The following is a 260886-nucleotide window of genomic DNA, read 5'->3' on the forward strand; positions in this document are numbered from 1 at the left end:
CTCTTTTTCTCTGTACCTTTAACAAATCTGCCTCTTTATTTGCAACTGTCAACTAATAGACAATTCAAATACGGATAGCTCCAGCTAACAGGACACCATGTACCATAACTTCGAAATGGCATGATATTATGAACATGGTGGATTCATTTCTTCAGGACCCATTCTGTTGTGATTTTAGAGCAGGATAGGAAACCTAAGTGGTCTCCTGGCCCTTTGAATTACAACTTAATTCCTTACCATTGGACTTCTGGCTTCAGACACCATAGTGGGAGGGAAAGCTGTGTGCTCTTATCATGTATATCAGTCATACACAAAAATGAGAATTGTTGAAAATTATGTCATGAATGTCTTCTCTGCTTATTTACTTAACTATGTGAAGATTATGTAGAATCCAGCAATACCCTAGCCTACCCCCATTAGGACTGGTATTAGAAAAAAAATAAAACTGCCAAGATTGTAATGCTTTTAGAGAAATCCATTGTATGATACTATTTGGAATACTGTACTAATTTACTACTATACAGTAGATCAGTTTACCATATCTAAGAAGGATGTACAGCTGGTAAAATGCAGAAAAAGCTACGAAAATTATCAGGAAACTGAAGCATTTCTCCTTTAAGGAAAGGTTACACTATGCAGATCCTTTTAGCAAGGTTTATAAACTTAAGCATAATTTGGTGGAAATAGAGATTTTATTTCTTCCATATTGTAAAATCCAGAGTCATCCAATCAATATATTTTTATTTGATTTATACGCTGCTTTCCTGCTCAACTAAGTGTTCAATGGCTAAAAGTTTAAAAACGCAATACAGAAATACTGAAAAGTTAATATTATGAATTAAAAATTTGATTGAAGAGGTGCCTCTACAGATTCCTACATGCTGAGAGAATGGGAGTGTATTCTATAACTCTGGGGCAATACAGGACATGGACCCTCCCTATATGCCAAATAGACAACCTTCTGATTTGTGGAGGGGCATATTCAGAAGACAAGCAGAAGTTATTGAGGTCTTAAAAGTCAGTACCAAACCGTAAATAATACCCAGTGAGAAATAAGCAACCAGAGTAGATATTTCAGGACAGGCAACCCATGATCCCTGTTATCTTGCACCATTTAAAGGCCTAGCTGCTACATTTTGCACTGCAGCTTCCAGAAACTCATTAAGGGGTAGCCCCATATATCAATAATCAAGAGGATATAACCAAGGCATGGATCACTTTGACTAACTCTGACTAGCTATGGAAGAGTTGTGCTTGGTACACTAGAGAAGCACAAAGGCATGCCTTTGCCACATCCGCCTCTTGCATATTAAATGATAGCTGAAGATCAAGGAGGACCCTTCAGACTCTATCTGGTCTTCCAGGAAATGCACATCCCTACCCAAAACAGGCTGAAATTCCATCTCCATCAGTTTTCTATATGGCACTTCTGTTTTATCTGGATTTAATTTCAGCTTGTTCTGCTTACCAAAGTTAGGAATATTCAATAGTGCTGGTTGTTATATTAGGATTAGATTCTAAAGAGCAGTAGAGCTGGATTTCACCAACATATTGATGGAACCCATTCCAAAAATCCAGATGATCTCCCTAGCAGTTTCAAGTAGGTAACAGGGTAACAAGAAGGACCACTGTGGGATACTATATATAAGTTGCCAGGCATTGAACTAGAGTCCATCAACACAACCCTCTGGAAAAGACAGCTTCCAAAGCCCAATCTTCATAGTCTAGACCAGTGTTCCTCAATCTTGGCAACTTTAAGATATGTGGACTTCAACTCCCAGAATTCTCCAGCCAGCACTAGTGGGGGAATTCTGGGAATTGACATCCACACATCTTAAAGTTGCTGAGACTGAGAAACACTGACTTAGACTTTTAATACTAATATGTGAAGCCCATCCTGATAGCCTGTAATCAAAACTGGAAGAAGGCTATTCCTGTCTAGAACGAACTAACTTAACAGCAATCAGCAGCCAAACTGATAATTTCTTAGCCTTTGCTACCATATTAACTCAGTTAGCATTCCTTTAAAAAGAGCCAAGTTCAGCTTTGTTGGAATACTTCAGCTATAGTGTTGCACATTTCAGTTTAATTTTAACCAACTACTGTAAAAAAAAAAAAAAAACCTGTAATATAATGTAGAATTAATTACAAAGGTAGCAAGACCATCAAAAGCATTTCTGGTTTAATCTTTCCTTAAAACGGATTGACATTTAACTGCATTAACTAGGATCCACATTCAACTAATGGCCATAGATATGTACTTCAGGTCCAACACCAGGCTTCTTCAGCCAGGCCAGCATAATCTCTTGTTGGAAAACCTGGAGAATTAATGGTGAAAAGAGTAGACCAGGCGGACCAGCTTAGTATTCTGCATTCTCTCTTACACTTGCTAACTAGGAAATAAACACCATTGAACCCTAGTAGAATTTTGACCTAATTCTACTTAGGCAACTGCTGGTGGGGGATGTTTCAAGGGAGGATGTTACTTTTAAAATTAGACTTTGGAGTGATCTGTTCTTTGTTTTCAATAGGTATTTTAAAATGTGAAGAGTTAACAGGTAATTTTTGAACCAGTATCTTCATCCCTGAGTTAATAGGATGCCCCAACATGACAGAAATTGGATAAATAAGGGCACTTGGCTGGGGAATTCTGGGAGTTGAAGTCTGCACATCTTAGAGTTTCCATGGTTGAGAAACACTGGATCTAAACATAGTTTGTTTATTATTTCAGTTGTTTTGTTTTGTACATGTTGCTTTATCCAAAACCAGACTATGGGAAGTATTTCAAGAACAGTGTTTTCAAGGGTGAAAGGCCATGTTTTCCTGCCAGAATAACAGTCCTTACTAGGGTTGATTGCTTAGATTAATTTAACCTTTAGGTAGGGCAGATTCATGTCTCCTTTTCATATACAGCAAACTGTATTCCTTAATCCATGCAAATGGTTAAATCTATAATATTTATATTACCCATGCAAATAAAGACCCCCCCTTATCCCACGTATGCTTTCATTCAATGAAACTGCCTGTTAGACAAGTCTAGTATTTAGTTCAGCCAGCAGGAGCTCAGCAGGTTGAATTGTACAAGCTCTGCAAGGAACCACAAGCAGAAAATGCGTACCAATGACATCCCAGGGATGGCATTGTTTGCATTAGGTAAGGAAAAGGTATTAAAAAATGAAGTTTGAAAGCTGCTAGATTGGAACTAAGCAGGTCTGTGTTTCTCTCTGCTAGGCTTGTAAGTACCACTCAACTCTGTTTCTGCCTCAGCTGAGCATCAATTTTTAGCAGTTGTGGTCACAGGCTACAAAAAAGGGAGCCCAGGGCCGAACTCGTCCGCTCCTGTTCTCGAAGGCTCAATATTCCTCCTGCCTCCTCTACAGCACCAGCAACTGCTGGAGCAGCATCTCCTTCCTGGAAACTCTGTTGCTAATAGAAGATAGCCTGAAACAAAGAGAAGCATCTGAGCTGTCACCCCACCACCAAAAGACTGGCTCTTTGGGAAAGTAAACCCAGCATAAAGAGCTGCATTTTGTTTAAATGTATAACAAAATCAATCCTATCAAAGGATTGAGAGTGGACAATCAGTCCTTTATTTCACCGAGAGTGGACTGGAAGCCTGTGTCCCTTCCCTTACGGTAAATTGTGCACTTGGAAATTCCATCTTTTCTCAGAGGTGCTTCCAAAACAGGATTGTAGCTGAGGGATTAAAGCACATGGATTGGATGCAAAAAAAAAATCATAACAGTGCTTTCAAATCTGTATTTTTTGCTTAAAAAAAAAGAATGGAGCTGATCATATGAACAAACCACTGGTGAGTGGATTATGCATAAACTCCAACAGAGAAATCCAGTGGAAGGACACCTGAAGGACTATTAGAAGGGCTTGTTCCCCAGTTGATTGGCTCATCTTCTCTGGCGGCCCAGCCATTGAGATCTACACAGCCATTCCTCACACAGGAAGGATCTGATCTGAAGGATGGTTCAGTATTTGAAATGGTGATGGATTAAGGCTTTTCCTTTAAGGCAGCAACATCAAGTGGAATCATTGCCAAACACCATTATGCTAAATTTGTAGCATGTAATTATGTTTTCTGAGGATTATCCATTTCTTCCAGCTATTTACATATGGGCTATCAGAATAAAATCAGCACAAGGTAGCTTAAAAAGGAAAAGGATAAAACAAGCGTTTCAAGCAATCACAAAAGAACATAGTACAAAATATAACAAAGGGAACAATATGAGAGGCAGCGTGAGCTTTATTTGCTACTTTATTTTCAGTGATGAGGGGAAAAAAACTCATCAACCAAATGGGGAATTTATTTCTGAGTACTGGGAGAGGTTTATGTTATAAACCAGTCAGTCTGTGTGCAGCATAAAAAAAGTAGTCCATAATCCTTTTCATAAGCCATATGAATCCAAACAAGCAACTAGTTCTAGCTTTCAGCAAGCTTCAAAGTGGGATTCTTAGCCATTTAGCTAGGAGGAATCTTTGGAGATGGAGAATGCCCTTCTGAAGAGGTCATATGGAGTCTGTTGGGCAAAATGGTCCACAACGGAAGTAGCTCAGGATGTGTTGGCTTTAGCTGGGCCAGAGAACCCTGGTCTTCCAAATGCTGCTGCACTGCAACTCCCAGTATCCTTTGCTATTAACCACATGCTGGTTGGGACTGCTGGAAGCTGGTTCAGCAAATTTGGAAAGCCACTGGTGGTCAATCCTTTTTTTAAAAATGTGCTATTCAGTGAGATTATTATATGCGCAAAGATGGAAAAACTCTGAAATACCTACAATGGAGGAATGGTTCCTGAAGATGACAGAATTTGCAGAGATGGCAAAATTGACTTGTTTGATTAGGGAAAAGACAACAACTACATTTGTTAGTGACTGGAAACCCTTTATGGACTTTTTGCTGAAAATGGAAAAAAAATGAACTTGTGATTTATGGGTTTGATGATTAGAAAGGGTAGAATATGGAAAGAAGAGAGCCATTAGAGAGAGAGGATAAAATATAAACACTTATAACTGCTGTAAAGAAGATCAGAAGATACTTAATCTTTTTCTCTTTTTCATTACTTTTCATTATATTACCTCATTTTACCTATCACTTCATTTTCTTTTTTCTTCCAATTTTGTATTGTTTTTACTTTGCAAAAACCTTCTATAATAAAAATTAATTTTAAAAAATGTGCTATTGTATCAGCTTTATCAAGGACAGCCACATCTTAATTCCTCTGTTTTATGTAGGTTCCATCCTATGCAAAAATGATTGAACATTTAGGACAGCTTTTACAGCTGAATCTACAGAGGTTCATATGACAATCCATCTCAGTGGAATCTGGTTATCAATGGCTTCATTTCTTGATTAAAGCCTTCCCATGTGTTTCATTTTTTTAATCAAAGGTATATTTATAGGAAGTTAACATACTTGTTTTACTATTAACGATATAGTGAAATTTCACATGCACAGCTGTACAACACCATGGTTATATGTGATCAGCCTTATGAATTACGTCTTCATGTTTCAATAAAAGATAAAACTGATAGAAAAAGCTTATTCTTTTTAAACTATAGACTAGCACATAAATTCTGTTGTAAGTGGATCCATAGGACCTATCTCTGAGTACTTGCCTTAGTCTCTAGCCTATCCAGCTATTTACAGACTGCAGTTCACATGGAATATATTAATCAATTCTACTACCTGCAACTAATGTTCTGTATTTTAAAATAATTGAATGTTAAATGCAAAGACCTATTCCATGTTCCCTCTAGTTTGCCCATCAGATTGTTCCCCATTAAAGTCAATCTACTTTAAAGCATCTTTCTGTTATAGTGGAACAGTATTCTGACAGGGCTCTTGGCCTTTACAGTATTAGAGAATGATTATTTAGCCACTTGATACCACTTCCTATTCTGTTGCTAACCAAGAATGTATAGTGACAGCAAATCAATTTTTCACTTTCTCTTGCCTAGGTGTCACCAAAATTGTATGAGACCTTGGGGTATTCTAGAAAAAGAGCTATGCTGAATTTAACATTCATAAGCACTGTCAAAACATACAATGAGTCCAATTTAAAGCAGCAGTAATGCAAAGCTACAGAGATTAAAAACACATCTAAAAAGAGAACAGCTGTGCTCTTCTGTAAGAGGAAAAAAGCTACCCAAAATCCATAGTAGGACAATGCCTTTTTTTTTTTTAGGACCAACAAGATGTCACAAAAAGATATGCAAGGTTTCCAGAACTCTCCATCAGGCAGAAAGGTATAAACAGCAATAGAAAGGGAACAAGCAGGGAAGTCGTTAGGTGACATCAGCAATTCAAAGGATGTCTCAAGATGGAGATAGTAGACCAAATGCTCTACTGGTCATATCATATATTACTGGTAGATGTCAGTGTCAGGTTTCACCCTGCTTTCAAGGACATCTGTGAGTGATCACAAACTACAGAAACAGGCACATTCCCCAAGTATTCCTTGCTTCCAACTGAGATAGCAAAAGCAGTCCAGGTATCATGAAAGCAATATTTGAACAAACTGATAGATGTATCCATGCAAAACACCCTGAACAACCTGAAATAGATCCTCTTCAAAAGAAAGTTGGAGGACATCTAGGAAACTACATTAAAGCTTGTATCAACAATCAGCAAAAAATGCACGAGATACCTTTAACTTTCAAAGAATGAAGATTTAGAATAGGCTGAATCCACAGCACAGTGTTTAAAACACAGTACTTCTGTTAGGTTTTTAATTGTTCTGGGTTGGTTGGTTTTGGTAGATAGTGAGATAAACTCATTCATGCCAATCCCAACCATATTAACTTTTTTTGTTTTGCTTTGTTCATTGATGTCTATGGGAAAATGTCATCTCTATCCACAAGGATAGAGAAGGTTTTAACACTTACATGACCTCCCAACAGAGAAATCCAGTATTAGGATTCACAAACTGCATTAATATGGAATATGCTAGTCTGCTTTTTGACTTAGCAAAAGTATGAACCCAGCCATTGTAGCTGATTCAAAAATAATATGTTTAAAATGATTAATGGTTTAGAGTGCTGTAGAAATTCATTTAAGAACTAATGTACTGTATTTCCCTATCAGCCAATGGAGCTGACCACATCAGCTACTGTATTTGAGTGATGAGAATAACAATTGTGTATTTTTTAATGTATTATGTGAAACAGTATTTTCATAATAAACGACTGAATTCAACTTTGTTTCCTCTACACCCAAATACCATTTATAATCTTTCTGTATATTATACACCTACATTTTTATTTAAGCCTTTCAACATATAACACATCAACCATCCTTGCTGCTTGCCTAGAACTCTTTACTGTCAGTCAGATTTTCATATCAAGAGTAATAGTTTTGAGAAAGCTGAGTGGAAAGAATTAAGTGGAAGGTTCTCTATATATATGGGTTTGGTTCATCTAGGCATTAGCTAGATTGTAATCAATTAAAACAACTAGAAAAGGCAGTTTCTCATTTGGTCATTGCTTTCCTTCATGTGTTCCTCTCTAGTTGTAAAATATACTAACCATCAGGATTTGACCTACAAAATTATAGTTAGAACTTGAATAGCAGTTAATAGGATTGTGTAGGACTCTCACATGAGTTTAAGCTCAGAATAGTTTAAGAGAGTTTAGAGATTGCTTTTCAACTTTAGAAATTGATAGACAAAGCCTTATGACCTTTTCTCACTATTATAACCTCAATGGCTGGATTTACAATCTTTCTTTACAACTTTTTTTTAAGACAGCAGTTGCAATTTGCTACTGAAGCACCTCAATCAGATCTCAGTGATCAAGGTGTAACACAAGGACCTATTAAGCAAATTTCAGGGTGGAGAAAAACCAGTAGCATTGAGAAATTCTGCTTAGGAAGAACAGGATTACATTTCCCAGCAACTGCAAAATTGCATTATGCTATCTTCCTCCTCTTCCAAGAAGTGGACTTGATTTTAATGAACATTTTTGTCTCAGTGTACAGAATGTAGCGTACAATTAATCCAATCTGAGAAATGAGAACAAAATGACGGTAACCTTGCACTTGGAAGATACTTAGTGACAATCTCTCAGTATCATAGTCAGTAGATACAATGCAACTTCAACTTGTGCAACTGAACTTTGGTGTGAAATTCTCTGGATAAATTCAGGCGATGAAGTAAAATGAGAATGAAAACACTATGTAAATGTGTGCTTTGTTAAAGTAGCCGAATGTGTGTTCTATTAAGTTTCCAATTTCTAACCCAATTATATCCTTCCCATTGCTTTTTTTAATATGCAAAGGATGACAAAGTTTCCGTACTTCATACAACTAGATTTAATAAGTTATTACAGAAAAAAAATTAAGTCCAAACTACAAAGTTGAAGCAGTTGTAAGCAATAGCAGCGTGGAGCTTCATGTTTAGTCACAGTACTGCAGTTCCATACAAAGCATTAGTCCAAGCCAAAAAAAAGGTAAAAGCCTTTTAGGGGTTACTAGCAAAACCCGTCTAAGAGAACATGTAGTAAATGATATGGTACACTGAAAATTAGTCAGTTGAAAAAACAAGTACAGAGATCTTAGCTGTGAACACTCATCTCCATTATTTAGACAGCAAATTACAAATACCTAATACTTTATACCCCAACAGAACAACATCCAGAAACAAACCAACCAACCAACTAAAAAGAAAAGAAAAGCAGAAATGATTATCCTGTATTAGCACCCTGGATATCTATTTGTTGCTGAACACTGTTAAATAAATTTAAGAATTTAATGTGCAGAATAACATAACAGCTCTTGCTCTGCTCCTATTCAGGAGCAAATAATAGCATGAATATCAGAACAGACTCTGTAGTTAAGACAGAAACACTACAACAGTGGAAATTAAGTTTTTAAGTGGGGGAAAAAAGGAATGCTGACATTATACAAGCTGGTGTAAAAAGCAACTACATACAAGGCAGGTTTAACAAAAATAGTTTAAAAAACAAATCTGTGACTAATCTTTCACTCGTACCTTGCAAGTAGAGATGTCACAATACTGAAATATCAACATAGGAGATTTTCCCCCAGTAAAGCACTGTATTTTTTTATACTACTCTAACAAAGGTAGTGAAATCAGCAAAGTTAATCTGTAATAACTGCATATTGGTAATACAATTTTCTTGTAACCCTGCCTTCCTAAAAGGCAAGTGTGTAGGCAGGAGTCTACGCACACACACTTTGTTCCACTCTTGCAGGAATTTGAGAAAAGTTCTCCTTCGTGTCTGTTATGCTTTTACAATTTATGTGTGTTCCAACCACAGAACCTAATTAGAGTCTAAATTTTACTCACTAAAATTATTGAGTTTGCCTGTACATTACTTACAAAGAACTCACAAAGGGCCAACTCCAGATATTTCTACAAGAGATCAAGAGACAGCTTGCTTTCAGCTGAAGTCCTCTTAAAAACAGATAAAAGCTGACAACTGATGTATCTTGGGAAGTTGTATGTTCTGTTTATGTAACACCAGTTTGAGTTCCTGGATCTAAAGCAATGTTTCTCAACCTTGGCTGGCTAGGGAATTCTGGGAGTTGAAGTCCACACATCTTAAGGTTGCCAAGGTTGAGAAACACTGATCTAAAGGGAAGGATAATAGTATCCAGCTTCCACACAGCGGTTCTGCCAGGATAGCAGCAAATGGATCAGGGTTAGACAGGCAAAGGTGGAGATGAATTACAGAAAAGAACGCTGTGTTCTTTTATAGCAGCAACAGATGCTGCACTTATGCTACAAGAGGCCTAACGCAAAGAAAGGGAGAAATATACAAGCAGCTTGAAAAAAGTGCCCAGATTGGGTAATAAGGGTTCCTACACATGCATTAGATAGCACTAACTATGAGTAACTTACACTGTATGGTACACTGTAACATTATGTAGATACTATACAATTTCCTCCATTTGTTCTGAGTTATCATGTAAAGAGGGGCATGGAAATGCAGCATGAAGGACAAGTTAAATAAATAAAATCATGGCAGATCACCCTGAAGCAATTTGGGAGAGATTTAAGGTAATAGCCCCCCCCCCAAAAAAAGGTCTGTAAAGAGGATGGGTGGTCAAGTAAGGAGGAAGTGACGTAGGCAAGCCTTAATGCTGCGCAGTCTCCATTTATTTTTCACCTTTGCACCCGCTGTGCAACGGTACTGAAGGTGCCCATGGGAATGGTGAGAAGCAAATTGGTAGGATGCTCAACAGCCAAGATTGCAGACCTGTTGTTTCTATAGGTGAGTGAATTACAACAGCAACAGTGTTTATTAACATTGGTGTTGTACAAATCTAGACAGTGAACTGGTACTGTGACATCCCTATTATCTTCCTAAATCATTCTGATAAAGGAAAAAGCTTCTAAAAAATATCACATCATTTTCCTGCTTCATTCTGTAATTTTATTGCCCAATTATTCATTACAGTTTTTCAATCATTTCACATATCCAACCATTTTCACACCATTGTAAACCACATCAGCAAGTTAATACATAAAGCTTTGCATTTCAAAAAACTAGACACTTTAGTAACAATATTACAAAGGTTTTTTAGCTTCAAAAATAACTGAAAATGAAAAAAATAAACTTTTAAAGAATTAGCATCATAAAATTAATTTATTCCAAGTAAAAATACAAAATAATATTAATGACATTGACCAGATATGAAAGTCTCTCCCAGAAACAACTATATTAATGGTTGAGAAAGCATTCCTTAAAGAAAATCTGAAATAAAAATGAAAAATATGTCAATGTTTAAATTTCTCTTAGCAAAAAATCTTTCTAAAAATAACAATGAAAATCTGTCTCAGTACAAAGGCTACATTACTATTGAAAAAATACCAGCATGAAGAAAAGGTACATATTTGACAGTAGAAAAATGATCTTAGTGAATCACAATGTCTAAAGTTTGCAATGAAAATAAATTTGCAATAAAGATTTATGCCTTTTTTCTTTTCTTTTTTCTTTTTTATACAAACAGTACAAACAGTATTGCACATAACAACAAATAGTCGAGGTTAAGTTGCTTTCAAAAAGAAAATCGACTAGTTCAAGTCTCGCATGGAGGGAAGGCCACGCAGGGGCCTGTTGTACCCGGGGGCTCCTTCTCCAGTTGCAGTTCAGAACACTTTATTTTAAAAAATAACTTCTCTTCTGGAAGGACCCTCTGATCATAATAGGACAAGATATTAACAACCTGGGGGGCACATTCATTTACAAAACAAAAAGGGACCATGTTATAATTTAATAAACTAAAAAAGTATCTTTAAAAAATACAAACAGAAGAACTCTCACAATTCTGGTCAGTCGTGCATAATCGCTTGATTATAAATATACAAATTAAGGGGAAAATAGGTTTTTCACCTTCTATTCACAACTTCCAGCACCAATGTAGTTTGTTCTACAACTTTCCTTGCTGTACTCATTTTAATCTCATCCTTTATATAACTTCCAGCATCTCTCCCCCTTCAACTTGCTTTCCAGGCTACGTTTGTACACGGAAGAGGGACACTTCTTCATAAATGTATATTGTTTCACATAATTAGGTAGACTTCTGTAGGTTAGCTATGATCTTCAATATAGTTATAAAGCTCTAACTTCTTCATTTTCAAAAACGCAAATAAGCATGAAAAAAATAAAGTTACCCATCTGTTAAATCATTTCCTCGCAGAATTAAATTAATATATATTTTTCTGAATAAACTTACTTAGAAAATATTTTCTTTCCTATATTTCAAAATTGAGGTATTGCAAAAGATCATGTCAGTCAGAAAGCATGCCTTTTTTCTTTAAAAAGAATAATCTGCCAACTATTGAAAACTGTCTAGTTACAAAAAGTAGTGCATAACAAATCTTGTATAGATGAAAAAAGGAAAAGGAAAAGGAAAAGAAACCCCCAAGCAGACCAAAATAGGCTGCTGGGCTAGATAAAGCATATCACAAAAATGCCCAGAAGAAACTGTGAAAGGGCTACCAAGAAGAATGAATATTTTTAAACTAGTAAAAAACTTTTTTTTCAACAGATAAAGGTTTTCTCCCCCCCCCCCCCCAACCAATAATTCCAACTGAACATTAAAAGAAAATGTAGAAAGTTACAACATTAACAAGGCCATCACGACACTCAAAACGGGGACATTTCCATATCTACTATGCGGTGCCATATCCAGTGGGATTGTCCCCAGGCCTCCAAAACTGGGGATGGGGTGGGGGAAGAACAAGCCCACAGAAAACCCCCAAAAATAATGTACACATTATCACATTTTCATAAATAGCATACTAATATGTATGTATGTGTTTGCCTTGAAGCCCCATATTATATGCTAAAAAAATGTCCACTGTTACAGATTAGATCTCAAATATATTCAAGCTTCACAGGATACATCCAGGATTTCAGAAATTAAATATCATACCCAAGTTAGTTTTTGTATGCAGACATTTCTTTAGCACTCCTCCTCCCAATCATAAAATGTGCCCAGGTTATCAGCCACTCTCTAAGCTGGTAGTGTAGACATGTTATTATGAGCTCTTTGGTTTCCTGGATGTGGGCTGCAGCTACCTAAAGAGTGCAAGCATTTACGAGATAGGAACTAAGAGCTCAAAGTTTATTTTGTGAGTGTGCGTATGTATTTGTGTCTGTGGTTGAACTTTCAAAAGTGTGTGAATGTTAGACATAGAGGCTTAAACAGTTAAAGTTTGATCACAGTACTAGACATAATCACTTTACTATATAAAATAAATTGCACAATATAGAACAGAGCACCGCAAAGTACTTCGTCTATCATTCACAAATCTGTTTAAGGATATTTCTACATCTATTTTTTTTAAAAAATATCTGTTGTAATATAGGTCATACTGCTATGGGCTGATTTTAATTTCAGAAGATTTACATATACTTAGGCATGCCTTCCTCCAGTCAGTAACCTGTGTGTGTGTGTGTGTGTGTGTGTGTCTTGAGTTTTAAATTATTCTATTGAGTACTTTGTAGCCTATATAGAGTCTTAGTTGGTGCATTGTGGGCAGATTTTTGTATCAGACATCTATAAAAAATTTATTGCATGCATCATCCTGATTAAACATGCAGTCAAAACTGTTGACCTTTCTTGGAAGCTTTCTGAATGCTCTACTGATCTTCTTTCAGCAGCCATCACTGTTTTAAATCACATAATTATCTTTTTAAACAATACCCTAGCTTGAATAGAGTAATGTGGTATTAGTAATACCATCTTAATAGCAGCAAAAGCTATTGCAGCATACATTTACATAACACTAAAAGGCCTAAACAAATAGGAAACCCTCAGCAAAATAAAAAGGGGATGGGGAGGTGGGGTGGAGAAAATGTGATCCGACTTATGAGGTATCATCCTTACCAGTAAAATAGAGAGCAACTAAAGATTTTTTTAGGGTTATTCCTACTCTAAATGATTGCTGAATATCCATTGTAAGTTTTTGCTACATCTGCCACCTACTTGTGAGTGTTACCTTTGGTAAAACATGTGCTAGGGGCAAATCAAAGTTTCTGAAAATAAGTGCATGCTCCAGTTTTAAAATAAAAGTAATCATCATTTTAAAAATCTTAATTACATATACATCAACCTAGTGGAGGCTGATGACCATAGCAGTCTACTTATTGTCAGCCATGACAAATCTCATGTAAGAAATTAAGGTACCAAGCAGATGTTTGTGTGAATCAAAGTGCAAAATCAGTACAGTTACACTCTGCTAGGCTTGTATTATACTGGACATAGCGTTCAGTAACGTGACTGTAAATAATCATAATCATCATCATCATAATCATCATCGTAATAAAAAGACCCATCTCTTCATTAAAGTCAAGGATGAATGCACAGATTTCCAGAACACGAAAGCCCTGAGGCAGCACTCCTTTCCCCCTCAATCCAATCAGCTCCAGTACTGTTGGGCTCCGGCCCGGGCCTCAGCTCCAGCGGAACGGAACGTGGCGGGGCCGGTCGCCTCCTTCCTTCACGAGCGGTTTGTGGAACTCTCGCCCAGCCCGAGAATGAATGCTCGCCCAACAGTATTCACAGTAATACTGCAAGCAGGTAACGTTGGCACAAAAGAATGGAGCAAATTTTCCACCACAGCGAGTGCCCTGGCATTCATCACACATCTGATCATCAAGCACATATGGCTTTACTTCCACCTATAAAAGGAGACGTTCACAGAGTCAGCCAGGAAATAAAGAGAGTTTGTGAATTAAGCAGAACGCAGTACAACTCTATTGCAACCTCCCACAATGCAGACAAGAGCCAGAACTCCCTAGCTTTAAAACAGAGACAGTTTTTTTCAATTTGAAGATATCACATATATTGAATGGAAGTGGTAATTTTAGCTGGCACAGCTGGTCATATCACACTGTTGCAAATTTAGAAAGCTGTATCAGAAAAAATAACCCACACTCCTCTTACAGCAAACTGTAAGTCTGTTATGGCACAGACATTGTAGACATATGCAGGGATCACCCCTAACACAGTATGATTTATAATTGCTCTCCTGTACTACTACACCCATCCTCCAAATATGCTCCAGTAAGTCCCAAAATCCACTGAGATTTGTGCGACATATAAGGAGGGTGGTGGTGGTGAGAATACTGTTCGGTCAGCTGATGGCCACAGTTGAATACAGCCCATTAAGTGAAAGATGGACACTCCTCATTTAGAAGATATAAATTTAAATATCAAATGGAAGTGGAAAAGAACAGACTGTCAGGGTTATATACTATTTTTCTCTTGCAGATCAGGGAACCAGCCAATTCTGCAGCAATTCTCTTTATATGAAGATTCTTGCTACTGATTCCAGCAATTCTATCTAGAACTCATTTTAATTTTTCATAATCATGGTGTTGGAAGAAGTTGCACCAAGCATGAAAGAAGTCTGGGAAGGCATGATTTTTAGCACCTCAGGCAGCAAAATCAGAGCTAAATTTCCAGGTTTCACCATATTAGCAGGAAAGCTTGGTTTTTGTAATGTAAATTACTAAAGTTCTGCCTTTAATTATCATTAAAATATTACTGTCACTCCTTTTCCTGTTACACTGAATGTTTAGGATCTCCTTTTTCTCACATTTAATCTTACTGGAGATTTGGAACTGAAAGCACTATACAGGAGTCCTCACTTACTGACTGCAATTGGGACCGGCAACTCTGTTGCTAAGTGGCACAGTTGTTAAGTGCGATGTCACATGACCATGCCAACTTCTGACATCAGTTCCAGCTGTGGTCATTAAGCAAACCATCATGGGTCGTTAAGAGCGACGTCACGTGACTGCAATTTGCAACTTCCTGCTGGCTTCCCCATTTACTTTGCTTGTTGGAAGCCAGCTGTGAAGGTTGCAAATGGCGATTACGTGATCGTGGGATGCTCTCTCCATCGTAAATGCACGCTGGTTGCCAAGCGCCTGAATATCAATCACGTGACCGCAGGGATGCTATGACAGCCGCAACTTCGGGGACCAGTTGTAAGTCTCATTTTTCAGTGCCATTGTAAGTTCAAACGGTGGCTGAATGAGTGGTCAGTAAGCAAGAACTACCTGTAAAACTACCAGGCATATTTGAATATATTCCATGTTAAAACATAATCAGGGCTGCAACTAGGGTCTGTGTCACCCGGGGCAAACATGGATTCCACACCCATTTTAGCGCCCCCCAGCGCTTGTTTTGGCGCCCCCCAGTGCGGTGCACAGGGCACATGCTCCGCTTGCCCCCCCACCCCAGTTGCGGCTGTGAACATAATTACCCTTAACATTCTATTAGAGGCTCCACTTTTCTCTTATTGTCTTATTTTGCTTGTCAACATATTAGACATTATGATCAAAACAAGTCTACAGTGTTTCAGAATCAAGGTAATTCTATTCTGAGCTCAGTTTTTGAGATAAAGGGACAGGATGATTTAGTATTAACACTGACTGTTCAAGAAGTTCAGTAATTAGTGGCTTAATAGAGTGAGGCCTGTCACATTTGAAACACTATAGTACAGTCACACAAATTTTTCCGTTCTTCTGTTTCATTCCCCACTCCCATCCCAGTGAATCATAGCAGCGGTGACAGGCACATACATAAAGAGGCAACCAGGAGGTGTTTCAGACGCAACCACCCAAGCCTGAAAAAAGCATGGCTGCTTTAATGATTAGGGGGAAAAGGTGCTTTATATGTGCTCCTACCTGTTCTGAAGCCTGTATTTCAAATGATTTGTACCAATTCAGCCTCTATAAAGCAACTTGTAGCCAGGAGATAATCCTGGATTATAGATCCACTAATGGTCCAACTTCACCAGGCATCTGTACAATTTGTCAGCGGGGTTAAGCCAGCCAAAGATGTTTTACTTACCCGTTTATCGATGTCATTGTGCTGGAGCTGGACAAAGCGTGCACTAATAGCAGCAATATAACTCTGCTGATTGGAGAAAGCCACTCTACCGGCACCTTTGGGGTACTTTAACTCTGGGTCTGTATCAATGCCAGCATAGCAGACTCCACCATACAAACGATCCATAATCATAGCTAGTTCAACTATAAAAGAACATGAAAATAGTAAAATGGCTAAAAATGTAATCTCTAGAATCTCTGGCACTTCTATACTGTCACTGTTTTTACTTAGTTCCTTGGACGCTGATCCCTCAATTGTCTTCCATCAACTACAAAATGTGGAGAGCGATGGGGAGGGGTGGAAGGAGCTAGAAACACCTTCCTCAAATTGTTCATGGAGTGAATACCCAAGAAATCTAATGCAGAACATCTCTGACCTATCATACAAGAGGCAAACTCACAGAACAAGATTTCATTAGCCATAAGAAAAGAATACCATTGTCAGCATTCCATCAACAACTAAAAAATCAGTTATGCTGCAATTTCATCAATTAAAAGTAGTTACAGGTAGCATTTCAATACATTTTTTCCAGGAGTGTATATTTAATTGAGATAATTCATCTCAGTTACCAAATATCCAAGGGAGGAGATTATTACCACCACCTCGAAAACCCCTTCCTAAATGGCTTGAATCAAAAATTGAAACTATGTAGCATATGTCATATTAATAAAAATAAAATAAATACATCAAAATCAGTATCCTGTGTTAAAAAAACCTATTGATTTGATTTTAAGTGATCAAAGGGAAATGTATTATATACATATGAAAAATAATTTGATTCAGAAAAGTTCAAAAGCTATTATCTAATCACATTTTAAAATACAAACAAAACATTTATAGAAACAACTGGAAAAACATCTCAAATTCTTGAGGTTCCCAATATGGCCCCCAGGGTAACAATATGCTCATAAACACCTTCTCCAGAGCCCACTGTACTCATTGTTATATCTATTTTTTAAATTATTACTAAAGGGATATTTTAAAATTAAACCTCATATTTTGTTTTTTCAAGAAACATATACCAAATCTAAACGTCATTTTTTAAATAAACAATTGGACTGATATTACGCTGTTCCTGGTAAATGGTAAATCTACAGGAATGCTAATAGCAATAAATAAAAACACAAATTTTGTATGCCAGAAAATAAGAATATGTATAGAAAAGAAACACGATTTTGTTAACAGAAAACTGCAAATTAAAGATATCATGCTAGCTTGATATATAGCCCCAACAGAAGGCAAAACATGAAATGAAATGTTTCAAAAGTTAAATAAATTTAGGAAGTGGGAAACATTCTGAGGAAGGGGCTTTAAATAAGGAGATTTGCCAGTCAAGAAAGTGAGAATAGAGAATTTAAAAAAGGCAGAGACAATTTGGATAAGGGAGTTTTGGAGACATTTGAGTTCTAATGCTAAGGACAACACCTACTACCTGATAAAACACAATTCATAATCAAGGATTGATTATAATCTTGTTTCAGATTCAGAAACAGTATCTTTCAATCCTGATTAATTGGTCTAGGACAGTATCAGTTTATAAATGGGTGTTAGTGAGAGTAAAATTGTTGGAGAATAAACCACATACTAAAATCTTGAGACTCAGAGTAGTTTTATTAGCATGGGAGGAATCGTCAGAAAAGATTGCTTAAAGCAATTGATGAATTTTTTCACAAAAACAGCATAGCAGAACCGGCAGTGCATATAATATGGGATGCTATGAAGGCTACAACTAGAGTAATAGCAATCTCAGTATCAGCTGTAGTTAAAAAGACCAATTTAAAGTAGCAGATAGAATTGAAGGGAAAAAAAACTGTACAACTGAAAAAGCAATATAAAAGGACTAAATCTAAACATTATTAAAATTACTTAGACAAAGGAGAAAACTTAAAAGAAACAGACACATAAAATAGCAAATAAGGCCATGCCATTCACTAAATAAACATGCTACGAGTATGGAGACAAAAGCTAAATTACTAGCCAATGCATACCGAAAAGTTCCTCTTTTGAAAGATGAGTTGCTTTTTTTACTTGATTATAGTAAAATAAATCACACTTTTCAGAGATTTTATCAATAGTTGTACACAGTACTCAGCCTAAAGAAATAGATGTAGATAATTCTTTGAAAGAAATCTCAGTTCAACCTTTTTTAGAGTAACAGTGCAGGTAGTCCTCACTTACCAACCACAATTGAGACCAGCAACCCCGTCTCTAAGCAACATGATTGTAAAGTGAAAAGTCATGAGACCATGCCCGATTTATGATGTCAGTTCATCAGTTCTGGCTGCGGTTGCTAAGTGAATCACCACAGGTTGTTAGGCGCAATGTCATGTGACAGTGACTTGCAACTTCCTGCCGGCTTCCCCATTGACTTTACTTGTTGAAAGCCAGCTGTGAAGGTCGCAAATGGCGATCATGTGACCATGGGACACTGTGACCATTGTAAATGTGTGCTGATTGCCAAGTGCCTGAATTGCAATCACATGACCGTGGGGACTCTGTGAGAGCTGCAACTTCAAGGACTGGTCGTAAGCCTCCTTATTCAGCACCCTCATAACTTTGAACGGTCGCTGAATGAGTAGTGGGTAAGTGAGGACTACCTGTAGTCATTCCCACAAATGGGAAGGATCATACAAACATTTCCAGCTACAGACCATCTCATTAGTGAACCAAGCTGATAATATGCACATCAATATTGGTCAACAGATTAAACTCAATGATTGGTAATTATATTAATCTGGATTAAACTGGATTTATCAAGAGCAAACAGATTGGAAATCCAGTTAGATATATCCTTAATATTCTACACTGGAATAAAAGATATACTAGATGCCTATGAGACCTTCAGTATGTTGGAATGGCCATTTTTGCTTAAAACATTAGAAAAATACATATTTGGAGTAAAATTTATAAATGTACAGAAATTATATTTTAAATTAAATGTGATTCTAAAGGTCAGTGATCTGGATTCACAACACATAATTATACAGAAGGGAACAAAACAGGTTTACCCACTCTCTCCTCCAGTCCACAAGGTGTAAGTGAAGGCCCTTTTATAGAAATTATACAATAACATTGGTAACAACAGCTATTGATAACAGCAACAGCCTCATAAGGAAGCAGCTTATATGCGCTCTGATGATACTGTTCTGATGTTGCCTAAGCCATATCAGGAATTCCCTTTGGTCACAAGAGGAAACATTAAAATAATTAACCATGCAATAGCATGGCTAAAAATAAAATTTAAAAAGGCTGAGGCATTGTTTACCAACACTGACTCCAAATTACAGCATGAGGTAAGGGATAAAGTTGCCATAAATACATAAAGCATATTGAAATTTTAATTCCCAATAGTTTCATATTAGATACATTAAATTTAAATTTGCTAATGCATAAAATTAAAGATCAACTTAACTATAACATTCATCACATTTATTTTAGTGAAAACTGCATCTCCTTAAAAATAATTCTACTTCTTCAATTATTATATCTTTTCCAAATACTACCAGTCTCCTTAACTAGCAAAACTTTAATCTCATGGCAATTTTTAAAACAAAAGTTGTATTAAAAAAAAAAAACTATGTATAAACAAAAAAAACACAATACAATCTTGGAAAGGTTAATATATTTTATAGCTTTTCAACTAATACTTTTCCCATTACATTGAAAGATAAATTTCAAAAATGGACAGAGATTGAAGAATTCCATCTACACGGTCAAGTCTTGCCATCTTTTTAAACAAAAGAATATTGCATGTATAGCACCTTCAAATCCTTTTTAGGCTTTCCTAATGAAATCTGAAAGTATCAAAATTTGCATTATACTCTTCCCTATTAGGTCACTAAAGGCAAACAAAGGGAAACAGGCGCTGTTTTATAAATGGAGGATTAGGACTATCCTAAAGACACTATGTACAAGTTCTATCAGTCCTTAAAGATGAAGATGTAGAAGAAATCCCTTTATGCTTACAGATTTCAAAAGAATACTTATTGAAGTAGAGAATAATGTCAAAAAACTTATGTTGTATAATGAAAGATTTCTGGAATGCAGATACTTTAAAATATTTAGATGAATGGGGACTTGGCAAAAAATATTGGGGATAAAAAAGGGACATGTTATAGAGGTAGAAACCATTAACAGCAGTCTCTGAATCGACTACAGAAAATTTATTGAAATGAATACATTGACGGTATCATGTTGTTGTTCATTTGTTCAGTCATTTCCAACTCTTTGTGACTTCATGGCATAGTCCAATTCTTTTGGCAAAAACTTCATGCAGTATTTCTAAAGATTGTTAGGAGAAAGGTGGCAACATTAGAACATACTGGCACGGCTTTGTGGGATTGCTCCAATGTCCAACAGTTTTGGAAATCAAATTTTAGGTAGGTATATGTATACTGCCAGTTACTTCATCAGAATGTTTATCATTGTTTGAAGGAGAAAATGAAATATTAAAATCAAAGACATTACTAAATTTATGTAATGGTAGTAAAAGTATCTACAGCCCAGAAAAAAAGATTAACATTTCCATTTTAGACCTTTGGTACTCCAAATTATCAGAAACTGCTTTAAGGCAAAAGCTTATGGCCACAATATATAAAACGGAGAATATTAGGTACACTAGCTCTATTCACCTAATTTGCAAATTTTTTGGTTTAGGTTACTATAAATACAGAATCAATTAAGTGACATTTATGATATACAAATTGTGGAGTGAAGATGAATATTTTGAACAGGAGGGTTTAAAACAGGCATCATGAATGAATATGCATTGGGCTTCCAGTGGGAATGGCAGACTGAGCAGCTGCGCCTGCTGTTTCAGCGGGCAGAGTGGACAGCACGGTGGCTTTTTTGGGGCTCAGGAAGGCTTTCCTGAAGCCCGGCAATGTTCTCTGGATTAAGAAGAATACCTGGAATCATCCCATCTGTCCTCTGGAACAGAGGCTTGCATCCAGGAGATCGCAAACTGCATTTTGTGCTCAATCAGTAAGCACTCTGGGAGGTGGGGATGTCACCATAAGCTGTACTGTAGCCTTAAAGGGACACTAAGACCAGCTACCCCATTTCTAAATCACCATTGTTTTTTTAAGTATACAGTATGTACCCCAAGAGAGGCTTTCTACAGCAAGAAGCAGCTGGTTCTCTTGGTGCTTAACATTATTTTTGGGATTACTTTTTAAACTTTTTTTTTTTAGTTTTGGATTTCATTTTCCTTCCAAAGGAAATTTCAAAGATTGAGTAAACAATTGTCTTCCTGTTATTGTGTATTAAATTTGAAGATATTAGCATTTGCCTACACGTTGAATCAGCTGATTTGAACCTTCAGCTTTCTGCTTCCACTTTCTCTTGAGAACAGTCTATTTACTTTCACTTTTTGTAAACAACTTTTGAACGCTCATGTTTTCGACTTTCACTGATTAAGTTCCTAGGGAGCACCATAATCTACCATGTGAGACATGGAGGATTTCAAACAGATCCTTTCTCACCTTCATCAGGACTTTATACAGATATCTTGTGATTTTTATCAAACCTTTATGCAAGATATCCAGGACGTTGTGGAAAATATGAGAGCTAAAATGTGCCATCAGGCTGGGGATGTAGTGGATGAAATTGAGGAATCTAAGAGCAATAAAAAGGTTTTTTTTTTTAAGACTGAGAGGGATTTTTGTCAAGATGCTGGATGAAGATTGGATAATGGAGTTGGAGAAATCTAGGGGAGAGAGTGATCAGCACGCCATAAGTAGGATGGATCTCCTGGTGGAATGCCATGAAAAGAACTTGGAATTTTTGAAGGGGGCATCTGGGCTGTTTGATTTTCTTAAAAAGAAAGCTCTGTGCATATCTTGGGAATATGTAACTGCTCTGGTTTATTTTGAAGTGGGATAAGGGTTGAAGAATGTTTATTTGGTTTGCTTTAAGGATTTGACCAATGTTATTTGCCTTTAAAGATTTGGATTTACTGTTTTGAATTGGCTTTGTTTTTTGAGTTTATTAAGATTTTGGGTTTATTAAGATTGGTATTATTAAAATTGTCATATCATTAAGTACAATAGCTGACAACTTATGTGCCATTCAATCTGATGTTTATTATAGTAGACAGAAATGTATAGAATAGTGGTAGGAAGGGAATAATTAAATATGTTTTATCTTTTGGAGGGCAGAAAGATGTTTAGGAGGTTTATATGAATTTTTTTTCTTCATTTTAATATAAGGGGGAGGAGTAACTGTACTTAGTGATTTTTATTACATGTTAAAGGGGAATAATTTATAGAAATAATGTGGTGTTTTGGATTAACAAAGAGATTGATTATAGAAACTTTGTATATCCTTGCTGTTAAAAGTCAGAAGCCACATCTTTCTGTAAACTTAATTTTTTTTTCTCTTGTGTTTCTGCCCTTTTTTAGTTTTTTTTGTAGTTTTTTGTTTTTATTGTAGTTTTTATTCTTTCTTTAAAACTTAATAAAACTTTACTGTGAATGAACATTATTGTGTATATTCTTTACTTTTTAATAATTTGAAATAATTTGATTTTTATTTTTAATTGATAATTGTTAACAATTTAATTTTAATGACTGCATTAATGCAATTAAGAAATAAATACTTTTTTAAAAAGGCTATTTTTAAAATGTAAAAAATTCCAAATTCCAGTGTAATCTTTATTCTCAAGAAGGCCTCTGGGTCCTCCAAATGGGTCTCATAAACTGTCTAAAAAATAAAAACAATAGGCAGTTGCCAGAAAAAGAGCCAAAATAAGCAGGGATAGGAGAGAACATTTTCAAGTACAGGCTAATAGGTAAATATGTGCTTTGGAACTTGTCCATGGGCATCGCATCCGCGGGAAGACAAGTGAGGAGCAAATGACAACATGTTTGTTAACATGCAAATGACATAATTTACATACTTGCATGAGACATCATGGCAAATTATATAATCTAATCACTTGTACAATAATGTCATAATGGACATGTTTTGATGTCATTGGGGCTTATTACAGATGCTGCTGAACCTGTTATGTCCCCCTGGCAGGCATTTTGTGAATGAGAAATCCCTTCCCCCAGAAGTCATTTTGTGAGCACATCTATATATTGTCAACATTCTAAATGGGCCCATCAGTCCAAAAAAGTTGAGGACCCCTGCCATATACTAAAAAGGTGCACTTTGTAACTGAAATACATACCAAGAATTCTCTGGATTTTTGTTTAGAGTAATCTGACATTTGCAGATAAAGACTTAAATATTTAAATTATTTTGCACTCCTAAGGTATAGAGGACTGTTGTAATTGTTTTCCTATCATTTTTAAAAACTCGAGGATTATTCAAATGCTTCCCCATATTACTTTTTATACTCAAAAGTTACTTTTTTACCCCAGAGGAGAGACTTTGAGACCCACACAGTTCCGTCATCTTCACCACCTTAAGGAAATTAATTTCAAGTTGAAAACGGATCAGGAGAAACAGCAGGGATTAGTAGTACTTTTATGGAAGTTGCCTTTCTTCTCTTGAAATACAAATTGGCAATACTTTCAGGGTTTATTTTTTTTTAATGCCCCCTCTTGAATGATACATAGCTGCCTATGGTAAAAGGAAGGTCTCCTTTGGTGAAGAAAACCAAGATCCTCCCTATAGGAGTAAAGGGGCAGAACCACAATTTTTACTTCTTCTCTCTCCTGAGTTTCAACCCCTAGTTGCAGCTGTCTGAGAAGATCTCCCAATCATCCTGGAGAGATTTTGAAATATAGGAGAGAGAGAGAGAGAGAAATCAGCAAAAATCACTTGTGAGATCACCCAGTTGGTTGTTGGCTCCATTAAATTGCAATTTAAAACAGAAAATATATCAAAAGAAGAGAAGTAGAACTCACTCATTTGAAACACCCTGAATAAAACTAGGCAGATGAGTTTATCAAGCTTCAAGCAGTTTTTCACATTCAGCTGGCTTTTTAGACTTTTACTCACCAGCTCGGAGGGGTCGTGGAACTCCTCCCACAAAAATAGTTTTTCTGGGGTCTAAAGGTTGAGAACCATCCATTACAAAGTCACTGTCGCTTAAATTCCAAGGGCGAATTTGTACCTGAAATATTCCAAAGATCAGCTTCCTTTTAATCTGCCTTTCGAAAATTAATCTAAGACCAACAACTTTTATGCAGTATTTTAGCTATCTATACTAAAAGAGTGTAAAACTTATGTTTGTATCAAAATCAATTGATGGGCTGAATGTTTTAGAAGTCCTCTTTACAAAAACATGTTTTCCATGAAAACCTGCAGTAAAACCATTAATAGCATCTATGCAGTGGCTTGACTTTGATTCATGATTGCATCAACGAAGGATCACTGATACACATTAGCCTTTGCCAATTTGGCAAGATATTCTCATACACTGGTTGCCTAGAAAACGACAAATTTCTGTGGGCCATCCTGGCATCTCCTCAATCTTACTCTTACACTAGTGACCGCTAATCACAATATTAAATTGGTTTGCAAGTAAGAAAGATTAGTCAAAGCTTAGGTGTAAGAGGTTCATCACTGAATGGCACAGCAACACAGAATATTTGGATAAGCAGCAAGATATGCAGCTTGCAATTTTATTTATTCCGAATGCCCACAAAATGCATAGGTTTACCCTCTAAGACATCAGAGCAACATAGGGAGTCTATAATATTAAGACAACTTAGGTCAAATGTGAAGCATCCTGGCTGAGCTATATACCCATGATGAACAAGAATAGTTGATAAGTGAGCCGCAAGCTGGTAAGGTACCTGCAAACACAATGTTGTAAGGGTTCTGCTATTGTGGGATGAACAATTTTGATGAAAAAATATAAAAACAGAACTTCAAATGCAGGTGCAGAACAAAGAATAAGGTAGTTCATATATTATTTGACATGGTATGTCTTAAGAAAGTATTCAAGAACTTAGTTTATATCCCAGAAAAGCTTTTCTATTCGGGCTCTTTTCAATCTCGACTCACACAATTTTTTCTTTTGTGTGAGAGTAAAGTCCAGACCATTTCATCATTTATATTACTCTCCAGTTTCTATAATTAATAACCTTTCATTTAAAGTATCCACTGTTTGCCATTACAATCTGGGAAGCAACCAAATCTTAGCTGCAGAAGTATCCACATAAAATTACTCATATATATTCCTCACTTACCGACTACAATTGGAACTGGCAACTCTGTCGCTAAGTGACGTGGTCATAAAGTGAAAAAATCACGTGACCACACCTAGTTTACAACAGCAGTTGGGCAGTTCCGGCTGTGGTCGTTAAGCAAATCACCACGGGTTGTTAAGTGCAATGTCACATGACCACAACTTGTGTCTTCCTGCTGGCTTCCCCACTGACTTTGCTCGTCCAAAGCCAGCTGTGAAGGTTGCAAATGGTGATCACAGGACTGTGGGATGATGTGACCATTGTAAACACATGCCAGTTGCCAACACCCAAATCACCATCACATGACCGGGTGACATTGCAATGGCCCGACTTGGAAGACCAGTTGTAAGTCTCCTTATTCAGCACCACTGTAACTTTGAATGGTTGCTGAATGAATGGTTGGTATGTGAGGACTACCTGTGTATGCATCACGATATGTAAGATCTTATTCCAAAATAAATGAGTACTAAACAATCTAATGGCAGGATTGGTTTATGGAACTGGGGGACCCATAGTATCACCAAGTTTGAAGTCCCTACACAAAGCCTTAAATTGCACATGGATTCCTGCAAAATGTGATGCTAGATCTATATATTCAAAATGGAATACACATAGACCCAAAATAAAAATTAAAAATCAAACATACTGGATTTTTTTTAAATCACCATAAAGTAAAACTTTCTTTTGAGGGAGATGGGTGGTGGCAAAATTTGAAATATAAATATATATACACACACACACCCTGCCTAGGAGAATGCTTTGGTCCAATCAGCCCATTCGCTAACACTACACTACATACAGACCTGACCCCATCTGTCTATTCGAAAACCCTATCAGGCTGGATCTACTGATGGGCTAATACAGAGTTGCCCATCTGAAAACCCTGTCAGCCTGCATCTTTGGGGCAAGATGATATAGCAGGCAGCTATAGCTTCTCTGTTTTCATACCCTCACTCCCTCATAGTCACCTTGAGCCTGTCACTTTGCTACACTGCTCCCATTCTGGAGACCAATGGGCTGCATATGCTCCATCTCCCTTAAACTGACTGACTGACTGACTGACTGACTGACTGACTGACTGACTGACAGGAAGGAAGGAAGGAAGGAAGGAAGGAAGGAAGGAAGGAAGGAAGGAAGGAAGGAAGGAAGGAAGGGCAGATAGGATCTGGTCAGCTATCAGGAGCATAATGAAGTTTCTGGTTGCTGATGAACCTGTAAACAGGAATGGGGTAAAGTTCTGCTATAGGGTGAGCTCTAGTTCTTCCCCTTTTTGACTTTGCTTCTCAAATTAAACATGTACAACCTCTAAACTGAATGCCTGTTACGATTTAAATAGATAAAATATTAAGATTTAAATAATATCTCCTTTATAATTTCCTTCATTTCTAATATAAGATAGAAAGAAACCAGGATTAGAGAAATGCATTCCTAGTTCAACTTATATAAAGGGGTTTGAACTGTATTTCTTGAAAAGCTGTCTCTAATACCACATGTTAAATCCCTTTTAATATGGAGAAGACTTTTTAAAGTAATTTATAAATCTGGCATAATGGTTTACTTACTTTTAGGGGGGAAAAAAGAAAATAAATTCTAAAAACCCTTTGTGATCCAACCCTTGCATGACAGAGGATGTTCAGACAATATCCTCTGCAATCAAAAATAGCATTTTTGCTATTTAATAGCATTTTGAAATCTGAAGAAAAGTTGGGTGAAAAAGGAATGAATTTATTTACTTAGTCTAAGAGGTCTGCCTGAATGGAAAGCATTTACTTTGTTCATTTAAGCAGCTAGCTAGTTGAATGCAGATAAACTCTTGAATATTTTGTACTGAGCATTTGCAAAAGAATAAATAAAAATCTGGTAAGTCTTAGAAGTAATGTGAAATAAGTAGATATTACATACCCACAGCTATACCATTTTGTTTCAAAACTTCATTCTATGTAGCATTTGTATTGGCTGCTTTTAGCACTTTCCCCTCAGTAATGGTATAGGGCAAAAGCCCACATGGAACAGATAAAGTTGAAACAGTGAGTCAAGTTCTCTTGCATTATTTACTGTATTGGGACAATCTCTATGTTCTCACTGACCCTTTTTAGTATATAGGCCACCAGACCTGTTTAAATTTACATCCACTTGTTTTGGCAGATCTGAACCCATCCCTACTTTTAATATGGCTGTTGCACAACTCCTATCTTGTGTGTCAGTTCTGACCATTCCTGGATAGGAAGCCCTACTTACAGCGACTCATGTCTTGATCACCCCTTAAATGAACTATTGCAACTATCTCTACATAGGGCAGCCCTGGAAGACCACCCAGAAGCTACAACTGGCCAGAATGCAGCAACTTGAATAATTAAGGGTACATCCCAATTTGTTCAAGTAGCACCACTGCTGGAAGAGCTGAAGTTTGCCAGTTGGTTTCTGAGTGCAATTCAAGGTACAGTTTAGATTTAAAGATTACAAAATGTAATCTTCAGGATCTGGTTATCTTCAGGACCATATTCTACTGCTTTCTGCCCATTTAGTAAGTTCAAGTCCTTTGAGTTTCTGAGGTCAGATCAATTCCAATCCTGTTGGCATTCAGGAAAGCCTCCAAGACCTCACTGTTTTGGAAAGCCCTTGGGGAATGATGTTACAGCAGATTTTCTCCTTGCAGTAGGCGATTGTTGCTTTTGGGTTTGGGGATATTGTTTTTTTTTCCTTTTAATTCTATTTTACTTTTTCATTATTGTAAACCAACCTTTTTGAACTGAGCAGCATATAAACCACGTTTATATCCTGGTCAATTCTATATCTATTTATATAGAGAGTAATATAGACAGATAGAGGTGTTGCCTGCAAAGGAAGCTAGATGTTGACCCAGGAGTATGATTAGCCACCCAGAGTCACTAGTTTGAGATGGGCGGCAATATAAATTGAATGAATGAATAAATAAATACATAAATAAAATTATTGTTATTCCCATTACTCAAATAAATGTAATATATGATACAGGCAAGAGCATGCTATTTGATACTCCTGTGCCAGTTATCCTGATTCCATGTTATTGTATATTATGAAGTACATTGCTCTCTGTGTGTGTGTGTTTATGTGTGTGTTGAATGTGTTAGTTATTTGCTTGTCTGTCATGTATATTTGTATTGGTATTTGTCTGCTCAAGGAAGGCAATAAAATTTTATTCATTATTCTGTATAACAGATCAGACAATCCCCATGTATGGTATCTCCCCAACTCGTTTGTGGGGAAAACAACATGTGATTTGGAGCTTAAGTCAGGCAGAACTTTCCATTGCCTACGGATTCTGATCATAATGATTTTAAATAGATATTAAATAGATCAGTTGAATTAGCAAGATTCAGCAGCAAGCTAATATTTTTTTGCATTTTACAAACAGCTGTTTTGTTGGGATGAAGGATTTTTAAACACATACCAAAGATAAGGACAGTTAGAGTGCTTTAGGATTCCCAGTGTACATAAAATGAATACAATGGAGAGTATAATGGATGCAATGATTAGATTTGGATACAAAGATGGCCTTCAATGTAACCCTGAAGGCTACCAGTACCACCATAAAATGATTAAGCAAACCAAGGATTATAACCCTAAAACAGCCCTTCTCAACCTGAACAGGCAATTCCTTTTGAGTATATTTGGTTTTCAGCTATTGAAAGAAATGACAACATTATTATTTTACTTACTGGTTTGTCCTTGATAGTGGGACTTGATACACATAAATAAAGTTTCCCGTCCTCTTCCAGACAGGCATCTATCAGAGCTTGAACAGAGCTTTCTTCCTGGAATAGCAAAAAAGCATAACCTTGGGGAAAAAAGAATAAACTTAGTAAATACAAATTATAGAAAACACAGCACAAACTAATCACAAACATGAATTTTGTAAAATAACAACAATATCTTCCTAAACACAATACCCCTGACCCAAAACATAACAATGTAAGTAGTCCTTGTTTACTGACCACAATTGGGACTGGCAACTTGGTCATTAAGCCAAGTGGTTGCTAAGTGAAACCACAACTGTGCTTATGATCTTACTTCAGCTTTCCTTTGCTTTACAGACCTGCGAAGGTCATAAATGCAGGGATTGGTCATAAAGTTATTTTTCCATCACCATTGTAACTGCTAACGGTTGCTAAACAAGGAAGTCGCTAAACAAGCACTACCTATAGTACGGAAAGCTGATCACAGCATTTCAAATCATCCTATGCCCAATCAATCAAATCTTTATTATGGTCAAAGACCAGCATAAGGAGGCTGGGATACAGTCAGTTAAAACATAGAAAATACATTAAAGTATAAAGAATAATATAGAAAGCTAATATTGTTGTATATATATAACACAAAAGTCTTTAAAAATTCCAAAAGGAGAGGTAGGAGCATTAAATGGGTGTAGGGGAGCATAAAGGTTAGTATGTCTATCAATATAGACATCAACTCTAGTATGATGAATTAGACACTCATTAAAACTAGTTTACAGCCCCGGTCATCATCTGACAAATTTTAAGTGCCACTGCACAGAACCTGGCAACATTGTATGTTGTGGCAGGGTTGGTATCTGACAGCAGCAGGGAGGTGTAAAATTGTCCTGAGCACCCTTGGTATTTATACAATAATGGTAAGATGAAGCTACTACAAATATCTCTATAATACAGGCACTGGAGAAGCACATGCTCTGTTGTTTCTATGTGTCCAGAGTCAAGGGGGCATTGTCTCTCTGGGTAAAGAATCTTCCTGTATCACCTTCAAGGATACCTGGGAGGAGGGCATGACATAGTGCCAAAGGAAAGGCCCTCTGATGGTTAGGTACCTTGAGTTTTGTCCTATGCCCAAATACCTTGGTATATGACCAGCATAAACAATAAAAGATCACAGTGAGACCCAGCAACTGCTGCATTTGCACAGATATTTAAGCAGAAACTGAATACTGCCCCCTAACATAATTGTATGTTGTTAAACTGTTGTGCCTTACCATTTTTGACTGAAAAATTGGTAAACAGCAGAATGTTAATAGTAAAATGACCCAGACTTAGACTGGTGTTGAGTCTGCCCAACTTACAGACATGCTAGGCATCCTAAATGTATTCTGTCTCCCAAACAGCAGTTTGAGAGTTAATAGTAGAAGATTACAGAATATCTGGCTGTTTTGCACCATTTCTTTCATAACATTAAACATGAAAACTACTCCACAATAATATCATGTCAAATGTTTTATATTGGGAAAGAAATGTCATTCATACTTCAGAACTTTTGTATGCTTCTAGCACTCAGAAAATAATTGCACTTCTAAATCCAAAGTGAAATGAAAAATCAAAGAAACTAAATGTGTATTTAAAATAATTAAATATGCATATAAAGCACTGCTGTGCTGCAGTTAGCCTTCTCATATAAAACATGAACACCTTTAGTGCTTAAGATGTTGCAGAATAGAAGGCACTAATCTTACTTTAACTACTGCAAAGGCAGAATTGCAATATACTTTAGCATCAACTGATTCATTTAACAAAGAAATGATACCATTAAAAAAATTCAGATGAAGGATAAGTAATTCTGTAGCTTTATTCCTATACAATACTCCTCTACTATAAAACTACAAGCAAAATTTTACAGTTTGCATTTCTCTTTATTGCTTTCTGAATTTTGTATTAAATTTTTAAACTGCCCAGAGGCCCCCATGAGGGGGAGATGGGCAGTGAATAAATTTATAAATAAACAAATAAACAAACAAACAAGGCAAGGGGCAATCTTTAGGTTCAAGCCTACAGATAGCTCTTCAATGCCTTTTGCAGCCCCCTGAACCATCCTCATTACTTTGCCAAATTTCAATAACACAGTTATTAGAATTTAGCAATATCACACTTGTTAAAAGTTGGCTTTTTGAAGCAAAAAAAAATACAGGCATAACACATTGAAAAAGAAAATAAATATATTCCTATCTTCAGCAAAAAAAAAAAAAAAAAGTAGGGAAAGCATGCAGCAGATGGCTTCTGGAATTATTTCCAAATATTTTACAAACAGTGGCCACAGGAAGACCCTGTATCTTATTCTGTGAAACAAGGTTGCAGATTTACACATTGTTTCTGTGTGTTTCTATTCTTCCTCACGTGCACACACTGGGAAGCATCAGGTAGGCCGCATACTTCCACTCGGAGTCATGTGACTAGGAAGGAGGCAAGGGGGCTGAAGAATGGAGCAGTCAGCAAACGAGAAATGTTTGGCATTTTTTAGGGGGGAAAATGTTTTTCTCTGAAGCCCCCAGCTAGATCCAGCCTATTTTTGAACGTAATCTTTATTTTGCCAGCGTCTTCCACCATATCAAATGTGATCCCATTCTATTTTATTTTCAGAGAATTATCCTGCTTCCATATATTTATACTGAATCCTGAGCCCCTTTGCATAATTTATTTCTAACATTAAGCCATGTCAGAATATGTGGTACTTCTTTCCTCATTTTGCAGTATCATTGTACTATACCCCTTGCCTTTTCTACAAGACTGTGCAGTCCAAAGTCAAACTTTAAACAAGGATTTGCATTATCTTCAAGTTGTTCCTGGCTTGGTAAAAGCTAGCATTAATCTATAAAGAAGAAAACAAAATGGAAGAAATGTATTTCTTCCTGGGAATAAAGAAAAATGATTCTATCTTTTAATAATTGATTTAAAAGATGGAAAAAAATTGTAGTGTACCTTGATCCATACTCAATAAATCTCTAACATTCCTCTAACATTCCTCTAACACAAGCCTAACCGTTTAAGCAGGCTCTGATCCAGTGGCATACCTGCACCCACGAATAAGTTGCAACCAGAACAGAAACAGGAATAAAGTCAGAAGGCCTAATGTATGTGTAATAAATTGTAGCTGTTTTACAGATTCATCTCACTGCACTGGGATTTCAGACATTTCAATGACCACACCACAAACCACTAATAAGCATTCCTTCTATCTTTTCATTCACATCATTAATAAAAATATTGAAGGCTCAAGATTGAATCTAGGGGCAACTCACTAGAACTCACACTAATTTGAGGAAGCATTGACCAGTAGTTTTTGAAACTGATTTTTGACTTAGTAGTTATTTTACCACTTTTTACCAATACAATTCACTTATAACTAGCTTGCTAATGAGCATGTCATGAGGTACTCTGTCAAATATTTAATTGAAATCAACACATATTATGTCTACAACATTCCTACAATTAAGAAAGTTGCCCAATCAAAAATTAAATAAGGTTAGTCTGGAAGACATGTTCTTGACAAATCCATGCTGACTTCGTATAATTACTGCACTATTTTCAAGGTGCTTATAGATGAACATATTTATTAATTGCTCTAGGATTTTCTATTGTATCTATCTAAGACTGAATGGTCTGTAGCTTGCTGGATCTTTTTCACCTTTTTGAAGACAGGGACAAGATTTGTTTTCCAGTCACCTGATACTTCACAATTTTTTCATAATTACTCAAATATATAAAAATTCAGCCAGATTATTGCTAGCTCCTTTGGTATTCTAAGATGCAATTTTTCTAGCCCTGGAGTTTTTAAACTCATTCACTTATCATCAGTCCAACAATCATAGGCTTATCCTGGTTTTCACAATTACCTAGTGTATCACATATTTTCTTATTAGAGACAACTTAGTCAAATTAGGAATTGAGTAGCTCTGTGTTTTCTTTATTACTTGTTGGCCTCTCTTATTCATGTTTTGGATTAGCTTTAGTTTTAAGAAGTCATCTGTCTACAATCACTTATATCACTCATAGCATTCCAATACTCCATTCATAATTATGAGTTATGATGTATGGACAGAATTGGTTGTCCTTTTAGAATATCTTTATGTATATTTAATTCATGATTTTTATTAACAGAATATTTATATAATATAGAAACAATATTCTGTGAACTATGTCAATAGTCATTAGAATAATATAAGTTACATATAACTTAAATGAAAATATTTAACAGAGCATTTCCTGGTAAGCTGTCTAATTGATACACGTTATAAACTAATAACTAATAGTTATTATTAACCAGAACTATAATCTGCTGGTTAAATGTATAAAAAAGGTCACTGTTTCCCTAGCAGTCCTACAAGAAGGAAAGCCTGATGAATTCTCTGGGCCTTCATGCACCATAACAGTGTCCCATGGGTATATCAACAAATTTAGCACATTAACAAACATTACTTCCCTGTTTGGGGAGTAAGGGTTAGATTCTGAGTAGCTGGAGATGTCTGGAAAGATCAGAAGATGTTAATTGTTTAATCAGAGTGGAAAAAACATCAGCATTCATAATGGGTAGACTTGAGTTGAAAACAAGATAAATAATTATATAATAATTATATACCTCCCATAATGTGAAATATGTGAAATATGCAAAGGAAGCAGAAGTTTGATTACTACTGTGAAAACAAGCAATCTTATTTGGCAGCTACTGTATAAATTGCTAAAAGGAAATGATGCAATTTCAATTAGGTGAAGAGGAAACCAAAGAATAAGGGAAGGTACACCAGAGCTTTAGCTTCTTCCAGTTGCCATTCGGCTTCAAGTTAGCTGGAATTTAATATAGCCTTCCACGGATACAACTGCTGAATGCCTTGTTTTAAGCAAATGAACTACTTCATTGCACTGAAGCATGGAGAAGTTTTGTTTTCAAACACAGCACTACCCAACAGAGGAAAATTTGTGAATCATATATAGAAATTCCTTCTCTTTTGCCAAATTGGAAAAAAGACTTAAAAGTAGCACAGAATTTGTTATAATAAGAGACATGTTTCTAGTGCTTATTTTATTAACTTTAAATATTAATTCCTAGCACTGAGACTTTTACTGAGGTACTCTTATGTGGTGGACTTCTTAGCAGAGCTAATCTCCTATCTAATGCTGAGATCATGCAATTCCAGGACCTCTAACAGAGTTTCTAATAATCATGCTGTAGGGTTTCTGCTAAAACCCTGACAGCTTAGAAGTCAGTTATAAATAATCTGGAACAGTTGTGACCAAGTGTTGTTTTGCACTTTCAGACAGACATTAACAGCAACTGGCAGGCACTTTGAAAGCTGTTTCTCATATTAGTGCCATGGCAAAAATAGAAAAGACTATACCCTTGTCTTCTGCTAAAATAGATTTCACTCAAGACTGTTTTTAAAAAACACAAGAGAGCACTGCTATAGCCTCCCAAAATGCAAGGTGCCTCAAAATCTATCATGTTGGATGTTTCATATTTGATTGACATGGAATATAGCCGGATGGAAGAATAGAATGTCAGATGGAGATCTGTTGGAATTCCTCTCCAAGTTTGACATTATAGCACTCCAAGAGACATGGCTAACCACCAGTGATGAGGAAGCTCACTTAACAGGCTTCAGATCCTGGTCTATACTAGTGCGCAAATTTTACTCAAAAGGGCGGGCCTCAGTGGGATTATGCGTACTTGCTAAGGCAGAGCTGGGTTGGCAAGGGCAGCAATTGGTCCTTAGAGAAGACCCCTTCTATCTCTTAGCTATCCAATTCAAATACAAATTATTTGAAGTTGTGCTGCTAAATGCATACATACCACCATACTCCTCTTCCTGTTTCTCTTCCGATATTTGGGTGCAATTAGAAAAGACAGTCATAGAGATAAACATAAAACATCCCAAAGCCACCGTGATCCTAGTGAGAGACTTCAATGCTAGGGTGGGGGCTTCTCTGTATGATTACGTACACTTGGGCATCATACCTGAGAGCTACTTAACAAATGACTCACCCTGGCACTCCAGAGACTCTAAAAGGAACATGGCCGGTTCCAAACTGATCTCTTTGATATATACATGCAATCTTTACATCCTAGGAAGCAAAGGCAGCTGCTTCACATATCCCTTTACCTTCCGTGCTGGGAATGCTGGCAGTGTTTTGGATTATATATGTGTCTCAACAGATAAAACGAACTTATTCTCAGACATTCAAGTTCACGTGAGGGAGGACAGCTATCATGAACGGATTGCAGTTAAATTCTATGGCAATTCGATTTACAATCGCCAACAACACACGACAAGAGGTTATTTGCTAACCTCGAAGTGAGGCAAGACAGGAGGCTTAAATGGACTAAGGTGGATACTAAGGCAATTTCTAATTTTATGAACTCTGAGAGGGCCCAGTCTTGGGTGAACATGGTTGTTACAACTACTAAGACCAAAATAGAATCCTTACTGGATATGCCAATTTGTGTAGCACGTTAAGTAACTTTTTAATAGACAAACTGCCAGTTAGGAACTGACAGCCCATAAGATCTAATTGGTTCGACCTTGATTGCTCTCGCTCAAGAAAGACCCTAAGAGCAGCTATGCATTTGGTTCAAAGAAACCCCACACCAAACAACCATGCGAAGACGTTAAAGCTCAGACGCAGTTATAAGAAACTAACAGCCAATCAGAAGGCTCAATGTACAGCTACAGTTTGGTCTGAGCTACAAAAGTCAGCAAAAGGGTCTAATCCAGTCATATTTTGGAATATTGTATCTGGCATGTTGAAGGAGCATAACCTCCTACTTGATATCCCCATTTCAGCTTCAGTCTGGGAGGATTTCTACACTACCCTATTTGCCAGTTCCAAGCAGGATTATCCAGAAAAGATGATCTCTGAGCCTTTGACCCTTGATAATCTCCCTCCTTGGCTGACAGTGACAGAAATTAAACACATCATTGAATCACTGAAACCCAATAAGGCACCTGGTAAAGACTTCCTATCACCAGAACTTTTCATACACTGACTGGTGGGCTCCACTATTGGCAGGACTCTTTACATACATAGACAACACTGGCCATATTCCAGCAGGATGGGAACTTTCCATCATAGTTCCCATACACAAAAAAGGAGACAAGGAAGACCCTAAAAATTACAGACCCATAGGCCTTATTGATATAACAGCTAAGATATATGCAAAACATCTCCTGAGAAAAATAGAGGACTGGGCAATCAAGAAAAATATACTAGTGGAAGAACAGGCTGGGTTTAGACAAGGGCACTCCACAATAGACAATTGCTTCGTTTTACACCATCTTATCACTAAATATACAACTGATGGAAGGCACCTGTTTACATCTTTTATTGATCTTAGCACGGCATTTGACTCCATAAATAGAGATATCTTATGGAAAAAGCTGGCCAAGTTAAATATGGAAGCCAGACTTTTATATTTATATATTTTATATCTACACAAATACACGCCTGAAAGTCCATACTGGAGTCAATGGCTCTCTTACACAGAGCATACCCACCCACAAAGGTGTCAGACAAGGATGTATCTTGGCCCCAATGTTGTTTAATCTCTATGTTAATGACATTCCAGGTTTCCTCCATTCTACAGATGTTCACATGCCAAAGATCCTTAACAGACATATCAATATCCTCTTGTATGCAGATGACATGGTTTTGATGACACATTCCCAAGTAGGCCTGAGAAGATTGATGGGGAAATTTGGTGCTTACTGCGCTGCAAACTTTTTGAATATTAACAAGTCCAAATCCAAAGTGGTGGGTTTTGGGAAAAGACGGGCCAAATACAATTGGCAATTGGATGGGGAACCTATCAAACAAATAGACTCTTTTTCATATCTAGGGGTGGTATTTACAGATACAGGGCCTTGGGCTAATCATTACAAGCAAAGTTGCCTGCAAAGTTCTAAAACACTAATTAAACTACTTAGTTATAACCACCCTTGCTCTCTGCTCTCCATTCTGAAGGTCCACAAGGCAAAAGTTGTACCTGTGCTAACATATGGTGCCGAATTGTGGGGCCTATCAAAGGCCTCCTTACTTGAACAAAACCAAGCACACTTTTTCAGAACTATTCTGGGAACTGACAAGAATACACCTGCAGCAGCAGTAAGAGCTGAAGCAGGCACCCATTCCATTTACAGTCTATCAGTAACCACAGTCTTCAACTACTGGTGGAGGATTCTCCCAATGGAACATGATAGACTACCAAAAATGTGCCTTGAAGAACAGATGGGCACACCTCAACCCTCCACATGGATCAATCAACTCCTCCAAACTATCACATTCCTCGGCTTTTCATCACAATACTTACTTTCAGCCGGAGACCAGGCCAAGGCAACATTCAAACAAAGAGTCTTGGATGTTAATGCCCAAACAGACATTGAGTCACTTGCATACAATAGGTCGTCGAAATGGCTGGCCAAGAATAAACTGTCCTTTCAAATAGAAAAATACCTGACAATGGGTCTGACTCAATACCATAAGATAGGTCTTACTAGAGCAAGGTTTGAGCAACTAGATTCTATGGTCAAATACGGACGATTCCACCAAGTGCCTTACCTTGAGAGGACATGTGTTTGTGGAGCACCCGAAGTAGAAGACATTGCACATGCCCTATTTAACTGCCAACTATATGCTCCAGCAAGGGCTCAGTACCTTCAGACATTAATTGACAGAACCACATACTGGGGTCATAACAAAAGACTATGTTACTTCCTCCAGGGCACAAATACATAAGTGGTCAATAGAACTGTTAAGTTTATAGTTAGGGCCGTCCAACTGAGAACGCAATTTATAGAACACATTGGGGTGGCATGTAAAGGGTGATGAATTCATTTAAACTCACATTGTTTCTGTATTTTATTACTTGTTTTATTACACCTTGCATTTTTGCATCTTGCATTTTTATCTTACAATTTTATCTCTATTTTACCTTACTCTATTTTGTCGTATTTTATCTCACCATAGTATATTTTAGTTAATTTTACTTATTTTAGCTGTTTTATGGTATCATATTTTATATTTTATATCTTATAGTGGCTGAGGCCCAACTTTCTGATATGGTCATTTGACTAATCTATAAAGTTATTCATTCATATTTCATCAACAATTTTATTTTGTAGTTCATCAACAACAGCATTAGTGTAGAGAACTCAGCAATCCTTTATTGGAATTCTCCATTCCTAAACCAAAGAAGTTTATATATTAGGTGGCATGAAGAAGTTCAGTAGTGCTATAACCAGAAAGAAAAATGTACTTAAACGATTCTTCATCAAAGCACAGAAACTGCTCTTCATATACTGTATATAATTGAAATGTGATAATTTTTAATATGTTGGAAAAACTTATGAAATGCTGCTGCTAGATAAAGGAGTGAAGAATTTTCCCTCCTTATTCTTGCATGTTCCTATGCTTCTAAAGCAGGGGTGTCCAACCTTTTGGCTTCCCTGAGCCACAATGAATGAAGAGGAATTGTTTTGGGCCACACATAAAATATATAAGCCAGGTTTGGGTTTGTTGTTTATTCGTCTAGTCATCTTCCGACTCTTTGTGACTTCATCAACCAGCCCACGCCAGAGCTTCCTGTCGGTCATTGGCACCCCCAGCTCCCCCAAGGTTGAGTCCGTCACTTCTAGAATATCATCCATCCATCTTGCCCTTGGTTGGCCCTTCTTCCTTTTGCCTTCCACTTTCCCTAGCATCAGCATCCCCTCCAGGGTATCCTGTCTTCTCATTATGTGGCCAGTTTTGCCTTTTGCCTTTCAGTTTTGAAATATAAGCCAGACCGTGCCTTTTAATCCACCCCCAGACCCCCCACATTCTCCTGCCCCCCTCCCCCATCAAACTCAGTAGCATCCCCAAAAAACGCTTGAGCCCCTGCCTCCCAATGCATGGGACCACAGCTCCCACCATCCAGATGCAGCCACCCCATGCACCCCGCAGCAGGCAAAGGACGCCTCTCTCCGAGGTTGGGCGCGTGGGGTGAGGCAGTGCAGCGCAGCGAACATGGGCTCAAGGGACTGTTGCCACAGCTGTGTGCACTCCCTCCTGGCAGCCGGAGAGGGAAGGAGGGAGGGCATGTGCTCCGCCTTCCCCGTGCCCAGGCCAGCCCTCCCCCGCCTGCGTGCCTGCCTTCCTCTTCCCTCCTCTGCTCGCTCGGTGGTGCCTTGTGAGCGGAGGAGCAGCAGCAGCAGCAGCAGCAGCTTCTCCCCGCCAGGGGGAGGAGGCTCAGCCGCCCACTGCCAGCCTTTCTTTCCCTCCCCTGCTCCCGCTGGGAAGTGGCTTCCTCTGCGCTCCGCTTTCTCTGCCTCTTGTTTTTGCTTTTCTCTCCTTTTTTCTTCCTTCTTTTCCCCCTCCTTTTCTTCTCCCACTTTTGGGCCGCGCTTGGCTCTTGCTCCCAAGCAGTGACAGTGGGAACAGCAATTCCAACAATAGGCACTGGCAGTTTGAAAAAAATGCAAAATAATGTTAAAAGTTTATGATTTTGGGGGGCTGCATTACCAGCCGTTCAGGGCTGCATGCAGCCCATGGGCCATGGGTTGGCCGTTCCTGTTCTAAAGGATAGAGATGGAGAACACTTCTGGGGAATACAGAAACTAATAGAAGAGAATATCTGTAGCTCAGGGTTGAACTGTGGAGACCTTGGTATTCTCTGAGCTTGGTTGTTTTCCTGCAGACATTTCATTACCCGACTAGGTAACATCTTCAATGCTAGAAGGGAGTCGGGTTTGCTCTTTGTTTATCTACAGTAGCTTGCCCTGTCAGTGTTGGTGAAGGTGTGGTTTTCTCCTTGGTAGTTCCTTGATTAGGGTATTATTTACTGCTTGATGGTTTGTCTGGTGTTAATCCTGGTGTTAATCCCTGTTTAGCAAATAAGTATGACACTCGATTTGGGTAGTAATTGTACAAAAGATTTAAACATCCCCTATGTTGAAGGATATCCATAAAAATGGTTATGGAACCAGAGAAAACACAATTATTATTATGGCTAGAATTTCACTACAGACATATAATGGTATGTTCAGCATAGCAACAGGGAATAGATTACAAAAGTTAATGTTATGAGTACAGATGGCGAGCAGGAGGGGGCCCCTATCCGGGGGGAAAATGCATGTGTAGTTTAGAGGCTCTGAACTGTCCTTCAAAGAAACTCAGAGCAGACCCACCTTGAGTTTTGGGGTTTATCTGTCTGGGTTTCCCACGCTCCTTCAGTTTGGTAGGATTTTCTGTCTATTATAGCAGTTAATAAACACTAGAGACTATCTCCTCATCTCAGCGTGGTTTTTTGCTTAAGTCAGGACAGTTATAGACAACAAAGAAGGTGAAGCCAAGAACAAAATAACTATTTAGGCAAAGGGAAGGGGGAAGGGGAGGGAATTCACATAAATGTTTACCATTTATTTATTTATTTATTTACTATTCAAATTTATATCACCGCCCATCTCCCCCACAAAGGGGGACTCTGGGTAGTTCATAATAAAATCAACAATTAAAACCATAAAACTATAATTACAATATCAACAACCAATATAAAAAATAAAATAAAATAAATACAGAATCCAAGGAGCGAAGATGTCATTCTTGGGGAGGGCTCTATGTTACCAACCAGCCCCAGGAGGAACTATTGCCTCTCCCACCCCAAGTGGTTCTAAATTTCTGAAAATATACCATTCATACCATTCATTTTTTTAAAATTGCATTTGTAGTTTACCAACTGAACAATATTTTATTCATACACAGAGAAGAACATCTTCCTGCTTCAGAAAACTGAAATTGAAATAATTACCTTTAGGTGGAAAATACGACTTGCTTTCAGCTTTGTGAGGCCAGTCCACTACAAGAGGTCCAAACCTACGAAAGCTGGCAGTGATTTCATCTACAATAAAAATAATAATTAAAGTTCATTAGAAAGAAAAATGAATGATAAAACTAAGCACTTTTCCTTAATGTTTCTGAATTTTTAAAGTATCTGTACTGCCTGAAGTTCAAGCTTTTCAGCTTGCAAGATGTTTTGAGCATGAAATGCCATGAAACATTTTGCACTCAGGGCAAAATGAGCTGTTCCGAGCGTTTTGGAGGTGTTTTGAGCTTGAAGCAGAGTTATTCCAACCTTGAACATGTCAAAAGCTCAAGCTGAAGTGCCTGCCAGTTGCCCTGAATATCTGTCACCTCCAAAATACTCGAAAAATCCATAGTGCACTTGAAATAGCACTTTTAAATCAAAACAGGATGTTTCATTAAATTTTGCACTTTATACATGTCACAACAAATATATTGATATATTTGGAATCAAATTTAAGTCCTCAAATTATTTATTTTTACTCTATGTTTACTTCTTTGTCTTGTCTTGTATCTGTCCACTTCAGATACAAGACAAGACAAAGTAAACAATGAATGAAGCTGAGGGCTAGTGACCAAGGCCAGTATATTCCTCATATACAATTTAGATGTATCTCTAGCCTTGGAAAAATAATACTGCTATCTAAACTGCTAAAAGTAACACCAAGAAAATGAAAAATATTTTATATTCCGTATCACATGGAGAAATTACTAGTTTGCATGGTAAATCAGTTTAAGCTCATTTGATCCAAATTCTATGTTATACTAGAAGAATTAGAGCTACTGTATTGCCATCACTAATGAAATACTTTTTTTTTTCTGTCTAAGCAATTGTATTCAATTCACTATTATGTTGGTATACTTAGAAGTAGGTCCTACTGAGTTGAGGGGAATTTATTGCCGAGTACATTCATACTGCAGTCTAAATTGCCAAAGCTTAATTCTCGCTGAGATGGTATTATCAACATTATCTTATCTGCTTCTGTCTTCATCTTCCTTCTTCGTTTGTATAGGCAACAGAGAAGGGAAAGAAAGCAGAAGTAGACAAGGTGAACAGATGTGTGATTCAAGGTGCTGGTCATTACCTGTAAAGCCCTTCATGGCATAGGGCCTGGTTACTTGATGGACTGCCTAACTCCCATAGAATCTGCCTGGCCAATTCAGTTTGGCAGGGTTGGCATGCTCCAGGTTCCTTTTTACAGGGAACAATTAAGCAATGCCGTCTATCAGGTTCCTGGAAACGCACATTCTCTGTAGTGGCGCCTGCCCTCTGGAATGAGGTTCCCCTTGAGTTCCACATGGCCCCAAACCTGCTGGTGTTTCAAAGGGCCTTGAAGACCTGGCTCTTTGCCCTTTGGCAAGGCTGAATGAAGCCTCCTGGATTGTGTGGGTTTGTTTTATTTTGTTCCTGTTCAGTTCTTGCCATCCTTGCCATCTTTTATTCTTTTAATTTTGTCTCTTACTGGGTTTTTTTGGCTTGTTTCTAATGTTTTTACTTGTGAGCCACCCAGAGTTCTTTGGAGTTGTGGGGTATACAAATTTAGTAAATAATAATAATACAGAGACATGCATATAAGCCATGTCTTTGTGTGTGTGTATATACATGTATACTGTGTGCATTTATATGACTGTGTATGTATACGCACAGTTTTTTGTATTTCTTAAAAGAGTCCCAATAATTTTTATACCTTTTTACACTTCCATATGTTTGCCTGTACAAAAATTCTTCCATTAATAAAAGGCATGCTATCAGAATGTAAGAGCTCACTCTAATAATCTGGGTGTTAAAGAAATGAAAGACACTATAAACTATTGTTGAGTCTTACCTGTCAGTTATTCTTAAAGGGCAAAACCCCTGCACCCTTCCTCCCACCATTACATATCATTATTCCACCATACCTTCATCAATGTCAGGAGGCAGACCTCCCACAAACACCTTCCTAGAATAGCGTTCCACTCTTTCACCGTTCTGGCAGCGGGTTGGAGAGCTGAGACCTGATGATAAAGACTGGTCACCATGACTGTCATCTAAGAAGCCATCTTCAAAAGGAAACAGCGAAGATCGACCTGCGAAATATGTTACAGTGACTTAAAAACCAGGTATTTACATATCTGAATTAAATATGAACAGAGGCATTCCATTAATAAATCTATACAACTTAACATGCAGATTATGTTTTCCCTCAATATTTTTTAAACTTTTCATTGCCATCCTATTATAGTCATATTCTACATACAAATATAGTTGCAAGTAAATACAAAAGGATTAACCCTCTAATCTTTTTAACTTGCATATCTGTAAAACATAAAATAGGGCAGTTTGAATTGTGGATCTTTAATCATTCAAACAGAAATTGTCATTAGCTTATGAGGATGGCTACAAGTATTAAACTGATATAAATGATAGCTAATCAAGTAGAGGTGAATTCACATGCTATATCTCCAATCAATTTGTGTTTATGTGTAGTTTGGCATACTCTCCAGTCCTATATATGGAAAACCATAATTTCTGATACAAGCATGTTCTAGAAACTTTTCTAACAATGACTGGCTTGAACACTTGCCCTGAGGGTAATATTAACACCTATTCTCTCTTGCCCAACACATGCTTGCAAATTGCTGAAGTGAATTCAAAAGTTAATTTTAGTCACCTTGGAAAGAAACGGATAGCAGGAACTATTAACATATTATGCTTACTGACCTTACATGCCCACAAAATAATCTTGTAATTCACAAGTTTCTCCCTCTCAACATGATAATTTTTATTAGAACATAAGCCTAAAAGCAGATCTGTCACATTTAATGTTCTTTATCTAATACTCAGATTATAAAGATTATAAAAATCTAACATGTTTCATCTAGAATATCCATTACATAGCATCCACAAATCTTGCTCACTGTTCAGTACAATAGGTTTTAAATGTAACTAATTTAAGTGAAACCTGAACCATTCTGTAACATCTTGTGGAAAACATTTCCTTTTTTATTTAAGGTACTTGCTTCAAAGCAATGCTGACCACATAATGAACTTTCTTTCATGAAACCAACAGAGTGAAATACAAGCACAAGCAAGTAATGCCAAATTCTTCTTCTAATTCCCTGAGTGTGTGTTTGTGTCTGTGTCTGTGTATCTGTGCATATATTTACTCAAATACTAAGGACTGAGGTATAGGTGAAAGCACCTAGGAATTTTGGCTTATATTGAAAGAGCTAAGCAGGATGACAGTATTTGGATAGAACAACAGGAAATCCCAGGGCTGTAGACTAGACAGTGAAGACAACAGCAAATGATTTCTACACTGTTGTCATATGTCCCTATAGCTACTAGCTCAGCTCAGCTTACATTTATGGGTTGGACAGTATGGCAAGAACTTGAGGGAGTTCCTACAAGGAAGCTTTTTCTTCCACTATTCTGCCCTGAAGCCTCTATGCGTATAAAAAGCCTTTTCAAAAGCTCGGAGTGTCTCCTAACAACAGGAAATAGCATGCAGAGGCTCACCTGGTTTGGGGCAATTCTCCATTGCCTAACTGGCCCCCACATTCCATCCCACATTCAGGAAAACTCTGATTCTTGGAAAAGGTTTTTCAGTAACTGAGGAGGCTGCTGGCTGCTAAGGCACTCTTTCTATACACCTCTATGTTAAATTATATTAAAATCCAGATCGATATCACAATATTCCAGCCCCTGTTCTTAATGTCACTTTTGCCTAGTAGAAGTTGTCCTAAACATCTAGAAAGTCATTAGATACATTGGTTAACATTAAAGTGCTATATTAGTTTAGATTTGCAAGTCACTTTTCCAAATGTCTTTAAAGACAAAAGTCTTGTTCTGAGAAAGTAATATTGCATTCTCTTACCATCTTACTAGTCAATAGTTGTGCAAGTTATTTGATTTCATTTCTAGTGGGAATAACTACTGTATTGTCATCAATATAAATAATATTATGAACAATATTTGTAAGTGATAAGAAGTAAAATTTTAAAGCAAGCCAATCAGGACATTTAAATCTAGACAATAAAGCATTAAGCATTCTAAAAATATTTCATATATCAAGTGATACATATTTATATAAAATAATCTTGATACAAAAGGAAGGACCTTGCTCCTGACGCCTGCTTACAGAAATAAAATTTGCTTCTTCTATAAAAGAAAGATCAAAGCTTGTTTTGTTACCAAGAAGAACCCAACAGAGTAGAGAAGGAAGCAAGAAATCTAAAATTGACTAAAAGAAATATTAGGGGGATTATTCATCAACTGTATGTTATGGGTACATCTGCAAAAACACAAATCTGCAATAGCTATATTTGCTGGAATAGTAGCAACCCAACAAATTATCTTAGTTAATAATTTGAGTAATGGTATGACCAGTTTCATCACAATGAAGCTGAATTATCTCACTGAGCCATTGCTGCAGCCATGCAATACAAATTATTCAAAACATCTGACATGAACCACATAACTTAGGCAACATTTTCAGAATCTTTCTTATTTCAAATTCAGGAAGTTTGCTTAACATTTGCTTTCTAATACATGCAGGGATACTACTCCACAACCAAGTAATATTAATCAGAATTGTTATATATATCCAAACATGGTGGTAGTAGATAAGGACCAGAAGACAGCAGTGGTGCTGTAGCGGTGCCAAGTGACAGCAACATCAGGAAGAAGGAGTATGAGAAGCTGGAAAAGTGCCAGGGCCTGAGGAAAGAACTAGAGAGGATATGGAAAGTAAAGGCCAAAGTGGTCCCAGTGGTGGTAGGAGCACTTGGGGCTGTGACTCCTAAGCTGGGAGAGTGGCTCTGATAGATCCCAGGAACAACATCAGAGCAATCTGTCCAGAAGAGTGCAGTGCTAGGAACAGCTAAGATACTGCGCAGAACCCTCAAACTCCCAGGGGTCTAGTAGAGGACCTAAGATTGAGGAAGAGACGTACCACCCATAGGGGTGAGAGGGGATATCCATCCATCCATCTCCCACCTTAGGCACAAAGCCAGCTGGGTGACCTTCAGCCAGTCAATCTCTCTCAGTCCTGGGAAGGAAGAAGTGGCAAACCACTTCCAAAAACCTTGCCAAGAAAATTTCAGGGACTTGCCCAGACAGTTACCAGGAGTCAAAAACTGACTCGAAGGCACCAAAATATTTTCTTCCTTCCTTCCTGCCTTCCTTGCTTGCTTGTAGGATACAAAGCAATACTTTTAGAAAAAACATTCCCAAACAGTCATGGCCTATTTTCACTTGGTTACAGAACAGACTTGTCTTTCTGGTTTAGCAGCCTCCAGATGTATACTAGACTACATATCTTTGTTTAGTGCAGTATAATGGTTAGGAATTATGGTAGTTGCAACCCAATGCATCTGGAGGGCTTGAGATAAAGAATCTAGAATGGATAATCTAGTCTGACCATCCTGTAATTATGTTACATTCTCTTTTAATGTTAGTATAAGTTTAGTAGGTTTGCAAGTCTTTAGTTCTTTGCGTAGAATATTTCCCAGTTTCCTGATTCAATTAGTATTCCATTTCTTTCAACAGCACTATAGACCATGTTTACCTTATCTTCACAATTCTAACTTATTAAATCTCATTGACCAAAAAAACAAACAAAAACTAGGAAGGCTGACTACATAACAATAGGAGAAAAATGAAATTTAGATCTAAACAACTCATATCTGAATTCACTTATAAGTGACAGTTCATACCTGGCTTTCTCTATCCTGAGACTGGCAAAAGATAGGCAAAAAAAAAAAGTATCAGAACCCAGACATTCAGGTAACCTTATCTATTCAGTGAGAATATTATCTCAGCTAACTTTATTAGTAATTTTAATTCATCAAATAACGTTTTAATCTACTTTAGCCAAGGGATCGAACTGCTCAATAGTTTTTCTCTTTTCTCTTTTATTTCAAATGCAGAGTACACCTCTGTATTTAAAGATGAAAGTAATACTGTACAGCAGTGTAAAAAGATGTGTGTTTTCCACCCTTCCTTTCAGAACATTTTCTTGTTTTTGGTTGAATTTCTTTCCAAAAGCTATAGATGTCCCTTAACTATATTTGGATTGTGCAGTAATCAAGGGATCTTTCATTTCTTCCCTATTTAGTATCAGTTCCTTCAGTCCTTAACCAGCTGCCAGCATAATCAACCCACTATCTTCATCTATTAGTAACTATGATTTCCAATTGGGGATATTATAACCTAAATGCAACTGTACACCAAGAAACAGTCTCCAAAGGCTAGGCTCTTTTTCTTTTCTTAGCTTTATCATCAGCAATGAGCAAAAAAATTGATGGCCACTCATGATAGTCAAACAGTTGCTCTGAAGAAATTTTCCACAATCAACATCCTGAACAGGGAAAGGGAACTCTTCTCAAGCTGAATGCTGCAACTGATGTTGGACAACATTTCAAAAAATGGATAGAGCCAGTGTAGAAAAATAATAAGGGCCAAAAATGGAATGGATAATATTATCATCATCACCACTGTTTTAATCATTTGTACTATTGTACAAATAGTACTACTAGTACTATTGTACTATTATACTTATTTCTGTCAGTAGCAACATTATTACTCTCACTACTTACCTTCAGTATGCTATCATCATTATTATCAGCAGTATTAACACTCACTTTAAAATCATAGGCCTGTATATTTCTCTGCCTGCAGATATACAGTATCTGTAACTCTATGTTTTATTGAAAGGAAGCAAAAGCAACTTGTTGCAAATTTGATTATTTGATTTTTGGAGGATGTCATTTAAATATTGAGGGCTTAATTACTGAGAGAGATGTTTAAACATATTGGTAATTTCAAACCATCTGAATTCAGCAGCAAATTGCAAACTGTTCTTGACAATTCTGAGATGTCAGTTCTGACTTGTTTATTTGATGAGTTAAGTTCAGTAACTTGCTTAGCATCAAGCTATTGTCCCAACTAAACTGAACGATATCAAAATGACCACAATTACGTTTCTGTACAGAAAGGGTAAGCAAATTGGTGCTGGTACCCTCCAGATGCTTTGGACAAAACTCCTCCAGCCATCCTGGATGGGGCTGGTGGGAACTGAAACCCAAAGTGTCTGAAGAACACTTCAGGTTGCCTATCCTTGCTCTATCACCTCCACAATGCTGGCCATGTTTAACAGTGGCATGGCTTATACTATTGCTCTAGAATCTATAGAAGGAAATTGGTGATAAGAGCAACAGGACCAAGACATGCCAGACTCACAAAGCTGGAGGAGCTTTGGCTTTAGCTTCCAGCTCATAAAAATATCATTTCCATGAAGAAGAGAAAAAGAACTGCTTCAGATCTTGCCTTGGAACTCTAACAAAGGAGCAGCATGTCATCAAGCAAGGAAAACAAACAGCATGGCAATCTAGTGCTATAGTAGTATTAATATATAATAAGCATTACATTGATGGATTACCAACTGATGCAGAGAATCACCAATTGGGAGATGAGAGAGGAAAAATTAAGAAAAAAAGCCATTACTTGCTTTCACCTGATCAAAATAAAAAAGTAAACTTTAACGGTACTGCAGCCTACAACCATTAAAAAAGAACTCAGCGGAAAGGTAAGAGTGGGTAAGAATGTGAGGTCTGGGATTGGAGTTTGGTCAAAATATTTATTATCCAATTTTAAAATTGCAAACTTTGTTCTGTGTAGTTGGGCTGTATAGAATATGAAGAAGAAAACTATCTTTTAAGGAGTATTTCTGAAATTACACTTCTCCTAGAAATTTTTGCTTTGCAACATAATAATTTAATTCAGACTTTATTCCCAGGTTCACAAAAGGCAAAAGTTAGCTTGGTTCAAAAATCTCAAAATACCTTTAAATTCAAATTGTGATTATAAAGCCACTAGAATATACTAGATCTGAGTTCTAATCTAAAATAAAACAAGTCAAAAATTTTAAAAATATTCCTTGAAAAAGTTAAAACTAAGGGCATTCATGTGCATTTGGATTCAGTTAATTAATTTTAATGTAAATTGGAATTGTAGTGAGGGAAAAGTTATCTTCCCCCACCCCTAGTCATGGCAAGAATCAGGAGTTTTGCAGACACTATTTACATTTTGAGCAAAATCTCTGATTTCATATTAATATGAACTGTATTCTTATCATATACAGCAGACGGAGGATTCCAAGAAAAAAAATTGATAAATGAAAAGAGGTAATGCCCTGTCCCCTCAAACCACATCAATCCATTTCATTTATCTTAGTGAGGGCACTTTTGATTAAAAATCTTGCATTGGATCAAAGACTGTTAATAATATTATATTACTGCCCAGAGTCCCCCCATTGGAGGAGAGGGGCGGTAATATAAATCTAATAAATAAATAAATAAAATATCATATACTGTTTGACTTTAAGCTTGCCCAAGCATATGTCAGGGTATTTCTTCAAAGCATTTATTGCAGATTCCTGGAATATTCTATTTAAAAGCAATCTCATTTTTATTTTTTTATTTAAATACATAGAGTTTAAAAATAGAGAAAAATTGCGTGCTTACTATTGGAATGTATATTGCATTATTTTTTTCTTCAAGCAGATAAAGCCAATTATTCTTTGCTACTCCTATCTAGTTTTAGCTTTTAACAGCAGTGAAATTCTCTTTCAATACTCTCATTTCTTTGTGTTCATGTAATTACAAAGCTATTGAGCAGGATAAAGACTACTATCCTTGTTAGGGGATGAGGAAAGCAATTCCTGTTTTTTTACAAAAATATACAGCTATATTATTCTGTAATTTGTTGTTCTTATGACCATATCTGATGAAGCATTCAAAAGAAAAATTTACCTCGTCTCCGCCCATAGCTCCTGGCTGCATGTAAATAAAAAAAAATACAATAGGTATTGGCATAATAACAATTACTACATTTATAATTTTCTGCAAAATTCAAATTTGAACAGTATAGTTGTTATTTTAAATAATCTTGGAACAAGCATATGAAATACAGCCAAATACAAAATTCTAGATTTCTAAAATACATGGTTAACATACACTTGATATTAGAGAAATTGTATTTTTACAAAAAACTCTCAAACAATTATTTAATTGAAATTATTTCTAAAAAAATTATTTTGTTTAATCAAGTAGATGTATATATTTAACATCCTTCACAAATCATATTACAATTAGTTTAAATGGCTAAATATACAATTGAAAATACTGTAGATTAAGTATATGGTATTCACTATCAAATTGGGACGCGGTGGCGCTGCGGGTTAAACCGCTGAGCTGCCGATCGGAAGGTCGGCGGTTCGAAACCGCGTGGCGGGGTGAGCTCCCGTTGCTCGTCCCAGCTCCTGCTCACCTAGCAGTTCGAAAACATGCAAATGTGAGTAGATCAATAGGTACCGCTTCGGCGGGAAGGTAATGGCGTTCCGAGTCGTCATGCTGGCCACATGACCCGGAAGTGTCTATGACAACGCCGGCTCCATGGCTTAGAAACGGAGATGAGCACCGCCCCCTAGAGTCGGATTCGACTGGACTTTACGTCAAGGGAAACCTTTACCTTTTTATTCACTATCAAAACTAATCACCTTATAATCTTGGCTATACAGCTTCATTCTGAAATTCTGATTTTATCAAAATGCTCAAAGCAGTTTAAGAATTACATACTGCCAAACAGAAATATAATCTGCAAATATTACAAAAATTGAGCCATTATACAGTATTAAAGAATATACAGGTTACCAAAATAATTGTAACTATTAAAGAGCACTGGGCTGTTTATCTGACTGGAAGAGCCAACCAAGGATAGGACTGCAACAATCTGGAATCAGTGTCAAATCTCTTGTCCCTAAAGACACATTGGTCTTCAGGAGCACTTCTCCAGCTCAGCCAACAAGTTTTCAGCTGAGCTGTTGCTCTAGGGGAAGCACTGCAAAAATATATTTACAGCTTTTCCACAGGAGTTGCAGGGCAGGTGGTTTTCCTCTGGTGGGACTTAATCATTCCTGGTATCTCCTCCTTGCAGATTTTCATCAAGAATTGGCTGTACGTTGCAGCTGTTTCTCCACAAAACTTCACTAAGCAGAGAGATGGCTCTGCTATTCCACCTTGCATAAGGGTTGTTCCTTTTTCCTTGCTGTGAAATGAGAATGGAGGGTGCAGACTGACTATTTTACTGCCTCAGCATTGGATAGCTGAAGAAAACCTGGTTAGTTCATGGAGACCTCTGTGTGTGGTAAAGATGGCAACTGTGAGGATACTCACAGGGTGGTGCAGACTTACTTCAAGTGAAGTCAGTGGCTGTGTAGAAGCAGCCAGAGACAAGCACATCTAAAACTTCAGGTCTTATCTCACTAAAAGGGTAAATGGCAAGATTTCCATTTTCTGAAATGTATAATCCAAGAATTCTTTGCCTTTTTCTGTACAGTATGTCTAGCTGCTTCTTCCATATGAACTAGCTAGTACAGGCAAGACTGGTTAGGGACAGAAAACAATTGAAATATGTGTTCTAGTTACTGAACTGAGCAAGATTTGAGGCACAGGACATTGTGGAATTTAGCCAAACAGATTGTTCTTTCTAGAAAACAGACATAGTGGACATTTGAACCTTTATAGCAATTGGGTAATATTTTGATCTTCGTCCTCTGTATACCAGCCAAATAATTTAACAATGTTTTTCTTTAAACTGTACGTTTTGGCATTACTATTTAGAGGTTTTTAATGCCTTCATACTGCTAATTTCATCGAGGTTAGCGCTGCAAAACATATTTCAAATTCAAAACATACCAAGAAATATAACTGAATTCCAAAAACAAATATGTAGTGCTGTATAAATCTATTGCTTCACATATAGGTGATAAAATTAAAAACTGAAGAAAGAGTTGTAAACATTGAAAATAATAAAGAGACAGCTATCAACATAAAAGCATGATTCTATATTTGAATCTTCCTAATTACCATAAGAAAAATAAAAACTATACTCTCCTAATTAAAATATAAGATTTTAGAGATTATACACCACTTTTTCTCTTTAAACATAAAGCAGTTCACAGCAAACATTCAAATTAAATACAGATAGAGTAGTAAAAATAAGCCAACAAAACACAGCAGTAGCAATAACCACAACACACATTTAAAAGGGGAAGTGAACATTTGTCAAGCAGCAACAGACTCAACAACCATCTATATCAAAAAACATATTTTAGTGATATAGCAAGAAAGTTCAGTTGAAGAGTTGATCTAAGATTATACCTGACTAAAAAGAGCAACTAAGCTGACCTTAATAAAAAAAATGTAAAAATATTTCGAAGAAACTCCAAACTAATTGTTGTTGTTGTTTATTCGTTTAGTCGCTTCCGACTCTTCGTGACTTCATGGACCAGCCCACGCCAGAGCTTCCTGTCGGTCGTCAACACCCCCAGCTCCCCCAGGGACGAGTCCGTCACCTCTAGAATATCATCCATCCATCTTGCCCTTGGTCGGCCCCTCTTCCTTTTGCCCTCCACTCTCCCTAGCATCAGCATCTTCTCCAGGGTGTCCTGTCTTCTCATGATGTGGCCGAAGTATTTCAGTTTTGCCTTTAATATCATTCCCTCAAGTGAGCAGTCTGGCTTTATTTCCTGGAGGATGGACTGGTTGGATCTTCTTGCAGTCCAAGGCACTCTCAGAATTTTCCTCCAACACCACAGTTCAAAAGCATCAATCTTCCTTCGCTCAGCCTTCCTTATGGTCCAGCTCTCGCAGCCATATGTTACTACAGGGAACACCATTGCTTTAACTATGCGGGCCTTTGTTGTCAGTGTGATGTCTCTGCTCTTAACTATTTTATCGAGATTTGTCATTGCTCTTCTTCCAAGGATTAAGCGTCTTCTGATTTCCTGACTGCAGTCAGCATCTGCAGTAATCTTTGCACCTAGGAATACAAAGTCTTTCACTGCTTCTACATTTTCTCCCTCTATTTGCCAGTTATCAATCAAGCTGGTTGCCATAATCTTGGTTTTTTTGAGGTTTAGCTGCAAACCAGCTTTTGCACTTTCTTCTTTCACCTTCATCATAAGGCTCCTCAGTTCCTCTTCACTTTCAGCCATCAAAGTGGTATCATCTGCATATCTGAGATTGTTAATGTTTCTTCCAGAGATTTTAACTCCAGCCTTGGATTCCTCAAGGCCAGCTTGTCGCATGATGTGTTCTGCATACAAGTTGAATAGGTAGGGTGAGAGTATACAGCCCTGCCGTACTCCTTTCCCAATCTTAAACCAGTCTGTTGTTCCGTGGTCTGTTCTTACTGTTGCTAGTTGGTCGTTATACAGATTCTTCAGGAGGCATACAAGATGACTTGGTATCCCCATACCACTAAGAACTTGCCACAATTTGTTATGGTCCACACAGTCAAAGGCTTTAGAATAGTCAATAAAACAGAAATAGATGTTTTTCTGAAACTCCCTGGCTTTTTCCATTATCCAGCGGATATTGGCAATTTGGTCCCTAGTTCCTCTGCCTTTTCTAAACCCAGCTTGTACGTCTGGCAATTCTCGCTCCATGAACTGCTGAAGTCTACCTTGCAGGATCTTGAGCATTACCTTACTGGCATGTGAAATGAGTGCCACTGTTCGATAGTTCGAACATTCTTTAGTGTTTCCCTTTTTTGGTATGGGGATATAAGTTGATTTTTTCCAGTCTGATGGCCATTCTTGTGTTTTCCAAATTTGCTGGCATATAGCATGCATTACCTTGACAGCATCATCTTGCAAGATTTTGAACAGTTCAGCTGGGATGCCGTCGTCTCCTGTTGCCTTGTTATTAGCAATGCTTCTTAAGGCCCACTCAACCTCACTCTTCAGGATGTCTGGCTCTAGCTCACCGACCACACCGTCAAAGCTATCCCCGATATTGTTATCCTTCCTATACAGGTTTTCTGTATATTCTTGCCACCTTTTCTTGATCTCTTCTTCTTCTGTTAGGTCCTTGCCATCTTTGTTTTTGATCATACCCATTTTTGCCTGGAATTTACCTCCAATGTTTCTAATTTTCTGGAAGAGGTCTCTTGTCCTTCCTATTCTATTGTCTTCTTCCACTTCCGCGCATTGCTTGTTTAAAAATAATTCCTTATCTCTTCTGGCTAACCTCTGGAATTTTGCATTTAATTGGGCATATCTCCCCCTATCACTGTTGCCTTTTGCTTTCCTTCTTTCTTGGGCTACTTCTAGTGTCTCAGCAGACAGCCATTTTGCCTTCTTGGTTTTCTCTTTCTTTGGGATGTATTTTGTTGCCGCCTCCTGAACAATGCTGCCAACTTCTGTCCAGAGTTCTTCCGGGACCCTATCTACTAAGTCCAGTCCCTTAAATCTATTCTTCACCTCCACTGCATATTCCTTAGGAATATTAGTGAGCTCATATCTAGCTGATCTGTGGGTCTTCCCTAATCTCTTTAGTCTGATCCTAAATTGTGCAAGAAGAAGTTCGTGATCTGAACTACAGTCAGCTCCAGGCCTTGTTTTTACCGACTGTACAGATGTCCGCCACCTTTGGCTGCAAAGGATGTAATCAATCTGATTTCGGTGTTGTCCATCTGGTGAAGTCCATGTATAAAGCCGTCTCTTAGGTTGTTGGAAGAGAGTGTTTGTTATGCAGAGTGAATTGTCTTGGCAAAATTCTATCAGCCTGTGTCCTGCTTCGTTTTGTTCTCCCAGGCCATACTTACCTGTAATTCGAGGTGTCATTTGACTGCCCACCTTAGCATTCCAGTCTCCTGTGATGAAAATAACATCTCTTTTAGGCGTGTTGTCCAGTAGGTGCTGCAGATCCTCATAGAACTGCTCTACTTCAGCTTCTTTAGCATTTGTGGTTGGGGCGTATATTTGGATCACTGTGATGTTAGATGGCTTGCCCTGAATTCGAATTGAGATCATTCTATCATTTTTTGGGTTGTATCCAAGCACTGCTTTAGCCACTTTACTATTAATTATGAAGGCTACTCCATTTCTTCTGTGGTCCTCTTGTCCGCAGTAGTAGATCTGGTGGTCATTTGATGTGAAGTGGCCCATTCCAGTCCATTTCAGTTCACTGACGCCCAGAATGTCTATCTTTAATCTTGACATCTCACCAATAACCACATCCAATTTGCCCTGGCTCATAGATCTTACATTCCAGGTTCCGATGGTGTGTTGATCCTTAGAACATCGGATTCGCCGTTCACCACCAGCACTGTCGGCCGCTAGCCGTCCTTTCGGCTTTGAGCTAGCTGCGTCATCACGTCTGGGGCTAGTTGAGCTCATCCTCTGTTCCTCCCCAGTAGCATTTTGACCATCTTCCGACCTGGGAGTCTCATCTTCCGATGGTATACCGACATATCTCTGGTTGTACTGATCCATTTAGTTTTCACGGCAAGAATACTGAGGTGGGTTGCCATTACCTTCCCCAGGGATCGCATTTAGTCTGACCTCTCTGTCATGACCTTCCCGTCTTGGGTGGCCCTTCACGGTTTAGCTCATGGCATCATTGAGGTGCTCAAGCTCCAGCACCACGACAAGGTAACGATCCTTTGCTGAAGCCAAACTAATTAACCCAACTCAAATAGGTGAAAAGGCTTTTGTTATTATTTGAATGTGTTTTTACAGAAAACCATGTTTAAGAATTATATCCTTTTAAACACCAAAAAAAGAAATAAAATATTCTACTTGATTATGTGAATACAATGATTGCAGTGAATAATTTTATATTCCAGTGCTCTTCTTTATAATCCTTCAGGGCAAAAGAAACCATCGTTTCTGGTTCAGATGTATCAGCAAATTGTGGCTTTAGCCAACTAAGAAATCTCTACAGTACTTGGAAGTGGAATACACAAGAAAGCCTATGAAAAGATGGCTTGTTTCTATAACTCTGAACCATAATTAATTAAGCTTCATTTTTAATCTGAAACACTCATCCATTGTCTTTTCAAAAATATTTTTTTTTACTGATACGTGGTATTGAATGCACTGCATAAACTAGCGATGGAGGTAAACTATAACAATGTGTACAGTTCTTAAATTATATTAACTCTGGGAAGGAAAGAACCTTAGAACAAGGTCTTCCACTTTCAAAAAAACAAAACCTTTTCCACATGTTTGGATATGTATTTCTGTCAGGATTAATTTAAACACTGAAACAAAATGGTCATCTTACAGAGAAAATAGTGCCAGAAAAATGGGGCCTAAATGAGTGATAGTTCACTGAAATTAATACAGAAGGATTAGACACAAAGAAATAAAGTATTTCTTTAAAATGTTGCTGTAGAACAGGGAACTAAATAGCAACACCAAATACTGAAACACAGGTTAAAATAAAAAAAATGCTAATTAAAATTTAATCTTACTCATTTACTATATCCCTACTCTAGGGATATACTTCACCCCTTTCCTCCCACTATGCATTAGAACAGGTGAAAATATTTGATGTTTAAGTTGTATCATGGGAAAGTATATAATTGATTCTAAGTCTAAATCTTATATTTCAGGTTTTTTTAAGTAACTAATCAATCCAGAATTAATAAATTTAATAAGTATACAAAATAACAAGGACTAGTAAAGCAAATTCAATGTAGTATCTGTGAATTCTTTGTGATGTACAGAGATGACATGGAAGACTCTGCATAGTTAGATTTTCAAGAACTGTGTTAAAGAGATAAATTCCCATGTACAATTCAACATGAGAGAAGCAGCATGACCTGTGCATGTTGAAGTATGCATAGTAATATATAGCCTGAACAGAACTGAAACCTTTCACTAAATTACTGATAAAGGTAGCAATTTCGGGATAGCAGAATGGCTATTCTTATGGAACAGTTCTTGAAGAAACAACAGGAAACAGTATACATGACAGTACAGTTTTCACAATAGAAAGATACAAGAAGGTTACTTCAGAATCTGTAGTACTACAGTACTCAATTGTTCATTAATGAATTGGAATCAGAAGTAAGCAGTGAGGTAGCCATCACTGATGATACCAAATTATTCTTGCAAAAATCTCCCACAAATCTTTCCAAACTGGGAAAATGGCCACTAAACTGCCAAATACACTAAACTGCCATATAACCACAAAGTGAAAGACTAGGATCTACAGCCTTAGCTTCACACCTACAGTTTTTGCTTGAGCTAGTGGTGACTGACCAGGACAGGGATTCTTGGAGCTCATGTAGCTCAATGCAAACGGCAACCAAGTATGCACTAGCTGTAAAAAAAAAAAAAGTGCAATTCTGAACTTAGGGATCATGATGAGACAGAATTTTAAAAAAACCTTTTAATATGGTAAAATGATGTGATATTATATAAAATATAATACACAGTTCTAGGATATTATACAGCAGGAAAAACTGTGGAAAACTAAACCAGAATCAAACAAATGAATAAACGACCATCACTGTCACTGATCAGCATTATATGAGCTTTGTGATAGGATAACAGAGTTTAGGTAAAGATACATTAAATGTCTCTGAATAAATGGGAAAAAAATAAAATGGAGCAAACTAAAATAGACTATATACTATGAATACTAGACTATTAAAAATGTAAATGTTTAAAACTAAATCACTGAACTATAAAACTACTTTGTGAATAAAATATTAAAACAGAATAACTGCATCTGCATATAATAGCACTGCCATTCATCCAGTATAAATAAATGTTACATATTATACTTACTAATACAAGGGTGGGCAAACTTTTGGCTGCAATGGGTCACACCTAGCATTTCAGGGAACCTGAGAGCCATAGTGGGTGGGGCATTCTGCAAAAACGAGTGGAGTATAATTTTTCCATGGTTTGGTGGAAATTTGGGGGGGGTACTTTTCTAAATTCTGTTAAGCCTATTGACTAAGCTCAAAAGGATGAGATGCTAAGCCTTCAATTTTCAGCAACAATGGTAAAAGGCTACTTCAGGGGCTGCAAAAAAAAAGGGCAGAAAATCAGTGGCCTTAGGTTGCCCACTTCTGTGATAAGAAGAGGATTCTTTTTCCAAATAAACTGTGAATGGGCAAAGCTGTTCTCATATTTATTAATAAAAATGAATTGGTAGAATTTGCAACTGACTGCTGAAAAGGGTGACTGTCTTTGAAAATTAAGAGGAGCTGCTTGCCTGCTGAATTTCAATCCTGTTTGTAATGCCCATACCTACCTGCAAATCTTTAAAGCAATCATGTCTTACAGGATCATTTGGCTACCCTACAGAGCTGCTACAAGATCTCAGGAAAAAATGCAGCTATTTTAAAGGGTTGAAGACAGATCCCCATGTGCTCTGAAGTACTCTGCAGAATCAAATTCAAAGCATTGCACAGCCCTAAAAATTTCCCTAATAGTATTTAATTTCTCAAAGTATGTTCTTTGTATATGTTTAAATATCACTGCGTTATCTTCTACACTTTAAAAGGTTTCCTTTAATTTCAGCTGAAGCCAAACTATTGTCCACATTGCAATCAAACTGCATTACTGTAAGTGTGTGGCTCCCTTTGGTAGAAGCGATTGACATGGTAGCCAAGCTGTTTTCTTTTCTGTAACTGAATAATTTCTCATCCATATCTATTTGTGTATCTAAAATAAATGTATAACTCAGTAATTTGTCTTAAGCTATTACCCACTTGACAAATGCAAATGTTAGTCTGACCCAACAATCTCCTCTTTTTTCTGAGTATGAAGATGTAAACTAATCATTCCCCAAATAAGAAAATTAATGAACCATAGGTGTATAAGTCAGTCAGTCAGTCAGTCAGTCTGTTCTATCTACTTCACAGCAGTCAAGTGCTGTCCTATGCTAAAAAGATAGTTATTGGTAGGATTTTTTAAAAATAAGTGTCAGGATACCAAGGAATAATGTCTTCCTATATCCCACAGATTTGGGCCACATTATATTCTAGAGGGCTACCAATTACTGGAGTTAGTCTAAAGGAATTATAATCTAGGATCAGGTGGAAAAACAAATGGCGTGGATATGAGACAGATTATACTGACTGCACATTGCCTGCTAGGTAGCCAACAGAATCATACACACAAATGCACTTCAGGCATTACTGGAAGAGAAAAATATGGTTCATCTCTCATTAATAATCAAGTAAGAACAACAAAGGATCGTTACCTTGTCGTGGTGCTGGAGCTTGAGCACCTCAATGATGCCATAAGCTAAACCGTGAAGGGCCACCCAAGATGGGAAGGTCATGACAGAGAGGTCAGACTAAATGTGATCCCTGGGGAAGGTAATGGCAACCCACCCCAGTATTCTTGCCATGAAAACTAAATGGATCAGTACAACCAGAGTTATGTTGGTATACCATCAGAAGATGAGACTCCCAGGTCAGAAGATGGTCAAAATGCTACTGGGGAGGAACAGAGGATGAGTTCAACTAGCCCCAGATGTGATGACGTAGCTAGCTCAAAGCCGAAAGGATGGCTAGCAGCCAACGGTACTGGTGGTGAATGGCGAATCCAATGTTCTAAGGATCAACACACCATTGGAACCTGAAATGTAAGATCTATGAGCCAGAGCAAATTGGATGTGGTTATTAGTGAGATGTCAAGATTAGAGATAGACATTTTGGGCGATAGATAGACATCAGTGAACTGAAATGGACTGGAATGGGCCACTTCACATCAAATGACCACCAGAACTATTACTGTGGACAAGAGGACCACAGAAGAAATGGAGTAGCCTTCATAATTACTAGTAAAGTGGCTAAAGCAGTGCTTGGATACAATCTAAAAAACGATACAATGATCTCAATTCGAATTCAGGGCAAGCCATCTAACATCACAGTGATCCAAATATACGCCCCAACCACAGATGCTGAAGAAGCTGAAGTAGATCAGTTCTGTGAGGATCTGCAGCACCTACTGGACAATACGCCTAAAAGAGACATTATTTTCATCACAGGAGACTGGAATGCTAAGGTGGGCAGTCAAATGACACCTGGAATTACAGGTAAGCATGGCCTGGGAGAACAAAATGAAGCAGGACATAGGCTGATAGAATTTTGCCAAGACAATTCACTCTGCATAACAAACACTCTCTTCCAACAACCTAAGAGACGGCTTTATACATGGACTTCCCCAGATGGACAACACCGAAATCAGATTGACTACATCCTTTGTAGCCAGAGGTGGCAGACATCTATACAGTTGGTAAAAACAAAACCTGGAGCTGACTGTAGTTCAGATCACAAACTTCTTATTGCACAATTTAGGATCAGACTAAAGAGATTAGGGAAGACCCACAGATCAGCTAGATATGAGCTCACTAATATTCCTAAGGAATATGCAGTGGAGGTGAAGAATAGATTAAGGGACTGGACTTAGTAGATAGGGTCCCGGAAGAACTATGGACAGAAGTTCGCAACATTGTTAAGGAGGCGGCAACAAAATACATCCCAAAGAAAGAGAAAACCAAGAAGGCAAAATGGCTGTCTGCTGAGACACTAGAAGTAGCCCAAGAAAGAAGGAAAGCAAAAGGCAACAGCGATAGGGGGAGATATGCCCAATTAAATGCAAAATTCCAGAGGTTAGCCAGAAGAGATAAGGAATTATTTTTAAACAAGCAATGCGCGGAAGTGGAAGAAGACAATAGAATAGGAAGGACAAGAGACCTCTTCCAGAAAATGAGAAACATCGGAGGTAAATTCCAGGCCAAAATGGGTATGATCAAAAACAAAGATGGCAAGGACCTATCAGAAGAAGAAGAGATCAAGAAAAGGTGGCAAGAATATACGGAAGATCTGTATAGGAAGGATAACAATATCGGGGATAGCTTTGACGGTGTGGTCAGTGAGCTAGAGCCAGACATCCTGAAGAGTGAGGTTGAATGGGCCTTAAGAAGCATTGCTGATAACAAGGCAGCAGGAGACGACAGTATCCCAGCTGAATTGTTCAAAATCTTGCAAGATGATGCTGTCAAGGTAATGCATGCTATATGCCAGCAAATTTGGAAAACACAAGAATGGCCATCAGATTGGAAAAAATCAATTTATATCCCCATACCAAAAAAGGGAAACACTAAAGAATGTTCAAACTATCGAACAGTGGCACTCATTTCACATGCCAGTAAGGTAATGCTCAAGATCCTGCAAGGTAGACTTCAGCAACTCATGGAGCGAGAATTGCCAGATGTACAAGCTGGGTTTAGAAAAGGCAGAGGAACTAGGGACCAAATTGCCAATATCCGCTGGATAATGGAAAAAGCCAGGGAGTTTCAGAAAAACATCTATTTCTGTTTTATTGGCTGTTCTAAAGCCTTTGACTGTGTGGACCATAACAAACTGTGGCAAGTTCTTAGCAGTATGGGGATACCAAGTCATCTTGTCTGCGTCCTGAGGAATCTGTATAACGACCAAGTAGCAACGGTAAGAACAGACCATGGAACAACGGACTGGTTTAAGATTGGGAAAGGAGTACAGCAGGGCTGTATACTCTCACCCTACCTATTCAACTTGTACACAGAACACATCAGGCGACATGCTGGGCTTGAGGAATCCAAGGCTGGAGTTAAAACCACTGGAAGAAACATTAACAATCTCAGATATGCAGGTGATACCACTTTGATGGCTGAAAGCGAAGAGGAACTGAGGAGCCTTATGATGAAGGTGAAAGAAGGAAGTGCAAAAGCTGCCTTGTAGCTAAACCTCAAAAAAACCAAGATTATGGCAACCAGCTTGATTGATAACTGGCAAATGGAGAAAGTATAGAAGCAATGAAAGACTTCGTATTTCTAGGTGCGAAGATTACTGCAGATGCTGACTGCAGTCAGGAAATCAGAAGACGCTTAATCCTTGGGAGAAGAGCAATGGCAAATCTCGATAAAATAGTTAAGAGCAAAGACATCACACTGACAACAAAGGTGCGCATAGTTAAAGCAATGGTGTTCCCCGTAGTAACATATGGCTGCGAGAGCTGGACCATAAGGAAGGCTGAGAGAAGGAAGATAGATGCTTTTGAACTGTGGTGCTGGAGGAAAATTCTGAGAGTGCATTGGACTGCAAGAAGATCAAACCAGTCCATCCTCCAGGAAATCAAGCCAGACTGCTCACTTGAGGGAATGATATTAAAGGCAAAACTGAAATACTTTGGCCACATAATGAGAAGACAGGACACCCTGGAGAAGATGCTGATGCTAGGCAGAGTGGAGGGCAAAAGGAAGAGGGGCCAACCAAGGGCAAGGTGGATGGATGATATTCTAGAGGTGACGGACTCATCCTTGGGGGAGCTGGGGGTGGCAACGGCCAACAGGAAGCTCTGGTGTGGGCTGATCCATGAAGTCACGAAGAGTCGGAAGCGACTAAACGAATAAGCAACAAGGAACAACAAATATCCTGCACTCATTCAACTTAATTCAACAGTTGATTATGATCAGTATTTCCACTGTGCTAACATGGAGTGGATACATCCATATACACTGGCTCTATATTAAAGTCAAAATGCATAAAAATAGGATCTCAGATAATTTATTAAGTTCACACATTTGTAAGGCAATTCCTACAATTTATTAATTATAATGTGAATGTTTATAGAATAAAAAACAATGCTTGAATACTAAGAACAAGTATGGGTTAGGTATAATTACAAAACTTGATTTTAAATTTAAAGAGTAAACTGAACAATTTTGTAAGCCTTGTACAAGTAGTAAATCATTATCAACTTTTTCAAAAATATAATACTTCTCATCATAATTGAACCATCCCTTCTACAGCCACTCTATTCGGATATTAGATTACAGAGAGAACTGTATCTGTATTTAAACAAGTACAAGTCTTCAGATCTCCCAGATATACTTATGGAGGTCACCATCATTAAGGAGTGAGGAAATGTGTATGGCCCATCCTCTAACCATTTTCAGACCCATGCTTTAATTAAGACATTCAACAGGCTTTCCAGATTTACCAATACAAAATTCCCAATTCTCAAAAATTTATACAGATTCATAAAACTCTTGGAGGCAGATCTGACAGTACTGTCAACAACAACAGAATCTATTAATGTTGTTTCTGCATAACTCTTTCTGACTAGAATCATATTGCTACTCTCCTCCAGAGCAAACTAGATTGATTTGCAAATGGAAGTAAGAAAATCTATACTGAATTTAAAAAATAAAACCACATTATCCTTGACTTAAATGGATTCATTTAAAACATATTTAACAAAATGATTTAACACTTCCCACGCTTAACACACAATTTTATTATTAATAACATAAATACAATAAGCAGATATTGGCTGATGAAGAGAGAAAGTCAATCCAACATTCAGCTCTGAATGCAAGCCCTTCAGGAAATGTTTACCACATATGAGAGAAATATAACAACCCAGATGTTTACCATAAATTTTAGTTTTCTCCAATGTACTGAACGGAATATTTAACTACAGTACCTAAAGCAACTTTCTTCTTAAAAATAAAATCTTCAGTTTGGAATTGTCCCGATTACCAGGAAACACACTGAGACAATGCCTTGGTCTCTAATATTTATTACTAGTACTTAACAAGAATCCTAACAAACTGAGGAAGCGTGGGAAAACCCAGCCATATAAACCCCAAAGGTTAAGGCGGTCCCGATCTGTGTCTCTTTGAATGGCTGAACAGTTCCTCAGTGCTACGCATGCGCTTGACAGTCTGGGTGGGAGCCCCCTGCTCGCCATCCTTACTCATGACAGGAATGATGTGATGGAAACTATAAAAAGACTAATGCAATGTCCTATTGTCACTTTACCTATTTCTACTCCCTTTCCTTTATAAGCAAAACAGACATATAAATGTAAAAGCATATTGAATATACAAGTTGTACAAAATGCAGTATAAGATAAGTAAGATATGAACTTACTATTGAGAGTCATAATGTTATCTGTTCCCGGATGATGAAAATTTATACCCATACGACCTAAAAAATTTAAACAGAATTTTAACACTAGATTTAATAATAATAATAATAATAATAATAATAATAATAATATAGAATTACAAAATCAAACAGATATGTAAACTGCTAATCAGCAAATTGTGGCTTTAGCCACAATCTCAAAATGTGTTCTTTCTGTACTGCTATGTAAGAGATGTAATAATAACTATGTTATGTTCATTAAAGGTAAAAGCATGACAAAACATTTGAGGAAAAAACTGAACCTAATCATGTTAATTTCCTTTTATTGGTTTCTTGGAAAAGGAAATATTTCTGCTCATATTTCTACTTCTTAGATTTTGATTTTTAGATTAATGTAGAACACATCTTTTAATTAACTAACTGTAACAAGAAACAGTACATTATTCCCTCACCTCCACCACACTGACTCAATAGGGAAATCTGGGAAGTAATACCAGCAGTTTCCTCTTGTCAAAACAAACAGCTCTTCAGTGTTTCTTTAACTGGTTATCGATACAAATAGTCCTTGGCTTATGACCACAATAGGGACCGGAAAACTCGTTAAGTGGTGCGGTCATTAAGCAAGGCATCACATGACCACACCTGATCAGAAACTCGAAGACAAAATTTGCATAACAAAAGAGAGGCTGGCAGAAACATAAGTTACCTAGCAATGAAGGGTAGACATGAGCCAGAGCAATCAGTGACACATCAGAAAAACAAAAAAGAAAAAGGAGCTATTGTATGTAATTCATGTAAAAAGCAAGGGCATATTGCAAGGTTCTGCAGAAATAAGGACAAGAAGGATTTTTTCAAGGATAAATCCAAGGAAAAATCTTTTAAAGTTGAAAAATCTTTACACACTGTTTATAAAGCTGATACCAATAAATATCCTAGACAATGGGTAATCGATTTAGGGGCCAGCAGGCATCTATGTGGGAATAAAAGTGACTTTTGTGAGCTAAATGAAACTACAGAAGGAAGCATAACATTAGCAGATGGCAATTCAACTTCAATTCAAGGAAAAGGAAGTGTGCCATTGCGATGCATCAATGGAAGTGAATACAAAGATCTTATAGCAGAAGATGTTTTCTATGTGCCAGATTTAGAAGTTAATTTGCTACGTGTTTCAACACTGAATAACAAAGGCTTTGATGTGATTTTTAAAGCTAATGGACAATGTAGAGTCACCAGTGGAGAAAAGATTTATGTTACAGGCTTTCAAAAGGATGGTGTCTACCAGGTGCACTGCGAACAACTGCCACCAGATGTCAGCTTCACCTGTCAGCAGCAAAAGGAGAACAGCGCCACCACCTGGCACAGATATTTTGCGCACCATGATTTTAACACAATTTTTAGAATAAAAACTGAAGGCATGGTAAGAGACTTTGAAATAAGCAACCATGATAAATGCCGATCAAAATGTGTGATATGCATCAAAGGAAAGGCAACAAGTCCAGCCATACCCAAACAAAGGGAAAGGCAGGCAACCAAGCCACTCTAACTTATCCACTCTGTTTTGTGTGGACCTCTTCAAGCATCAGCGGGTGGAAATAAATATGTTTTATGCTTTATAGATGACTTTTCCAGATACTGTGTCACCTACCTAATGAAGGAGAAATCCCAAACTGTGGACACGCTGAAAGCGTATGTAGCCATGGTCACCAACAAATTCAACATAACCCCTCAAGCCCTCCGAAGTGACCACGGAGGTGAGTTTATTTCACAAACCATGCAAACATACCTAACACAACTAGGTATAGTACACAGACTAACCACTCCATACACACCTGAACAAAATGGAGTTGCAGAAAGGAAAAATTGCTCACTAATGGACATGGTAAGATGTATGCTTCTAGAAGCAGATCTGTCTGACAAATACTGGGCAGATGCTGTTTTAACAGCTACATACTTACAGAATAGACTGCCAGCTTTGGTAGTGGCTTTGAGCTGTGGCATGAATGCAAACCAAGCGTAAAGTATCTGAGAGTATTTGGATCCAAGGCTTATGCACACATACCAAAGGAGAAGAGATCCAAACTAGACCCCAGAGCTGAAGAAGGCAACATGATCGGGTACGCTCCAGGAAGCAAGGGATACAGAATCCTGAACCCAAAGACAGGAAAAGTAAACACATGCAGAGTGGTGTACTTCGATGAAAGAGAGAGAGGCCACCATAGTCATGCTGATGATGACTGCGCAGAAACCAACAGCGGCAGTTACCAGCTTGAGACGTTTAGCCCAACATTCAAAGACACAACCACCACACTGACCCAGAGGGAGATACAAGCCCAGGCAGAAGCTCCACCAGAGTCAGATGATGAGGCCACAGATGCAGAAGGGGTTGAACCACCAAGTGTCACTCCTGAACCTGCTCCAAGATGCTCATCACAACCCAACAAAGGAGTTCCAGCTGAGACACTCACCTACCTCACAAGGTCATTGTTACCAAAAGAACCTGCATTGCAGAACGAAGTGCAGCAAATGCCACCAGATGAGGCAAGCAAGTGGAAGAAAACAGCACAAGAGCTAGAGGCTCTACACAAGAACAAAACATGGACTTTGACAAAACTACCAAAAGGCAAGAAAGCCATAGGATGCAAATGGGTTTTCAAAGCCAAACAAGATGAAAATTGAGAAGTACAAAGATACAAAGTTAGACTAGTCGAAAACGGCTATTTACAAAAGTATGGACTTGATTATGATGAATGTTTTCCTCCAGTTGTAAAACATACCACAATCAAAATGCTCCTAAGTCTAGCAGCTTCCAGGAACATGAGTGTTGAACACCTAGATGTAAAGACTGCATTTCTACATGGAGAGATAGAGGAAGAACTGTACATGCTGCAACCTCCAGGCTTCGCCAATCCCAAGACACAGCAACTCATTTGCAAACTTCAGAAGGGGATTTATGGCCTGAAGCAAGCAGCAAAAGCATGGAATAAGAAGTTGAACCAAGTACTTCTTAAGCAAGGTTTTGTTCAAGGCAAAGCTGATTCCTGTCTCTACACAAGATGCAGAAATGGCAGAGAGGTATACATTCTTTGTTATTGGATGATTTGATGATTTGCCACAATAACAAAAGGGACTGATGAAATTGTGTCCAACCTGAACAAAGAAGTAGAAGTCAAGCATCTGGGCAATGCCAGCTACTATTTGGGGATACAGATTGAAAAGGAAGAAGATGGAAGGTTTCTTCTAAGCCAGAAGCAAAAGATCCTAGAGCTGTTGGAGAATTTAGGATTGGAAAATGCCAATCCTATGCCAACACCAATAGGTTTCCACAAGCAACAGGAACCTAGTGAGCTTTTACCTGAGAACAATGGTTATAAAAGTGCCATAGGTAAATTATTGTATCTAGCCACTACCACTAGGCCAGACATAGCAGCTGCAGTAAACATTCTATGCAGAAAAACTGGCACACCCACACAGAGAGACTGGACTGGTGTTAAGTGGGTGGGAAGGTACCTAAAGGGCACTATACACCTAAAACTAAAGCTACCAGCCACTGACAATCCTAAACTAGTGGCGTTTACAGATGCAGATTGGGCAGAAGACATTACTGGCCGTAAATCCACTAGTTGGCATGTATTTTTCTATGGGGGTGGAGCAGAAAGCTGGGGAAGCCGTAAGCAAGCTACAGTTGCACATTCCTCCATAGAGGCAGAGTATGTGTCAGCAGCAGAAGCATGCAAAGAGATTTCATGGCTCAAGCTACTGCTTGAAGACATGGGAATAGAGGAATCTACCCCTATTCAGGTCTATTAAGACAACCAAAGTTGTATTAGACTGTCACAGTCAGAAAACTGTGTCCATTGATGTTAAGTATCATGTAGTGAAGGACATGCAAGAGCAAGGAATAGTCAGACTAGACTATTGTCCCACAAGGAACATGACTGCGGACATTCTCACGAAGCCGTTGCTGAGGAGCAGTTACCAAGAACTGTGGAAGAAGTTGAACCTTGCGGACTCTGTGACATGTTAACTTGAGAACAGGTGTTGGAATTATCAGGGGTCAACTCAGCATTGTCTCACAAGCATAGTAAGGGGGTTTCCCTGGTAGACTTGTCTCTATTGTGCTTGTGGGATATCACATGGGTCACCTGATTTCCACTTCCTCCTCCTTCTTGGGCTTAGGGATTAACAATCTCCATTACCTCATGGGCAGACATGCAAGCAGGGGGGCTGCATAATGGAGGTCTCGTCCTCTAACTCCTTGCTTGCACACAGACTTTCTATTCCACATAGAAGATGTCTACAAAGAACCAGTGATGATTAAACGCTTTCTATTATGAATCTACCTGTATCCAGATCTACTGAATAAAAGCAAGCTATCTCTCTTGTTTTCTTCATCTAACTACAGTGTGAAGATGAATTTATTTTCTGAACGTAATTAAGCTTAATGTGCAAGTTCCTTTTTTGGTTCACGCTTCTACTCTGCAAGATTGCTGTTAGCTGCTTGGGGTTTTTTTTATTAACCTTTAAAAACTACATCAGAAATAACTTGCTTCTGCTTTCCCAAGAGAAGCCAAAGCCTGTTTCACACATGTACTGTAGTTTGGATTCTCATTAACTGGTGAGTGGAAGAAATCTTGCTTCAACTTCTGGAAACTTACAAGCCTCTTTAATTCACTGAAGATCATGTTGTGATAAGAGAAATGGAAATATTAATCAGAATGTCTCTGATCTGAATTTTATATATCATGAAAGCACCTTTTAAGTCAGTCATTTAACTTGAGTCTCATCTCTCCTCCTATACTGCAGGAATGCTAATAATAAAGTACCTTTCAGATGATAAGGATATAAACAAGGTAATGTATGTGAAGCTCTAGAAACTTCCAAAGTCTTTTGCATGTCCATTTTAATACTGTAATCACTCTAGAATACATTCACCACAGAGAACACTTTTAAACAAGGGTAGGAAAACTCTGACTGACAATATGGCTTCATGAACTATGCATATTCGGTTTATGAAGGCTCTTCTTCCCCAAACCCCAAACTCTTGCTCTAAATGTATATACTATGCTGAAGATGATTCTTCACTTTTTGCTACATAGCAAAAGACGTTACTTCCTTCATGCAGAATGAAGTGTATATTGTGATTATATACAAGTATGGTGGAAAATACAGAATTTTAGAATCAATAATACTGGTTTTAGCATCTTCTAATACAAATATACCATACATTCATCTTTACAACAAGAATTGTAGGTAAAGCTGAGCCAGAAGAATCTTACTGTTTTAAAAAATAAAGAGAAAGAAAGGAAGAATATAGAGTTATATAAACTCTCCATAATGGCTGATAGTTTTATATTCTAAGTAGAACAAAGTTTTAGAACATCTTGCACTTTACAGAAATTCATGTAAGCAGGAAGGCAGTATTTTTTCCACACCATTTAAAAATTAATACGCTATCGTATCTTCCCCCTTATTCCCACAGAATGATTTAAGCATAATCATGTAAGTTTTAGATCAGTAAAAATGTCTGCCAAAATAACTGTCAAATAAACAAATTGCAGTAAGTGGTTACTCGAACCATTTAAGCTGTTTTTATATATGAGTTGGTAATATAGAAGTTAAGCTTGTAATTACAGCACTAAACATTTTTAAGAATCCTTTTTTCTTCCTTTGCTAAAGTCAGGTACAAAAATAGAACCAAATCTGTGACATCTGGGTGTGCGTGTGGGCATGTTGTATTCATTCAGTCACTGTACCAGGTGCTGCCTGCCTGACATTTTGTCCCTTGCCTTTGGCTATTTTTAAGTTACACTTAACCACTATCTTCTCAGAAAATCAAAAATGCCAAGTTGTATAAATGTGTATGTGTGTGTGTGTACACATATACACATTGTATATGTTATTGCAATATAAAGAGACTTGACCAGAAGGTTAAGTCTCTCTATATTGCAATATAAAATCATGCTCATGATTTTAAACTCTTCACTCAAATTAAAACTGAAATACATTATGATATAGAAACTCTTTCATTCAGTACTATTAGTAACGATAGACATAGTTTCAAAAGAATCTCTAACATGCAGAAAATAGAACGCATTCTATTTTATTTCAGCCATACCCAAGAATCGCAATCCAAAATGAACAACTTTTAAGTAAGATGACAGCTAAGAACTAAATAGTGACTGATCGAAACAGCTATAGACACAACTGGTTTCCTGGCTGATATTCTTAGTTTCAGGTTCAAAATAATTAAGTAAATAACTAAGGATCCTTATTCAGCGTCCACATTATGACTAGTAATGCTCTCATACACCCCTGATCAGTTGCATAAGCTCTAAATTCTAATCCTTTTGGTTTAGATGTTCTCTATTTTACTATCTAGAAACAGAGGGTAAGGAGGAGTTAAAACACTGCCATAGTGGGCTACTGCATTCTCCTAATTTGATAAGTGTAGCACACAGCTGTTTCTGTACTATCTGTAGCCCTTCTACAGTAGATTTGCAGATGGTTCTGAAGGCTATTCTGTGCTCAATTACAAATCAGAATTGCCAATTTTTATGTATTATGTTTTAACATTCTCAGAGCTGAAAATTAAAGTAATATGATAAGGAAAAGAGATGAAGGAAAAAGAGAATGACAGAAATACTGCATGGGGTGGTCCACTTAACCTAGCCAATATATTTCCTTTTTGTTCTCAAGCCTAAGGAAATTAGCAGTTGGGATGGATGTTGTTTTTGTCCTCCAATAAATATATACTCTTACACAAAAATAATCCCATTAACATAGTGAGAAGACAAGTTAGTCACAGAAGCTTGTAACAGTTGAAGTATTTAACTAAATATTGATTTTAACAGATAGTCCTTGGTTAATGATGGTAATTGGGACCAGAATTTCCATCGTTAAGCCATGCAATTACAAAATGTGACATCATGTGACCGCATCACTTAGCAACAGAAATCCTGGCACTCCCCATTGCCATTGTTAAGCGAGGATCGTGGTTGTTAAGCGAGTCCCAGGTGGCTCGCAAGCAGGTTGGTAAGTGGCTGCTGCTGGATGGGGGGAGGGTGCGTGGGATGCCCATGAGGCGCAGCACAAGTGTGGCAGGGCCAGCTGCTACCATGTTGAGGAGAGTGCAAGCAACTTACCAGAGGACCTTGTGACCTTCCCTGCTGGCTTCTCCATTGACTTTGCTTGTGGGAAGCTAGCAAGGATGGTTGCAAATGGTGAATCATGTGACTGCGGCACACTGCAACCATCGTAAATGTGATTCTCAGTTAATAATCTAAAATGTCAGATCCTCCTGTATGATGCATACCGGAATTTTGAATTTGTCCAAAACTCTATTATGCATTCCATTCAGTTCCCTGAAAAAGGTGAATCTGATAAGACAAGGGTTTTAACTAGCAACATCCAAAATCCTGGAACTGTTCATCTCCCTGCTCCTAAGAAGGCTAGCCTAGCCTCTTCTTTGTTGTCCTTAGCTGAAGACATTACTCTGCCAAGCTTTTAACAATTAATTTCATTCTCCAATGTTATTATTTTATTAATCCTTTACTATTCAACTATTTTAGTATACATAATTAACCTTTTTATTGTTTTCATTTCTACAATCCCCTCTGCTAAACAAATATTTGAGACAATAGAAGAATATTCTAAATATATACATAGGTTAAGATATACAATAGAATGTAGCTGACTAAATAGTTAAACAGTGTTTAATTTTAAGAACCTTTGTATGCTACTCAATTACTTCTCATATTTTTAATGACCCTGAAATAATTCCCTTTCCAATAAATTAAAAATAAGAAGCAAAAACTTATCAAATATGCTTAACATGAAAATTCTTCTTTGGCTATCAAGCAGTCAATTCAAGAGGCATAGAATGAAAAAGGGTTAGAAATGAACTGCATAATTTTAGACACATGACCTCAGCTGACTGCACTTGGAATAGAGATTTTGGACAGTCCTGCAAACTAAGTGTTTTTCATTTAACTATGTATTTATCATATAATGTTGCTAGGATCTTAGTATAGCGAACAAGTAAGAAGCACTAGCATCATCAGTTCTGAACAAAATAACTGTATGACTAACAAAATAATGACATCCACCAATGCTAGATGTGATAAAACCTCTAAAAATCCAAGCAATGTAGAGAGAGAGAGAAATAGGGGTGTGTTGGGAGAGAAGCACACAAATAACACTATCTTGTGCATGAACCAATGGGCATAAAGCAGAACTAGGAAAGCCTGCCAAAAAACTACCACAATAATCTAGGTGGAACACCTCTAAGGCATGGGCTAATGGCATTGCCATTTCTCAAGGTATGAACATTTATTGTTTGGATTGTTCTAATTGTTGGTTTTAACTTTGTAAACTGCCCAGAGTCACTGCTGTGAGATGGATGGCCATATAAATCATATAAGTAAACAACTTCTCTGGATATTTAAAAGGTTAAAAATTACAAATTCTTGTAGTTTTATCAATAAAAGGCTTTAAAGTAAGCTTATCAATAAGAACTCCCAAGTAATCTACCACAGGAGATTCCTGCAACTTGCAGACCTAAAGAGCAAACAAACAAACACCTTAAGGGAAGGTAACAGAGAGAGATAATCAGAATGACAAACAATAAGCTCATTCTTTTCCAGCTTTAATGGTGATAAGTGATAAATTCGTTTTCATTTCAAATCATTTCTTCACTTTTAATTCCATTCACTGTGCTGGAGACTCCTTGTTTATTCATCTTCATCCACTTTAGGAACAATGTTTTGTTTCATAAAAGTCATTCTACATTTTCTCTCTCTCAGTCTTAATAGTTCCTTGCTCTCTTCTGCTATATTCTTTGCAACTATTTTTTTTCATTATATTACACCTTTCTCCCATCCTAATTTTTGCAGCAATAATTTTCTCTCCTGTATTTCATCTCGATCTGTCTCTTTCATTTAATCATTCCACCAAGCATGCTTTTGTATACTTCCCATCAGTGTTACTCCACATGCTTTTGTGGCACTCTGTAATATAATTGTTTTCATTGTTTCAAGCACTTTCACATCCTCCTTTCTTATATCAATTTTTCATTCATTATGTTGGGAGATTAATTTATATTCTAATGCATTTTCATATAGGACATGTTCTTTCTCTTTCTTCCTTTTCTACTCCCATTTTTCCTTTTCTTCCATACCCATTTTTCTCAACAGTAACTCTTGATTTCCAAAAACATGCCCTACCCCACATTCAAAAACTCTCATCATTCATATATCATTCACTTTTTCTCCAAAATTCATCACAATCAAATCAATTTGGACTCATATCCGTCCCTTTGCCATATGTACCTTTGAAAAGACTTATGCTTAAGCCACATAGTTGAAACAACAAGACCTTTGATTAAGTAGATATTCATCAGTCACCATCATCATTCATTTTTGGGTCTCCAGCTGCCCAATCACTTCACCTATACTCTCTTCTTATTCTTACCTGTCTATTCATTTTACTTTAGAAAAATAATTTTCCCCCTGGCTCACATTCATTCAGAACTTTGCATAGGTTTTCCCAAAACTCATCTCTGATTCTTTCATTACTCTAAATCACTGGTGCATAACATGCAAGCTATGGTTTCCTACTTTTCTACTCACCCCATAACAACCTAAATGATGCCAATTCATACTTTCTAACATACTGTTCCCAATTCACCACAGAAGATCATACCACCTTCATTCAGATCTATTATATTCTTCCCAATTCTTTTAGTTTCATAGACACATAATTTATCTATTTTCTTTCTTTTCCTTTCTTTCTTAATTCATTCCCTTAGCATTTACTCCTGTTACATTCTGTATTGCAATAGTCTATATTCCATGACCATTACCAGATGGTCCCACAGATATTGACTCTGCCACTTGCAATAGTACAGTCAGAATACCTCTCGCCTTGTAAGATAAAGGTTGCTGGTTTGAAACATCATCATCATTGGGAAATGATTAAAAAAAAATCATAGGGAGAAGGAGCTAAAGACTGCAGTTCTACCATTTCATCATTTTTCCAATCATCAGTCATCTGACATAAGAGTTTCAACCCCAGCACTCAACCTATTGGCACACCTCCTAACCAGATCTCAGATAACACAACAGAATATCCAAATACACCAAGTTTGGGAACTATTTTGAATAGTTCAAACCACCATGTACTTTCTAATACTTACTACACATAAATACTGCTGAGCTTTATGCCATTAATTTTAATATATTGCCTTAAGGAGGTCTAATGGGCCTATTTAAGAAGACAAGCCCAAAGGTTATGCTTGTGATAACCAAGCAAATGAATCGCTGTCCCATGTTTTACTACCAAATGAATCGTTGTCCCATGTTTTACTTTTTTTTCTACCAAGCTTGTGCAACAGTCTAATAATATACAGTATCTTACAATAATTCCTTGAAAAGTCTGACAAATATAAGGTATACTATTGTTTGTTCATTAAAATTCCAATACAATTTTTACTATAGCCAACTTTTCTACAACAGCAAACAGAATTTGCCAGCAATTAAAATATACTTAAGGATTCTTTCTCCTTTCCCCCCTAGATACTGTTTAGTCAGCACTCTGTATTTGGCTTGCCAGAAGGTTGTAAGTTAAAAAGGTATATGACTTGTTGCCTATCTCCTACTACCACTCTTGTTGCACCACTGTATCTTTGTCTATAGTTATCAATACCTGTAATCTGGTCATATCACAATGTGATACTTTGGAGCATACTTTGCAGTTGCGAGGAGATGCTATGTCCTTGCAACTCTTTAAAGCAGCTGCATCTTTTCCAAAGATTATGCAGCAGCTTCTCCAAAGCATCTTTTTAAATTATGCATCTCTGTATATCAACCTACAAATCTTTTAAAATATCATGAAAGTCCTATTTACATTGTATTTACATAAAATGAAAAATAGAATACATTACAGGTTTTAATGCCTGTCCAAAGAAAAACTATATGATCACAAACATGTATGTTGTATCTGCTTAATTACACAGACCACAATCCACATAATCTTGCTTTTAATTTCATCTTCTGATGGGCATCTGGATTTTGTTTTTCTGAATCAGTAATATCCTTGATGCTCCCACTGGCATACTATTTGAACTTCAAAACCAGTTTTGATAAATAGCAATTAAAAAATGTATGCATTTGTGAATCTACTCTTTAACAACAACAAAAGTTTACAAATGTCACAAACACATTCGGCATGTTTAAATTAGGCCTTGGATGTTTACATACAATCTAGATATGAAGGACTTTGCACAAGTAGAGAGCACAAAATTTGCTAAGCTTTATATCTAAACTTTAATACATAATGGTAATTTTTTTTCCTAGAGTTACTATGTTTAAAAACAAGACATTACTAAATCTTCACAAGTACCTGCTCACTAAATGTGCTTGAAATAAATCTCCTTCTGTTTATAATGCTAAAAGACCAGTGACCATAAAATAATTAAGGCAATTAGCACTGACAGGATGACAGTTGCTATGGACATATAGTCCATCAGTTGTAAGCATAGGTGGTTATAAATACTAAAAAGTTAAATTTCATAAGACTGTCTCTGGCCATAGATACTGAGCAAATTCAATAAGTGTATAGTTAGTGACAGGACAAACAAGTTGTAAGAACATTTGTAAAAGTGCTATTTCTTATACAAAGATTGCTTTTCAATAAATTACAAAAATAAAATGGAAATCACTTTGCTATGCATGTTAACTATAGTATGTATTAGGTTTGCTATATGCCAAAGAACAAGTCTAATTATATCAATCAACTCAAAGGAAATAGAAATAGTAATTTAACTAAAACATCAGAAGAAAGAACAGATTTCAATACTATTTTAACTGTGAGTGAAAGGTGAAATGTCCCCTGTGCAAGCACTGAGTCATGTCTGACCCTTTGGGGGGACGCCACTTTCGCAACATTTTCTTGGCAGACTATAGCGGGGTGGTTTGCCCTTGCCTTCCCCAGTTGTCACCTTCCCCAGCAAGCTGGGTACTCATTTTACCGACCTCAGAAGGATGGAAGGCTGAGTCGACCTGAACTGGCTACCTGAGAATCCAGCTTCCGCTGGGATCGAACCCGGGTCGTGGGGAGAGTTTTTGGTTGCAATACTGCCGCCTACCGCTCTGCGCCACACGAGGCTGCTATTTTAACTGTACTAACTTAATAATGTAGGCTTTAATTAAAAAGCATATGTAATTTACAAATGGAATGTGATTAGTAGTACTTCATGATTAAATGACAATGAGGACCTGGTGTGGAGTTACTCACTCAACTGGATGGAAGACCATCAGGATTCCCAGATAAAACCAAAATAGTTTAAAGGTCGCTTCTGAGTAGTTACAGCTCTTGTTTAATAGTCAAGGTACCAAAGTTTGGTTTGACCTTCAAACTTTCCTAAGCAATAACTTCTAGTCAGAAGAGATGTCACTTATCAAATGGACAACAAGAAAGTAGGTTTAGCAGTTTTTATATTCCGCAAAACACCAACATCAAAACCACTTGTTAGTTGGCAGCATTCCCTACTCCAGCTTTGCATGAAAAAGGACCTTGCTCCCTTTCCTTTAGGAGAAAATAGATCTAACACGATCCTCTTTTTTATCTCGCAGATCAAAGGATGACAGCTGCTCAACCAAAACTAGGGTTCTCTATCAAGATTCAAAGGCTGGGAGTTAACATATCTTTGTGTTGCATACACTGTCATAACACATTTGATGATGATGATGATGATGATGATGATGATGATGATGATGATGATGATGATGATTTATTAAATTTATATGCCTCCCGACACCCAGCGACTCTGGGTTTCTGCGTTTTGGTCTCAGCAGGTAGAAGCCCTCAGCTGATCTTGCCTGGATTCAGAATATAAGAAGTGTCTTGCCTGCTTAGTATTTGGATGAGCAATCACCAAGGCTATAAATTAGATTAGGCAGTAAAAAAATAACTTGGAAGAAGTAACAGCAAGCCACTTCCAAATTGTTTCAAAGGAAGACAGTGAGCTGTAATGGTTAAAGCGTTAAGACTGGAACTGGGAAGATCCAGCTTCTAATATACCTTTAGCCACAGAAGCTCACTAGATGACTTTGGGCTAGTCACTCCCTCAGTCATTCTATCTCACAGAATTGTTGTGGAATAAAATGGAAAGAGGGAGTACAACGAATGCCACGTTGAGCTCTTGAATAAAAAGATGAGCTATCTTCTCTCTACGGCAGGCCTGCACTGCATGCGGCCTGCCAAACAGTCTTGTGCGGCCTGCTGACATTTTTTTAAAAGTAGAAATTTACAGCTGCTGCTGCCCCAAAAGGCATGCTGCCAAGCACCTCCAATCCTCCCCATCACTGCCAGTTCCAGCACGTCCAACGCTCCACCAACTGCGGAACAGTTGATCAGCACTCCAGGTATTTCTTTGCAACACGCAAGGATTTTTAATTTATCAGTGTGGCCCTTTCCCTTCAACAAGTTGTGCAACTTGCTCTACGGGGTCCCCTCTAAGAGGTGTGCACACTACTTGTCAAACCCATGCACACAGAAAATGCACAACAGGCCTCAAACTCTGCTCATCTTTAGGAAACCTGTTAAGATCTGGCTTTTCCCTCAGGTATTAGGGGCCAGTAGAGTGGAATCCCTTTTTGGTTGTTTTCTTATGGTGTTTTGTCTCCATTTTATATTTTGTATTTTATACTTATATACTATATATGTTTTCATGTTATAACATTTGGGGTTATTGGGTTGCTTTTTGTGGTTGTATGCTACCCAGAGTCACAGTTGGGCAGCCTTATAAATCTAGTTAATAAATAAATAATAAATAAATAAATAAAGTGCTCACAAAATTAAGTTACTCCAAAATAACAACAACAACACATTTAGGCACCATAAAACTCCAAGCTTGCAACTTGTAAGAATCCTGCACAAGCCTTGGCACCGCAGCAGTGTGACTAAATGGGAGCTCCAGGGGCAAGCACCTTTTGGCCGGCACAGCAGGCAGGCAGTCCTTTCCCTGCCTTGCAGTTGCAGCCAACCGGCTCTGGATCAGGCCCAGTTAGAGACACTCCAAGCGGGACCTCAGAGGCTCCTACGCACAAGAGAGCACCTCCCTTCAAAAAAGGTACACAGGCAGTCCTTGACTTACAACGGCAATTGGGACTGGAATTTCCATCGCTGAGCGATGCGGTCATAAAGCGTGGCCACACTGTTTAGCAACAGCAGTCCCTGCAGTCCCAGTTGCCATCATTAACTGAATCCCATGGTCATTATGTGAGGCAACTTCCTGCCAGCTTCCCACAACCAAAGTCAGTGGGAAAGCTGGCAGGAAGTTTCAAGTCCCAGGCCCACAGGCAGGTAAGTAGCTGCTGCCGGGTACAAGGGGGTGTGTGAGAGGTGCAGGTCAGGGAGGTTGTGCAAGAGGCATAGTGTGGGGAGGGTCATGGAGGGTCCGAGGGGATGAGCAAGAGGCATAGTGCAGGGATGGTCAGGGAGGGTGCACGAGAGGCACCATGCAGGTTGGGGAGGGTGTGCAAGGGTATGAGGGGGTATGCGAGAGGTGCAGGTCAAGGGGGGCATGAGAGGCACTGTGTGGGTAGGGGAGGGGGAAGTGCAAGGGGGTGCGCAAGAGGCTCTGCACATGTTGGGGAGGGTGTGGGTCAGGTTCGTGGGGGTGCACAAGTGGCAAGCACAGTGCAAGTGCAAAAGGGCTGGGGGAAGGTGCGCAGGTGAAGGAGACTTACCGCAGGATTTACAACCTTCCCTGCTGGCTTCCCCATTAACTTTCTGGGGAAGACGGTAAGGGGGGAAAGGTTGCAAATAGCAATCATGTGATCGCGGGTTGCTTGACAACCAGTCGTAAGGGGGGCAGTGACCAGGAGTAAAAGATGACTTGAAGGCACAACTCAAGCGTGTATGTGACCTAACCTAGTTTCTATACTTTAACTCAGGGTTTCTCAACCAGGTTTCCATGGAACCCTAGGGTTCTGAGAGAGGTCACTAGGGGTACCTGGGAGATCACGATTGATTTAAAAAATTATTTCAAATTCGGGCAACTTCACATTAAAAAGATAAGTTTCATTCTTTATTTCTAGTTTAAGAACACTATTAATGCATATATACAGGCCTACCCATGAAACGAATACAATAATTTTGTAACTTCTGGCCTATATTTGAGCCTGAATGTGCAGGGGTTCCTCCCAAGGCCTGAAAAATATTTCAAGGGTTCCTCCAGGGTCAAAAGGTTGAGAAAGGCTGATTTAAGTAATAAATATGTAAACATTTTAATATTTTGCTATTGCATATATTTGCAATTTATTCATATACTCATATTATGGTGCACAAATTTGTACTTAGTTTGGGAAAAGCTGCACAAAACAATTTTTTTGTACATGGCATGTCAGAGATTAGAAGGAATATTGGATGAGACATAAATCTAACTAACAGGTAAATAAAAGAGTGTTGTTATGCTCATAGTCACTAAGAGTTGAAGTTCACTTGAGGGTATCTTTATCTTTTCATGCATGTCATTTTATTTTAATCATGGTTTGCTCAATAAGCCTCAATGGCTGGTTCACATAATATGCTAAGGCAAAACAACACAAAAGATATTAAGAATTAGTATATCAGTGTCAGCCAATGTTAAGATACTAACTGTTCATCTTTAAAACTTTGGGATTATGAATATCATTAAGGTGTTGTTGGCACTGCAAAACAGATGAAGAATAAAAGTTTATTTAGACACTAATGTATTTTGCTATATAGTGCAGCTTCCTATGATTGCTAAGCTAATTTAACTATTCTTATAATAGTTCAACATTAGGGCAGTATATTTACTACAGTCTTCAGCATAGAACTTGACCAATACAGGCATCTTCTCCAGATCAATACAGGCTCAGCAAAATCAGTGTTCCTTATTTTATCTAAGAAGTCAGACACACATGCTAGGAATGATCCAGTCAGAGCAACTACTTTCCTTGCATAATTCCCTGGAATCAGAATCAGAAATCAGTCAAGGGCTACTTCAAAGAAGAGTAACTATTGAGAAATTGTCCCACTGTGCAATGGCACATAGACATTTTATCTAAAAGGTTGCACTGATTCTGAAACGCACCTTCAAGGTTTTATATCTGGCAAAGGATGTCAAACCTAACTGTGCATATTTGCTGTTCAGGTCTCCTCTTTTCAATCTTTATAGAAACAGAGGGTAATCAGACTAACAATATTTTAACTATTACTGTAGCAACAACTATGTAAAATGATCTAATATAGTTAGTATATTCTACCCATAAATTTGAAAGATAAACAGCTCTCCTAAAGGCACTACTATACTTTTCCAAAACGTCATCACACTTAAATATGTCTTGTTATAGTAAGATGTTGATCTCTCAAACTTTTGCACAGGCCTCACTTGGTAGACCATTCTTAAGGCTTTATTCAGAATGTAATACAACCTAACCAATGTTAAATGAATACACTTCCACTCAAAATGCTGCTTTACATCGCTGTTTCACCACACACTTACTCTGCCTCTGAAGGCACACCAGTCCCTGGGAGCATATTATAAAATATAAATTAAGTCAATTTTATGGGCAAACAAATATTGCTGCCCATAATGGTAGCAATTATACCACTGAATCAAAACCCTAACTCCAGGTTTTTACAGAAATCTGGCCTCCAGATTAAAAAACTTTTAAAAATTTGCAAGTCTAAGACAGCTGTAAGAAAAAGGCAGTGACTAGGATTTATGCATTTGTTTAGTTATTTGTCTCCACTGACTTTGGCATCATCAACACACATAGATATTTATTTTAAGGACCTAATATACAGGAGACCTGTAGCCTATGGGAATTGGAGGCTTTGGTTCTGGATCTCCAGAAAATAACAAAAGCATAATCATAATCATAATACAACAAAAATGCAAGGCCAATACTTTGTACAAACTTTTATTATTTCTGTCAGAAAAGTAATGTGCAAGAAGAGGATGAAAATACACAGTCAGAATGCTATAGCTCAATGGAAACTGCATTGGTGGAGGCTAGATGTGTATTTCTGTGCATGCACAAAATGGCAGATAAATCAGAACTGCATGTCAAAAACTGCTTTTTATTACATATAACAAATTCTGGCCTATTTATCAATTGTAGGTACACAAAATCATAGATAATGTGTTTGCAGATAATTATGTCCACCTATATGAAGAACTACTAGAAAATAGCAATTCAAAGCCAGAGAGTACCTCAGTTTAAACGAACTATCCAGATAGATATTTAAACCCCAAATTTCATAAGTCATTATTGTTTTTGAATATTTATGATATTTATTCAAGACTTTCATTGCTTACTAAAAACTAGCCGAACTGCTTGCTCATATGATTTATATGAAATCATATAATATATATGAAAACATATATTTAAAAAATAACGATCAACCTATGACAGATCTAAATCCCTCCCCTCCCCCAGATCTTTCCTCTGGACATGGCATATTTCCAGATATGTGCAGTCAAAAACTTAACTGAATTTTCCTATGACTCAGCCTTATGCTAAATTGTTACTTTAGGAATCACCTAAAAGACACCTGATCAGGTCATCCAAGGCAAAACCCTACTGGATAATCCAGCTTGGACTTCAGAAGGCTGTTGATGAGTAAATGCCAGACCCTGGTATGAAGTGAAAAGGAATCACCCTGTAACTAAAGTTTAAGCAGTTCAGTGTGGTAAGCTTTAGTTAGTAAATTCTGTTTTATTTTAAACTGCAACCAACCATTTCTGGTTCCCCTCTGTCGGATTATTTAAGAAATATATTGAATTGGGAATTGGAGCTGATTTAGTCATTTTTTCTAGCATTGAGAGCATCCTTACTCATGTGCCAGGTTGCACACTTACTGAGTTCTTAAGGATAGGGAAGGAAAGCTCTAGAAAAAGGACCAATCAAAGAGTCAGACATGACTTAACAACTGAACAACAACAACCTTTCATGAGGAATGACCCTTATGCCTTGATTTTTAAGCAGGGCAGCAACTGGGTGGGGCAAGCGGGGCATGTGCCCTTGGCGCCACGCTGGGGGTTGCCAAAATGACAAAATAGTATATTTTTGCTCCTCATCAACTCATGGAGGTGGAGCAGAATCCATGTTTGCCCCGGGTGACGCAGACCCTAGTTGTGGGCCTGTTTTCAAGCTTAGGTTTAACAGTTGTTTCCTTTGGAAGTTATATATGCAAAAGGTGCTGGCATCCTGTCTACCTCACAGGACTGGAGATGCACATGCCCCCAGTTTGTCACACATACCCTTTTCAAAACAGAATAAAACAAGTGCTTCAAAACTACATATATTCCTTTGACTGAAAATTTAAAGTTGAAGATCTAAAACATTTTGGGAGAAAAAAGGCCAATCATAGAATTATGATTAAATATCTAATTACATCATTAATCATACTGTATACTTACTTTTCACCTCAGTTAACTGAGATTCTGAAATCAAGGAGTAGCATTAACCATTTAGCAACTTATTTACTAGCAAAAAAAAGCAATAACATGTCAAAATGTTATAGCAGAAAAAAAGCTGTTTTTCTTTTAAAGCAAGTATGAACATATGAATATTCCTAACCTGTAAAATGATTCCTCCACATTATATCAGCGAAACTCATTGGTGGGCCACTGGGAGGGTAGTGTTTACCTTTAAGAGGTTCATGATCAGTCCTTATCATATCCATTAATGAGTTTTCCAAAGAGTGCAAGTTAAAAGTATCATAGGGCCGATTCCGGTCCTAGGAAAAAAACAAAACAAAACAAAAAAATAGGACTGTTATAAAATTGTCACTAAACAATGCAGACATTTAACACTTATACCACTCATCACAAATTATTGTAGGATTAGCAAAAATATGCAAAGCTCAAGTTAATAATACCTTTAAAAATGTTGAGAGCAGTAGGACATGTGAACAGGAGGCCCATGCTTATCCTTCTCCAGAAATGCAATTTACTCCAGCAAGTATAAATGTTCTGATAATGTATATTATTTTAACATGGTAGCACAAATGTATTTTTTCACTATCCAACTGCATTCTGAGGCAAAGCCTTCCATAAATCTTATTTTCTCACACTTACTGAGAAATCAAGACATTCTAGACAGCATGATCTATTAAAGTGTACTACAGTTGTTCCAATTGAAAAAGATTAAACAACTGACATCTAAATTATGTGATGAAACTGACATATATTCCCATAATCTAGAATGGGGCAAAAGAATCTACTCAATTCCTAATTAAATGAGTTTGTGTCAGGGTGTGTGTATTTGAATTTCATGTATACTGCAATTGTATTTCTCCCTCTTCAAAACCATCAACTGCCATTCTAGAGGCTCTTCCAAGCTCAAAATCACTTTGGAGAAAGGGACACAGTAGGCTGCAGCAGGTAACTTGTGAATGGAACATTGCTTGCATTTTTCTGCATCCAAGCTGTTTCTATGAAGGTTAAGAAGTTGAATGCTATACAGAAACAGATACTTAACCAAGATGGAATATTACATTTCAAAGTATGTTGATAAACAGAAGCAAAGATACAAGGTAGCCAAGTAAATAAAATCATCCTAATCTGGAATATATCTTGAAAATAATACTGTTTGCACCCTTGAGCTTGTTTGGAAGTTCTAGCAGGGGAGCGCAGCTATGGTATATCCTTGACCGAAGATTGGTACACTCCTTCTATCTGGGATGGTCATCCTCTTCCACCGAACGCGCAGCTTCGGGAGGGATGCACATGGAGCTGTGAGGGAGGAAGGGACACTTGCCTAACCAGCCAGATCAGCCGAATAAACCTTGGCGATCAACGGGGTGACAGATGTCGCAGCCAGATCACCCTCACATCCAACTGTTTGCACCCAGGGAAAGGCTCTCCACTTTCTGGTTGCAAAATAAGGCAATTATTTTGATACAAAACCCTTGGGTAGAGCAAAATTGTGCAAACAACTTGAGAGCAGATAAATGCACTGAAGCATGACACAAGAATGAGCAGCATGCAGCAGCTCTTGAAAATCCTTGCCAGGGATATTTTATTTTTTAGTGCAAGAACACAATGCACATAGAATTAAGTAATTAACACCCAAGAGACATTAACACTTCTTAAAGAAAATTAACCCAGTTCATAACATTTGGAAAAATACTTCCTTTTTGCTAAATTTTGGTATTCTCATCTTCCACAAGAAAATACAGCACTAGGCAACATTTACCAAGATCAACATGAAAAAAGAGATGTAATTTGAAGAACCACCTGATTCACACCATAACCATAAAATTATATTTACACACACACACACACAAATTCATTTAAGAGGAATTTATTTCCACAAATATTTGAACTTGTAACTAATAACCTGAAATTGTTTACTGTTGGAAAGGATTATACACAGAGTTATTCCTCTTACCACATTTCCAATACTTGTTCTGTATGTTTGGCCATTCCCCCCAAATCTGAACAATTTGACCATAGGAATGTCATTTTTTCTGCATATAAATTCCCAGTTAAAGCAGTGCTGATGGCATAAAACCCAAGTTTAGCAGCCAGGTGCACTTTCCAACAGCAACAACAAGGGTTGTAGGCAAGTATTCAGTGCTTGCTACTGATATAAGCAGAGAAAATACTACATTAAACTAGGCAAGTGACTGACAGGATTAAGGTGGGGATTGTTCACATAGTCAAATATTTTATACAGATATAGCCAAATATTTTATACAGATACAGCCAACTAGAAACTAAGACTATACACTGTTTTGGATGTGATCTGAAAGAGGTGTTCCTGAATACACAGAATTATAAACAAAACACTTATTTGTGATTCATTAAAGCAACCATATCTATTTCCAGGTTCCCATGCATTCAGAAACACTCTTTGGAGTTGGATCTAAAGCACTGCCACCCAGCCATATTAAAAGGTGACTAGAAAAACTGAGATTAAATTTGCTGATAAAGGGATCTGAAAAATATACCAGAGCAGTTCTTATTGAGGAAGAGCTTTTATGTACGGGAAGAATGGATCACCCAAAAGCCCCATGGAGTTCCACTGCCTTATGCTTAAAAAAAGTTCACCAGATTCTCTTGTGCCTTAGCTGAACCAGAAATAAATTTGCCCAAAAGCACAATGCACACAATGCTAAAATGGAATGTTGGAGCTGCTTTCAAAGAGGTACAGAATCTTCAATATAAATGCCCTGAAACAGCAGTTTAAATTTATCTGGTGGATTTGTAGCAGAGAAATAGTTCCTGTCAGTTTCCCAGGCTAGACAGTACAGTATTTCATAAACCATTGCTTGAAATACTGAGCTACACAGAAACATTTTGTCCTGGAAGTGACCAACACCCCCTACACACAAAACAAATACTTTGTATTTGTTACAAGCATTTTTACAAACAAACAAACAAACAAAAAACCAAGACCAACAGTTTCACCATGAAAGAATTTATCCTTTTAGCATATTTACAGAACTATATACATGAATATACAAAAGATAAAATATGAATAGATTTTAAACATATTCATTTCAGTTCAGTAGTTTTCCATTCAAAGTAATTATAATCTCATTCATAAAGCATTTTCCTGCCAATTAACTCGTTGGTGCCTTGCATAAAAATACAACAGCCAATAATGAAATTTATTACTAAAGAAGAAAGAGAAATGAATAAACTCTCCGTAGGACAAGCATTTAACGTATGGATGATCAATTCTGCAAACATCACTGCTTGAATTTTGCAAATGGATCAAGGCATAATACCCTTTAACCAACCACCCAATTTAAGCTTGCCGTAGCTGTTCCTCCTTTGGAAAAGACGGCAGAGGTAGCAGCCAACTGCATCAAAGACCGGAAGACCTTGGTGCACCTCTCCTCCTCTGGGAAATTACGCTGATTGTAGCTTCCTCCCAGAAAACTGTGAAGCTACCACTCCAGCCCTGTGATTTACTGGTAAGAAAAGGCATTCAAGGTGGCTTGGCTTAGAATATACCAACTCTTTTGCATAATCAAATTGTTTCTATAGTGAGCAATCAGATGCCTCAGGGTGTTCTCAAACAGAATATTATGGTACTTCAAACTGTTGCTAAACAGGGCAGTTGTAGAAATGGCCTTTCTAAAGTCCTCTCTTATTGGCCCTGCTGTTAATTCTTGGGAAATGCTGCACCTAAATCAGCATCACAAAGGATACCGGAGACTACAAAAAAGAAGTTTAAAATCAATAGTTTGTCAACTATGCCCAAGCTTTAGACCTAGCTTAAAAAGCACAGGAGGCCAAGTTAGTTACAGGTAACTGTGCCTCAGACATGACTGAGCAGAAAGATACTACACCACTGTAATTTCAAAGTCTACTGACTTAAAAAAAATACTAATCTATTGAATTTATTAGAAATCTCAACGGAGTCTAGAGATCAGAGGTAATTAAAGATTCCTTTGTTGGAATATGCTGATATATACTCTCTGAATGGGTCTTCTAAGAAAATCATATTCCTGAGACTTGACAAAATGGACTAATACAACCAAGAAAGAAGTGCTTAAGTCCCAAAAGCTCTCCAGTATGGTTTGAAAGACAAAAGATCTTCATAATATAAGCTAAATCACCATATTCTTTGTAGGAATTTGTATTAGAATAAGGACAAAATTAGTATTTGCTCCATTTCACTCTTTTTAGTATGAAATACAGTGACTTTACTTATTTTGTACAATGTAGGTTTCAGTGTGTTCTTAATGATCTTTCTGCCTTTTGAAATATAGCCAACTTCTCTAACATTCTCCCTACTATTGTCCTATATAGGTAGTCCTCAAGTTACAACCACTTGCTCAGTGACTGTTCAAAATTACAAAAGCACTGAAGAGTGACTTATGACCAGTCCACAAAGTTGCAGCTGTCACAGAGTCCCCACAGTCACGTGATCATGATCTGGGTGCTTGGGTGCCTGGCTTGTGATTATGACATTGCAGTGAGCCACAGTCATATGATCCCCATTTGTGATCTTCCCTGCTGGCTTTCCACAAGCGAAGTCAATGGGGAAGTCAGCAGGGAAGGGCACAAGTCACTACCGTAAGTTGCTCCTGCCAGTTTTTCTCCTGAGGAGCTCCACTAGAGTACAAGATCCAAGGATCTCCATAGCACCCACCTACCCACCCGCACTCTGTACCATGTGCCCACCTGCAGCACCCCCTGCCCACCTGTGCTCCATAGCACACGCCTGCCCACGCTCCATAGTATGTGCCCACCTGTGCCACCCTGTGCGGCTGCACTCCCTAGCACCCTCCTGTGGCACTCCCCCACCCCCCACAGCACCCACACACACACACGTGCTCCTTACCTGGGACTCCTGCCTCTTCCTGCTTAACAACGTGCACAGTCCTGGGGTTACAATGGCAACCGGGACTGCCAGGTTTGCCATTGCTAAGCAGTGCAGTCACGTAACATCACGCTTTACAACCGCACCCCAGTCCCAATTGCTATTGTAACCCAAGGACTACCTGTAGTAAATAATAAAAGAGCAAAACCCAAGCCAGTGTCATTCCAAAAGTTGGGAACTCTTCATGCATAGTCAAAAGGCGAGTGTATCCTATAGAGATAAGTAACAAGGGCAAGAAATAGCACAGATTCTCATATGAGTTAAACGTATAGGATATTTAATTGCAATTCCTACAATTTTCTGTTGCTGGAAGTAAAAATAGCTTCAGTAGTGAGAGAACTAAGACAGGTACCTACAACCTGAGATTTTTAATTGTCTGTACTTCCTCTGAGTTTAGCTTGGAAGTAAATACGTAAGACTATTTTTAAAAAAATGAAAGTAAGTGATGAAGTTCCTGGTAAATAAATGCTTCCTTTTATCAGTCTTGGGACGGAACAAGTAACATACTTTCTATGGTAGAAATAAGTATTTTTCTTTTAATTAATTTCAGCTGTGCATTTCTTCTCCCAGAGCTTAAGATAAAAAGGATTCTTTCTGGGACTCATGACAGCAAACCCTTTCATTTTAAAACTCAAAACAAGACCCTCTTCTCTCCTTCCTAACCCCCATACTACTGTCTTCCAGTTCCTAGTTTCCTAGTTTTTGTAGAGGCTATGATTTGTAGCCAATTGGTAACTGTTCCAAGCAATATTCTAAAAATATTTCAAATATTCAATATTCTTTCTTCCATTTATTTTTACATATTTTTCAATTATGACTGTTGACCTTTTTTGAAAACCTGTGCTTTTCTATTCACTGATCACCGCCAGAGAAACCTGAAATTGAGGAAATCTAATGAATGCAACTTATTTTTGCAAGAGATTAAATATATTATAGATTATTTTCCTAGACTTTTTGTTGGACAAAAAAGAAAAAGTAATTATTCTTACTTCTTTGACTATGTGCCTATTAATCATCTAGCAGACTTTACAACTGACTGAGCACTTACCAGTGGCATTTAAATTATGGTTATGTTTAGTTCAGCACCAGGGTTTAGATAAAAATCTGCTCACATATTCTCGTTTATGAATTGTTTAAAAAGTTTACAAGCACTTTCTATTCTGCAGATTAAATCGAGACCAGACTAAATTATTTTGCTGATAATTAAAAACTAATATCCAAAATAGCCCTAGACAAAGAAAAACCAAGGGAAGAGAAATCTCTGTATCTATATATTCTTGACTATGAAATAGGTAGGCTTACACATATATAAACTATATGTATCACCTTGATCCCCTTGATTGACCAGATTGTTGCCGGACAGAGTCCTGCTGGTCGCAAATATCAACTATAAATATGTTACATATATATAAACTATAAATATGTAAGATTACAATATTTAAATACTGTGAAATAATATTTAAATAATTGTTGATAGTAATACTTAGCTTAATGTATTCTAACAACATGTATCAGTATGTTGATTCTTTCTTCTGGGTGAGAACCAGAAGTGGGGAGGTGGTTGCTGGATACCCTGATGGCACTGAGAAATGGTGAAGCTAAAGTACCTCAGGGTGCCTGGCTTCCCCCCCAGGGGTGGCTGGTGAGGACAGTGGGAGGTTCCCGGTCTTGGGAATTGAGAGCCCTGGATATGGGGATGGGGCTGCCACTGGGGGGATGGGGGTGGGCCAAGGTATTATGATGCTGACAGGCATGGGGAGATATGGTAGGAGACAGGGAATGGGCCATTCTCAGGGAATGCAGGACTGTTGTTTTATACCAGTCTCATGTTCCAGCTCCTTGGTCTCAGCCCCGGTATCCTGTCAGCACACTTTCAGAGGTCCTGGCTTTCAGCTGCTACTTTTGAATGCTAGGTCAGTCTGTAATAAGGTCTCCCTCATTAGTGATTTAATCATTGATGAGAAGGCCGACCTGGAATGTATCACTGAGACCTGGCTGGGTCCGGAAGGAAGGGTAGCTCTTTCAGAGACATGCTCAGCTGGGTTTCGGGTGTGGCATCAGCCAAGATCCCAGAGCAGAGGTGGAGGCATGGTGATTGTCATCTGAGAATCTCTTACAGCCTTCAGGGGCACTGCACCACAGGTCACTGGATGTCAGATCCTGTTCATTAAGTTGGGTTCTAGGAATCTGTTGGGATTGTTGCTGTTGTACCAGCCTCCCTGCTACACAGCAACCTCCCTATCTGAGCATCTTGCCTCCATTTCTGGGCTGGCAGTGGAGTTCCCCAGACTCATGGTTCTGGGGGACTTCAATCTGCCTTCTCTAGGAGTTGGGGCTGTGGCGGCTCAGGAGTTCATGGCTACCATGATGGCCATGGGCCTTTCCCAGATTATCCAGAGCCCAACAAGGGACAGTGGCCATACACCCGATCTGGTGTTCCTGTCAGAGCAGTAACTAAGTGATCTGAAATTGGGGGAGCATCTGATGCCCCCCTTGTCATGGTCAGATCATGCCCTGATTACCATGGGATTCTGTAGTGCCACTATCCACTGCAGGAAGGCTGGACCCATTAGATTGGTCTACTCCTGGAAACTAATGGACCAGGATAGGTTCCAGAGAGAGCTGGGGGTTGTTCCTGCTGGTCTGATGCACAGTCCATCCAAAGCTGTGGTCGCCGCTTGGAATACAGGGACAGCTGAGGCTTTGGATCAGATCGTGCCCACGCAACATCTCCCCTCTCGGGGATCCTGGCACTCCCCATAGTTTAAGGAGCTGAGGTTGTTGAAACAAGAGAAGAAATGTCTAGAGTGTCGCTAGCACTCAACGAGCAAGAAACTTGACCAAACATGGGTTAAAGCCATCATTAAGGCCTACCTAGTGGCGGTAAGGGTGGCGAAGCATCATTTCTTCTCTGCCAGAGATAGCTTTTCCATGGCCGTTTCAGGTGACACAAGCCCTCCTGGGTAAGGGGGTTTGGAGAACCTCTTGCAAGGGTGTGTGGAGGAATTACCTCAATATCTGTCAGACAAATTCGCTTGGATTTTTTCTCAGCTGGGCACCAGCCTTGTTGCAGGTCCAGTGGAGATGCCTAGGGAGGAATCTTGCCCTGTTATCTAGGAACAGTTTAAACCTATTGGACCTGAGGAAGTGGTGGACCAGGTCACCCTAACAGGGCTGCTGTAAAAGTTAGGCACCCCTCATCAAATCTATTTACAGATTCAGATTAAGATAACAGTACACAAGGTAGGAGCAGCAGTTTGGACACCCATCTAGTTCATTCAGTGTTTTAAAAACTATATAATAAAGCTGTTAATAAGGCCCAAAAAGTAACTTGATAGCCCACATTACAGTTAGATAAAGACAAACTTTAGGAAAACAAATATTTTAAGTCTTTTAACCTCTCATGTTGTGATTGCTGCTCTGTCCAGTTTCAACAACCACAGGCTCCTCTAAGCAGCAGTATGAATATTTGGAAATGAGGCTCTTCTTCCTTTTTTGCCCACTGCTAGTGATAATATCTCATGTTCAAAAAGTTTTTGTCCACCAGCAGATAACTTCACATAGGCAGGTTCTGTTAACTTTTATTAATCAACAACTCAGTTTCTGTAACAGGCAGAAGGAATAACCTCGAGGAACAGGAGGAAGAGCCACAACCAAGGTAACAATCAGATAAAAGAAATCTAAGTCCAGGCCAGAACTGTAACCCAGGTAAGCATCTCAGACAAGACCTTCCCTAGTTCTCACAAAGATAAAGGGAGGAAGGGGGGAAATCACATTCAGACTTGCAAGATTCTGTTACTATAGCCTTATAATAAAACTAGTATTAGTATGCATGACTTTGGTTTCCTAGTCTGGTCTACCTTGAAGGCCTGACGGTTACATGAATATTGTGCAAATATATCAAGTAGAATGCATTCAAAGATATCCAAATTACGATTATGGAACTCATTAGTGGGCAATAACTTTTTGGTGGGCAAAAAAGGAACAAGAGCCAAAAATGAAGATTATTTATTCTTACAAATAAGGGGAAGGCTATTAAAAATTATTCCAGCTGTCAGAAATATTGTTAAGAAATTGAAGTTACATGGAACCCTTGAAGTGAAGCCAAGATCTGGAAGACGAAGAGAAATCTCTACTAAACCCAAACTGGTCTGTAAAACACAATGCACAAACCACTGCAAATCATCTGCAGAAAACAATTTAATTTAGACATTTCAGAGGTACCATGAGGGGAATGGGCTGAGGCCTTGATACCATCAGGTATTATATTGTAACTGTAGATCTAGAAAAAACTGACATCATACAGCTATCTACCCTTTTTTTAAAGAATGTCCTCCTGCAAGGTTAACTATAGAGTTTTTATCCTCAGTCTAACTGAAATAATCAGACCATCAATTTTATCTAAGAGTACTGTTTGACCTAAAATTCTCTTGAGAAGTTTGACTGGAAGAAATGGATAACCACTGGTTAATATTTTGAGGTCCTCCCAGTCCAGGAAAATTTTCTTAACTATCAGCCACAGAATATTGTAGACATTTGTTTTTTATCAGAATCAACTATGAGTGAGTCTTCATTTTCCCCCAGGCATTTTTTATTATTGTCCTTGATCGCCATTTTATATTCTGTATTCCATATTTATATTTTGTGCATGTTTTAACATTATGGGTATGGGGGGTCTGTTTATTGTTTTTTATTATTATTGCATGCCACCCAGAGTCCCATTGTTTGAGTTGGGCAGCCTTATAAATCCAGTAAACAAAGAAAATAGTTACAATAAATTTATGGCACTTTCATAAAAATCTGTAAAATGCAAATCAAGTGCAAATCAAATGTATAATTTCAAGATCTGTGCATGTAAAATCTGTTTGTGCAAAATCTGCCCTTCGAGGATTTCCCTTAATATTTTAAGAAGCATAATTGTTTATTGATTATTTTGTTCACTATCTATAAAAGTCTTTCAGACAATAGACTTACTCAAATTAACAATAAACAATGATTTAGCATTAGAGAAAATAGCCTAGGAACCCCCTGAGCTTCCTGCTTTCCCATCAAGTTGGCAGAAAGGATGTTATTTAAAAAAAGAACCTTTCTACTGAAGTTTTTTGTTTCATTCAGATCTAGAAAAACTACTGTTATTCTTGTCTCACATACACAGACACACATAGTGTATAAATCACACTATAACTGTCAAGATTTCAAGATGAACCAAGGTTTAGAATAAAAATATACTGGTAAACTGGTTAAAAACTGAAAAAAAAACTTCTAAGCTCATCACAGCCACAGCAGAGGAGAGTGTATGAACCAGAAACTCACTGAAGACCTGTTTACTACAGTGCAGCCAAAGCTACATATGTGTGTGTGGCAAAAGTATATAAACCTCTAGGATTATCAGTTCATTGGAAGGGGAAATTAGAAACAGGAATTTTAGTCAATGGGATTATCAGGTGTGGGTGTGAGAGGTCCTGCCTTATTTAAAGAACAGAATTCTGGGTATTCATTGTCAAAGATTGATCTTCACAACACAGGTATGTGGAAGTGTGTCAACAAAGATTTCTGAGGACCTCCAAAAAACAGGTGTTGATGTTCACCAGGCTGGAAAAGCTTACAGAATTACTTCCAAAGAGTTTTGACTCCACCAGTCCATTGTCAGGCAGATCATGTACAAATGGAGGCAATTCAACAACCTTGTTACCCTTCCCAGGAGTGGTCAGCAACCAAGATCACACCAAGAGAAAAGTGTGTAATACTCCGGGAGGTCTCAAAGAACCCCTGGGTAATGTCAAAGGAACTAAAGGCCTCTCTTGCATTGGTGAATGTCAGTGTTCATGAGACCACCATTAGGAGAACACTGAATGGTGTGCACGGCAAGGAGGCAAGGAGAAAACCACTACTCTCCAAAAAGAATATTGCTGCCTGTCTACAGTTTGCGAAAGACCATGTGGAAAAGCCAGAAGGCTATTGGAAGAACGTTCTGTGAATGAATGAGACCAAAATAGATTTTTTTTGGCTCGAATTAAAAGTGTTATGTTTGGCAAAAGTCAAACACTGTATACCAGCATAAGAACCTTATCCCATCTGGGAAACATGGTGGTGACAGTACCAAAGTTTGGGCCTGCTTTGCTGTCTCTGGCAAATTCTACAGGAAAATGTCAGGGTATCTGTCTGTGAACTGAAGCTCAAGAAAAAGTGGGTCATTCCACAAAACAATGACCCAAAACACACAAGTCATACAAACAAAGAATGGTTAAAGCAAAAGAAAGTAAATGTTTTGGAATGACCAAGTCAAAGTCCTGACCATAATCCTATAGAAGTGTTATAGAAGGACCTGTAGTGGGGCAGTTCATGTGAGGAAGTCCACCAACATCCCTGAGTTGAAGATGTTTGTAAGGAAGAATGGGCTAAAATTCCTCCAAGCTGATGTTCAGGACTGATCAACAGTTATCGGAAACATTTAGTTATAGTTATTGCTGCCCATGGGAGGCACACAAGTTACTAAAAGCAAAGGTTCACATACTTTTGCCATACACAAATATGTAGCTTTGGATAATTTTCTTCAATAAATAAATGAATAATTATAATGTTTGCCTCATTTGTTTAATTGGGTTCTCTAACTAGTTTTAGGACTTGTATGGAGAACAGATCACGTTGTATGTCTTATTTATGCAGAAATATTGAAAATTCAAAAGGGTTCACAAACTTTTTAAGCACCACTGTATTTGTTATGGATAGTCAAATGGATAAAATCTCTGAATAGTAGAATGTCAATATTAGAAGGTGCCACTTTAGCCAACAGAATTCATATTTATGTTATAAGAATACAAAATATGATTTAAAAATTAAAAGAACATATTATAAGACAAAGCTTGATAAGAACATGGAATTCCACAAAAACTTTATTCGGCAATCTAGCTTGTGATCTCACTTTCAAATGCCTTTTATTCTGGAAACAATTGTTGTAAGAAAAGTGTAATTATATCCAGACATTAGAAATAGACTAAAGACACAGCAAGAATTATTTGGCAAAGGCCAAAATTTATCATGGTTGCTGTATTTATAGATTGCTAGAAGAATAAAAAGTGACCTCAAGAAAGAAGGGTTTTTAAGACAAATGACAGAATTTGAAACGCTTATACAGAACCAAGACCACCAATTAGATTGGTCTACTCCAATGCAAAATTTTAAACAATTATATTACAACAATGGGAGGTCTTACGCAAAAATTAAATAAAATTTACCCCAAACTATAATTTAAGAGAAAATTAGTATTAAATGTTTTACAGATCATACATAGCTCTGTCCATAATTGCAAAAATAGATAAATCATATAATAATAAATGTTGGAAATGTGATAAAGAAGGAACATTTTGTCATATGTGGTTATATAAAAAAATTCGTAAGCACTAGAAAGAAATACACAGAATTATTTTAAAAAATTAAAATAAAGCTTGAATTGAAACCTCATTTTTTTTCTACTAGGAACTCTTCCAGAACAAATAAATAACAAAATATCACAATTTATTAAGATACATGCTGATGGTCACAAGGACTAATTTGGCCCAACATTGGAAAAAAGACAGTTGACAATATCGGATTTGGAAAGCAAACTTGGGGAATACACAGCAATGGCAAAATTAACAGCATACATCCAGAACAGAAGTTGAATTAAATTTAAGCAAGAATAGCTTCCCTATATATTTCATGTCACACAACAAGGCAAACTCAGATACTTAGAGTTCAGTTTTTATGGGAAATCTTTGATGTAAAGCAAGAAAACAAAGGGAATTTTAATATTTATAAATAATTTGATGTAATCACCAGTGGGGAACAAGGAACAAGAGAGGAAATCTAGAATCTAATATTATTTTATTGATGTTTTTAGTACTCATTTTTTAAATTTTTCTATTAGATTTTGTGCATTTATTTCAGATAATAATAAATAGTGGTGACACCAATATAAATATTACTGTTTAGCATTTTGTATTGATTAGAATTATCTCACAAGATAGTTTTATATATTCAGTTAATCATGGAAATAATAAATTTTAAATTTTATGACAATTGTAAGTTGTTTATTTACTGATATTTTATTTTCCATCCACAATGATTTGTCTTCTTTTTTTTCTTTTATGTTATTCATTTATTTTATTCTTTAAATGTTTTAAAACAAATACAAATAATATTAGGCCTGCTGTTTATTAGTGAAGCTATTACTTTATAAACAAGACTCAGCATTAATGGTACATAATCATACTTACGACATTTTTGCCACCTAGCAGATGATCCTATGCTGTACTCTCAGAACTGTGCATGACCCTGCAGTAAGTCAGAACATCCCAAATTGGACACCTCCAGCTCTGCATTTGAAGGAGCATGTGATTCAGGCTGACAGCTTCAAAATTACCTTGTTGAACCTCCCCAGTAATATTTGAAAAACAGGTTACACCCTTCTCGAACAGAAGAGAGCTAAATACTATTTGCATTTTCAGTATACAAATAAAGACCTATGCAGAGACTTTGGTCATGAAACATTTTCTCTCAATCATTTTGAAGAATAGAAAAGAAATTCTTTGTATCCCATTCGGACATCTTTCATAACTAAACTCTAGATTCCTTTGCCAGAATAATTGTCTTTAACAGTAACTTATACATGGAAGAATTAAAATTGTTGTGGTTAACTATTAAAAGCAAAAGGACATTTGAAACTATTTTAAGAAAATTAGAGAGAAGAAAATGCCAGTAAATAGAGCACCAGGCCCTTATTCCTGTTCCAAATGAGCTGTCTCCTCTTTCATTTATCATTTATTCATTTTCAGAGCAAATTATCTGCTAAATAAATATAATGATTTAGTAATCTAATTTTAATCTATCCTTTCAAAATCAGAATTATATAAAACATATCTGATATCTTGGAAATCTATAACAAGATACATTATGCATGTGCATTATTTTATTTATCTATTCACTTCTCTGATCTATATTTCACTTTTCCTCCAAGAGCTTGAAGTGACTTGCATCTCCTTTCATTGGATCTCCACAGCAGCATTCTTCTGAAGTAGGTTGGAGTGAGTGAGTGATTGGCCCAAAGTCACTCAGTGAGAGTCCATGGCTGAGGGAAAACTTGAACCTAGATCTTCCCACTCCTAGTCCTATATCATCTATTCTATCATATAGTAGGAAATGTAATGTTATTTAAATCAGTATACAAAATATTATTAAAATGCTGTAGCCCACTTTCTATCCCCAAATGGGATTTTTAAAAGTTAAATTAGGACTTGACTAAAATACTTGCATACATATTCAAGAAATATCACTCTATTTTATATTTAGCTATTGAGCCAAATTTAATGTAATGCATTTGAAATATAAGACCTTAAACAACTTGGGATCAGGACAGCTATCTGCACTATTACAAATCTCATCAATAGCTAAGATCATCAAGGATATCCTGTGTGTGAGAGACAAATCATAAACTGACATCTTATGTTTATTCACAGGTAGACCTTCTGTACACTGGCATATTCATTCTGAAGTGCTCTCTCTTCCAGTTTTCATGAGGTTCTGCTATAAAATTTTTCAGGTGTCTGCTGGAAATCTGTCTCTTCACCCCTCCACTCTATGAATGCATAGATTATCTTTTGTTTTTATATTGCTTTTAACTTACTGTTCACTTTATTGTAAATTGCTTTGAGATTTATAATAAAAGTGACATACAACTATATTAAACAGTAATAGTTTTGTAAGATACACTAAAATAAATAGAAATGGTCAGTCCTAGCTTTCTAAAAAAAAATCTGTTAAACAGCAACATCGGAGAAGAGAAATAAAAACTGTTATGATTTGCATATAGAGTATTATTATTTCACATTTATATAGGATATATAATAAGGGGTAAAACAGTGAGCAGAGTGTGAATTACAAAAAATTATTTAGTCAGTGAAATCCTAATGAGTCGGAAAGCTAGACAACAGGAAACAAAAACTGGATACAGTAAAGGCAAAAGATTTACAACTGATGTTGCAGACATATTACTCAAACATAGGTTTGATAGGTGGAGCTAAGGAATCAGAACATTCTATCAAACATCTTCTTTTTAAACATTTTCTTCCTTCATTCAAAATCAGAACTCTGGCTTATAACAATTCTATCTGTCTAATTTAGATAAAAGAGAAGTGAGAAAATGTACAGAGAACTTTAGCCTTATGCGCCAGGAGACAAAATGCACATTGCGACAAAAATGCTAATTATACCTGTATCTTAAAGTAGAACTGAACTTGAACTGACTCTTTCAATGACTTTAAAGCTTGGTAAGACAAGATGTTCCATGGAAAAAGACATGCTGATTCTTCTTCAACAAATTTTGGCATTAATCATGTAAACTTTAATACCTCTATCTCCCCTTTTTTCAGAACAATCACCAGAACAGGCCCTTCCATTAGATCTCTTTAAGAAATATTCTCATACTCACAAATTAAAAGGGTGATTTGAGAATCTGCATACATCTGATATAGAATTAACAATTTAGAGGGAGAAGGGTGGTGATGAAATTTGACAAACAAACAAACAAACAAACAAAGATTTTCTGGATCATTCATATTTTGAATCCGACAGTATCCTAGGTAATGATTTCTCATTTACCATTACATTTGCATCTCACACTATAACCTAAAGACAGCTCATGAAGCCCAGGACTGGCTTCCTCTTAAGGTTTATAACAGTGATGGTGAACCTATGACATGCATGTCAAAGGTGACATGCCACAACAGTCTGGGTGACACGCCAGCATTCACCAACACCTGACAACAATTATTCCCCGTTTGCTATCGAAGAAACTGAGCGGGAACTGCAACTTCCCCCACCCCTATCTTCCCCCAATCTCTGCCTTTTTGGCTGCCCAAAATTGGATTGTATTTTTATAAAATAAATGAATATGTAAAGAATTGTTTCTCTTTTGTTCTGGGATGGGGTGACATGCCAGCAGAGTCAAATTAGGCATTTTTCAAATTTTTGACACGCCAAGCCCAAAAGGTTTGCCATCACTGGTTTATATAGCATACAGCTCGCTTATACTTCACGAAGCACTACTCATCAACACACGGCCTTAAAATTTCTGTTGATATCTGCAGATTCACTTGATTCTTTTCACTTTTCAAGTTTCCCTCCATTAGTGATTTTGGTACAGAGAAACTGCATAAATGGCTTCATCTTGCAAAACTGGTTTGGCAATTTTTCTTTCCACTAAGAAGGCTTGTCCCTTTCCCACTGGAGTATCAGTGTTTTTAAATGGAGTTTTTAAAAAGCATGACTGTGAATAAATAAGTTTTTAAAAAATGCTCAAAGTGCACTTGCATTGCTATACATAACTTCTCTGTAATATCTGTTGATTAGGTGTGACAAGTTAAAATGGAGTTTCAATCAATTTTCTCCACTTTTTTTTTCTTTGAAGGAAATAAAATTTGGAATGTCTTTTCAAGCCTTCCAAGTTATCTCTCTCCTTCACTTCCACAATAAATATACTTCATAGTACAATCACATGTCTGCTCATGAGACCCATTTACTTCAAAGATAATTACTCCTAATTAAATTGAACTTACTGCCTGATTCATATGCCGAGAGAGAAGATCAAGACTTGAAATGTGACAGAAAAATGGGATAAGCATAAGTTTCCCTTTATTTACAGATATAGTTGAATGATTATTTTGATGGACAGAAAGAGGTAAGCATTAGTGGATTTTAGGAAAAACAGGTGGGGGGAAAATTCAACATTGTAAGGAAGAATTGCAGCTTCTCTCCCAATCCACAAGGATAAAAGGAGGACATGTCAAAAGACTACCAAATAACTGAAGATCAGAACAGAAGAACCATGAACATTTTCCTATGATGCTTTTAAGGAACTTGATTGAAATTATCTAGAAAATTCATGTATAAAATTATTTGCAGAAGCACACACACATTTACGAAGATTTCAGAAAAGTTCTGAAATAGTTTGATGTGACATTACATTACGGGGACATTGATTTTCAAATTAGTCTAAGCCTGGTTCCTAACCTTGCACCTCAGCTTGTAGGGTCTTTCCAAAAGGGTATGTACAGTATCAGCTTCCTATCTCTCCTCCATTACAGATCAGAAATTTTGCTATGCCTTTTTCTTTGGCCACACTGGAAATATTTCCCTCTGCTGTTTTGCTGGGGTACTACAAAAATACTTCCCTACAGCAGGATATATCCTCGTGTGGACAGGATACAGGAAATCACAGATGATGTTTAGCCATCCTAACCTGAAGAAATTCCCTGGCATAACTACTTTTTGTCACAGCTCTTATCCAACCATTATTTGGATATATCCTCCCAGATTGCCCAGTTATTTGCACCATCCGTCTCCTTGTGACTACAGGATTGTATTATTTCCTTTCTTTTAGCGCTCTGTGTGTGTATAATTTTTTTAGATATTTTATTTATTCTGGGTCTGACTGCTGGACTTATGGCCATAGCAAACATTTGATACAACTACTGTCTACATCTCTCACAGTTCCAGTACTATATATTTTCACATGACATGGAATGGTTTTAAAAACTAAGGATAGTTTTTAAAAACTAAGGATAGTGCAGTTTTTGTCATCAGCAGCATTTGGGTTATTTTCAGTATTACAGGAAACACAATGTCCCTTGATAACCAGAGAACATAAGCAAACAGAAATAACAGTTTTTATATTAGCAGAATTAAGGATTAATTTTGCATGTGATACTAAAAAATAATAGAAATCAAACTGGATCATGTTTTTTTCTTTATTTCTCCACCTGATTTTGCATAAGTAAACTTTAAAGGTTGCTCACAGTTCTATATATTTTTGGTTGGCCCTAATAAACATACTTTATTGGAGCATATTTTTTCATAAAGGTCTTATTTAAAAAATCACAATAACAGACTGCACTATCCTTGTCATGCAGAGAATCTATGCGGTACAGCAAGTATAGTTTTGTAACATAATTATAATCAGTTTGAAGTTAATGGAGATTTATTTAATAGTGATCTGTAAATACTAAGGAACTGAAATCCGACTTGTTTAAAACACTCCATTACTTATTAACCCCTTGAAGATATTTATGTCTTGGTGTGTACATGCCATGTCAATTACTATATTCTTCTCAGGTTTGACAGGGGACTATAAGCGAAGTTTAGAATCCCCAAATCCTTTCTGAATGATTTTATTGATTTACAGGTGGTTCTTGCTTAATGACAACAATTGGGACTGGCAACTCTCCCATTAAGTGATGCAGTCATTCAGGAGTATATCACATGACCACGACAGGCTTACAACCTCAGTTCTGCTGTGGTTAAGCGAGTCAACATGGGTTGTTAAGCAAGACATCACGTGACCACAACTTGCAATTTTACTGCTGGCTTCTCCATTGACTCTGCTTGTTGGAATCAGGCTGTGAAGCACACAAATAGCAATCACATGGCCATGGGTTACTACAACAGTCATAAATGCCCGCCAGTTGCGAAGCACCTGAATCTTAATCATGAGACTGCAGGGATGCTGCAACAGTTGTAAGTGCAAGGACCATCACAAAGTTACTTCTTCAGTGCTGTCGTAACTTTGAAAGCTTGCTAAACAGTGCAGTCATTAAGTGAGGATTATCTGTATTTATATTTTCTTAAATTTTATGGTACTATTTTAAAGTTTATACTAATTGTTAATTTTAATCTCTTCTCTTTTCTCATACATAGTCTCCGTTTTTACTATTGTTTTAGTCAAAAAAAATTATCTATTTTAACTATTCTCATACTGTCAATTCAGCTTCAGATATTCACCTATTAATTTCCTTTGTGCAGGTTAATGACTACAATAAAGTCATTCTGTTTCAAAACACTTCATTCAGGTGACAACCACTGTTTCTTGTTTCTCAATCCATGCCCGTGACTTAATTTCTGTTTGCCACAGTTCACTCCACTCCTGCAAAACGTATTTTAAATTAATTCCAAGGAACAATTTTAATGCACATAAAGACCTCAAAACTGATTGACATCACACAGATATATCTATATGAAGATAAGTAGTTCTTAAAATGTGCAAGCAACATTTGCCAAACCCTTTTTAAAAGATCAATAATACTGTATAGTATAATCAATACTGTCAGGACTGAAAATCTATTTTTTTTCCTAGCTATAGAACTAATGCATAAACTATATTACTTTGTGAGACCCAGTGTCATGATCGCCGTTGCGATGCTTGTAACATCACAACGGCTCACATAACAATACAAAGAAATGAGCACCGGGCGGATTAAGGGATAAGGCAACCAACTAACAAAAGCAAGCAACAGGTGCTGGCAACAAAGTATCGATCCTAGCGGGAGGCACGGAAGGAAGAGATACAATGTTGCAAGAGAAGTAATTGACAACACCCGACCACGAGGCACGCCCGAGCTGTCAGAAAGCTTAAGAACTGGATCGCCCGGCAATGACCCATCACCAGCCGGAGAAAAACAATTAAGGAGACACCCGAGGCACAGGAGGGGCTGCTCGACCCCTCACCTACTGGCAACGGGGCTCGGGGTACACTCGGAGAAGGAGGGGTGGAGCCCTGACCGGCGCGGGCTATTTAAATCCCGTTCCGGCGCGCTCCACTCACTCTCAGCTTTTCCTAAGGCATGCATTCTATACTCTAATAAAACCAGAACCTAAAGCCTACACTAGTGTCTGTGTTTTACTGGGTAGCAGGCAGAGCCTGACACCCAGTGTGGTGTATTAGTTAAAGTGTTAGGACTGGTGAGGCTAGGTTCAGACCCACACTTGGCCACAGGTGGTCATTGGCTGACTTTGGGCCAATCATTCTCTCAGCCCAATCTACTTCACAGCACTGTTCTGGGAAAAACAGGAAAGAACAAGATATACACCACCCTGAGCTTCTGAATGAAAGGTGGGACATAAATATTACCTGACTTCAAAAATTACAGTGTAACTTTTAAGTGGCAGCATCAACAGATACTCAGATTCATGATTTAGCACTAAACAGAAAAAGGATACAGGTAATCCTCACTTAACAACCATTTGTTTAGTGATGGTTCCGACTTATGATGGTGCTATAAAAAACTGACTTACGACCGGTCCTCAAACTTATGCAGCGTCCCCGTGGTCATGTGATCATGATTTGGGTGCTTGGCAACCGGTTTGCATTTATGACCATCAGAGTGTCATGTGGTCACATGATTGCCATTTTCGACCTTCCTAATTGGCTTCTGGCAAGCAAAATCAATGGGGAACTGTGTGATTCACTTAACAACCATGTGGTTTGTTTAACCTCCACAGTGATTCATTTAACAATTGCCGCAAAAAAGGTAGTAAAATTGGGTCGGATTCGCTTAATGACTTTTTCACTTGGCAACCGAGATTCTGGTCCCAATTGTGGTCATTAAGTGAGAACTACCTGTATACTGAGAACTAAACAGTAGTTTACTTTAACCCTAACCCCAAAGGATACTTCTGGAATTATGAGAGCATGCCAATGCACCCATTAGAGTGCAAACTGATAAGGTTGCTTCAACATCTCATCTAGTTCCAAGGACACCACCTACGACCATGTTTATTCTTGTCTTTTTCCTGGCTGATGGCACACATCTAAAACACTAAACTGTATATACTATAGCTGCCATTTTTATTTTCTCTGAATGTTAGTCCAAAAAGCATTTTTGGAAATAAAGATGGGCTTGTACTGTGCTTTACACAATTTACACTGTTTTTGTTTCTTTTAAATAAAGAATTTGTGAATAGAGTAGGGAGCCTGGAGAGTACCAGTGAAATGTCCACAGGCATAATTACCCATACATACCTCACTAAGTATATTTCTGGGTTTCCAGGAATCTAAGTTTTCAATACAACATGGTAAAATAACATATGTGTTCTTTTATGATCTGACTCAGTTTATACTATTTTAATATTAAAGTGTAATATAACAGTTATATTAAATGACATAGTACACTTTTCATTTGGTTTATCAGTGCTTTATAATCAATAGCTACTTAGAAGGAAGAGAGAAGGTGCATATATATTTCTGTTTTTCACCAAGGAAAAGCAATTAGCCATGGATCATTTGGATATAAAGTGGCTTTGATTGCCATTTGTACTGTGTTATTAGAACACCTCTTACTGCCGATAGTGAGAGAGAGAGAGAGAGAGAGATGACAATCTTACTAATGTGATTTAAAATTCTTCCATCCAATAGTTGTGATCTCTTATAATTGCGGTGAATTGTTTGTTGCTTTTGTACTTTGTATTAGAATATAATGGTGAACTCATCTGTTTTAGCCCATTATTCTATTCTCAGTAAATGAACTCTGGTAAATTAAATGGAATTGATTTTCTGTTGAAATTTAAATTACATGAAAAATAATTCAGCAAGCATTTTAACTAACTTATTTTTTCCCCCAAATAATGATACATTTTGACAATACCCACTAAAATATTACAACAATAAAGATTGTACGATGTCAAAAGTGATAAAACCATACTTTTTAACATTCATTATTTTTCAGTATATTTTAATTAGCAATAAACAATAGCTTTGCAGCTTCTAAAATACTACTTGTATCAGTAAGTGCAAAAGCAGAAACATTATCATCACATTTTTATCTTCCTCTATTTCAGAGAATTGAAAGTATCACAAATGGTATTCTCCTACTTCACAAAGCAACTGCGTGTGCAAAAATTGGCATGTATGAACCTTAATTGGCTGCTAATTAATGAAACAAAGCTTTTTTTTTTGGTAAAAATAAAATCTGTAAGAAGATAGCATTGTGACCATTAACAGATGTTGAAAATCTTTTGTTAGAACCTTCAGAGTCCTCCAAAGGCCTAATATCCAAAATATATAAAATCCTGTTAAAAATAGTTGGAGTGGGATCAACATCTCTCAAAGAACCATGGGAATCAGATTTAAGAATCAATTATCTCAGACACACAAGGGCCTATACTTTGGAAGAACTCCACATTATGATCTATATCAGCAAAGATCAGAGAAAACTATTTAAAAGTTATACATAGATGGTATTATACCCCCATACAAGTTGCTAAAATTACTGGAAGAGGCCCAAATAAACGTTGGAAATGTGGTAAAGCAAAAGGCATCTATATGTATATATGGTGGTCCTCTGAGATTGTACAAAGATTCTGAACAGAAGTGATTAGACAGATTAACAGCGTGGATATCACAAAATTTAGTTATGGTCCCAAGATATGTTGACTGTCATTTAGCAGGACAGTTCATAGAACTGAAAACATAACTGTTCAATGCATGATGGTTGCTGCAAGGTTGGCTATAGCACAATACTGGAAAAATATAGAGCCTCCATCATTAGATCTCTGGTATGAAAAATTATGGAAGATTGTTGTTATGGAAAAAATGACGTATAAAAGATGGGAGATGTTGAGATATACTAGAAAAGTTATTTTTGATTTGGGAGTTATCCTTCTGCAGAATAGGCCAAATTCTTTTTGTTTACCCCAGTATATACCAAGAATTATTGTTGGATTCTTGATTTCTTAGATTTTTTTTAATAAGTTTAATTCTGCTGTTACATTTTTAAATTTTAGTTTTTTACTCTCTATTATTGTTTTTACTGTATATTTTATTATCTATTGCCAAGTCATATATCCCTCACCCTGTATCTGTGGTTTGATTTGTTTTGTAAGCAAAATAAAGTTAATTTTAAAACAAACAAAACAAAGCAACTATGTGGAATCAGTTGAGCTGAGAATGAATGGTCCACTTCAGTAAGATTTGCTATTGAATGCCAATACAACCCACTCCCACCACCAAGTCCTGTTGTGCTGCCTTATCATGGCAGGGGGTATTCCTGGGACAGATGAGCAAAGAACATCAGGAGTGTATGATAAAAGTACAGTATATAATCCAAGCAGGTCACCCCATGCGTGAAGGTCATCTCATCTGCCCGGCTAAAGCAAGCAGGCACCTATATTGCACACAGTGAAAAAGGACGGTGCTGGAGATGGATGATCACTTTAGTGACAATGGCAAAGACATCAATTAATACTGTGAGGCAGGAGGCAATGGTAAACCACTCCTGTATTTTCCAGAGATGGAAAAAATAAAAAGATTGATGAAATAGGGCTGGATTATGGGTCCCTCAGATAGATGGCACTCAACATGCCATTGAGGAAGAGTTGAGGATCTTTCTGAATACTAATGGTGTTTATGATGTGGCTAAATTAAAGCCTTTGGGATGTCTCATTGCTGATGCTGCCCATGCAGGAAAAAAAAAATCTAAAGCGGCAAAGAAAGAATTGCAGTGGGATCAGGAATGTTAAGAAGCATGAATACGGGAAAGCTCAACTCAGTGAAAAATGAAATGAAACTAGTACACATTGACATCTTTGGCATAAGCAAATTGAGATGGACTGGGATTGAACATTTTCAGTCAGAAGATCACATTGTTTTCTATTCAGGACATGAAAAGCAAAGAAGGAATGGTGTTGCTTTTATTGTTAGGAAGGGTATAGCAAGAACAATATTTGGCTACAATGAAATTAATGACTGAATAATATCAATTAGACTTCATAGACAACCCTTTAATATGACACTGATCCAAGTTTATGTTTCATCTACTGAGGTAGAAGAGGAGGTTGATCAGTTTTATGATCAAGTTAAATTTCAAATTGACAGAACACACAAGCAAGATGTACTGCTTTGTGATTGGAGACTGGAATGCCAAAGTTGGAAACATTAATGAGGAAAAAGTAGTTGAATTATATGGCTTAGGAAACTAAAATAAAGCAGGAGACAGTTTTGTCAATTTCTGCCAATCCAATAATTTCTTCATTGCCAACACTGTCTTCAAACAACCAAAATGATGCTTATATACATTGATATCACCAGAGGGAGTACACAGAAATTAAATTGACTACATTATTGCTAAAAGGAGGCAAAGGAGCTCAATTATGGCATCCAAGACATGACCAGGTGCTGACTGTATCACAAACTGCTCATATGCAAGTTCCACGTTAAGCCACAGAAGAAAGCCAACCAGTTTTCACCATATGATCTTATGCATATACCCACCATTTTGAAGGAGAACATCAGAAATAGGTTTGAAGTTCTGAACCTCACTGATAGGCAACCATGCAAACTGTGGAATGAAAGAAGTAGTTAAGGATAAATGTGAAAAGAGACTGCCAAAGATGAAGAAAAAGAAAATAAACTGGATGTCAAAACAAACTGTGGAAATTACTAAGAAGAGAAGCAAAGCTAAGGCAGGCAAAAATCTCAGGAAGAAACTTAACAAAGAGTTTCAGAGCGCTGTTAGAAGAGACAAACAATGTTACAATAGCTGCAAAGGCAGTGATGATGGAAACAGATATGGAAAAACAAGGAAAGTCTTCCAAAAGATCTCTGAACTCTAAAGGAGGTTCCAACCTCAAATTGGTGTGCTAAAGGTTGCCAATGGACAGGGATTCATAGAAGATCAAATAAAGATGGAAGAAGTATACTGAAATACTGTACACTAGAGATGTCAACATCCAAGATACCTTAGAAGATATTCCCTACTTACAAGAACCTGTGGTACTAGAAGATGAAGTTAGATCAGTATTCTGGTCATCACCAAAATCGGAAGGCTATAGAAAGCGATAGAAGGCCACAGAAATATGGCAAGAAACAGAAGAACCACCAGTGAAGATTCTAACTAAGCTATGCCAGCAAATCTGGATAACAAAACAAGGGCCAACAGATTGGAAAAGGTCAATCTATTTTCCAATACCAAAAAAAGGGAACTTAACAGAGTGTGCAAACAATCGTACAGTATCCTTAATTTCACATGCTAGCAAAATAATGCTTGTGATCATCCAGCATGGATTAGAGCCAACATGGCAAAGGACATGTTGAAGCTGGCTTTAGAAAAGACCAAGGAACACAATTATTGCTGATGCACACTGGATAACTGAGAAAGCCAAAGAATACCAAAAAGTAGTCACTATGTGCTCCATTGATTATAGAAAGGCCTTTGATTGTGCCGATCATGTCAAATGGGAATCTCAGAACATCTCAATGTTCTCATGCGAAACCTATATATATACACACAGTAAGTCAAGAAGCCATAGTACAGACAGAACATGGCAAAACAGACTGGCTCCAGGTTAGCAAAGGCGTGAGACAAGGCTGTACACTCATCCCTTATTTATTCAACCTATATGCTGAATATTTTTGAAGGGAAACTGGATCGCAAGAAGATGAGCATCGTTTTAAAACGACCAGGCTCAAATTATATTTTGGACACATTACATGAGTGTTGGAGAAGGTGCTGATGCAGAGAAAGATGAAAGGAAAGGAGATGAAGACCAGCAGCAAAAATGGATGGACTCACTTAAAGTGACGATGGGTACAACATGGGAAGGACCAGGTTAGGGACAGATCGTCATGGAGAAAATGTATCCATGTAGTTGCTAAGAGTTGACACCAACTTGATGGCACATAATCAATGAATCAATCAACCAGTACAAAGCTGAATTTAAGTCAAACATTCTTACTACTATACTATGCTAAGTTGTCATTCTGAAAACTAAATTTCAATACAGGTAGTCCTCACTTACTGACCACAATTGGGACCAGCAACTACATCATTAAGCAACACGGTTGTAAAGTGAAACATTACATGATCGTGTCCAACTTACAATGTCAGTTCCAGCTGTGGTCATTAAGTGTGATGCCACGTGACTGCGACTTGTAACTTCCTTCTGGCTTCCCCATTGATTTTGCTTGTCAGAAGCCATCTGTGAAGGTCGCAAATTGTGATCATGTGACTGCAGGATGCTGCGACCATTGTAAATGCACCCTGGTTACCAAGCGCCTGAATCGCGATCTTGTCACCATGGGGGCACGGTGACAGCTGCAAGTTCAAGGACCAGTTGTAAATCTCCTTTTTTAGCACCATCATAACTTCAAATGGTCGCTGAATGAAAAGTCAATAAGCGAGGACTACCTGTAACCATTAGGATATACAATATACACTTTCAATTAACTGATATAGACCATCCCATCACCTTCAACATCTGTCAGCAATTATCAAAGGAAATTCTGATAATGTTGGAATCACAGCAAGATACTGTATCTGTTTTTTCATTTGTTGAACATAATATTTTTGGAGCAACATAGAATACTTATACCTATGAGAATAAGGTTGAAGAAATAATATAACATAAAGAAGTATACTCCTATATAATGAAAGCAAATTAATTGTTATCCTGTAACTGTTGAATTTTGTATGCTGTCAAGATTTTGCAGATCTAATCCAAGGAAAATGAAGAGTGCTCAAAGCAGAATAAAAAATTTAAATTTTATCACATATTTTGGGAAGCTAATATATGGTTTCTACCATTTTTCAAAAATCAGTATAAGAAAACTGAAATTAAATAATATATGTTGTTGCAAAAGGCATCTAAGTTCCAGGATATCCTGCTAATAGGTCAAGCAGAATCCTTCATAAGCAACAATAGAACAATGCTATCCTACAGAATAACTTTTAAGTGAATTGGGATGCTTTTTGACATGAATTCTGTAAACACAATTAAATAATAGCTTGATGTTCATTTAAGGAAGAAACAAGCTATATAATAGATAATTTCAAAATATGGAAAAAGGTCTCTTCTCAGTGCTTACAGCTGATACATTGTTTTGTATATTCTGTCACTTAAAAGGACATTATATAAATAGCTATATAGATTAGGTTAAGTCTTTTTTCCAGTATGCCACTTATTCCCTTATGTATCTCTGTAAACAACACTATAGTGACTTGGATTCTACAACTGAATTGAACCACATGCATATTATGCAGAGCTGATCAAATACAGTATGGCAAGTTATTAATGTACAGAATTATTGGAATAGTTTTTTAGTATTTTAACATGCTCTCCATAAATTATTTCTTTCAACAGTTTGGATGACAGTACAATAGCATAAGCAACATGATAGTGTCACTAGCATATTGACAATTATGGCTTTTAAAAAGTCCCAAATCATACAGTAGGTAGAAATTGCTACCTTATATCTTAGTTAGCTGATAATTTCACAAAGTATAGCTACATTTATAGTTCCAACATTATTATAACATTCAACTTAACATACTGTGTTAAAATTACATATTCTCAGATAGCACCAAAAACCAGTATGTAATAAATTGCTTAATTGTTCTTTCAAAATGCTGAGCAACGTATATTAAAAACAATCATTGTGACATTTGGTGTTCTTAACAGTAGTTCAAGCTCTCAGGTCAAGGAGTCCTACTATTGAATCTTAATTTTCAATTGTCAGGGCTTATAACAATAATTCCAGAATTGTACTTTGATAAACATTCTCATATCCAAATTTCAGAACCACAATTCCTTGGATTGTCAGGGAAATAGAAATGACAACTAAATTACTAGACCAATATATACCAACTGTACTCTACATTTATATCCAGTATACAAAACATTAATGTTTGACTACTAGATTCCTTGTTGATCTGATTGTATGTGTTCAAATGAAATGATTCTCTAAAGAATAGGCAAAGATAAGGAAATAGTGAAAGAATATTGGGACATTTAGGACAAGCAAGAAATATCAACTACTTCAAATAATTATACAAGAAAAGATTCAAAGGAAATGCAGTGTTTGAAGACTACATATATCTAGCTGAAAAATCTAAGTATATGGTTTGGCAAAAATACAATGGCCTTGTTTCTGACAGCTACATCAAAAGAACAAACAGCAGTTACCATTAGGAGACAACCCAAAAAGAAAATAATGATTCCTTGGCAGAGGGAAGAAGGGGCAGGGGGGAATAATCTTGTAGTATAAATCTACAACGTACGTTCCTTCTGTTACAAATAAATGTTCAACTGAGGATCACATTTAAGCCCTGAAATTTTGCTTTTACTTAAATGTAGGATATTATCTTTCCTACAAAGGGGGTGGGTTGTTTGTTTTTTCTTTCATCATTTATTATAAAATCCTCCAGTCTTGAGGTTATATTCTAAAGCACATTACCAATAAGGAAAGGAACATTAATATATACCAACAATATAATTCAGAATATCAATATCTTTTACCTATCTTAGCATAAACATTTATGCTTTCAAATGTCAATATGTTATATATTGTTAAAGGAATATAATTATTATATGGCTTTATATAGTGAGAGGCATATATTGGTAGAGGTATATACTGTACTTATAAACTTTAGAATGCAATGCTGACCACAATTTTAAAAAATAGCATGACTTTAAGACGTCTTTCTAAATGTATCTATCCTTTAGTTTTAAGGGTGAAAGACTAAGTGGCAGAAATATGCTCCTCCCTTAATGCTGAAGAACCAATAAAAATTATCAACTTTTTTTTTAAAACAGTAGTAACAAAATGAGGTCTAAAGGCAACAGTTCTCTAAATGAAATGAAATAGCATTCCTAGGTTGATATTCTATACCACAAAATATACTGTATTTATTTTATAATAGTTTATATTGTATTGAAAAAGTAAATTAGTACAAAACCAAAATTAGTTAATTTCGCTACACAAACAATCTAATATACTGTATATTTACTTATAACAACTTATAGTTAAAATACATCAGAACGTATAAAGGCTTTTATCTTAATCTTATTTGGATACAAGATGAAGCATATGTGCCAATTATTCAGTTAAGGAAGCATTTAACACCAACTAAAGTTCCATTCTACATTAAAATTGCAAAGCTTCAATTTTACTCAGACTCAGTTGTTGCAATTGATCTGCCTTGACCTCTTAGATAACAAAACCATAGAAAGACTTTGCCGCTTTAAATATTTCAGGGCTTATGTAGCTAGTAAATAGGCTCCATTGCAATATGGCTGTGAAGGTCATGTCCTATTGTATCTTTCCTCTGATATTGTGTATGAAAGAATCAAAATGTTTACTCCACACAAATATTTTTATGCATCTTAATCATTGTGTTGCCATTATAAATGTTCTTATTAATAGTAAATGATATTCAGGTCAATACACACCCAAGCCTCTTCCTGAATCTATTTAGATCCACACCCTGAACACATTATGATTACATTTTAGCAATTTCAGCATGTTATTTGCATTCATGTGCCTAATTTTGCAAACACAATCCTGTTGAACCTCATTTCTCAGCATTAGTGAAGCAGAGCTCTTTTAAGCAAAAGGGATTGGCCCTTTAATGTGGAAAGGTTAATTAAACAGATTCTTCAAGTGTTATTGGAATTGGTCATACTATTAAATTTACAATTTGAAACCACCTAGACTAGATCTAAAACTTTGTATTTCACATTTTTAAAGAATACTATTTTAGTTAAAATGCATAAAACAGGAGCAAATAATATTAAGGAAAAGAGGTAGAACCAAGCTGCAAATATTTTTAAAACAGCAAATTAAATGGAAACAAGAAGTCTAGATATAATCTGTTTTTGAATCCCAAACATATGTGAATGCTGTCTACAAGTATATAGCTTTAATTATATCAAGGAAGATTGCTAACTAATGCAGGCATGAGCTATAATGACAAAAATGGCATTTAATTTTACACCATATTAGATTACAGAACAAATGCTAAAATATGTCTGCCCGTCCTTTTTCCGCCCACCCCACCCTTGTTCTGTATTCCGTGAAGGGACTTTACCTGAAAAGGCAACAGATTATTGCCATTGTCTGTCCTGAAGGCGTTGTCTTCCATCCAGGATTTTGGAGCTAGAGGAGCAGCCCGGGGAAATTTCGGTGGGGCAATAACATTGGTAGAAAAGGGCTTCTTAAGAGGTGAAATAGGATTGAGTGGGGATGGCACTCCAACACCCACACCAACTCCCACACCTACTGCCCTTCGAGGGTCTCTGCCAGCTTGCAGCCCACCCCAAGGATTGGAAGGTGTACTCCAAGCTGCATTTTGGTGGTTATTCCAGCTGGAAGGAGAAGAGGTGGAGGCAGAAGAAGAAGAAGGTTTGCTGGTCATGATGGGCTGATGGCTATAAGCAGCATTTCTCTGGGCAAAAGATGCTTGATTAGGGCTGACTGGTGACCTCCTTTGCTGCTGCTGTGCTTGTTGCTGCTGCTGCTGCTGCTGTTGGTGGTGCTGAGTCTGAGCTAGGCCAATCTGGGGGGAGAAAGTGCCTCCAAAAACAGGATTGACATGATGAGGGAAATTTTGGAAAAGCATTGTCCCATTAACTGGGGTAATCCCTTGAAAAAAGCTATCATCCACTGCGTTTGTGGTCCCTGTAGACCAAGTGCTTCCAAAGGAGGGAGAGAAGGAGGGAGACAAGGACGTGCCGGCTGTAGGCTCCTGCTGAGGCTGGTGGAAACTTAAGCCCGGCAAGATGGGAGACTCCATTTGCATCTTTTCTTTGCTATTTTGGGCAGGAGCTGCTGAGCCGATGCTAGTCACTGGACTGTCCTCTGGTTTGGGTGTCTCTGACGTTATGGGTGTAGAAGGAGCTTCTGCTGCGTTTGGATCTTGCTGCTGCCGCTGCTGCTGAGGCTGGACTTTGCTTTTGTCCATCAGTAAATCATCCTGCATGGTTTGCGCAGCTGAAACGAGGAGAAGAGGGAAAAACCATAGAGTATTAACATTCATAAAGCTGCTTTAGTCTTCCACTGCTTGCTAGAATTCCACTGCTAGTATAATGCCGCCGCAAATTGCAAGACACAGCAAGACTAATACGTAATCCCCACCCCCACTCCCTTTAGGGGTAAACGGTTTGAATTAGCACGATCAGTTCACATTGCCTCTAAAAATACATTTGAAGAGGTTTCACCCTTTTCGATGTCTTGCTTCCTTTCAGTGTAAAGGAAAAATGTGCTTATAGGGCACAGATATACAGCAATTTCGCCACGTCTCTTTCTCTTATACCGGAACTCAGAGCGCTCGCCCTGCAATGAGAAACTGATTCTGGTTCCTGTTTTTCGGTACACCCTCCTCCTCCTCCTCCTCCCCTGTTATTTGCATACGTCAATAAATACTGCTGCGTCCTTCAGCAAGGTTAAAAAGACAGCAGCCTTTACTCTCCTCCACCCCTTTCCTATGAATAGACTTTTAAAGGAGCCGAATGCCCATTTTGATTAATCAACAAAAAGGTTCAGCCAGCTAACTTGAAACACTTCACAATTAGCGATCTCAAGTCTAGAATAAGCGTAAAAGCTCAAGACAACACATTTTGCTCTTTAAACTACGGGGGTGGGGGGGGAACTACCCTACATAACAGGATGTTCAGTTCGGCTTGCTTTAACAACCATTTTGGGTAAAACCTGCTAATAACTAGTTTCAGTTTGTTTCTGATTTGCTTATTCTGTACCTTTCAACCACGTTAAATATAACATTTATAGCGTAATCTTATACTTCGTAAATCTCACTGAATTCAACGTTATTATCTTTTGACTGAGAGTAAACTTAATTGAATTCAATTATACTTACTTATGAGTAGACATGTATACATTCGTATGATCATTCCTTCTTTAAAAATTATTTTATTTTAGCCTAAAAATACTGAAATACTCAGACCTCATAAAACTGATAAAAGTATTCAACAGCTGTAACAATTTTCCGTAGGCAAACTGCAGAAGCTTTTCGACGAGTATGCATACAGGATTACTTACTGTCCATCGTAAATAACTAGGAGGTTTTCAGAAATATACTATAATTATCATTACTTTCATTCTTATTATTAATATACTCCCGAAAATCTTTTATTATTGGGCGGTTTAAAAATAATAAACAGTCATAAGAGCATTCATCAGCTTTCCCACTAGCAAGAAAGCTATAAGAGAAAAATTAAATAGCAAAATAGGCTAAAAGGCAGCCATCCATCTAATATGTTGAACTTTATAAACAGATTTATTTAGTAATACAACATTCAACATCTAATGCTGTATCATCGCTCCCCCTCCCCCCCCCTTTATCCAGTGCTCAAATCACTCGCATTCTCTTGCTATTTAACTGCACCGAAGTAATCAAGGCGTCATAACAGCAGCTGCTTAGAGGACTTAGGAGAATTATGAAGATAGTAATTTTCCTTCTCACACCTAACCCATTCAAAGGATTCGTTAATTTATCATTCCTCTCCAAACAGATATTTAATCAAGCAAGAACAGCCAGCAGCCTATATTGTATGGGTATTAATCCACATCAGGAATACATCACAGAAATAATTTTCTTCACTACTGATCTACACAAGAGTTAAAAATAACGTGTCGCGGAAGGTGCACATATAGAGTGTTCTAAGCTAAATTCAGAATCCCCAAAAGGAGTAAACTAGCGCATCTATGCACGCAGGTCTGACGCGGCTGGAGGGGGTGCAGACAAACCTTTAAAGCAGCACTGCAGCAAGCCACAATATCACAGCCTTTGTGTAGTTTTCCATTAGCTGCACTCTGATCAAATTCATTCAAGAGGTAGTCCAGACAATATATACACAAAATATTTCATGTAAAGAGAAAAACCCGGGTATATTACCCTGCACCGGCTTTTAAAACGTCCATTTATGAAAACATTTCTACAAACAAGGGTAATCTTATCTTTAAAGCTATGTCTTCCAATGTATACGATATGCTATACCATACCAATTGATTTAGATACCACTATGAACTTCATCTTATTACACTTTGGATTTCACTAAAAATCGCACCCTTCCGCCTCAAGGTCAAGATCTACCTTTAGTGAACGTAGGCAAACTGAACCGGAAAAAAAAAGGTTGTTACTCTGAAAAAAAGCAGGCAGCCAAATACCTAGTAGTAGGTTAATATTCAGAGTCCCCTGATTTCTCCACCCCCTTTTCTCCCACTGAATATATTTGTGCCAGTCCAAAGTATACTACGGAAAAAATAATATCCCCATCGTACTTCATTTGCATGCAGTAACCCACACGGTCAAGGCAAGATGCCGAGAAGATTTACCTTTTGAGTGTTCTGTATTTAAAGATCAATGAAAGGAAGGGACAGTATGTCTATTTCCTTCTTTCGGGTTTGGTATATGATAAATAGAAATCGCTCTGGCAAGAGCACTTTGACAACTGTAAGCTTAAGGCGCATGTGCACTTGTGGAATTGTGGGGGTTGAAGTCTTTTGAACAGAGGCAGGCTGGGAGAATAGTACACCATTCAAAGCAGCGATGCACGTTTAATAAGAGGAACTACGGCTAATGGATCTTCAACAAAGAAAACTGGCCTAACAGGTACCTTTGGAAATAATAGTTAATTCATCATATGTGATTGATGGATCTTAATTTAGACATGGATCAAAACGCTAATGTTTCCTTGTTTTTTTATTTAGAGATTTGTATCATATCTGAATTAAAATCAACCAGGGTAATAGCTGCCTAAAGTAAGTTATTGTAACCTTAGACCTGAACTAAGCAGGGTTTCATTCCATTAAAAAAGGCTTAATATATTTAGCAACATATTCAGATCTATTGTGTCCCTCATTCTGCCTGTTTTGCAAGAATTTGAAAAAACCATATCCATTCTTTAGTATTTATTCCTTAACTGTTTACAACTAAAGTTGGCCCTTCTCTTCAGGCAATGTGCACATGCACACACACAAAATCAAATGTGAGTATAAATTAAAATCTGTCATGGATAATATATCACCTACAATTTTATTTCTGTTTTCCACAACTGGCTTTAGAAGTAGAAACTCTTGTTAAAACTAATGAGAAATGTAACAAACTATATTTTTATAACCCTTTTCATGGTAGGAAGCTTCTAGTTAGTGACTGTAAATTAATCCTGATTATAATAAATCATAAATTATAATTTTAAAAATCATAACTGACTGAAGGTAGAATAGATTTTATCTTTTTTTCATCAAAGTATTTTTAATGTCCACATTATGAAATAATTGACTTACATACTTAACAATATACAAATTTCTTTGAGTCAAATATAACAAGGAAAATGATGAGCAAAGATATAATAAATGTTTTTCAAAACATTACATCTGGCATTTTCTAAACACTATTATCTTCATAGTCTAAAAATTCTTAAAGTCAGTGTGGATAACTAATGTGCTAGAATTACAACTCACTTCAATTAACTGTGTTCTTTTGTTATGATTAATAAGTAGGATGGATTAACTTTTAAATACTAGGTTAATGCACAGAAATGCCTATTTTTCCAGTTACTGCCAGTTGTATTTTTTTTTTTTGACAAAATTACCTGGGGAAGACAAAAAACGATCTAAGCATTCCATCATAAAGTAGCATCGGATATTATATGCTAAGATGCAAAAGAGCATTATTTATTTACATAATTATTTTTGGATTTATAATTATATTTGAATTTAAATAAAATATTTGAATCATCCATTTTAATTATACTTGAACAACTGGATTCTACCCACATTTATTCAGATGTTCAAGGGGTCTTTCTCCCAATAAAGCCATTATACTTTAGTCTCTCTTTTGTTCAGATCTGAAGAAAGCAGTTGGATCTTTGAAATGATATCTGAGAGTGGTGTGGATGTCAGGATGTGGAAAAATAAACACAATAGGACCGAAGTTCATTTTACTGGACAGTTGGCATATAGGGCAAGGGCAAGTTACATTCATTCATAGTCTTAGGTCAACAGTGTGAGAACACTCTTGCTTCTGGATACTCAGATGGCACCAATTGAATGAAGTGTATTTTTATCAACTGTGGCAGGTAAATGCCAACTACAGTCAATTGCTCTTTCCAGACTAAATTACTTTGTTAAAATTACCTTAAGTTAAAATATTCTAAAAATCCTGTTTGTTGAAAGTGCATCTGTCAAGCTGTTGTCTGAAGTAGAGTGACCTGAAACATCACCACAGTTATTTGACCTGTGCTAGTTACCATTTTAGTTTCTAGTCCAATTTAAATCTATAATTAAAGATGGCAAGGATAATTTCTCCCACATATGTTCATACTCTATTTTATTCAGCATTATGTTTTTCCCCAAATTCTTTTACTGACTAACTTATGGAGGTCCTCATAAGGAGTGAGTTTGTTTTACTTGTGGTTCCAACTTTATTGATTGCTTACCACTTAGGCCAAGTGATATTAGTTTTAGATTTTATATATGAAGCTAAGGTCTGGCTTTTTAGAGGGCTTTTGGTGATTATTTTCTCTTTTTATTTTTTGGCTCTTTCCTTTTATCCTTAATTTCAAAAATTGTTGTTTTTGCTAATTTAACCTATTTTCTTTACTATTTTTTTATTTACAACTATATTGTAATATTAGTGGTTATAAGTCACTCTAGTTTCTTTTGAAGTGAGATGTGTGTCCTACAATTGATAATAATAAACAAGCAGTTATGATAAACAAGATTTCTTAGAATTAGTCATATATAAACACATCAATGCATACTATAGATGGTCCAGCTAGGTGGCAGCACATAGCCAGCATTGGCTGATCTCAGCAAAGCTAAGCAGGGTTGGATCTGGTTACTACTTGGAACCCCAGGCTTGTAGACTAGATTAAGAAGTCAAAACATTGTGAAAACAGCAATGGCAAACTACTTTAGTATTGTTGCCAAAGAAAGCTACGTGAACGTGTCCATGAAGTCATGAAGGTCAAAGGAGATATTCTAACCAAATTCAAGCAGGAATGGTTCCCTCATATAAAACATATTACCCAGCAAGGCAACCTAAGATACTTAGAATATGGTTACTGGAGAAAAAGAGAAACTGTTTAAAAAATAATTGAAATGATCCAAATAGAAATGAGCAATAATCACAAATGTCCAAAGCATGGTATAAAAATATTTAAGTAGCAATTAGCAGCTGGGAAGAACTGGGGGATAGGGGGAGAGAGGGGCTACTAGAATGCTTTTTCCTATATTTTTTTTAATACAAAAATATTTTTATAATCATTTTCATTTCAAATTTCTCTCTAGTGTAAAGTTCATTTCATCTATGTATATGTATTCCTTTTCTTTGTTCTTGCATTCTTGTTTGTTTTACCTAATTAATAAATAAAATCGGGGAAAATTTAAAGATATTGCCATTTATACTATAGATGAGGAAGTACTCATAGAAATGAAACATGGCTCAAATACCTGATGAATAACATGCTTTTCTTTTAATAGGAAAAAGAGGAAGGGCCCAATATAAAATATGAATGAGTGAAGCATTCTCAGTCCAATCCATTGAAACCTTAATTAGAATATTAGATTACTAAAGCAGAATTACTTTTGTATTCAAGGACATGACTATACATTTGGAAAACAAAATATTTTCTTTTCCCATTACTGTCTGAACAAGGGAAGCAACCTGAGGTGTGTGAGGTGGGATAAACATATCATACTAGTATATACATTTACAGATGAAATACTGAAACCTGTATTTTGTAGATTTTTTCAAGACAGAGAAAAATTAATTCCACTGGAAGTATCTTTTATAAGGCTTTGATTATTGCCAAAAACACTCCATAGACACATCCATGAAATTACCAGGAGTCAAGCCTGACTTGAAAGAGACTTTATCTTCTGGAAGGACATGAAAATACACAGTTTCATGTAAGGGCAAACCCTTCAAATGTAGAATAGTAAAGAATATTTTTATTTAAGGTTATATTTTGAAACAAAAATTAATAAATAGTAAAATAAGAAGAGTATATCCTGGAGAACAAGCATTTACCTTATATGTGCTGTTTGAGCAGAAGATACAGTGACATCTGCTCATTCTTTCCCCTGGGTTTCTTCTATCCATTCATTTCTTTATCCGGAGTACTAAGCAGAACTCAACATTTGTCCCACTGGATAATGATAGGCTGTTTGGAAGTTAAATATATGGAAGGTCCAAAGACCAGCACAAGATCTACTGTTTTAAAGTCAATATTGTTTTCATTTTAAATAAAGCATTCAGAAAGTTTAGAAATAGTATGAAATATATATGTAAAGTTTTTCTTTCAACTTAAATGGTAGTATGTTTCTTAAAGACAACTAAAATGTTGGACCCAACAGTGAAAATGGAAGAATAAATGGATATGAGATATTTGAGGAAAAAGAGGCAGGATCAGCCTGCTGGTATATTTATAAGTATTTAGCACTTTCCCTCAAACCAGAACTAGGTGTATGTACATGATTCCCTTAAGGAAAATGATGAGGCTGTGAGTATTAGAATTTGAAATACTACATATGGAAGTATCATGTTGAGAAAAACTGGAATACACTGATTCCTCTGGTTGCAAAATTAATATGGAAGTAATATCAAATATGTAGGGTAGGGTGCAAAAACTAACAGGTAGCTTTTCATACATTTACCATGCAAAGTTCCATATTATAACATCATAATAACATTCTGTATTGATATCCAATTCACATGATTGCTAAAACTACCTCAGCTTCTGTAAGGAAATAAGTAGTTCCATAAAAATGGTAAGATATCCCATTATTTAAAATGAAGTACAAATCATTACATCCTGCTATGTGGTTTTGTTAGTGCTCACCAAGTTAACAAGTTAACAACTTGTATCAAATATTTAAAAAACATTTTAAAACTGGCAGGAGAAAAATTGCTACTTCTTGAGAAATAAGTGAGCTTCATAAAATAATAATTAAGCATTGCCTCTGTTTGAGGGAACCAAAATAACCAAATATTAGGTTATTGGATAGTTTAGTAGTTTAGAAGTGAGAGGACGCATTTCAAAACAAATTGTAATTTTCCCATTACAACTTTTAAGAGTATCAGATATGCTCAATCTCGAATTATATTGTTAAACCAAAGCCAACTGTTACCTTCCAAACTATATGGCCAACTGCTATCAGTTTAATAGGTTTATAACCTATTTAATATAGTTTATATAGTTTATTTAATATAGGTATATAATTTATAACTATTTAATAGATTATAAACTGTATAACCTAATTAATCTACATTTTGAATAAAAAGAGTAAAGTGAAGGTAGCACTATATTTCTGATACATTCCTAGAAGGCAGCCCACACTGGCTGTGTTTGTACAACATGCTGAAGCACGACTCATCATGCATATTTAGCCTAGCCTGTTGAAGGAACTCAGCCTGTGTAGTTACATTATGGTTTAGTCTGTCATACAGACTCAAAAAATTGGGTTAATAGAATAAACTATGATTCAGTTAACCATGGATAAGTGTGTTGTGTGAACCCAGCCACTGTTTAGTGTTCTTGGTTTTCTTTTTTCTAATCAATAAGCTTCAGATATACTGTACCACATTTTATCTACATCATCCTGATAGAATTTAAAGAAGATCTGGCACTCCAGATAATAGCTGGAAGTTTAGCACTTCATGCCTAGGTATTTCTTTTTGCCCCATTTCATGTATCTCTGTGAACAACATGCAGGTTAAAGAAAATGGGTCAGCTTCCATTAAGCCCTTTCCCAGGAGGAGTGGACATAACATTTTAAGAGGCTACCCCATTGGAAGACTGTTTTGCACCAAAATTGTGGCAGGGTTTGTCACCCCAATCTAACATAGTTTTAATAGCTTCCCTAGGAGAAAAGCAGAGGGTATTATCCTGTCCTCGAAAGAGAGCAACTTGTCTCAACCGCAACATCTAATCCAACCTCCTTTGCTTTACTCTCCTGAGAGAGGCTGGTTCTCCTTTTGTTTCCCTCACTCTGTTTCTGACGTATTGACAGCTGCAAAGAGCCACCCATTTTATTGGTCGAGTTGGCATAATCAAAAAGTCACAGGTCTTCGTCCAGCTATCCCTGTCTCTAAAAAGAAGCGTTTGCAGCGTGGACATGGGGAAGGGGGATATGGGGGGAGAGACTGCAAATAGAAGGACGACATAGGAGGCAAACCTGTAAGAAAAGGAAAGGAGGTGGGGGGATGTAATTCATATTATCACACCTAACTACGAATCACTCCCTTTTTTCTCCCGCTCCCCCAGAAGGGAACGACAAGAAGGCAGAGTATGGGAAAAGCAACCCGCACAGAAATTGACAGGGGCGAGGTGCTGACCTTTCCCGCAGCGAGCGTAGCCATCTCGCCGCGTCCGCAGCCGAAGGCAAAATGCCACCCGCCTCGCGCTCACACACCTAGCTGCGGCTTAAGGACGGGGTGAGAGCAACCGTAACGCGCGCGCCGTTAGAAGAAGGAGGAAAGGGCGGGGGGAGGGGGATTTAAATCCCCTCAGGGGTAGCAAGGAGCAGGAACTACATCTCCCATGGTGACTTGAGCGCTGGCTGCAGTCTCTCGCTTATAGCGGGGGAGAAGGGAGCCGAGCACAGTAGCGGTTCCTCTGTGAGGTAAGAGTCGGCGCGTGCGCAGTGGCTCTCGCTCCTCCCTCCCGTCCGCAGCTACTCGGAGGCTGCGGCCTTGCTTTTTTTTTTCTCGTACCCCTCCATTTCCTCGTTCTCTCTCTCTCGGGCGCGCGCGCTCTCGCGCTCGAAGCTTGCCAGGTGTGAGTGGCACCTGCCCTCAGTGGCGTCCTTTGTCGCCGCGAACGAAACGTCCGGGGACTCCGACGGGTTTCCTGCCACCTCCTTCTGGCAAGCTCTGGGCCTTGCTTTCTAGACCGGTTCCTGGCGCCTGTTGTAGCCGAGCCCCCGGGTTCCCCGCACCCGGGGAGGATGTCGGAGCAGACGGGCTTAGTAATGCCGCAGACCCTGGACAGGTAGGAGAGGACGGGTAAAGCTGGGGCTAACGGGCGAGTCAGGTAGTCTGCTTAGGTGCGTCGAGGAGCATAGACATGGAGCCGACCACGCTGGAGGGACAGCCTCTGGGGATGCCCCCCTCCAGCTGACATACGCGGCGCCTGGAAATGCACAAAATACCGAAACACCGGTGGAGTAAAAGGGCCTGTAGAAATAGAGGGTTGCTATTTAGGAGGAAGCGAGAAAAGGAAGGAATAGAGGTCTGTGGGTTGAGGATAATTTGTTGCGGATAATTTGTTGCGGTCCCTTTCAAGAGCAGAAAATTAATGACATCTCAGATATATTGTCCACCCCTCTCCACTGCTAACATAATTCCAGTTGGAATTGCGTTGATATACACCATAAGCAGATTGAAGTTGTAGACGTATTGTTAATTCAGTATTAAATATCAGTTTAATATTTATCGAGTCCACTGGAGTTGAGTGGCCAATAAATTTAAACTAAATAAATAAATGTTTATACTATTCAGATAACTGGTAAGTGTTTGCTCTCAGTTTAGCTTTTTTTTTTTTTAACATCCGATATAAGTGAGTAAAGACGTTAGTGGAATGGAATTGAATTTGGATACTATACTGAACAGGAGCCTTATGTGGAACCTCCGCCCCCCCCCCCCTTTGCCACTTATCCTTCAGCACTGATTGCTTCAGAGGCTTTATGTGATGGTATAAACGAACAGGATCTTGCTTGTTTTATGATCACTGGAAAAGACATTTGGGTTGAAAATGTTGCAGTTCTAGCAGTTTCAAGTTTAGATTTATTAAATGTGTAGTTGTAGGCCGCTGCATGCGGTTCGCGCAAAGCAAAATGCAAAACAAATTAATATTAAGTCAGTTCATATGGAATTTATTTACACTAGGTTTAAGTGAGGGAATCAATTTCTTGGTCCAATACTTCAATACTACCAGGGCTGCAACTAGGGGGCGGGCAAGTGGGGCATGTGCCCCGGGCACCATGCTGGGGGGCGCCAAAATGGGCATGGAATCCATGTTTGCCCTGGGTGACACAGACCCTAGTTGCGGGCCCGAATACTACAGTGGCAAGAGAAGCTACACACTGAGAGATCTGGACAGCATTATCTGATAGAAAAAGACCAGTTTATCCTCATCAGAACTGAAATACTAAGAACCTGATAAGACTTTTCCCCCCACTACACCAATCAAGTCAAGGGAGAGTGAATTATGTAATGAGATAGATATTCAATCTAGAATTGGTAGTAAATACAGAACCTTTGTGCCAATCGGATTTCATGGTATCACCCATCACTATCATTGGCATACTGCATCAGAGGACTGAGTCAATTGTATGGTTATATTAGGTATCTGGCACTTCTGGTGGTCTATTCAACCTATCATTACCATGGGGTAAATCTTGTAATGGCTTGCCTGTTATCTCTAATATATTAAAAAACAACAATATATCTTGATTAGAAAGGATATAATTCGAATAGACCAAAGAGCTATGATTTTCATGTCTTCTGATATTTCACTGCTTCAGAGCATTGGTTAATCAGAACCTGTTCTCTTTCAGTAGGCTCAACTACAGTAGGGGAGAGAACCCTATGTTGCAAAGTGGTATATAAATTGTTAAAATTCTTGGAAAATACTTTAGAGGGATTGATATATAATTGAGAGCCAGAGTGGTGGTGTGCTTATAGTGCTGGATTAGGAGTGGGGAGACCCATCTTCTAGTCCTCCCTTACGTATGGAAGGCAGCAGGGTGACTTTGTGCCAGTCACTGTGTCTCAATCTTACACTGAGAAGTCAAAAAACATTTATTTACCTATCCACACCGCACCAGCATGGTAGATTATGGTACATAACCTTCAAGTGAAGAGTCTTTTATCCTGCGGTGGATTGATTTGGAATAATAATACTGTAACTGGTGGTCTTTGAGTTGCTGAACAATCTTTTCATCCTGTGTTATTGGACAATTACCCTGGCCTCTGTATGACAGTTTTGGTTGTTTTACCTCTTGGTGTCATTTATAATATACTGCTTAAAATGATGAATTTAAACATCTTACAGTAAAAGATAACAGGAAACCACTAAAACTGTATTTTATGTTCACTTAATAATGGGAAGTAACTAATAAGTTGTAAAGGAAGATAAAACTAAATAATAAAACGATTAACTTGAGATATTGCACTGCTGTTATTTTAGACTAAACCTAATGAGCAAAGCAAGATAAAAGTAAATGGAGAAAGGTTGAGAAGTTCTGCCATTTTTATTGTTGTCCAGTGATATTGTAGTTATTGCATTAAGAGACTGATATTTGTACCATTACTTTACCGATGTGTGTCATTTGGGGATATTGGTTTTGAAGAGCTTGGAAAATGGGCCTAAAAATGGCAAATGAGGTCCTGTATAAGGAAGTGTAAAGAGATGTACATGGCAGGAAGATGTAATTTCATATGTACACTTGGTAGAGTTGTAGCTCAGTGAAATTGCTAACCCAGTATGCTGCTTGATTAATGCTTCCCATCTTGGGAATCGTTTAGGAAGGAATCAAAACTGCAGTTCCAACTTCATAATGCCTTTCAACAAATTTAGGGTATAAATATATCTGAAGTAAAGTTCTAGTTGTATTTCTTCAAAATATGCTGGAAAAGGTATAGAAAAGGAAAACTAGTGTTTAGGGAGCTGGGGCAACTTTCTTTGGAATAAATATGCTGGGATTTGTTTGCTAAGAAAAAAGGTGCATAAAGTTGAATTTGACAGAGATGTATTATATTGCACATGGTGAGGAGAATGTAGATGAAAAGATACTTTTCTTGTTTCTTCATTATACTAGAGTTCCAAGGGTTTACTGTCAAGCTGAATAATGGGGGATTTAGGAAAGATTGAAAAAGAGGTGACTTCTCACCTGACACATAGTTTAACTGTCTTATCATAAAATTGGATGATGTCAGCCAACTTGAGTGGTTTAAAAAAGGAAATTAGTCAAATTCATGGCAGACAAAGCTATTAGTGGCTATTAATTATGTTGGCTATATATTATCTCCAAGATCCAAGGCAGAAATGCCACTCAATATTAGGGAACATGAGCAAAAGCATAAAATTATGCTCATATCCTACGGACTTTCTATAGGCATTTGCTTGGCTACTATGGGAGCAAGATAAATGAATTTGGAGGGTCAGTTGTAGTTGTAAATTTAGTGTTCTTAGTTCATCATTTTTAGACATTAGTAAAATTTAAAGGATGATGTATCAGTTTTATTAAGTTGATAGTGAGCAAATTTTTAAAAACAAAAATTAAGTTTTAGCAAGGCAAGGTAAAATATGTGCAATAAACTACACTGAAGGCTGACACTGTACTCTTGTACTTTATTAAATCCTATATTAAATCCAGTGGGTCCTTTACCCTAATGAGCACATATAGCTGCACATTAACATTACATAGACTAGACTTGGAAGTTTAAAACAAAATCCTTGAAAAAGGCAGTGACAAACCATTTCTATATTACTGCTATAAAATATATGTGAATGGGGGCACGTAGTTTCTAGAGTTCATTTTGATCTTTGACTATAAAAATAAAAACTAAATTATGCTTGTTTTAGAATATAGTTTTCACAGCAATATGTTGGAAAAATAAACAGTGACATTACAGTAATCCAAAAGCAAAATGTAAGTTTTGCAGAACATTATAGGGGGCTTTTCTAGTTGAAAATGGACAAATCACTAATGACTTCTTTATAATAACCTAAATTGGCACTGTAAATTGCTTGCTAAAGAGAGGATGTACATGCAGTAATATTGTAAGGCTATAAACTATTTTGTTTTGGACTTCTAACATTCCCTATGTAAAGTCATGGTAGAAAATAATTTATACTCTGAAGGGTTTTTTTTTACTATTTATTGATAGAAGTATACAAAACTCTAGAAAGTTACATACCTTTCATCCAATTATGCTACATTAAACTATATCAGGTATCCTGAAAAACTCTAATTGGACAATATTAGATTTGGGGGGGGAATGGCTGTTGTTTAATGTACTGGTCTGCAGTAAGCAATATACCTATGTTTAAATTATAATAACTCTAAGATCTGCTGCATTCTGAAAGTTTATTTAATATTTTGATATGGGACTTTTCCTTCAGAGGTCTCAAGGTTTCTTGTTTGTCACATTCCACTTTAAACAATCACTTGAAGTAGATAATCTAGGGCAGCCTTTCTCAACCTTTTGACCTTGGAGGAACCTTTGAAATATTTTTTCAGGCCTCAGGGAACCCCTGCACATTCAGGCTCAAATATAGGCCAGAAGTTACAAAATTATTGTATTTGTTTCATGTGTAGGCCAGTATATATGCATTAACAGTATTCTTAAACTAAAAATAAAGAATGAAATTTACCTCTTTAATGTGAAGTTGCCTGAATTTGAAATAATTTTTTAAATCAATTGTGATCTCCCAGGGAACCCCTGGTGACCTTTCACAGAACCCTAGGTTGACAAACCCTGATCTAGGGATACATGGTTGGTTGAAGATCACCAGTTTATTTTGTGGCCAAATAAGGATTTGAGTCTTCCTACATCTAGTTTAATAATGTGGCTCATGGTTCTCAGGGTCTAATAGAATCTAACATTTCTAAATCTATAGAATAACTAAAACTTAAAATATAAACCAATATTTAGCCAATCTTGTCATAAAAGCACTGTCATCATGCTCCAGTTCTCAAAATCTTTGTAAGTGTCCTTTTTTCATTTGCCATTCAGGGTGCTTCATTATGAGAATCTGTGTTTCATCAGTAGATATTATTTTTTGCAAACTCCTTCCTTCCCAGTGACAAACTGGATGAAAACATAGCTTCAACTCATACAGTGCCTTTCAGATATAACATTTATATTATGCTTTTATTATGGTGATTTATACCTTTCTTCCCATAGGGCATTCAAGGTAGGTACTTCAAATACCAGGAGAATTTTATTTCCATTAATCCTTGGGTCAATTGCAAAAACTTTATATTGATAAGACATCACTAGATCCATTTCTGAGTCAATAATCATTCTAATGTTAGGTAGGCAATGTTTACAGAACAGTTTTATGTTACTGTAAAATGATACTGCTTTGCAACCATACTGTAATAGCATTATAGTACCATGTGTGTCTATGTGTATTATAATACAATACAATACAATAACATAACATAACATAAAATAACATAAATAACATATAATATATAATATAATATAATTAATATAATATAAGCACTTGGTAGAGTAGGCATGAAGTTTTTGGAAATGATATTCAGATGCCATGTTGTTTCTATACCTACAAAGATCAGAATAATGCAGGCATTGGTATTCCCTGTGATATTCTATGGAAGTGAAAGTGAGATTTTGAAGCAGCAGGATAGAAACAGTATTGATGCTTTTGAAATTTGGTGTTGGAAAAAATTCCTGAGAGTATCATGGAAAGCCAAGAATGGATCATCGAACAAATCAACCCAAATCTATGTGGACGGATTACAAGAGTCGACACCACCTTGATGGCACATAACCAGTCAAACCATATGTGTGTCTTTTTATTTTTTCCAACTCAACAAAATATGGACAGAAATTATGCAGGAGGGCTTGGGACTCTGTCTCTTTGTTCTTCAAAAATAGAACAGGACCAAATTTGGGAAAGGTCACCCCCTCCCCCCAAAAGAAGATAAAGCTTGAAAATGAACCAGATCCAGTTGGGTGTGGACAAAAAAAATTCAGAATAAAAACCCAGTGTGTGTATATGGGGAATGGCTCAGAATGATGCCAACTGCTCTATTCTCAGCCTCCATATCTCTCCCTTTAAGTCATATGAGCATATGTAGCATATGCAGCCCTCCCTATGTTTCCTAGTGCACACACACAAATACATTACCCCAAGTGGAAAGCAGGAAGAAAACATACAAACAAATTAGTGTCTGGAATGAAAGCACACACAGACACATAGATGCAACACATTTCTATATAACAGAAGAAAATACAGACATGTCATAGCCACTGCTGGTAAAGGGAGTGGAAAAGATTCCAGAAGCTGTGCTCTGCATATTTTCTCTCTGCATTTTTCCATCCCAAAGCAATTTTGGGAAGATTATGTGAAAAGGCTTGGGATTCTTCTGTCTGTTCTTCAGAAGGATAGCTGCCTGAAAGCAGAACATCATAGGACCAATTTTGGTGTGGCGGGAGAAGCCAACAAAAGAAAGATTGGATTCAAAAATTGGCTTGATTAAGCCAGAGGCTGTGAAGGCAAAGCATTACTCAGTGCCTTCCAATGGGAGAAGCTGTTGGGTGGCAGTTCAAAAGGTTTCTGACTGCTCTATTATTGCACGCTTCCTTCCCAGTTACATGAATTTTAGAGCAATGCTCTGCATGTTTTCCCTAGAAATTGTCATAATGTGTACAATATGAGTTTAAGCAGCCACTTAAGCTTTACTTTATTTTATAGAATTTTCTTATATAGCAGCACTATATTAAAATGTGACTTGTCATTCCCTGCTGTTAACAGTAAAAAAATCATTGTTCATCTGTTTGTATCATGGTTTGTGTAAAGATTAAGCAGTACTTTCTGTGTTTGTAAAGTATTACACAACAGAGGCAAAAACATACTGACTTCAATTTAGAATTTAGGGGCTGGTGTGTTATACCCCTAACCCAGTGATGGCAAAACTATGACACGTGTGTCAAAGGTGATACACATTTTCGGTGGCTTGCCAGCGTTCACCAACACCTGACAACAACTATTCTCCCCGTCTGAGTTACCAGAGAAACTGAACGAACAAAGGCTCCCCCACCCACCTATCTCCCCCCACATCTCTGCCCTTTTGGCTGCCCAAAATTGGATTGTATTTTTTTAATATGTAAAGAATTGTTTCTCTTTTGTTTGAAGGGAGGACACACTAGCAGGGTCAAGTTTGAAGGGGGGACACACTAGCATTTTCCAAGTTTTTGACACGCCAAGCCCAAAAGGTCTGCCATCACTGCCCTAACCTGGCAAATAATTAAGACTATTAAATATATTGTCATCAATTCATGAAAATTCATGTCATATTGTTGTAGGATAGTAGTGGATCTTTGTTTTCCATTTTAAAAATTAAATGAGTGTATCTGTGTTTTTAAAAAGTCTGATGTTAAGATACCATTTTCAAGTGTATATTATTTTTTAAAGCCATCTGATTACCATGCAACTATCATATGCCATACAAAACAATTTTGAAACATTTCTTTGTTCTTTTAATATGGCAATTATTTTGAAGAAAGAGCATACAAGAAAAATTATTCCAAATACTAAGTGGTTTCCATATGTAAACACACAGAATTCAGTTATTAGAATATTGTTATTTAAGATACAGAAACACACTGCTATCAACAGAAAAAGAAAATAAATGGCCTAAGCTTTTTACATAACTGGTGAAACAAGACCTTAAGGTCAGTAAAGTTTAGAATCTTTGTTCACATGTTTATATAAAGGAGATCACCTTCCCAAAAGCAGGATTAGTTTAAGAAGACATTTTATCTCACCTTTATTTTTCCTGTGAAGTTACTGACAAGATGAATTAATAGCTGTGATATGTACAGATGAAGAGAGTGGCTGATTAGCATTAGTGGCAGAGAATGACAAAGCACATTTTAGTTTAGTGCTGCAATATGAAGCAGCTTTGTAGAATCTTTAAATAGAATTAACTGCTTACATTGCTGCTTAACACTGTTTACATAATGACTTTTCAGTTCAGTCAGTTTACAATTTGGTTGATTAAAAATACTTGAAAATATAATTAAATATGTTGAACAGGTTCTTTTTTAATATCTTCATATTGTTCTGGGCAAAAAAGTCCCTTGTAGCAGTTGTGCTTCAGTTTAAAGTTTTATTCTTATGTGGCCTTAAAAACCAAGACCTGTGTTATGGTGTTTTGAAAGTGCCCTGAAAAATAGTGAGTGAAATGCTTAATTTCAGATGTACTGAAATCTTGTGATCATGAGTTTATTAAAATGTTGCAACTATTTTTAGATGTAATTTTTTTCTTCTTCTTTACAGTCTAATTTTATTTTTAGTTAGAACAACTAGGATATAGTTGGCAGTCAGATACAAATGAGCCAGTATTCAGATCTCACAAAAATTATGAAAGCTGAAAGTTTTGAACAGCTCCTCTTTCAAATGATCTGGGGATTGTAATAGCTTTTTTATCAAAAACTGTATAGTGAATTCTGATAAAGATGTTTAAAATTTGGTGTGAACAGAATTTTTTTCTGCTAGTATAGACATTCTTGTAAACAATTTGGCTTTAAAGGGAAAGGTTAAAAAGATGTACAGAAGTCTCTTGCTTTTCTTAAATATGTTGTGTGCTGCTGAAACTTTTTCTTTATTTTATGTGCCTATTTAAAAAAGCAAACAGTAATCTCTTTGCCTTCAAATTATGTCCAACGATATATTTTGGATTGTTACATTCTGCATAGAAATTCTGTAATCTGTACAAATCTATTCTTGCCTCACTTAGCATATAAAACAAAGGTAATAATACTATGTTGACTTCTCAAAAATGGCTGTTAAATTTGTAAAAAGACGTGACATCATACAGTAATACAAGAGGGCTTTGCGTATATTCTTATTTTATCCTAACTAATCACACATTGGGCTGACAAAATTGTCAGTGTAAGCTCACGGTAGCTGAAAAGTGTGATTCTGACCCTTGGACTTTTATAAATGTCTCTTTCTCCAAAATTTGAACACAAGTAATAGCCAACTTTCTAGCATAGAATACTCTGCCATACTAAAAAATAGAAATATGAACAGTTTGTCTTTTACATACTTTGATTGGAAGAAAGAACCTTAGAATGCTTTTGGAAGTTTATCATCATTCAATGAAATGTCTGTGAATGAAAGAATGGGAAAAGTTATCTTTTGTATATATAAATAAACTATTTTATTTTGTGTAAAAAACATTAGATATATATTACATAGAATAAAAAAGAGGCTGATTTTTTCCAGTGCTGATATATTAAGCCACATCTGAAATCTTTAAAACACGAAAGATTTGGGGAAGGTATTGTGTGGTTTGATCCTTCTCTTAGGAGATAGCAAGGACCAAGGGCTGAATTTTAGAAAGTGTGTTTTGTTTGACGTAGCAAACTGTTACTATTTTAGGTTGCTGTCTGAATAGCGACCTGATTCTGTACTAGGCTAAGGGTAATGTTTTATTCAGTACAAGAAAATGGAAAATTTGGCAAGAGCTAAGACCCTTATGTCAGTGGTTTTATTTAGCTTTCTCCTCTATCTACTGTCAGTAACAAGATAAATCTTATGACAGAAAGCAAAGCTTTACCATTGCAGTAATTACTCACATTGTGCTAAAGGTTTAAGACTATAAAAGTAATTGTATAATTCTTTTGCAATTCACTCATTGTTTGGGATGTTGTGCATAATATTAAAACTTACTTGAAAATGTATTTGAAAAATACATGGGATGATCCACTGATGTTTTTTATTTTTGCTGTCATTCAAATGAACATTAACCCTCTTAGTCTGTTGAGTTGCTTCAAGAATATTCAAAATCTGTTTTTTATTTCCCCCATTTTATCTGAAGTAACCATCAGACTTACTACAAGTTGAGAAATTAAGGGGAAAAAATCATGAATGTATCCTTTTTTGTTTGATTAGAAGAATTTATAATTTTTAAAATTATGGTCTTAAATGTATTTTTCATTTCTGAGATTTATATACACATTCTTTTTATAAGAGCATTCATAGCAATATTTCCTTTTGTTTTGTGGGGTTTTATTTTTTATTAAGTATTTGCATTATGTTGTGAGAAGGAAATTTCCTTGGAAAACCATCTTTGTACATACTCTCCTATATGTACATAAGATGACTTTCCCAGGACAGCTTGTACAGGTAGGATAGCATTAATAAATTCTTATATCCTTATTTATTTATATACACAGCAGATTATGTTACTGAAATATTGCTTGCTAGATAAAAATAAATACTTTAAGACATTGCAGGAATCCCAAACACAATTATTATTATCAGTAGTGAGTAACATTTGGATAAGTGAGCCACAAATCAAATCCAAAGCATGATGTACATCTCTATAATAGATTACATTGTATAAGTTGTTCCCCATTGTTTCGGGTGCTTTTTCTTGCAGAATTTGTATAAATCCTATTCAGACTGCTTGGTCCCATTTCCTAGTCTCAAAGGATTTTGGATAGGATTTTGGTTTGATATTAGGAAGAGCAAAGACAAGAAATATTCCTGGAATAACAGTGGTTCTTTATGAACACCCTAAAAATTCTGTTCCTGTACTAGGTTTGAAGGACATTTTATTTCAAGAAATCTCTACAAGACTTTCAGTTTCTTTCAACTGTAGAGCAATAATAGAATCAAAAAGTTAGAAGTAACCTTAATAATCTAGTCCCAACTCCCTGCTCCATGGATGATCCAGAGCATCTCTGACAGATAAACATGCTGTAAAATCTGTTTGAGGACCTTGCCTAATACGGATGTCAAGCTGACAGGTCTGCATTTTCCTAAGTCCTCTTTCTTGCCCTTTTTGAAGATGGGGATGACATTTGTTCTCCTCCAGTCTTCCTGGACCTTGCCAATCTTCAGGAAGTTCTTAAAGATTACCAAGAGCAGTTCTGGGATCATGTTTGCTACTTCATTCAGTAACGTAGGATGTCATCCATCTGACCCAGGAGACCAATATCTTTTAAAGAGCTAAATTCTCTCTTTTCCTCTCCTTGTCTATCCTAAACTGCAGTTCTCTACTACCCCAAAAGCATAGTTGTGACCAGCTAGGGTGCCATTTCCTTTCTCGGAGAAAAATTAGGAGTTTTGAAGTTCTGCCTTTTTACCACTACCCCTTACCAATTCACTACTTTTGCCTCACAGTGGAGAAAGTATCTATTCTTTTTGGCTTTCCTTTTGTTTCTAACATATCATATAACACTTTTTTGTTGTTTTTGTATCTCTTGCAAGCCTCAGCTCATTCTGAGCTTTAGCTTTCTAAAATAGGTCCTATAGTTTCTGGAGACTACTTTGTATTCTTTGGTTATGTGTCCCTCCTTCCATTTCTCGCAAATATCATCTTTTCTCCTCAGCATTTTAGAGGGCTCTGCATGTATCTACACTTGGCTCTTTAGATTTTTCCCATTTTTTTCCTAGTAGGAACAAAAATGTGATTGCACTTTCAGTATCTTTTATAGGATACCCCATCCTTCCTGGACACTTCTCACCTTCAGGATTTAAAGCCATTGGATCCAATCTTTCCTCCCTTTGGATATAACAGAATCTACTCTTTTGAAGTCCAATATACAGATCTGATTCCTCTCAATTCCTCCTGCCCTGGGAACAGAACATTATTCAAAGATGATCACTTCTTCAACCAGTTACTATTTTTTGGTATAAATTAAGTCCATGATAACAGAGCCTCTTGTTCAGCCTTCTGACAAATGAAGTTGTCAGCAAGAAAGGACAGGAATTTGTTCAGCCTTTAACTATTACATTCCTTGGAGAAATCTCCCCTTGTCACTATGGCATGCATGCCTGTTTGAACAACTGACTTCATCTGTAACTTCTGCTTGCCTTTGGGATCTGAGATAAACTAATGTTTCTCCTTTTATTCCTTTTGGGTTTCTTCCTTTTGAATAAGTTGTAGCCTTCCAGTCTGTGTGTCATCATCCCACCAAGTTCCAGTGATTCTATCAAATATTTGCCTTCCTTTCTGAGTTTGGCTCCCTAATTCTTCCTGTTTATTTTCCATACTCTGTTTTTTTATTTCAGAAACATCTGAAGGTTTTCAGTGGCACCAAATAGTTGTAGTTTCCTGTGAAACTGCACCCCCAGCTTAGCTGTATGCTTCTCTCTTTGTGTTCTGCTTTATTGACACCAGTGCTTGACTGTATATTTGGTTCCTGACTTTTGCTATACTACTTCATCCAGCTTAACCCCTTCCTGATGAGAGTGACATCTGCCAAACACATCTTTCCCAGTTTTTGTAAGATGTAGTCTGGGACTTCCCAGGTGTCATTCAGAAATGAAGCATAGGCTGTTGTAGAATCCAAATCCTTCTCAGCAACAGTGCAGTCAAAAAATCCCCAGGCATTCACATGTACCTTTTGCAGTATCTTTGATCTAGCTATTTAGCCTATATATGTAAATGTGCAAAAATAAATGATTTATTTCCTGTTTTAAAATGTGTGAAGTGCTTCTGAATTTGTTTCTTGTGATTGGAAACAGGTTCAGTTTGGACATTTGGACCCTGAATTTAGGTTGTGTGCTATTTGTCCTTGTTCATCTGTAATTTTTCATATTAGCATATATTAGCACATTAGCACTGAAGATGTTGGCTAGTTGGGCAACAAAACATCTGCAATGAGGAGTAATTGAAACGATGGAAGATGTCATTTTATGCTGTCCCCTCTATGCAGATGCTTGTCAGAAATTATTATCTCAATTTTTTACTAAACAACCAGGTCATTTGGATTCTTTTTATCTCAAGCTGTTTCTATCAGACCAATCTGATTTTACTTCATTGACCATAGCTAAATACTGCTCTATAATTTATACAGCATGCGCAATATCTCTTCTAATTTTTCTTATAATTTTTTTTTTAGAATTTTAAGTGTTTTTTCTTTTATTCTAATTAAATGTAAATCTTCTAGTTTAATTTCTGGTCTATGACCAAATAAAAATTGATTTGACTTGATAATATAAGCTAGCATAGCTTTACATTTTCATAGTGTTTTACAAATTCTAGTATTATTTATGTCCTTTTATAGTTATTTGCCCTAGTTATGTATAATATTTAGTTTATTCATGGTAAAATTAATTGTAATTCTATAGGATTCTTTTGCTTTTTAATATCTACACTCTGTAATTTTACCTTAGTAAATTTCATCAATACCTTATTTTATGCTATCAATGTGACTTTTTATTTGTATTTTTATTTTAGCATAATTGTTATGTTACTAGTTGTATGCTGGTCTATGACCGAAATAAAATTGATTGATTGAACATCTGCAAGCAGACAACCAAGCTCAGAGAATATCAAGGACCCCACATGTTTCATATCTTGCAGAATAACAAAATTTGGAATAGTAATAACTTAATTCAAGTTAAGCCACATATTTGCATACAGTACATTTAATACATGAATTAGAGTCCCATGTTCAATGGTTTTTAATTTTAATTTCAATCTTAATTGTTTAAGTGTCCTTTTAAAAATATTTGGATTAAAAGAAATTATGAATTTTATGAAAACAAATATATTAAGTTCAAATTTAAATTTAAAATTCAAAGCTTCACTTGGCTTTGACAATCAAATTTTGGTTTAATAAACCAAGATTTAGATTTTTGCACGTGCCATATACAGTATATTCACATATAAGCCCGTTCGCGGATAAACCGGCCCTCGAATTTTTAACCAAAATGCCGTGAAAAATGTGGTACCCACAAATATTTTTTTTCAGTTTTATATCATCCAACCTGAATTTGTACCTAATATAAATATTAAACTAAAAAGGGTTTTTTTTAAAAAAAAAATCTATAAATTGCTTATTAAATATATGCAGGAATTAGGATTATATGGCCCCCACACTAGTTGATAAAAAGTTACCTATTTTGGTTTGTGCTGATAATGCCATTATTTTGTCATTGACCCAAAATGATCTTAAGAGAGGATTTAAGGCTCTCACTGAACACTGTAGAGAGATGCAATTACTCATTAACTATCAAAAAGACAGAAGTCATGTTGTTTTCCAACAGTACCAGATTAGAGCAAGTTAAAAGTTTTAAGTATCTAAGTTGTTTTTCAGGTTTAAAAAGTGCTCATGTTTATTAAGCCTCCCCTGTGACGCAAAAGAACTGCTGCTGCAGCACTTCCATCAGACTTCATTAAATGCATGGAAGCAATTTTATTCCAGTTGCCATCAAATGGTTTGCTGCAGAATTAGTTACACAATTACTGTATGACATGCCATTAGGTCCTTATGCCGACCTCAAAAAGGACAATAAGATTTCTTAAGATCGTTTTCCTTTTTTAACCCTGGATATGTTCCTAATGCAGCCTCAAGACTAGAGCCAAGCTACTCAGAATTGAAGCCAAAGTTTGGCTAGTCATTTTATTTGTTTGGATAAGGCTTAACTTGCCTGCAGTTGGGTTGCTCTCATTAATATCAGTTGGCAATTGTAGGTCTAAATGATAGAAGAGCATTATATGTAATCTGCTCTTACATAGCTTCTCCACCAAATATCTATTATTCTTAGAATTTGAAAAGGCTAAAGATGTTATCAAACAATGGATTCGAGTTTCAGAGCAATTTCAGTCAAAATTTAATAAAATGTATTAATTTATTAAGTTGAAACTGATAAATTTATCAATCTCAAAGAATCACAGAGATGCTTCTTTATACTCACATATCCCAAGTATCATTGGGTATTCTTTAGTGCTCTCTTTAATGTTTTCTCCTCAGCATTTCTAGAGGGCAGATAACAATATCCTATCCCCAAGCAAGATTTTTCCCCATTTGGTCCCTTATAGCATTCAGACATCAAATCAGGATCTCCACAGCATATCCTATTTAGCCTGGAGTGGCAATGTACAACTGAGTATCATTAGCATTCTGATGGTATCTCACCTCCAATCTGTGGTTGACCTCTCCCAGCAGTTTTACACAGATGTTAAATAGTATAGGAGGAAAGGAAAGGGCTATTGTCCTGTGGCACCCTACATTGGAGTAACCATGGCCTCAACTATTTCTCCCTCACAATTACTAATGGGTAATGCCTACTCAAATAAGACTGGAACCACTATATAACAATATCCAACCCTCTTTCTTGCAGGTGGTCCAGGAGGACATTATAGTTGATGGTACTGAATACGGCCAAGAGCTCTAAAAGGATGGGAGGGTGCATGTTCTGACAAATGTCATCCTCCAGAGCAACCAATTCCATTTATGTCCCACTTTTGTGGATAGTCTTGCAAAATGGCTGCTTGGAAGCAACTCAGTTACAAAACACTGATGTACTAGAATGCTGCTTCCTGCCCACTTCACTTTCTACCTCCTGGCTACATTTTAAAACTATGGCCGTTAATTTACCAGTCAGGGAGTGAGTCAGTGGCAGATGTCAAGAAAAGTGTCTGCAGGCAAAAAGCTGTTGGCATTAGCATTGTTAAATTCTTATAAACAGGCATATAAAAATACAGTTTTTGTTTTATTGATTTCAAATCAATTTATTTTTGTTACTGAGTTTAATTACCTTGTATCTTACCTTGAAAATTAAGACTGAAAGTGGAATATCTTTTTAAAAAAAGAAACGCTATTTTTATTAATAATATGCTTATAAATTATATTCCCTGGATTCCTTGAAGTTTGTAGTAGCATGCAGTACCATGTCTTAAAGTATGAACTTCAAATTAACTATTTTGAGTTCAGAAGCCCATTACTCTTTACTATTAGAAATTCTGGAGTATGTGGACTTGCTACCTATGGAAAACAAAAATTATGTGATTATGACTATATTCTTGGGTGAAAATTTAGGTAATCATTTTGAAATTCTAAGCAGTCTAACAGTGTACCACTGAATTGCATAAAACTTACTTCTAAGCAAGTGTATTTAAACTGTTACATCTTAAGACCCCAATGTAGTTCTTAAATTGTAAACTTTAGATATTAATGATTTTAAAATGATGTGTAAGATTGCTTTTAATATTGGCCAAATATCATTTGGTGAGATCCTGTGTGGCATAGTGGTTAAGGTGCTAGACCAGGAGCAGGGAGAGGTTTTAATCCTTCCTGAGGTACAAAAATCAGTTGAGCAACTTTGGGCCATTTGCTCCTCTCAGCCCAAGACTGGGAGAACATATGTCTGCTAACCCACATCGGACCCGCGCGGTAGATTATGGTCCATAACTTCAATGAAGAGGCTTTCATCCTGTAGTAGATTGATTTAGTTGTTGATGAAGTTGACGTTTCTGGCTGGAACTCAAATTTCCAAAGAATACTAGTCAAAGATGTGATCCTTTTGTTTGACATTTTTATTCTTTGAATGAATACAATGAATAAAAATATTAAATTTTTATTTTTAAAAAATTTAAGAAGAAGCATAGAGACAAACAAGGACATTTTGTTCTTACATTTGTAATTGTAACTGAGATGTGACTTGTGTTTAATTTACAGGAGTTGCTGGGTTTGTTTTGCTACTGACGAGGATGACAGAACAGCAGAATGGGTGAGACCATGCAGATGTAGAGGCTCTACAAAATGGGTTCACCAAACTTGTCTGCAACGTTGGGTGGATGAAAAACAGAGAGGGAACAGTACGGCTCGGGTTGCCTGTCCGCAGTGCAATGCAGAATATTTGATAGTATTTCCAAAGCTAGGTAAGATGCACATATTGACTGAAACAGGTTTTTCTCCCAAGATTTTAAGTGTGAGTCTTCTATATTTGAAAATTTGGAAATGGTGTGGGAAGCTTTAGGTTTTCCATTAACACAGACTAAAGTGTGGCCAATTGCAAAATGACAAAGAGGAAAAAAAAGTGGTGTGGCATCACTGTGGGACCAGTAACAAAGCCATATGTGCCATAAGAACAGTTCCTAGTTGTGATGAGGGTGAAAATAAAATTAAGGAGAAAAATGGTTGTAAAGCAACATCATATATTAACTTGTTTTTCAGATCTTGATGCAATAAGGTAGGTTACCAGCTTTGTATTTTCAGTTTCTGCATTTTCAGATTAAATTGTTTAAGAACATGGGTATTACAGATATACCACTAGCTACTTAGAAAGACACAATATAATGGAAGTATAGACATAGCATACTTCTGCAGAAAGAAAGAAACAATTGTTAAGGCAATTATAAAAATTACTAATAAAACATAATTTTCATATGCCAATTACTCCTCTGCTATATACTCTCTCAGCTTATGACTGTTGCTACAGAATCTTACTTCTTTACATTACAGGTCCAGTTGTTTATGTCTTGGACTTAGCAGATCGTCTTATCTCAAAAGCCTGTCCGTTCGCTGCAGCTGGAATAATGGTGGGCTCTATCTACTGGACAGCTGTCACTTACGGAGCTGTAACAGTGATGCAGGTTCAGATAAACTTTCTAAATGTTAAAGTATTGTAATCGAGTTGGAAACTGCTAGAGATTTGCTGAAGGAGCCCTTGGGGGTGGGTAAGAGAGAATTCTAAGGCAGGATAGGAAAACCCAGTTTACTACACTTTGATCCAGATTGTGTTTCTTTCACCCAGGTGGGGTTTTGCTCTTTTTTAGCCTCCTTGTATTTGTCATTGTGATTCTATTACTTTGGTGTCTTCAGCAACTGGTAAAGGCATTTCTGCCAGAGGAAGTGGCAGCCTCTCACTGAGCTTGACTGATCTCAAAAAAACTAAACAAAAAACAAATGTTCATTTCTGGATATGGGAAAATCCCGTGGTCCGGCCCTCAAAGAAACAATTGCAGAAGAAGGCAGTGGCAAACCGCTACATACTGTTGTTATGGAACCACATGGACATGTTCATGTAGTTACCAGGAGTCAAGCTTGACGCAAGGGAGATTTTACATTACCATACATGGCATTTATAATATGGGCTTCAAGCAATTACAATCCAGCTTCTTCATATAGCTATTGTTATTAAAATATCTGTACTAAGAGCAAAACTCTACCACTGAAAAAGATTCAGACTTAATGAGCACTTTTCCAGTTTTAATGTCTTGGATTGTTGTCTGGGCTGATAAGATTCAGGATCTAGGCTGGTTTGTGCATACCCATTCTTGCTATGTTCACAGGGTATATTTTGGTTGACAGCACTAATGCTGGTGTATTGTCATTAACCATTAGATCGTACAAGGTTCTTTAACCTTATCCAGCTGATTGGAATAATGCTGTCATGTTCTGTTGGAATCAAACTGTCTTTACCCCACACAGATAACACATTTTTTATAATATATCAGTAATGTTTTACAGTATTAAGCATTTCATTGGTTACTTGCCCCTAGCCAGTCAGGGCAAATAAAAAGTATTACACGATAAGATAAGGGATATAAGGGAATTGACCTCCCCTATGTTATTTGGAGGACTCTGAATAGGTTGAGGGTTGGAGTGCCTAAGCGTAAGACTAATATGCTCAAAAATGGGGATTGCCGACTGATAATAACACGCTGTGTGAATGTGGAGAGATACAGAATTCGGCCCACCTGCTGACCTGCCGATTATTACCAATAGTGTGCACTGAAAAATGACTTGTTTGGGCCAGTGACAAAGCCAAGAAGGTGGCGTTATATTGGCAGCTTAAGGTTTGGTCTGGATACGAAAGAAGAAGATTACACCATTTAACGTTCAGCTAGTGTTTGATCCATTGCAGGCTGAATGACACTTTTAACAACCGAGTTGTTGTATCAGACCAGACAAAGGTCCCTGTAAACTGGAGGTTTGTTTTCTGCAGTATTCAGTGACAACTGTGAAGAACTAAAAAGTAACTTATGAAGCTCAAGGATGTTCTTATATTGCTTCAAAGCTTCATGTGGCAGATAGTGTTTACTGTATAAATAAACGTACTTTGAAATATTTATTCAAAGACACTCTAAAAAGCTTTGAAATTGTGCACACAACTTAGATGCAAAAGTCTTTTTTTTTAATTGGATAATGACTATGCTTTCTTGCTAAAACAAAACACAATCTGAAATTTAAGATGCCGAAACTACCATGTCCCCAGTTAATTTTTAACTAGGCAACCCGTGACCTGTTGGGTTTCAGAGATATTCCCTTACCAGGTTCCTCAATGCCTTCAACAATGGCAGAGCTTCTAATGTACTGCCTTCACTGGAAAAGTTCTTTAAAATTCAGGCAGACATTCAGAGATATATCTGCCTTGAAAATAGCCCATGTCATTCATATTGAATGTATAGCACAGTCAAACATCAGGAGCTGATCACAGGAAATGTTTTATGACATTCTGTATTATGTCATAAAATGTTTTATGATAATTTTTATGTCATAAAATGTTCTATAAAATTTGCCAAATTTCTATTCCATGGGAGTCATGGGTCCCAGATTTTGGACGCATTCTGTAAGTTAGCCCATTTGAGGTACCTTGGTTCAAAACTGTTGGCCTATGATACATTGTTTTTTCCAGTTAAAGGTTACAAACCAACAGACACAAGAGTTTTAGTAGTATATAGATTGTGCCAAAATACAGCATTTTTAAAAAAAAGTTATGTAGGTATCATCTTGTAGAGAATACAGTAAACCCTAAAGATGTGCAAATATTATCTCCGCTATTGCAAATTGGGTCCTGGTGTTCAGAGAGAGCTTCTCCATTATTGCCTAGTTAGGTGAAGCAAGATATAACCAACAGATCTCTTAACTTGCAGCTCAATTTTCTAACTACTCTGTTGCAGCAGTTCTCAATCTTACCATTCATTTTCTCTTTTTTTATTGTGTTTATATCTCACCTTTTCTCTGAGAACTCCAGGCAGTAGGGCTCAGAGTTAATGGTTGACTCCATCACTCAGTGAGCTCCGTGGATGAGTAAGGATTTGAACCATAGTTTCCCCAATCCATAGCCAATACCATATCTAGCAGATAGCACTGGTATCAAAATATACAGTTGAGCTGCTTTATTTTTTATACATATAATTTTTATTTTTTTTAAAAAGAAAGGTAAAAACTAACAAACTAATATAGAATAAAGATACAAGGGAAAAAAGGAAAAGAAAGGCAAAGCCAAAAGTGCAGAAAAAATAAAATATAAAGAAGTAACCTCCAATTTTCTTTACAGCAGTTATAAATTTACCTCTTACTCTATGGTTACAACATAACTCTTTTTTCTATAATGTATTTTTTCTAATCATCAAAACCATAAATCATAAGTTCATTTTTTTTCTGTTTCACACAAAAAGTCTATAAAGGGTTTCCAATCAGCAATAAACATAGATAATGTTCCCGGCTGCCTTTAAAGAGGCATTGGTGCACTCGCTCCTCAAGAAACCATTGCTGGACCCTACTGTTCTGTACAATTTTCATCCAGTCTCCCACCTCCCCTTTTTGGGGAAAGTGGTGGCTTTACAGCTCCAGAGGGTTCTGGAGGAAACAGATTATCTAGACCCCTTTCAGTCAGGTTTTAGGCCCGGATATGGGACAGAAATAGCATTGGTCACACTTATGACCTCTGGTGGGAGCAGAATGGAGGCAGTGCAGCCATCCTTGCTCTTCCTGATCACTCAGCAGCTTTCAATACCATCGACCATGGTATCCTTTTGGGGCGACTCAGGGAGTTGGGGGTGGGCAGCGTGGTCCTGTGCTGGTTCACCTCCTTCCTCCAGGGCTGGTCCCAATCAGTGGTGATTGGGAGTGAGAGGTCCGACCCCTGGCCCCTCCTTTGTAGGATGCCGCAGGGTTCGGTTCTTTCTCCATTCCTTTTCAACATTACATGAAACCACTGGGTGAGATCATCCGTCACCATGGGGTGAGGTATCATCAATATGCTGATGATACTCAGTTGTACATCTCCATCCCAGGTGAGGTAAGTGATGCTGTGTCTGTCCTCTCTCAGTGCCTGGGGGCTGCAGGGGTCTGGATGGGGAACAACAGGCTTCAGCTGAACCCTGGTAAGATGGAGTGGCTGTGAGGTAATGGCTTTTCTATATCCAGGGCTTTGTCATCTTTGGTTCTGGATGGGGTTGCACTGCCCCAGACAGACCCGCTGCATAATCTGGGAGTCCTCCTGGACTCATGGCTCCTGCTCAAAGAGCAGGTGGCAGCCATGGCCAGGAGGGCCTTTGCGCAGCTTCATGTTGTGTGCCAGTTACGCCCTTTCCTGGATCATGAGGCCCTTCAAACAGTCACTCATACCCTTGTTATCTCCCACATAGACTACTGCAATGCACTCTACATGGGCCTACCCTTGAAGAGTATTCAGAAGCTACAGCTGGTCCAGAATGCAGCCACGTGGGTTATCCTTGGTGCGCCTAGATCAGCACACATAACACCTCTACTGTGTGAGCTGCACTGGGTACTGGTCTACTTCTGGGTCTAATTCAAGGTGTTGGTTATCACCTTTAAAGCCCTACATGGCATGGGGCCAGGCTACCTGAGGGACCGCCTCTTCCCCATTACATCAGCCTGTCCCACCCGATCATGCAGAGTGGGCATGCTGCGGACCCTGCCTACAAGAGAGTTTCATTTGGCAGAGTCCAGGAAGTGGGCCTTCTCTGCAGTAGTTCCCACCCTCTGGAACACGCTGCCCCCAGAGGTGAGGTTGGCCCCATCACTCCTGGCCTTCCAGAGGAACCTGAAGACTTGGCTCTGCCGCCTCACTTGGGGCGGAGACGAGAGTAGCTCCGCGTGGGGATGGCTGGCACCCTAGAGTGCTCCTCACAGACATGGTCTGTGTTAGATCTTCCCACTTGGACTTCATTTTTACTGCTATCTTTATAGTTATTTATTAATGTTTATATTTTTATGTATTGTATTGTATTGTTTTTGTATTTATTTTTTTAATTGACTACTTTTGTTGTAAACCACCCAGAGTCCCTCTGGAGGAAGGAGATGGGCGGTGACAAATTTGATAAATAAATAAATATAATGTCTTTTCTCTGATCAAAGAAGTCAATTTGGCCATCACAGTAAATTCCATCATCTTTACCATCCATTTCTCCATTGTGGGTAGCAATGAATCTTTGCACCTTTATTCATTCATTCATTCATTCATTCCCCGCCCATTGGGGGACTCTGGGCGGTTTACAATAAAAATAATTGATTAAAACAGCAATATATAAATATAAAATTACTCTTAATAAATAATTATACAAGTAAAAAAGTCCAAGTGGCAAAAGAATCTGACACAGCCCGTATGTGGGAGGAGTGGTCTAGGATAGCAGCCATCCCCACATGGAGCTGCTCCCCTCTCCACCCCAAGCAAGGCGGCAGAGCCAGGTCTTCAGACTCCTCTGGAAGGCCAGGAGCGATTTGTACATAGGCAGAGGCCAGGACCTTTGTGCATATAATAATCTTGCTGCAGTTATCATGTATAAAAACAAAGTTCAGTGACTTTTTTCCAACGGTAGTCCATCAGTCCCAAAAGAAAAGCCTCTGGTTTCAAAGTTGAGTTGCTTTATTAAGGTTTATAGGAGAAAATTATTTTAAGGCCCCCTGTGTTTTAATCATACCTGTATCCCACTTTTTTCTAGAGTAGCGATCATAGTGGAACTCTGTCCTTTCCTCAGAGTCACAACAATTCTGCTCAAGAATTCAGTTAGAGAAAAAAGCAGCTTGTCCCAGATTACCATTTAAGAACTAAAACCACTAGTTTAAAATCTCGCAAGACTGCCAAGAGTCAGCATGCTTAGTGAATGGTGATGACATGAAAACCTGAGTTCTAGATGGTGCTGTGTCACAAGCATTCCTGGGTGACTATAGACGAGCTGTACTTTTTTTCTTAGCCTAAACTTCTTTTCAATTTTTTTATTTTAAAAACAGCATGATTGTCAGTGCATGCTGATCTGAGCTACATAGAGAGAGAAGTGGAATTTACAATTTAGTAGGAGGAGATCAGGCTTGAATCAAGCTTTCAAACTTTTTAAAAATAAAACTGCAGTGACTGCTATACTTTCTCCGTCTCTGAGGAGAAAGAAGAAGTGAGGCAAAGACGACTGACTCGCATTGAGCTTTGATTGTCAGTTTTAAGCACTCTCCCGTGCAGCTTTTCACTTCATGTAGGCCTTAAAACAGACACTACACCTACTGAAATGTGTCCAGTGCATTACAGCTAGAGTTTTATTTATGAAACTTAAATACTCCCTACAGCCAGTTCAGTGTAGTGATTAAGGCCCCAGGCTAGAAACCAGGAGACCGTGAGTTCTAGTCCCACCTTAGGCATGAAGCCAGCTGGGGACCTTGGGGCAGTCCCTCTCTCTCAGCCCTTAGAAGCAATGGCCAACCACTTCTGAAAAAAACCTTGCCAAGAAAACTGCAGGGACTAGTCCAGGTAGCCGCCAGGAGTCAAAAACTGAATCGCAGGCACAAAAACAAATACTGCCTGAGCCCAATCGTACTTTATGCATTTATAATATCTATATAATTATACCAGTTTTCAGTTCTTTATGAATGATTATTCATCCCTATAAATAGAGTAATATATACTATTAGTGATTTTTTAAAAGTCTGGCTTTAAACTGAGGTTTGTTCTTGATATATTAACTTAGAAACACCATTCTTGTTTAGCATCTACACTTGTTTCATTTCAGTTCTGTCTCTTTCAGACTGATTTACATCTTGTTAAAAAATCATGTGTCAAATTTCAGTCTCAAGGTATTTTTGTGCTGCCAGCACAGCTTATTAAGATGATGTTGCAATAGATATGAAAAATACATTATTAGAAATACTTTTAAAAAAAGATAAAAATAGATATTGGTTGTAAGTGGTCCTAAATAAAATTTATCCAACTATCAAGTTCGTTTTCTTTTCCTTAGTCCTCTGACTCGTTGCAGTCACTTTCTCTGCACAGGATAGCCTTCTTATCCCAGTATAATAGTGTGGTACAATGCTACTTACATTCCCTGGGTATTTTCCAGCTCTCCTGCAGTGTCCTCTAAACACATTTGTTCAACTGAAGCTATTGTTTTTACAAATGGAAAAAGCGTTATTTTTTAGCTGTGGCAGTTAATAGTACTGTATCTATAGATCTGAGATGGGTGCCAGTAATATATTTTTTTTATTTCAGTAAGTCAAAGCATTTCATTAAAGCAGTTTCTCCTATACTTGAGCTAAGATATCTGAAGGGAAAAGTCTTCATCTGATAAAATTAAGAACTAGTGTTGTACCTTAATTAGAGTAGATGGCTGTAGATGTCATTTAAATTGTACATTGTTGTCTTCCTAAACTAGCTTTAAAGGATTCAGCCATGGAACTATTGATAAATTGTATCACGTAAATAACACACTTGATAAAGATTCTTTGAGTAATCCTTTATAAAATGATTATGTGTTAATGCAGATAAGGTGCTTTGCTTAAAGTAGTAATGTGTAGTTTTGTTTTGGTTATTGTTTTGGTCAGGTTGTGGGTCATAAAGAGGGCCTTGATGTCATGGAGAGAGCAGATCCATTATTCCTTTTAATTGGACTTCCCACCATCCCAGTTATGCTTATATTGGGAAAGATGATCCGCTGGGAAGACTATGTGCTTAGATTGTGGCGAAAATACTCTAACAAACTGCAGATACTGAACAGTATATTTCCAGGTAATGCTACAAAATATTAATATCTAGGCTGGGCTTGCTTTCAGTGAGGAAGAATGAAATGGTATAGCAAAATAAATAAATAAAAACTCTCCTTCTTTAAGGAAGAGAGCCTTCCTTAAAAAACACATTTTTTGCTGGTTCTGGTTGAATTCTATCTCAATTGATAAGGTATGTTGAAAGAACCAAAATGTAAAGAATACTGTAAACTTACTTTGTATAGCATTATTAATTAATTAATCGTACATTATTTTAATGGGATTTAATGCAAAAAGTTGTGCAAAGAATGCTGAATGTGAATCCAATTAAAATGCTACATTGAAAAGTTTGTTGTGTAGAAATGTATAACACACATGATTTAGGATATTCTAATATTTGGTTAGCAATGGCATTTTTCTTCAGGGATTGGATGTCCTGTTCCTCGTATTCCAGCTGAGGCCAACCCTTTAGCAGATCATGTCTCTGCCACTCGTATTCTGTGTGGAGCTCTTGTCTTTCCCACAATTGCTACAATAGTGGGAAAATTGATGTTCAGCAGTGTTAATTCTAATCTTCAAAGAACAATTTTGGTAAGATTAAGTTTCTTTATAGAAGTAAACCTGCAAGATTATAGAAACCTTATTTCTAACCATTTGTCATCTCTTTACATAATTGTGTTTTTATAATCCCTCTGCTAAATAACATGCTGCATAGTAAACATGTGAATTCTCATTTTGAATCTGCAAAGAACTGCATGTAAATATTAAATATGCATTCAGATGCACAGATATCATGTGGAGGTTGTGTCAACTTCTGTTCATTTAGAGTTCCACTGAAGCATACAATTTGACCAGGGGTGCCTAAATTTTGCATGCAAGTATAATAGGCTGGGTTCACATAACATGCTAAGCCTTCATTTAAAGAAGCACAATTGCCATTTCACAAACACACTATGCCTGCATAATACATAGCTGGTTTCCTATGACTTGCTGACTATAAACTATCAAATACAACCTTACCTTCCTGTGTTTTGTGAATCCACCTGTATAGTATTTTGGAATATAACCTGCTGTGTAACATGTGCCTGTGTGTCAGATCAGGATTTCCTCATGATAAAAAGCACAATTTATTAATACTAACCAGTGACTTCATAATGAAGTCAGTACTGAACCCTGAGACTTGCCTTATTCACAGCTGAGTTTCTTCCATACCTAGAAACTCTGTAACTATAATTACATGATTTATTGCAGAAATGGGGGATTTCTAGGCCAAGGATTGGATATGGTGCAGGGAGCCTCCCTCAGAGTTCTTTCCCAGCGATTGAACCCATCTATCCCCACACCTCTGCCATGTGCACATGAGCAAGAAGAGGCTGGCAATTCCTTAATCCATATGCAAGAGGATGCTAGCAATGATTGCATTCCTGTGCAAAGGCAGATGAACACAAGCGGTTCTTAAGTGGTTTTGATAATGGTTTTTGTGTTGCAATTATACTTTTTGAGAGAGTTTCACTTGGATGTTATTGGTTCTGGTTTTGGATTATATGGGGATGTTTGTGTATTTGTAAGCTGTAGGGTGAATAAATATGGGGTAGAAATTTTGTAAATAAATAAGATGGAAGGGATAAAAAATAGGAATCCTTGTTTCCAAATCCACCCTCCTAATATTTAGCCTGTTGAAGTTATTGGACAGGGAAAACTAGCTTCTTGAACTAGATGCAGTTTCCTACTTCTAATTTATAGCTTTGCTTATAGGAGATAGTCAAAGCTATAAAGTAGATAGGATAGTCAGTTTACACAGAGTTGTGCATCTAGAACCAAGGCTGAGGCTCGCAGATTAGTACGTGTCTTCTAGATCATAGTGGCTATGACTATGTGTCCTCAAGGTTCAAAATACTTTACATGAATGCATTAAATTATAGTAACAAATGTTCCTATTCTATGCTGCTTGTTACCACTTAAGTCATAGTATTCAAAAATTATTCTTTTACATAATTGCTTTTTTAACAGAGTAAATTAAGCCAAGGCTGAATACAAGCTAGCTAGCTATGGATATCAAGGTTACATGAGTTAATTATGAAATATGACGTCCAAATATGACGTCATAGAAATATGACGTCCAAACATTATTATGTAATGTTATTAGAATTTTATTACTGCTACTGGCAAATAAAGGACAGCTTTAAATGCAAGTATACACTGTAAGGGTATTTTTGGAATTTGGGAATAAAAATAGTTATTCAAAACATGGCAGATGAGGAACAAATGGACGTTTCACCCATTTCTCTTCAGTGAGGCCTCAGTCCATCAGTTAGTGAATCTGAGAAAAAAAATTGGGCAACTCACAGAGAACCCTCATTAATGTACTCACTAATAAATTAGGAACACAGTTTTCTTACTTAGTTTCCAAGATTCTGTAATCTAATCCCTTCCTGGCATTCAACCTTATTAACAAGACTGAATCTTGCTTCTTTGCTGCTGTTAGGAGCTTGATACGCATGACACTTAATGGTGTGGAGAAACGCAGCACTTGCCACTGAGAAAGATGGAGAGGATAGCTGCTGAACAGTTTGGCTATGTGGGATTATGAATATCTGTCACATTTCTCACTCCTTAGTTTAGGAAAGGGTGGAAACAGGTGTGAATGAAGGAACATGTGGTTGTTTGAGTTGGATGTGCCTAAATTTGCACTCTGAAATAGAGGAATTTTGTCAAAGGCTTAACCCAAAAGGTGGAATTAAGAGACTTTAGGACAAGTTTAAGTGAGTTTGCATCACTTAAGAGGCAGCAAAGGGAAGAAATGGCTGAGTCCTTTGAAGGGCAGGCAGTGACAGAGCTTTGGGGATATGAAATCTGAAATTGGCAGGGAAACAAGGCCTTGGACAGCATAGAAGGTAAATGCAGGAAGATTGGATCCAAGATTGGGCAAAAAGCCAATGCTCAGATTTAAGGTTGAATATTGAGTTCAGAACATGAGTTTGGAGCAGAGGGGTATGAAAAGATCAGAAAGGAGGGGACGACCTTTGAGAGATGATGAAGGCATTCAATAAACTGTTTGATGAAGTGACAAAAGAGCTTTTAATTTTTTGCAGCACTGTAATGGATGAAGTATCTTTAGTTTAGCTGTAGATGGGAAATGGAACTGGAAAGGAAAGGGTAAAAAATATGTGTTATGTTCTTATTCAGCAAAATGAGTGGTAACATTTGGATGAGAAAGACATGAAATAAAAGTTGAAATAGGTGTTGGGCATACTGATTTTGAGGGGGTGCTGAACTATCAAGCAGGGAGACTATAGAGGGATTGTGGGGGTGGTCGTACAAATGAAGATGATACCAAAAGTTATAGCATCATGTTACCCAGAGATTATTGTTCGAGAAGTCAAGAGTAATTAGAATGAAAATCTGATTCCTGAAGGTCATTGGAGTGAGAGGAAGGCAAACTAGGGGAAGAGCCATTTATTTCCTCATTCCCTCATTGCATTGCTTACGTGTTTTTATAGTTTAAAATAGTGCAAGCTGAACTGTCCATTTTTTCTAGTGTTTCTCAAATTGTGTGAATTTCCCAAAATTATAGGGACCACCTGAAAAATAACTGATACCATATTGATCAGAACGCACCCCCCAGTAACTCACTTTTGAGCTAATGTTTATCATTTCAAGTCCATCTTTTAAATAAGCTAGTGCTTAATAAAACAAATGCAGTATAATAGTATGACAAATGATAACAATAAACAGAATATCAAACTACTATATAAGCTAGAAATATAAACACGACACTTTTTTGCTCTTAATTTTCCATTAGAAAAATATATAGCATTATCCAAAGTCAGCATTTTACGTCCAGCTGGGAATTAAGGTTCTAGTTTTAAAAAATAATAAAAACTAAACTAGATAAATGAAGAACCCTGAAATGTCTCTGGGTTTGTCTGTAAAGCCTCCCTAGAAAAATAGTGGCATTGTTGAAATAACTGTCCCCCATAATATGATACTATTCACTTTACCCAAGCAGGTAATTTTATTTTAAATCTTATTTAGGCTAAAATCTTTGTGTAAAAAAAAAATTGGCTAAAAAAACCCCCGAAGACCTGGTTTGGGATTAAGACTAAAGTACAATTTTTTATAAATCATCTTCCCCCCTTCCCATCATTATGAGGAGTTCAGAAGGATCTATTTCTGTTTTAAATTAGCCACAGTTTGTCAAAGCTCACCCGTTTGTTCCAGTTCAGTCTAAATCAGGGTTTCTCAACCTTGGCAACTTTAAGATGAGTGGACTTCAACTCCCATAATTCCCCAGTCAGTATGGCTGGCTGGGGAATTCTGAAAGTTTTAGTCCACAGTTGAGAAATCCTGGTCTAAAGAATAAAAGGGTGGTGGGAGCTTTCAATCCCCTTATGCCCACATTGGTGAGAGAAGGACCAGCAAAAGAAAAAAGGCAACGATTTTTACATATAATATTTTTGTATCCATATCAACTCAGAGTCTGCCTTTAAGTAACAGTGCCTGAAGGTTCCTGTAGTTGCAGGCCTGATTAGTAGGACTCATTCAGGTTTGCAGGTGGTGATAAAAGAGCAACCTGTGATTTGATTAGAACAGGGAATGTGTTCATCATACCCCTGGGGACCAAAGGATATGCTGAAGCCTCTGGCTCATTCCCGTTCCTCCAAACCATCACACTTAAAATGGTTTGACTTGCACTCATCATTCGAAATCAGAACACCTCCCTCCCATTAAATCAATTAAGAAAACCCTTCCAAAATAATGTGTAAAATCAGCATGAGATATTTTTATAAGAGAAACATTACAGAACCACATTATGACAGGGAATGGTATGTCTCCACTACTTACATAAAAAAATTCTTTAATTAACCCAATTTCAAGGCATATTACAGTTGTGTATAAAGAGCTACATTAAAAAAAGATACGAATTTCTTTGGTAGACTTTGAATAATTGTTCTCTTTTATTTTTAGGGCGGAATTGCTTTTGTTGCTATAAAAGGAGCTTTCAAAGTCTACTTCAAACAGCAGCAATATTTGCGACAAGCTCATCGGAAAATTCTAAACTATCCTGAGCAAGAAGGTGCATAAATGACTACTGTATGCCTGTCAGACTTACAATCTCATTTCCTATATTTGGCAGCAATTCTATTATTTAGCTACAAGAGCAGAGATTGGATGAGATGCTGCTGCATTTTGTATCTCTCCCCTTTCCACATAGACTAATAAAAGACTTTATAATGTCAAGGTGAATTCTACTTAGTTGTTAAGCTTAAAAATGTAATTTGTTTTCATTAATGTATTTTTCTTTGTGGTGGGAGACATCTGAATCCATTTCCTATGGGCATATATTGCCTTTTTGTTTTATTGAAACAAGCCAAACACTGATGAAGTTAATAAATTATGTGCAGACTGTACTGAAATACCTTCTGTATGTTTATTGCAATAAATGCATAATTCTTTGCTAGTCAACAGCTACCTGTCAAAATAGCCAACATTTCTAGAATGTCAAAAACTGAAAATGCCTGTTCTTAATAAGCAGTTGGTATATTAACATAGGGGTTCTTTTTTAATTTAACAGTCTCATCAAATGATTTTCTTTTAGTCCTTGCATGGTAAGTTGTACTATATATAATTGACTCTTATTTGCCACCTGTGAAATGAAAAAAACTGAATCACAATCTTCTTGTAACCAAGTTAAAATATTGGAGTTATTGCTTCATTTGGCTGTGGAATCCCAGCCAAACTGTGGGTATATTTTTAGTTCAAGCTAAATATAGAAGCAAGGATTCAAAACCAGGACTGGTAACATGCAGTTACATGTAGAAGTATTCTACTCATACTTCCAAAAGTGTTCAGGAAATTATAAACATTGTAATACAAATTGTATTTACCACTAGGACTTTTTTAAATAGAAGTTGTTTTAATATTTTACTTCTATGACATCTGGCACTTTACTGCTTCTATTTTGAGAATGCATTTTCTAAGTGTCTTTGATTTTGATGGAACCTCCCAGCAAATACTTGGAGTATTGGTACTAATTCTGCATATGCACATAGAGAAGCCCTGTTCTATTAAACAAAACAGGTTTCTTAGAACATAACAGAGTTGAGATCTAGGAATGATACTTAAGCGACCTTTTTCTTGACAAGAGAAATAAGCAAATCAGTGTGAAGTCCTATTATAACTATATAATGAATTCCAAATCCTGGGTTTACTGGTGGTATTTGTGTCAGCAGTAATAGAAAACTAGATAATGTTAGATTCAACAGTGTGTAACTTCACTGCAAGCAGTAGAAACTTTTTTTCTTTTTAAGAACTGGTAAATAGTTCTTCATCAGAAATTAACAGACAAGAAAATGGGCTTCATGTTCATTTGCAATAATGTATGTTAACAAAATATGATTTTCTGAAGTGAGTGTTATTTTAAATATAGAAATGTAATATTTTAAAAGTGTATAAAATGTATATAATGACCAACTAGTATTCCAGTACTACAGTATGTGAAGAAATATAAAGTATAGGAGAATACTAGTTGTATCTTCTAACTACTGAAAAGAATTACAAGTTTAATTCAGTTGGACTCTGGAATTACACACACAAAGAGAGAGAGATACTTTCAAATTGCTGGATTTCTTCAAGGATCTTCAGTGCTGTAAATACTTTGTAAAATTCTTTTGAGGAAAAGTCCTGTGAGTGTTATTTCCTGTATATACACTAGCACTTTGCTACATGCTGGGTTTTTTTTAACACACACACACTCATAAGGTCAACTAGTGCAGTGTGTGGATTTGAAATTTGTTCTGTGATTAAACTTCAGAAACTATTCTGTATCTTCTGATTCAATGTACTGTGAATAATGTGGAATTATTTTTAATTCAGTAGCAAAACCATTATCTGTTGTTGTGCAGTTTAAATGTTTCTGTTGGTAAAACTTGTGATCACATATTGGATTAGATTGAATAAATTTTTTTACATTTAAGTGTATGGTGTCTGAAGAGGGATAAAATACAGAAAAGTTGGCTATATTATACTGGAGGGCATTAAATATTTAACAAAAATAGTAGCTTGAGAATCAAAGTTAACTCTGCTAATAAATAATCTACAACAGATTCCATCTCCCAAAACTATTTTGCTGTTCACTCTTTTACTTTTATGAGACAATCTTCAGATACTTGAGATGCAAATACTCAGAATTATGTTGAATGTTTTGCCTTTCATTATTCAGTACAGATCCAGGGAACTTGCCACTATTTTGATTAATTTTGAGATGGAATGATGAGTTCTCCATTGTTCTCTTTCCCAATTTTTTATCCTAATGCTGTATGTCTGAAGTGAGCAAGCCTTCCACATCTGTCTTCAGTGCGCCTTGAACCATCCTTTGCTTGAGGCTGACCTATTTACTTAAGTGGAGGAACCAGCTTTATGCATACATAAAGATGAAGGAAACCCAGATCAGTATAAGCTTCCACCCCGTAGAATTGGTCAATAATAAATTGCTGTGTTAGAGTAGATCTAGCTCATGTTTCCTATAAGTTTGATTAGTATTCAGGTAAACTCATTTATATGAAGAAACCTTTGTGATTTTTTTTTAAGGAGGATAACTTGCTCTGACACATTTATGTGACTTTTTGAAAGAAATGCTTTTGTCAATTTCATCAAAAGAGAAATTCTAAATATAAACAGTTGGACACTGTCCAGCGTTGAGGTTTTCTCTGCTTACCACATAAGTGGGCCCAGCTTGTACTCCAATATGTATGGCACAACTTGCAGCTTAGCAATTATATGGTGACAAGATGAAACAACTAGTTTTTCATTGGCCATTCCATTTGTTTAACTCGGGTTCCTAAACGTTTTGCCATCACCCTTCCCTTTAGTGTAATCTTAATGCACGCACCTCCCCTAAAAATCCAAGCACCAGGATGAACACAAATGAACAATGAAAACAGTTAAATGAAACTTTGGGAAAGGTGGATTTATTGTAATGATTTAACTAAAAGGTTCTTCACACCTCCCCTGGATTCTGTCTGCACCTCCCCAAGGGAGGTACACCTCACAGTTTAGGAAACCCTGGATTAACGAATGCAGTTTAATTTTTATGTGCCCCAACTCTGCTTTGAAATACGTATTATAAGAGGGATATTGCAAGCTTTCCAGTGTACCTTAATGGTAGGCCTGTGACTGGAATAATCAGCAAATGTTAATCACCCACATAACAAATTAAATTTATAGTGAAAGGAAAGCATTAACACCGGAACATGTCTCATATGCATCATCTAACGTTGCCTGCTGCTGTAGTTAAGTCAACACTTGTTTTAATTAAGCTGCTCTGTAAATAATTGAGAGCAGTTATGCACACACATCCTGGCTGTATTATGAAGGGACGGTACCCAGTCAAGGCAACATTATTGTAAAGTAGTAATCATTTCTATAGAACAGCAGGAAGGCATTAACCCAACAGTTTTATGAGCAGTCTACGCCTTGCATCAAAATGTTTAGATTGCAGTTTTTAACGCTTCAGTTAATTAAAGGCTTCTTGGAGAATAGGAGCTCCTAAATTGATGCCTTCTGCTGGTGCTTTTGTTCAGTTAAGCATTTAGAAGGCATTGCCTTCATTTCTGTCGTCATACTGTGGAGCAGGGATAGGTGTAGTGATGCATGGGATGTTACTGTGTCCCTAGACACCCATCTTGGCATCACTGTTCCCTCCTACACTAGTTTCAATATTATTTTAGATTCTTAATTAAAACAAATTAACTGGGAAGCAGGCACACCTTACTTTCTAGACTGTCCCCAAACACTATACATATCCCCCACCATTATTTAATTATTTTTTAAAATAATAATGGTGGAACAGCCCAACTTGTTTGCAAGTGCCCATGAGAAAATGAGAAAAGGGAAGTTGGATACAGGCTTTCCTGAGGATGGTGAAACAATCTCACCAGTTTGCCATCTGTTTAATGTGTGTTTGAGACTCGGCCTGCCTGTATGGTCAGCATTTTTATGAGAACTCAAGTATGCCATGGGTGTTCCCCACAAACTATCAAATACTCCAATTTGGGACAAGCAACACCCAAACTGCAAATAGCAAATAAATAGTTTACATCAGGATTTCTCAACCAGGGTTCCATAAGAGGTCACTAGGGGTTCACTGGGAGATCACGACTATTTAAAAAATTATTTAAATTTGGGCAACTTCACATTAAAGAGGAAAGTTTCATTCTCTGTTCTTAGTTTAAGAACACTATTAATGCATATATACAGGCCTACACGGGAAACTAATAATTTTGTAACTCCAGGCCTATATTTGAGCCTGAGTGTGCAGGGGTTCCCCAAGGCCTGAAGAATATTTCAAGGGTTCCTCCAAGGTCAGAGGGTTGAGAAAGGCTGGTTTACACTATACATGTCCAGATTCTTCCATCCTTACAAACTGTCCTTGCTTCTACTGTGTCCATGCACTATATTTGTTCTTCAAATTTCTCATTTATTTCTGAGGATCTTATGAACCCCATCCAAACAGAATTTTATTCATCTTCCCCTTTCTCTTCCTTTATATATTTCTTTTGTGATTTGATCTTCATTCATTCATTCATTCTATATGATCAAACTATCTCAAGCTACTTCTTTCATACTGATTATTCCTATATTCAGTCTACATTTATTCAGCACCCATTAATCTTGATTCTTCTTGTTTTATTGCACCCACCCACAAACATCTTTAGTTACCTTCTGATTATACTGCAAATATTACAGGAACTACTTCCAAGGTGTTTGTCACTGAAATTCAGTTATTCCATTTGCTGAACTCTAGTAGGAAGTTCCATCATAGCTGATTTTGGTGGCAAATAGGCAGATTTTCAAGAACCATACCAAAGCCTCAGGAAGCGCATGCCTGGCCTAGGGATTTCCTGCCTTTGCGCTGTATTTAACCCCTTGCATGCTTCCCTACACAAAGAGGACAGTTGCAGATCAACAAAATCACTTTCCAGCAATTCTAAAGGTTTTGTTCAGTAGCAGTTGATGTGATGGCCCCAGTACCAAGGTCTTAACTTGAGAAATTCTCCAGATAGTCCATTAGGAAGCTTAAAGAATTCATTTATTAAAATCCGATTACACAGGACAGTTGCAAAGCTCTGAATAACGTTTTGACGCCAAAGCATTCAAATTAAATCATTCCCTCTGACATAGTCTCCCCTCCCTGTCTCACAAACAAGCCCATTCTCACTCCTGATCTCCACCCTCCTAGTTCCTTAGACTTAATTAGAGTCCAGGTGTCTTATCAGCCTGTCCTTGGCTCTAACGGCTTGTGAGGGAATGCGATTAACAATCCTCTCTGTCTGCAAAGCTGCCATGGGTTTGCTCTTGCCTTGGCTGATGCGTGTAGCAATAGTTTCATGGCAGGCGTGCAAAGCAAGCCTGACATTTGATGCTAGCAAACTATGCTATGTCAATGCCATTTGCTTAAAGTGTAATTCCAGGGGAAAAAATTTACATTGAGCATAGAAACAGTAATTACATACACATTTGGCACAACCATGGCAAAAAGGCTCAGCATAATTAGGATACACCCACTTTCTACTTGTCAGTTCAAGGATTGGTTGTCTCCAAAGTCTGTTTTCATACACAACACATGGGCCTTGATAACTATCACAGCACAATTCCTCACATTTCACTATAGTAGCTTGACGTTATTTTTTTGTTGGGGTACAAAAATCAGTGTAGGTTAAAGATTGTCTATCATTCAGGACAAAGTGCATTGATACTTTGAGACATACAGTGTACTTAAAAAGGCTTAATAATGTGGCTAGGTGGAAGTTAAGAGGGTGTGCTCTTAATGTGACTAACAATGGCTGTTTTACAAGTAGAAGGCATAATTTGATCCCGCTTTGATCATGCAATTATTGCAAGATGTGTGGGAGGTAAGGGGTTTGCACAACATCATGAGAAAAATGCTTTGTTTTGAACATTGAACAAAACCACTGTTTCAGGGGTTCTGCTAAACCATTTGGGGCCAATGCTCTAGCAGAACTGGACCCTAAAATACTTCAGTTCCAGGTTTCAGACAAAACAAAATCCAGACAGGGTGAATAACCAAGGCACATGCACATCGCATCACCCACTTCCCTTCCCTCAACCCCTCAGCAGCCTGTGGTGTGGCTTATCCCATGATCTCACCTGCCTTTGAAGTTATCCCCTTGCCCAGAATCTTCAGTCCAGTTTCGTCATGCTTCTAGATCTCAGCCTTGCCCAGAATCTACAATCCAGTTTCCTTGTGCTTCCAGCTTTGCCCAGGAGCTCCAGTTCAGTTTCATCTTGCTTCCAGCTTCCAGCCTTGTCCAGAATCTCCAGTCCAGTCTAGTCGTGCCTTAAGCGCCCAGTCTTGTTCAGGAACTTCAGACCTGTCTTGTTGTGCTCCAGGTTCTCAGCCTTGCCCAGGATCCGCAGTCCAATCCAGTCATGTTCCCAGCTCTCAGTTCAGTCCAGAGTCTCCAGTCCAGCTCAGTCGTGTGCCAAGCTCCCAGCCTAGCCCCAGATCTCCAGTCATCATGTTTCGAGTTCTCAGCCTTGTCTTGAGTCTCCAGCCCAGTACAGTCTTGCTTCCAGTAACCAGTCTAGTCTGGAATATCCAATTCAGTTCAACTTTGCTTCCAGAGCCAAGCCTTGCCCAGTGGTTCCAGCTCGGTCTCACCTAGCCTACACGTGTCCGCCAAGTTCGAGCGGTGTTTCGGATCGTGGACACTCATTTCCAGTTCCAGCCTTGCCACATGCCCTAGATTTCTCTAGCTCCACAGTTCCGGTCAGCAAATCCTGCCTAGCGGTCCTGCCACAGCCTTCGCTTGCAACCTCGCCGATTCTCCCATTGTTGCCCGGATGGTCTTGATCGGAATCAGCCTACCTCATTAATCACATGGACTTTTTATTATAAATAGTTGTATTAATAAAGAGTGGTCTTTGATTATAACCCTGTCTGGCTGCCTCATAGTCTGAACAGGACAGGCACAGACCCCCCAAAACCAGCTGTTCTGTACACAGAAAGGTTTGTGCATGGAATGTTTTGCACATTCCAAATTGGAAATAATTAGCTTCCATTTTCATCAGATAGGTCAGAAGTTGTTGCAGGGCAATTCGTACCAGCCCTAGTCACCCTGACCAATGGGGTGGCTTGCTGGAAGTTGCATTTGAACAGCGTCTGGATTTATTCTTTGAACAGTTATTCAATGAGACCTTTGCAGTTGTGCCTGAATTAAATTTGCAAAAGCAAATGCTATAGCACAGATTGAACAAACAGCTAAGCACGTGGCGCTGAAGCAAAGCAGGACCAAGTCCCCCTATGCCCCACCTTCTACTGCTCTCACGATTTGTTGTCCAAAGCTGCTGCTTCCTTGCATCTAAAGTGGTTCTCAAGAATAACTGGCCACTCTCTATATATTGCTATGAAAATATTCTCAGTGCAGTCAATTTGAGATTGGCCTGGGCCTGCTTACCGAGGGAACTGCTGCAGTCACTTCACAATGCATTGCACTGAAGACCCCGTCAGAGTGGTGCCATAGGGCAGCTGGCTCTCCACAGGGTGAATGGGGATGTTACCACCAGTCGGGAAAAGGATCACTGTTTTCTCTCTGTGTGCAATTGCACTGTGGATACTCAACAAAGACCTCTCCACCCTGCTACTTTTGCTGATATTTGCAAGCCACACATGCTCTGCTCTTAGCAGAACTATTTCAGAGCCCCAGTGAAAGCTAGCATTTCAGTGGCTGCCTCCTACACACCCCTGAAAGCTACAATCAGCACTGCTATACACTGATACTATTTCCTCCCACCAAAAGGAATATATAACGAATCACACATCAGTTTCCCTTACATATCATGGCAGCCTACATTTAATTCCCTGTTAAGTCTTGCATAAGATACTGAAACTTGAGACCAATTGATATGAAGATGCTATTTGTTTCCTTGGGTGTAGGAGTGGAAAGCATTTCACAAAGTGTGCACAATGTTTCTTCGTGCCAACGTACAATTGTCAATTCTAAGATCCTTCTACGATCACCCCTTTACACGCTTATTCTTCCTCTAGAATTTATTTGAGGAAGTGGACAAGGACATTTTCACTGCAAGACCCCTGTGCTTGTGGCCTTTATATCACAACAGTTTTCTCTAAATTGATATCCTCCAGATGTGTTGTCGACACTGTGACCCTCAGGATACACAGCTTGAAAGGAATTCCAAACACATTCGGAACTGGAAAGATTGTCATAAAAGGAAGACACACTCCATTTTTATTTATTTATAGCAATTGCAATCCAACCTGAAGGACCGGGCGTGGAGTGCCACAGATTAAAGTTACATTATAAATTCAAACCAGAAACAAATTCCAAACAGAGGAACCATGTTGAACAGCCATGATCATCAACTGGGACTAAGCACTTATTGAAATTGATTTTAGTTGTTTATGAAATGTTAAGAAAGATAAAAGCTGGAAGTACCTCTGGGATACTAGACCAGACAGGCAGATTCCATTCTCAGAAGGTTACCTAATGTCTCCCAGTGCTGAACCCAAAAGGGTTGAAAGGTAATAATCAGCACTTGGAATTGCACCCAGGAGCTTAGTGGTAACCAGTGCAGTAACTTCAGAATTCCAGGGTTATTCTACACCTGTGGGGTTGTCCTGCCAGCAATCTGGCTGCTGCATTTTGTACCAGCTGCAGCTTTCAAGTAATTTCCAAAGGCAGCTCCACAGACACTGCAAGGTCATCATCCAGCCAGGTGGTGACCAAGCCATGAGTTACTGACCACCAGGACATTCTAGCCCATGTAAGGTTGAAACTAGAATTTGGCTTCCACCTAAGCAGGAGCTGTGAGTTCCTGAGGATCATGAACCACTAGATCACCACACAAGGCACCACCTTGCTCATCACCAGTCCAACTAACATCCAATTCAGAATAGATGCAGTACAAGCTTTCAAACCAGTAACTTCCAGTCTCAAACCTGAGGTAGGACAGTGATCCGAAAAGCCTAGAGCACCTCGCAGTTGACGTACTGTAGCTGTTGCTTCAATCAAATTGTAGCAGCATGCTGGCTGGGGAATTCTGGGAGTTGAAGTCCACACTTCTTGAAGCTGCTGAGGTTGAGAAATGCTGGACTAGTCTTCTGTCAGGGGTTAGGTATTTTCCTCTTCATAAATGCTTGTTTACCACAATGTGCTCTGCAACTTAATTTCTACAGATCTGTTTCACTGCAAATAATTTTATTTGCATAAAACAATGCATTAGCAATCATAGCTTCTTTTTAAATCTTAAGTCTATGTACTCTATGTATGATCATGTAAGAGGCAGTCAAGTCTCAATAAACTACTTGTTTCAAAAGAGAGCTTTGTGTACTCAGTCACTCAACTGGTTGGACACAAAGTAGCACAATACCGTATTATTTGGTCAGGAGTCTAAATAGGTCACCATGGGAACATCTAATAATAATCAGCAAAGGTAACTAAAATCCTAGAAGAGAAATAGCACCAGATGCAAAAAATTAAACATGGGGGCACTTGATGAGCAATTTAGGAGCGGTTATTCCATAGGCAGGCCCTGCACCTGAGACCTCCTCTGTTACAGCCATCCCTTATTTTAATTCAGTGGAGGCAGATTGAGAAAGGATCAAAAGATTATCTAGAAGGTACGTTTGGTGAGCCATACTCTTTTAGATATGACTGAACTCAATTTGTTCATAGCCTTAAAGATCAGTGCCAGTCCTTTGAACTGAATCCAGAAATGGAGAGAGACCTAACGAAGTACTACTCCCATGCAATCAGTAACTTGTCTGTCAGGCCCAGCAAGAAACATCATCTTGCCCAGAAGCTGAGCCTGTCAATGAAGCTGCTAACGCAGAAACCAAGGAACCAGATGAGAAAGAACAGATGTTCCTGACCTCAATATGAAGGATCCTGACCTGGAACTGAAGGGAAAACTGGTGCCCCAATGTATGGAGGATACATACAAGCAAAGGATAGCCACTTATGGGAGCAACACCTGACTGGAAATTCTGAATCCAACTATCAGGACTGCTCAGTTTCACCTGCACTCAAGTGGGAAGTAAAGGGATATTAAGGTCCATTTAAAGAGGAGATTCTCTACTGTAGTGTTTCTTAACCTAAGCAACTTTAACATGTGTGGACTTCAACCCCCAGAATTCCCCACCTAGCCATACTGGCTGGGGAGTTCTGGGAGTTGAAGTTCCTGAGCACCGGTTATATCAGCTTGGTGGGGGCAGGGCCGCAACTGGGGGCGGGGGCAAGTGGGGCATGTGCCCTGGGTGCCGTGCTGGTGGGGCGCCAAAATGGGCATGGAATCCATGTTTGCCCCGGGTGACACAGACCCTAGTTGCGGCCCTGGGTGCGGGGGCAGAATTTCACCCAATTCACAGTAGGAAGCATATACTGGAGCCAATAAACAATTCTCAGAAACAATTCCTGGAGCTTAAAGGATCATTTTGTTAGTGAAATAAATCACATAACCCACCTGAACAATTTTGCCTATGAAAAACCAATCTTAAGTGGGCAGCTTTCTCCTGGTCTGCAGAATAAGGTCCAATAATTTCCAGAAAGACGCTATTTTCATTAATAAAACAAAGCTTCTTATTCTGACAAGCCTTGTTCTATTTTCAAGTTCTTCTATAACCCCAGCAATAATGGGTGGAGTGCCAAAAACAAGCCACGAATAAATCACAGTTTAGGCTCAGATAAGAAACCAGCCAGAATCCATCAACTAAATATACAGGTTAATTTCAAATTGTTTTATTGACAAAAATAAACCATGGTTTGGTGCTGGTGGAGTGTGTGTGTGTCCCACATCACGCTAACACCAAACCAATCACAACTCATAATTAATGTGGGCTTTGGGCATTTCCAGTTTAATTAAGAGTAGCAAGTGTGATCATTGACAAGAAGGATTTGCTGGAGTTGCTACATTGGGAGTACAAAGGGGGCTTGGTAAAGATGAAGACAAGAAGTTCAACAGATGAGAAGGAAAGTGTATGAAAAGGCAGATGATAGAACTTTCTCTGAGGATTTTGAAGATTGTTTGCAGAAAAAATATAGAACTGGTTTATTTGATCAAGGTTAAACTAACAGATTGTTATTTTGGGGGATGTTTAATGGTTTTTTGACCAGGATTGGATGATGCTTTATTTCTGGTAATACTTAATTGTTTTTTGAGTGGGACTGAACTTTGATTATTAGAAGAAACGGGGGACTGGTTTAAAGGGAAATTCAGATTGGGGTAATAGATATAATTTGTAATATTTATGTTGCTATTTGATAACCCTTACTGGACTTTTGCTGTTTAATAGGGAGAGATGTAGTTCTAGAGATGGGTTTATAGAAATTGGGGTGAGATATGAAGAAACATTTGGTTATATTTTAAGAGATTGTGGTAAGTTGTTAATGTTGAATATATGTACTGGGGATGAAGGTTTCTCTTTCCTTTTTTCTGCACTTATTTTAATATTTTAAAAATGTATTTCTCTATTTTGTACAGTAGTTGTAGAAGTTCTACTTGGATAATATAACCTTTAATAAAATTATTGGGGGAAAAAAGGTAATTGATTACAATTTAATAAACCTGAGCTGAATTCAAGCCAGGTAAGTATGATACTGATCCTAAATATGGCTTCTCAATCTGCAGAAGCTTTATTGAGCAAAATAACATATTCCTCTCAGCCAGACCCCAACCAGCTAGCCAACTGACAAACTCCACTCTCTACAGCCCCTGAAGATGCAGGACAGTCAAGGAAATGGTGAGGAGGGGAGAAGGGAAGATATTTCAACACCTCTCCTAATGCAGAGCATACCTCTCTAATATTGTATGTAGCACACCATTTCAGTGTAATTTCTGCGGCCTGAAAATTTGCAGCCCATTTTTGCACAGGACACTGTAGGACGTGTATGATACTCTTCTGATTCTCAGTGAAGTCAAGATCATTATGGGAATTTTAGCTCCCTTCAGGTGGATTGAGAATACAGCATTCAGAATTCCCACTGGTTTAGGAGAGGGTGATTTAGAGTATTTTATTGTATAGAGCAATGTTTCTCAACCTAGACTTTAAGATGTGTGGACTTCAACTCCCAGAACTCACCAGCCACTAGTATAGAGACCCTCTTACCTGGAAATAATGATTGGGATTCATTTAGTCATTTATTTAGGTCAAGAAGTGAAGCATTGAAATTCCAACTGTTTGAAAATCCTATTTTATTGCTTTGCTTTGAAAACCCAGCCTGTGAATCATACTGACAATATTTCAGTTGGATGGAAGAATTAAGAAGCAAAAGTGAGGAGTGGGAAGTGTCATCTTTGATGCTTGAACTGCAGCTAGCCAGAGAGGTTCTGAAGGCATTTGGATGAGGTAGCATCCTTCAGATAGAAGTGGGGTGCAATTTGGGGGTCCTCCTGGACTCTTGGCTCCTGCTCAAAGAGCCATGGTTGGGAGGTCCTTTGCACAAATGTATCCCTCCCAAAAATAAAATGAAAGAAAGCTTCGATACATCAGATTACAGTTCATATCCTCTGTTTGACTGTAACATTTGGTTTATTTGCATGGGTGAATGTGCCTTATCCCGTGTATCATTGTGATGTCATTTTGTTTAATCCAAATGTTTGCTCGCTCATGGAGGACAACACCCAAGTGAAGCTGGGCTTGCTGTCTGTGCTTGGGAAAAGTAGCTGCAGCCAGGCAGAAATGCTTCTCATCCCATTTATTCATTCACTCACTTCACTCACAAGCATCCAAGCCGGCGTTCCAGCTGCCTGTAATAATTCAGCCACACCCTGGCATTTTCAAGGACATGCTGACATCCAGAGACAGCCTCATCCCACCCAGGCTGTTAGCTTACAAAAGCAAGGCTAAGGCAGAGTGTGAGTGGGTGTGCAGGAGAAAAAGAAATAAGCAAACGGCATGCAGATGGGGAAGTGGAGGCGACATCTGGAGATTGGCAGCTATTACAAGCAGGCGAGAGGACTGTCATTCAACTGCCAGGAACACAAATTATGGTGAGCAGCATACCCTGTGGGAGTCCTGCCTGGAGCTCAGAGCTTTGCCCGGAGCTCAGTAGCAACTACAGTAGAACTACCACCACCACGCTGGGGCAGCACCTCAACCCGAGTGTAAGAACTTTTGGAAGGAGGGAAAGGTGGTCTGCCACTTTGCAGACTTGGAGACTTCTGCTTGAACTAAGTATTACAGGACTGAGTATTAAAGACATATTTACAGGGCAACAGCAACAGAAGGATGGAGTTGACCCAGAGCAATACCCTGTTGTTGGGGAAGGTGTGTGCTGCAATAAAACATCGTGTACAGATTTGCTACGCTGGTGTGTGCCCAGTCCTTGGAAAGCAAAGAACCCTCACACCAAGTTGTATCTATACTCTGACACAATTCAACTCCAGGGGAAAAAGCACACATACTTATTTTAAAAAGTAACTAGGATAAAAGGAATAGAGACTTCCTTTGATATACATTCAAACTCCAACAGCCAGCAAACTCGAAGCAGATTTTTCTAACCAAATAATGAAAAAGATATAGCACTTTCATCTTGGACTGCTCTGTTGCTGGTAGTGTTTTCATGAAATGTGGAACCGCAAGCCCAGGGCCCCATATAGCATGAGCCCAGTCAAAAAAATGTTCCCAAACGGTGTGTTTTGGAAAGCAGCTAATGCAACCGTTAATGCATCATTACTTAAAGCTGCCATAATTAGAAAACCCGTAGCTTCATTTCCTGTATTCCTGAAATGGCCTCCTCAGCCCAACAAATCAGACTGACAGCCGTATTATTACAATTAATACAAAACAATCTAAGAAATCCAGACAAGATATTCAGATGGTTTATTATCAAGAGTATGACAAATACTGTGCCATACTGTGTCAACATGCACCCAGATTCTAAATCAACTTTTTAAAACAGCACTTGCAAAAATTACAGTAGTCATTATTTATGGTTACATACATTTTGTTAACGAGCACTAGAACTGATTAACAGTATAACTAAGTAATTTGTTATTGCTTATTGACACTGCAGCTTTGGATCTACTAGAGAGAATCCACTGAATGCCTGAGTTATCAAACTGCATTGTTTTATCAAACGCAAACTATAAAATGCTGGAGAACACTTAAAATTAAATATATACTAGGGAGCATGATCTGCTCCTACTACATGGGCATGCCAAATTCATTATCTTTTAGAATAATGCCCCTAATTCTGCCATTGGTCTTTTATTATACCTTTGGCTAGAACCCAGTCCACGTGGCTTTCCAGATATAAATGAACTACAGTTCTCAGGAGCATAATCAGCATGACCAAAGGTGAGGGGTAAAGGAAATGCAGTTCAGTAATATTTTGAAGAGGCCATTCCCCTTACTGTTCTATATTGAGTAAAAATCCAATAAATTAATATAGATCAGGTGACATACACCACTTTCCAGCATCCCTCAATCGATGGCCTCCCCCAAAGTTAAGAGATGATTTTTAAGGGGGGACTTCCATCAGGCAGAAATGATGGCTTCTGAGGGACAAATCAGCCAATCTCTGTATATACACTGATCAGCACTTTGTATTTAAGGATGAATCTCTCAGGCATTCCTGCCAAGGATTCCAGATTGAGTACTTCCAAATTTAAGATTTAGTCTGAAAACTGGCATGCACCCTGCCAATGTTATGTCAGAACAAAAGATGTTTTGTCCATGTTGTAACTTCAGCCCCGATATTTAGTGTTATGATAATGAACATCACCTGTACTTGGATACAATGTTACACTTGTGATAAAAATGCATTTCTATGTTTTTTTCATGCTTGCAATATAAATACACGGCCTATTACAAACAGAGTAACTTTTATGAGTATGGAAGCAATAAATAACTACAAGGTTTTAAAATACTTGAGATGCTTTAGGAACTATTCTTTATTTCAGAATCTTATTTTCATTGCAGGAATAACTGACAGTTCCTGACTGCTGTGCAAGCTTAAATACCCCCCACCCCCATTTTAAATTTATAGTATGCATTTCTACCTTTAAAAAAACCTCATACAGTACATATAATTTAACTACATGTGAAGGAGAATAGATAAAGTATTAAAAACGAGGTTTTGTGCAAAGACAAATCTATTAGGCATGTGTGAAGACGAGAGGTGAAGGTAATTATCAGATAGATAAATGTATGAAGAAATATTTGTGTCTGTTCCTTGCAGACAGATGGCAACATCTCTGTAAAGTAGCATACAGTTTTAATTGGTTTGCTTTGTTCCCCCAAATTCATTTTCATATTATTAAGAAATGGGACAAGATGACTGAAGACTGCTGATAGTTTGGGGGGACACAGTAAACATTAATCAAACTCAAATTATAGCATCTTTCCTCCCAGCTGAAAATTTTTTAGCAGATGGGAATCACCATGAGCAGCCCAAATTACAGGTGTTCTATGGATTATTTTAATTGCAACCTTGAACTCCGTAGGGCACTGAGCTGCCCATCCTTGTCTTGAGTTATGACTAGAACTAGCCCCAGCCTCAAGGAACTTGTGCAAATCTGTGCTGTCACTCTAGGACAGCCTCCTAACCATCTGGCACTCTCCAGATGTGTTAGGACTGAGATTGTCAGAATTTTCAGTAAGCATCACCTAAGGAAGTATAACCTAAGAGTTATACTGTATGTTAACACATCCAGAGGACACTAAGTTTTGGAAGAAAATGGTATAAAAAGAGAAATCTTTATGCAAACTTTGCCATAAATATTGTTGGCATGTTTTTCATGTTTAATGAATAAAAAAATTGATGCAATTATTTTAAGCACTGCTCATTGAATAATTGGGACATCCTCTACAGATTTAGTCTCAACTTTTGATTTGATACATGTGGAGTCCCCAAGATGGCATACAGGAGTGTCAACATGTCAGTGGACTTTGCTTTTTGCCTTCTTTAATTGAAAAGTAAGAAACTAGCATGCCGCAAGCAAATGCCAGTCTCAAGCATCAGATTTAGGTTCAAGAATGCTTCATCTTGAAGGCTGTGACTGTGTAGATTGAGTTGGTTTGTCAGTGTGCCCACTTGCCCAGAAAAAGGACAAACATAAGGGTGGCAGGGAAGGAGTGTCATATAGCATCTTGGTAAATCAGTGCTTTGAAACTGGCTGTATCTTCTGTGGCAGTCAGTTTTTGACTGGGCAACCCCACAGCAGGCATTTGAAAGAATGATCGCAACAGGTTCTTAAAATTCCAAATGTACCCTTGGGTCAAAAAAAGGGGGGCGAGGCCTGTACATACGTATACCTCAGGATCAAGGCGTTATACAACAAGGCAAGTTCAAGGTAAGGGCCTCCTCCAAGCGTGGGGCGATGTTTCAGGCTCAGTTTGGAAAAGGCGCTTTGGAACACATGGGAGCGTGAATGCAAAACCTGCCTGTGTCTCATTCAGAGAGCCATCTTTGTTTCCAGGCTCCTGCGATTGCAGAAGCCTCCCCATAGTAGCCAGGCAACCCTAGAATTAAAGTCACCATTGCTCTAATAAGGGGCAAACAGCGCTGCATTCACATTCTCACGTATGCCAAAGCACCTCTTGCCAATGGGCTTCAAAGCACTGCACAGCCCTCTATGCAGCTTCAACAAACAATGCCATTTATTACAGTGTGAACAGACCATCCGGCTGATGCCTTCAGATCAGTTTTCAGTCTGTTACGATATTAAGTAACAGTGCTCCAATCTTGTCTACGTGTTGAAAAATACATCTTCCGGAGTAACAAAATGGTGAACCTTTGAGGCATGAAAGATTGCCTTTCAGTCGTTCAAGTACATGATGTAAGAATACGCTGTCCTTCTTTAAATTAACTCATCCAGGTGAAATACACTAATTATACAGCACTTCAATTAATTCCACGTTCTCTCTTTAGTTGTTTTTCTACATTAATGTAAACTGCTCTATATATTGTCTCTTCCAGAAGATGTAACATACGTTTTACAACCAACAAGGCATCAGTGGAATTAATCATAGCAAAAACGTATGCGTGGTGTAACCACAACACCCACATTCCAGTCTCATTTTCTAAGGCCTGTAATATTAGAGTGGAAGGTCCTCATGACTAAAGGTTTAGTACTAGTATCAGGGGAATGAACTTGAAAACATAGTAAGAACTGCAATAACGTGTTACCACTGGAAACGCAAAAACCTTTTCACTCCCCAGCCCAGTCCAGCCCCAAATCAGCACCTGGTCTTTCTCCATGTGCTTTTAGTGGCATCGCCATTCCATATCTTGATTAAACATTTTTTAGTTCCACAATTAAAATGTTAAGTTTATTTATACTTGTTTCCACATTTATTTTGCACAAGCATCATCTCTCCTTTGTGCTGTCTTTCTCAAAATCAATTGGTGCAAGGTTGCTACTCTGAATCATAAACAGTGTTATCATATTGTGCTACTGCTGCATTTCAGATGCCTGAAGTGCCACAAAAACGTGATGCAGGCTAAGAATTTAGGCTGCATTTAAACTACTGAAATCTTTTGAACAGACAAGTGATTGGGGAAAGTTCAACTTGATGTTGCATCATTAGGTTGATATTTACTACTGATGGGCATGAACTCTGTGTATTAGTTTCCACTTTAAACAACTATGCCTGAGAAAGATGTCTGTGTGGCATGAGAATCTGCAACAAGCCTTAGTGAACTGAGGCAGGTGCAGACTGGCTGTGTCTAAGGCTGCTCACACCAGGTGACCACACTCTGGACGTTCAAACAGTGTGCAGTGAATCCAGGAAAATATTAAATTGTGAGTTTCTGGTAAAAGAAGGAGTGTTTGCCTGCAGTTTAAACACCTATCAAGAACTATTGATGGCCTTTAACAAGACATACAGTACACAAATCCCATTAGATTTGTCCTAAAACAGTACATGACAACTGGAAGAAAAAAAATTGCTGAAGTAATTTTATTTGTCAAAGTCAAAGAAACATTATCAGTGCAACCCTAAGAAAACACGAAGATTATAAACGTAAGGTAACACTCTTGGTAAGAAAAACATGGCTACCCAAGTGTTTCCAGCATTTTACTAGTATGTATATAAAATGTCCTCAAATAGGTATAAAGATTAAAACTATGTTGACATATCTAATAACTCTTCAAAGATATTTGTTAATTTTTTCCTCCTCTTTTCCACTGATTTTTACATAGAATCTAAATGGCTGCTTCTGAGAATCTTTTTTTTTTTAAATTTAAAAATGGTATTACTCCATGCTTCTTTTAAAAACATCAATGTGGCCTTTTAATAATATTTTGTTCCTCGTCTAATAAAATAAGCTTCCAAAATGGTTGATCTTAAAGAAAAGCAATGACCTGCAAATGAAGATCAGACTGTTATGGAAACTTCTTCACAATCCATGCAAACTAAACTTTTAAAGGGCCACATTATTGTAAAATATACCATTTACCTACACAGATCTTTATATATACCACTTAACTTTAGTTTCCAGTAGTGGCTCTATGACAGACATAACACATGACTACAGCATACTTTCTTAACTTGCTGTATCCCTACCGCACCACCGATGCCAAATGAACCTAGAAGGAATCAGGAATCTTGGATCGTTTGTCCTAAAGGTTAAGATGTTTGCTCATTATGAAATGCCAGTGAAGGCATATTGATCCACTTCCAGTTCTTCATCCAGCAAGATTCTTCACAGTTTTGCAGCCATGAAATTGATATGAGGTTTCACCAGAGGAAAGAGTGGTAGACTGTGCTTGAACTCGGTCATGTTTTCAATCACAGCTGGCTGTAAATGAGCATTTTAGAAAAATAGCCATTGAGAACCAAGCATGTTCATACTGATATGCTATACAAGACAGACAGTATCACGGAAAGCTGGAAAAGTAACTAATCTGTCACAAATCTGAACTGCAAAACCGTCACTAAAAACAAACCAACCCAGAAAACAGACTTGGAACCAACCCTTCTAACAGGATTGTGTGTTGTGTTGTGTTATGTTGTATTGTACTGTATTAAAGTTCAATACAACAATAAGGAAGCCCATGGACAAGTAAACTCTGTGTATCTATGGGAGTGAAGTTAAGTTCTACGTAAAAAGTGCTACATTACTCCTAAATGATCGTTTTGAATTAACCAGTAAATCAGCTCAGGAAAAGGTGAATTATGGATGTCTTTAGATTCCATTCTTCTCTGCCTAGCTGCTGTTAGGCTGACGGTTTAGAACTGTTGAACTGAGAAGCCAACTACCAGCATTTGGATGAATTAATAAGCAAAGACAAAAAGGGGGGGGGATTTTGGACAGGCTGAAATCTGTTCAATTAAGGCAAAAATGCCTATGATATTAACATTTTAGGAGTATGTACTATCTATTGCCTGTATAATATCCACAATACCATCATACACTCAGTTACCAAAGCAGTGTAAATAGTTTTATTGTTGCTTTTCTTCAGTTGCTTCTACATTTTGGTGACTTGATCATTTCTGCCAAGATTGTCTGGCAGGAACTGCTACTTAGGGTTCTTGTAAGTTCATGCTTCTGTCCATTAGTGATAATATCTAATTATCTTGTCTTCTCTCATCCTCTTTTTTGATTGCCTTCCATTTTTTCCATCGTTCTCTTCACTGACTTGCCTTTCCCGGATGTTTCTAGTGAGCATTCTGGTTTTACGTCATCTGGTCTGAATGCTGAATCTTTGGGGGGCTTCAAAAGATTGAAGTCTGTTACTCCTTCAACTTCTCTGCTATTTGCACTTGATTAGCACTGCTGTTGACATAATCTTAGTTGTTGCCTCCTCTTTTAATACTGAGTGGCAAACCAGCTTTTGCACTGGCTTTTTATTACCTTCAACAAGAGAATCAGTAAGTCTTCCTTGTTTCCAGCCATCACAGAGGTTATCATTAGCATATCTGATGTTGTTGATTCAAATTCAATTCCAGTTTCTATTTCTTCCAGTACAGTACTTCTCATGATATATTCTGTTATTGTCAAATAAACAGGGGGACCGTATACAACCTTGACAAACTCCTTTCCCAATTTTGATTCATTTAGTTGGTTAATATTCTGTTTTAACTGCTTCTCTCGGTCATCATAATATTCTTCTATAGGCAGGTAGCATGGTGCATTTTTTAAGGCCTATTCACAATTTGTTGTGGTCTGTGTAATCAAAAGTCTCTCTATAATCCATCAAGCAAAAGTAGATGTTCTTTTGGAACTCTCTTGTCTTTTCCATTATCCACTGGTGATTAGCACTGTGATCTTGGATGACCCTCACTCTTCTGAACCTGACTTGTATATCTCACCGTTCCTGTTTCACATATTTTGAAGTCTGGATTAAAAAATCTTGAGCATTAACTTATTAGCATGTCAGATAAATGCAACTGTTTAGTAATTTAAAAATTATTTAGAATTGCACTTTTTTGGTATTGGAATATAAATTGATCCTTTCCAGTTTGTTGGCCCCTACTGGGTTTTCTATACCAGCTTACAAACCACAAAGAGCACTATTCCTGCCAAAAGTGCTTAGAACTTTTTATGAACAATTAGTTACAACTGAAAAAGCCCCTCCCTCTCTTAGTGATTTGAACAGAAAGAAGACAAAACAAAATATAGTTAAGGCATACTTGTTCCTTGGAAGATAGAATGCAGTTGTGTACATCAACTGAGCAGGCTGAAATTTGTGAGTAAACATGCAGAAGACCAGACTGATGTGTAATACAATAGACAATCAGGCTTTACTCTTTTAGAAATAGTTATGAAAATATCCTTTTTACCTGTGGCAGTGGTGGTGCTGGTGTTAGACTGACATCATTTTGGCATGGAAACTCTCCTACAACAGGACCTATTTAAGAATAATAATAAAATACTTTTAAGACTAATAAAGAACTCCATACACATGTATTAAAAGGACAACAGAAATGAGTTGCTTCCTTGTATTGCTTGGAAATCAGCAGATTTCTCTCATAACAACAGTTGCAAAGGATGGTTGCCTGCTTAAACTCCTATATACAGCTGTCTGAGGGCAAGGTATAATACAGCAGAATATCTTTCAAAAGGAGACAAACATGGATTGTATTATTGTTCCATTCATTCAACAATTATACATCTAGTTAAGGAGGAATAGCATCTCCCAAAATTATGGGAGATAATACAATACAGTTACGTATAAGATGATACAATTGTTTTATCACAGACTAGTGTTTGGCTGGTAGCTATGTAAGTCTAAGGGAGCCCAAAAAGCACTGGCCCACTTATGAAGTGATCAATCACTACAGATCAACTTCGAGAAAACAAAAATTAAAAAGCTGTCCTGAGGCATTAAGAGACTTTGAGCAGATGGTCTGCTTCAAATAGTTAGGTGTTGTCTTCCAGTCTACAGGAAGTTCTTATTACTCATGCTTCATTAAAATCCCCCCAAAGCTTATCTTCTATTCCAGAGACGCAGAATACAGCAGCTCTAAGTTATTTGAAGCCAAGGCACAACTCCTCTACAGCTAATGCCATGCATTACTTTTGCTAAATTTGAGGTGGTTCAATCCAAATTTCTAAGGAAGCTGTCCCAGATTCTCAGTATACTCCTAATATGGCACTCCACATAGATGTAGGACTGAATAAGGTAGAAACTAGGGTGTGGATAAGGAGTATCAATTATTGGCTAAAATTGAATTTCTTATCACAAGTCTTTCACTACTGAACTTCCTGGCAACGGGGTACTGTTGACAATACAGTGCTTGGATATTCGCCTCAGCTGTTGCTGCTTTGAGTTATCAGCAGATCGTGGCAAAACTTAAAGAAAGGATTTTGGACATGAAATCCCAAACTGAGTTTCTACAAAGGTAGAGCTGGGACCCACTAGAAAACTGTTTTCATCCAGCAACTCACAGTTCACAAACATGCTAGGGCATTCATGCTAATAATTTGACTTCGTACCGTGAGCACTTTTCAAGGGTGCTGCTGAATCACTGGTATGTCCTATTCTGACTTCTACAGAAACTCCTGTATCAGCACTCTGCAGGATTTACCACTAATAACATACTTAGTTACAACAGATCACAGCTGATCTAACTTGGCCAGCGGTAATTTTGTAACCGGAGAATTTTATTGTATTTGGTTGCTTCAGTATTGGTCAATAATTTGTCTAAGTGTTATTCATGTAAATTAATGAATACATTTGTATCCATCCACTAAAGGTAATAAAAATCCTTCCAGAATTTAGTTTTGCAGCATATTTGCTCTGCCCTACAACAGTCTTTATGGGCCAACTTGAACAAAAGTTATTTGCAAGGAAATATATGCATCTGGTACTTACAGGAATCCATTTCCCTTGCTAGTACATGGACCGATATTTTGTGCCTTCTTTGGGCATCTACTGCCAACATTCCCTACACATAAATAAATCAGTTATTCCAATAAAAGCAAGAAACATTTCCATTTCCATCTTTTGCAACATGAAGAAGTCATGCAGACTTTCCTGGGCTAAACAGACTACACCATGCAGCAAGGGATATTTTTAAAATATTAATGCTAAATCAAATCAAATCAAATTTATTTGACTACGGTCAATGACCAGCCAGGTAAAAAAGAAAAAGAAATAATGACCAAATACAACTAAAACAGTATAACAGTAATATAAAACCTAAAAAAAAATAGGCTTAAAACCAGAGCAAGGGTGAAATTGAATAAAATAACAATGCAAAACATACGATAAAATAAAAATAGGATTAAAATAGAAATACAATAAAATATTTGAGTGAAGAGGCTTCATTATATAATCACTCCAAGATTAGGACACCTAATGTCTTCCTGTGGAAATTGCTGCAGAGAGAAACTTAGCAATTCTACTGCTGATGGTGGGGTTCTGGTCTGCGAGTAGGACACAGACAGCCTCTCCCTCATTAAAGGGAGAGCTTTTGTCAAGGAGTGGCAAAGGTATTTCTGCATGAACACTGGTGTAAAAGAGGACAATGGAAAATACATGCGAAAGGGCCTCAGGTTCATTCTGGCCTCAAGGACATCATCTCTTGGTGATTGGGTCCCATCAAGTACTGCCGAGTATAAGAGGTTGAAGTGAGCCAAGAAATGGCTCTACGCTGTGCTGGACAAGTAAGGTTAAATAGTTTGCCAGTATAAATTTAGGATGCTGTATGAAAATACAGTCACCCAGGTTAGTTGTGACAGATTTGGCCACCTTACTGCAAACGTTCCAATCTGTCATGGACTGAAACAGGATTGTATTCTAGCCCCCTCTTGTCTATTATCTGTGTGAGTTCAGTGGTAGCTGCCTTAACCAAAAAGAAATTCCAACCTCCTCAACTTAATGACAGGCATTCAGCTATAATATGATGATGGTGGAGCAATTATTTTGCTCACAGGAAATGTTTGCGGGCCATAATGGAATTCTAGAAAGAGGGAGGGCTTACAATCAATCACTCTTAAGACCAAAATTATGGTTTTCTTGGGAAGACTTAGTTGCTACAAACACCAATGACTAATTCAAAATCATAAAATTCAACAGGTTTTATCTTTTAAATTGGCATAAACTTGGTGGGAACAAATTAGAAGCATTTCTGCCAAAACCAACAACAGTGCCCAGGCAATTTTGGGCTTTTTCACTCCAAAGGGGGTAGATGCATACCTGCCACCATTAAGCTTTTTAAGGCCAAAAACAAATATTGTATAGTGCAGAGATATGCACCTACAATGATTTAAATCCCTTAGACATGGCGCAGTTTAGGTTCTTACAAGCACTGTTCCACATCCCGTGCCGTGTTTCAAATGCTTTAATCTTCAAGGAAGCTGGTATAATTTCACTGGAGTCTGTGCTTGCAGACTCTCTTAGTGGCTTAAACCTCTGTTTTCTAACAGCTCACTGGCCCCATTAATTATCCTTCATGGTTTTTCATCAAGGTGGAAAGAAAAAAAACTCAGCTGACCTACTCTGTGCTGCCCTTAGGTTTAGAGACAGCTAAAGTGAAATCCATTGAAGAGTCTGACTGCACGACAGATGATCTGGGTGCTACCATTAATGCTAACAGAAACAAGTAGCTATGTACATGGCAAAAGATAATCACTGCTGCTGCTGATGCTGTAACAGGTATATTAGCTAAACTCATGGTAAAGGTAAAGGTAAAGGTAAAGGTTTCCCTTGACGTAAAGTCCAGTCGAGTCCGACTCTAGGGGGCGGTGCTCATCTCCGTTTCTAAGCCTTGGAGCCGGCGTTGTCCATAGGACACTTCCGGGTCATGTGGCCAGCATGACGACTCGGAACGCCGTTACCTTCCCGCCGAAGCGGTACCTATTGATCTACTCACATTTGCATGTTTTCGAACTGCTAGGTGAGCAGGAGCTGGGACGAGCAACGGGAGCTCACCCCGCCGCGCGGTTTCGAACCGCCGACCTTCCGATCGACAGCTCAGCGGTTTAACCCGCAGCGCCACCGCGTCCCTCTCATGGTACAACTTAATTTTTCATCATCAAGGCTAACTCTTCCCTCTTTCTTCAGTACAGCTCCTCTGCTAGGAAGACAAGTTCAGATTCAACAAACATCGTATGAATAAATGAAATTCAGAACAAGGTTAGTAAGTGAGCTACAAGACGAACTGTTACAAGAACTAATAACTCTTCTCAGCTTGCTTGCAATATCATGCACCAGCACTTAGGAGCAGTATTAAAATGTACGGCAAAAAGTCACTCTAGCTTGCATCTCATTAGAAGCTTCATTAAGTGATTTAGCTGGAAAGGGAGTAAATCAGAATTCTCCACAACTGTAATCAGATAATTTAACTAAACACACATTTTAATTAACTTTTTTTTTTTTACTCTCTGGCAATTACAAGGCTACTGGAATGAATAGTATACTGTATCTTTATGTTTTATTAGCACTGCTTCAAATGACATGAGCACTCATAATTTAGAGCAATTATTGCAAAGGTTTCTCCATTCCTAAGACAAGGAAGAAAAATTCATTGCAAGCTCCTGTTAACTGCAATCCCCCCACACAAATTGCATAGCCAGAGGTCCAGTATTCAGTCCAACTGAATAGCAATGGCCTATAAAAAGACGACACAAATGACCTTGATTCTCTTTAGAACATTAACCCACAATTATCACATTAATAACTACCATTTTTATTTTCACAGTATAGATACTATAGCAACCTCTGCAAATCACAAAAACAGGCAAAATGAAAATAATTTCCATGTCACCTTCAGATCAAATTATTCTGTCAAATCTTTCTTTGAAAAACGCATTCTGAATATACCAAACACATTAAATCATCCAATATTGATTTCTTTCCTGAATAGTTGACCTTTTAGCAGAATCCTCACTGGTTGCTGAAAATCTTGAAAGCAGCAGCATTTAAAGCATTTATTAAGGATCTTATCTATTAACTTGGAAACCGTAAGTATCTGAATGGCAAGTATTGAGTCATGTCAACTGTGGAATTAATTTTTTGGTGTTGGGTGTTTCCTAGGTATATTTCTGTTTACAAGTCATTTTTTATTTTATAGTTATATGTTTCTCTTATACAATGACGAAAGCAATGAAGATATGTTAATATACTCTGTTACACGGGGTATTTAGAAGAATTTGCAAAGCAATTATTTTTTCATCCATATGATCTTAAATTATCACAATCTTTATAAAACTATCAAATACGTTACCTTAGTATTAGAAAAATATCTTTTAATAATAATTGAATCAGAACCTGGATCAACTTACCTTATAAAAATGCACTATATCATCCTTAGTAAGGGTCTTGAGATATGCCACTTCAATGTTATCTGGGCAACAAAGTTAATAAATTAAGTATGCACAAAATATGCAAGTTTGGTGTACATACAGTGTTTGCAGTCCTTAACCATGGCTAACAAATCTGTATGTCAACTTGAAGACGTATTTTTTTAAATCCTGTAACGTGAAAACGAGTATGGCAGCACCATCCTCTTTCACAAATGTAAACATCATCTATTGCACCAATAATAAATAATGGGCTCTAAGGAGTCATAAGGTCATTCTTTCAGATATAGAATGTGACTAAACAGATCTAAATAACCCAAGAAGAGTCCTGCTGGGTCCAGCATCTAGTCCAGCATTCTGAGTCCCACAGCACCAACTGCTTGCATTTGGGAAGCTCACAAACCAATAAGCCTCTTTTCGTTATTGCTCCCCAGCTCCCAGTCAATTGCCTACCATGCCTCTCTTTACCTTTCTTTCCAAACTAAAGAGCCCCAATTGCAGTTTGGGAGCTGCTCCAGCCCTCTAATCATTCCAGCTATCCTTTCTTGCATGATTTCTGCAATACGTTTAAAGGCATCAGGGCCAGAATTTACACAATATTCCAAGGGTAAAATATTCTACAAATACTAATAGGCAACATTCCAGTGTTGAGATTGGCACTAATTTTAAAAGTATATTAGGAATTACTTTTATCATGGAAGGTGGGAATTTTAGTCGATCTCAACTGTTAATTTTGTTTCCAATTGGCTCATAGTAGGCTTATTTTTTTCTTACCTCTATCAAAGTTATATTGTTGTGAAATTATTTCTCCCCAGTATTTTGCACACTCAGCAGACAGTTTCTTTGGTTTGTCAAGGCGGCGAATTGCTAAAGCCTGGATATGTTTCTGGAAAGCTTCTTCTGACATATCTTCTATGGATCTCTCCATGGTTTTTAAAAAGGCTTCAACCCTGCTCTCTAAGTAGTGTGGGGGCTTTTCCGATTGGATGATGAACCGCAGACCTTGGATACCATTAGCCCTCCGTGGACCACTGAACACAATGTAACCTGGGGGAGAGGAGTCAGAATATTAGCAATTGTAATCTCTTACCAATTTTTTTCCCAAGAGAAAAAAGGCTTTAACTTCTTTTCTTGAATCCTGGCCTTTAATTTGATTTTAATTTAACATTTAATTTTACCATGACTTTTTAAAACAGTTATTGAAATCAATATATCATCTTAAAATAATTTAGACATAGAAAAAACAAGAACAAGGAAGTTTGGAGGTAAAATAATATGTTACTTCAGAAGACTGTTTTCCAGAACAACTGTTGATTGCAGGAGGATCTTCTGACTTACAATTAGTGTTAAAAAATAAAATGAAAGGAGACCATACTTCCACAAATATCTTTTTGTGATTCAAGTTTCTGTCTTCTTATACTACAGGTTAATTTTTTGGGAGAGACCCAACTTCTGTACCTTTGACATCCCATCTTGCCAGGTAAGATTTTCCATTATCTTCTAAGAGGATGCAACCAGTATTTGTGCTGTTTCAAGTTATTAAAGTTCGGTAAAGGCTCTCTATTAACAAAGAGGAGAGCCATCACACTACCAAATGTTATATTCTGACCAGTTAAAACAACTGTATCTAGGACTCCTTCTCAAGTTTTTTTTTTTTTTTTTTACAACTAAACAGGGAAGGCATATGCAGAAATGAAACAAATTTCTCAAAATCTCTTCAACACTGGATAGAACAGAAGACAACATTTAATGTAATTTGATGTTAAAAATTAGTCATCCACTGGTTTTAATCATGTTTCCTGCAAAGGAGATGAAGCTGTTTCTATTGACTACTAAAGTCAGGACTCTTTTCACTGAGAACCTATTCAAATAGATTTTAGAGATCACTATTCAAACAGATGAGAGAGATCACTATTCAAATAGATTTTAAAATTGAATATGCGCAAAACTGAGAAGCCACTAACCATGTATACATTTCAAAAATGAAACCTTTAGGGCCTCGTTTGGAGTTATATAACATTCTTCAAATTTATTTAGCCTCTTATTTTGATATTAAATATGATATAAGTGATTATATTTGAGACCAACTCAGAGATAGATCTTGGTTTTAATAAGATCTAATAACAAGAGCTCCCCCACCAAATGGGCTTTAAATTCTTGGCACTAAGTGTCCAAACTCTTTGACATTAAGATATTTGAAGAGGAACTTCAGTCCTGAAAGCTCTGATTTTTTTGCTGTAAACTTGTTGACACTGATACACAGAAAATAATAAATTTATTATTTATCCTGAATCCTAATTATTTAATTATATAAAGTAAGAATATGCAGAATTTCAGGAATTATTGGGTTAATGAAAATCAGAATATTTGCATACCACTTAATCCTATGTTTATTGTGATTAATACAAAGATTGTTTGTAGTTGGATTTCAGTTCATTTTTACTAGGGAACTTGCAAAAAGGAAAGGCAGAAGGTTATCCCTGCTTAATGTCATTCCACAAATCAACTGGTCTAGCACTCCTTACTATTGGGAATAGTGGGAACAGCTTCACAGAAATATTCCAGGGTTTATATCATTCTTCCCAAAGCAAATCCTTCAAGGTACTTTAAAAGATAACACCATTCATGTCAAATGCTCTGTATTCCTCCAAGGACAGAAGCATTACAGGGATGCCTGCTGCGTTACAAAAATGAAAAACATCAAGTGCTTGTTTGAACCTATCATCTGCTGACCCAGTATGAATTGACTGTTTAACTGTTATGTAATCAGTAATAGAATAACTGATATTTCAAGCAAGAACTGAGGTGAAAATCTTATGGTCCTGTTTCAATAACACTACTGGCCTGTAAGATTCCAGGAATTCTAGATTACCTCCAAGTTTAGGAATGACACATTTATATCAATAACCACTAGTTTCCCATAGTAATTTACATACCCAAACAACCTAACTCTACATATATGGAAATACACAGCCCTAGATAAATGCAGGAACAAGCCTTTTCCTCTCTAAATCCAGCATAAATCCACAAGGAGAAAGCATGGGACTCTCGGGAGCAACCTATTATACAACTTCTAAAGCTTGATTCCGTCCTATTCAGAGTGATATTAATTTTAAAACAGTTGACTTGACAAAAAGGAATACAGCAAACCAGTAGAAAGACTAAGAAGCAAAGACAACAAAAGACCAACATGACTAGAGGTTAAGACTAGAGATCTTTATGCAGAGAAGATGGCCGTGAGTTATTGTCTCATATCTCTGGAAAAACAACTAGTCACCAACATTTGCCTTGAGGTGGAAAAGGAAACATCACAAACACCAGTTTCCTGAATTCTTCCTGAAGCCAGCATCCACCAAGGAAGGAGGCTCAACTCTGAAGCTAGGCAACAAGACATATAAATAATGCCTCAAACGGCTTTTCTATTTTCTGTAGCATTGGCTAGCAACCTTTTTCCTCCATGAACCCAAGGAACAAAAAGCTTCATTTGCTTAAGATTCTTGCCTTTCTTAATCACCAGCACAAATTTCAAAGACTTCTTTTTTACACAGAATATGAAGATCAATCTTAGAAAAGCTGGACTCAAAAGCTTTCTATTCTAATGTTTTCTGGGAATTTTTCATAATTTATGCTTTTTTGAGAAGCTATTGTAATAATATTCTTTCTTGGTTGCTGTGAACCTGTGGTCTTGAGTGAACTGCTCCAGTCGCACATTCGTCACTTCATGCTGGCATCTGAAAATTTCCCCTTTGGTTGTTGCCGTTGTCCACGGTATTGAAGGGAAGAAATCCTCAGTACACAACACTCAGCTTCTCTTTATTGTTTCAGCGGTTACCATACAGACTTAACTACACTCTGGCTATAGTCTGTTTCAGCCATACATTCATAAACACAAAGATTAACACCAGATGAACAATCGAACAGTACATTATACCTTAATCGAGGAACTAGCTGCCCAGAGTCGTCATTGAATGAGATTGGGCGGGGGATAAATTTAATTAATTAATTAATTTTAAAAAGCTATTAACTCAGGCAATCAACCAAGCAGCAAACAACAGTCAAATCAAGGAACTCCCAAGGAGAGAACACCCCCCCCCCAACACAAGCTGGACAAACTACAGGATATAAACAGGGAGCAAGGCCCACTCCTTTTTTGCACTGAAGATGTCACCTAGTCTGGCAATGAAATGTCTGCAAGAAAACAACGCTCAGAGAGTACCCAGGACTCCACAGTTCAACCCTGAGCTACAAATATTCACTCTTATTTGCTTGTTGTTTTGTACTGTATGCATCCATATGGCTCAGCATTTCCCTCACCGAACGTTTCCAGAGATTACTGACAAGAGTCCTTTCCCGTCAGGATTTCAGTCTCAAATTCTTGCTATATTTGTTAGGCTCCTCAAATTTATCCTGTGGCAGTTTCTGTGAAGCTGCTCTCCTTTTTTCACCCTACCTTCTTGCTCTGGGCACCTTTGGAAAGAAATGGTACTCAACCTTCACATCCTCTTGTCTCTCTGAGCTGCTGCTGCTGCTAAATCAATGGCAGGCTTTAAGCACCGTGACTCGGACTATCTAATGGCCTTCCATGAGTTTACCAAATCTCACCTTTGTCAATCTGTGTTTTTTTCAGGAGGGAAGCACTAAACCTGAGGGAGCAGGTCCATGACTTTGGTGTCCTTCTAGACTCATGGCTACTTCCAGATGGGCAGATGAAGGCTGTGGCCAACAGGGTCTTTGCCAGTTTCAGCTGATGTTGCAATTAGCCCTAATCTAGAGCAAGAGGATCTTAGAACAGTGACCCAGACCCACATCACTACTCATCTGGACTACTATGCACTTCACATGGGGCTGTTCTGAAGACCACTGGAAACAGCACTTGACCTTGCATGCGTTCATCACAACAAGCATTTTACAAATGTGCCGTAGGCCCTGTATTGGCTACCAGTAGGCCTCCAAGTTCAACCCAATGCACTGATTATAACCTATAAGGTCTTTATGGATGGTACCTAGGTGCATGCAGGACTGCCTCCTCCAACTGGAATCAACCCACCTGGTAAGATCATCCCAAGAGAAACTGCAGCTGTTCCCCCATTTCCATGAGGCAAAGAGGTGGAAACCTGCAAGCATTGCTTCTCAGTGGCATTACCTGGTTTGTGGAGCAGTTGCCACTAAGATTTGGTTAGACCCCACATTGGTTGCCTTCTAGTTAAGGTAAAGATGTAATTTTTCCAGAGGGTAGTTTGGGTTCAATCTGTTATTGTTGGTTATTAGTATTTTTTATTTTTATTATGATGCCTTACTGTTACTTTACTATGGGTGTTTTAATTTACATTGGCTTTGGACAGATGTAAACTAATGCAAGACTGCTGTGACTCTGGCAATATGAGAATCTGATTAAAAAGGCATCTAGTGCAGAGGAATCTGGTTGGCTCCATTTCTTTTAGTTCTGTTGAGAACCAATCACAATCACATTTTAGCTTACAGTGTTGTGTGTTGCACAAATGCAGAAAAATCAGTTAAGTGAATAAACCACACAGCTCTAAATAGCTGACTACTAATCATTTGTTCTTTAACCATCTGTTCTCCTATAGGTGGAATTTTTAATGAAAAGTTGAAACAGTAAATTAGCTTATCAAAATTACTTTAGTATATATACTGATCTCGAGAGAGACACACACACACACACAAACAAAAGCTCACCTAATTGTTCCTTAGTGCGTAGAGTATTAAAGCAAGGCTCTGAGATAATTTGACAGAAGAGCTCCAAAAACATATTCTCTGAAGTGCTTTGCATATCTGTTTGATAATATATTTCTATCCCACAATTATTATGAACTTCATTCCTCTGTTGATAGACGAACCATCCTCCTAAGAAAAAATGAGGAGTGTGCAGAACAAATGGAATTTCAGCTGAAGGAGAATCCTATATTCTGTTTAGCGTAGGCTAGCGAAGTACAGCACTAAAGAACACTTTTTTTCTACAAAAACGCAAGCCCAATATATTTATTTCAGCCTTCTGCAACCTGGCATCTTCTAAGTGTATTACCAGTTTCAGAATTCCCAACCAGCTTGGAAAAAGACAGACTGATCGCAATTCTAGCATCAGCAGTCTAAACACATCTCAAGGTGTCAGCTAAAAAATGTTCTTTTATTCTATATGTGGACGACTTAATCTTCCAGCAGAATCAACTGAGCAGGTGCATAAATATTCCAAACAAATGCCAAGGAAGCTCTAGGTATACAACAGTTCCAATCTGCACCTTATCAACATGAGTATGACCGCACTACGATACACAACTATCAGTATGAGCATGCTGGATTGTGACAATGTCATTCCCCTCTTATACCACACACAAAGAGATTAATTTCATGATTGATTTTTTTTTTATGGAAGCAAATCGTGTTGGCATTAATTGTGACAGATTTGCAACACAACCTTGAAATTAAATAAATTTTGCAAAACAAAAATAGCTGAAGGCATATTTGTCCTGATTTGTTTCGAGCTATATATGCACCACAAAACTCAGCTTTAAATTAGGCATTTTATAGCTGATAAACAGAAGGCCCACTTACTATCAGGCAGCTGTACTTCCCTGTATCTTACTAGCTGGCTGGGAAGCAGAGGTTTTGTATGAGCATGCTCAATGAGCGTGTCTTCAACCATTTGCATAATTCCTAACGCAGCCTGGAAAAGAAGAAAGTAATTGCAGATTTTATTCATTGTGCGATCGTTCTTCATTTGTCTGTGACAATCTATGCATAAGGGTAACAGATTTGACAGCAATAGCAAAATTAGGAATGAAAAAGGAGACGTTCCATTGCAAATATTAAGTCTGAAAGCCGAAACCATAAATATCAATGCTATTCAGCATTCAGAAATGAAAGGCAGAATTCCTGTATATATCTACATTATATTTAAAATGCTTCAAAAGTACATGTTTTAAAAACATTTACACATGTTCACTGCATGCTTGATTTCTGTTCTCAGCTTCTTAGTATTTAAGATGAAATCGTTCTTGGTTCATCATCCTTTTCATTTATGATAAGTATGCCAAAATACTCCCACCTCACCCTCCTTGACTTGCATCAGCTGTATCATTTTATACTTTCCCCCCCCAGTTTTGTGCACAGAGCACTTCACAGATTTATTTGAGCTAACATTTCCCCAGGGTGCTGCCATGGTTAAGCCCCATGCCTGGGTTCCTGTTTGCTTCATGTGAATGGGACACTGTAATGGAGCTAGATGAATAACAAAACGCCCTTTATTTTTCATAATTATATAGAAATTTGGATCTTGCCCTTTCAAAGAATATGTAACATGCAGAGAGGCTAACAACAGAATGGCTAAAACAACTGAGAATCAAAATTATTTACGAGAGAAACAAGATGACTTAAAATATGCAAAATAAAATGAAAATTATAAGACGCATCTGATGAAGTGAGCTGCAGCTCATGAAAGCTTGTATATACCTTGTAATAAAATTTGTTAATCTGAAAAGATGCTACAAGACTCCTGATATTTTGCCCCCATAAACTGACATGGCTTTCCTCCTACAATGTCTTCTTGTTTTCTAATAATCTTCCAACACAAGATTACCGTAACACTTTTCTCACTCTTTTTTCTTTTAGAGCCTACTTAAATGACGTGCTGGTACATTTTTTCAGCAGGTTCTAAGAAAAGTCACAAGCACAACAATGGGAAAGAACTCCTTACCTCTCACTCTCCCTTATTTGCCTATGCTACCTATCAAGGAATAAGCAGCGTTTTAGCAACCTCTCTCTTAAGGAGAGTTTCAGATATGATTTAATTCTGGATAATGGTAAGATTCAGAACAAAAGACCTTATGATATTATTGGCTGAGGAGGTTTTTTGAACATTTTCTCTTGGGTATCAAAACTGACTGTTTCCAAGAAAACTATGAGCCTGAATAAACAAACATGAGTCTTGTATGTCCAAAGAGTTCATTGCTCACAAAGGACTCACTTCTTGACCAACTAGGCGAAGGAATTTGCTAAACCCGCTGACATCACTTTACTCATCCCTTTTTTTGGTCAGAATTATTTGAGGGGCATTTTTAAGACTGGTTTTAATGGTCACTTTGATTACCTGAACTAATTCAGATGACCAGAAATTGGGCTAGTTTGGGTTTTGCCTGCCTGAAACAGAAGTATGTATGGTGAATTCAGCCACCAGATGCAATAGTCGCAGATCTCAAATCAGGATTCTTTCATCTTGGTCCTGGTTAACTCTGAGAAAGCTCGAACAATTTTTATTTGCCCTTAATTGCTCTCTTGGACAACTCTGACAACTTTATGTTGCTTTCAGCTATATTGCTTTATGCTCCACTGTGGCACTATAATTAACTGTGGCATTACATACCACTAGAAGTATACAAAACCATTTCAAGATATATACAATCCATTGTCTGCTAATACAAAGGGTGTAATTTTATCTGTAGTATAGTTCAAACATCCACAAATATACTGAGTGTAGATTTTTCTACATGCACTGTTGGCTTCTTACATTTCAAAATATTTCTATTGTGTTTTGTACATATGAAGAGGGTTGGTATTGCTTCATTAGTTGGCACAGAAGCCACTGGTTTTGTATTATCGAGATGACCATTATTTCTGGTGCATTAAGATGTCCTTGCCAAGTTAATATATTAGCTTTTCAAAGCTGTAGCATCCCTGCTACCAACAAGCATTTTAAAACTACAAAAAGATGATGTTTATTATTTGCAGTCCTGTGTACTATGACTTTAGACATTCTTGGCTACTTTAAATTTATTTCAACTCAGATTATATACCATCAGTTTGAGAAATGGTGAATAGTCTGACATAATAATTTTATTATAAAAGAGATTAAAACATCGCACAGCTCAATTCTAAACCTGTTTAGTTGGAATTAAGTCCCATTAAACTTAGTGAACCTTAATTCAAAGGAAATGGGTTTTGCAGAAATATTAGGAAAGCTAACTATCACATATCCAAATTGTCCTAGAAGATGAAACCATACGTAAGATGCAACACAAAAATAACTGAACTTAGCTATCCCCAGCAGGAAACAGATATTGCCCACTTCAAAAATATGCATCTTGTGCCAACACTTTATGAGATACGTAACACTGTATTTATCCTCTAATGTATCGATATGATAAATTTACAGTTATTAATACTGCAGTACTGAACATTAAGGGTCTACAATACGCTAATAAAGTTATAATTTAATTTTTTTTTAAAAATCCAACCTAAAATTTAAAAAAAATCTGGGGAAATTAAATTAAACATATCAGAACCAACCTGTTTTGTTATATTGCCATGGAGAAGTGCTTCAATATGTAACCGTGATAACAGCTGTGAAATAAAGGCCTTGAGGCGAGGAAGAGTGACATCTATAACAGATATGTAGACATTTAAAATCAAACATATTTTCCATTTGAGAGAGAAAAAAACTCCAGCATTATCTTAAAATACAATGTATTTCTTAGCAGTAAGTAGAAAGAAAAAAATGTAATAATCAACAAAAAGTAGTGTTTCCTTCACAAATATTCGTATTTCATAGTTGGAAATGTTCCAACTCTTGCTTTGCTGTGCTCACAATATGCCTTGCTCAGAATTCATATGTTGTTTGACCCAGATTTCAATATGAAAAAGGCAAAAAAGACAACTTCACATTGCAATCAAGCCTAAACACACATCCATCTTCAAAAATAGTTATCCATATGATGGCTGAAGACAGAGCTCAAGCTATTAACTGACTAAAGAACATAACACTCTTATAAGGTACATAACTGCCCTGATATTTGCGTAACAGTGATAAAAAATAGTGGTTATTTTGACATTAAACTTTAGGCACACATATGTACTGTATGAGTACAAGTATCCTTCCACAACTTAGTGTACCTCAGTTATGTTGGAAATCCACTCCCGGAGTTGAGAATTATGAGAACTGTAGTCTAACATATCTAGAGGGCATGAAATTGAAGAACACTATGTTACAGCAACCACCTTTCATTCCAGCACATTCACACCTACATAGGTGTACACCTACACACTCTTGCTCCTGTCTTTCTTTCCGAGAGGTTTGGTAGAGGTTAAGGTACTAGGTTGGAAACCTGCAGACTATGAGTTCTAGTGCCTTAAGCATGAAGGCCATCTGGGCGACTTTAGGCCAGTCACTGTCTCTCAGCCCAGCCCATCACACAGGGTTGTGTGGAAAACAGGAGGCCAGAGCATTATATATGCTGCCATGAGTGGTACTAAAACAAAGGCAGGATACAAAGATGATGATGATGATGAACATTTCTATCTAGGTTCTACTTACTATACTGCAATGCATTCAGTAGGATATGCATTCTAATACCAATCTCTTTACACAGTTTGATACAGCCTGCCTTACATTAGACTTCTAACTACAGCTTAATTTAGCTGCAGTAATCATCCATCAACAAACAAAAAAACTATATGCATAATACAGATTCACCAACTTCCTATTGTTGTGCTGAGAGGGGTACAGTGTGAAAGGTGGGAAACCAGGACCAAACACAAGGTAGGTAGAGGAAAGGAACATGGTCAACTACTAGCTAAGGAAATCCTGTCTTCCTTCTTCATAAGACTCTAACTCACAAAGCTTCTAATACTAAGATAAAGATGGGATGAGATAGCGAGGGAAGATTTTCTTGCCACATCACTTTATCATGTAGATTCTATACTCTTTTCCTGTACACGATGAGGGGACAGTTAGACCACAGTCCCAATTGTAAAGAAATACTATATCTAAATAATAGCTAAAAACAAATAGGAATCAATTTCCAAAATTAATTTTAAAACTTGAATTTAAATTTGAATTGTTTGATGTAGTATATAAATTGATTTCTATATGCTTAATGGCACAGTCATGTAAATTGCCACAAAACATGCCATTAACACCCAGATATGCAAACATTAACACATGGATTAACACCAGACCATAACCAAGGAACTATTAACTCAGTCAATCAACCAAGCAGCAAACAACAGCCTAATCAAGGAACTACCAAGGAGAGAACAACACCCCCACCAACACAAGCAGGGCAAGCCACTATATATAAACAGAGAGCAAACCCACTCCTTTCTTGCACTGAAGAAGTTACCTAGTCTGGCAATGAAATGTCTGCAAGAAAACAACAAGGCTCAGAGAGCACCAAGGACTCAACAGTTCAACCCTGAGCTACAAATATTCTCTTCAATCAGATAATTTTGCTAAGCTTCCTCATCTATTTATTCTAGATACTCAAAGTACTGCTACTTCAAACTCCTGGATAAATGACTTCAATAATTAAGAGTCATCTAAATTTTAAATTTGGAGCCTAAAATCCTTAGTGGACAAGCAGAAAATTCTTCAGATTTTTTTTCAACTATCTCAAACAATCACAATGTCCAAATCGTCCACAGGCTATTAGGGCATATTTGCTTTAAAGTAAACCAAATTAATGTATCAAATTACATAGCAAAGATGCAACTTAAATTTGGCAAAACCTTACCATCTAAAGCTTCTTTTAATTCATTTTTGGTCCAGGCAACTTCTGTCATTAGGAGCCGAAGGTAATACATTGCATGCTCATGTGGCTGTTCAGCTCGAAAATTGTTAAGTGACCGCATGTACTATTAAGTAAAAACAAAATCCATGGCTAAATAATGAAGCTTTTCAATGAACCTCACTGAGTTAATCACTTTTCATACTCAAAATAAGCATTAAAATAAAATATATTTGGGACTAGGAGGGACATGGGCTCCCTCTTAATCAAGACCTGAAATCAGGAAGTGAAATTGGTTAATAAAACAGGCTTCAAATTGGACAAAGGCTAGCGATTCATACTGGGGCCCAGTAGTTGTGGCAAATACTGGCATAGGCTAGGCAGCTGGAGTCTGGGGAATGGGAAGTGAATACATTATTTTCCAGTCTTTCCCTAGCCTCTGGACCAGATTAAAAATAAAAGCATCATAGGATATTTACAATGGTCAAAAGGGTGGGGCTGGGGAACCACGAAGTCACTGGCACGAGTAAAAAATCCATGGTCTAATAAATGGGATGGTTAACATTCATACCATGGATTTCTAATAGCCTTTTGCAAACTGAAGGGTTAAGGTTCACAGCTTATATATCTGCTCAGAAATAACTCACTGATTTAATGGAGATCATTCCCTATTAAGTGTAGAGGATTCTAAAGTTCAGAACTATTCACTGCATCTACAGTCTTGCTCTTTTCTACAGATGTTCATTTTTACAGTAAGTTTACAAGCTAAGCTTTTAAAGGAATAGAACAATTCATGTTTAATGACTTCTTTCTGTCACAGATAGGGTGCTTCTTATTCTAATGGGATCAAACTTATAACATGGCTTACCGCCTCCTTGATAATTTCAAATCGCTTTTCATCAACCTCGAAGGTAGCCATTTTCTCAATAATTTTCCTCAGCAGAATGTGTTGCTTGTCATTATAACCTTTTACAGAAAGCTATATAGAGAAAATACATAAGTGTTTGTATACTTTAAATAGTCCTTCCCTCCATCAAAAGAAAAGATCTTCAGTGAGAGCAATAGGCACCACCAAGCATGGGGAAATTCTCTCCTTCATTTCAACAGAAATCCAGTTTTTCTTTGATCATATAGCATTGTATTACATGGCATTATAATGGGTTTTTTTCCTCCAAACTTAAACATGTTTAAACAAACATAGTTGTGATTTAAATTACAATGGAAAATAAATATTGTACCATGCTGCAAAGCAAAGATTAAAATGGTGTCCAAATTGGGAAGTGGAAAGAAACAAAACCTCTTTATAGTTTTCTGGATTTAATATTTTTAAAAACTATGTTGATATGGTGTGAGGGAAGAGTAAACAAACTTACCTTTTCCCCCTTCAGATAAAGAATAAAAATACCGTAAGACTTTATTACAGCAAAATATGGAAGAAAAACTTTCCACTTAGTATTTTCTAACACAGAAGAGTTCACAAGATTCTTAGTAAGGTAAAGCAGGGTATCAGAATATTTAATTCACAAATATGACAGATTACTCAGATACTACACAAATGGTTTAATTGCAAATCATATAAATGTTTTTAAGACTGTCATTTAAAGTTATATTAATAATCTACATTATCATTATTCACCGCACTGAATAATGCAGTGTATGTATGCATATGTGAAGTATGGATGTTTCAATCTTCTAGAGTGTTGAGCATCCACTATTATATTGTAATATAGAAATAATTAAGCATAAAAACTGAAGTGTACCTTCTAACAAAACACAACCAGAGTCTCTGAATACATAACGTTTTAAAATGAATATTTATGATACAAGAAACATGGAAATATCATGGTAGATGAGTGAAGAACTGACTTTATCTTTGTTGACCCCAGTTTGTGATCCAAATGTATATGGTACAGTAACATTCCTGAAGCAAAACTAAGGTTCCCTTAGTAGGCATTTCAAGTTTCAAGACAGAATGGCACAATTTATATGCAAACAAAAATCTAACAAGAGACTACTGTAGCTCAAGGTCAAATTGTTAGTTTTTTGGTGCTCTCTGAGCTTGGTTGTTGTCTTGCAGGCATTTCATTACCAGGCTGGGAAATGCCACCAGTGCGAGGAAGAGTGGCGTTGGTGGGGGTGGGGCTTCCTCCTATGAAATGCCTGCAAGACAACAACCAAGCTCAGAGAGCACCAGAACCCATTTTAGTCAATTTTATAATAGTCCATATTATACAATATTTATACAATACACAAATCTTTTGAAGCATCATGTTTTTCTCAGACAATGAAGTTAAACTCTTCAAAGTGACAATTAAGGTGTTAAACAGAACTGATACTTTAAAACTCTCAGGAAGTGATGATGTTTAAGAAATCATTATTTGTATAGAAAAGTAAGCTCAATTTATAATAATCAGCTTGATCCCAGCAAGCAATTTTTCCGTAGCCAATAATGGAGTTAGTGGTATTTAGTTCAGTGTATGTTTAATGAAGTAGACTCTATCTTTCAAAAGCTCATGCCTCAATAAACATGTTAGACTAACACCACAGGATATTCTGTTTGTTTCTTAGTATAAAGAACCTAAATGACTGATAGTATAAAAATGTCAGGGTAATACTTCCAGCTTATTAAATACATAAAGGTGCAAATTAGAAATGTATTACTAACGCACTATATAGTCACAAAAAGCATTCCAATCATAGCTAAATCAAGTGTTTTTTCCAGTTAAGGGAGAGATGCAAGAGAATACAGAACTGGTAACTGTTATGCAAAAAATAGTGAAAAAGCAAGCATTTTCCAAGTGCATAATTCTCAAGCCATCTCACTTCTTTGTTCCTCCATCTTACTTACAAGCATTGCATTCATTCATGATGCAATGACATAGACCAAACCTGAGAGGCGTGCTGCATATGTATACTCTTTTAAATCATCCTTCAACAACTTCATTAACAGGTATGTCATGTTGCAATGGAGAGGGTCAGCATAAAGGTAGCAACAAACAAACAAACAAAAAATGCTTTGATACTTCAAGCAGTGACATGGTAATGGATGAAGAAACATGACTGAAGAGTATGTATATGCAGCCCCATAACCAGTATTACTGGGAATGAAATAATGTAAAATAAGGGATTTGTTTCCTCATTAGGATTAATGATTTAACATCTGGAAGAATGAAGCAGAATCTGAACTCCAATTTGGGCTAATTTTGTTTAATTTCATTACTCTAATGAATGATGTAAACTGAAATGAAAAATCTGAATATGAATGGGAATCTTGAAGACTAAGAATATTTCACGTAAAATTCAAATTATGAGAAATTATATTTAGAAATCAAGGTTGAAAAAGGAACTTGAAAATTAGATCCTCAACTGAGAAAGCCATTTTAAAAATGCTTCCAGCAAATCAAGTTGTTCCTTGATTGGTGGAAATAAATTTAAGACTCTTAAAGAGTCTTCTTGATTTTGGTACTTACATACATCCCATAGATGGTATTTTGGAGATCATAGTTCAAGCCAGCTAGTTCTGCTGCATATGCATACTCGTTGAGGGAGTCTTTGAGTAGTTCAAGGTACAAATAGGCCATGTTACAATGTAAGGGATCCACGTAAGCAAATGGGCTGGAAGAAAATGTTGAAAGTAAAATATCTGATATAAATACTTTCCAATTCTGTAGAACCTCCATGCTGGATCTCAAGGTACAATGTTAAAAAATAAAGTTGGTACTTCCTGCTATGAGTACATCAAGACAATACATGAACAGAAAAACACAAAAATGGGTTATTGGTGGCACTGCTGCTTTAGATGAATAAGGATGACGTTTGGCTTTCAGCTAAAATAATCTGAACAAATTTCAAATTGGGCTTTCAGCTAATAGTAAGCTTTCGCTACTATTGATCATGGTATCTTTTGGGGCTTTTTTTTAAATGTCTGGTCATATCCAAAAGATGTTGTTTGTTGACTACTTATTTGATAATATAGTCTCTATTTTATTTCCTACATTATTTATTAGCTATCTGAAACCATTAAAAGAGGTCATTTTAAATTCTGGAAAACAATATCACCAATAGACTGATGATACTCTATGGCTGTTTGTCATTCAGTAACAAAGAAGCAAGCAATATCCCTGAATGTTGTATGAACTTGACAACTGGCTGAATGAGGATGAAACAATCAGATTTTAAACAGACAAGATGGAGGTGCTGCTGTTTAATAACTGGGAATATAAAGCTGAATCTGTTCCAGAAGCAAGTGGGCTCCCTTTGAAACATCAGGGTTGCAATGTTGAAAGGATTGCACTAGGTGCTAACTATTCATCCAATCTCAAATAAAAGTGTTGATCTGACTTCAAACGTTCAACCCCTAAATGGCTTAGGACTTTCCCCTCTAAAAAACTGTGGATGTTATGCAGTTGCTTGTTCCAATTCTTCATGAATGGACTAATTTGCCAGGATGGTCTGCAAATGCATTGAGTTCTTCTAACCTCATGCTTGTGATGAACAGACTAAAAGTCTAATTTTATACCTGTCCTGTTATTAAGATCTCACTTGCAAAGGCCAATTTGCTGGGTGTGCATGAAATAGCTTTAAATGCACGATTTCCAAACTGTGGAATTTTTTTTAAGTTATTTTTTCTTTTTTAAAAATATGTATATTTTTAAGGGTACAGTTACCAATACTTCACAGATTTTACAAAAGGTATTAAGACACCTTTCTAAATCTGGCTTTTAAAAGCTACTTTTAACCGCTCACTATTTAATTGCTAGTTTTTACATTGGTTGCACTACATTTTGGTGGTTTTGGCAGAAAAGCAATATAAATAGCCATTTAATAAATTTTATGTTGAGCCTGGTATCAGAGATAATGATTATGAAATATGAACATATTTTTATCCAACAGTACAAGCTAATACCATCTATATTAATTCAGGTTTGTAGAAACTAATCCATATTAGATAAGTGACACATTTAACTTATCTATCACTGCGGTGAAATCTCAGTGAACTGGACTCAGCATGTAAAAAAAAAAACCTGTTGTGTGTTTTATTATCAAACTGTAATCATCTTCTATTTTAAGCATACAAGGTATGTTTTATGTTCATCTCTACAGTATTTAAAAACATTCCAGTGTATTTTTGCAATATTCCAGGGAGGTAAAATAGTCTGCGTAGGCCGTACTATGATAAAGACAACTCAAAGACTTGAATCATGTTTCAAGCAACAGTACTTCTTAATACCAACATATTGATATGGAATGAGCCAATTTAATGTACAGGGAAGTGTAACTTCTACTTCTTACCTGCACATACAGTACTTAAGAGAATACAAAGTTATCATACTGAAACTGTTATAAAAAATTTACAGAAGAATTTCTCACAAGTAAAAGAAACAAGACACACAATTTCACACACATTAAAAATAACAGGGCTTGTAATGCTTCAAATTTAAAATGTTGCAGCACTGTTTAACATTTATTCAAATTGTTTATCTAATGTGTTTTTATTTTTAAGAAAAATTGAAATGCCCTAAGTCATATGGAATTTGCCTCACTCACAAATGTCTAATGATCAAACCTATTCTACATGTGTTTAATAAAAGCTAAGTCTCTTGTGTTTAATGGGACTCCCTTTCAGAAAAGTGTGAAGAGCATCACAGCAGTGTTTCTCAAACTTTCTGCCGTGATGCACCAAGTAAATGAAAAAAAATGCAGAGACCACTCAATTAAACAATCATCCTCAACTGTCAGCTCTACAGAGTAGACCAGATTAAGAAACCAATGCCACATAGGTCAGTACTTTTATTGTAACAGCTATTAGTGACAGAATCTTGCAAGTCTGAATGTGCTTCTCTCCTTCGTCACTTTATGTTAGCCTGTTCATTATTGTCAGTTTTCTGAATTTTAATTTATAAATTTCAATGAATCAGCTGACTGACATTAAAAGCAGGGAGGTGGGGGCTGACCAACTAATCAGTGATAAATGCTGGGATGCAGTGGTGGAGAACATTACTACAGAGAACAGTTTAAGACGCACTTTGTTAGAACTTCTGTGTATATTCACTACTTGTTGGACAAAGTTGCAATACTATTTCATTCAACTTTTCTTTCTCATTAATCATATATATAAACATGCAGTGAAATAATTTTTTTAACCTATATACCATTTGGAAATTGGACTATAAAATATATTCTTTGGTAAATATATGTCATTGTAACTCTATGGGTAGGATTATACTGCAATTCACATGGTCTAAATAAATTCAAACATGAATCATACAAACTCATCTATAAAGGTATTCTCCTGATAAGTGTGGGCTTTCTAATCCAGAAGAACAACTCATAGGTTCTTGAATAATGTATTGTGATCACAGGTTGTCCACATTCAGTAAATCTGTATTATACCTACTTAGCTGCTTTAAATAGGCAAAGTGTAGGCTTAGTAAATGTGGAGCATTATCACTAAGTCCATTGTCCTGACTAAGCAAAGATCATACCGAGACGAGGAGAAAGTCTCTAGTGTTTTATTACTGCTATTGTAGACAGAAAATCCTACCAAACTGAAGAAGCGTGGGAAAACCCATACAGATAAACCCCCAAATTCAAGGCGGGTCTGTTCTGGGTTTCTTTGAATGACAGCTCAAAGTCTCTAAACTATGCATGCATTCTCCCCCCTGGATAGGGGCCCCCTCCTGCTCACCATCAGTACTCATAACATCTATACTGTATCTAACAAAAGCAAACATAAAATGCTTGCTTTAGGTGGACATAGACAAATTAGACATTAGTGAGAGTGGGCAATTTGAGATTCCAAAACAGCCCTTTACAGTTTTGTATTAATTTGATGAAATTAAAAAATCATATTCTTTCTCCTAATAGCAGATATGATCTTGTTCAATAGTCCAATATAAGGAGGTCACCAAACTGTTGATGCTCAATGTAGAAGGTCAAGAGGGACAGGTTACAACCACAGAACCTATTTCAGAAAGATAACCCATGAAAAGGAGATACACCTACCTTTAAGCTTGTCATATCAACAGAAGCTGGAAAAAACTCAGTAGATTGCACAGTGGCTTCTTGCGTTTTGCAACCATATGATAACTGTTTGATGGATACCACTGTGTACTAGTGTACTAAGCAATGTTACTCTTTGTTCAAGTCCCAGTTAAAGCTGTGACTGTCCTGTCTTCTAGTGTATTTTTCATCTTGTACACTGCTGTGCTATAATTCATACAGAAATCCATGCTATCTGACCCATATAGAAGTACTGTTTTCTCTTTGAAAAAAAGGTATTGTAGTGCGGAGAAAATGGTTATACTATATGGATACACAAATACATGCATTCACTTTTACATGAGCTGTTCCTCAGTCCAATACTATCTTTCTTCTCTAGTCTATCTCCATTCAAACTATTAATGTTCCTGTAATCTTCACATTTATCTTCCTTTTGTAAAGCCATAAAAGTTGGAAACAATAAAAAAAACTATTCAGCAAAAGCTCTCACTTTAAGGAACAGTTTCTATTTCTATTTTAGGGCTCATCAGAAAGACAGTATTCTGTAATATAGGAATTATCATTTCAGGATATTAAATAATCCAGATTTCTTTTTCATATTTCTTCAAAAGCAAAGATATTAAAATTGGCAATAATACTGACTTGTTTGAAATGGAATAATTCTAATTTTTCCTGGGAGAGAGGGTAAGCTTATATTAATAAATTCTGAACTTAGTGTTAATTACTATATAAATGAGGCACATGTTTTGGAAGATTGGTTTGCTACATCTATGTGTTGGGTATTACAGAACAATTCAAGCATACACAGCGGAGCGGTACAACAGTTATTTGCCCTAAAAGAGGTTCACTGGAAGGAGGTAATTTCAGAAAAGCAGATCATGCAGATACACAAGAGGAACTGGACATTCAAAGAGACTTTCAGAATATTTTATTATTTTCTACAGCAAACTAGCAATTTTCTTGCAGGTAACATGCAATTTCTGAAGTACTGCAAAATATTATTTCCAAAGACACAAAAATAGATCTTCTCTCTGAAAAAACTATTGTCTATATTAAGGATGCTCAAATCTGAAGCTCAATTTTGTTCAATTTCTCATTTTTCCAACCTAATTTTATTGATTTTTCAAGTCTGGTCTTTTTAATATATGCATCTCTTGCATGCAAATTTTTCTACTACAATGTGTTTCTGTACCTGGAATGCATTTTATGTAAACCTTCCCCTAATGTAAGCAGTTTAGCAGAAAAGATCAAGAAAAAGTACAAATATTTAACTGTCTTTCAATTTACGTATTGGTTAAATATATTACAATTTACATATTGGTTCAATTTACATATCAGTTCAATTCTAAGCTAGAATTTCCCCTCCATTCCTCCTCTCTACACACCAGTAATAAACCAGCTGGAAGACTTAATTATTTTAATACTCTGGCAAATCCAGCAGCTCCATATTATTCCTCTTTAATGCCTTTTTAAAAAAAAGTAACAGAAAGAGGGAACCATTACACTTCTGGAAAAAAGAACAGCTAGAACATTAGTTAACATGACAGTAAATTCTTACACCATTAATTTGTTTTTACATTTGCATAATAAGGTCAACCAAGATGTCATTGTTCAGTATCAATAAATTAAGATCCATTGAAGAAATCTACTGAATAATCTCTGAGGATGGAAAAATCCCAAATAGTAAACCAAAAGAAGGCAGCAATCACAGGGCCTACACATCTGTTCAGTTGTTAAGAAATATTATCTCTCTCTCTCTCTCTCTCTCTCTCTCTCCCTCCCTCTCTATCTGGAAGAAAGTTTATGTGCACCTATCCAAGATGAATTTTTCATGTGTGGAAAAGCTCTACCTGGGTGCTACTTACTGTGGTCTGTTTCAAGGGGACAAGAAGAACAGAGAGGTCTGAATTCAGACCTCCACTTTCAAGTAAAAGCTCCTGGATCATGCTTTTCACCCTCTGGGAAAAACTGCACAAAATTAGCCCAGGATTGCACATACCAAATGCTGATTTGAGGCAGAAGGTAAGGGTGGGCTATTTTGGTTATACAAATAAAGGACTTTCATGAGTGTTTCAAATTTCATAAATTCCGTTTACTAAATAAAAATAATATACCGCATTTAATTTGAACAAATGTAAAGATAAATATGTTTGCCTACCTGAAAAATTCAAAGTTGAGACAAGCTTTAGGAAGGAAAAATTTGTCGTCTTGCTTGAACCACAGCTTGCACATAGCAGTATCCTGCATTTAAGAAAATGTACATTTTCCATTAAAAGCCTGTACTTGCATTATTTTAATCTGTTTAATATTTGTTAAACATACGTAGCTCACTCTAGATAATATGAATGTTGAGCCTAATGTAGAAAGAAGTCCAATAAAACTCAGTAAAAACCCTTTTCTCATCCTGCCCAATTCTAGTGTATCATGCTACAGACCAAAGGTATAGATGAGAATATGGGGGAATTTATCAGTATCCCTTTCTTTGTAATGTTCCTTTATACTGGATTACAGCAATGTGCTCTATCAGGTGAAGTCCTTGAAGACCACTCAGAAGCTTCAGAATGCAGAAGCATGAGCAGTTATGGGCATTAACTGTTTCATTTATGTAACACCTCTGCTCTAAGAATTGCACTGCTTACCAGTTTGCTTAATTCAAGGGTGGCTTAGGATGTAGATATCTTTGGGACCTACTCTCAGTGGTTTATGCCCATACTTTAAGGTCAGAAAAAGAATACTTTCTTTAGGTTCCTTCTCTTATGGAATGTCATCTTCAAATTCAATGGAATAGGGCTTCTCAGCTGCTATCCTCCATCTCTGGAATAGCATTTCCCCAGAGATAAAATTAGCACTCCTGCTCCTGAGTTTCTGAAAAGCCAAAAATGGCCTGGCTCTTTCAGTGTATCTTCAAGGTTTGATATGTTAACTTGTTCCTCCCTGCAGGAGAATGTCTGTATGTGAATTATTGCTAATGGTACCCAGGATATTTTGGATTGTAATTTTAAACACTGTTTTTAATCTGATTGCTATATGGAGTATGTACACCACTCAGAGGCTACTATGACTGGAGTGGCTTATATGCCCAGCTAGTAAATATTTCCTCTATGTATGATCACATTTGTCCATATATCTGTACCTACATAGAAAAAAAGATCAGATTTTTGTATTTATTTATGTATTTAACATAAAAGTCAGACTTGACTCCTGGCAACTACATGGACAAGTCCCTGCAGTCTTTTGGGGAACATTTTCAGAAGTGGCTTGCCACTGCCTTCTTCTTGCGGCTGAGATAGAGTGACAGGCCCAAAGACACTCAGTTGGCCTCCATGACTAATCCAGGATTAGAACTCAGAATTCCCTGCTCCTACTTCAGTACTGTAATCACTAGTCCAAACTGGTTGTCTATAGTATATAATAGGACTGTGCAATTTGATCAAATATATGAATGGAACTGAATTTCCAAATTACATTAGAAATTCAAATTAAACAATTTAAAGAATATGAATGAACCTGATGATTCAATTCAGAACTAGCCTGTACACCACTAGCATAAAGTCACATTCACTACTATTCACTATCAAAGACATATTTACCTTAATCAGAGTTGGGTACTGTGGTGCATCCTTCTCTAAAGGTATAATTTCAAAGTTAGTAGGAATAAATTCATTTTTCATCGGAAGCTTGAATTTCCCATTAAGGTCAGCATTTTGCCATTTCTGTGTGAAAAAATGTAGACAAGAGGAGTATTTTTAAAATATAAATTGCAAAGGAGCCTTGCTAAGTATCACCTTTAGATATTTGTCTTCCTCAAAATTCTAATTGAAAGTAAAAATGGTTACTAACATATTGCATTATTTGATATATGTTTGTTACTGTTCACAGTCCATTCTTTTGATTTTCCTTGTAATCATATTGCAGAATATGATAGCACATGTATATGCTGAGGATTGTTTATATACTATAACCACATTGAACTACCAGACTGTTCCATACAAATACTATCATGTAAGCAGCTGTTCTTCGTTAGCTTCAATTACACATATTCTTTTGTCCAGTTAAAGGCATTGCACATGTAGAAATCAACTTCTGCCTGTGTAATACACCAACTATTGTGTATTACACACTGTGCATGGTTTTCCTTTCAGACCAGCAGCTAGACTTGCATGCACAGAGTTTTCCTTTAATCTAATAAAATCACAGAACAGGCTTTCTGAGAAACAAAGGGGGTGAATGAATTCAGCCTCCCACCCATTTCTCTTTCTTCAAACATCTGTTCAGGAATTTTTTTTAAAAAAAGATTTCATGTGAATCAATATAAATATGAATGCTAAACGGATAACATATGTCCAAAAGTCAACATGGGTTTAAATAATATATAGAATCGTAATGGAATTTGTACTTTCAGTTCTTTGCATAGGAGTATAAGAGATCAAGACAAGCAAATAAGATTTTTGATAAACCAGTTTAAGAAAATAAAATATTTTAAATTTGTATATTCAAACGATCTAATTTTTAAAGAAAGGAAACACTAATAAATATGCAGAACAAAAAGATCAACATAATGCAATAAAGCTATAATCCAATAGATAATGTTGTTAGGGGAAAACTTCCAATTATGCAATGCACATACATATGTGATAGGTGATATCTGTATTTAAAATAGTTTCCTTTTCAGCAGTGTAAATATTTTTAAAAATAAATACTTGGGCCTGCTTTCACGAACAAAACTCTATCAGTGTTCTTAGCATACCTTAATCACTTCATCAGAAATTGTTTCTTGCTTGTACTGGGTTCCATACCATCGTTCTTTTTTATCAGTTTTTCCTTCAAATGTCTTAGAGACAATTGCAACCCTAAAAATGAAATAAAAATATACCTAACCAATTTTTTCCATCTCTCAAACAAATCATTATGCTTTGTCACAATGAAATTTTTGGGTCTTATTCTGCATTAGAACACTTTTTTTAATATTCCTAGTATACAGTAGAAATGTTTAGTCTGTTCATTCATATTAAAAGAATTATGTTAATGAACCCCTTAATACTCTGATACTTGGCAACTTATTAGGAAACACATTAAACTGGTAATATATGTTAGAGCAGAAGTTTTTAAACTGTTCAGCCCAATTACTCCTTTCTCCAGTCTCAAATAATGTCATTACCCCCACAAAGTAAAATTGGTGCCTCCTTTTAATAAGGAGATACTATTTTTCTTTTCCAGTTAAAATGAAGGAAAAGAAAAACAAAATTATCAAGAGTAATTAGTATCTTTACAGCCAATTACATGCAAGAGAAAACATTTACTATCAACACTGCCCTGCATCTCAGAGCCAAACAGTTCTTAACTGGAAAAATAAAAGACACTTGGATGGACAGAACACACATCAATTTCAACATTAAATACAAATAAAATCATTAAATAATGACCAGAACTAAACAAATAGTGGAACCAGCTACAATTTTTCAGTTGTCTTATTCTTCCCTACCAAATAAAATATCCAGATGCATATTCTGTGCCGTAAATGAAGCAGCCCATATAGCCTTTTTGCATGTTATGCATGAATACAAAGCACAATACAATAGCATAAGAGAAGCTTTATTTCTCTTTGAAATTAGTTTCCATGGTAACAACTCCATTACTGACATTGAGAGAACACTGCTTATCTGAATGTTTCTAGTGTACACTCCCCCCAAATAACATGATTATCATTATTCCCTATATAAATTTACTCATTGCCTATCAAAGCAATTTTTCTGTTGCCAGTGAGCAGTTATTGTTTTTTTTGCCTTCAGTCACCTAATTATAGAAACTATAGGACAAATCCAGAGCAATCTGTTCTATCAGTAAGGCTGATGCAACTGAGGCTAAAGCAAATGTCAGATCGGTTGACAGGGGTATTCTCCCTCAAGTTCTGGTACTGCATGGGCATGCTGGGAAGAACCTCCAGAACCTCAATGCCACCCAGAGCAGGAACAGGCAATCTTTTTCTGCTGAGGAGCACATTCCCTCACAGATCATCTGCTGGATGCAGCAAGATGAGCAGACTGAATAAATACAAGTAGAAAGGTCAACAGGCACTCTCTCTTCACATCTTTTTTTTCTTTCCTACACCTGTTCTCTTTCAAGAAGCAAGCTGTAAGGAAGAACAAATACCTCTTACCAGGGGGGGGGGAAAGCGTTTTGTATTGGGAGATTTTAAGAGACAAAATGGGTGTCTTAAGACCTGTTAAGGTACCCATTGGACCTTTTAAAGCTCCCTACCCTCCAAGCATTTCGGAGTGTGTCCCTTGACATGCCACGTGGAACTTGGGAGGGGACTCAAGCTGGAGGAAGTGCTGCACTTCTGCTCTAGAGCAACAATATGAAAAGGGAACTCATGGTTCTCCACATATTAAAAGCATTAAGAGTAAAGCATTTTTTTCCAGATTTCCAAACAGAGAAACTAAACTCCCCAACCAAATCAGAAATCTACTTCCATCATATTCTCTGGTTCTGATTTGGAGTGCAAACACTAATCATAATAAAAGTAAGAAAAGCAGATTCATAAAAGAGGGAGGCAGGTGCTGCTTATTTCTAGTCTCCTTGGTTTAATTCAGACATGCCTCCTAATTGTACCCAACTGTGTGGGTTGCAAATTAGTATTGTGTGTGGGGGGGGTGCCTTTGAGTCAGTGCTGACTCCTGAAGACTGCCTGGAGGAGTCCATGCAGTTTTCTTGGCAATGTTTTTGGATGTAGTTTGCTTTTACCTTTTCCCTATGGTTCAGAGAAAGTGACCCAGTTGGCTTCCATGCCTAAGCCAGAGCTAGTACTCAGGTTTTCCTACTCCTAGTCCAGTGTCATAACTAATAGTCTGAGCTGCCTCTCAGTAAGTGTATAAAAGGTGATGAATTTATTTAGAAAGGCTGTGCAATGCTTTGGATTAAGTTCTGAAAAGGTGCTTCAGAGCCTGCAGGAGTGCAAATGTACCACCTGCTGGCAACTCATTAAAGCAGCTATGTCTGTTTCCAGGAGCTCTTGGCTGCCAACAGCTGCTGTGTTTAAGGAGACACCGACAGGTGCTGCATTTGAGGTCACTTATGTTTTGAAGCATCTTTCTGAAATCAAATTCAAAGCATTGTGCAGCCGTAGCATTAAACCTGAACAAAAGCCCCCCATCACATTTTAAAAGCACATACTTCTCACTACTAAAATTACTGCCTAATGTTGCCCCTAATTTATTACTCCCTGCTATGTTTGCACCAAGTATCTTCTTTCTAAAACTAGGCAAACTTCAGGAACTACTTTAGGATGTGTTTGTTAATCTTTGTTATTCTGGGATGAAATACAATCTTTACTTTTCAATAAGCAACACAATGTTTCATTTATAAATCAGAGTAATGCATAGGAATATGGCAATATAGCTTACCGGACATTTTCAGGTCTCAGTTTGTCCAATACCATTTCTATTAAATCAGGTCTAAATTCTTCAAGTAAATATTCAGCAGCAAGAACTTCTTCAATAGGATAGTACTAAAATAAAACGTTATGCTTTTAGCTTAGATTCAAAAAGATTTTAAAAGTACTCAAAAATAGTTATCGAAGGAGTCCATGTCATTTAGAAGGTCTATTAACAGTTTAGAAGGAAAAACATCCATTCCAATATCCTGTTGACATTGGATAAAAAGCAGTAAATGCTGACCCCTAGAGGATATCCCTGCAATTACATGGTAACACAATAATCCAATTCCAGAAACTGTAATAAGATTCTTCAGTATATATTATCTTTTGAAAATACTTACAAATTAATTCTGAGAGAAAAAAATATAGGAACAAGTATGGCCACCACAGCTGCTTTGCAAAATAGTTTATTATCACTACTGGAGAGTTTCCTCTAAAAGGAGATGGGTAATTGTTTCTGGCTGGAGACTTCATCCATTCTGTCATGGCCAGCTCAGACTCAGACGAGGTGACTGACAAGGAGACCGAACAGCCAGTTCCACAGTTGCAGGATGAACCTCTGCCTGAGGAGCGTCATCCGGTAACCAGGAGGTAACCATCTGGTAACTTCCTGAGGATAAAGTGTCTGAGCTGCCACACACACACACCCCACCTCTGTGCAAGTGCTCACCGTGAGCAGAGCAGAGCAGAGCAGAGCAGAGGCCTCTCCGTTGGCAACAACCATTCGTTTACCCAGACTCCGTGTGCCTTGACTCCCAACTTGAAACCCTGTGACTCTGACTCTGGACCTGGACAGGCTGATGAACCTTCTGCAATGTTTGGATGCTTGGACTACGGTTGACCCCTCTTGTGCCTGCTGCTTTGGATCTGAACTCTCTTAAGGCAAGCTTGCTGGACTTTTGGGACTTGTTTTCTCCTACTGTGTGTGCGTTTGTGCTCACATTTCCTTTGCCTCTTGATTATTTGCTTTACAAACTTCTCGGTAAAGTTTGCAACCACCCCTGTGTGTGTTTGGGTGTGCTTGGCCTAGGACAGCGTGCATGCATGCGTGCATGCATTCACATTCTGAAGTTGAGAGGCTGGAAGAGTTTCAAGGACAAAATGGATGCTTTAAAACTTATGGAGGGTTAACATGTTGTTTTGCCTCTCACAACTGCCCCAAAGTGGGAAAAATCTGCCTGAATTTGTGGGGAGAATGTTCAAGAATGTAAAGGTAAAATGAATGCTTTAAACTTCTGCAATACCAATTTCCCCTCTGATTTAACCCTTATTAATGTGTCTTAGTGCCAACAGAAAACAGCAATAATCACTCTGAGAGGACTTGGAAACCGCAAATAGGTGCTGGGGGAGCATATGCACCCCCGGGATTGCCCTACCTGTGCTCTAGGAGGTCAGGCATTAGACTCACAATGAGAGTACTAAAATAATGTAAAACCCAATACATAATCTGAAGTCTAATAAACAGGACTATGAAAAAATGAAAGCATTTAAGACAAAGCATAGTGCAGGAAAACATATTAGCAACAGATACTGCAGTGCATAGTAAAAACCATGCTACCAATTTACTATGCAGGTAAACATATAACCAAATCACCCGATTGGAAAAAGGATGTTGTAAAACTGTTCCGCAACAAGCAACCCAGTTCCCTCAATCTTATTTCATCACTGAGCACATGAGGACATCAATCACTGAGCCATCAACAGCACCATTCTTTGCAGTAGCAACCCTGGCATAGTCAGGCATTCAGCTGAACATATGGAGGGTTCAACCAAGTGAAGAACCAGACGCTGACACTGGCTCTGGCTCTCTCTCACCTCAATCTTAAAACGTCCACTTGTAGGCTTAAAGGAGAATTGCATTTGCATCTGGCTGAACCCAAATACAACAATCCATGCAACCTGGGCCCTGCTTTTATTATTAGAGCCCCAAATCCTGCATAGAAGTGGATATGCATTCAAAATAACATGCAGCCCTATTGCCTCCCCTGTTGCCAATCTTAGCAAGCTTTGCCCACATGACGTACAAAGGGAGAGCTTTGCTTACAAGTGCCATTGATACCAGTAACGTTTTCTGGAAGGTAGCAAAAATGTTAAGAAACAATACAATATTAAATACAATATTCTAAGGCAGTGTTTCTCAACCTCAGCAGCTTTAAGACGTGTGGACTCCAACTCCCAGAATTCCCTAGCCAGCCATGCTGGATGGGGAGTTCTGGAAGTTGGAGCCTACACGTCTGAAAGTCGCTGAGGTTGAGAAACACTGTTCTAAGAGTATATACCAAGTCTTACAACATAAATAGCTCCATATCACAGGTTGTAACTTACATGAAGCATCCCTGCAAGTTTTGATGTATAACTTTGGGGTCTTTCCTTATCTTTAAATCTGAATGCTACAGCATTTAGATCCTACCAAGAGAAAAAAAAATAAAGTCAAAATACTCTTGCAATTGTTGCAAATACAGATTAGTATTTTAAATCACAGAAAATTCTTCTTGAACATAGATTTAATGTATAATGATATACATTATACAACAATAATAAAGATAAATGAATATGAGGCTTGAAGTGCAAGTTATTTTAAAGCTGAAATAAATACATGGAGTCAATCCTCTGAAACACCTAAAAAAGGTCATGTTCTTCAGAATTAGAACGGGATCATTAGCAGTCTGATGAACTGCTAGAACCACACAAATACCATATTCCTTGAAAAACATGTTCTTTCATTATTATTTCTGCCTTCCCCATCCTGGGCACTCCCCAGTACTATGCTCATTGCTAAAAAATTCTTGGGAGTTGAAATCCGAATATCTGGAGGGCATTTAGGCTGTGGGGAAGGCTACATTAGTTTATTAATATACTATAGTTACCTAAATACTTTTTTACATTTGACCACTTGGGAAGATCTTGTCCAAAATAGTTATCTCTATATATGAGGGGTTCATTTACTAAGACTATGTTAATAAGGAAAGATCCAAACTAATTTATGGATAACCACCACTGAATTCAGTGGGGTTTATTATAAACATGTATAGGTTATTCTTGCTGAACTCAGTTTTCCACAAACAATTTTTTTCTGCGTGAGTGTATGAATGTATATGCATATGAGATAATAGTCTGTATATAAGATAATAGTTTTGATGCATAAATGGGAGAATCAAAAAAGGATGCTGATGCCTTATTTTACAAGCAATTAATTTTAATTAAATAGTTATTGATTCAGTTAATTTGGGGGGGGGGTCCTGGCTGCCATTTTGTGACCTCTGGCCGGTACATACATACACATACATATACAAGAGTGTCAAGTCCACACAACTGGTAAAAACAAACCTAGGATTGCTTTCAATGATAACTGGCAATTCTTCTTGGCAAAGATAGGATTCTTGGACAACTTACAGTATTTTTCTCTATAGTGAGGCAGGAAAAGATAATCTTTCTATTTTGAGAAGCCTGTCTTAAATTCAGGGTCATCTTCTTTTAAGTAAATGTTGTATATCTAATGGGAGAGTCATTTTAGATTTTCTGAGAATATGCACAAATTTGGGAGAATAAACATTAACTTTTGTAGCTTTTCGTTTGAGCATTGTCCGAGGTTCATAAGGAACCTAGAGGCACTCCAGATGTTCTTAATTTTTGCTCTACTGCCTTTGTTCATAATGAAAGATAATTGTTAGTTAAGATTAGCATTAGCAACCCTGTAGGAAATAACCCTGATTTTTAACCAGTATGCCACCAATAGTTTCCAGGCCCTGTATCAATTTTGGGTATCCCAAAGTCAAGCCTGGTACTGTCTTGGGTATACCCCATGGTGTGGCAAACAAAAACTTTAAAAACTTAGTTTGTATTATCTCTAGGGTCTTTTTCTTCATATATACAGGCCCACCTGAGCTGCATAGAGTATTTGGGCTATCATTTTAGCTCCAAAAAGCTTTAGTGCTGGATGTATTAGTTTACCTCCTTGGGAATGAAAAAGAACTTTTAGTAGCCTTGGTAGATTTTGATGCCACTTGCTTAATATATTCATGATAGGTTTTCTAGGATTCACTATCATGAAATACCAAGCCAAAATGTTTAAAGGAGTATGTCTGTTCGATCCTGTTCTTAAAATGACAGACTATTGTTATTCTCCTTAAGCTAATAGGAAATAACTACGTAATGATATCTTACCTTACATTCTTGAAAAACCCATTCTTGAGGTCCTTCTGTGCGTAGCTTTTGAATATATTGAAACATATGCAAAATAATATCTTCCACATGTACTATACAAGAAAAAAATACAGGATTTTTAGTCTTGTGTCAAAGCAAAAGTGTCACAAAAGTTCTAGGATTACAACTCCTGTCTGTTGTTGCTACTATATTTTAAGAAGCTGCCCTCAAGACTGCTTTAAGCATCAGGGATGCTCTGGGAAATGGCACTCAGAGTCTTCTTTGGCTGTGTATTTCTTATATAAATAATGTCTCTGCAGTTGTTATTAGAGGCAGGAACTGGAAAAATCTCTTCACATCAAGCTTGCAACTCAGTCTTTTGAACTAAATGAATGCAATATTGTAAACTTCTAAAAGCGCTATTTTAATGTACATAACAGTAAGGTATATTTAGAGATCAGTATAAAATTGTGGACTAACAATGTACATTAACCCCAACATTTTGATATGCAAAACTTGCAGTCACGCAGGTTCACTGGTCAGTTATTGTTGATCTCTAAGTGACTGATTTGGTTGATTGACTGATTTGGGAGAAAAAGGATATCCCAGCATAGTTTCAGATAGTTTTCAAACCAATTTGATTGTCAATAATTGTTTTTCTAGATAGTAAGTGCCAACAATTTAGAACATGGGGAATCATCACCACGTTTGTAGGATCAGGAAAGAGCACACAGAACAGTGTTACCAGCATTTAAAAAAAGAATCATCCTTCTTGCTATAGTATCTATGAAACTGCATGTGATTAAAGCCAATTAAAATTTTAAATTTTACTACAGAATATTATTCACTGTGGGATACATAAAACGCCTTATAAGGGAAGATTATTTAAGTGATACTTGAAGCCCTAGCATAGCAAAACGATTGAAGGGATCCACTTACACAGTCCTTCTTCAGTAAGATCAACGTTAATGATAAAAAACATGAAGCCTCGAGCACCTTCTTTTTGTCCACCAACCAGTGTGCTTACCCAGCCTATGATAAAAGCATATTAAATATTCATACATGATTGTTTGCATCTATTTTCTTAAGTTACATTATATTTGACAATATACGTATTTTTGGTTAACAGCATTCACACACCATGACAGAAGATCATAAATACATCTGATAGAATGAGACTATTAGAGATAATGAATTTCCAGAAATTTTGTAATAGTGGAAAAAATAGTGGAAATCCCAGTTTTCAGAAAAAAAAGCAAATTAAGGGAAAATGTGAAATATATGCAGTACTTGCTTTTTAAAATCATTTATAGCTAAAAAATTGGAGTGTGCAAAATTTAAAACACCAGTTTCAAGTTTTGGACTACGTCTTCATGTTCAGTGTGGAACGTTTCCATCATTTTGAGTGTCCTGATCTTTGAAACAGAGCTGTGTGAAGCTCAAAACACTTCTGTAAAGACTAAATCATCCAATTTTGAATTTGAAACATATATTTTGAACTCAAGACAAGGCAAATCCAAACATTTTGCACACCATGAACATTAAGACACTGTTACTTTTTAAAATATATTATGTACAGTATACCTAACATACCAGGCATAACCAGACATACATAAAATGTCCATCTTATTTAGACCAATAGAACTTTGATTTAATATACTTTAACATGTATTTAACTATTTTACAAATGGAAGCTTGTTTAAGAGAAACAAGAAGGCGAAAGATTAACCCTGAAAACAGAAGAAAGCAACTTTGTTGTAGTCCCACTCAGGAAGTTCTATATCGTATATTTAGTCTTCTACTATACATCAGAAGGAAACTAGAGGGACATGGAATCAAGGCTTAGAAATTTTGCCACATGAAATTTTGTCTAATTTCATTTTCTTTTAATCAGAAGCAGAAGCATCAATTTCATCAGCTCCTTTAGTTTAGCAGTTTTATCGAGTTCATGGATTTTAGAGAATCAGCGTTTGCCTGTCCTGGGACAAGCTTCGTTCTTTTTCATATGTTCATTTATTTTTTGATCCAGTGCATTTCCAAAAAACAACCAATTGCTTTCACAATATTTTGTGGATTACTTTAAATTAAAAGATTAGAAAATACTTCATTATCCTTTTTTCCACATTTTGCCATTTTTTAAAAAATGCAGAAACAGTTTTCTCTAGGTATATACACATTTAGCTATATTATGCATGAATCAGGCTGTGTGATATGCAATAATCACCACTGCATAGACGCATACAATTTTATAATTTATTTGTCAATTGTATTTTTTTCATGTAACGTAGATGGAATGATGCACATAACTGTGTCTTAGAACACAGTGAAGAATTATTTCATTCAACGTAAGGCTCCAAGGATCAATCCTTAATAGTAAGTACGGCTCATTTACCAATACCCACCCCCCCTTTTTTTGAACAACCATCTGTGGATTCCAATATATGTCATGTGCCTGCACAGAAGTCTAATTGGGAATCTCCTCTAGCTGAGAAATTTTTAAACAGAAGGTCTATCCTTCTGAGTATACCTTAAGGCAAAACGCTGGCTTTCCTCTCAGTTACCTAGGACCACACAGTCCTGCAATCAGGGATATACAGGGGGCACAGGAAGAAATAATAGTTACTAGGAACATTGTTTAAAAGCAGGTAACTGAAGATCCATGTTGCAAGTGGTTTGAAGAGTTCTGCTTTCAGCTTTGAAGGAAATACATTTACATAACAGGGGGTTTCTCCAGTTGGTAAATATTAGCAAAATCCTTCAGGAAGTATTTCATCAGGGGATGAGAAAACCTGGAATGGTTGTCTACTATTTTGTACACAGTAGTAACTTTTCTTTTACAGAAGAAAATACAAGTTGCTAAGAGTGAAGAGAGAGCAACATCTGGAAAACATACAAAACAATCGGCTAATAAAAAACCAAGGCTGAAATGTGAATACTTACAGTGTAGCTGGATGGCTTCTAATACTGTCAGCTCTACTGAAAAATTATGGGCTGAAGAAATCAAGTTGTGAGGTATAAGAAATATTGGGCTAGGTGATTCAGTATTTCATAGTGCTGGACTTCTAAGTCCCACCATTGTGGAAGGCAAAACCACATGAAAGAGGATGGAGATCTATGGTTGTTCTGGCTACCTGATGCTTACCAGAATGCATGCATGTGCCTAGCATATCTTGGTTAGAAGTGGAATGGGTGAAAGTGTATAAATTGGTTTCTTTCAGCTACATAAAGGACATTACCAATACCAAGGCTAAATTATGGCATGGCCTGATGCAGACTTAAAGGTGGTAAATGCTGCTTGTTGTTCAAACAGATCAACAGAAGAGGTTCTCCAATGGGCAAAGAGGTTGCAAATCACCACAAAGTGAGCATATACTCATGTGTTATTACTTGTCATTGAAAATATTTGCCAATGTATTGTCAGAAACTACACAGCAATTCACTGTTGGGAAGACATTCTGAATGACAGAGATATCCTAGAGACGCATGCAGGCACGCACACATCCCAATTGTTATGTATGATACCATAGTATAATGTCAAATATGACTTGTATGACATGGCACTGAAGGATGAACTCAAAAGCATAAAGTGCCTTCATTACAGCTAGAAGTTCTAGACCATATGATGGTCTTGGAAAATAAGACTGTTGCAACAGATTGTCATCTATCTGGAAAAGCATTGGTGATGATGGTGCAAGAGAGGAATAGTTCTATTCTGAATTCAAAGTATGGATCACTACCCGCCAGAGAAGAGAACAGTGTAGGAAAATTCTTCACCTATAATTTACTCCATGTTAAGAAAATCATTAACCATCACTGAATGGACTGCATTCAAAACACGGTAAAGAGGATCAGAGCCAATACCATAAGACCAAGAATCAGGTGAGAGCACTGACTTGAGAATGATAACCGCCATCATATGTCATGACTAAAATACATCATAGTCTTCTGCTGGGGCAAAAGGCACTTGGTAAGGTCCAAATCCAAGTGTGCTCTTAAAAAATAAGAATCCAGGAAAGCTGGAAGGAGCATGTAGCTCAGTTGATAGACAAGTCAAAATATTGATGTCAGCATAGTATATGCTGAATGTAGCAGTAAGAAACAGCAACTAAAACTAGTAATCGTTCTAAAAGAAAATACAGACAATATGAGACAATCATCCCTATGCACATTTTTGCGGCCTATAGTTAGATCAAAGGAAGTACAAAAAACTGAAAGCACCTGCTGCCTAATAAAATGGAATGGTACTGGTACTTCTACCGTGCCTGAATATGAAAATAAACAATAGATATTCTTCAGGTCTACAAATGTAAACTAATCCTTATGTAAGAGTAAAGTTGTTCTGAAGATCCTTAACGTGTACATTCCCCATGCTTAACTTGCTCGCTGCCACCTTAACACATCCACTTGGGTATGGACACCTCATGGTGAAGGAGGGACACTCATTACTTTTTATCGTTTGCTTCTACTGCATGTGACTGGAAGCAATTGTAGCTAGATGAACTTACCAGTTACTGCTTTGCTCTTTCCTACTAAGGTTCAGGGGCTTCAATGCAGTGTCTTATACTTTTTTTTGAATTAGTCTTTTCATTATGTGAACCCCAACATAGGATTGTTTCCATGTAAGTTCACTGAAACTGGTGAAAGCCAGTTTTAGTAGTCAGTTGTCTAGTTTTTTACAATCTTGAACTCTAGTAAGCTGTGTCTCATAACCATAAAGAAGAGTTGGTCACACTGTTGTGCAGTATATTTAGACCTTTGTGCTATGTTTTTATGTCTTTTCATTTCCAGAAGCTGGATAGGACATTAAAAATACTGGATGTTCACTTCAATGGGGATGTCACTTCTTGTGCCGTTCCACCAGTTGCCCAAATGTTGTTGTAGTACATGGTGCCAAATGCTGCTTTGGAATCAATAAATTGTGTAGTGTTTCTGAGAAAACTTAAACTGCAATTCCACATATTTGCTGAACTGCAAATATTTGATCAGTGCAACTATACCTAAGTCTAAATCCAGCTTGATTTTCTCTTTTCAGATTGCAGTTGATTGTTAAGTATTCTTTCTATAATTTTGTATCCAATATTCAGCACAGAAATACCTCTGCAGTTGCTACAACAAGTTTTGTTACCTCTCCTTTGTAATGGGATTTATATATTTATTTCATTTTTAAGTCGTTTGACTCCATCACAGATGATAACTTTGGCATGTTTCAGTTTCCCACATTTTCCTGAATAAGACTTACTTTATTTTATCTTAGGGACCAAGGATAACATGGCAGTCATATATTTCTGTCCCAGCTTGTCCAATCCCGGTCCCTTCTAAATCATCTTTTTGTTGTTGTTGTTCAGTCTTGGCAGGCCTTCATCTACAGAATATATTGATTTTTCTATTTCTGAATTGTAGTTAATACTATAGCATCCAGAGCTGCTGGAGCTGGGTGGTTTAGAAACTCCTTAAAATGTTTCTTTCGCTGTTCTACTTGCCGGTAGAAGTCCACCATTTTCATTTGTGATAATATCACTGATAGGTGCTATATATGTTGTCAGTTCTTTCATAAACTAAAATAATTATTTTAGTCCTCTTTTCCTCTTGCTTTTTTCCAATCTCCTTGACTACTGAAAATGAATAATGTTTTTCAATTTAGATCAAAGACCTCTACTTGCTCGTGTTGGTGTGCACATATCTTCTCATACCCCATAAGACATATGCCTATCTTTTGGCATCCTCTCCATTGCATTAATCTATAAATTGGCCTCACTTCCAGAAAAAAGAATATATTCAATGAGATTAGAAGGTTCCTGAAAGAATCCTGCATTATAAAACCAGGTGTGATGTTTAAGTGAGATGCCACTGATGAGGGAGGCAAAACTGCAATCAGCTCTGTGATATTTGATTGGTGTTTGAAGAATCTGTAGGCCATTGCAGAGATGCTACTAGCTAGATCTTTATATTCAAGAAGATGGGGAAAGGAGCATGTAATACTTTCCCAGAAGAAAAGCTGATGGTATCCTAATCAAGATTGTCGAACTACAATACAGAAAAAGGACAGAACAGTGGAAGGACATTATTTCACTGCATTCAATATTTGGCATATTTGTCAGAATTACATGAGTCTGAATCCTAATTTACCCTGAACTACTCATTGGGAATTCACTGTTTACTTCAAATATCTTCCACAGACCTAATGAGAAACAAAAGAGAAGGTACAGCCACTGAAGCATAAGCACAGGAATGGACTACTTGATGAATCTGGTCACCAGCTGATCAAGTCTGTTGATCAGACTTTGCCATGTGAAGTAACTGCTATGTGTAAGATCTATTTTCTCCCAATAGAGATCTCTACAGACTGATCTGCCAGATCTCGATTCCAGGAAGAAATGAAAAGGAAAAGACTCTCTGAGATTTCAATCAAATTTGAGTCCTCTAGGTCCAGTAATGTTATGGCCAGAAATGGTTGAAATGATGCTTGGGCAGGTTGTCTTGTTGTGTACATCAAATGCTGCAGTTTCTGCATTAGGCTATAATATTTTCCACTGAGATAATTTTCAAGAATTGATAGGGAGGTCAGGAAGCTTGGTAGTTATTTATATAGTTGCAGAAATTAGAATCAATTGCAAAACTGAAATAAGAAAGCAGCTTGTCATAGCTTGCAATGGGAATGACATAAGTCTGAGTTTTAAGCCTGAGAAAAAAAAGATTTTTCCTGTTAGTAAGGTATAGCGAAGAGGAGAAGATAATATCAGGATGACTTTGCATCCTCTTAATTAGAGTAAGACTCATAATTACAGTAGCAAACTTTCCCATTCTGTATCTCTCTAATCTGCAAACATGAATGAAAGTTATAAAAATAGAGCATCATCATATTGTAACCGAGGGTAACCACAATATGGAAAACACAACTCAGAAGAGGCTGAGCATCTACTTCCCTTTTGGTCCTGTGATGGGCAGTTCCAAGAATGCCTCAGCAAATTGCCTCTCTTGATATTAAAGTAGAAAGGGATCTCTTATTTTGCCGTGAAAGGCAAAGTCAGCAACCCCACGATTTAGCTGTAGGCAGAGTTTGCATAGCCAGGGATGCTTAGTGTTAGAAAAGGTAAAATCAAAAACAAGACTAGGAAGGGAGATATGATAATAACAACAATAGAACAAGACTCTTGGTAATGGGAAAATTAAGTGCTACTGCCTTTCCTTTTTCCTTTTAAAAATATCGGCCCCCTGTGCAGAAGGAACCTTTTGCTTCTTGAGTTTGTTTTCTGGTAAGGCAAGGTACCTACTGATCAACTTGGCAAGCAAAGCCCTACAGAGGGGGTGAGAACCATCTACATCAGGGTTTCCCAACCAGGGTTCCATAGAACCCTAGGGTTCCACAAGAGGTCACTAGGACCTGGAAGATCACGATTGATTAAAAAAATTATTTCAAATTCAGGCAACTTCACGTTAAAGAGGTAAGTTCAGTATTTTTAGTTTAATGTACTGTTAATGCATATATGCAGGCCTACACGTGAAACAAATATAATAATTATGTGACTTCTGGCCTATATTTGAGCCTGAATATGAAGGTGTTCCCCAAGGCCTGAAAAATATTTCAAGGGTTCCTCCAGGGTGAAAAGGTTGAGAAAGGCTGATCCAGATGGTTTTGCAGGAATCTATGTTGATATGGAGGATGCCTCTAATAACTGGGCCACAAGTGATAGAAGTCTGAAGCAAATCAAGACATGCACAAGAGTACTTGCTAAGGAATCTGATGATTCAATAACCATCAACAACATTTCCCAAGGAAGTGCTCTCAGATGAAGATTAATTGCATCAGTTTTGATTAATCCGTTTTTGGCAACGGACACAAATTTAATATTATGACCATCAGCCAAATATAGTAAGCACAGAGAGTGCCTATTTGTGGACTGTAGTTTCCTGCCACAGTTAGAATATTAGTACATGGTCCTAATGTACTAATTAACTTCTCATGGTTATTCTTTTTTTTTCCTCTAATGAACTCTCATTATGATCGTGCAGAGAAAAGACAGACCATTTATTATTTTTCTCTGAAATTTCGTATCATGGAAAAGGAGCACGAGAAGACTACAAGAATTTATCATCTTGTTGTGATGCTCTTATGTAATAATTGTGTCGGTAAAGTCCTTCCAGACTTTATCTTACTTATTTTATTTTACAGAAATAATTTTCAGTCTGCAGTATACTGAACTGCACAGCAGGGTTATCTGGGAACTTAAATGGTATTTCTTTAGGTATTCATTTTTTAAGTGAGAAACAATTCCCCTTTAAAGTTAATTAATGAGATTAAATTAGCTTGATACGTTAAAGAATAAGGTGCTACAAAAACATCCAGAATTTATGGGCCGGTGCTTTTCCCTCTGAACACTCGCTCCTCCTGTTTATTAAAAACCAACACAATCAATTATTACATAAGAGCATCACAATAAGATGATAAATTCTTGTAGTCTTCTCGCGCTCCTTTTCCATGATACGAAATTTCAGAGAAAAATAAAAAATGGTCTGTCTTTTCTCTGCACCATCATAATGAGAGTTCATTTATTAGAGGAAAAAAAAGAATAACCATGAGGAGTTAATATACCTTGTGGTAACGTTTTTTCGGAGAAAGAAACAATTTTCATGGAAATCCATATTTTGTGAAGCTGTCATTTTTTTTTTTTTTTTACTAAACACAGCTTGCAAGTAGAAAGAGAGATTCTATTCCAGCTTGCCAAAGGGTCAGGAGAAGGCTCTCTAGTAGGAAAGCTACATATAAAGTAGAAAGATACAGGTGAGCTTTTGCAAGCCGCTTTGGTGGGCCATACTCTCTTCTAATACTTCCACACGTCTAAAACACTTCTAAAATCATAGATCCTACCAAAGGGCAAGAGCTATAAAATGTGTTTAGATCGTAAAGACAATCTGCAGAAGCATGTCCACAAGTCTTAGTAACAAGTTTAATGCAAGTAGTATATCAACTAACTTTGAGTTATCTTACCTTTAGCTTTCAGTTCTGATAAAAGACTTCCTGGACCTTCATGCCCAATAAGATGACCAAGATAGTGGCCAGGGTTTGATTTGTAGTATTTCTGAAGATCTGGTATTAGAAATGTGACATAAAGATTTCTAAAATCTTTAATAGGTACCACCTGGTAAAGTTGCTGTAAAATTTGGAAAAAAAGAAAAGAGGAAAATCTTAAACTTTTTATCTTTGTAAGATAAAAGGTAGAACTATCAACTGCTTCTTTCGGAACAGTTCCTATAATTTCAGGAAACAGATGGTTAAGTCTGCACATAACGATACCCACTTATGATTTACAGAGAATACTCAATACTATCTTGTTACTATCTCCTGCTTAACAAAAGTGAATCTTGAAACTTTCAAACTCACCCGGAGATGTTCTTCCTGGAAGGGATGTTCAGGAAATTCTGGTAATGGAACATTTTTATTCTTTACTTCAGAAAATAACTTCACCACCAGACTGGTTAGCTCATCTAAAGATTCTGCATAAAATAATGAAAATAAATCACTAAAAATTAACAGCAACATCCCTTACTCCAGGCCCTTCAAGTGTGTTGGACTTTAATTTCCAAAATTCTAGCCTACTGGGAATTCTGATAATGTAACTCTTATGCATTTAGAAGATACCTTACTGGAAAAGTCTAGAAAAGAAGATCACTTAGACTTAACCTCTTCTTGTAAAATGAGCCCTAGTAGGCTATGTTTAAACACACATCTAAAAACTTAGAATACATATTTCTTATTACAGAAATTCTGTATCTGGAATTCAGTCAGTGTATTTTACACTGCATAATATAAATAAAATTAGATCTCAAGAAGGAAGGAGGGACATTAAGGGAAAAAAAAACAGAATTTGAAATACTCATACAAACTCAACACTACCTATTAGGGTGGATATACAAACCATTACTCAAATATGATACAGAGACAGAACAAACAAAAAACTATGACAAAATGGATGCAAAACTTTAAAGAAACAGTTACAATACAACAATGGGAAGAATTGTGGACTAAATATATAAAATTTACACCAAGTTATAACTCAAAGGAAAAGTAGTACAAAATGTTTTATGAATGGTATACAACTCCATCAACAATATCTAAGATAGACAAATCATACAGTAATAAATGTTGGAATTTGCCATGGAACAGAAGGAACATTTTATCACATGTGCTGGACATGTAAAAGAACTCAAAAGTACTGGAAAGACATATGTAGTATAATGCAGAAAATCTCGGAATTAAAATTTGAAATGAAACTGCAACTTTTGCTACTAGGTATATTCTCAGAAAAAATCAACAAGAAATATCATAATTTAATGAGATATATGCTTATAGCAGTGAGAATAAACTTTGCTCAACGCTGGAAGAAAGACACAATCCTGACAATATCTGACTGGGAACTTAAACTTGGGGAACACACAGCAATGGCAAAACTAACAGTATACTTACACAATAGAAGTTAACTAAACTTAAGAACTAAATTTAAGCAAGAATGGTTCCCATACATACAACACATCACACAGCATGGTAAATATAACCACTTACAGTTTGGCTTTTAAGGAGGTCTAAATGTCCACAAATATCGCAAATTAGCAAATGCATAAAAAGAGGGGAGTCAGAAACCAATAGTTGTTGCTATTTTTTTTTTTACTTTTTAGGTATTTTAACTTTTGTGAAACTTGCTGTCTACCTTTTTTTCCTCTTATCAACATATATATAGTATATATACAGTATATAGTAACAGTACAATGGAGATTTTAATAAGTATTTAGTTTAAGATCAAAACCATAATCAATACTTTGATGTGAGTTGCAGCCATTCTTTTTTAATGTTATATTTGGATGAAAAAGCCAAATAATTTTATGCTCATAATACTGACATCCTAAATTGTAATTAATATTGATAGCATTTTTTTCTTTCCTTTCCCTATTTTCAATACATTAAGCTATCTAAAAAATAGAATGTTAATAATCTTAATCATACCATATAAACATCACTATGTTAAAACAATACTATGAATCAAGATTTATAATAATACAATAAAAGGAAAACATTTTTAAAAATGGTGATACGACATGAATTTAGAGAAAGAGCAGTGATGCTAATAGCCACAGAAGGCAGAAAATAATAAATCTGCAAAGGAATACCCAGAGTGCTTTGTATCTCTATTCTAATATTTTTATGTGTTATCAAATGAAGGTATTATCACAGTCAATACATTATTAACTCAGCAAGGTTTTTATTTTACTACTGAACATGAAGCTTGCCTTTGTTTAATTCCCTAAAGGATTTATATTATGTAAAATATTAATAACATTTAAATATTTCAGAATAATTCTCATTAATGCTTGCCATTCTTACCCCGTCCTAAAACACAAACAGCCATTAAATTTGATGAATAGTAAGTGGAGTGAAACTTCAATAGCTCTTGCCTTATATCTATTCCTTCTTGGTTTGGTCTAGTTTCCAAAGTGAACTTGTTCCCTATAAAGCAAGAATAGAATAAAGGGTGTGTTAGAGAAAAAAGTTATTAGCAGGGAATGGGGCATTCATTCTCTTAAATCCTACAATCATATGGGAGGCTAATGTGCGCTGTATATTCTTCAGCCAAATCACAATATGAGCTTTGGAAAAGCTGCTGGGTACGTTATAGGCAATATGTATGGAGTTCTTGTGTATATTTCCTATAAGATCATGGTGCTTCTGTTAGGTACCTTAAATTTATATATGAATTGGGAAAAATAATTTGTAAATCAAGATTCAGAACTGAATTTTTCAGGAACAGAAAAGAATAGATGTCTTGCAGTGATATCTATATTACCTATAGAGGTAATCAATAAGCATCCTCAAACCAAGATGGGAGAAAAAGTATTATTCACTTATCACTTCAATCACAGTCTTCTTGATTAAAAAAACTATGGTTTACTGAAGCAAAAAAAAAAGTTAGTTAGGATGTTTGCTTTCTACTAAGAAGGCAAACCCTAGTTTATTAAGCCTATTTCTCATGGTATATGAACTGTGAAACTGTAGTTAAGTGCTCACTACAAATCAAGATCAAGCCATGCTTTGTGATCCTAATGTATTGAGAACATTTAAGTCTCCGATTTGGCAATTTCAATATTTATTTATTTATTGGATTCTGAGGCTGCCTAACTCCAAAAATCTGAGTGGTTTACAATAATTAAAAAACTCACAACTTAAAGAAACAGAACTGTCCTAACAGCCAGGAACCACACTGAGACAAGAATAGGTCTCTAGTGTTTTATTACTGCTACATGACAGAAAATCCTAACAAACTGAAGAAGCGTGGGAAAAACCCAGACATATAAACCCCAAAGGCTAAGGCGGGCCCAATCTGTGTCTCTTTGAATGGCTACCTAATTCCTCAGTACTACGCATGCGCTTTACAGCCTGGATGGGAGCCCCCTGCTCACCATCCTTACTCATGACATGAACCACCTGGACAAAGTATAAGACACATAAGTACATTAACTTTAAAAAAAATTAGACAGGGGCTCTACAAACAACCTTACCCCAGGCCTGGGACTATCTATATCAACTTTGTTATTATAAATCAGTTAGTAGTCTCAAGCCAACTGCATGAAATGAAAAGAGGATACTCATCATTCCTTTCCACTTCAGTGAACCATAACATCTTGGTCAAGGAACAGTGAGGGCTCTTCTGCACTGATGCCATGACCTGCTTGTCTCCTATGCTGCAACCCACTGGAAATGAAGTCAGCTTAAGAAGTATTAATCTGGATCCATTCTTCAGCTTTGTCCCCAGTGGACTGGTGGGGGACAAAAAAACTGAAAATGCCACGATTTCTATTTTCCTTTCTGTCTCCTAGACCAGAAGGGTACGCTGGCAGAACTGTTGTTAATATGACCCAGTTTGTGGGGGGAAAGTCCACTATTGCTGGAAAAACTTTTTTTTGGTTTGTTTTTTTAAAGCCCAGCATTGTAGTATTCAGTTGGTGAATGTAAAAAAGAAAAAAAAGAAAAAGTCCAGCCTTTTATGGTTCTCCAAGGGAAGGTCCCTTCTGATGAGGGCAGGTAGCCCAGCAACCCAGGATGAAATGGAGGGCAGCGGTCAGTGACTGGAGAAGGACGGGTGGAGGATGACATTGTGTTGCAGGTCACTAACTTATTTCTGAGCACTGACGTTTTGACGTTATTCTGTATTAATGCAGGGAGAGCAACTTCTACAATTTAGTTTTAAAATTTTAAATTGTCTAATCAAAATGCAAGACTTTTCCTGGCAGTGAAAAAGAAAAACCAAGGCTGGAACTTCTATTCCCAACATGCTGCCTCAAATGTTACTACTATACAAAGTAAACCTACCACTCCGAGCTGACATACTATAATAATGAATATAAACCTAAGATGAGAAACAATAAGTGATGTGAAGACAACATCTTAAAATAATGAGAACACAGACACATAAAACAACTCAGTTTATGAACAGCTGTAATTATAGTAAGTATGAATATAATTAAGAAACAAACAGTTATTAAACATAACTCTTCAAGCCTACATACTTTGGTTACAGACTATCATTATAATAACAACATAATGACCTGCAATACAGATATCTAGCATTGCTTTGCTTTTGAAAATGCAATTATTAAAGAAAAATATCATTTATAAAACAACTTAAAAGAAGAGTTTTCCAAATAGCATCCAAGACAAAAAGGAACTTTTATCCAGTAATCCTAGATGCAAGTTGCAGTAGAAGTCTTGACTTGGTGTTTGAAAGCTGTAATGGTCTGGATGGGGAGAAACAGGCTGACTTAACCCAAGAAGGATAAAGTGGCTGTTGATTCAGAAACTTTCTTGAATCCAAGATAACACCAACCCCAAGCCTAGATGGGGGTCATGCTCCACAGAAAGAGCTAGTCCATAATTTTGGGGCCTCCTGAACTCATAGAACCTGCCAAAAAAGCATGTGGAAGCCATACCCAAGAGAGCCTTTACTCAACTTTGGCCGATGCCCCAATTAAGCCTATTCTTGGAACAGGCACTAGCAAGTCACTCATGCCTTCCTCACCTTGTGTTTACACTACTGCAATATGCTCTACCTGGGACTGCACTCAAAGACCATCTAGAAACTGCAACTAGTACAGAATGCAGTTGCCTACTTGTTAATGGGAAAAACCCAACATTATCATATTACAGTAGTATTGAGGGCACTACATTGATTGCCAGTTTGTTTCCAGGTGCATCTCAAGGTGCTAATTATAATCCATGAATCCCTAACTGGTTGGTTATCTATGAAAGCACTTACTCCAACTAGAATCTGCACACCCAAGACAAGATGCATATCATTAATATGGACTATGGTTTACATCCTTTGATTTCAATGGTTTAGTTTGTCCTGATGAAATAAACAAGGCTGATGAATAGATGAGCAAGATTTCATTTACTGTACATTATCAAAATTACTTATAGTTAGGGATTGCTTCCATTTCTAATTCCTTCCTTCTGTATTTTCTTATTTCCACTGTCAGTGAATCAAGGAAATTTAACTACCATAATTCTAAAGGCTGCATCACCAAGAAGATTTTTTTTCATATAATTTTCATTAAGTATTTTAAAACAAAGATAAAAACTAACAAGAACTAATATAAAGGAAAGGAAAGAAAGAAAAAAAGAGAAAGTAAAAGCCAAAATTGCAAAAAGAATGACTGAAAAGAAATAGAAAGAAGTAGCTTCCAATTTTCTTTACAGCAATTATAAGCACCAATACAAAATTACCTCTTACTCTATGGTTACCAAAAAAAACCCCCCAAAACAAAAAACACTCTCTTTTTTTGCTATTATCTATTTTTTCTAATCATCAAAACCAGAAATCATAAATTCATTTTTTTGTTTCACACAAAAATCTGTAAGGAGTTTCCAGTCAGCAATAAATGTAGAAGTTGTCTTTTCTCTAATTAAAGAAGTCAATCATCAAGAAGATTTCACACCCTATGGCATATATTTTTAGTTGTACAATGACTGAATGTTTAGAAAGATGAGGAATCATATCCACATAGCTGAAGAGACTATATGATGTAAAATTGCATTCTTATTTACCTGTCCCAAATTTGCTAAATGGATGATCAGGATTTCCAGTAGCCTTTTCTAGCTGAAATAGTCGCCATGAATCATCCATTAAATTCTTCTCATGCTCAGAATCAACAGCATTTACTTCTCTATCTTTGCAACTTTCATCAAAGAGAGGGCACAAGAAAAATTGGGCAAACCTGTATGAAGGAAGTTTGATATTTTCCAAATTAATGTACTGAATCACAGTAACATTTTAAAATTTTAAAATAGTATCTACAGTATGGGAGTGTACAACATGGCTTTAGTTTTTAGTTCAGGAAGGGTAACTTCTGTTCATCACCTTTTCATCCTTGATCTTTTACATTCTGCTCATGTCTATATTAATTTACTCAACTGGACCACTGCATCTGGAAATTACAAAATTACCCCTAAGTAATTTGTCCATTGTAATCCACTTTATGAAGCACAAACTATTAGCTATTTAAGAATTTGAGTTAGGTTCGGTTGGGATGGCCAATCTGCAACCCATGAGGAGCATCCTAGCATACATTTTACAAAACAAGGACCAGGCTGGTGTGAAAGAAGACCCTGGCTGTGCCGGCACAAAAGGAGGACTGCCTTTTTGTGTACTGGCTGGGTTATTCTTTTGTGTTGGCACAGCCGGGGCCTTCTTTTGCACGCCAGCCAGGTCCTTCTTCCACGACTGCTGCGCAACAGAAGGACCCGGCCAGCAAGTATAAGGAGGCCCTGGCCAGCACATGAAAGGAGGCTGTGGCTGGCATGTGGCGAAGCACACACCCACCCCACCTGTAGCTTTTATCTGCCGCCTGGGGACATTTTCTCAGCACCTTCCCCATGCATGAGGCAGCAAAGGTGAGCCCAGCAAAGGGGAGGCAGGCAATGACTACAAAGGTCATCTGGAGTGGTTGGGGAGGTGTTGCCGGGGATCGTCGTAAATGCGGGCAGACCTGACTTTTGTTCATGTGACTGCGACAGCCAGAACTTTGAGAACTGGTTGTATGTTCCTTCATTCAGCACCATAACTTTGAACAGTCACTGAATGAAAGGTCATTAAGCAGGGACTACCTGTAATAAGTCCAGAGCTATATAAAGTAACAAGGAAATGTAAACCCAGATATGAAGTCTTACACATTATAGCACTGCTGAATTTTTTCTCACTGGAAAACTATGATTTATTCATTTATTTAATTTCTATAGCTGCCCATCTCAACAAGTGACTCTGGGCAGCTTACAATCATAAAAATTATAAAACAGTTAAAATAATTAAAACAAAATAAATATACATAAATATACATATATATAAAAATATATGGAAATATGATATATTTCTATATATCAATCAAGGGACTTATATAAAATATCTAACATTTTACTATTATATCCAAAATGTCAAAAACATTTTCCAGTTATGTAATATTCACATTTTCTATACATTTAATTATTTCAGAAAGCCAGAAATAATCCAAACTCTAATGAAGCAGTCCCTTTATTAGATCAAATGAATTTTTACAAAATAACTCCAACCTCTGAAGTCTCAAGAACTTTTCATTAGTCATTTTGATTAGAGGAAGCAAAAGGGATGAAGCAGATTATGGAGTAATCCATTTTGTACCAGTTTACCTGGTTAAATGTAATGATAAAGAGATTTCAGACATACAAATTTGAACTTAGCAGCTACAGGTTAGTTTCACATAAAAATTCTCCCAAAGCTTATTATGAAGAAGAAACAAGTGAATGTTTTTAAGTTCTTCAACATAAATCCCAGCTGTCAAGAGTCAAAACTGCTTCTAACCTATCAGGAGATACATAACACCCGGCCAACTGAAAATATAGAAAGCAACTATCGAAATGTCTATATTAATAAACTCATTATATTTGGGGTTGGTTTTCTATGTCGTGTAATATAATAAAATGTAATAAAAACTAAATTGGACAGGACTGCCTAATGATGGGAAAGAACAGAACCTCAAGTAATAGTGCTGGCAAGATGATACAATGTCCTCCACCTTCCATGTAAGAGCTTATTCTAGTAACACTAAATTCAATATTTTCCAAGTCCCATGAAAAGGAATCATAACTGTAGTGACTTAAAATTTCAATTGGCCTAATAAAGGTTTTGCCAGAAGTACAGAATATATTAAGTAAAATTTTACTCCCAGTAAAAATCACATGGTGGTTAACAATATACACACTGAATAATTAAGATATGCTTACCTGTCAAGAGCACCTTCCAAGTGTTCGTGTGAGACATCAAAGTAGTAGTTGGTGTGTTCTCCACTTGTAAAAGCATTTGAACTCCCTCCATGTTCACTGAGAAATTGGCTGTACTCATTTTCTTTTGGGTATTTTTCAGTTCCCAAAAATAGCATATGTTCACAAAAATGGCTTAATCCAGAAATATTAGGGGGATCAGATAATGATCCTTGTGGAGAGAAAAAAATGTAACAAATCATCATAAAATATTAAGTCTTATTAAAGTAATTCTGCACAATTACTACAATTAGATTAAGTTTTTAAAAGGGGTGAGTTGCAATTAAATCAATGTGGCATACAAAACTTTACTTCAAAAAAGAAGTCACCATATGAAATCAATTGAGTAGGTTCTTTTACTCTGTAGCTAAGTCATGCTAGAATATATAAGCTATTATACAATTTCTTCATATTGTTCTTCCATGTAAATCTCAACTGAAGTTAATTATACATTTGAAACTGTAAAGAAAGAAGAAATGTTAACATAGGACTCAAAAAGTTAATGACTTTGTGTTACCTTACAATTTAAAACTAAAACCAAAACCAAAGCAAGGTATTTGTTTAAATACCTATGTGTACATCAAGTGTAGCTGAAGATTTGTCTGTAGTGGGATCACTGATAAGCATTGCTTTGATGCCATTTGCCAGTTCTAACCCACGATATTCTCGTTTATCCTCAGGTGATTTGATAATTTCATTTGTTATTCGTTTGATAGCAGGATCATTCATTTTGTAGTATACCTCTTGCTGAAGCCTAAAGAAAACAGGAAACAAATCAGGAAAAGTTGAATTCAGATAATTTAAGATAGAATTATGAACATAAAAATATAAGCAGTGTCCTGCTGCATAGGACCCCTGGCCTATCTAGTCCAGCAGTCTGTTCTCACAATGGCTAACCAACCGCACAAGAAAGTCCACTAGTCTCCCAAGAGATGGCCTTCAGAGGCAGTCACGCTGTCATCACAGGCTGACAGCCAATGATCCCATTACTTCCATTTATGAGGTCCAACCCTTTATGAAGCCAGCCAAGCTAGTAGCCAGCACCAAAACTCATGGTAAATACATTGCTACAACTTCCAACTATAGTTCCAGATCTAAAATACACTGTCCATAGGCTTAAAAAAGATCATAGTGGATTCAGTTTATTAAGGTAACTTATTTTAGAGTATATAAAATCTATACCTATACTTTAACTATTATACTGTAATTTATACTTAATTGCACCCTTGCTAACTCTGTTGACTTATAATAGTAATTAGACACTGTTTTCCAGAGCTAAATTCTGAATCAAATAAAAATGTTAATATTGATACCTAATTAATTACCAAAATAAAAACATCACTCCACTCAAAACATAGTACAATAAAGCTCAACTTATCATTTGCTTTGGCAGGCCAAGCCTAGATTATATGGCTCTTTGAATCAAAAATGAAATATTTTACTGTTAATAAGAACACTAGTGAATTGAGCAAGATAGGCCCAAAGTTTCATAATGCCAAAATCCTCCTGCAAGGACAAACCAGAAATCCACCTAGTTTAAGGCCTGTACTTATAGGAATTAAGTGCAGCATGCATGAACACTAAGGTCATTCATGCAGGATTCCTTGCATGACTATGCCTTTGTCTACACCTTAAGAAACGCTATGATGGTTTTCTGTATTTGTTCTTGCTATATCCTACTCCTGACTGAGCTAGAACTAGACCTAGATATAGTGTAAGAACAATGACAAAAATGAGATGAATCCAATGCCATCTATGCCCGCTGACAGCTTCTTTTTCTTTATACATTATTGCATGGTTTTGTTGTTTTTATTTTGCATTAACTTTAAAAATATAACTCTGAAGAAAACAGCATGTCTTCTCTATCCTATCAGTCAAGAATACTTGTATACCTCAACCCATATTCCTAGACCATTCCGGTTTCTTCATCTAAACGACTTGTACTTCCATTTGCAAAGTGCTGAATTATTTGTTCCCAGCAACTATCTACTTCCTGGCAGCAGCACACCATCCTGAAACTCTAAGACAAATGCAAAACGTATTAGTTTTCTAGAGCAGAAAAGCAACATGTAATGACTGTTCTAAATAATTCCAGCAAAAAACCAACCATCCAACTAATAACCAACCAACGAACGCTCTAATTCTGCGACATAATCAGAAAGATAAGGAAACAAGAAACCAAACTTGCATTTTAAGAACTGTACTATTCAATTATAAGAATTAAGAAGATTTAAGAACTAATTACAAGAATTAAAAAGGCAAGCAAAAAGAAACCTGGAAAAAAATAGAAACAAAATGTTACAAAATGGTATGTTTCATCAGCAGTAGTATATCAAAATGTTTCAAGGCTAAAATTCGACGAATGTCAAATTAAACTCCATACACCTACACTCCACCTTCACTAATCACAAAATGGTTAATAATTGTTTGAGTACACAACAAAGACACCTATATGCAAGATCTACAGTACAGACATTTTGCTTTCCAGTTAAACTCATATTGGCTATATAGTAAAACCAACAATAAATCAAAATTCTTTCTCCTAATTTGTCTACTAAATAATTTACACTGACATTTTACCCCAGACAAATATGGTAGTCTGATGCAAGAAAGAATCAAACTGAGAAGGGAGTCAGATTGCTATAAGATTAAAGAGCTGTAATAATAATAAAGGTTGCCACAACAATAGGAGCAGGTTCTACAGAGACATTATACGCTACTGGCATTTACTTCACTCATTGGACTTCACTCATTGGACATTGGGCTATATTGTTATCAGATGCTAAAAATACATGGCGTTTCTAACAACTCTTGTTTTGCTGTTATGAATAAGTTTTTTCGTTTAGTCGCTTCCGACTCTTCGTGACTTCATGGACCAGCCCACGCCAGAGCTTCCGGTCGGTCGTCAACACCCCCAGCTCCCCCAGGGACGAGTCCGTCACCTCTAGAGTATCATCCATCCACCTTGCCCTTGGTCGGCCCCTCTTCCTTTTGCCCTCCACTCTCCCTAGCATCAGCACCTTCTCCAGGGTGTCCTGTCTTCTCATTATGTGGCCAAAGTATTTCAGTTTTGCCTTTAATATTGTTCCCTCAAGTGAGCAGTCTGGCTTTATTTCCTGGAGGATGGACTGGTTGGATCTTCTTGCAGTCCAAGGCACTCTCAGAATTTTCCTCCAACACCACAGTTCAAAAGCATCTATCTTCCTTCTCTCAGCCTTCCCCATGGTCCAGCTCTAGCAGCCATATGTTACTACGGGGAACACCATTGCTTTAACTATGCGGACCTTTGTTGTCAGTGTGATGTCTCTGCTCTTAACTATTTTATCGAGATTTGTCATTGCTCTTCTCTCAAGGATTAAGCGTCTTCTGATTTCCTGACTGCAGTCAGCATCTGCAGTACTCTTTGCACCTAGAAATACAAAGTGTCAGGCTCTGTCATGAGTAAGGATGGCGAGCAGGGGGCTCTCACCCAGACTGTCAAGCGCATGCGTAGCACTGAGGAACTGTTCAGCCATTCAAAGAGACACAGATCGGGACCGCCTTAACCTTTGGGGTTTATATGGCTGGGTTTTCCCACGCTTTCTCAGTTTGTTAGGATTCTTGTTAAGTACTACTAATAAATATTAGAGACCAAGTCCTCGCCTCAGTGTGTTTCCTGGTAATCAGGACAGGCTCTGCCTGAGACCCAATAAAAACACAGATGCTAGAGTAGACTTTAGGTTCTGGTTTTATTTGGGAATAGAATGCATGCCCTTAGAAAAGCTGAGAGTGAGTGGAGCGCGCCGGAACGGGATTTAAATAGCCCGCGCCGGTCAGCGCTCCACCCCTTCTTACTTTGGGTGCACCCCGAGCCCCGTCGGTTCCGTTGCCGGTAGGCGAGGGGTCGTGGAGCCCCTCCTGTGCTCCAGGCGTTTCCTTAATTGCTTCCCTGGCCGGTGATGGTTCATTGCCGGGCGATCAGGTTCGTAATCCCTTTGACAGCTCGGGCACACCTCATGGTCTGGTCTTGTCAATTACCTTCTTTGCAACATTGTACCTCTCTCTTCTGCGCCTCCAGCTAGAGTTGATACTTTGTTCCCAGCACCTGTTGCTCTCTTTTGTTAGCTAGTTGCCTTTTCCCTTAATCCGCCCGGTACCCATTTCCCTGCACTGTCATGCGAGCCGTTGCGATGTCACAAGCATCGCAACGGTGATCATGACACAAAGTCTTTCACTGCTTCTACATTTTCTCCTTCTATTTGCCAGTTATCAATCAAGCTGGTTGCCATAATCTTGGTTTTTTTGAGGTTTAGCTGCAAGCCAGCTTTTGCACTTTCTTCTTTCACCTTCATCATAAGGCTCCTCAGTTCCTCTTCGCTTTCAGCCATCAAAGTGGTATCATCTGCATATCTGAGATTGTTAAAGTTTCTTCCAGCAATTTTAACTCCAGCCTTGGATTCCTCAAGCCCAGCATGTCGCCTGATGTGTTCTGCGTACAAGTTGAATAGGTAGGGTGAGAGTATACAGCCCTGCCGTACTCCTTTCCCAATCTTAAACCAGTCCGTTGTTCCGTGGTCTGTTCTTACTGTTGCTACTTGGTCGTTATACAGATTCTTCAGGAGGCAGACAAGATGACTTGGTATCCCCATACCACTAAGAACTTGCCACAATTTGTTATGGTCCACACAGTCAAATGGGACGCGGTGGCGCTGCGGGTTAAACCGCTGAGCTGTCGATCAGAAGGTCGGCGGTTCAAAACCGCGCGGCGGGGTGAGCTCCCGTTGCTAGTCCCAGCTCCTGCTCACCTAGCAGTTCGAAAACATGCAAATGTGAGTAGATCAATAGGTACCGCTTCGGCGGGAAGGTAACGGCGTTCCAAGTCGTCATGCTGGCCACATGACCTGGAAGTGTCTATGACAACGCCGGCTCTAAGGCTTAGAAACGGAGATGAGCACCGCCCCCTAGAGTCGGACACGACTGGACTTTACGTCAAGGGAAACCTTTACCTTTACCTTTACCACACAGTCAAAGGCTTTAGAATAGTCAATAAAACAGAAACAGATGTTTTTCTGAAACTCCCTGGCTTTTTCCATTATCCAGCGGATATTGGCAATTTGGTCCCTAGTTCCTCTGCCTTTTCTAAACCCAGCTTGTACATCTGGCAATTCTCGCTCCATGAACTGCTGAAGTCTACCTTGCAGGATCTTGAGCATTACCTTACTGGCACATGAAATGAGTGCCACTGTTCGATAGTTTGAACATTCTTTAGTGTTTCCCTTTTTTGGTATGGGGATATAAGTTGATTTTTTCCAATCTGATTGCCATTCTTGTGTTTTCCAAATTTGCTGGCATATAGCATGCATTACCTTGACAGCATCATCTTGCAAGATTTTGAACAGTTCAGCTGGGATGCCATCGTCTCCTGCTGCCTTGTTATTAGCAATGCTTCTTAAGGCCCATTCAACCTCACTCTTCAGGATGTCTAGCTCACTGACCACACCGTCAAAGCTATCCCCGATATTGTTATCCTTCCTATACAGGTCTTCCGTATATTCTTGCCACCTTTTCTTGATCTCTTCTTCTTCTGTTAGGTCCTTGCCATCTTTGTTTTTGATCATACCCATTTTGGCCTGGAATTTACCTCCAATGTTTCTAATTTTCTGGAAGAGGTCTCTTGTCCTTCCTATTCTATTGTCTTCTTCCACTTCCACGCATTGCTTGTTTAAAAATAATTCCTTATCTCTTCTGGCTAACCTCTGGAATTTTGCATTTAATTGGGCATATCTCCCCCTATCACTGTTGCCTTTTGCTTTCCTTCTTTCTTGGGCTACTTCCAGTGTCTCAGCAGACAGCCATTTTGCCTTCTTGGTTTTCTCTTTCTTTGGGATGTATTTTGTTGCCGCTTCTTGAACAATGTTGCGGACTTCTGTCCATAGTTCTTCTGGGACCCTATCTACTAAGTCCCGTCCCTTAAATCTGTTCACCTCCACTGCATATTCCTTAGGAATATTAGTGAGCTCATATCTAGTTGATCTGTGGGTCTTCCCTAATCTCTTTAGTCTGATCCTAAATTGTGCAAGAAGAAGTTCGTGATCTGAACTACAGTCAGCTCCAGACCTTGTTTTTACCGACTGTATAGATGTCCGCCACCTTTGGCTGCAAAGGATGTGGTCAATCTGGTTTCGGTGTTGTCCATCTGGGGAAGTCCATGTATAAAGCTGTCTCTTAGGTTGCTGGAAGAGAGTGTTTGTCATGCACATTGAGTTGTCTTGGCAAAATTCTATCAGCCTATGTCCTGCTTCGTTTTGTTCACCCAGGCCATGCTTACCTGTAATTCCAGGTGTCATTTGACTGCCCACCTTAGCATTCCAGTCTCCCGTGATGAATAATGCAGCCTACACGGACATAATGTTCGCCAAGCCTCATTTCTCAATCACTTTCAGAAATTGCTTCTTAACTGCTTTTGAGCTATTAGGAACCTTTGGATTGACAAGTTTTATAACACTGGGTGAGTTTCCTTCAATCCTTAGTGAAAGAAGTTTTAAACACAAGTTTAAGGACTTTAAAAAAATCTTTTTTTGGAACAGTGAAAGGGTGATTAGAACACTGATTTTGGAAAGAGATAAACAGACTAAGGATCCAGATGGATTTGAAATAAGATTTTGGAATTAATTATAACAATCCTTCCTGTGGGAAAATGCTTTTCTTTTGAATTGTTAAAAAAACATGATAGGATGGGACTTTGAAGGTTGGACACTAAAGGGAACCAGAAGGAACTAAGATTACAATTAAAGGAGAACACCACTTAAATTTGACTTATTAATACAGAATGGAGCAAAGTATTTTAACATTGGATGTACTGAAGGATATTTGTGAACAATGGACCCAGAAGTTAACTTTAAGAGTGTCTGCCATTATAGACTGTGTTTAAAAGATGCTATGGAAGAACAAGTTTTACTGGACAAGACTGAGACTGATCTGAAACTGGATTTAAAAATGACAGGCTACAAGAATGATATGGAAAAAGATGCTATACTCGATATATAAATGAAACCTGATGTATTAATAATTAAAAGGGATGTACAAACAACAAACCAGAAGAGTGACCTGGATAACTTTCCTATACTGGATTTACAAAAGAAACTTGTTAAAGTTTTGAAGGACTTTGTGAGAAGAGACAAAGAAAAAATGAAAAGAAATCAAGTTCTTGGACATTATTTCAAGGGATTAAAGTTCAAGACTGTTAAAAAGAGAAGGAATATAAATTTGGTTTATTTGATCAAGGTCAAAATAGGTATGTTGTTATCTCTTTACCTTTAATGGACTTTTGCTGACCAAGACTGAACGAAGAGGCTTTAAGGATTTGTTTATAGATAAGATATGGGAAGAAGAAATCATCTGTTGTATTTTAAGAGAAGGTGATAAGTTACTAAAAAATTTTATATTTCTTGTGATGAAGGGGGAAGTCATTTCTTCATATATTTCTTTTTTCATTATATTATTTTTTATTTTTTATTTTCTATTTTTTCTTTTCTGCACTATTTTTTATGTTTTAGTTTGTATTACTTTTTATCTTTTTAATTGTAATGTTTAATAAATTATTTTTAAAAAAGAGATAGCCATCCAATCAATCAATCAGTCAATCAGTTAATCATGTAATGCTGGATGGAGACTACTTCTTACCATATTTGGGGAAGAGAAGTTGCATAGACATCTACCACTGATAGGGTTTGGCCTTATTGTGGAAACTTCTGTATTGGATTCAGTGACAGCCTAGGAATTTAGCTGGTATAGCAAGTGTCTAACAGATACCATGGTCATAAAAGGAACTCCAAAGTATGGAGACCCACTAATTTATAATAATGAATAATGCTAACATTCACAGTGAGTTCATCCAGGGAAGGGCAATTCAGGATGATAGCAAGGTAGGTGTGCTCCATGTCATATACTGGTGCTTATCACTCTTACCAGATAGGGTCTGCTGATCTTAAAACTCAAATACTGAGCTAAAGCATTAGCACATCAGCCTGAGGCATATAAAAATACAGCTGACCAGGTTATGCTGTTCAAACTCAGAAACTCATGAAGACTTTGGGATTCCTAAATATCAGTTACGGAATATATTAGATGCCCTGGCCAATTCTTGGAATGAAGAGTTAAACAGGATGAGTGACATAATTACAATTTACTAAATATACATTTCTCTAATCTCCTAAAATCAAGCTCCTTGGACTTTGAACAATTGTGGAATATGAAAATTGTTAGAAGTAACTTGAATACATGTAGCAAAACTCATGGTGAATTCATAAACCCTTTTCATTCAGTGAAAATACTAGCAATGAATATATTTTATATACATTTTAATAGTAGCAGTTGAATTTTCTGGAGGGCACATAAGAGTCACTGCAGGATGAGGTAGCAAAACTTCCCTATCACAATTTTGCACAATCCTTTACTGACAAAAATATTTAGTTTCAGCCTAATCAATTTGCATTCCACAGATAATACATTTACTCAAAAGGTGATTACTCTGAATTTAAAATGATCCCTCTATAAGGAAGAGAAGGCAGTAAACAATTGTTAACACAGACAAAAATCCTGTCTACTGACCATCTCCCTTATCTTGCCAACTCCAGCAGAATTACCACCTCCAGCTGAATCCAATCCTGGAAACTCTTCTCCCATCCTCTACCCAATAGGTGATATACTTGCAGATGAGCGAAGCCACACTCCAAAAAATGGCAGTCAGGACAAAAATATTTTATTGCTTGAATTAATAACTAATTAAAATTAATTGCCTGTAAAATAAAGTCCTCAATTTACAAAATTAATTGTTTCCCATGGCATTTTTCCATTTTTTTCCTTTCATACATAATGATTGAATAAACAATCTTCCTCCACTTTTCAAAGTGGAATCTGCCTTAGTTATCATGTGGCAATACCTGGACCAACAGCTTATCAGTGTGTGAAGAACACTGGGATAGATATTAGAATGTAAAGAAGATACCTCCCTGCTGATTTTATTAGACTTCACAGCAGGGAGGTATCTATCACCAAGACAATATCATACTTCAGACTTAGTCAAGGTTCTAGAGTAGCAATTAAAATATTTTCTACCAACATTCATAATATCAATGAGGTATTTGTTAAAGGGATATAAAGACACAAAGAATAGACTAGATATTTAGGAAAATCAACAGCAAAACTCTCACTAACCAACCTTAAAACTTGGGAATAACTTACTTATAAGTAAAGGTCACACAAAGAATCATAGCATCTTCTGATGATTGTGCAGTGATTAAAATGACAGCTCAGCTAATAGCCTAATTGACATAGATGATGGTGACAAAAGAATAAGGAAATATGTTCACCCTTTACTGTAAGTGGCTAGCATGGTTTTCTCACGGCTTATGAATAAGGAACATGTATTCATAAAGCAGTACACTTTCCCCTTTTGGGAGCTCAGAAACAAATTACAGAAGTTATCTCCTTTGGGATAGGTTATGAATTCTCAGAAGACATTAATTAAGCAGGTGAGGCTTTTACCATTGCTAGCAGATTGGTTTCTTGAAAGGTTCTCCTAGATGGAATTGGAGAACCTTTGAATGGAGTATGATCCTAGTCAAATTTGAAAGAACTTAACATAAGAGAGTCAATCGAACCATGATGATCACTGGCAAGATGCAAATTATCCTACAGTGCTCTATAAACAGCAGCAAACCACAGCAATAGGAAGATCTCATTACACCAATCCATTATTTTCAAACACTGAGGATCATGGAACCAGCTCAAAAGCTGCAGCCAGCGCAGAATACAACTAATTTAATTTCCTGATGAAAAACTAGAGGTAAGAACATGTACAATTAATTTTACAACAATTGTGGACTTCTGCTCTCAACCAAGTTGAAGATATTTATTTTAAACCCTTCATAGCTTGGATCCAACATACTCCCTCATGAGCTATCTGTCTTTATGAATGTTAAGAACGTACAGTGCCCTGCTAGACTGGACCCCTGGCCCATCTAGTCCAATAGTCTGTTCTCACAGTGGCAACCACCTACCTTCAGAGGCCATCTGCCATCAAGATTAATAGCCATTGATCCCCATGACTTCCATGAACTGGTCCAAACCTTTTCTGGTAGCCAGCGCCACTTCTCATTCACACTGGTATTAAGCCCTACTTATTATTTCTTTAGTGCTGTAAATTAAAGCCAACTAACTTATACTACTATAAAAAAAACTGGGAAGTCTTACCAACAAGATCAGAAAATGTGGGTCTGAGAGTATTCTGGAGTAAATGCATGTATAAAAAATGAATTTGATGGCCAAGGAATTAACTTTTATTACGGATGGCAGATGTGTAATAAAACAGATTTCATTGCTGTTGAATTCTTATTATTGTGATTTTCAGTTCTCTAAAGTGCTTCTTTTAAATGTAAAGCACACAAAGCTGAATAAAAGTTGTATACAAATGTTTTAAATAAATATCCAGAAAATGGAGTTAAAGCAAAAGATAGAGGAGAGAAGCCAAACCTTCCCAGAGTCAGCCACCAGAATGGTGTTCCTTCAGTTGCTTTAAAAAATAAACCAAGGGAAAAGCATTTGTTTAAAAAAATGAAATCCTGGGCTTTGCCCTATGTATCCTATAGCTACAGACAATCCATCAGATATTGTCTTAGAAGACTGACCTCTGAATGCTGACATTCTCAAGTCTGGCAAAAGAATCTGCTGATGGGATACATATGGCATCTTTCAACCTGTATGTAAACCTCATTTTTTAATTAAAACAAGCCTTCAATTAATAAAACATAGAAGACTATATACATTGTGAGCAGAAGTTAAATTGCCGGTGAGAAATTCCTGAAGTTGACAAAACTACATACAATGTCTACTGAAGCCAATATTGCACATAAAAGCCATTATCTTGGCTTAAATGGAAACCAGAGTTCAAAGTTTGGGAGCATTTCATGAAACTCGCAATTTTATCAAATTAAATTAGAGTCCTTCTCCTAAATACCAGTCCTTCTACTACAAACTCCCTGCTAATCTTGGAAAAGATTCTTCTGAAGGTGGATATTGAATTTATGATATCTTTCCTAAAATAAGAGATTTGTGCCATGTCAGCCAATAAATACTAATTTCTTTCTCAGTACTGAGAGTATCTGTCTCACCAGCATATCAATCTGCTGAAAGTACTAATTTAATGCCAACTTTCTGATACTACTTACAGCAATATACAAGATTCATCATACTTGAAAAGCATCTACTCATATCCATTCTCAATTATACATCCAGACTATGTACTGCTACAGCATCATTCATGTCCTTATACAAGTATTTGAGATATATATCTATATATATATCTATATATATATATATACACATACACATACACATACAAATATTTGTAATTTAAATCTGTAAGCTATTACACTGAAATTGTATAGGTCTATGTTCAGTTGTGTTTCTGAACCACAGTATCTAGCAATCAGTATTGCTTAGGAAATTAAATGAAACCATCTCACTAAACTTTAAGACTGACACTGCTTGAACATTTTTCTAAGTAAAAATTCTAAGTAAAAATAAAATATAAAAAATTGTATTAACAAACTCTGATTTAATTCTGGTTTAAATATTATGTGGAAGCAGGGAATTACGCATTTTAGAATTCGTTAATCTCAATATAAATTCTGTGAACATTATTTGGCACATTTTATGAAAAGCAGAAGTCACATGCTCAAGAGGCCATCCTTGGACCCAACGGTTTTTGATAACTATCAACCAGTCTCCAACTTTTCCTTTCCGGGGAAGATCAGTCTGCAGCTGGAAAACCCTGGAGAAGACAGATTATCTAGACCCATTTTGGTCAGGTTTCAGGCTGGGATTTAATATTGAGACAGCTTTGGTCATGCTTGCAGATGATCTGTGGTGGAGGTAGGATGGCAGTGCTGCATCCATCCTTGTGCTCCCTGATCTCTCGACAGCTTTCGATAACACTGACCATGGTATCCTTCTGAGACAGCTCCATGGGCTGGGAATTGGGGACCCTGTTTTAGTGGTTCTCTTCCTTTCTCCAGGGGCAGTTCCAATCAGTGTTGGTTAGGGGGAGAGAGTGTTTCCAGACCCTCCTTTGTGGGACACCGCAGGGTTCTATTCTCTTTTTCCTCTTTTTCAACATCTGCATGAAACCGCTGGGTGAGATCATCTGCTAGTTTGAGGTTTGGTATCATCAGTACCCTGATGATACCCAATTATGTCTTTTGAACCTAGACTAGCCAAGTGAGATTGTCTAGGTTTTGTCCCAGTGACAAGAGTCTATGCAGGTTTACATGGCAAGGAACCATCTCTGACTCAATCCTACTGAATAGCTGTAAGTGTTCAGGCTGTTTGGATCTGGGGATATTCCATCTCTGACCTTGGATGGGGTGGCACTTCCTCATTCAAGGGTGGTGTGCAATTTGAGCCCCTTCCTGGACTCATAGCTCCTGCTTGATAAGCAGGTGGCAGCTGTGACCAGGAAGGCCTTTGCAGCGCTTCATCTGGTGCACCAGCTGCACCTTTTCCTAGATCAGAGGGCCCCTCAAATGGCCACTCATGCCCTGGTCACCTCCCAGCTTGACTACTGCAATGGACTCTACATGGGGCTGCCATTGAAGACCACCCAGAAGTTTCAACTGGTCCAGAATGCAGCAGCATGAGCAGTGATGGAAATGCCTAAGTATAGTCATGTAACGCCTTTCCTTTGTGAGCTGTACTGGTTGCCAGTTTGCTTCCGGGTGTGATTAAAGGTGCTGGTGATTACCCATAAGACCCTTCATGGCATAGGGCCTGCTAACTTGAGGGACAACCTGTTTCTAATAGTATCTGCCTGCCTAATTAGATCTGACAGGGTTGGCGCACTCTAGGTTCCTTTAATTAAACAATGCCATCTATTAGGACCCCAGGAGCATGCCATCTCTATAGCAGCGCCTGTCCTCTGTAATGGGGTTCCACCCAAGATTCAAACAGCCCCATCCTACTGGTATTATGAAAGGCTCTGAAGACTTGGCTCTTTGCCCAGGACTTTGGCGAGAGTGACTGAAGTCCCCTTAGATCGTGTGGGCTGTTTTTCTGTTTTCATCTGGTTTTGTTATTTTTGTCATCTTTATTCATTTTTGTTTGTTTTGTTTTTGTTTTAAACAATTTCTAAACAGCCCAAAGTTGCAAGGAGTCAGGTGGCATGTTAATAATAATAATAATAATAATTTGCACTGCTGCTTTTCTTGCATCTAAACTGAATATATGAATAGGCTTTCAGGGCAAGACACTTTCTACCTTTTTTCTCAGCACAGGATAGGTCTATTTAAGAGTTTTTGAACCGACAGAAATTCAACTTGTGCAGATTCTCCAAGCATGCAGATACAGCACTGAGAAAGCTACATCTTTTATATTCCTACCTGCTTTGCAGCTGTTAAAAAGAATCACTGACATAAGCCACTATAATATAAACCAGGACACTTGGTATTCATAATTCTACTGGAACAAATATTGCATTAGTAGGTGATTTGATCTTTTATTTACAGCAGCTTAAATCCTTGGATAACGACAGCACTTAATAGGTTTTAATGAAAATTGTATCTTTTCTGGGAAATCCTAACTACCTCTCTAAAGGGGCTTGAAACTTCGTTCCTCAGCAGGATACTCTCCAAAAACAGGACAGGACCAAGTGTGATACAGCAGAAGAAGCTGGCAAGATCCAGTTAAAAATGGGGCAGATCCAGCTGAGGACTGCAAAGAAAAACATTCCAGGGGGAAAAAAAATCCCCAATGCTTCCCTATGGAAGGCAATTAGACAACAGCTATGAATGCTACCAACCGTACCATTCTTAAACTTACAGTCTCCTGATCACATAACTTAAAGGAGTGCTGCTATTAAGGGATTGGAAATAATTCCAGGAGCCACACTCTGCATGCTTTCTCTGCCTCGGTGTCTTCTGACCTTGTGTTCCACTCAACCAACCAACCACGGGGACACTATTTACAATAGCCTTCTCTGTAGGATTTCAACCACTTATTTTATAGGATATTTATCAATAATTTAGGAAACAAAGTCCACAATTGAGGAAGTGAGAGAAGGCTATGTTTTGGCCTTCATTATGGTCATCTAGACAAAAAGCAGGCCATAAATAGAAAGCTATCAGTGACCTGCAATCATTTCTGATGCAAAAAGAAAAATATTTTATATTTTCCAATTCTGTCCCTAGTCTATTATCTCAAATCCTATCAACCTCTTTTCCAAACTTAACTCATTCTTTTTCTTCCATTCTTTCTTATACCATTTTTCTTCTCCCTTCCCCAATATCCAATATTCCAATATTTCAATACCCTAATATTCCTTTTTAACATCTACATGAAACCGCTGGGTGAGATCATCCGTCACCATGGGATGAGGTATCATCAGTATGCTGATGATACTCAATTATACATCTCCATCCCAGGTGGAGTAAGTGATGCTGTGACCATCCTCTCTAGGTGCTTGGGGGCTGTGGGGGCCTGGATGGGGAACAACAGGCTTCAGCTGAACCCTGGTAAGACAGAGCGGCTGTGGATTAATGGCTCCTCTGTATCTGGGAAGCTGTCATCTTTGGTTCTGGATGGGATTGCACTGCCCCAGACAGACCTGGTGCATAACCTGGGGGTCCTCCTGGACTCACGACTCCTGCTCAAAGAAGGGCCTTTGCTCAACTTCATGTTGTGCACCAGTTATGACCTTTCCTGGATCGAGAGGCCCTTCGAATGGTCACTCATGCTCTGGTCATCTCCCATATAGACTACTGTAATGCGTTCTACATGGGGCTACCCTTGAAGAATATCCGGAAGCTACAACTGGTCCAGAATGCAGCCGTGCTGGCAATTTTAGGTGCCCCAGGGCAGGCACATGTAACACCTTTGTTGCATGAGCTGCACTGGCTCCCAGTTTGCTTCCGGGTCCAATTCAAGGTGTTGGTTATCACCTTTAAAGCCCTACATGGCATGGGTCCAGGTTACCTGAGGGACCATCTCATCCCCATCACATCAGCCCGCCCCACCCGGTCATGCGGAGATGGCGGGGTCCAAGAAACGGGCCTTCTCTGTGGTAGCTCTCACCCTCTGGAACATGCTTCCCCCAGAGGTGAGACAAGCCCCCTCTTTACTGGACTTCCGTAAACAACTAAAAACCTGGTCCTGTCATCATGCCTGGAGCAGGAAGGGGGACAGTCACATGTCGGGATGGCTAGGACCCTAGAAGGGCCTTTATACTCACGGATTGAGATATAACTCTTAGCCATCTGGATTTGTATTATGTTTTATATTTTTTACCATCTATCTATATTATATTGTATTTATGAGTCACTAAATTTTGTTTTATTGTAAGCCGCCCAGAGTCCCTCCTTTGTGGGGGAGATGGGCAGTGGTAAAATTCAATCAATCAATCAATCAATAAAATCCACTTCAAAATCCACTACCTATCCCCCTCAATTTTATAAGATGACTCTGTATTCCATAAGAGGACAATTTTCTGCATTATATTGACTGCTTCTGCATCATATTGACTCTTTCTATAAAAGTTAGTTTCACTTAAATGCCAGATATACTTGTGTTACATTCAGTTTTATCAACGTATTACATTTTACTCATGTAAACTTTACTGGTAGAGTCCACACACTGTGCTAAGCTTCATTGTTAAATCAGACAGTGGACAGATATTACATATAATGATTTACAAATAAACCATGGTTTACAAATAATAATGGCTGAATTCATACATTATATATTGCCAAAACCAAAAGTCACATTATGGCTTAACAGAATGTATGAACCATGTTACACTGTTACACAATCACGTTTAAGTGTGCTCATGTGACCAAAGGCTGGCCAACCATAAAAAGCAAATAAGAAAATTACAGATGGGTACCATACCAGTAGACACAGAAAAGCACGGTGACTTGTGATTACCAGTTGGCATTCTTGTTGGCCAGTATGCCAATCACCTTTGCAATGGCTAACCAGTCAACACATGGCTCAGAATCTGGATATCTTCATGACCACCTTCTACAAGTTGAATCTGCCTGTCTAGTAAAATCTATGTGAGATGGGCTTGCTGAGGTTCTCATCACTAAGGGAATGCTATCATCAAGGACCAGGCACTTGAGACTTTTTAGTGATAATCTCTCCTCTTTGGAACTGCCAGAATGCAGTCTGACTCCGACACAGAGGAGGGGGAGTTGACCATTGGGAATATCCAGGGCAGGAAAATTGAAGCAGAGAATGACTCAGCAAGGCGGGAAGATCTAGAGCCACTGATTGGTGGGAATCAAGGGGCAGAGTCGCCACTGCCTATGAGTGCAAGCGAAAGGAGAGCTGAAAAACGTGCCAAGCAGAAGGAAGCCCGATTGGCCCCTGATAAAAAAACGGTGGGAAGGAGACAAAATAAAAAGGCGCCAGCACAAGGAACAGGTTGCCAGAGACAACTGTTCATTGGGATCTTCACTGGAGCCTGAACCAGTCGACGAATCGACAACGCCTGAAGCAGTGCCTTCCACCCCCGAGAACCCGGACTCCGAGCCTTGCCTTGCCGCGCTCATCTGCAGAGCCTTGCCTTGCCTTGCCACGTCTAGACGAGGAGTCTTGCCTTGCTGCCTTGCCATGCTCAGCAGTAGAGCCTTGCCTTGCCGCATTTGGAAACGAAGCCTTGCCTTGCCACGTTCAGAAATGAAGCCTTGCCTTGCCATGTTTGGAAGTGAAGCCTTGCCTTGCCCGGAAACGAAGCCTTGCCTTGCCGCATCCAGCCATGGAGCCTTGCTTAGCCTTGCCGTGTCCAGCCACGGAGCCTTGCCTTGCTGCATCCAGCTGTGGAGCCCTGCCTTGCCTTGTTGTGTCCAGTAGAGGAACCTTGCAGTACAGCCTTGTCATGCCCAGCAACAGAATCTCACCTCGTTACTTCCCTGCAATCCACAGCAAAGCCTTGCCATGCCACCTCATTGTGCTCTACTCCTGAACCTCACTCTGTCACCTTACCACATGCTACAGTGGACCCCAGGGACCTTTTGTCACACCTTGCCCAGCCTGGTTGCCAAGCTGGAGCTGAGAGACTGAAGCCTGAGTGAAACTTGAACTCAGTTTCCTTCTTGTAAATAATTCATATTGTGTAAATAAAGTATATTTCTTCTTACCCTGGTTGGTCCTTACTCTGAACAGAACAACAACAACTTACCCCTCAAGATCCAGACCATTCCCTGCTAACTACATTTTTTGGAAAGCCATAAAAAGTGGTTTTTCAACACCCTCCATGCAAAGACAGATTCACTCCTGACACGGAAGACTCCCCTCCAGAAACCCTGATAACAAAGCATTGAGTCTGGTGAGAAGAAAAGCTTTTCTGTGAAGGAAAGAAAGGGTATTTATAAATACTTAGGGATATCTAAAGGCGTTCTCTAGAGGCCAATGTTACAATGCGAGAGCTTCTATTGCTGTCCTTCTGTAAGTCTAGATCTAGGATACATTGCTTAAACTCTCAAAACAGCCCTCTCAGACATTATCAGTTATTGAGCTGAATCTTAAAAGTGTAAGACTAAGGCTATACTTTTTTCCCCAAGAGGAGTCGAACTTATGTACAAGGATTAGCTGGGATAGAGATCTCTCCCTCAAAATTAGTTTTTACCAGTATTTTAATCAGCAGATCATCATGCAAACCTTGACTTACATGCAATCTAGCTACAGCCTCAAGCTTGCACTGGAAATGTAGTGAAGGAGGTAAAGCATTGTTCTTAAGAACTTGGACTGGATCACCTCCAAATTTTTTACATCATTATAGGCACAAATTTTGGGCACCATAGAATATTAGGTCCAAAAAAGTGTAATTGCAGCAGGGACATAATTGTTTCCATGGTGGTTGGCACAAGGTGAGATAGTTTTTTCTTGCTCTTTCCAAATATCAGAGGACTGGAACACAATTCCTAAGTACCTAAAAGTCTTCCTCAAAATTTGCTCAATTTGATTAATTTTCAATTTATGAGGGACATTAGGGCATTGTTTTGTAAATACAACCACTTTTGTTTTATTATAATTTATAGTTTTTCTTCCTTACAATAAGCATCTAAGACTTGTAGACTCTATCGGGGGCCAACTTGTGATGATGTGTGATTTCAATTCCCTTGATCAAAGGTGATTTTTTCCTTTATTTTTCCAGATGTTAGATTATTGTCTATAGCCACAACTCAATGTCACTTTTGAAATATAGCATCTTGTGTAATATTTATGATTTGTATGTTACCGGGATACACAGAAGAGTCTGAAATGAAATTTGGTTGACCAAGTACAAAAAGGGGAAGGATGTATAAAGGAGCCACTAAAATACCAAAGTCCCCATGGTTTTGAAAAAGTAGAGAGAAGAATTAAGAAGCATCTTCTCTTGGCAACAACAGTTGTTCCTTTGAATTATAAAACAAAGAAATAAATAGATCAAAAATATAGAGAGGTGGGAAATAAATGAGTAATCTATTACTTCTCATCATATGAATATTGGCTATATGTACTAGCTAGTAACTAGGATGAAAAATATCAACTCCAGATTAGGTCCATATATCACATTAAGCTATAATGTAGTCTCATTATTAGAAAGACAGAACAGGTTACAGTATCTAAGCCAGCCTTTCTCAATCTTTTGACCCTGGAGGAACCCTTGAATATTTTTCAGGCCTTGGGGAACCCCTGCACATTCAGGCTCAAATATAGGCCAGAAGTCACAAAATTATTATATTTGTTTCACGTGTAGGCCTGTATATATGCATTAACAGTGTTCTTAAACTGAAAATAAAGAATGAAGCTTACCTCTTTAATGTGAAGTTGCTCAAAACTGAGATAATTTTTAAAATAAATTGTGATCTCCCAGGAAACTCCTCGTGGAACCCTAGGTTCCATGGAACCCTGGCTGAGAAACCCTGATCTAAGCCACCAAATCCAACCTCCCTCCAACTTCAAGAATTCAAACAAAAGCATCCCTCACAGATGGCTGCCCAGAATCCACCCAAATAAATCCAATTAAGGGGAACTTGTCTCCTTTTGCCACTTCTACCAAAGAACTACTTCTACTACTAGGAACTTTGCAACACGCAACTGGAATGTATCCCTCTGCAACTCAAGATCATCATGCTAGGATCACATACTCTGACACAACAGAGAACTCCAAACCTGTGTGACACCCCTCCGGACAGCCCCAAGGTGCCAACACATCCAGTTCAGTTGTTCACCTAAGCTGAACATCAGCTCCCCAGTTTCAATAACTTAGTATAGTTTAGCTAGAATGTTTTCAAGTAGTACTAGTGTTTTCACCTCCCAATTCAACACCTGCATTTTCATACAGTATTACCAAAATATTAAACTGAACAAATGCTTGTCATTAGCTGTGGCCTGCAATATTCCAGCAACCTATCAGGATTCTGTCCTGGCTGACCAAGAACAGACATTTGAAGCACCTGAGCACTTCTACATATGTCAAAAAACACAAGACAATCTTGTGGTATTTTCGCAGGAGCGATTAACTTATGACCTACCAAATATTTCTCAAAGACAACTCCCAGCCTCTCTTAACATCAGCAATGCTTTCCAGAGCTCCTGAGAATTTTAACTCAGAAATATCTGGACCACAGCTTTCCTATCCCTCGTCAACATTAATTTATAGTGGCATAAGACTTGGTGGACTACAGTTGCAATATGTTTATGTCATAAGAAAAAGTATCAGAAGAAGCCTGCTACTGCTTTCAACATGCAATGTTAAGTGTAATTAAACCCAATGTTATTAATCCATACTTAACTATGGGTGGGATCAAGTTAATTATTTTTGGCAACTCCTTGGTAATTACACATTCAGAATATTTCACTAACAGATTATCAGACCTGCACTTGTTTTCTACTCCCTACAAATAACACAATTTTAACCTTCAGATTTTTGGTGCATGACAAAATGAATTTTCTGCAATCCAGTGTAATATATATTTATTTGTAATTCACCAAATTCAACACAGCTTCTTTACATGTATTAGAATACCATGTAGTTTTATATCTTCAATCTCAGGCTATGCACTTTTGTTTGATGCCATTTCTATTTTCCCTATTTTCACTCTACTAAGAATAAACTAACTTCCTAATTTTCTATTCTTTTATTACTCTTAACCAATGTGCAGCCATTGTTGTATTCAAGTAAGAATTCAAATAGGCCAAATTCTAGCATTTAAACATACAGTAATTCAAACTGTCAGCACTTAGTAATAATACTTATTGGATCTGGAGGCCGCCCAATTCCAGAATGATTCTGGGTGGCTTATAGTTTAAAACAGAAAAATAATAAAGAAACTACTGTAGAGCATTTGGACAACAATATCCCACATAACAAGCCACTGATAAGGCTCCACAACCACCTTATTCAAAGGGTGCTTAAAGTGGACTCCAGTGTAAGTTTATGATCACAATCCCACCCAATTTAATAAGACTTACTTCTTAAAATTTGCTTCAGAGCAGCACTGACATATTTTATTTATATTTTAATCTGTCCAGTCACTGGAGTTCTCTGAACAGATTACAAAACTGAGTACAGGTATAAACAAAGGTACAACATTCTTCAAAATGAAGGATAGCTGAAGTGTTATTGTAAGTAATGTAAATAAAAATGTCCTGTATATTCCTAACATATGTAAAGTTAAATTAACAATTTTTAACTGTTTTACTTCCTTTTAAGTAGTTTGGAAAGTGTCCAAACTATGCATTTAACCTTATGTGAGAGACATACAAGTATTGGAGTTCACTCTTCAATAAAGTGAGCCAATATCAGATAAGTACACCATGAAGCAATATTTTCTATCCACTCTACAGGTAAATAATTAACATTACCAACGCATACAAAACTACTGCACATACTCTAAGGAGAAGTATAACAAATTAGAAAAAGAATAGCAAAACTCTTGTCTGGAAAACCAGATTCACTTCCACACTGTATTTTCTAGAAACAGAAAACAAAAGAGGAGACTTTCAGGTCTTTTACCTCAACATTTAACCATGATTCTGAGGTAAAAGAAATCTAAATATCTACACCTTCCTACAAAACTAAAAGGAAGGAAAGAAAACAGTAAAACAACGAAATCTGATGCTTGCTGGCTAAGTTCTTCTCAGTAACCCTGTTTCGACTCAGCATGACGTTAGCTTCCTCCCACAAAATGTGACTCCGGGCAAGGAAGCAGAGAATCGACTTGAACGCGTTGAGGACGGGCGTTTGGTTTTTCACTTGTACCGTCCCTACAACTTCTTCCGCCGCGGTGTAAATACACGGCGCGGTTAGTATCCGCCCACCGACCTTGCCTCCATGGCATCCCACCCATTTTGTCCGCAGAGAATCCCTTCTCGGGGGACGGCGACGGGGCGAGGGCCGACGGCCGCCCCCAACTCCCTGTTAAGCATTTCACCACGGGGCGGGGGGCGATCTCTTCCCGTCTCCCTCGTAAGAGAATTCGCATTCACGCTGATTCACCCCTTTCCAAGCAGGGCTGGACTATCACACAACCGGAGCGTCAGTTACACAACCCGGGGAGCGGGCGAGAGAGGAGGCGCGAGAGGTCTCTAGCGTTCCGACCCCCCGCTTACGCAACCGGAGGCACCCGCCGGCCCCCAACCCCCGGCCCCCCGCCGCGGCGGTACCCGGGAAGGAAGAGGCGCTGCTGCTGTCGTAGGAAACACCGGCGCGGCGAGGGAAGCGGCCGCGGGGAGGCCCGGAGAGCAATAAGCCGGGAGAGCCGCTGCAGCATCTCCGGGCCCTGCCCGCTGCCCCAGAGCCGGCCTACTTCCCCGGCCGCCCCTCCCTTAGCAGAAAGAGGCGCCCAGCAGATCTCCGGTCGGCGGAGGCGCCATTTTCTCTCCCCGACGGAGGCCTGGAGGCGCTCGGAGGATCCTACCTGACGCCGAGAAGTGCTCCTCCCTCGGGGTGGAAAGGGAGCCGGCTTGGGGAAGCGGGCGCGCGGCGCTGGCAGGAGCAGCGAGGGGCAGCTGCAGCCGAAGGAGCCCCCCTGGTAGTGCCCGAGCAGCGCCTGTTGCGGCTGCAGTTAAGGAGCAAAGGCCCCCGGACTGTATCCTTCCTCCGGAAAGTGTGCGTGCGTGTGTAAGAGGGAGAGCGAACGCGCGATCCCGTTATAGAGAATGCCTGGAACGAAGACAGCCGCCCTTTGCACACTTACTTAGGAGTCCGAGTCACTTGATTTACTTCCGAGTAAAGGGCGTAACATACACACACAAAATCACCCGGGGACCTTGTACCCGCGAAACACAAAAGGCGAAGGCGCTGCGAGGCACAGATGATCAAGTTACTTCCGCAGGTCTCCTTAAGGCGCAGCTGTCTAGAAACGGGCCCCGATGACACCCGTCCTGATTTAGGAGTGTTAGCAGCTCGAGGTCCCAATTCCAACTCTAACTCCACGTTCCTTCAGTTTTGGAACAGGATTAGCTGTTTTACAGCGCCGTGATCGCCGGTGACAGCGGCAATAGACTACTAGGATTTCCCACCCGTTTTCTCCGGATCTGCTGAACTGCAACGGACGGGAATGGGGAGGGACTTAATTCAACCGGCCTGGTGGGCTCCAGATGGGGGCTGGCAATTAACTGTTTTTTGAGCTGCTACCCCTTCTCTTGAATCCTTCAAACAGCCCTGTGTAGAATTAAGCAAACGTCAAGATGTCATTGGGTTTAAGGTGCTTCATTGCATTGGGCTGATGCAATAAATGAAAAGGAACAGTTTCTGGAAAATGAAATACTGTAATAACAACTTAGAACATGGGATGAAAGCTGCTACTGAGCATAAAGTTCACAGGTTTGCAATTTCAGATGACGATTATTAAATGTTTGGCTTTGAAATCTGCACAGCCAGCCTGAATGACATGAGCTTAGGTAAAGTTTCTTGTTCACTTTTGTGAATTAATAGAAACAATGAATCATTGTGCATAGTTTCCCATGCATACTATTATTCATATAATGAGAACTGGAGTGAATCAAATAACCAACTCCAGTCAAATGATATGCTTCTAAAACATGCCAAATAGAATCTGGTCCTGAATTTTAGGTTTTTTACAGAATTTGACTTGAACATGGATGAATATTCCAAGCACAATTAAGCCCAAACAACTGAACATACAGGCAATGTTTCACAAAGAGCTAATGTCTTCACAAGACAATCTGTGGAAGGATCAAGAATCTTACAAAAGCAGTAGGAAGGTTTTTAACACAGCCTTAAAACTTTTTTTAACTTTATACAAGTAATTAACAATTATTTTATTAACAAATTGAACCTCGTGAGCACAGATAGTTCAAGAAATTTTAGGCTGCAATGTTGCAGTCTCCAGGGGAGCATTCCAGAAGCCTTAGGAGATTTTGGATCTCTCTCTCCAAAAAGGGTCTTTCCCCACTAGTGAATTAAAGCACCATCCACCCCTTGAGTTGGCTCTGAATAATTCCAGCATAAGATTTGTTGTACCCACTGCTCATCTACACTTTTGTTCTGAGTCACTGCTGAGCAAAGATGACTGTCTGATCAGGGCGCTACGGCATGAATGGGGTGGTTCTGGCTGGGTTTCTCTAGGCCAGTGTTTCACCTTGGCAACTTTAATGCTGGCTGGGGGATTCTGGGAGTTGAAGTCCACACGTCTTAAAAGTTGCCAAGGTTGAGAAACACTGCTCTTGGCTGATTTGTTTGCCTGTCCTCTCATGCCACATTTGGCATTTCCCAACCTCAAATAATGGGAAATAAACCTATGGAAAGACAGTAGGCCAGAAATAGTCCGAAAGAGCAGCTTCTGCCATGATTATGCAACTGGCAAGGTCCTGGAGAAGGAAAACTGAAGCTGAGCAGCTGCTGTGCTATCCTTACTTCCTGAAGTGGGAGGGAAGGGGTAGAAATTGACATCCCTAGTTTTGTAGATACTGCAGTGAGAGCTAAGGCGGCTACTACGTCTCAAGGTAAAGATCTCCAATGACACCATGTCAGAGTACAGTACTGTTAATATGGGATGGTATAATCCTTCTGTTCTTCCCTAAAATATTATTATAATAGCAGATATCTGCTCTCTTCCCCTCCTTTCTGGGAGCCTGGAGAAAAATTGGTGTCCGAAATAGGAGCAAGGTGGCCAGTCTGAAAGGAATTCAGACACCAAAGGGAACGAACACAAATGTAGGAAGAGAAATGGCTGTGGTAGAGGTTGGCTAGTGACCAGAGGAGAGAGGGATTGCCTGTGTCTCTCAACACTCCCCAAATACATCTTTGATGATACATGTCACTAGAGAATTCATATGATCAAGAGGGAAGAGTTGGGTTGTCAGGGCATGCTGTCCTCACAACAAACTGCAAATAGGAAGAGGGCGAGAAAGGGATGCACCCTTAGAGAACTCTAACCCCAGCAGCAAACTGTAGCCTTAGCCATCCAGTCCTGGAGCTCCATTAGTTGAAGCGGGATAGCTGCTTTTATGAAATGGCAATGGAAGGTTTGGGTCTATAGGACCCTTACTTCTAACACTCCTCTAATGTGCTTCAAGAACTGGGAAAGTGTGTATCATATCATACCTCACGTTAACATAATTTCCCTCCCATTGCAACAAATGGGAAGGATCCTATATAAGGAAAAAGTGAACACTGAATATATTTTATACATATTTTGTGGCTTCCTGGTTACTAATTCTTAAGATACGCCAGATCAAGGCATCTGATTGGGAAGTAGAACAATTGTGGTTTATAATCTACAATGGCTGGTTTCATACAACATGCTAAGTCAACATCAAAGAACCACTTTAAGACTTAGTACAATATGTGAATTCAGCAATGTAGATATGGGATGTTGACTGTTATTATCAGAGGTTCACACAATGGCTATTGAACAAAAATTAAAAATTTCAATTCCCACATATTCAATTTCCACAATAACAGAATAAAATTATTATTATTATTATTATTTTAGATTTAGATACTGCTCCAGTTCGAAAACATGCAAATGTGAGTAGATTAATAGGTACCGCTTCGGCAGGCAGGTAACGGCGTTCTGTGTAGTCATGCCGGCCACATGACCACGGAACTGTCTACAGACAAACACCGGCTCTTCGGCTTTGAAATGGAGATGAGCACTGCCCCCTAGAGTTGGACACGACTGGACTTAATGTCAAGGGAAACCTTTACCTTTACCTGTATGCAAAATATGCTCTTATTAATACAAAAGCAAAACAATTTTGAATCTAGCATAGTCAAAGACTGTGAATTCTAGGAGATACAATCCTAACATATCCAGAGGATACCAACTGATGAACCCTATCCTAGCCAAAATGCAGTGAATCAGCTTGAAATGCTGTGTGTGAATATTTTATGAACCTTCTTCACTATAATGGCAACTGGCTGCTAATTGTGTGCAGGTGTGCAACACTTTATCTGAAATATTTTGTGCTATACACTTATATACTTTCACACAAAGGGGTTGCAATCTGAGACTGGCAATTCCCCCTTGGTGCCAGGGGGTTGGAAACCTAATCTGATTACCTATTGGCTCAGCTTCCTCTCTAGAGTTTGCAAAGTTTCCTTTGGAGTTAAGAGATGGGTATTTTCCTACGGGTAGAAATTCCTTGCTCCTGGATCTCCCACTCCTTTGTGCAAACAAGACAGTTCCACCATTTCCCTGTCCTTCCTGGTTACTCTGATGGGAGCCTTACTGTTCCCTTGCACAATGCCTAGTTGAGATTTTCCTCCCCATTGTTTTTTTCCTCCCCTAAGAAGAAAGGAAGCTAAAGAAAAAATGAGGGCAGAGCACCAACTGGTTGCCATTTTTGTGTGAACTCGCTGGCTGGCTAGGAGGAGAGGTGGCCAACTCCACAAGAGAGGTACATTAATTTGGATACTAGTATGTCAGTAGTAGGGCAAAGCTCGTCATAGTGGATCCAAGGATGTGCCCTTAGTCTTTTCAAAGTAAATTAATTACAACTGGAAAATATAGCTAGGAACAGTAACCAAATGTTTTACTTCATCTTTTAAGCAGTGCATTCCCTAATTTCTATGCTTTTATAATTAGCTTATGTAATATGAGTGCCATGTCTAGTTGATTAAATTTCAACAGGTAACATGCAAGCCATCAGTGAAGGAAAACAAGGCATACCTTAAAGATAACAATTAGTATTTAAGTAGGTCAACAGTCTTGCTGGGTGCTGTGTGGGCACAGTGTTCAACAGTGCTGAGAATATAATAATTAGGTACAAAACTTATTTAAACACTAAAAAAATACTTGGTGAAAAAATACTCCTGGGTGCATTGCTTACTAAGCTGTTGTAGAACAGATGTCACCCACAGCCTGCAAGACACACGAAGATCCCCTGACCCATTTCAGAAGTCCTCAGAGCCCTGTCTTATGGCAACATTTGATGGTAAAATGGCAATTCTTAGCAATATAACTTTCTTTCTCATTAAAAAAAAAACAATAAAATACATGTGTTAAGTCTCCCAGAGGTCTAACATACCTATTTTGCATTAACCCCAACCTCTGTAATGATTTGGCTCTGCCCCCTGCAATGATGTCACCATGTTATCATCACATCCTCTATGAGTCTTAGAGGCAGACAGTAATAAAGGATGGCCTTAAGCAAAACAAATTGACAATCTTTGTCCTGTACCATACACTTGCTTTTTAAAAAATGAAATAAACATTATTTGCAGTATTCCTATGTTTTCTAACAATGTGAGATATTACTATTTTCAATTAAATCTTTGATAATATGATCCATGAGGTCATCTTCAGGGACTGAAGGGAACAAGGGTTTCTGGAAGATTGATGATTGCTTCAGGACTTGTTTTTCTTCCTCAGGTTCAATTTTGTTAAATGTACATAGAACTGTTTTTCTATAAAGAACGTTAATTTACCTTCCTCCATACATATATAGGAAAATGTTTCTTATTCAACTGTGAAAGCAAACACTGAAAAATAAGCAAAGTTTCAAAGGGAAGTTTCAGTAGTTTGAAATGCAAGAATTCCAGGGCAAAATAAATAAAATTCATGTGCACAAAACTCCTGTGGAAGGTGTGAGGAAATGAATAACAGAGGACTAAGCAACAACCATCATCAGTGATACCAATGTCACACCCTCCAAAACCTGTGGGAACAAAGAGCTATGGAACATCCATACTTTTTAAGATTTATATTTCTTACTTCTAAAGATTAAAATATATCTTTAGGTGCATTCACTTTATTGGAGGCTCAGGATATCTTCACTCATTTGTTTCCACTGAAAATAATTGAGAATTCACTTTTAATTATAAAAGCACATCTTGAGGACTCCCGGGACAGCAAATGGGGCTTGTTAGCTGCCAACCCATGTTCTGCCTAATGTCTCTCCATTGTGCCACAGATTGACTTCGATGAATGATCTTCAGCTTGTTCGTTTGGTTTTGTTTTACTTCCGAAGCAGTTCCTTTGGTCTTAGCACCTTCTTGAAAAAATATAGGTCAGTTCTATATTTCTTAATTTTGAATGCTAATCTTGTCTAGTGCATGTAGAGCACATAGGGTGCGTACATCTTTTATTTTTCACATATTTTAAGTGTCAAGGATGATTCAGTTCCTCATGGAAGATGATCCAGATGAGAATGATTTAGTAAGAATGTGATTCATGCACATCAATAAAACCCACACACCCTCCTCTCATTAAGCCCTGCCTAATGCTGTTCTTCTACCCTCTCCAGCATATAGGGCCCCATATTGGGAAAGGCTGTTATAATTATTGGGTTAATTAATATTGAGATATATAGTATGTCTCTTAGATTTAAGTAATCTAGATATATTTTGTGGCCAATCTACATTCACGCTGCATTATCCTTTGGAATGTCATGTTACTAGTCCTGAAGGGCAACAACGCTGACTCAAAAATTCTAGGTGGAAATTCAGCATCATCTAAAGAGGTCTAGATCCTTGCGGTGGGGGGACTGATGGCAGACCTGGTACTGATCCACAGTATTGGATTGCATTACTAATCTCAGTCATTCAGGTTCTCTGTTGTCAAGTATTTTCAGAAATCCATTCAAAATTCCAAAATGTGAATCCTTGTGACTCCTTATAAGGACTTTTTTAAACGAGGTTAATCAAATATGCAAAGCCAGGTTACTGAAAGTGCTATCTTTCTGCTCAAACAGAGATAAGTTGGGAGGCTAGAGTAACTGCTAGATGAACCATCTCCAGCTGCATTATCCTGTTTTCTCTGTTCTTTACCCCGGCTCCTCACAAACATACAGTACATCTGCAAAATGGGAAAAGAAAGAGGATGGGGAAGCTGTCCACACTAGCTCCAGAATCAATTGGACCATTGTGGATTTTTTAAAATAATTGTTCTTAACTGTAAAAAAAAGAAAATACAGGAAGTAAAAATTGCAGAGATGAAGGATAATAGCCAAGATAATTTCTAATAGTATAACTAGAACACACTACAATTTACTAGTCTGGCACCAGCTCATTGGTAAGTGACTTACCCATAAATATTTTTAGAAGATTTTATATAATAGACTTCTACGGCCGCCCATCTCATATACAGTAACCTTGGGAGGCTCACAGAAACAACAATAAAAACATAAAGCAGTAGTACAAAATATCAGAAACACCACCTTAGAGTGCCTAGGTGGGAACATTCCCATCATACATTTGCTGGGATCCATTTTCACCCTAGCCCAATATTTAGGGAAGAGTCAGCTCTTTAAAACCTTCTGGAGAGCTAAAAGGGTGGGGGCCTCTTGATTTCAAGGAGGAGATTGTTCTAGAGGGCTGGGCAGCTACAGAGAATGAACGTCTCTTAGGTCCTTCCAGATGCTAACATTTAAGGGAAGGGACCTGGAGCACACCCACTCTATCTAACCTGGTGGGAAGGGCACATACCCTCAGGGAGAGGCGGTCCCACAAATGCCATTTAGGGCATTATAGGTGATAACCAGCACCTCGAATTGCACTCAGAAAGAAACTGGAAGCCAGTGCAGCTCATGCAGCAGTGGTGTAATACAGGCAAACTGTGGGGCACCCAGAATGTGTGCACCGCTGCATTCTGGACCAGTTGTAACTTCCAGATGGTCTTCAAGGGGAGCCCCATGCATTACAGTAATCCAATCAGGAAGTGACCAAGGCATGAGTGACCATGAATAGGGCCTCCTGGTCCAGGAATGGGTACAATTGGTGCACAAGATAAATTTGTACAAAGGTCCCCCTAGCCATGCTGCCACTCGCTCCTCAAACAGGAGCTGCAAGTCCAGGAATACCCACAAATTGAGCACCAACTCTGTCTGAGGGTGTTTTAGACTTGCAAGATTGATGTCAGCCTTATGAGGTAGACCAGGCAGGAACCACAACCAGATGAGCTAATTCTTTGTTGTTGTTTATTCGTTTGGTCGCTTCCGACTCTTCGTGACTTCATGGACCAGCCCACGCCAGAGCTTCCTGTCGGTCGTCAACACCCCCAGCTCCCCCAGGGACGAGTCCGTCACCTCTAGAATATCATCCATCCACCTTGCCCTTGGTCGGCCCCTCTTCCTTTTGCCCTCCACTCTCCCTAGCATCAGCATCTTCTCCAGGGTGTCCTGTCTTCTCATTATGTGGCCAAAGTATTTCGGTTTTGCCTTTAATATCGTTCCCTCAAGTGAGCAGTCTGGCTTTATTTCCTGGAGGATGGACTGGTTTGATCTTCTTGCAGTCCAAGGCACTCTCAGAACTTTCCTCCAACACCACAGTTCCAAAGCATCGATCTTCCTTCTCTCAGCCTTCTTTATGGTCCACCTCTCACAGCCATATGTTACTACGGGGAACACCATTGCTTTAACTATGCGGACCTTTGTTGTCAGTGTGATGTCTCTGCTCTTAAATATTTTATCGAGATTTGTCATTGCTCTTCTCCCAAGGATTAAGCGTCTTCAGATTTCCTGACTGCAGTCAGCATCTGCAGTAATCTTCGCACCTAGAAATACAAAGTCTTTCACTGCTTCTACATTTTCTCCCTCTATTTGCCAGTTATCAATCAAGCTGGTTGCCATAATCTTGGTTTTTTTGAGGTTTAGCTGCAAGCCAGCTTTTGCACTTTCTTCTTTCACCTTCATCATAAGGCTCCTCAGTTCCTCTTCGCTTTCAGCCATCAAAGTGGTATCATCTGCATATCTGAGATTGTTAATGTTTCTTGCAGCGATTTTAACTCCAGCCTTGGATTCCTCAAGCCCAGCATGTCGCCTGATGTGTTCTGCGTACAAGTTGAATAGGTAGGGTGAGAGTATACAGCCCTGCCGTACTCCTTTCCCAATCTTAAACCAGTCCGTTGTTCCGTGGTCTGTTCTTACTGTTGCTACTTGGTCGTTATACAGATTCTTCAGGAGGCAGACAAGATGACTTGGTATCCCCATACCACTAAGAACTTGCCACAATTTGTTATGGTCCACACAGTCAAAGGCTTTAGAATAGTCAATAAAACAGAAATAGATGTTTTTCTGAAACTCCCTGGCTTTTTTCATTATCCAGCGGATATTGGCAATTTGGTCCCTAGTTCCTCTGCCTTTTCTAAACCCAGCTTGTACATCTGGCAATTCTCGCTCCATGAGTTGCTGAAGTCTACCTTGCAGGATCTTGAGCGTTACCTTACTGGCATGTGAAATGAGTGCCACTGTTCGATAGTTTGAACATTCTTTAGTGTTTCCCTTTTTTGGTATGGGGATATAAGTTGATTTTTTCCAATCTGATGGCCATTCTTGTGTTTTCCAAATTTGCTGGCATATAGCATGCATTACCTTGACAGCATCATCTTGCAAGATTTTGAACAGTTCAGCTGGGATGCCGTCGTCTCCTGCTGCCTTGTTATTAGCAATGCTTCTTCAGACCCATTCAACCTCACTCTTCAGGATGTCTGGCTCTAGCTCACTGACCACACCGTCAAAGCTATCCCCGATATTGTTATCCTTCCTATACAGGTCTTCCGTATATTCTTGCCACCTTTTCTTGATCTCTTCTTCTTCTGTTAGGTCCTTGCCATCTTTGTTTTTGATCATACCCGTTTTGGCCTGGAATTTACCTCCAATGTTTCTAATTTTCTGGAAGAGGTCTCTTGTCCTTCCTATTCTATTGTCTTCTTCCACTTCCACGCATTGCTTGTTTAAAAATAATTCCTTATCTCTTCTGGCTAACCTCTGGAATTTTGCATTTAATTGGGCATATCTCTCCCTATCACTGTTGCCTTTTGCTTTCCTTCTTTCTTGGGCTACTTCCAGTGTCTCAGCAGACAGCCATTTTGCCTTCTTGGTTTTCTCTTTCTTTGGGATGTATTTTGTTGCCGCTTCTTGAACAATGTTGCAGACTTCTGTCCATAGTTCTTCTGGGACCCTATCTACTAAGTCCAGTCCCTTAAATCTGTTCTTCACCTCCACTGCATATTCCTTAGGAATATTAGTGAGCTCATATCTAGCTGATCTGGGGGTCTTCCCTAATCTCTTTAGTCTGATCCTAAATTGTGCAAGAAGAAGTTCGTGATCTGAACTACAGTCAGCTCCAGGTCTTGTTTTTACCGACTGTATGGATGTCCGCCACCTTTGGCTGCAAAGGATGTAGTCAATCTGATTTCGGTGTTGTCCATCTGGGGAAGTCCATGTATAAAGCCGTCTCTTAGGTTGCTGGAAGAGAGTGTTTGTCATGCACATTGAGTTGTCTTGGCAAAATTCTATCAGCCTATGTCCTGCTTCGTTTTGTTCTCCCAGGCCATGCTTACCTGTAATTCCAGGTGTCATTTGACTGCCCACCTTAGCATTCCAGTCTCCCTTGATGAAAATAACATCTCTTTTAGGTGTGTTGTCCAGTAGGTGCTGCAGATCCTCATAGAACCGCTCTACTTCAGCTTCTTCAGCATCTGTGGTTGGGGCGTATATTTGGATCACTGTGATGTTAGATGGCTTGCCCTGAATTCGAATTGAGATCATTCTATCGGTTTTTGGATTGTATCCAAGCACTGCTTTAGCCACTTGACTATTAATTATGAAGGCTACTCCATTTCTTCTGTGGTCCTCTTGTCCACAGTAGTAGATCTGGTGGTCATTTGATGTGAAATGGCCCATTCCAGTCCATTTCAGTTCACTGACGCCCAGAATGTCTATCTTTAATCTTGACATCTCACCAATAACCACATCCAATTTGCCCTGGCTCATAGATCTTACATTCCAGGTTCCAATGGTTTGTTGATCCTTAGAACATCGGATTCGCCGTTCACCACCAGCACCGTCAGCCGCTAGCCGTCCTTTCGGCTTTGAGCTAGCTGCGTCATCACGTCTGGGGCTAGTTGAACTCATCCTCTGTTCCTCCCCAGTAGCATTTTGACCATCTTCCAACCTGGGTGTCTCATCTTCCGATGGTATACCGACATATCTCTGGTCGTACCGATCCATTTAGTTTTCATGGCAAGAATACTGGGGTGGGTTGCCATTACCTTCCCCAGGGATCGCATTTAGTCTGACCTCTCTGTCATGACCTTCCCGTCTTGGGTGGCCCTTCACGGTTTAGCTCATGGCATCACTGAGGTGCTCAAGCTCCAGCACCACGACAAGGTAATGATCCTTTGCTGAAGGAGCTAATTCTACTTCACTGTAAAGCTACATTAACAGAATCTTGCAAGTCTGAAAATATAATTCTCCCCATCTCCTTTACAACCCAAGAAACTAGGGAGGGTCTCTTCTGAGCCTCTTGCCCCACCCACATTCCTGCTGCGGACTCAGCTGCCCTTTATCTGTTCCCTTGGTTGCATCCCTTTGTCCTCTCTCCCAAGGTCATTCCCACATATCACTACAGTAACAGAACCTTGAAAGTCTGAAAATGTTTTCCTCCTCCCTCTATTTTTCTGAGAACTAGGGAAGGGATTTTACATTAACTCAGGTTACATTCCTGTCCTGGACTCAGGTCTCTTTTATCTGATCATTGTCTTGGTAGCAGCTCTTCCTTCTGTCCCTCAAGGTCATTCTCTCTGCCCTCTACATCTTCTCTGAGACTGAGAGATAGGGCTTTTAGAACACCATCAGAAAATAAACATTCATATTACCGTTTACAGTGGGGTTTGCAGGGGAGTTCTAAAAAGTCAAGATGGTAGCTGTGACTGCGCAATAAAACCCTGCTCTTCTCAAATAACTTTACATTTTCTTAAAAACTACTATCTGGCTGAAATATCAATTTGAAGAAACTGTTTATAGGGTGCAGTTTCTGGGTTTGTTTTGATAAGCTGCCTCTGCGCCCTGGTGACTACTGGTTTGCATCACTTGCTGCTGCTTGTCATCCACCCATGTGTGTTGCAGCAAACATCAGAGGCATTTGCCCAATACCCACGAGCATCAGTCAGTTCCAACAGGACAAAGGATTGACTGTTAAAGAACCTGGAAAGCAAGAATGGGGAGGAATATACATTTTAATTAAGCGAGCCATATGCTACCCATCCTGAGCTCACTCTGCATACAGTAGAAGTCACGTAGGTGAATATACAGAGTATTCTGAAGCATACAACAGGTCAAAACAATGTTGATGAGAGCCAGTCTATAGGACATAGATGTCCAAGGAAGCAAGTCCCCAGTAGGTCCGGTGAAACTCATCTGTTTCCACATATGCATTTCCAGTGGATCGGATATAACTCATCTATGTGGGTAAGCCCCTGTTGGTACTCACCAACAAATTCTTCTCCCATGCCATGTCTCTTTGCCTAATTCTGTTGTCTCCTCTGCATGTGTATATGTGTGCTGCATAGGAGAGAATAAGAATGAGACTTTTTGTTATTGTGTTCACATACTATTTATATTACACCTGGGAATTAGTGATGATGTGGGAGGAAGGGTACTATTATATCTGTATCAAAAGAAAAAAAGTTAAATAATTATAGTAATTAAAAGTGAATTCAATTAATGTGTTCTTGTAATAACGTAGTCCCCATCTGTATTTGAAATATTTTATGCATTATATAAATTATGTAAATATTGCTGAACTGGGCAGGGGGTTGCAGCAAAAGACCTCCTATGATTCAATTATTCTATGTGGCCCCACCTCCTTTTGCAAAGAGATTTCTGGTATGCCATTCAAAGGCTGGTGAACCTTGGTTCAATGAAAATTACACCACACCTGTTATTAGGATGTAAGGCAGGGCTGAAGCAATAATGGCTGGCGGTACTCCAGCTGAAACAAAACAGAACAAAATCTAACAGATAAACATATAAATTTGTTCCATGTTCTTGGTCGTGCAGCCACTTTATTTCTTGTACACTACCCAACCTATGACCTTCCACCCCAAAAACTTAGATTATAGCCACACCTAAAATCCACACCAGAAAAATATGTTAAGCTTCATAATTTTTCCATGCAGGTAATATTTCAATCATATATTTTAAATTACATAATGCATGGCTTAGATTACACCATAGCCATTAGAGAAATGCAAACATTTTAACATCCTAATTTTAACACCCTAATTTACAGTAATAACCTAATTCTAACTTCTATTCAGTGAAAAATTCTGATGAGCTTAAAAGATTTGCTTAGGCCTTGGTGAGATTTTGATCACTCTTTTAAATATATACATACACACACACACATACTGTATATACTGTGTATGTGTGTGTGAATAGGTTCTGTGGGTTCTGGATACATAATTCACCCCTAGTTTTTCTTGGATTGCTGCAAAGAAAGGGGAACAGACATCTTTCACTTCTGTATTTGAAATATTTTATGTATTATATAAATTATGTATATATAAATTCTGTACAGGTCATTAAGACTCTGTCTTAATGATCTGTACGGAAGCTCTGCATTTCTCTCTCTCTTTCTCTCTTTCCCTTGCTGGCTGTTTCCGTGTACCAAGGAAATTTGGCACAGGAGGGGCATGAGAAGACTTTGGCATTACATTACACAAGAACCAGTTTGATAGTCTTTTTCATTTTTTCCTGTCTCATTGGCTGCCTTGGATGACTAATGATACAGGTAAGCTAAAACTACAACTCCCAGGAAGCTTGTGTTTTGTACTCCTCAAGCTAACAATGCTTATCCACAACAAACTCTAGGTAGGCTTGCAGTTTGTTGAGCAGATACATAGAATCATGGAATAATTTATTTCCTAATCTCCTAATTTAAAATCTATTAACAAATACTTGCATTTAGTAAGGAAAAGCCTCCCTTAAGTCAAGCTTGACTCTGGATGACTTCATGGTCCCGCCCAGGTAGTTTCCTTGGTAGCACTAAGAATTGTTTACTCTTGCTTCAGGAATGATTTTTATATAGTTTTTTAAGGTCTATAGTTTTTTAAGGTCAAAGAGTCAAGCGTTTTTGTAAGTGTGCAAGCTTTTGAATTTTTACTCAAAACAGCTGCTACAAAAAAGCAGCAAATGGCAAAGAAGTAATTAATCCCCCTTCCTCATAAGATAGTTGCAGAGATGACATCCACAAGTCAACTCAATATAGAAAATATAGACTTAATACTTGGTGTAAATACTTTGTTTCTTGTTGATGTGAAATGTCTATTTTATCAAGCAAAAGGTAGAGCACCGTAACAGCAATGACAAATAGAAGATGACACGGAAATGAGGGAAGAAGTCCTGTTACTTCATTTTAAAACACAGTCGCAGAAGACTGTTAGAAGGAATTCTTACCAGGATTCGTCCTGAGCCGGGAATGAAAAGCAGGCAGTTGCTGGAACAGAGGTTGAAGGTTTATTTTCCCAAGAGCATGTACAGAGTACAAAGCATGCTGGTTGGAAGATGGGCACACATGTTATCTTCTCACCAGCCTCTTATATAGGGATGTGGCCCTTTGATGGAAGAGGAGGTGAGAAGTGTTCCTCGATTCACCCCTATTTGTTAGTTTCAGGGATCTCTCTCCCTAGGATTTTCTGAATGAGCCTTAAAGAACAAAGGCATTCTGTCCCCTGCTATCTCTGCCAGATCGTGGGTTCTGTCTGACAGGTTTTTAGATTATCTGATCCTTTGATATTCTAAAAGAGGAGCCCTTATGCTAAGATGTTTGTTGCCTTTCTACCTTTCCTGTGCTGATCAGTTTATGGAAGCTTCTCTCAGCTCGGGTTTCAAGGAGGAGAAACTGGGGGGGCGGGTGTCTTAAATTATTCTAACGAGGCTACACCACAATTTTTCAAACTTGGCAACTTTAAGATGTGTGGACTTCAGCCAGCATGTTGAAGTCTACACATCTTAAAGTTGCCAAGTTTGAGAAACTGGGCTACATGGTCCGCTTATCAAAACCCAGTAAGTACGATGGCAACTTATTTCTCTTCAGAAGTTTGGGACTGTAATTTGGACAAAACCCAGGCATCATGGTTACCAGCCATGGGAGTTACATCTAAGATACTTGGATGGGAATAAACAAATACGAGTACAACATGCAGAGCTATTCTTAGCAACTCTAGTCTGCGGAATGAAATTTACTGCAGGCTACATTTTTGACTGCGGCACGTTCCCAAATGCTATGCCCGTAAGACCTAAATTAAAAAGGGCACGGGTTCATAGCTTTGCTTTTTCTGTTTTGCTATCAAGTCCCAAGCCATTTTAATAAACTCCAAACCACCTTCTCGATGCTCATA

General features: G+C 37.7%; 3 protein-coding genes across 10 annotated transcripts; 1 reads left to right on the top strand and 2 right to left on the bottom strand.

Moving 5' to 3' along the window:
• Positions 1 to 8299: 8299 nt before the first annotated feature.
• Positions 8300 to 121307, bottom strand: CPEB3 (cytoplasmic polyadenylation element binding protein 3). Of its 7 annotated transcripts, none has more exons than XM_063307382.1 (11): positions 121220 to 121307; positions 111950 to 112851; positions 82518 to 82677; positions 63910 to 63966; positions 49926 to 49949; positions 43032 to 43199; positions 41080 to 41169; positions 29226 to 29344; positions 24332 to 24446; positions 16343 to 16524; positions 8300 to 14160 (listed from the first exon to the last, which is right to left on the bottom strand). In XM_063307382.1, the coding sequence occupies exons 2-11, from the start codon at positions 112838 to 112840 to the stop codon at positions 13933 to 13935; spliced, it is 2034 nt and encodes a 677-aa protein (XP_063163452.1). In that variant the 5' UTR covers positions 112841 to 112851; positions 121220 to 121307; the 3' UTR covers positions 8300 to 13932. The 7 variants fall into 7 exon arrangements, with proteins under 7 accessions (XP_063163452.1, XP_063163451.1, XP_063163455.1 ...); XM_063307381.1 differs by lacking the exon at positions 121220 to 121307 and adding an exon at positions 115213 to 115290; XM_063307385.1 differs by lacking the exon at positions 121220 to 121307 and adding an exon at positions 113079 to 113201.
• A 248-nt stretch (positions 121308 to 121555) lies between these two features.
• On the top strand, positions 121556 to 153078 carry MARCHF5 (membrane associated ring-CH-type finger 5). The gene is made up of 6 exons (XM_063307386.1): positions 121556 to 121874; positions 138068 to 138270; positions 138854 to 138984; positions 145949 to 146132; positions 146532 to 146698; positions 151076 to 153078. The coding sequence occupies exons 1-6, from the start codon at positions 121831 to 121833 to the stop codon at positions 151190 to 151192; spliced, it is 846 nt and encodes a 281-aa protein (XP_063163456.1). The 5' UTR covers positions 121556 to 121830; the 3' UTR covers positions 151193 to 153078.
• Positions 153079 to 164946: 11868 nt separating this feature from the next.
• IDE (insulin degrading enzyme) lies at positions 164947 to 246647 on the bottom strand. Of its 2 annotated transcripts, none has more exons than XM_063307388.1 (25): positions 246493 to 246647; positions 224845 to 225029; positions 224240 to 224447; positions 222032 to 222201; positions 218315 to 218437; positions 216320 to 216432; positions 215927 to 216089; positions 207880 to 207972; positions 206962 to 207053; positions 205123 to 205203; positions 202766 to 202869; positions 200110 to 200212; positions 198953 to 199075; positions 197521 to 197603; positions 191831 to 191975; positions 189229 to 189339; positions 188367 to 188487; positions 186145 to 186236; positions 183415 to 183526; positions 182542 to 182709; positions 177619 to 177891; positions 176827 to 176888; positions 173414 to 173486; positions 171879 to 171946; positions 164947 to 169893 (listed from the first exon to the last, which is right to left on the bottom strand). In XM_063307388.1, exons 2-25 carry the CDS (start codon positions 225002 to 225004, stop codon positions 169798 to 169800), a joined length of 2937 nt encoding a protein of 978 aa, XP_063163458.1. In that variant the 5' UTR covers positions 225005 to 225029; positions 246493 to 246647; the 3' UTR covers positions 164947 to 169797. The 2 variants fall into 2 exon arrangements, with proteins under 2 accessions (XP_063163458.1, XP_063163457.1); XM_063307387.1 differs by lacking the exon at positions 246493 to 246647 and adding an exon at positions 245960 to 246036.
• Between the last annotated feature and the right edge of the window lie 14239 nt (positions 246648 to 260886).

This window comes from Candoia aspera, chromosome 6, assembly GCF_035149785.1.
Source record: "Candoia aspera isolate rCanAsp1 chromosome 6, rCanAsp1.hap2, whole genome shotgun sequence".
In the NCBI taxonomy this organism is placed as follows: domain Eukaryota; kingdom Metazoa; phylum Chordata; class Lepidosauria; order Squamata; family Boidae; genus Candoia; species Candoia aspera.

Coding starts and splice junctions, on each gene's coding strand:
- MARCHF5 (XM_063307386.1), top strand. CDS start 121,831: ATGTCGGAGCAGACGGGCTTAGTAATGCCGCAGACCCTGGACAG. Junction 138,985..145,948: donor GAGCTGTAACAGTGATGCAG/GTTCAGATAAAC, acceptor TGTTTTGGTCAG/GTTGTGGGTCATAAAGAGGG. Junction 146,133..146,531: donor ACTGAACAGTATATTTCCAG/GTAATGCTACAA, acceptor ATTTTTCTTCAG/GGATTGGATGTCCTGTTCCT.
- CPEB3 (XM_063307378.1), bottom strand. CDS start 112,897: ATGAATGTTAATACTCTATGGTTTTTCCCTCTTCTCCTCGTTTCAGCT. Junction 29,345..41,079: donor GTCGTATTTTCCACCTAAAG/GTAATTATTTCA, acceptor TTTTTCCCCAAG/GTTATGCTTTTTTGCTATTC. Junction 24,447..29,225: donor CCACTATCAAGGACAAACCA/GTAAGTAAAATA, acceptor GGAATATTTCAG/GTACAAATTCGCCCTTGGAA.
- IDE (XM_063307388.1), bottom strand. CDS start 225,004: ATGAATGATCCTGCTATCAAACGAATAACAAATGAAATTATCAAATCA. Junction 224,448..224,844: donor TACACTTGATGTACACATAG/GTATTTAAACAA, acceptor TCTCTCCACAAG/GATCATTATCTGATCCCCCT. Junction 207,054..207,879: donor TCTTACTGAAGAAGGACTGT/GTAAGTGGATCC, acceptor TTTCTTGTATAG/TACATGTGGAAGATATTATT.